The sequence below is a fragment of the Ahaetulla prasina genome, chromosome 1 (genome assembly GCF_028640845.1).
Source record: "Ahaetulla prasina isolate Xishuangbanna chromosome 1, ASM2864084v1, whole genome shotgun sequence".
NCBI classification, from domain to species: Eukaryota; Metazoa; Chordata; class Lepidosauria; order Squamata; family Colubridae; genus Ahaetulla; species Ahaetulla prasina.
Genome location: NC_080539.1, coordinates 329541251 through 329745241, shown reverse-complemented (window position 1 = coordinate 329745241; position 203991 = coordinate 329541251). Strand labels below are relative to the sequence as shown.

General features: G+C 43.9%; 2 protein-coding genes and 1 pseudogene across 3 annotated transcripts; 2 read left to right on the top strand and 1 right to left on the bottom strand.

Annotated features, from left to right (window-relative positions):
- The first annotated feature begins 72729 nt into the window (after positions 1-72729).
- Positions 72730-146492, top strand: GRIN3B (glutamate ionotropic receptor NMDA type subunit 3B). The gene is made up of 13 exons (XM_058162554.1): positions 72730-72937; positions 73288-74288; positions 122572-123167; positions 124571-124859; positions 126407-127168; positions 132012-132157; positions 136991-137106; positions 141030-141181; positions 141707-141871; positions 143491-143558; positions 145733-146113; positions 146257-146353; positions 146469-146492. Exons 1-13 carry the CDS (start codon positions 72730-72732, stop codon positions 146490-146492), a joined length of 4005 nt encoding a protein of 1334 aa, XP_058018537.1.
- Positions 90952-91052, top strand: LOC131189448 (U6 spliceosomal RNA; annotated as a pseudogene).
- A 4453-nt stretch (positions 146493-150945) lies between the features above and the next one.
- Positions 150946-202776, bottom strand: TMEM259 (transmembrane protein 259). Of its 2 annotated transcripts, none has more exons than XM_058162519.1 (11): positions 201766-202776; positions 197245-197520; positions 180570-180741; positions 175635-175745; positions 172347-172469; positions 168848-168948; positions 162617-162674; positions 158372-158455; positions 157655-157787; positions 155656-155755; positions 150946-153959 (listed from the first exon to the last, which is right to left on the bottom strand). In XM_058162519.1, the coding sequence occupies exons 1-11, from the start codon at positions 201988-201990 to the stop codon at positions 153255-153257; spliced, it is 2088 nt and encodes a 695-aa protein (XP_058018502.1). In that variant the 5' UTR covers positions 201991-202776; the 3' UTR covers positions 150946-153254. The 2 variants fall into 2 exon arrangements, with proteins under 2 accessions (XP_058018502.1, XP_058018503.1); XM_058162520.1 differs by having other exon boundaries at positions 180624-180741.
- Positions 202777-203991: the final 1215 nt, after the last annotated feature.

Sequence of the window (203991 nt, the reverse complement as noted above, 5' to 3'; positions counted from 1 at the left end):
AATGTAGGCCACATGTTCAGGAGCAGCATTGCTCCGTGGAGAAAGAGCAAATCGCTTCTTTCCTTTAACCAGATGGCCTGTTGCTGAATTTTCCCAGCAACATCTGGCTGGAAAGAAGTTGGGTCCTGCCAAGCACGAACTGCAACCATAAATCGTTGCCCGAGAACAATTGGCTTTATTTTTTTATTCTATTTTATTTTGCAAACTGAAGAAAAGGCAGGGATTTCTCTTAATTGCATAGAAAGGGAAATCAGCTTTGATGGCGCTGCTGCGTGGGAGGGAGACAAGAAGCAGAAAGTTGTCCTTAGCAAGCCCTTGGTGGTGGTGGGGAGGGAAAACCCCCTGGTCCTCAGCTTGTTTCTCCCAAGCCCAGATGATGACTTTACCCTTTTCGAGGGCTCAGTTGCTCCAAATTGGCAGCCTGCGCATATTGACGGAGACATCTGGCATAAGGAAGGCAACGTAATTCCATTTGTTTTGAACTGCAGCTATTCGTTCTGCTTAGCAGGGCCAGTTTTCTTGTCCCCTTCATTTCCCTAGCCATGCATAAAAGAAGTCTAGGCCTCCAGAGGAGACAAGAAGCTCTCCTTTTGGACTTTTAAACAGAGCAGGGAATGAAACCCCTCACAGCTCTTGGTCAAGGCAGCAGGATCCCTTTTTCAGTCGTAGCTGCCTGTTTCCTCCCCCTCTTCCCACCCCAGTGCCAAAGGCTGGGAATTTAGTGTCATGGCTCTGTTAGATCCTAGTTCGGAGGAGGAATTGGAACCGGAATCCAAAGGGGAGGACACAGGTCGTCTCCGAACGAGAGTGGAGAGTCCAAGGGCTGAGGACAAGGCAGTCCCAGGGTCATCTGGCAGTGGGCTGGGACAGGGGCGGCTGACCTGATGGAGGTGGGTCATTTGTGACTGCAATAAGTGAGCCATAAACAGACCCTTCTTATCCTCTGCCTTGCCAGCATGACTTGGGTCAGAAGGCTGGGAATGGGACAGCTTGCTGCGGTCAACTCAGCTGCCGGACAGCTCACCCATGGCCAGCTCGCCGCAGGACAACTCACCACGGGATAATACTCTGCGAGACACTTCAACGATTCTATTTAATTATTTTAAATAAAACAAAAATTATTTTCATTTTTGCCGTTCGCCTCTGTCCCTCCTTTTGCGTCCTTTCTTTAATGATTCTGTTCCACCATGTCTTTGATATTCGTGTAACTCTTGTCCCACAGTAAGTTGTCCTGCAACGAGTTGGCCGTGGCGAATTGTCACAGACCCAAGAAAACAGGTATAGGACTTTTCGGCTCGAGCCCTTCGCCTTGCCTGTTTCGCCTTCAGGTTTTTGCCTCTATTAGCCACAAACTTTTCTCTTTGGCTGGCCCTCCCCCAGTCTTTGGCCCCGGCACATCGGCCACAGCCAATCCCTCCCAGTCCCTTTGCCGCAGCCCATTTGTCTCAGTACAGTTCGTGTTGGGCTTTTGGCTGCCCCCAGGACAATTTGCAGCCCCATTTCTTTGATATTCGTGTAACTCTTGTCCCGCAGTGAGTTGTCCTGCAGCGAGTTGGCCACGGCGAGTTGTCACAAACCCCAGAAGACTCACCAGGCGGCTAAGAATCTCATGTCTCGCCTTCCATTTTTGGTGGAATGATAGAACCTGCATTTTCACTTTGGGTTTCTAGGAGAATTCTGCAGCATCGCTTGGTCAGAGCCAAGAATATTGGAAGCCGGCATGTATCTGACAGGGCAATTTGTCTGTCTCGTGTCTTGAGAAACCGATGATGGCCCTGACTCAGAATTCCTGTTTCTTTCCCCCTCCCTCCTCCTCCTTCCCTTGGGATAGTCTACATGCAAAGCATGCTGCCTTTGCAGAGCTCGGTCATTATGGGAATATTAGAATGCTGCCTTAGAGCCCTTCAAACTATTTAGCCAGGTAGCTCGGTGTTATTCACGTGACTTGCAGTAGTAGGTACGAGACGGAGGGAGAAATTTCTTCTCGGTCGTTACAATGCCTTTTACGAAACCCGGAGATTGACTCTCGCCAATCACAGAGCGTGATCTTCCTCCTCCCACCTATTTTGCTTTACTTCATGTGAAAATTAGTGCTGCCTTTTAATTTGATTTTTTTTCCTCGATATTCCTGTTTTCAACTTTGGGGTCCTCTTGTTTCTTTTAGCTCCTTGAATTTTTTTTTAGCACATTAATTGGGGATAGGAAGACATCGGGCAATATTAACATGATGGCTAATATATGAAGACCCCATGTTTAGGGGCAGTATACCAGGGGGAAAGCCAAAAAATTTTCCCTACCAGTTCTGTGGGCGTGGCTTGGGGAAGGAAATTGCAAAATCTCTATTCCCATCCCATTCCAGAGGAAGGATATTGCAAAATCTCTATTCCCTCCCCTCCTGGGGGAAGGATATTGCAAAATCTCCATTCCCACCCCACTCTGGGCCAGCCAGAGGTGGTATTTGTTAGTTCTCCGAACTACTCAAAATTTCTGCTACCGGTTCTCCAGAACCTGTTAGAACCTGCTGGATTTCACCCCTGCAGTATACCTTCTGAATATTGGTTGTTTGAAGATAGCTAGGTCATTTTCTTAATAGACCTTCTAGAAAGATCTATGTTGGAAAAAAATATGAGGGGTTCGATGAAGGACAATCACACTTTTGGGAACTTTTGCATTTGGGAACTGCAGTTACTCTCTCAAGGTTGCCATAGATTTGGAAAGGGGGTTTTCTGGTTTTATAGTTTATTGGGGGAGGGGTGTTCTGGCCACTCCCAAAATACAGTTAACAGCAGAGAAGACAGTGAGATTGATTTCCACCCATTCCAAGTTTGTTTTTTGATAGAAGAGAATATTTGACGTTCAGGGTCAAACTGGGGTCCTCGGTGCTCTCTTGAGCTTGTTTTCTTGCAGAACCTTTCATTACCAAACTAGGTAGTATCATCAGGTGGGTGGGTGGATAAATAGATAGGTGAATAGTTTTCGTCAGTATGGTTTATGCTGGAAAATACTGGATTTGAAGCAGGAGACCCCACATTCTGGTTCCTTCTTTAGAGTCAGAAATGTCAGGAACAAGCAACCAGAACTACTTGTGAATAGTCTCAAGCAGAAGATTCATTGAAATCCTATTTCCCCTAAAATAAGTCATCCCCTGATAATAAGCCCAATTGGGCTTTTGAGTGCATGCGCTAAAATAAGCCTCCCCCCCCAAAAAAAAGCCCTCCCCAAAAATATTTAAACGCAGAGCTGGAAATCAGGTAAGACGGCAAGAGGAGCCCCGTCTTGCTCCACACGCCCCAAAATAAGACCTCCCCGTAAATAAGGCCAAGTGCTTATTTCGGGGTTCAGAAAATATAAGACGGTCTTATTTTCGGAAAAACACTAGTCACTTGTGTTACAAGAATATCTCCAGTTTGACTGGATTCCCTTGGGAAGGGAATAAGGTTTCAAGGATTCTTGGGAAGGTCTGACCTCTGCTGTGGCTTTCTGCAGTGCAAGGACTCTAAGCTCGGCCCGCTCTTAACACCTCCCTCCAATCTAGCTGGAGATTTCACCAGAAGAAGCCAGCGTGGTGACCTTGGGTTCGTCACTCAGCCCAAATCATTGAGGTGATCATCTGCAACAGGCCAGCTTTTTTTATAAAAGGAAAAAAACCTGTTGCATTATGCATGGATACGCTCGATGGTAAGAACAAACAAGTGCAACTAGCATCACACAGCTAAGCAGGAAGAACGCTAAGAAAGCCCATCTCAGGTAAACGAAATCCTGAACTACGGCTAGCCCCCTTTTATAAAAAAAAAACCTCTAAGATGCTGTTGGACTCTGAGAGGACCTTGAAAGCAAAGATAATGCCTGAAGCGTTTACTCTGCTTTGCGCTTTCAAAAATGAGATCTTAACAAGGTTACTGAGGCAGGAAATCCCTGACACCTTGGCTTAACCTACTGAATAGGCTCCCCCATGCAGGAATATAGAAGGAGGGAGCGGAGGTGATATACTTGGTTGTTGTGTCTGCGCCCCCCGAGCCAGGCCTCCTGCCAGAAAGTGACTTGGAAAGTGAGGGGGAAGGGCAGTCAGGACTTATCTCGGGAGCACCAGCTTCCCTGGCTCAGCTCCAGGAGCCAGAGGCAGGCCAGGTGGAAGAGATAACGAGGCCTCTGTCCCCTGACTCCCCCCCCGGCCACGCCTCCAGACCCAGCTGATGGCAATCAGGCCTGGCTGGACCCTAGGTTTCGTAGGCAGGAGAGGAGGGAACAACAGAAGCGGGTGGGGCAGGCCTAGGAAGTGCTGAATCATGGAGCCACACCCCACAGGATATAAAGGCAGCAAGAGCTGCTGTGCCTGTAGCAGGCAAATCAACTGATTAACTAAGAGCTGAAGTTTGTTCCTGGGTGACTCATCGGCGTTGAGGGAGATAACAGAGACACTTGGCAGATGCTTGCTATTTTGCTGCCAGAGCTGATAGTGCCGGCTAATTAAGCCATCACTCGGACAGAGGCGAGGGGGGACAGAACATTGGTACTATAACGAAGAACCAGATTTATCCCAAAATCCTCTCTCTCTGTTGTGGCCCACCGGGCGGCCATCAGAGCTAGCAGCTGACACGGACAGTGAGGAGGTTGGGGAGGAACATGGGCCAGTCCTGGGGGCTGGGGAAAGCTTGGATGAGGGCTCTGCATCGGAGGCAGAGAAGGAGCTAGACAGCAGTGAGGCAGAGGAACAGCTGGAGCCTGTTCCCAGTGTGCGCCTGCGCAGGGCTGCCAGATGACAAGAACAACTAAGAAAGCAGGGTCGACTTGGGAGTAAAGCCACACCTTGGAGGTGATTGGCCCCCTCCCATAGGAAACAAAAGAGGAGCAAACGGGGAATGGGCTTTTGCAAGAAACAATTTGTTCATTCCGTGACTCTCAGAGACTGTGCTAAGTTTTGCCTCCTACTATGTTTGGAACTTAGTTACAAGGCAGCTTTCCAAGCGAGATAATGTCTGTGTTGATAAATATACCTTTGAAAAAACTTGTTTGGACAGGCCTTGCTGACTGTGAATGAAAGGAATTCACAGTTGTGTAAATAAAAGAGGTTTTGCCGGGACCAAGACTCTGCTTCCTGCTTTTTAAGGGAGCCTAGGTCAGAACACTCTTCTTCTGCAAGCAGAAAGTGACGGGACAGTGGTAGGAAGGTAGGTAGAAAAGGAAGACGAGGGAAGAATAGCAGGGATAGTCTGAGGGATGGGAAGCCCACCTTAAGAAGCAAGGAAACCAGATCTCTGTAAGGGCCACGGTGTGGCTCAGGCTGTAAGACAGCCTGTTATTAAAAACACAGCTGCTTGCAATTACTGCAGGCTCGAGTCCCACCAGGCCCAAGGTTGACTCAGCCTTCCATCCTTTATATTTTATAAGGTAGGTAAAATGAGGACCCAGATTGTTGGGGGGGCAATAAGTTGACTTTGTATATAAATATACAAATAGGATGAGACTATTGCCTTACACAATGTAAGCCGCCCTGAGTCTTCGGAGAAGGGCGGAATATAAAAAAAGGAGAAGAAAGGAATGCAAAGGTAATTATTACACTCCAAATTCTAACAAAGGACAAGAGTTAAAAGCAGGGTACTTCTGCTGACAGACTGTTCAGTTTGGCAGTTCAAGTCTCACCAGCTCAGAGTTGCCTCAGCCTTCCATCCTTCCGAGGTTGGTAAAACGAGGGCCCAGATGGCTGGGGGCAAGATGCTGACTCTGTAAACCAGGGATCTCCAACCTTGGCAACTTTAAGCCTGGAGGACTTCAACTCCCAGAATTTCCCAGCCAGCTTTGCTGGCTAGGGAATTCTGGGAGTTGAAGTCCACCAGGTTTAAAGTTGCCAAGGTTGGTGGTGTCCCCTGCTGTAAACTATAATTTTAACAAGCACCATATTTTTCAGCAAAAAGCCAATAATGTTGGTCATATACCAACAATTCAGTCTCACACAGGGAAACATCCATTAGACCTTCTGGATTGCAGTACGGTAGTTTAGTTATAAAGTCTGTGAGAAAAAGCCAGCGGTATAACGGTCCTATCAGGCAACCATCCAATCTCCCTTATTTAATTTTATTTATGTATTTTATTATTATTTTACACCTTTTATTATTTTATAACTAATTTAAGGCTGTGAAAGTCCTTAATATTCCTCACTCTTCCTATTTTCCCACTCTAACAAACCTGTGAGATGGATTGGGCTAAGAGAGAGTGGCCCAAGGTCACCAATATGGCTTTCATACCTAAGGTAGGACTAGAACTCAGAGTCTCCTGGTTTCTACCCTGGTGTCCTAACTACTAGACTAAACTGGCTTCCAAGTTATCTTCCACGAGAAGCCATTTTCCTTGCCTTCTAAATCAGGGGTCTCCAACCTTGGCTGGCTGGCTGAGGAACTCTGGGAGTTGAAGTCCACAAGTCTTAAAGTTGCCAAGGTTGGAGACCCCTGCTGTAAACCTCTTAGAAAGGGCTGTAAAGCAATATGAAGCGGTATATAAGTCTAAGTGCTATTGCTATTGGGCAGAGGGCTGTGGCTGCCTCAGACAGAAAATCTGGTGGGGTTTAAGCGGTTATTGTGAAGGAAGGTCGAGATAATCTTGCAAATCAAGCAAGAATTAAGGGGCATTTGCAGAAACGGAAGCAAGGAAAAGAAACTTAAGCCTACTTCGATTTGTTTAGGACAGTGTTTCTCAACCCTGGCCACTTTAGGAGGGGTGGACTTCAACTCCCAGAATTCCCCAGCCAGCAAAGCCCACCTTTCTTAAACTTAACAAGGTTGAGAAGCTCTTGAGTTAGGATAAAGTGAGACAGAAACTTGGCTAGGCAGTCTCTGAGCAATCCTACCACCCACAAGGAATTGTGTTTTCCCGACACACCCCGGACAGTACCTCAGCCAGTTTTAAGGCAAAGCAGCAGAGCTGTCCAGATTACAGCCCCCAGAGGAAAACCCGTTTGATTTAAAGTGTCGTTTAATAACCCAAAATGTCTGAGCCGCAAGCCCCGCTTGAAAGCCAAGATCTTTAGATAATGCTTTTAGCTTAATAACTGTCGCTTCTCCTTTGTTGTGTGTTCCGTCTAGGAGCTGGTGTGGGAGGCTTTTTAACTTCTATATCAAACAGAAGTCCAGATACCCTGGATTCCAAATGGCCAAAGAAGCAAACTTTTAAAAGTGATGGTCTAGCATAGGGATCTCCAACCTTGGCAACTTTAAGACCTGTGGACTTCAACTCCCAAAATTCCTCAGCCAGCTTTGCTGTCCACAGGTCTTAAAGTTGCCAAGGTTGGAAACCCCTGGACTCTAGCACAGTATTTTTCAACCTTGGCAACTTTAAGATGGTGGGCATGAACTCCCTGAATTCCCCCGGGAGTCAGGTTAGCAGGGGAATTCTGGGAATTGAAGTCCACACCTCTTAAAGCTGCCAAGAAAAACATTCCTCTAGCAAAAAAAAAAAGCCTTATTCATCTCCAGATCTGTGCAAATAGCAGAGTCATAGTCTGGTTTGGTTGGAAGGAACTCTAGAGATCATCTAGTCCAACGCTCTGCCAGTGTAGCCATCCATTACTGTAATATTTCTGGTGGAAAGCTGTCCAGCCTCGATTTAAATCTTTCCAGTGGAAAGATGAAACAGGCAGAGGTGGGTTTCAGCAGGTTCGGACCAGTTCTGGAGAACCGGTAGCGGAAATTCTGAGTAGTTCGGAGAACCGGTAGTAAAAATTCTGACTGGCCCCACCCCCATCTGTTCTCTGCCTCCCAAGTCCCAGCTGATCAGGAGGAAATGGGGATTTTTGCAGTAACCTTTCCCTGGAGTGGGGTGGGAATGCAGATTTTGCAGTATCCTTCCCCTGCCACACCCACCAAGCCATGCCTACCAAGCCACATCACGCCCACCAAGCCAAACCCACAGAACCGGTAGTAAAAAAATTTGAAACCCACCACTGGTCCTCGGCTTCTGACCACAATTGAACCCCAAATTTCCGTTGCTAAACAAGACAGTTGTTAAGTGAGTTTTGCTCCTTTTTATGACTTTTCTTGTCACAGTTGTTAAGTGAATCACTGGGTAGTTGTTAAGTTAGTAAGATGGTTGCTAAGTGAATCTGGCTTCCACAATGAATTTGCTTGTCAGATGATCACAAAAGCGGATCACACGACTCCAGGACACGGCAACCACAATAAAAACATGCTGGCTGCCAATCATCCAAATTTTGATCATGTGACCATGGGGATGCTGTAACAACCACAAGTCGCTTTTTCAGTGCCATTGTAACTTCAAACAGTCCCTAATTAAATGGTTGTAAACCGAGGACTTCCTGTATTAAACAAATCTTTTAAGTTTTAGGAATTTGTTTCCTGATGTCCAATCTATTTCCTTATGCAGTATATTGAAACATCCCTGTTTCTTTTCTTGTCTTCTGGAACAACTCTGAATGATTTTGCCTTGTCTGCTATGGGATAGACACTTGAAGACAGCTGTCATATTTCTCCCCACTCTTTCTCTTCTTCTCGACTAAATATCAGCCTATATATTGGTTTGCACCAATTCCCTGCTGTAATCTCTAAATCTGGGATTCACAATCTCTACCCTAGATCTGAAAACAGCCGGTCCTCAGCAGGGAAGAGAATACTGGCAGACGTATTCCTTGAGATTTAGCAGGCCAAATTTCTATGGGCGGCATGCAATTCCCCTGCAAAAGAATACCCTTCTCATAGAGCAGAGGGATGGAAGACTACTGCATTGTCTTTCCAACCGGCATGTTAGCTTCCTGAGAGGCATGCAAGGTGGCCATTGATTTAGTGGGCTTTTATTAAAAGGGGGATCATAGGAGTTGATAGGACAGGTGTAGCCAGTGGTGGGATTCAAATAATTAAAGAACCGGTTCTCTGCCCTAATGATTTCTTCCAACAACCAATTCACCAAACTGCTCAGAAAGTTAACAGCCAGTTCTCCCGAAGTGGGGCGAATTGGCTGAATCCCACCACTGGGTGCAGCCACTGGAGGGCAGCAGAGAGTTAAAATCTCTCTTCTGTGTATCAGCGAAAAAGAGAGAAGAGAAAAATGCAGATGAAAACAAGATGGCAGCAGACATAAAGCTACAAATCTTTGCTGCCAACTACTGGTCATGTATATGTTTGCAGCCCTAGCAATCTCAAAATAATTACCCAAGTGAATTTTCCTGTATCATTTTGCAAGTGTGTAAGGATTAACCTGATTGTGGCAACCGTGATCTGGTATCGTGTTTCCCCGAAAATAAGATAAAAAGAAAACAAGATCCTGTCTTATATTTTTTTGAACCCTGAAATAAGCAGAAGTAGCCTGCAATACTGCATTCTAACCACTGCGCCACTCTTATGGTCCCAAGTTATGGTTCTAAGTCATGACTGACCCGATTTTACAACCTTTTTTGGCACGGTTGTTCAGCAAGCACTGCAGTCATTAAGCAAACCAATTGTTTACTATGGGTCGCTATTTAACAAAAGCTGGAAGTAAATGCTGCTTTTTGACAAAAACATCAAAAAAACGTGGTTATGTGACTGCACAACCCTGCAAACAGCCATAAAGCTGGGCCAGTAACTGAGCGCCTGAAATGTGATCATGTCACTGTAGGGAGTGGAAGCACGGCCATCAGAAATTCAAAACTGGGTCATAAGTACTTCTGAGGAAGTCTATCTTAACCAAAAGATGCTAGGTGATGGGTCATAAGTTGAGGACTACTTGTATCTAGTCTTAGAAGGCCTAGTTTTGGAAGGTCTAGCCTTAGAAGCTATGAAAAGTGAGGGTATTTTTAACAGGACTACAAAGCTAGGGATGCGGTGGCTCAGAGGCTAAGACGGTGAGCTTGTCGATCGAAAGGTCGGCAGTTCAGCGGTTTGAATCCCTAATGCTGCATCACAGGGTGAGCTCCTGTTACTTGTCCCAGCTTCTGCCAACCTAGCAGTTCCAAAACACGTAAAAAAATGCAAGTAGAAAAAATAGGGACCACCTTGGTGGGAAGGTAACAGCGTTCCGTGCACCTTTGGTGTTGAGTCATGTCGGCCATGTGACCACGGAGACGTCTTCGGACAGCGCTGGCTCTTCGGCTTTGAAACGGAGATGAGCACCGCCCCCTAGAGTCGGCAACGACTAGCACGTATGTGTGAGGGGAATCTTTACCTTTACCTTACAAAGCCTAAATGGCAAGCCAACTTGCCCAAAAAATTGCGTAAGAGCACTGTTGCTCAATCTTGGCAACTCTTAAGATGGGTGGACTTTTAACTCCCAGAATTCCCTGGGCTGGGAAATTCTGGGAGTTGAAGTCCACCTATCTTAGAGTTGCCAAGGTTGAGGAATAGAGGAAGCAGGGAACAAAATCTTGAGTCGAAGGTGCCTTTCCTTCTATTTTCTGCAGCATCATTTACCTCTATAATAACTTCCCTTCAGCTGACAGGACTTGAGAAATGATGTCCTGCCTTCGAACACCGGAGACAGGAAAGGCAGGAATCTCTGAGGGAGACACACTCTCCCAGTCTCTCTTCTTTCCATACAACTCAAGGATACCTGATCAATCTCACTTTAGGATGCCAAGGCAGTAAAGGTGAAGGATACACCATGCAGTGCAGCTCGGAGGGGGTAGAGCCCTGCATTTCGGCTGACGGGAAATCTTTCTGCCTGACGAGCAACACCCGCTAATCTCAGTGTCCCTCCTTCCTTTCCCCTCCCCACCCAAAAACACTCCAGATAAACCTGAGTCATTTTTTAGTGGTTTGCACCGTATTTTCCTGGCTTATTTAAAGATGCCAAAAAAGCTGAAGGGGGGATCCGTCGCTTGAACCCGGCCGAAATCGATTTCCTTAATTAACTGTCAGCCCCTGGGCAGATAAACTATCCATCTTGAGAATTTGCTTAATAGCTTATTTGGCCTCGTTGCTAATTTTTGGTTAAGACAAACTCCCAGGGCTGCTGTACCAACATTATGTCTTTTTTTAAAAAAAATATTTTTGGAAGCGGGTGACTCTTTTTGCTTCCCAAACCTTATGTTGTCATCAGGATGAAAGATACCTCAAAGATCATCCAATCCAGCCCCCTGCCACTCTAGGGAATGTCATGTCGCATAGTATCGCCTACCTAGTCTGTACTTAAATATCTTCTAAGGGAGCTAAAAGGTTTTGTGGAAGGATGAACTTCCCACCTGGAATGAGCAAGCTATTTTTTCCTCCTGGGTTCTAGAGTTTCAGTGCTACCTGGGAAGAGGGTTGAAACCAGAGGTGAAATCCAGCAAGTTCAGACAGGTTCTGGAGAACCGGTACAGAAATTTTGAGCAGTTCAGAGAACCGGCAAATACCACCTCTGGCTGGCCAGTGAGTGCAGTGGGAATGGAAATTTAGCAATATCCTTCCACTAGGAGGGGGGAGGGAATGGGGATTTTGTAGTATCCTTCCCCTGGAGTTGGGTGGGAATGGAGGTTTTGCAGTATCCTTCCCCTGCCATGTCCACCAAGCCGCACCCATCAAGCTACGCCCACCAGACCACGCTCACAGAACCAGTAGTAAAAAAATTTGGATTTCACCACCGGTTGAAACAGTCTCATCGTCTTCTTCATTACAGAGTTTGTTATAGAGAAATGAAAGTAAGCGTGTTTGTGAAGAAAGGAGTTATGCCAAGAATGTTGTCATGCCCCCGTTGGAGCCTGAATCTATGGAGGAGGGTGAGCTGAAGCTAGAACCACAGAGATTGAGGGGGGGGGGCTTCATTGGCTTCCGAGGAATGTCGGGAGGAGAAGGCCAAGGCAGCCCAGGGCCCCTCAGGATTGCGACGGCTTGCTAGCAGAAACAGGATCAGGATGACCGAGAGAGGGCAAGCAGTGGACAGGAGGAGTGACAGAGCTCAGGAGATCAACAAGGACCACCCCCTCCTGATCCCTGAGCACAGAGAGTGGAGAGAAGGCGGGAACAGCACAGGCCGACCCAACAACTCAGAAGAAGAGCGCCATGCCTCTCTTCACAAAGCATACCTGGGGGGATTGAGATTTAAGGAGACACTGTGGGGAGGGGCATTTGTCGGGAACAAACACCAAAGTGGTAGAATTTGATGTGCCGGTACACACATTTGGAGTTTGCAGAACTACTTGCTTCTTCCTGACTTTGTGGACTCGTTGTTTGTTCCTTGCTTCGTGGACTTATTTCCCTGTTCCTTTGTTTTGTTGGACCGGGCGCAAACAGAGGCTGCCATGTGTGTGGGTGGGTGTGCGCTTTGCTCAGGGACAGGGGTGTCAAACTCAAGGCCCATGGGCCAGATCCAGCCCATGGGGTGCTTAGATCTGGCCTGCGGGGCCACCCTGGAATAATCAAAGAGCCGGCCCATGGTGCCTTTGCCAGCCAAAACAGGTTTTAGGCTTATGAACATCTCTGTTCTGACAATATTATGCACATATTCAGATCTGCTCCTATACCCAGGGTCTGCAAACTTGGCTCTTTTAAGACTTGTGGACTTCAACTCCCAGAATCTTTAATAAATAATCTTTAATAAATTAATAAATCTTTAATAAAGCCTTCAAAACTAGTTCCCTTCCAAAACTCTGGTCTCTAGCCACAGTCATCCCTATCTTCAAAAAAGGAGATCCAAGCCTAGTTGAAAATTACAGACCTATCTCTCTATGTTGTGTCTCATGCAAAGTAATGGAATCCATCATAAACCAATACATTACACTCCACCTTGAAACAAACAACCTTCTCTCTAATAAACAATTCAGTTTCAGAAAAAAATTGTCTTGTAACTTACAACTTCTCCACTGCAAAAACATATGGACTACCAACCTTGATCAAGGAAAAGCAATAGATGCAATCTACATAGACTTCTGCAAAGCTTTTGATTCAGTAGTACATAATAAACTACTCCTCAAACTAAAATCCTACGGCATTTTGGGACCTCTTCACAATGGATAAATGCCTTCCTGTCAAACAGACAACAAGTGGTCAAAATTGGTAACGCTATATCAAATCCTGTTCCTGTCAAAAGTGGCGTTCCCCAAGGTAGTGTTCGTGGACCAACACTCTTCATACTATACATAAATGATCTCTGTGACCTCATCTCAAGTTATTGTGTTCTCTTTGCTGACAATGTCAAACTATTTAATACCACTAACAATACTTCTACCCTTCAAGAAGACCTCGACTTAATTTCCGATTGGTCTAAAACTTGGCAACTCCAAATCTCAACCAGCAAATTGCTCAGTCTTACATATTGGAAAAAAGAATCCTATCAACAAGTACAAACTTGATGGTCATTATCTTACTGACGACCCCCACCCTGTCAAAGATCTTGGAGTTCTCATATCAAATGACCTTAATGTCAAAGCCCACTGCAACTACATAGCAAAAAAGGCTCTAAGAGTTGTAAACCTAATTTTACGCAGCTTCTTTTCCAAAAACTCTACACTACTAACTAGAGCATACAAAACATTTGCCAGACCTATTCTTGAATACAGCTCATCCGTCTGGAACCCATACCACATCTCTGACATAAATACAATAGAATGCGTCCAGAAATATTTTACAAGAAGCGTTCTTCGCTCCTCCGAAAACAACAAAATACCTTATACCACCAGGCTTGAAATCCTGGGATTAGAAAACTTACAACTCCGTCAACTTCGACATGACCTGTGTTTAATACACAAAATCATCCATTGCAATATCCTTCCTGTAAAAGACTACTTCAGCTTCAATCGCAATATTACAAGAGCAAAAAATAGATTCAAGCTTTATGTCAACCGCTTCAAACTTGATTGCAGAAAATATGACTTCTGTAACAGAGTTGTTAATGCTTGGAACTCATTACCTGACTCCATAGTCTCTACTCAAAATCCCAAAATCTTCAACCAAAACCTGTCTACTATTGACCTCACCCCATTCCTAAGAGGACTATAAGGGGCGTGCATAAGAGCACAAAAGTGCCTACCGTTCCTGTCCTATTGTTCCCTTCATTATATCAAATTAATATAGCTGATGCATATTTTTTACTTATATATATATATATTCTTCAAGATATGTTGTTCTATTTATGACAATGTTTGTGTATACTGTTGTGACAAAATGAAATAAAAAAAAAAAGAATTCCTGGGAGTTGAAGTCCACAAGTCTTAAAAGAGCCAAGTTTGCAGACCCCTCTCCTATTTGTTGTTGTTAGTTGCGAAGTCGTGTCCGACCCATTGCGACCCCATGGACAACGTTCCTCCAGGCCTTCCTGTCCTCTACCATCCTCTGGAGTCCATTTAAGCTCACACCTACTGCTTCAGTGACTCCATCCAGCCACCTCGTTCTCTGTTGTCCTCTTCTTCTTTTGCCCTCAATCTTTCCCAGCATTAGGTTCTTCTCCAGTGAGTCCTTCTTTCTCATTAGGTGGCCAAAGTATTTCAGTTTCATCTTCAGGATCTGGCCTTCTAAAGAGCAGTCAGGGTTGATCTCCTCTAGGACTGACTGGTTTGATCACCTTGCAGTCCAAGGGACTCGCAGGAGTCTTCTCCAGCACCAGAGTTCAAAGGCCTCGATTCTTTGGCGCTCAACCTTTCTTATGGTCCAACCTTCACAGCCATACATTGCAACTGGGAAAACCAGAGCCTTGACTGTACGCACTTTTGTTGGTAGGGTGATGTCTCTGCTTTTTAGTACGCTGTCTAGATTTGCCATAGCTTTCCTCCCCAGGAGCAAGCGTCTTTTAATTTCTTGGCTGCAGTCCCCATCTGCGGTGATCTTGGAGCAGAAAAGCCCCATAGCAGCTGGGGCAGTGGTGGGTTTCAAAAATTTTTTACTACTGGTTCGGTGGGCATGGCTTGGTGGGCATGGCAGGGGAAGGATACTGTAAAATCTCCATTTCCTCCCCATCAGCTGGGATTTGGGAAGCAGAGAACAGACGGGTGCGAGGCCAGTCAGAATTTTCATTATCGGTTCTCCGAACTACTCAAAATTTCCGCTACTGGTTCTCCAGAACTGGTCAGAACCTGCTGAAACCCACCTCTGAGCTGGGGACTCTACATGTCTTTAATCTCTACATTATGGAATTGAAAACTATTTGTTTCCAGAAAGTAAAACTGCCTTTGTCTGGAATAACTGTTTAGAATGGAAAGGAGGAAAAATGCATCTTGAGCCTGGGTCAAATGCCCATCCTGACCACGGCCACGCCAGCCCTCCAAGGTCAAACACAACCCTGATGCGGCCCTCAATGAAACCGAGTTTGATACCCCTGCTCTGGAACTTGCTGAGAAGGTGGGAGCATTTGAGGGGACATTTGGAGCACTAAAGGGGAGTTTGAACTCTCAGCTTGCTGTGTGACCTTCGTGCCTTGTCCCAGCTCATCACAAATATAGACACTCAACAAAGAGAAATTCCAGCCCTCAGACCAGTAACTCAGAAGTTCAGGTAGTCTTGACTTAGAACAGTTCATTTAGTGACCGAAGTTACAATGGCACTGAAAAAAGTGACTTATGACCGTTTTCTACACTTATGGCCAGTGGTGAAATCTAAATTTCTTTCCTACCAGTTCTGTGGGCGTAGCTTGGTGGGGGTCATGTGACTGGGTGGGTGTGGCTATGTGACTGGGGGATCAAAAGACAGAAACTCACTAGCAATGTCCTGCTGGAGCAGGGTTGGATGGTGCATCTAGTGCCAGGTTTGTAATCCTTCCTTCCTCTCCTTTTTCCTCCCTCCCTCCCTCTTTCTTTCTTTCTTTCTCTCTCTACTTTCTTTCTCTCCCTCTCTCTCTCTCAAATTTTATTTATTTATTTATTTATTTATTTATTTATTTATTTATTATTTAAATTTCTATACCGCCCTTCTCCCGAAAGACTCAGGGCGGTTTACAGCCAAAATAAAACAGTCAATATAAAAGTTAAAACCAATTTAAAAGCAAAAATGGCTGGACCGATTAAAATCAATAAATGTCGTGTCCCACTCCTCCGCTGACGGCCGGGTCAGGGAAATCCGAATCAGGCTTGCCTCTGCAGCTCTGCCCAAAGTCCTAGCAAAGTCCTCAGAGCAGGCAGGAGACCAGAAAGTGACTTCAGCAAGATAAGTTCGACTTTGCCTGACTCAGAGACTGCCAGAAAGCAGAGCCTTTATATAGGCCATGGGGTGTGGCTCCATGACTCAGCACTCATTAAGGCCTGCCCCTCCCTTCCTTCTGTTGCCTCCGCCTATCCAGTCTTCTGAAGTGAGGGTCACTCCAATCAGCAGCTGTTGGAAATAAACTTTCCTCAGGCTCACATGCTGTGGAGGAGGGGGAGGGGTCTAGCTGCTCTGTTTGCCTGGGCATGGAGCCAGGGCTGGGGCCGGGGGATGCTCCCTCCTCTGCAGCCTGCTTGGGCATGGAGCCAGGCTGGGGCCGGGATGCTCCTCCTCTGCAGCCTGCTTGGGCATGGAGCCAGGACTGGGGCCGGGAGGCATACATTCCTCCGTGTTCGGGAGCAGATAAGAAGGCCCCGGCTGCTGTGAGAGCGGACAAGACACAACAATAAAAACCCCATTTAAAACCATTAGGCCAGTCCTGCGCGATGAAATAGAAATGTTTTCAGCTCGCATCGAAAGGTCCGGAGATCAGGGAGTTGGCGAATACCCGGTGGTAGCTCATTCCAGAGGGTTGGTGCCCCCACAGAGAAGGCCCTCCCCCTGGAGGTCGCCAGCCGACATTGTCTGGCCGACGGCACCCTGAGGAGACCCTATGGGAGCGCACTGGTCGGTGGGAGGCCGCCAGTTGCAGCAGGCGGTCCCGTAAATGAACCCCCCCACTCACCCCATTTTTTGCCTAGCAGGCTTTAGCTTTTTTACCTTTTAAAAATGCTTTTAAAAGTAAAAAAAAAAAAACGTGGCTCAGCTGGGCATGGGGTGAGGGGGGCAGGGATTTTTACTACCGGTTCTCCAAACCACCCGCCGCCATCGTTACCAGATTGGGAGATCCGGTCCGAACCAGGAACATTTCACCTCTGCTTACGGCCATTGCCACGTCCTCAAATTCACGTGATCAAAATTCCAACGCTTGGCAACTGACTCATATTTATGACGGTTGCAGTATCCTGGTGTCATGTGATCATCACCTTTTGCGACTGACGAGCAAAGTCAAGGAGGAAGCCAGATCCACTTAACAACCACGTTACTAACTTTACAACTGCAGTAATTCACTTAACAACTGTGGCAAGGAAGGGTGTAAAAGGGGACAAAATTCCCTCAACAAATGCCTCTCGCTTAACAATAGACATGTTGGACTCAAATGTGGTCGTAGCCGAGGACTTAATCCTCCACTTACGACCATTTGTTTAGCAACTTTTTGAAGTTGCAATGGCTCTGAAAAAAAAGTGTCTAACAACCAGTCCTCACACTTATAACCATCACAACATTCCCCACAGTCACATGATCAAAATTTAGATGCTTGGCAACTGGCATGTACTTGCGACAGTTGCAGTATCTCTGGGGTCGTGTGATGGCTATTTACAACCTTACCAGACTGATTCAACAAGCAAAGTCAATGGGGAAGCCTGATTCGCTTAATGACTGCCTGACTGACATAACAACTGCAACAATTCACTTAACGAAGTAGCAAAAAAAGATAAAATCAGGCACGAGTCAATTAAAAACTGCCTTGCTTAGCAATGGAAATTCTGGTCCCAATTGCAGTCGTAAGTCAAGGGCCATGTTAAAAACAAAGTGTAGTAATAATAATAACAGAGTTGGAAGGGACCTTGGAGGTCTTCTAGTCCAACCCCCAGCCCAGGCAGGAAACCCTACACCACTTCAGACAAATGGTTATCCAACATCTTCTTAAAAACTTCCACTGTTGGAGCATTCACAACTTCTGGAGGCAAGTTGTTCCACTGATTAATTGTTCTGTCAGGAAATTTCTCTTTAGTTCTAGGTTGCTTCTCTCCTTGATTAGTTTCCACCCATTGCTTCTTGTTCTATCCTCAGGTGCTTTGGAGAATAGCTTGATTCCCTCGTCTTTGTGGCAGCCCCTGAGATATTGGAACACTACTATCATGTCTCCCCTAATCCTTCTTTTCATTAAACTAGACATACCCAGTTCCTGCAACCATTCTTCATATGTTTTACCCTCCAGTCCCCTAATCATCTTTGTTGCTCTTCTAGTCTGTGTATCTGTTTTGTACCATATATTTAAAAAAATCCTAACACCTGCTCCACTGAGGAAATTTCACCATCAGGCTAGGAAATTTTTCCTAACAGTTACTTGTAATCCTTATTTTTATCACTGGAAGTTGTTGGATTTGGGTCTTATCTTAAGAAGAGAACATAAAATTAAAAATAAAATTAAGATCCTCTTTAATCACACTTCTGCCTTTGGGTTATTTATGTGTGTGAGGTTATAATCTATTGTAACGCTCTAATCTAATCAGACTTCCTGCCAGTTAAAACAGTTTACTGTAATGTAATTAAAACCTCCATTATAAATTTTCATATCAACTATTTCCAAAATAAATTAATAAAAGATGAAGACTTGAAATAAATGGAGTTAGGAAAAAAGTAATGACAGCAGCACAAAACAACAAAAATACATAGACTTTGCCCATCAAATACTATCCAGAAGAGATTATTATTTTTATTAATAACTCAAGGTGGCAAAGACACACTATATTCCTTCTCACAACAATCCTGTGAGGTGAGTTAGACTGAGAAGTTGGAGGGAATGAGTCTTACTGCAAATGACGGCTCTGAAAGTACCTAAGTGTCAAAGCCCTGTAGATTTATCCAGATAACAGAATAGCAGAGTGGAAAGGAAACTTGGAGGTCTTCTAGTCCAAACCCTGCTCAGATAGGAAACCCCTATACCATTTCAGATAAATGGTTGTCCGATCTCTTCTTAAAAGAGTGTTCTAGTGTTGGAGCATTCACAACTTCTGCAGGCAAGTGGTTCCACTGATTAATTGTTCTAACTGTCAGGAAATTTCTCCTTAGTTCTAAGTTGCTTCTCTCCTTGATTAGTTTCCACCCATTGCTTCAGGTGCTTTGGAGAATAGTTTGACTCCCTCTTCTTTGTGGCAGCCCCTCAGATATTGAAACACTGCTATCATGTCTCCCCATGTCCTTCTTTTCATTAAACTAGACATACCCAGTTCCTGCAACCGTTCTTCATATGCTTGAGTCTAAAGCATATGAGTAAGTCCCCTAATCCTCTTTGTTGCTCTTCTCTGCACTCTTTCTAGAGTCTCCACATCTTTTTTACATCGTGGCAACCAAAACTGGCAGTATTCCAAGTGTGGCCTTACCAAGGCATTATAAGGCATTATCAGTTCAAACCAGCCCTTTGCATTGTCCCCAGAAGTTGGTGGAAGTCACATTTGCCCCACTATTCCTTGGAGATGGACTTCACCTGCAGCCCCAGGTCAGTACAATGGTACTACTGTACAATAGTGCTGGCCAACAACATAAGTAGTCCTCGACTTACAAATGTAACGGTCGTACATCGTGATGGTTGTACAATGGATTGATTAACCTGACCGATTATCAGGTGCAGGTAACCAAGGATGACTGGATAATTTGCCGTTTCTTTCTTGTTGCTCATCTCTAGACAGCAATCGTGCCAGCCTAAAGCACAATCTGCCTCACTACCAGGGGTGGGTTGTACTTACCTTTATTACCAGTTCGCAACAGGATTGTGCGCGCTTCTGTGCATGTGCAGAAGCTTCTGTTCATGCGCAGATCGACCCTAATGACATCCGGGTGGGTGGGCGGAGCCTCCCGTCGGTTTTACTACCGGTTCGCAAGAAGCAGACCGAACCGGGGGCAACCCACCACTGATCACTATTAAACATTATCCTGCAAACTTAGGTTAGGAGGGATCCACTCTGGATCTCTTTCTACATACCAAGGATTTCAGACTGATTTTGCTCCTTGGGAAACAGCCTGTAGGAGTTGACCAGGCTGAACCAAAGGAAGGGGTCAAAGCCCTGAGTCCCTTCCTGCCCAAAGAAGATCTAAGTCCATCCCACCTTGAATTCCTTTCTATTCTTAACTCTGGTGCATTTTTCTTAACAGTCACATGGCTAGATTCTTGTAGAGAACTTAAGTTTGCAATAAATCTTTATACTTATTTGAACTGCCTGAATCACCTGATTTCTCGGGCGCTTGATATAGCCCAGGGGTGTCAAACTGGCATTGTCACAGCATCATCATGTGACATATCGCGACTTTTCCCCCCTTCGCTAAGCCGGGCATGGGCGTGGCCAGCACATGACGCATCCGGCCCGTCGGCAGCTAGTTTGGCACCCCTGATATAGCCCCTCTCTCCTGCAATGTCATGACCTTTTTTTTTCAGGTGGTCATTAAGCAAATGCCCCAGTTGTTAAGGGGTCTGCTATGGGCATGGTTTTGCTGAAAACCAGAATTAACTGACAAAAATTTTGTGAAACGCAGCCATATGACTGCAAGTCACTGCAAAACACTGCAGGACCTCTGGTGGCTCAGGCTGGTAAGACAGTCTGTTATTAACAGCAGCTGCTTGCAATTACTGCAGGTTCAAGTCCCACCAGGCCCAAGGTTGACTCAGCCTTCCATCCTTTATAAGGTAGGTAAAATGAGGACCCAGATTGTTGGGGGCAATAAGTTGACTTTGTATATAATATACAAATGGATGAAGACTATTGCTTGACATAGTGTAAGCCGCCCTGAGTCTTCGGAGAAGGGCGGGATATAAATGCAAAAAAAAATAAAATGCAGCCCAGTGGCCAAAGTTCAGTCATGTGGTTGTGGTGGGTGGGTGTGCAACCATCAGAACTTTGAATCTGGGTCATACGCAGGCCCCATTAGGTCTATCATACCTTCAAATGGTCGCTAAGCAACTGCTAGTAAGTCAAAGCCTAGCTGCAGTAATCATGCTGTGAATTAGTCCTTGTTCCAGGTAGAGCTGCAATTGGTGTATTGACCAGATACATCAATTCCTTTTACATATTTATATATCCTCCTCCTCATTTTAGCCATTATCTATCCTATTGCAGGATGAAGGCCGCTTCCGTTTGTATATGTATAAATATATGTATGGATGTACATGTGTATGTATGAAGTATGATTTATGGTGTACAGTACAATAAAAATAATACAGCAGCAATTGTACAAAAAAAACAACCCCTATATATGTTAGGGATTAAAGTGAAAACATAGAGCAGAAAAGGAAAGTAGGAAAAAGAGAGGAAAGAAGAGCTGTATAGTATCACTATAGGATTAATTCAATCCTTAAGCTTATTAAATAGATACCATATGGAAAAATGTTCCATCTTATTTGTGGAATATAAAAACATCCAAGCTTCCTAACAAAAACATATTTTGAAATCATTTTTTTTAACTCAAGGGAAATAAATTTCTTTCCATCTATGTCCAATAATTCCCTTTGCTGAGTGCCAAGTTCTTCATCAAATTTCGTATTCCGTATTTTAGGAGTATAATGCAATATTGCACTTATATCTTTAGGTACTAAATTAAGCCAAAACGGGACAATGGCTAGACAAGACCAAATCGTATGAGTCAGAGTTCTGCCATTTTTTGCAATGCCAATAAAATTATTTAATATCCAACCTTTTAGAAATATTCTTTAAGATTATTTTCTGATGTATTGACTTCATTGTTAAACTATGAGAGATATGTTTACATTTCTTAAAACTTGGACTTGCTGATTTTCCAAAATTGGATATTCTAATCATGCCACTGGAGAAAATATTAAACTACTTAACTCAGTTGTGTATATGCTCCATTCTCTTAGAACAACATAGAACGCAGAACATCTTCAGAGTTGGAAGGGACCTTGGAGGTCTTCTAGACTATCACTTAAATATCAACCAGAATTGTGCTGCAGCTGCCAAAACCCAACACAGTCCTAGGCTGCATAAATAGAGGGATAGAATCAAGATCACATGAAGTGTTAATACCATTTTATAATGCCTTTGTAAGACCACACTTGGAATAGTGCATCCAGTTTTGGTCGCCACGATGTAAAAAAGATGTGGAGGCTCTAGAAAGAGTGCAGAGAAGAGCAACAAAGATGATTAGGGGACTGGAAGCTAAAACATATGAAGAACAGTTGCAGGGACTGGGTATGCCTAGTTTAATGAAAAGAAGGACTAGGGGGCTTCTGGGTGGCGCCACCTTTCTCGTTGGGTGCTAATTTATGGCACTCTGCATTGAATATGGTAAAAGCCGGATTTAACAACTGATCCCGGCTTCATTTCTCTCTCTGGTTGAAAGAGAGAGACAGAGCAAGGGGGAGGAATTGGGTAGATTCCCCTAGGGGCTTTGTTTTTGTAATACAAAGTCCTGAACGGTCGAATCCCCTTATTTACCCCTCCCCCACCTCCAGTATTCTCTGCGCTCCTGAAAAAGCAGGAAAAGAGGAAGGTGTCCACTTCTGCTAGCAATTGATTTCTTTTTGTGGATACGAAAAGCAGGCGGAACGAGTGTGAGGAACAATTATTGGTTTGCAAGTATTTTTGATTTTCTGACTTCCCCTTCAGTTTCGTTTAGAGAAACTGAAAGCAGAGCGATACATCAAGGGAGCTTTGCTGTTGAATCGAAACTGAATGGAGATTTTATCTTATTGTGTTTGACTGTGGACTGTTGGATTATATTTCGCTGTTTAAGTACTTTACAAGGGGATTCTCAGCAGGAATTTTGTTATGGAGGTTCTTTCAGAAGAATGGATTCGTGACTTTATACAGGACTACACAGAAAGTATGTATTTAATTATTCAAAAATACAAATTGATAAAAATGGGACGTTTTGGATGAGAGTTTGGAGCAAATTAACCAGTGCAATTATTCGGAAAATGGAATGGAGGACATACAAATAAAAGTGGATAAATATGAAGATTTGATCGTGAAGAAACAAGGTGATCTAAAGAAGTTTTCTTTAAATAGTTTGGATGAGCTGCCTGAATTTGTGCTACAGGAGATTGTCCCTCAAATGGAAAAGACTCACAAGCTTAATGTTTCCCAAGAGTTCTCTTTTTGGACTGATGGAATATACGGCAGTAATTTTTGGATTTCTGGACATAAGGAATTACTAGGAAATATTGTGATTGACTTTTTAAAAGGAGCAATGAAGGAAAGACAGAGATTAATGTACCAAAAAAAATGGGAAGAGACAAAAGTATTATTTTTGAAACAAGGTTTTTTTAAAATATTAATAGACAAAAATATTAGTGTCCCCGAAAGGCAATTTGTGATTATAAGAGACTAGATATTTGGATATACTGGATTTTGATGAGGAAGGACTAAAGTTGAATAGATATTGTAATTAATTAAATAATATTGTAATTTTCTCTATTGAAATTTTATAAATTTTATAATCTGTTGTATTGAATTTTAAATAGAATATTCTTGAAAGATCTTATGTAAGAAAGACTTGGGGGGGGAAATTATATGGTTATATGGTTATAGAAGCTATAAGGGAGATATTCTCTGAACTGGATTGGATTTTTATGCTTTAGCTGGTTTTAAATATTTTAGGATTAATTTGTTCTACTGATTTATATATTTTATTACTGTTTATTGTTAATTTTTGAAGGATTTGGTTATGTAAGGAGGAAGTCAGAGCTAGAGAGGAGAATTGGTATAATAGTTTTGGGAAAAATTTTTAGCATATGTTTGTTTTATTTTAACTATACCTTGTGTTTGTTCCGGGAAGCCAGGGGGAGGGGAGGGTTTGTGAAGGAGAGGGGTTGGGGAAAAGGGAAAAATTTTTCTTTGTAAAACTTTTGAATAAAAAAAAAAGAAAAAGAAAAAGAAGGACTAGGGAGACATGATAGCAGTGTTCCAATATCTCAGGGGCTGCCACAAAGAAGAGGGAGTCAAGCTATGCTCTAAAGCACCTGAAGGCAGGACAAGAAGATTTAACAACTGATCCCGGCTTCATTTCTCTCTGGTTGAAAGAGAGAGACAGAGCAAGGGAGGAATTGGGTAGATTCCCTAGGGGCTTTGTTTTGTAATACAAAGTCCTGAACGGTCGAATCCTTATTTACCCCTCCCCACCTCCAGTATTCTCTGCGCTCCTGAAAAGCAGGAAAAGAGGAAGGTGTCCACTTCTGCTAGCAATTGATTTCTTTTGTGGATACGAAAAGCAGGCGGAACAGTGTGAGGAACAATTATTGGTTTGCAAGTATTTTTGATTTTCTGACTTCCCCTTCAGTTTCGTTTAGAGAAACTGAAAGCAGAGCGATACATCAAAGGAGCTTTGCTGTTGAATCGAAACTGAATGGAGATTTTATCTTATTGTGTTTGACTGTGGACTGTTGGATTATATTACGCTGTTTAAGTACTTTACAAGGGGATTCTCAGCAGGAATTTTGTTATGGAGGTTCTTTCAGAAGAATGGATTCGTGACTTTATACAGGACTACACAGAAAGTATGTATTTAATTATTCAAAAATACAAATTGATAAAAATGTGGACGTTTTGGATGAGAGTTTGGAGCAAATTAACCAGTGCAATTATTCGGAAAATGGAATGGAGGACATACAAATAAAAGTGGATAAATATGAAGATTTGATCGTGAAGAAACAAGGTGATCTAAAGAAGTTTTCTTTAAATAGTTTGGATGAGCTGCCTGAATTTGTGCTACAGGAGATTGTCCCTCAAATGGAAAAGACTCACAAGCTTAATGTTTCCCAAGAGTTCTCTTTTTGGACTGATGGAATATACGGCAGTAATTTTTGGATTTCTGGACATAAGGAATTACTAGGAAATATTGTGATTGACTTTTTAAAAGGAGCAATGAAGGAAAGACAGAGATTAATGTACCAAAAAAAATGGCAAGAGACAAAAGTATTATTTTTGAAACAAGGTTTTTTAAAAATATTAATAAAAAATATTAGTGTCCCCGAAAGGCAATTTGTGATTATAAGAGACTAGATATTTGGATATACTGGATTTTGATGAGGAAGGACTAAAGTTGAATAGATATTGTAATTAATTAAATAATATTGTAATTTTCTCTATTGAAATTTTATAAATTTTATAATCTGTTGTATTGAATTTTAAATAGAATATTCTTGAAAGATCTTATGTAAGAAAGACTTGGGGGGGAAATTATATGGTTATATGGTTATAGAAGCTATAAGAGATATTCTCTGAACTGGATTGGATTTTTATGCTTTAGCTGGTTTTAAATATTTTAGGATTAATTTGTTCTACTGATTTATATATTTTATTACTGTTTATTGTTAATTTTTTGAAGGATTTGGTTATGTAAGGAGGAAGTCAGAGCTAGAGAGGGAGAATTGGTATAATAGTTTTGGGAAAAAAATTTTTTAGCATATGTTTGTTTTAGTTTTAACTATACCTTGTGTTTGTTCCGGGAAGCCAGGGGGGGAGGGGGAGGGGGTTTGTGAAGGGAGAGGGGTTGGGGGGAAAAGGGGGAAAAATTTTTTTCTTTGTAAAACTTTTTGAATAAAAAAAAAAAAGAAAAAAGAAAAGAAGGACTAGGGGAGACATGATAGCAGTGTTCCAATATCTCAGGGGCTGCCACAAAGAAGAGGGAGTCAAGCTATGCTCTAAAGCACCTGAAGGCAGGACAAGAAGCAACGGGTGGAAACTAATCAAGGAGCGAAGCAACTTAGAACTAAGGAGAAATGTCCTGATAGTTAGAACAATTAATCAGTGGAACAACTTGCCTCCAGAAGTTGTGAATGTTCCAATACTGGAAGTTTTTAAGAAGAGATTGGACAACTATTTGTCTGAACTCATATAGGGGTTCCTGTCTGAGCGAGGGTTGGACTAGAAGCCTTCCAAGGTACCTTCCAACTCTCTATTCTATTCTATTCTATTCTATTCTATTCTATTCTATTCTATTCTATTCTATTCTATTCTATTCTATAATTCTTTTATTCCAATCCCCTGCTCAGGTAGGAAACCCTGTACCATTTCAAACAAATGCTTGTCCACTCTCTTCTTAAAAATTTCAAGTGTTGGAACATGTACAACTTCTGGAGGCAAGTTGTTCCACTGATTAAATGTTCTCATTGTCAGGTAATTTCTCCTTAGTTCTAGGTTGCTTCTCTCCTTGGTTAGTTTCCGCCCGTTGCTTCTTGTCCTGCCTTCAGGTGCTTTGGAAAATACGATTAAGTTGTCCCTTTATAAAGACATTGAACAGTCTTGGTCTTTGTTTGTTTGTTAGTTAATCAAAGTTAACACCCACTCCTAATCAAGCAGAAAACAGAACAGCCCCCTTGTTAAAGCTTTCCAGCTTAATGAGGACTCATCAATGGAACAGATCAAGCATCACCTTAATTAAGAAATGTTTTAGCCTACTGTACTTCTAAATGTTCAAAGTGGCATTTAAAATATCCACTGTGCTCGCCTTCTTCAAATTTATTCAAAGGTGGCATTCAGAATACGGGAAGGACAAAAAAACAAACTTTTAAAAATACTGTAAACTTTTCTTGACGCAGGAAAAAGAACCAGCATGCATCTTTTAAAAAATTAAAATAAAAGCAAGACGCTAGATCTCATCGCAAAAGGAAGTTTGCAATTTTGTGGACAATGCTGCCATTGAAACTATTAAGCATAAATTCAGCATGTTTGGACTTTTCTTCTCTCCAGATCAGTGGCAAAAATGTTGCCTTTTGAAGTTTCTTTGTTTTATGTCATTTGCAGTGGGCATCTTACATCATGTTGTGCCTCGTCCGCTTTCCCCGCAGCCGGGCCCGTCTTATCTGCTTCCGAACGCTGAGGAATGTCCTAGCATGCCTCCCGGCCCCAGCCCTGGCTCCATGCCCAGACAGGCCGAGGAAGAAGAAGTACCTCCAGCCCCCAGCCCTGGCTCCATGCCCAGGCAAATGGAGCAACTAGACCCCTCCCCCTCCCCCACAGCATGTGAGCCTGAGGAAGGTCAATTACCAACAGCTGCAGACTGGAGTGACCCTCGCTTCAGGAGAATTGATAGGCGGCGTCAACAGAAGGAAGGGAGGGGCAGGCCTGGATAAGTGCTGAGTCATGGAGCCACACCCCATGGCCTATATAAAGGATCTGCTTTCTGGCATTCTCTGAGTCAGGCAAAGTCTACCTTATCTTGCTGAAGTCACTTTCTGGTCTCCTGCCTGCCTTGAGAACTTTGCTAGGACTTTGGCAGAGCTGCAGAGGCACGCCTGATTTGGATTTCCCTGACCCGGCCATCAGCGGAGGAGTGGGACACGACACATCAACATACAGGCAGCAAGATGGGGCAGGAGGAATAAAATAGTGGCTGCAGCTAACCAAATGAAGTTCCACCTTTTTTGCACATGTACATGTAGCCATCTTGACTATTTTGACATGGACACATGTGGGTGGAGTGACTTGCCTCCAGACGTTGTGGGTGCTCCAACACTGGACGTTTTAAAGAAGAAATTGGACAACCTTTTGTCTGAAATGGTATAGGTCTCCTGCTTGAACAGGGGGTTGGACTAGAAGATCTCCAAGGTCCCTTCCAACTCTGTTATTCTATTCTGTTCAGATGCTGAAGACCATGAATTCTTCTCCCACCTTAAGCATGAAAGTCAGTTGGGTGACTTTGGGCCAATTACCAAGAGACAGTAAGTTCTAGTCCCGCCTGGGCATGAAAACTGGCTGAGTGTCTTTGAGCCAATCACCGGGAGATGGTGAGTTCTATTCCTGCCTGAAGCATGAAAGCCAGTTGGATGACTTTGGGCCAATCGCCAAGAGACAGTAAGTTCTAGTCCTGCCTTAGGCGTGAAAGCCAACTGGGAGACTTTGGACAAATCATCAAGAGACTAACTTCTACCTGCCGTAGATATGTAAGCCGGCTGGGTAACTGGGCCAGTCCCTCTCTTCTCAGTCCAACCTACCTCACAGGGTTGTTGTGGGGAAAACAGGAAGAGGAGGAATGAGCATTAGGTATCTTCACTGTCTTCTGTCAACCCTGAAGCTAACCTGACCAAAGCCATCTTGGACCTTCAGTGCTAGCACACTGGAACTGAGGGATAGGGAGGAGGGAATTGAGATAGTTGGAACTTTGTAGCCAAAACAAAATACTTTCTCTTGAGAACCAAGGATATTTTCACATCTGGTCCCTGGAAGGAGGAATGATGTTACTGGACGGAACTGTGATTGGACCATGTGACTATTTTGAGAAAGTGAAAAACGGTTGCTTTTAATGAGGTGAAATCCGCGGGAACCCTCAGAGTCGGTTTTCACCAGATATGGTGTCAATATGATATTTCCAATAAAGCTACCCTTTGAGGAATCCAATTGCCTCAAAGTTTTGTTTGCTATGGGTCTATTACTTGAAACCCTGACATCTTCTACATGAATAATAAAGACTGGATAAAAATAAATACCGTGTTTCCCTGAAAATAAGACCCTGTCTTATATTTTTTTAAACCCCAAATAAGTGCTTGGCCTTACTCTTGGGAAAGTCTTATTATTTTGGGCCACATGGAGCAAGATGAGGATCCTCTTGCCGTCTTACCTGATTTCCAGCTCTGCCTCCCTAACCCTAACCAAAGGAAATGGCAGGGAACAACTGCGCATGCATTTAAATATTTTTGGGGAGGGCTTATTTTCGAGGGAAGGTTTATTTTTGGGGGAGGGCTTATTATCCAGGGAGGTCTTATTTTCGGGAAAACACGGTAATAAGAATAATAAATAGCTTTATGAGCTTGGTTGAAAAAATATTAGCCTAGGACCACCCATTCAGTTTCATGGGTCAGAAATTTGGGGTTTGCTCCTCCCTCCAAAGTCGGTAAAGTTTTCCCTCTTCCTAATTTATTCTACCACCCTTGAGATGTTTAGGAACCTTTGAAAGGGCTTCTCCGTTTCATCTCCCTTCGGGCTGCTTCCCTCCACGACTTTTGGATCTCTGCCACACCGATGTCTGAAAAACAATTTGGGATGCTTTCAAGGTAAACAGCCAGAAAGCTGAAATATGCTGTCCTTCACGGACGTTAATTCTTCAAATGGCAATCGGTTTCCACTAGCTTTTATTCGCCCGTGTTTAAATAAAACAGTAGGGCTTTATATAAAGATAAAAGAGGATTTTTATGTAAAAATAAAAGTGGCTTACATCTAATAAAATTGATGAGTTCATGATAGAAAAATAGACCAGGAGCTCTAACAGCAAATGCTGAATGTGTTTATACAATCACACAGTGAGAAGGAAACTCTAAAGGTCATCTAGTCCAGCTATTTGCTGACATAGGACACTTGCTGCCCCGGCCTTTGTGGTCGGTGGACATCCAGACTCTGGTTAAAGATCTTCAAGAAAAAAGAATACACTACTTCCTACTTCAAAAGAATCCATACTATGCACGCAATTGCAACTCTTCACCTCACAAAGAAATTCCTTCTAATAAAGATAAAGGTTCTCCTCATACATATATGCTAGTCGTTCCTGACTCTAGGGGCTCATTTCCATTTCAAAGCCGAAGAGCCAGCGCTGTCCAAAGACGTCTCCGTGGTCATGTGGCCGGCATGACTGAACACCAGAGGTGAACGGAACACTTGTTCTGTCTCCTTCTCCACTTCAGATCCACGAGTTGGCCTTCAGCCAGCAGATTCACGGCTCTTATCAGTCCTGGCAGAGAAATTGTAGCTGCCTGCCAAAGTTCAAACAAATGACTCACGTAGCAAGACTTTCAGCTCTTTTTGAAACGGATCAGCTAAACTTTGCTTCCCGTAGAGTGAGAGCAGTCCCAAAACTCCTTATATATCCTGTGGGGTGGGGGCTCCTGCCTCACCCTTCCTTTTGATGACACCGCCTCTCTAATCTTCTGAAGCACGGGTCAAGCCAAGCTTGATTATTATTATCAGCTGGGTCTGAAGGCATAGCCTGGGGAAGGGAGGAATCAGGGGATGACGGCCTCATTACGTCCTCCGACTGGTTTGGTTCTGGCTCCTGGAGCTGAGCCAAAGGAATCGGTGCTCCCGAGGTAAGCCTTACCGGCCCTTTCCCCTCACTTTCTCTGAGTCACTGTTGGGCATGGGGCCAGGTTCGGGGGCTGGAGTCATAACAACGCTGTTACCCTCCCACCAAAGATGGTCCCTATTTTTCTACTTGCATTTTTTACGTGCTTTCGAACTGCTAGGTTGGCAGAAGCTGGGACAAGTAAGGGGAGCTCACCCTGTTAAGTGGCACTAGGGATTCGAACAGCTGAACTGCCGACCTTTCGATCAACAAGCTCAATATCTTAGCCGCTGAGCCACAGCGTCCCTTCTTTCCTTCTAATATTTAACCCAAATTCTCTTTCATCAGCCACCATCTTTTTGCTCGACAATTCCATATATATTCCAATTCAGGACAAAAATGTATACAAATCCCGATTTCAAAAAAATGTAGCTTTCAAACAAATTAAGGTTTCTAACCCATGTAAGAATATTTTTATGATATGGAATTAGAATATTTTATTGCCTCCTTTTGTTTTACTGTAAGATTAGTTGTCTGTCTTATTACTTCATGGTTCACAGAATTTGAAAGTATTTCATCCAGGAAAGTGAGATAAGGATTCTCCTTAGATAATTTTTTTCAGAAAACCTAAAGGCCATGGCAAGGAAGGAAATTCGTTATGGAGGTCATCCTTGAATTACATTCATTCATTTAGCAACCATTCAAAGTTACAATGGCCCTGAAAAAAATTACTTGCAGTCCTCACACTAATGACCGTCAAAACATCCTCAGGATCACATGATCAAAATTCAGGCAGTTGACAACCTGTATTTATAATATAATATAACAAGGGACCTTGGAGGCCTTCTAGTCCAGCTATTTGCTGACATAGGACACTTGCTGCCCCGGCCTTTGTGGTCGGTGGACATCCAGACTCTGGTTAAAGATCTTCAAGAAAAAAGAATACACTACTTCCTACTTCAAAAGAATCCATACTATGCACGCAATTGCAACTCTTCACCTCACAAAGAAATTCCTTCTAATAAAGGTAAAGGTTCTCCTCGTACATATATGCTAGTCGTTCCTGACTCTAGGGGCTCATCTCCATTTCAAAGCCGAAGAGCCAGCGCTGTCCAAAGACGTCTCCGTGGTCATGTGGCCGGCATGACTGAACACCAGAGGTGAACGGAACACTTGTTCTGTCTCCTTCCCCACTTCAGATCCACGAGTTGGCCTTCAGCCAGCAGATTCACGGCTCTTATCAGTCCTGGCAGAGAAATTGCAGCTGCCTGCCAAAGTTCAAATAAATGACTCACATAGCAAGACTTTCAGCTCTTTTTGAAACGGATCAGCTAAACTTTGCTTCCCGTAGAGTGAGAGCAGTCCCAAAGCTCCTTATATATCCTGTGGGGTGGGGCTTCTGCCCCACCCTTCCTTTTGATGACACCGTCTCTCTAATCTTCTGAAGCGCAGGTCAAGCCAAGCTTGATTATTATTATCAGCTGGGTCTGAAGGCATAGCCTGGGGAAGGGAGGAATCAGGGGATGACGGCCTCATTACGTCCTCCAACTGGTCTGGTTCTGGCTCCTGGAGCCAAGCCAAAGGAATCGGTGCTCCCGAGGTAAGCCTTACCGGCCCTTCCCCCTCACTCTCTCTGAGTCACTGTTGGGCATGGGGCCAGGTTCGGGGGCTGGAGTCACAACAACGCTGTTACCCTCCCACCAAAGGTAGTCCCTATTTTTCTACTTGCATTTTTTACGTGCTTTCGAACTGCTAGGTTGGCAGAAGCTGGGACAAGTAAGGGGAGCTCACCCCGTTAAGTGGCACTAGGGATTCGAACCGCTGAACTGCCGACCTTTCGATCAACAAGCTCAATATCTTAGCCACTGAGCCACAGTGTCCCTTCTTTCCTTCTAATATTTAACCCAAATTCTCTTTCATCAGCCAGCATCTTTTTGCCCGACAATTCCATGTATATTCCAATTTAGGATAGAAATGTATAGAAATCCCGATTTCAAAAAAATGTAGCTTTCAAACAAATTAAGGTTTCTAACCCATGTAAGAATGGGTTACCTACCCTCTGGAACGAACTTCCCCCTGGTTTACGCCAAATATCTGACCTTCGGATCTTCCGCCGCGAATTGAAAACACATCTATTTATTCGCGCGGGGCTGGCTTAAATTTCTCTTGGTTTTTAAACTTCTATTATGAATTTTAATGGGTTTTTAGTTTTTATATGTTTTAAAGTCTTAGGCCAATTGTGTAATAAGTTTTTAATTCTTATTTATAATATAATATAACAAGGGACCTTGGAGGCCTTCTAGTCCAACCCCCTGCCCAGGCAGGAAACCCTACACCATCTCAGTCAGATGGTTATCCAACATTTTCTTAAAAATTTCCAGTGTTGGAGCATTCACAACTTCTGCAGGCAAGTCGTTCCACTTATTAATTGTTCTAACTGTCAGGAAATTTCTCCTTAGTTCTAAGTTGCTTCTTTCCTTGATCAGTTTCCACCCATTGCTTCTTGTTCTACCCTCAGGTGCTTTGGAGAATAGTTTGACTCCCTCTTCTTTGTGGCAGCCCCTGAGATATTGGAACACTGCTATCATGTCTCCCCTAGTCCTTCTTTTCATTAAACTAGACATACCGAGTTCCTGCAACCGTTCTTCATATGTTTTAGCCTCCAGTCCCCTAATCATCTTTGTTGCTCTTCTCTGCACTCTTTCTAGAATCTCAACATCTTTTTTACATCGTGGCGACCAAAACTGGATGCAATATTCCAAGTGTGGCCTTATCAAGGCATTATAAAGTGGCACTAACACTTCACGTGATCTTGATTCTATCCCTTTACAAGGGTTGCAGCATCTTAAGGTCATGTGAGCCCCATATGTGACTTTCTCAGCTTTTCCAACAAAATTAGGCACGATTCACTTAACAGCCATTGTGCTTAGCATTAGAAGTGTTTTTCCCAGTTGCGGTTGTAAGTTGAGAACTACCTGTATATCACAGGACATCACCATCACTTCTTCTATCTGTAGCAGCTGATGATAAAGGATGCTAAATAGCATTTATCCTTCCTCCTGCAGTTTATTTTCCTCCCTTTTCTCCATCTAATGCAAAGATTTAAGATTGGCATGCATGAAAGCATGTGGAAGGAAAGATGTGAAATAAAGATAATAAGTAAAGGAATGAAAAAATGTGGCAAAACATATGAAACACAAGCACAAGAAAAAAATAACACATTAGCAGAAGGTAAAGGAATGCTGTGGATGTAATTTACTTGGACTTCAGTAAAGCATTTGATAAAGAAGACCATAAGATAGAAAAATGTGGGTTAGACAGCATCACCACCAGATGGATTCGTAACTGGCTGACCAACCTCACTCAATATGTAGCCCTCAATGGAACTACATCTACATGGAGGGAAATATACAGTGGGGTACCCCAAGGCTCTGTTTTAAGCCCAGTATTCTCCAATATCTTCACCAATGATTTGGACGAGGGGATAGATGGGGAACACATCAAATTTACAGATGATGCCCTGTTAGCAGGAATAGCCAACAACCCAGAAGATGGACTTAAGATACAGAAGGATCTTGGCAGATCCCTTGAACATTGGTGCTATCTAATAAAATGAAATTCAATGGTGAAAAAAGTAAGGGTCTACATTTACGCAAGAAAAACAAAATGCACAGGTATAGTATAGGTGGTACCTGGCTCAATAGTAATTACTATGAGAGGGATCTTGGAGTCCTAGTGGACAATCACTTAAATATGAGCCAGCAGTGGGCTGCAGCTGTCAAAAAAGCCAACATAGTTCTAGGCTGCATTTCTCCTTATTTCTAGGTTGCTTCTCTCCTTGATTAGTTTCCATCCATTGCTTCTTGTCCTGCAAAATTCAGCATTAACACAATTGGGAGGGTCTTTCTCTAGCTTTCTAGCCTTTAAGATTTTGAAGAAAATTATATGTGTTCGCTTTTTGAGAAATTCTGGCATTAACTGGAAGAATTTCTGAAATCATATTCAGACTTAATTTGCCAGCATGTGATTAGCAACATTTGACTTCACTGTGTTTTTCTCCTCAATCTTATGCTGTCAAAGAGGCAAGCAATGAAAAATGTTGTTTAAATTCTTTTTTGTAGGTTGATGAAGGAGTTGGCTTTGATAATCTCCAGGAGCTCTCCAGGTATTAGCCATTAACTGAAAGTAATTTGAAAGCATTTGTAAAATATTTAAAAGTGCTACAGAAAAATCAGAATTCTCCATATGCTACCTCGATGATGCTTCCAGGAAGTTCCATAAATCAGAGCAGCAAAGCAACAGGCCCCTTCCCACAGGTGCTCACATTCAGAAGTAGATAATGTAACTCTATTCTTGGTGTTCCGAGCCTGTTTCGTGGTAGTGATTCAAAGCTTTGAACTGGAAGCTGAGAGATTGCAAGTTTTAATCCTGCCTTAGGCACAATAGCCAGCTCTGGGTGACCTTGAGCCAGTCCCTCTCTCTCTCAGCCCTCGAAAGAAGACAGCAAGGGCAAGTCGCTTCTGGAAACGTGACTAGAAAACATTACAGAATTATCCGTGTACTAACCAGGAGTCAAGACTCGTTTGAAAACACACATGCTGAGTTTCATTTGCAAGATTAAACACAATTTAATTTAGCAACTGGTCAATCACCTGCTTCTGAACCCCACAGAGTGGAGCAGATGGGAAGTCTCAGCAATGCTCTATAACGTGGGGAATGGGGACCCCTGGAGGCCCCCCAAGACTCTTTCGGGGTATTGACAAACTCAAATTTTTAAAAATCCAGGTAGTCCTCAATTTACGACTGGATGCTTAGTGACCGTTCAGAGTTAGAATGGATCTACCTGGGGGTACTTATGAAATTCCCAGTTCTGAAGTTCCAATGGCTGCCCCACCCACCTAAGTAGTCACATGACTGCATGCTGGGCGCTCAGCAGCTGGCCCACATTTACAGATGTTTGCAACGTTCCCGCGGTCGTACAACCACGTTTTATGATGGTTTTACCTCAAACTGGCATTTACTTCCAGTTTTCAGCAAAACCAGACCACAGTAAATCATCTGTTTGCTTAACGACTGCCACAAAAAAAAGGTTGTAAAATTGGATCGGTCATTTCATAACTGTCACAATCTATGTCTATGATGGGCAGGCTCCATTACAGTCATAAGTTGAGGACTCTCTATATTTTAACACGTCTCCATTTAATTTCTAATACGATAAACATTGAGAGAGATATAACCCATACAAACCAAAGCTCCTCAGTCATTTTTAAGGAGATAAAAACATCATTAAAAAAGGACAGCAAAGAATGTTCTTTCTGCGCCAACTCAGTAAGCTCAAACTGCCCAAGGAGCTGCTGATTCAGTTCTACAGAGGAATTATTGAGTCTGTCATTTGCACCTCTATAACTGTCTGGTTCGGTTCTGCAACCCAACAAGAAAAACACAGACTTCAGAGGATAATTAGAACTGCAGAAAAAATAATTGCTACCAACCTGCCTTCCATTGAGGACCTGTATACTGCACGAATCAAGAAGAGGGCCGTGAAAATATTTACAGACTCCTCGCATCCAGGACATAAACTGTTTCAACTCCTACCCTCAAAACGACGCTATAGAGCACTGCACACCAGAACAACTAGACACAAGAACAGTTTTTTCCCGAAGGCCATCACTCTGCTAAACAAATAATTCCATCAACACTGTCAAACTATTTACTGAATCTGCACTACTATTAATCTTCTCATAGTTCCCATCACCAATCTCTTTCCATTTATGACTGTATGACTATAACTTGTTGCTGGCAATCCTTATGATTTATATTGATATATTGACCATCAATTGTGTTGTAAATGTTGTACCTTGATGAACGTATCTTTTCTTTTATGTACACTGAGAGCATATGCACCAAGACAAATTCCTTGTGTGTCCAATCACACTTGGCCAATAAAAATTCTATTCTATTCTAAATGTTTGAGAACTGCTGCTTTACAGCAACCAGTGTACCAAGGTAGAACTTGATGCTTCCATTTAGTTATCCTATCCTATTTAATAAGTGCAGCTAAGCTCATTCTCTCCTCCATCAATTTAGTGGGAGTTTTGTTTTGTTCCCCCTCCCTTCCCCACTGCTAGTCATCAAAGCTAATTTGGAAAGGCTTTCATCATTTAGTGGCTTGCTCTCTCACCCACCCCCCACTCCCCACCCCACCCGTTTTAAAAGAAAAGCAAATTTTTCCATGCTGAAGAGGAAGAATTCATTAGCTCATTGTAGCTCTCATTACATTTGCCTGTGGGATGATCAATAGTTTTCAGCAGTTGGTACTTGGCAATTTTTATTAATTTCCCCCTTCCCTCCCCAAGCAGCTATTATTGTAATTGATTTTCCTTTTGCAAGAGCAGCTGGTGGTTTATTTTATTTCTTTTCTTTCCGCAATGATAGCAGGGCAGACGGGGAAGAGTTAGCAAGGGAAGGGAATATCCTATATATTTATGTCCCCTACTCAAAATTCCTGCATTGAAAAATTATGCGTGGTCATCATCAGCTCCGAATTGGCATCCCTAGCCTATGAAACTCACTGTAGGTAAGTGATTTTCATGGCTAAACAGTGGCTATACAGTGATTTTCTCTATAAAAAGGCAAAGGCAAACTTATTGGCCCTAATTTATATTAGTTGAGGGACTGCCTCCACCGGATTATAGTCCTTGATTTACGACCACAATTAAGCCCAAAATTTCTGTTGCTCAGTGAGACAGTTGTTCAATGGGTTTCGCCCCATTTTATGACCTTTCTTGCCACAGTTGTTAAGTGAACCACTGCAGTGGTCAAGTTAGTAACATGGTTACTAGTCAATCTAGCTTCACCATTGACTTTATTTTTTATTTATTATTTTTATTTATTTATTTGTCACAACAATATATATAAGCATAAGCATGAAATAACTATACGATATATAAGCATATATATAAGCATAAGTATGTAATAACTATATTAATTGGATATAATGAAAGGGAACATTAGGATAGGAACGGTAGGCACGCTTGTACTCTTATGCACGCCCCTTTTGCAGTGGTGGGATTCAGCCAGTTCGCACCACTTCGGGAGAACCGGTTGTTAACTTTCTGAGCAGTTTGGTGAACTGGTTGTTGGAAGAAATCATTAGGCAGAGAACCGGTTGTTAAATTATTTGAATCCCACCACTGCCCTTTTGACTTTGCTTGCCAGAAGGTCACAAAATGTGATCACATGATTCCAGAATGTCTATGGAGATTCTCAGTCATCCAGGTCATGGTTGTCTGAAAGGTGTTTTCTTTCAAGAGGCAGCTGGACTTTCTAGTTTGTCTTTGAAGACGTTTCGCTTCTTATCCAAGAAGCTTCTTCAGCTCTGAAGAAAAACCAGAAAGTCCAAAGCACCTTTAGGACACGATTCCAGGAGACTGCAACCATCATAAATATGAACCAGGTGCCAAGCGTCCACATCAGGGGTGAAATGCTCCTGGTTCGGACCGGATCGGTTGATCCAGTAGCGATGGCAGCGGGTGGTTCGGAGAACCGGTAGCAAAAATCCCTGCCCCCCCCCACGCCCAGCTGAGCCACGCGATCATCAGAGGTTTTTGGGGGTTTTTTACTTTTAAAAGCATTTTTTCTGGCTGAAAAAATGCTTTTAAAAGTAAAAAAAAGCCTCTGATGATCGCACGGTTCAGCTGGGCTTATTAGAGGCTTTTAAAAGCATTTTTTCTACAACTTCTTCATCCGAAGAGGTTGTAGAAAAAATGCTTTTAAAAGGCTCTGGAGATCCCAGCTGAGTTGCCTGATCGTCAGAGGCTTTTTTCCTTTTCAAGGCAAAAAAAAATGCTTTTAAAAGGAAAAAAAAGCCTCTGACAATCAGGCAACTCAGCTGGGATCGTCAGAGCCTTCTAAAAACATTTTTTTACAACAGCCGCAGAGGTTGTAGAAAAAATGCTTTTAAAAGTAAAAAACAAAATTAGTCACGCCTAGCCTGTCACATTGCCCACCACCACCACCAAACCACGCCCACAGAACCGGTATTAACAGATTTTACATTTCACCGCTGGTGCAAATGTTGATCATGTGACCATGGGGATACTGCAATGGACATAAGTATGAAAAATGGTCATAAGTCACTTTTTTCAGTGCCGTTGTAACTTTGAAGGGTCACTAAACAAATGGTTGTAAATCCAGAACTACCTGTACATTAGGTATCCCATTAGGTATGGGTATCCCATTAGGATACCCATTAGGTATCCCATTAGGTCTGGCAGAAGAGACATGCTAGAGGTCCCATCTGTGAAATAATTACTTCTGGCATGTAATGGTATGTGGGAAAAACCTTGTGTGATTAGAGTCAGCATAGCCAGCAGCTGCATAATGGATGGGGCAAGTTTCCTGGACTGTAAAGCAGAGAATAGAATAGAATAGAATAGAATAGAATAGAATAGAATAGAATAGAATAGAATAGAATAGAATAGAATAGAATAGAATAATAGCTTTATTGTCACTTTGAATGTATATTAATCATCATACATTAAAATGAAATTTCACTGTATACAGCTCTCAAAGGGTTACCACCTCCAATATGTACTACATAAACATGACAAAATAAATAAATACCAAATTATGCATACACCCACATATATTATATGACACAGAGTAACAACATAGTCTAGTTTGTATGTATACATGTACATAGCGAGAAAAACGGATCTTGCTAGTTTAACCAAACGGATGGCATAGGGAACAAAGCTGTTACCGACTCTGGTAGTCCTTCCAGAAATACTTCGAAACCTCCTCCTAGAGGGGAGCAACAGAAACAGACCGTAACGTGTGGAGTCTCTAACAATGATTTGAGCTCTAAGCACATAGCGCTTATAAGCAGTATCCTGAATAACAGGAAGCGAGCTTCCTATAATCTTCTCAGCTGTCCTTACCACTTTCTGTATGGACTTTCTATCTGAAGGAAGAATATTTTTATTGTTGTTCAGTTGCTAAGTCTTGTCCTACTCTTTGCAACCCCATGGATCAAAGCACACCAGGCCTCCCTATCCTCCACCATCTCTTGGAGTTTGCCCAAATTCATGTTCATTGCATCGAGGACACTATCTAACCATCTCCTCCTCTGCCGTCTCATTCTCCTTTAGCCTTCCATCTTTCCCAGCATCAGGGTCTTTTCCAATGAATCCTCTCTTCTCCTTGGGTGGCCAGAGCATCTGAGCTTCAACTTCAGCTTCTGTCCTTCCAAAGGACAGCCGGGGTTGATTTCTTTTAGGATTGACTGATTTGATCTCCTTGCAGTCCAAGGGACTCTCAAGAAATTTTTCCAGCACCACAATTCGAAAGCATCAGTTCTTTGGTGCTCAGCTTTCCTTATGGTCCAACTCTCACAGCCATGCATTACTATTGGGAAAATCATAGCTTTGACTATACAGATCTTTGTCGGCAAGATGATGTCGCTGTTTTTTAATACGCTGTCTAGGTTTGCCATAGCTTTCCTTTCAAGGAGCAAGCATCTTTTTAATTTGGAGGAAAATATACTTTCTTGTAATGGGACGCGGTGGCTCAGGGGCTAAGACGCTGATCTTGTCGATTGAAAAGTCAGCAATTCAGCGGCTCGAATCCCTAGTGCTGCCGTGTAATGGGGTGAGCTCCTGTTACTTGTCGCAGCTTCTGCCAACCTAGCAGTTCGAAAGCATGTAAAAAATGCAAGTAGAAAAAATAGGGACCACCTTTGGTAACAGCGTTCCGTGCACCTTTGGCGTTGAGTCATGCCGGTCACATGACCACGGAGATGTCTTCGGACAGCGCTGGCTCTTTGGCTTTGAAACGGAGATTAGCACCACCCCTTATAGTTGGGAACGACTAGCACGTATGTGCGAGCGGAACCTTTACCTTTCCTTATACTTTATTGTAAACATTAACAGAAACTTGAAAGTCTGAAAGTACAATTCTCCTTCCCAGAGTCTCCTTCTGTGACTTGGTTGGCTATATAAATGTGATAAATAAACAATTATTTATCCTTAGGCAGCATTTTGCCTTGTGTTCCCAAGATGCTAAAGGCAAATGAGGCAGGAAGAGATGTTGGTAGATTTCCAGATCGCATCTACCTTGCCTCTGGAAATCGAGTGTTGGGCTCCATTAAACTTACTTTAATCCCAACAGGCCCAGAGGTGGGTTTCAGCAGGTTCTGACCAGTTCTGGAGAACCGGTAGCAGAAATTCTGAGTAGTTCGGAGAACCAGTAGTAAAAATTCTGACTGGCCCCGTTCCCATCTATTCTCTGCATCCCAAGTCCCAGTTGATGGGGAGGAAATGGGGATTTTACAGTATCCTTCCCCTGCCACGCCCACCAAGCCATGCCACGCCCACCAAGCCACGGCCACAGAACTAGTAGTAAAAAATTTTGAAACCCACCACTGAACAGGCCATTACTTAGTCTCTAAGATTAGGAAACAGCAGGGGTGAAATGTAAAAATTCTTACTACCGGTTCCGTGGGCGTGGTTTGGTGAGGGGGGGTGTTAATGTGACTGGGTAGGCGTGGCCACCTTTTTTTTTCTTTTAAAAACATTTTTTCTACAACCTCTTCCACCAAAGAGGTTGTAAAAAAAAATAAAAGGGTTCTGACGATCCCAGCTGAGCCACGCGATCATCAGAGGCTTTTTTTTTTACTTTTAAAAGCATTTTTTTCAGCCAAAGAAAAAATGCTTTTAAAAGTAAAAAAAAAAAAACCTCTGATGATCGCATGGCTCAGTTGGGTATGGGCAGGGAGGGGCAGGGATTTTTGCTACCGGTTCTCCGAACCACCCGCCGCCATCACTACCGGATCGGGCAATCCGGTCCGAACCGGGAGCATTTCACCCCTGGGAAACAGTAATGTTGGCTTGGCTCAGCCATTACTTTGAGCTACTGCACACTAAAATAGGGTTACGTCACCACGGATCAACAAGAGGACTCAGTCTGTTCTCTCTCAGCCCAAATAGTGATGTCATGGTGAAGATGCTGGACTAAGAGCAGGGACGGGAATTTCCTAGGGGATTCTGGGCCAGACCCTCTCCCTCAGCCCTAGAGACAGTTTGGTCTAGAGTAGAAAATACATAGAACAGAATAATAGGAATGAAAGGGACCTTGGAGATCCTCTCGTCCAACCTCCAGGAGAGCCTATACCATGGCTGGCTGGGGAATTCTGGAAGTTGAAGTCCACCAGTCTTAAAGTTGCTAAGTTTGGTGACTCCTGGCCTATGCCATTCCAGACAAATGGCAGTCCAGTCTCTTTTTGAAAACCTTCAGTGATGGAGCTCCCACACTTCTGGAGGCAAGTCGTTCCCCTGATTAATTGATCTCACTGTCAGGAAATTTCTTTTTAGTTCTAGGTTAGATCATTCTTTAATTATAGGATAGGATAGGATAGGATAGGATAGGATAGGATAGGATAGGATAGGACAGGACAGGACAGGACAGAATAGAATAGAATTCTTTATTGGCCAAGTGATTGGACATATAAGGAATTTGTCTTTGGTGTATATACTCTCAGTGTACATAAGGAGAATAAAATACATTCATCAAGAATAAAAAGATACAACACTTAGTGATAGTCGAGATTACTAATAAGCTATCAAATCGTACTAGGAAACAAAACAATATAAATTGGAAAATACAAGCGACATGGTTATATTAATTAAGTGGGAAGAGATAGATACTAGTAAGGAAGAGAAGAATAATAGTAATACAGTCTTAGTAAATTTTTTGACAGTGTTGAGGGAATTAGTTGTTTAGCAGAGTGATGGCGTTCGGGAAGAAACTGTTCTTGTGTCTTGTTGTTCTGGTGTGCAGTCCTCTGTAGCATCGTTTTGAGGGTAGGAGTTGAAACAGTTTATGTCCAGGATGTGAGGGATCTGTAAATATTTTCACGGCCCTCTTTTTGACTCGTGCAGTATACAGGTCCTCAATGGAAGGCAGATTGGTAGCCATTGTTTTTTCTGAAGTTCTAATTATCCTCTGAAGTCTTATGTTCTATCCAGAACTTTCTGTCCTACTCTCAGGTGCTTTGGAGAATAAATTGATTCCTCTTGTCTATATCAGCCACTCAAGTACTGGAAGATTGCTATTGTATCACCCCAGTCCTTCTCTTCGTTAGACTAGACATCTTCAATTCCTGCAACCATTCACCATATGTTTTGTTTTGTTTTTATTTATTTATTTATTTATTTTGTCAAGCATATATAAGATAACAAGTAAAAGTATAAATATAATTTGAATACATGAAAAGAGTAAGTAAAAAGGAATATTAGGACAGGGACGGTAGGCATGCGGGTTCACTTATGCACGCCCCTTACAGACCTCTTAGAAACGGGGTGAGGTCAACAGTAGATAGTTTAAGGTTAAAGTTTTGGGGGTTTGGGGAAGAAACTACAGAGTCAGGTAGTGCATTCCAGGCATTGACCACTCTGTTACTGAAGTCATATTTTCTGCCATCAAGTTTGGAGCGGTTTACTTTGAGTTTGTATCTATTATTACCTCATGTATTTTTGTGGTTGAAGCTGAAGTAGTCATTGACAGGTAGGACATTGTGGCAGATAATTTTATGTACTATGCTTAGGTCAGATTAAAGTCGGCGTAGTTCTAAATTGTCTAAGCCCAAAATTTGGAGTCTAGTGGTATAAGATATTTTATTGCAGGTAGAGGAGTGGAGGAGTCTTCTCGTAAAATATCTCTGGACTCTCTTGATTGTATTTATGCCCGATATGCAGTGCAGGTTCCAGACAGATGAGCTGTATTCAAGAATTGGTCTAGCAAATGTTTTGTGTACTCTAGTTAGTAGTACAATATTACCAGAGAAGAAGCTATGCAAGATTAGGTTAACAACTGTTAATACCATTTTTGCAATGTTGTTTTAGCCTCCATTCCCTTAATCATCTTTGTTGCTCTTGTCTATATTCTTTCTAGAGTCTCCACATCTTTTTTTTGCATTCTGATGACCAGAACTGAACACAGTATTCCAAGTATGACTCACTTGTGCAGTATAAAGCGGAACTATCACTCCTAGACTGAGGGAGAAGACACAGGTTCTTGTCTGCCTCAGCCACAGAAGCTCATTGGCTGACTTTGGACCAGTCCCTCTCCTCTGCACAAACAGCCATAGTTGGAAAGGGTTGAGGAATAGAGAGACCCTGGTTCTAATTCTATTAAAACTGAAAATATGTTGATATGAACTAGCTGTATATGAAGCTTCCCACAAACATTGGGATAGGATAGGATTGAAACAGGGGATGAGTAGTAAGGATGGATTAGCACTTGGCAGGAAAGATCTGTTTTGTATTTAGCTTGCTTTATTACTTGTTTTGAGCCACCTAGAATCATTATGTGAGATAGGCAGCCAAGTAAGTTCTATCAATCAATCAATCTCCACTGGCCACAACTTAGTCTCCCCTAACCAGTGTCCCCTTTTACACTTAAGCAAGAAAAATCAAATACACAGATATAGAAGAGGTGGTACCAGTTGTGACCTAGGCCCAAGTAATTATTACCAGACACAATCAGCCCTAAACAAACATATTTTATTAGAACAGCTGAGAATCACTTCATTCTCAGCTTAGTCCAAATTAATTGCAACACAAAGTCCTTCAGAAAAAGTCCTTCGGCCTTATCACAAACCTTTGTCTTCTTTGGCAACCTGCCAAAGGATTTTCTTGGCAAGAACCCCAGGAAGTTCAGAAACAGAAGACACCAATAAGAAACAATTGTAGCAACGTTGCTTTCCTACAAAGAACCCAAGAGCCATTGCTGCTCTTTTAAGCCTTATGTGAGGGGCCAATCATCTCCTGGCCTTACTCCCGAGTCATCCTTTTTGCTTTAGCTGCTCTTGCCTTCTGGCAGCTCTTCACATGCGTGCACTAGGAACAGGCTCCTCCTGTTCCTCTGCCTCTCTGCTGTCCGCCTCTGGAGGCTTCAGAGTCCACACATCGCTCCCAGATGGCCCTGGCCCCATCTCTGCCTCCTATGCAGAACCCCCGTCTGGGCCTTCCCCTGACTCCAGGACTGATCCATTGTCCTCCCCAGCCTCCTCACTGTCTGACTCCGCTGCCAGCTTCGCAGGCTGCTGTGGACCACAACAGTACCTGGTTCAACAGCAGTAACTGTGGGAGGAATCTAAGAGTCCTAGTACACAACCACATATGTATGAGCTGGCAGGGTGTTGCAGCTGCCAAAAAGGCGAATGCAGTCCTAGGCTGCATTAACAGGAATAGTTTCAAGATCACATGAAGTGTTAATACCATTATATATTGCTTTGCTAACACCATATTTGAAATATTGTGTCCAGTTTTGTTCACCACAATACCAAAAAGATGTTGAGACTCTAGAAAGTGTACCGTACAGAGAAGAGCAACAAAAATAGGGAACAAAATATGCACATGGTTGCAGGAATCAGGTATGTTCAGTTTAATAAAATGAAGGACTAGATGTGACTTGATAGCAGTCTTCCAATATTTGAGGGGCTGCCACAGAGTGGAGAGGGGTCTTCTTCCTATATACATATATGCTTATACCTCCTTATATTTACCCATATATGTGTTTATATATTATATAATCTTTTTGTATGATACCTACATATATTGTTATGACAAAATAAATAAATAAATAAATAAATAAACCTATTCTCCAAAGCATCTAAAGGCAGGATAAGAAGCAATGAATGGAAACTTATCCAGTCTAGAACTAAGGAGAACTTTCCTGACAGTGAGAACAATTAATCAGTGGAATGGCTTGCCTTCAGGAGCTGTGGTTGCTCCATCACTGGAGATTTTTAAGAAGAGATTGGACAGCCATTTGTCCAGAATGGGGTCTCCTGTTTTAGTAGGAGGTTGGATTACAAGACCTCCAAGGTTCCTGCCCACTGAAAATTGGACTTGGGGGAGAGTTTTAAATGTATTTCAAGGAGTTTTGGATTGAAACTTAGCAGCCAGATATGTAATTGTTGATTTCTCCTGGCAAATGAGCAGGCTGAAAAACCGGCACCGAAAGCATTGAAGGGAACCACGGTTGGCCACCACCCAAAATAGCTAAGGGTTAAAAGAGATAAGCGACACATGCAGCGTCCTTTTATGTTGCAAACCTCAAGGGGAATCGAGCATCAGTGAAGAACATAACTTAGCACATACCCAGAGATGCCCTTTTAACTCCCACAATTGCCAAGGCCGTGCAATTAAAATAGAGGATGGGTTTGAATTGCAATGAGCTTTTAAATTAAGCTCTTTTTCCCCTGCAAATCATTATGCACAAAACAGGTCTGCGATGTTATTTTGGGATTGAGTTCTTTGACTACAGTCAAGGGGATAAATCCTCTTCCCCCCACCCCCCCACCTCCACAGTCCTTTTATGGGAGCCAGGACTTAAATAGATAACAGTTTGTGAAAGGTTTATCGATCCCCCAGGCAGGAGACAACAAAAAAAAGAAACTTCTTTTATTCTCGAAAATTAACTTATACATAAAGCTGTTCGTCTGACTCACGCGCAAGGCTCCCCTTTGGCAATTACTTAAAAGGGACTGGAGAGACCAAAGAGAAGCTACACTGGTTGGATTTCTGCTTGCTGGAATTAAAAGCATTGCTTCCCTGTCAGAGGAGAATTTGCCCTTCTATGGAAAAGCAAGAAAGATACGCAAAGAGAGGAAGAAACCCCCCCCCCACAATCTTTGGGGCAGGTAGGTATATTTTGAATTTGGAGCAGATTGTCACTTTCAGCAAATGATGGATGAGGGCCTCTGGTGGCTCAGCAGACTAAGTCTGTCTGTCATTAACACAGCTGCTTGCAATTACTGCAAGTTCAAGTCCCACCAGGCCCAAGGTTGACTCAGCCTTCCATCCTTTATAAGGTAGGTAAAATGAGGACCCAGATTGTTGGGGGCAATAAGTTGACTTTTTATATAATATACAAATGGATGAAGACTATTGCTTAACACTGTGTAAGCCGCCCTGAGTCTTCGGAGAAGGGCGGGATATAAATTCAAATTAAAAAAAAAAAGACGCATCACAGAGATCCCTGCAAAAGGTAAAGGTTCCCCTTGCACATATGTGCTAGTTGTTGCTGACTCTAGGGGGCGCTGCTCATCTCCGTTTCAAAGCCGAAGAGCCAGCGCTGTCCGAAGACGTCTCCGTGGTCATGTGGCCGGCATAACTCAATGCCAAAGGCGCCAGGAACGCTGTTACCTTCCCACCAAAGGTGGTCCCTATTTTTCTACTTGCATTTTTTACGTGCTTTCGAACTGCTAGATTGGCAGAAGCTGGGACAAGGAACGGGAGCTCACCATGTTATGCGGCACTAGGGATTCAAACCACTGAACTGCCGACCTTTCGATCGGTAAGCTCAGCGTCTTACCCACTAAGCCACTGCGTCCCAGAGACCCCTGTATCAGAAGGTAAACCAGTGAGTGTGTTCCTATTACCCACTTTCAATTTGCTTTGATGCCCCTCACTCCCTCAGGGTCTGTTTCTGCTTTCTTTCTGAGCAAGAGAACTCGCTTCCAATGCAATAAAAATCTGAAATTACTACAGGTAATCCTCAACTTACAACAGTTCGTTTAGTGACCGTTCAAAGTGACAATGGCACTAAAAAATGTGACTTACGGCCATTTTTCACACCTTTGCAGCCTCCCCATGATCACGTGATCAGAATTCAGATGCCTGGCAACTGGTTCATATTTATGACCGTTGCTGTGTTCCAAGGTCATGGGATCCCCTTTTGCAACAAGCAAAGTTAATGGGGGAAAGTCAGATTCACTTTTTTTTTTTGCATTTTTTTTAAAATTTGCATTTATATCCCGCCCTTCTCCGAAGACTCAGGGCGGCTTACATTGTGTAAGGCAATAGTCTCATCCTATTTGTATATTTATATACAAAGTCAACTTATTGCCCCCAACAATCTGGGTCCTCATTTTACCTACCTTATAAAGGATGGAAGGCTGAGTCAACCTTGGGCCTGGTGGGACTTGAATCTGCAGTAATTGCAAGCAGCTGCTGTTAATAACAGACTGTCTTACCAGTCTGAGCCACCAGAGGCCCAGAATAACAGAGTTAGAAGGGACCTTGAAGGTCTTCTAGTCCAACCCCCTGCACAGGCAGGAAGCCCTATACTATTTGAGACAAATGACCGCATGATTCACTTCACAACTGCAATGATTCGGTTAACAGCTGCGGCCAAATAGGTTGTAAAATGAGGCGCAACTCACTTAACAATTGCCTTACTTAGCAACAAAAATTTTGGGCTCAATTGAGGATTACCTACCGGTATATCACTTTTTAGCACCTTACAATTGTTAATTGATAAAGGCACATGTTATCTGTCTTATGTGGAACCTGCAAAATCATTCTGTGATCTCCTTCCTTCCCCTCCCCCCACCGCCCCAACTTCATCCCTATTTAAATTTTGCCTCAAATTAACTACAGGCACAGTAGTCCGCAACTTACAACCAGTAGTGGGTTTCACTTACCTTTGCTACTGGTTCGGAACTGTGAGCGCGCATGTGTTGCTTGCTTGCTTCTTTGCTTCTGCGCATGCGCACAGCATCCGTGATGACGTCCAGGCAGGTGGGCGGAGCCTCCTGCCACCGCTACCGATTCACCCGAACTGGGGCGAACCGATAGAAACCCACCACTGCTTACAAACATGTGTTCAACAACAGTTTCAAATGACAACAATGCTGAACAAAGGAACTAAGATCTGTATTTAAACATACAGCTGCTATACCCATGGTCATTGGATCACAATTTGGGCACTTGGCAATCCACTCCCGACCTTCGGACCTTTCGCCGCGAGTTGAAGACTTACCTATTTATTCGCACAGGACTGGCATAGAAATTTTTAACAGTTTTTAATATTTTGTTGTAAATTATTTGGGGTTTTATGGTTTTAAATAGTTTTAATTTGGCCTGATATGTAATAAGATTTTTAATAATTGTTTTTATTATGTATATTATTATTGTTTTTATTTTGGCTGTGAACCGCCCTGAGTCCTTCGGGAGAAGGGCGGTATAAAAATCTAAATAAACTAAACTAAACTAAACTAAACACTCCCTTTCCAATGTCTCAGGGGCTGCCACAAAGAATAGGGAGTCAAGCTATTCTCCAAAGAGCCTGAAGACAGGACAAGAAGCAATGGATGGAAATTAATCAAGGAGAGAAGCAACCTAGAACGAAGGAGGAATTTCCTGACAGTTAGAACAGTTAATCAGTAGCCTACAGACATTGTGGGGTGTTCCATCACTGGAGGTTTTTAAGAAGAGACTGGACAACTATTTGTCTGAAATAGGATAGGGTTTGTAACTTTGTGGGCAATGCTGCCACTAAGATTAACAAACATAAATTGAACATCTTTGGAATTTTTTCCCCTCCAAATCAACTGCAAAAAAAGTTGCCTCTTGCAGTTTCTTTGTTTTATATCATTTGCAGTGGGCACAATACATCAAGTCAGGGGCAGCAAAATGGGGCAGGGGGAGTAAAATGGCGGCTGCAGCCAACCAAGTGAAAATCCATCGCTTTTGCACAAGTACAGTACATGTAGCCATGTACATGTAGCCATGTACATGTACTCTTGACTTTTTTGACATGGACACGTGTGGGTGGAGTGACTTTCCTCCAGAAATTATGGGTGCTCCAACGTTGGATGTTTTTAAGAAGTGAAGCTCAAGCTGCACTGGCTTCCGGTGGTCTTCCAGGTGCAATTCAAGGTGTTGGTTACCACCTTTAAAGCGCTCCATGGCTCAGGACCGGGTTATTTACGGGACCGCCTGCTACCACCTATAGCCTCCCATCAACCTGTGCGCTCCCATAGGGAGGGCCTCCTCAGAGTGCCATCAGTCAAACAATGTCAACTGGCGACCCCCATGGGGAGGGCCTTCTCTGTGGGGGCACCTGCCCTCTGGAATGAGCTTCCTCCAGGATTATGACAACTTCCTGACCTCCGGATCTTTCGTCGCGAGTTGAAGATGTATCTATTCTACCGCGCAGGGCTGGCTTGAAATCATCAGTAATTTTAATTCAGGTTTATCATAGTTTTATTTTTTGTTTTTAAGTTTTAAATTCGGCCAAATTGAATTAGTTTTTTAATATATTTTTAATTTTATATTATATGTATAATTGTGTTTTATCTGGCTGGAAACCGCCCTGAGTCCTTTGGGAGAAGGGCGGTATAGAAATCAAATTAAGAAAGAAAGAAAGAAAGAAAGAAAGAAAGAAAGAAAGAAAGAAAGAAAGAAAGAAAGAAATTGGACAACCATTTGTCTGAAATGATAAAGGGTCTCCTATTTGAACAGGGGGTTGGACTAGAAGATCTCCAAGGTCCCTTCCAACTCTGTTATTTCTGTTTCTTTGCTGCATTGATATTATGAAGATAAAATTAAATCATCCAAGTACATAAGCTACTTAGACTGGCTGAAGAAAAGTGGGATATAAATGTAACAAAAGAAAGACATTATTACAATTCCAGAACCCCACTGATTGTGGAGATAGATACATCCCATAATTAAATTGCAAATCCTAATTTATTCCTTGTCTCTTTTTTGCACCCTGAAATGTCAAATCGGGGTTTGACAGGTCATAAATTGGAAAGCCAAATCTTTTGGCTTGAACCGGTCGGATCAATTCAAACCACGGAACGGCAAATTTGCTTCCGTGAGTGATAAATTGTTAAAGTTTATCTTTCTTGCAATCTGGATCGTGTCAATCTAACCCCCAGGAACCATAAATTCCTTCACCTATGATTTCCTTTTTTGATTTAGATTTGTTTATACAGTTTTTAATGCTTTTTAACAATTAATGGCTTTATATAATGTATAAATAGAGTGTTTTATATTTTTACTGTTTACCGGGCTACTGTACGCCATCCAAGGTCACTTTCTGCGAGAAAGACAGCCATATAAATTTGATTAATTAATAAATAACAGAATAAAAATATTACCCAGGCACTGTCATAGCGCGCAGGATTAATCTCCCACCTAACTTGGATTCCTCTCATTAAATATTTTATTGCCACAGGAAACATCTTTCTCACACAGCATTAGCTAATGTAATGCAATGTACTTCATTATTACTAAGAAGCCTTCACCAGATCTTTCAATACACGCTTATGGATTTTTTGAGACAGATGAATGGCTAATGAGTCATACAGAAAAGAATACAGGTAGTCCTCGAATTATGACCAGAGTTGGCCCTAAGATTTCTGTTACTAAGCGTGACATTTGTTAAGTGAGTTTTGCCCCACTCTACGACCTTTCTTGCCACAATAGTTAAGCAGATCCTTGCGGCTGTTAAGTTAGCAACCCGGTTGTTAAGTGAATCTGGATTCCCCATTGACTTTGCTTGTCAGAAGATCGTCAAAGGTGATCACATGATCTTGCGATACGGGGACGGTCATAAGTATGAACCAGTTGCTAAGTGTCTGAATTTTGATCACATGATCATGGGGGTGGGTGGGTGCTACAAAGGTTGTACCTGTGAAAAATGGTCATAAGTCACTTTTTGAACGGTCATTAAACTTTGAACCAGTGCTGAGTTTCTACCGGTTCTCCCTGGTTCGGGCAAACCGGTAGTGGAGGCAGTAGGAGGCTCCGTCCATCTGCCCGGACGTCATCACGGATGCTCTGTCCATGCGCAGAAGCGCTGCACATGAGCGAAGCAAGTGCACACGCCCACTCACAGTTCCAAACTGGTAACAAAGGTGATGTCGTGTCCCACTCCTCCGCTGACGGCCGGGTCAGGGAAATCCGAATCAGGCTTGCCTCTGCAGCTCTGCCCAAAGTCCTAGCAAAGTCCTCAGAGAAGGCAGGAGACCAGTAAGTGACTTCAGCAAGATAAGTTCGACTTTTGCCTGACTCAGAGACTGCCAGAAAGCAGATCCTTTATATAGGCCATGGGGTGTGGCTCCATGACTCAGCACTCATTAAGGCCTGCCCCTCCCTTCCCTCTGTTGCCTCCGCCTCTCCAATCTTCTGATGCGAGGGTCACTCCAATCAGCCGTTGGGAATAAACCCTCCTCAGGCTCACATGCTGTGGAGGAGGGGGAGGGGTCTAGCTGCTCCGTTTGCCTGGGCATGGAGTCAGGGCTGGGGCAGGGAGATTCTCCTTCTTCTGCAGTTTGTGTGGGCATGGAGCCAGGACTTGGGCCGGGAGGCATACATTCCTCAGTGTTCGGGAGCAGGTAAGAAGGCCCCGGCTGCTCTGAGGGCGGGCAAGACACAACAGGTAAGTGGAACCAACTACTGCTTTGAACGGTCACTAAATGAACCGTTGTAAGTCGAGGACTACCAAGTCTCATTGATTAGACATGCTGAAATTGTTTTTTGTGATACTCGCTGTAGTTGACTCTATAGGGCTATGTCACGTGTATATATACACACACACACACACATATCGTACTACTTGATTTTGGGTTAAGCAGCATTAAGCAAAGTGAGGACAAAAAAGAAGTAAGGATTAGGAAGCTAAAGAAATTAGACTTTGAGATGAGAAAAAGAAATAGAATGAAACCTTAATTTAATAGACAACCCACAGAACAGACATTGCCAGTGGATCCAATTTCATTCCAGACATTTCCATAAAGTAGCAAACAAGAAGCCATCCAGTTAAATGTTATGGTAATTTTGCATTAATTTCCCATCCTTTGTATAATAGCGTCATTACATAAAACATACATACAAAGTTACATCAGTCCCAGGGATTTGAGTTATTCGCCTGTGCCACCAATGGACACCGATGCAAATGATGCCATTTGCATCCCTTGCGTAACGGCCTCATTATGCAAAGGAAATACATAACTGCAAATGACAAAATTTGCAATTTAACAGGCCTTGGCAAGCGGCTTGCGCCCCTCCCCCCCAAGGGGGGGGTCTCTTCAACTGAGGTTTCAAGGTAATCCAACTGACTGTCCCTTCCTGTCAATCCAAGTTTGCTTCCACCCACTTCTTCCCACGCCGCCTGCCTGCGCTTCTACTTCTCTCTTTTCCCAGCATCTCATTAACTCCATCCATCCCTGGCTGTCTCCCTTTTTCAGTCCTCCTGTCAACTCCCTCATTTTTCCTTCATATGTTTGTTTTGCAATTACACGACTAAACTGCACAATGCTCTTTGTTTACCCTGGTCACTCGTTTTGCATTTGAGGCATGTCCATTCAGCACCCCTTCATTCTCGCCTTCGTTCTTCCTTTTATCACCCGGCGCCTCTTAACATAATATAACAACAGAGTTGGAAGGGACCTTGGAGGCCTTCTAGTCCAACCCCCTGCCCAGGCAGGAAACCCTACACCATCTCAGTCAGATGGTTATCCAACATTTTCTTAAAAATTTCCAGTGTTGGAGCATTCACAACTTCTGCAGGCAAGTCGTTCCACTTATTAATTGTTCCAACTGTCAGGAAATTTCTCCTTAGTTCTAAGTTGCTTCTTTCTTTGATCAGTTTCCACCCATTGCTTCTTGTTCTACCCTCAGGTGCTTTGGAGAACAGCCCGACTCCCTCTTCTTTGTGGCAACCCCTGAGATATTGGAACACAGCTATCATGTCTCCCCTAGTCCTTCTTTTTATTAAACTAGACATACCCAGTTCCTGCAACCGTTCTTCATATGTTTTAGCCTCCAGTCCCCTAATCATCTTTGTTGCTCTTCTCTGCACTCTTTCTAGAGTCTCAACATCTGTTTTACATCGCGGCGACCAAAACTGAATGCAGTAATCCAAGTGTGGCCTTACCAAGGCATTATAAAGTGGCACTAACACTTCACGTGATCTTGATTCTATCCCTCTGTTTATGCAGCCTAGAACTGTGTTGGCTTTTTTAACAGCAGCTGCACACTGCTGGCTCATATTTAAATGGTTATCCACTAGGACTCCAAGATCCCTCTCACAGGTACTACTATTGAGCAAGGTACCACATATACGGTACTGGTGCATTTTGTTTTTTTGGCCTAAATGTAGAACCTTACTTTTAACCTTACTCTTAACTACCCATTCTCCACACTGCATTCAATTTCCATATAAAACAGAATGCCAGTTCCTCCACGCAGCCGTTTTGACTTCTGGCAACAGCCACAGGTAGTCTTCGACCATGGTTGAGTCCCAAATTTATGTTGTTAAGTGAGACATTTGTGAAGTGAGTTTTGCCTCATTTTACGACCTTTCTTCCCACAGCTGTTAAGTAAATCACTGCAGTCGATAAGTTAGTAACCCGGTTGTTAAGTGAATCTGACTTCGCTATTCAGTAGTGAGATTCAAATCCTGGCGCTACCGGTTTGCTATCGGTAGTGCAGAGCATTTTTTATGACATCTAGAAGGGTTGGCGGACCCTCCTGACGCCGTTACCAGTTCGCCCGAACCGGGATGAACCGGTAGAAACCCACAACTGTCGCTATTGAGTTTGCTCGTCAGAAAGCTGCAAAAAGTGATTACACGAACCTGGCTGGGACATTGCAACTGTCATAAATACATGCCAGTTATCAAGTGTTTGACTTTTGATCATGTGACCATGGGGATGCTGCAACGGTTGTAAGTGTGAAAAAAGGCCACCGTTATAGCACTGTTGTAACTGTGAACGGTCACTAAATGAATGGCTGTATATTGCGAACTACCTGTCTTAACTCTATCTTTTTTGTAAGGTGACATTAAGTAGAATCTTGCAAGACTGAAATTATGTCTCCATTCCTTTCCAAAGGTGCCCTTTTCAAGAGGCAACTGGACTTTCTGGTTTTTCTTTGAAGACGTTTCGCTTCTCATCCAAGAAGCTTCTCCAGCTCCATTCCTTTCCTTTTTACTTTCAGAAAACTGAGAAGGGTCCCTATTGAAAACACCCACACCCTCCCTCAATCTGCAGGCTGAGATACATGCCAGTTGTCTGGACTTTGGCTTTCTTTCCTGTCTTCCCAGGTCACTAACACACAACATTACATCTCGAAAGGCCACGGTTTGGTTCACAGGGTCTCCCAGATGTGCTCAGCATTCCGAGGTTGCTGTTGTGGTCCGCCAGCAGCCTCCAGAGCTGGCAATGGAGCGATGAGGCTGAAGAAGAACATGGGCCAGTCCTGGAGGCTGGGGAAAGCCCAGATGAGGGCTCTGCGTCAGAGGCAGAGGTGGGGCCAGGGCCATCAGGGAGCGATGTGCGGACTCCGGAGCCGCCAGAGACTGACAGTAGTGAGGCAGAGTTTCCTAATGCACGCATGAGAAGAGCTGCCAGAAGGCAAGAGCAGCTAAAGCAAAGAGAATGACTCGGGAGTAGGGCCAAGAGATGATTGGCCCCTCTCATAAGGCTTAAAAGACCAGCAATGGCCAGTAAGTGCTATCACTTACAGGTATCCTTGACTTAAAATCAAGGGTAAAATACTCCCGGTTCTGACCGGATCTCGCAATCCAGTAGTGATCATGGTTGGTGGTTCAGCAATCCGGTAGTGATCGCCGAACCACCGGTGACACCCGCCGCCCGGGTTTCATTACTTCTTGGTTTTAGCCAGGAAGGTTTCTTACCTTCTGCATATGCGCAGAAGGCCTGTGCACGCAAGTGACTCACGTGCGTGCGTGATTGAAGTGAATGCGTAAGGCGTGTGGACTTCCGAGCCGGTAAGGAAGGTAAGTAGATTTCACCCCTACTTAAAACCATTCATTTAGTGGCTGTTCAAAGTTACGATGGTGTAGAAAAAGGTGACTCACCACCATTTTCCACGCAGCATCCCTGTGATCACAACAATCCAAATTCAGACGCTGGTATGTATTTATGACAGTTGTAGTGTCCCGGGATCACCTTTTGTGACCTTCTGACAAGCAAAGTCAAAGGGGAAGCCAGATCCACTTAACAACCGTGTTACTAATTTAACAACTGCAGTGATTCACTTACTAACTGTGGCAAGAAAGGTCATAACATGGGACAAAGCTCACTGAACAACTCCTCTGGCTTAGCAACGGAAATTTGGGGGCTCAGTTGTGGACTCTTTCTTACAACTGAGATACTTTCTGCTCTAGTTGGTTGCAGCTAAGCCATTTGGACGGTCATTGTTATGATTACTGCATTAGCCGAAACTTAACTTTTATTGGGTTGTAATATATGACTCACCATTATAGGTTCCCTTAGGAGGAAAAAAAAACTGTATACAAATATACACTGACTGCCATCAGTGGCTATTTTCTCTTCTTCCGCTATCTCTGTCTTATTACCCCTGCAGGGTGATTAAATGCCACTTTATTCGCAAGGTCAATTTGACTCCGCGAAGTAATTATTCCTAGAAATTGATTTGGAAGTGTAGTCATTATGCAATTGCTTGCTCCTAACTTTACTGCATGGGACCAGACAAAGTTGCCAAGAGTGTCAGAGACTTATCTGTAAGCTTTGTGTGTGCACATTTGGAGAAAAATCACTCCCTCTCCCTGTGCCTATCATTTTAAGTAACAATCAAATTCTTCTCAGAGCGGATTCTAAATAAGCCAAATGGCCCTGAAATAGATTGATATAGCTATCATGAGATACTGCAATTTTTAAGAAAGAATTGCTTGGAGTGGTGCTGAGAGAGGAGTTAGAAGAGGGGGGTGGAAAACCCTGAAACTCAAAATGCTGAGCTTGGCAGCTGGAAACTTGGCAGCCTGGCAGTCTTGAGACCCGAGCACCAGGGTGAGCTTCCAACAGCCTGTGTTTGAGACTCGTGCAATAGGGTGAGCTCCCGTTCCTTGCTGTAGCTCCTGCCCACCTAACAGTTCCAAAGCATGCAAATGCAAGTAGATTTAATTTTAAATTTTAACCACTTCAGTGGGAAAATAACAGTGTCCCGTGCGCCTTTGGCATGTAGCCATGCTGGCTACATCACCACAGAAAATGTCTTCGGACAATGCTGGCTCCTTTGGCCAAGAAACAGAGGTGAGCACCATGCCCTAGAATCGGACATGACTGACAGAGAAACCTTTACCTTTACCATAATGTTTGACCATTCTTTTTGCTTGCCTATAAAATTTAATTGGAAGTTCAGCAGCACTAGTGCTTAACCTGTGCTCTCTTCTCTGGCTGAAATAGTTCTCGCAAGTGTCCAAGGGTACTCACAGCTGTCAAGATGACAACCACAACTGCTAGATCAAAGCTCTCCCTTTTTTAACAACCCTGTAATTCTTGAATTCGGGGTACAGTCCAGGTGACTGGATGGAGCTGAGCATTTACTGGCCGGATGACCTTCCTGTCACCTACGTAGAGTTCACAGTGCTAGATCAATGCTCTGGCCCTTTTATTTTTATTTATTTATTTATTTTATTTTTATTTGCATTTATATCCCTTCTTCTCCAAAGACTCAGGGCGGCTTACATTGTGTTAAGCAATAGTCTTCATCCATTTGTATAATTATATACAAAGTCAACTTATTGCCCCCAACAATCTGGGTCCTCATTTTACCTACCTTATAAAGGATGGAAGGCTGAGTTAACCTTGGGCCTGGTGGGACTTGAACCTGCAGTAATTGCAAGCAGCTGCTGTTAATAACAGACTGTCTTACCAGTCTGAGCCACCAGAGGTTTAGGGTAGGGTAGAATTTTAAAGGCATAGCCACAACTCTCATCTTGAATTTTTTTTAAATTTTTTGACCTTCACCAAATAATGCTTCTGCTTGTCTCACCTTTTCTTACTTTCTTAGCACCAGCTGCAAGTGGTAAGAAGGAGATTTGGCTACATGGAAGACTAAGGACATTCATTTATTCATGCTTTATATTTATAGTTTGCCTTTCCTCCAACATTTAACATAACATAACATAATAACAGAGTTGGAAGGGACCTTGGAGGTCTTCTAGTCCAACCCCCTGCCCAGGCAGGAAACCGTACACTATTTCAGACAAATGGTTGTCCAACATTTTCTTAAAAATTTCCAGTGTTGGAGCATTCATAACTTCTGCAGGCAAGTTGTTCCACTTATTGATTGTTCTAACTGTCAGGAAATTTCTCCTTAGTTCTAAGTTGCTTCTCTCCATTATTAGTTTCCACCCATTGCTTCTTGTTCTACCCTCAGGTGCTTTGGAGAATAGTTTGACTCCCTCTTCTTTGTGGCAACCCCTGAGATATTGGAACCCTGCTATCATGTCTCCCCTAGGAGAAAGCATGCAAAGCACTTCCTTTTCCAATTTTCCCATCAGCCCTGCGATTCAGTTAGGTTACAAGAAAAATTAGTTGGTTCCCATATCTATACAATATACCTCTGTGATTTGTTTTGAGGAATTAAAAGATTGGGAGAAATAGAGGAATGGAATTTGAAGCCAAGGAAAAACACAGATGTGCAGAGGGGTGTGAAAAATCAGAAAGCCACCATAACAGCTCTGGATACCAGCTCTCAAAGAGAAGAACTGACAAAGGACAAAATAGTCAAAATCAGACAAGAGCCAAAAGACACCAGCCAAAGAAATGAACCTTATGGCAAATTATCCATCAATAAGGTATTTATTTATTTAATTCATTTACGTGGCCGTCCATAACGCATGTATGACTCTGCGCAGGTAATGGTTAACAACAGGATAAAAATGTAGTTTAAAACAGGGGTCCTCAACCCTTTGGATTTCAGGGATCACTAAATTCATAATTTTAAATCTCGTGGACTGCTAATATGATCTGCTTAATGACCGGCTGGGTGGGTGTGGCTAGGTGGGCATGTGACTGGGTGGGCGTGACCAACTTGATGTCACTCACATCGAGGGGTGCCTCACCGGCCTCTACTCACCCCTCCCCTCCTACCCACTCCTCCCCTGCCTGCCCGGGTTCCTTAGAGCCCCAATAGGAAGCCGTTGTTGGAGCTAAGCAGCCACCATGAGAAAGAGTTGGCAAAACAGCTGGCTCAATTCAAATTGGATCTGACCGAGAAGCACCTCATTGAGGATTAGGAGCATAGGCTTTCCAAGCAGAGGGAAGACCTTCAGGAGTGCAAGGCCAGGTACCGGCGTCTGGAGGCTCAGTGGGCTGAGATGGTCAGCCAGTTCCAGGCCATGAGGCAGTCCCACTGGAATAAGGTCCTCCAGCTCTTCGCCACCAGCAGCACTTCCCTCCAGCCTTCGCCCAAAGACCCACACCAGAAGGCTGAAGCAGACCCCAACCCACACAAAAAGACCCTGAAGGGGGAGACTCTCTGCAGCAACACAAGCGTTCATTGCATGTACCCGGTCCAGGGTCCATAGTTTGAGGACCCCTGATTTAGTGCAATATAAAAAATGCAAAAAAATTTTCTGGGGACCACCAAAATTTTCTCGCGGACCACCAGCGGTCCCCAGACCACCAATTGGTGACCGCTGGTTTAAAACAACCAACTTTAAGAGCAATAGAAATAACATAAAATAACGTAGCAATTGAAAACATTCAGTTAATGCATCCAAGGTCAAGAAATGGGCTCACCTAGACTATCAGAACCCTAGATGGCAAAACCAGATTTTCAGTGCCTTGTGAAAGGCCAGTAGAATTGGGGCAGATCTAATCTCTGGTGGGTCCCAGCAGATGATGCTCTCTTGTTGATGGAACCTGGAGCATGCCTCTCCTGTTGGATCTTATAGGATCTCCCCAGCATTATTGAATCCCATAGGTAACCCTGCTCTAAGCCACTAAGGACTTTAAGCGGAACATCCACATTCAGCCATAGTTTTGTTCCATGCAGTATCACCCTTGTGAATTCTCAAGTTTCCTCTTTCCACCATGTATTCAAGATAGATTGTGATTAATATTTAGATTAGATTAGATTAGATTAACAGAGTTGAAAGGGATCTTGTAGGTCATCTAGTCCAACCCTCCCACCCAAGCAGGAGACCCTACACCATTTCTGACAAATGGCAGTCCAGTCTCTTCTTGAAAGCCTCCAGCAATGAAGCTCCCATAACTTCCGAAGGCAACTTCTGTTCCATGGGTTGATTGTTCTCACTGTCAGAAAGTTTCCCCTTATTTCTCGGTTGAATTTCTCCTTGGTCAGTTTCCATCCATTATTCCTTGCCTGGCCTTCAGGTGCCTTGGAAAATAGCTTGACCCCTTCCTCTCTGTGGCAGCCACTCAAATATTGGAAGACTGCTATCATGTCTCCCCTGGTCCTTCTCTTCACTAGACTAGCCATGCCCAGTTCCTGTAACCGTTCTTCATATGTTTTAGTCTCCAGTCCCCTAATCATCCTGGTTGCCCTCCTCTGCACTTTTTCTAGAGTCTCAGCATCTTTTTTATAGTATATATTAGGATGTTGGTATATACATATGTATGTGTGTTATGTATGTGTACACTGTTGACAGCAGGCAACAGAATTTCATTTTTAATGTGTGCCAGAATACCCACAGAAAAAAATGACAATAAATCATCTTATTTATAACTTATAACTAATTTATAAGTTACCTTATCTTTAAAAGTAATCCCCATGTATTGCACCCAGAAGCATACTGGTAGCCAGTGTAGCTCATGGTGCAGAAATCTTCCAAGTGTCTCCTCACCTTAACTATCAATGCAACCATATTTTGCAAGAGCTGAAGCTTCTAACTACTCTTCAAGGGCAGCCTTATATAGAGCAAATTGCAGTAATGAGTGGAGAAATCTGAACCGGTTTACTACCAGATATTTTTCGCGAAGCGAACCGGTGGTAACACCGGTTAGAACCGACCACTGCGCCACAGTCCAGTCCTTCACTGTTTCCAGGCAAGATCTAAGCCCCCCACGGGCCAGATCTAGCCCACGAGCCTTGAGTTTGACACCCCTGCAATAAGGTCTGCAGGCTGGATCTCTCCTCCCCTATCCACTCCAATTATTTATGTACCAAAAAGATAAAGATTTTTTTCTTTAAAAAACAGCCCAGTAAAGAATATTTAAAGTGGTTTCATTTGGGGGGGGGAAGGGAAAAAAGAGGTCTATAATTCAGAATTGTAAATTCCTGGGAGAAATCTCCCTAATATACTCAGTTGTCGGTGGGCAAAAATACACATACAATTATTTGTATTATCTAATTTCCAAAACGCAATCCAAGGCAATCTTAGCTTTATTATTTTTAGCAATAATGAAGGCTCGAAGGCTTTCTGGAACAAACATCATCATCTCTTAACTCTTCCTTCCTCTTTACCGCTTCTACTGCTTGCTCCTTCCCCTCTCCCCCCCTCACCCCCCCCAAAAATGGAAAGGAAAAGAATCTCAGTGCTTAGATTTTGAATTCTGGTCACACATACAGTGAAGCATGACTAGAGGGGGAAAAAAAACAGTGGAGAGTGATAATAACAGAACGCCTCGTTCTGGTTACTAAAAAGGCAGCAGGAACTGGTCTAGATTTCACATTGGTCTGCTTCTTGTATACTTGTCTTCCTGCCTGCCTTCCTCCCTTCCTTCCCTCCCTCCCTTTTTCCTTTCCTCTTTTTCCTTTCCTCTCTCCCTTTCTTTTTCCTTTCTATCCTGCCACCCTTCTTGTCCTCCCTTTTCTTTTCCTTTCTTTTCTTTTCTGCCACCTTCTCTTCCTCCCTTTTCTTTTCTTTTCCTTTCTTTTCTTTTCCTGATACCCTTCTCTTCCTCCCTTTTTCCTTTCCTCTTTTTCCTTTCCTCTCTCCCTTTCTTTTTCCTTTCTATCCTGCCACCCTTCTTGTCCTCCCTTTTTCTTTTCTTTTCCTTTCTTTTTCTTTTCTGCCACCTTCTCTTCCTCCCTTTCTCTTTTCTTTTCCTTTCTTTTTCTTTCCTGATACCCTTCTCTTCCTCCCTCCTTTTCTTTTCTTTTCCTTTCCTTTTCTTTTCCTGCCACCCTTCTCTTCCTCCCTTTTCTTTTCTTTTCTTTTCCTTTATTTTTCTTTTCCTGCCGCCCTTCTCATCCTCCCTTTTTTTCTTTTCTTTTCCTTTATTTTTCTTTCCTGCCGCCCTTCTTCTTCCTCCCTTTCTCTTTTCTTTTCCTTTCTTTTTCTTTCCTGCCACCCTTCTCTTCCTCCCTTTCTCTTTTCTTTTCTTTTCCCTTCCTTTCCTCTCCTCCCTTTTCCTTCTTTCCTTCTTTCCTTCCTCGAACAGATGCAGTTTTTAAGTCACATGGATTAAAGCTGTGCAAACATCCAGGACCTGGCAATGGAACCAGGATGGAGAATCAAAACACACACACACACACTCTAGGCAGGACATGATTGAGATGTATGGCATTTGCATTAGCAGCGGCTATCCCCAGGCACACCTGCTCTAGACCCCAATGGGCTGAGGCGGAGAGACAGGTAGAACAGAGAAATATAAATGAAGGCAGCCGTTAACCTCTAGACTGTTTAAGGGCATGCATCCTGCCGTTTATTTCAAAGATTAACTAATGTGCAACAGTGCGTCTGCTTCCCATGCAAATTCCTAGATTTAGTTACTGGCACCGGCAGTGAAAAAAGGCAGACCATGGAGGAGGTGAGTTAGGAACTCTTTCTATTTGCCTCTTGGAGGTGGGGGGGTACTGGTGCCCCTCTTGATGTGGCAATACTTCAATGGTTTAGTGGTTAAAGCACCAGACTAGAAACCAGAAGACAGTGAGTTCTAGTCCCAGCTGAGTGACTTTGGGCCAGTCACTCTCTCTCAGCCCAATTCACCTCACAGAGGTGGTGTTGTGAGGCAAATAGGAAGGGGAAGATGTATTTGGTATTGCCACCGCTTGGGAGTTAATTATAAAACTAATTGGATAGGATTTGAAAACTAATCTAATGAATTAGTTTAATGAAAAGAAGGACTAGGGGAGACAGGATAGCAGTCTTCCGATATCTCAGGGGTTGCCACAAAGAAGATGGAGACAAACTATTCTCCAAAGCACCTGAGGGTAGAACAAGAAGCAATGGGTGGAAACTAATGAAGGAGAGAAGCAACTTAGAACTAAGGAGAAATTTCCTGACAGTTAGAACAATCAGTAAGTGGAACAACTTGCCTGTAGAAGTTGTGAATGCTCCAACACTGGAAATTTTTAAGAAAATGTTGGATAGCCATTTGTCTGAAATGATGTAGGGCTTCCTGCCTGGGCAGGGGGTTGGACTAGAAGACCTCCAAGGTCCCTTCCAACTTTGTTATTATGTTACGTTAAATAAATAGCAATAGCAATAGCACTTAGACTTATATACCGCTTCATAGTGCTTTCCAGCCCTCTCTAAGAAGTTTACAGAGTCAGCCTCTTGCCCCCAACAATCTGGGTCCTCATTTTATTGACCTTGGAAGGATGGAAGGCTGAGTCAACCTTGAGCCTGGTGAGATTCGATCTGCCAAACAGCTGGCAACTGGTGATCAGCAGAAGTAGCTTGCAGTACTGACCTCTAACCACTGCACCACTGCAGCTCATATAATCCTCACATATAGCCAGGCTATCAGGAAAACCGATGATTCTCTGGTTTTTTTGGTACCTACACAGAGTCGAGGCCTTTCTGTGGCTTTTGGAACTCCCTCCTTGCACACCTGGGCAAAATCTGTCCCGAGGATGGTAAAGTTCCAAATTAATGGGATAAGTCGGAAGGGTTCCACTCAAAAGCCCAAAGAGAGAAACAGAAAACGGTGGTTTAATACATACGCTTGGCCTCATAAAAACCAAGTCAAGTAGAACAAAGGTTCCCAATCTTGGCAACTTTAAGACATATGGACTTCAACTCCCAAAATTCCCCATATCCATAAAGTAGACTCTCCATCTTTGAAAACATGGTCCATTTCAGAGGTGGGTTGCAGCAGGTTCTGACCAGTTCTGGAGAACCGGTAGGGAAAATTTTGACTAGTTTGGAGAACCGGTAGTAAAAATTCTGACCAGACCCGCCCCCGTCTATTCTCTGCCTCCCAAGTCCCAGCTGATTGGGAGGAAATGGGGATTTTGCAGTATCCTTCTCCTGGAGTGGGGTGTGAGAATGGAGATTTTACAGTATCTTTCCCCTGCCACGCCTACCAAGCCACACCAAACCCACCAAGCCACGCCCACAGAACCGGTAGTACAAACATTTGAAACAGGCTACTCAGCAGCCATTTCAGAAGGGAATGGAAAGGGAGTGAGGAGTAGAGAGAGTGAAGGAAGAAAGTAGGTAGGAAAGAGAGAGGTAGAAGAGGGGGAAAGGAGAGGAAGAAGAAAGGGGAAAGAGAGAGGGTTAGAAAGGGTGGAAGAAGAGAAGAGTGGGGAAGGAGGAGAGGAAGGATGAAGAAAGTAGAAGAAGGTAGAGAAGGGAGGAGGAAAGGTCGTGTTAAGGAAGGAAGTGGTAGCTGGGTAGGCCCGAATAAGTAACAAATGAAAGTTAATGATTAATGTTGAATAAGAGACTGTACATTGAATAGGTTGTTGGAAAATGGAAATAAAACTTTTTTTATAAAAAAAAAAACATTTGAAACCCACCACTGGTCCATTGCTGCTAGAGAAAATGAGTTTGCAATAGATTTCAAAAGCAGTATCCTTTCTGTTTCAAGTGACTCATTCTGGAGAACCGTAAAGTAGTAGTAGTAGTAGTAGTAGTAGTAGTAGTAGTAGTAGTAGTAGTAATAATAATAATAATAATAATAATAATAATAATAATAATAATAATAATAATAATAATAATAATAATATCAGAGTTGGAAGGGACCTTGGAGGTCTTCTAGTCCAACCCCCTGCCCAGGCAGGAAACCCTACACCATTTCAGACAAATGGCTATCCAACATTTTCTTAAAAATTTCCAGTGTTGGAGCAAGTCTTGAACTTTACTTGATCATCCGATGAAGGTAAAGCATACCTTGATATCAAGACATTTTAGTCCCCCGTAACTCCAAGATACTCAAGGAACACTGGTTGACATTCAGTTCCCAAGAAGCACATTATAAAAATGTTGGTGTTCTATCGGCAGCCCTCCACCCACCCACTCCCACCAATAAAGGAAGATGGAGTCACCTGCCTGGACAACCTCATAGAGTAAAGAACAGTCAGTGAATATAAAATCCACCTGTCCAAAAATGTAATTTGGGCAGTGCAGTTGTCAAAAAAATGCAATTCGGGCAGTTCAGCTGTCAAAAACCGCAATTTGGGCATTTCAAGACTTTCCACACCACATATCTCATTACATCACACATCTTCTTAATGGCTTCCTTTTCAAAGCGCTATTTAGAGCAGTGCTTCTCAACCTTGGCAAAATGTAAGATGCTTGGACTGATGAATTCTGGGAGTTAACGTCCAACACATCTTAAAATTGCCTAAGTTGAGAAACCTTGGTTTAGAGCAGGGGTGTCAAAACTCGATTTCATTGAGGGCCGCATCAGGGTTTGACCTTGTGGGGATCAGGGTGCGCATGGCCAGGGTGGGCGTGGTCAGCTCTACCTCACTCGTGTTGGGGGGGTGCCTGTGGCAGCCCGAGCGCTCTGCCAGAGAAAACGGGCTCCTGCAATGGCCTCCTGTAACCCTCTGCCAGCGAAAATGGAGCTGGGGGGGGGGCGTGGGTAGCCCTCCCAAGCTCCATTTTCACTGGCAGAGTCACTGCAGGCAAGTCTTCTGCTGTTTCCAGAGCGGCCCCCTGGGTCAGCTCTAAGCACCGCGCGGCCTGGATCCAGCCCCCAGGGCTTGAGTTTGACACCCCTGGTTTAGAGCCTTCTAGTCAACCCCAAACCTAGACAGCATATTAAAAAAACAGAGACCTCACCTTGTCAACAAACGTCTGTGTAGTCAAAACTATGATTTTCCCAGTAGTGATATAGGGCTGTGAGAGTTGGACCTTAAGGAAGGCTGGGCACCAAAGAATTTAGGTTTTCGAATTGTGGTGCTGGAGAAGACTCCTGCGAGTCCCTTGGACTGCAAGGAGATCAAATCAGTTAATCCTAAAGGAAATGGATCCTGACCGTCCTTTGGAAGGACAGATCCTGAAGCTGAAGGTCAAATACTTCAAACCCCTCAAATACTTTTGAGAGTGAAGGAGGAGGGGTCCATAGCAGTGGTGGGTTTCAATTTTTTTTACAACCGGTTCTGTGGGTGTGGCTTGGTGGGCGTGGCAGGGGAAGGTTGCTGCAAAATCCCCATTTCCTCCCAATCAGCTGGGACTTGGAAGGCAGAGAATAGATGGGGGCGGGGCCAGTCAGAATTTTTACTACCGGTTCTCCAAACTACTCAAAATTTCCGCTACCGGTTCTCCAGAACTGGTCAGGACCTGCTGAAACCCACCTCTGGTCCATAGGGCTTCAAAGAGTCAAACAACCGAACAACTACTACAAAAATAAGTCGATCGCAATCTCTGAATCTATCCACTGTTATTTCACTCTGCCCATTTCTTCCATTTCTCTGAGCAGAATCTTCTTTCTATTCCCTATTCCAGGATCAAAGTTTCCAGGCCCTGGGTTTTCAGGAATCATTTCCCCTTTTCATTTTCTGTTGTGAAAGTTTTATGATCTTTAAAACAGGTTTAAATACTTTTTTTTTAATTGAATGAGCAGGTTGGCATAGGGACTGATAACCCCAATATATCTCATTCATATTGGCATTTCCTAAATTAGTAGCTCTTTTATTTTAATTATGGATTTATACATGCTTGGGACCAGTTTAGGGATTGATATTTACAGAGAAAAATCTATGTGGTCACTAAGACACCAACTTGATGGCAGATAATCACTCTATGTAAAGTGGAGCAAACTGCAAGGCATTGCTTTAAATATGTAGAATAGTGGCTGCATCTAGTTTGTCTTAATTATTAACCTGTTTATTAGTTTGGCTGTTAAGGTGGAAACTAATTTTGTTGGACGGACTTTGGTTTTTGTTTATTTTTCTTATTTGAATCATGCCTTGTTAAATATAATACTAGCAGGAGTAATAATAACAGTAGTGGTCCTATTGTTTTTTTGAAGCATCCAAAATATCTTGGACAGCACCTCAGGCCATAAGAAAAGTACTTTCAAAAATGCAAACTGCTTCTATTCTCACTGCAGTAATTGAACCCGGGGCATGAATTAAACAGATGTTTCTCTTGCTCCAGCTCTGAAGATTGAATGACAGCATTGGGAGTTTCTGCTAAGGGTTGCTGTGAAGATAAACCACAGGCAATGAACGGTATTCCCTTGAGTCTGTTGGAAAATGGGTGGAATAAAAATCGGGTGTTTTTAAAAAAAGCAATTCAAGATGAGTTATGCATACAAATCCACATTTATCCACTGGAAATAGGTTGTTTAAAAAAAGTGTGTTTGCAGAAGAAGCAGTGTGTTCTGACATCCGATATAGAAAACCAAAGTTTTGAGAAGAAATTTGAAGGAATTTAAATTTGGAAGAGATTTCTCCTTAAATGTTTCCCTCGTGCAATTCATCTTCTTCCTGGATTGTTCATTACTAATAATGCTACACTGAGCAGGGCTACTTAAGGTCTCCGTTTCTCACACTCAACAATGCAGATCACATTCTAGGGATTCTACCTACATTGGATGACTAAAGGTATCTTTGTAGAGTCCTTGGTGCTCTCTGAGCTTGGTTGTTTTCTTGCAGATATTTCATTAGTTGACTTGGAAACGTCTTCACTGCACTGAAGATGTTACAGGTAGTCCTTGACTTATAACGATTTGTCGAGTGGCCATTTAAAATGGTAATTGAAATTACAAGGGCATTGGGGAAAAACGTGATTTATGACCATTACTCGCATTTACAATTATCGCAGTGTCCCCATGGACACATGATCAAAATTCAGGATCTTGGCAACTGGCATGAATTTAGAATAGAATAGAATAGAATAGAATAGAATAGAATAGAATAGAATAGAATTCTTTATTGGCCAAATGTGATTGAACACACAAGGAATTTGTCTTGGTGCATATGTTCTCAGTGTACATAAAAGAAAAGATACATTTGTCAAGAATCATAAGGTACAACACTTAATGATAGTCATAGGGAAACAGTCAATATAAATCTTAAATATCCCAGCAGGGGTGAAATCCAGCAGGTTCTGACAGGTTCTGGAGAACCAGAAGCGGAAATTTTGAGTAGTTCAGAGAACTGGCAAATACCACCTTTGGCTGGTGGGGTGGGAATGGAGATTTTGTAATATCCTTTCCCCAGGAGTGGGGAAGGAATGGGGATTTTGCAGTATCCTTCCCCTGGAGTGGGGTGGGAATAGAGATTTTGCAGTATCCTTCTCCTGCCACGCCCACCAAGCAATATCCACAGAACCGGTAGTAAAAAAATTTGAATTTCAACATTGGATACCAGCAACAAGGTCACAGTCATACAGTCATAAGTGGGAGGAGATGGGTGATAGGAACAATGAGAAGATAAATAGTAATGCAGACTTAGAAACTAGTTTGACAGTGTTGAGGGAATTATTTGTTTAGCAGAGTGATGGCATTTGGGAAAAAACTGTTCTGGTGTCTAGTTGTTCTGGTGTGCAGTGCTCTATAGCGTTGTTTTGATGGTAGGAGTTGAAACAGTTTATGTCCTGGATGTGAGGGGTCTTTAAATATTTTCACAGCCCTCTTTTTGACTCATGCAGTATACAGGTCTTCAATGGAAGGCAGGTTGGTAGCAATTGCTTTTTCTGCAGTTGGGTTGCAGAACGAAACCAGACAGTTATAGAGGTGCAGATGGCAGACTCAATAATTCCTCTGTAGAACTGGATCAGCAGCTCTCTGGGCAGTTTGAGCTTTCTGAGTTGGCACAGAAAGAATGTTCTTTGTTGTGCTTTTCTGATGATGTTTTTGATGTTGGGTATCCATTTTAGGTCGTGAGATATGGTAAAACCTAGAAATTTGAAGGTCTCTACTGTTGATACTGTATTGTCTAGTATTGTAAGAGGTGGTAGTATAGGAGGGTTTCTCCTAAAGTCCACCACCATTTCTACGGTTTTGAGTGTGTCCAGATTGTTCTGGTTGGATCACGTGGCTAGTTGTTTAACCTCCCATCTGTATGCGGATTCATCATTTTCTCAAATGAGACCGATCACTATTGTGTCATCTGCGAACTTCAGTAGCTTAACAGATGGATCGTTTGAGATGCAGTCATTGGTATATACTGGAGTGGAGAAAGCACACAGCTTTGGGGGTTTTACGAGAATTGCAGCATCACCATTTATGATCTTCCCAACGGACTTCCAACAAACAAAGTCAACTGGGAAAGCTGGATTCACTTAACAGCTGTATTGATTCATTTAATGATTTGCTCAACAACCATGGCAAATAAGATCATAAAATTGGGTATGCAATTTGCTTAAGAACTGCCTTGCTTAGCAACAGAAATTCTGGTCCCAACTGTGGTCACAAGTCAAGGACAACCTATACCTGGTTGGAGTGCATACTAGCTATGGTGATGCAGTGATCAGAATGCAGTATTGCCATTTAAGTCACTGTCCACTGCCAACAGTTCGAGTCTCACTGGCTCAAGGCTGACTCAGCCTTCCATCCTTCCAAGGTCAGTAAAATGAGGATCCAGATTGTTGGGGACAATATCCCAACTCTGTAAATGAATTAGAGAGGGCTGTAAAGCACCAGGAACCAGTATATAAGTCTGAGTGCTATCGATATTGCTATAATGAAAAGCCTGCAAGAAAATAATCAAGTTCAGAGGGCATCAAGGACTCCCAGTTCAACTCTGAGCTACAAATTCTATCTTCTGAAGACACTCTTATCAAAAATAGCTTCATGATTCTAAAAAAAAAAAAAATCAACATTTCCACAACCTCTGGATAAAGGTTGTTGAGTACAACAGGAAGGAGGGTTTTTTTCACTCAAATTTGGCAGTATTTTGGCTATGGGAAGTCTGAGTCTCTTTTTCTCTCTTTTTCTGCTATTCAATTATTTTTTTATTGGCTGACAACGGGCCAATAAAATAGAAATATGTTTGGAAATGTAAAATATGTCCACTGGAAATATTACGGAATGTATTCTAATTGAGTCATTTTACCAATCCATAGGAAAAACAATAACTTCTCTGATAATTTCAAATACTAAAATATACAATACCTTCTTTTGTTGGATGTGGGACAATAGTTCTCAATACAATAACCATTTCTTCAAAACATTAGCGTCAACATTCACATGACAGCCTTAACCAGTTCAGAAAATGGCTTATTTCAGCCATCAGGTTAAACTTCTGTGATGAACACATCTATTTTAAACCTTACTTTACATTTTTTTTAATAGCCAAGCCTGAGATCCAGTCCTATCCGCAAAAAAAGATAAAAAACTTTGTTGTTGTTAGTTGAGAAGACGTGTCTGACCCATCATGACCCCATGGACAACGTTCCTCCAGGCCTTCCTGTCCTCTACCATCCTCTGGGGTCCATTTAAGCTCACACCGACTAGTTCAGTGACTCCATCCAGCCACCTTGTTCTCTGTCGTCCCCTTCTTCTTTTGCCCTCAATCTTTCCCAGCATTAGGCTCTTCTCCAGTGAGTCCTTCCTTCTCATTAGGTGGCCAAAGTATTTCAGTTTCATCTTCAGGATCTGGCCTTCTAAAGAGCAGTCGGGGTTGATCTCCTCTAGGACTGACTTGTTTGTTCACCTTGCAGTCCAAGGGACTCGCAGGAGTCTTCTCCAGAGTACCAGAGTTCAAAGCCTCAATTCTTTGGCGCTCAGTCTTTTTTATGGCTAATAAAACTACTGACCTATTTTTTAATTATTAAATAGCTTATTGATTATTTAAAAAAAAACAACTGTGCAGGCATTGTACTGAGTTAAAAATGCTAGACAAGGTACAGGGAGAAGGGAGCTCTAATTTTTCTTCAGTTACAAATGCCAGCTAGTACGAAAACCAGTGGTTTTGGGCCATCTACAGGCAGTCCTCGACTTACGATCACAACTGAGCCCAAAATGTATGCTGTTAAGTGAGTTTCGCCCCATTTTACGATCTTTCCAGCTACAGTTGCTAAGCGAATCATTGCTGGTGTTAAGTTAGTAACACGATCTTTAAGTGAATCTGGCTTCCCCATTGACTTTGCTTGTCAGAAGGTCGCAAAAGGGGATCACGTGATCCCCAGGACCCTGCAAACCATCATAAATATGAACCAGTGGCCAAGCGTCTGAATTTTGACCATGTGACCATGGGGTTGCTGCAATGGTCGTAAGTTTGAAAAAGGGTCATAAGTGGCGCAGTGGCTAGAATGCAGTACTGCAGGCTACTTCTGCTGACTGCTGCCTGCCTGCAATTTGGCAGTTCAAGTCTCACCAGCTCAAGGTTGATTCAGCCTCCCATCCTTTCCGAGGTGGGTAAAATGAGGACCCAGGTTGTTGGGGACAATAGGCTGACTCTGTAAACCACTTAGAGAGGGCTGTAAAAGCACTGTAAAGCAGTATATAAGTCTAAGTGCTATTGCTATAAGTCACTTTTTTCATTGCTGTTGTAATTTTGAAGATCCTGTCTTATATTTTTTCAACCCTGAAATAAGCACTTGGCCTTATTGCCCTGCGCTCAAAAGCCTGATTGGGCTTATTATAAGGGGATGTCTTATTTTGGGGGAAATAGGGTAAATGAACTGTTGTAAGTTGAGAACCACTGGACTCCTTAATGAGGCATGGAAGTAAAAAACAAAAACAAAAAAAACACAATCCCAAAAGAAGATATTGGCAAATCACTTCTGCAAATGTTGCCAAGGAAACGGCATAGTCCTGTTATTACGGACCTCTGATTGATAAAAACAGAATGCTGTTACATAATAATATTATTTATAGGTTACAGGATTTAGTCCTCATTAGTAATTCCCAGCTTTGAACACTCTGAATAATGTGAAGCACGCAAATAGTATTTAGTAAAACCACACAGTCCGTATCTGTCATGCTCTCTTCAGGCTGGGAATCTACATGGAAATATGCAAGTAGTCCTTGACTTATGACCAAAAATGGCACTGAAGTGACCCTGGGACACTGCAAATGTCATAAATACATGCTGGTTGCCAAGCGCAGGAATTTTGATCATGTGCGCATGGAGATGCTTTGACAGTCGTAAGTGCACGGGCTGGTTGTAAGTCACTTTCTTCTGTGCTTTTGTAACTTTGAATCAGAGGTGGGTTTCAGCAGGTTCTGACCAGTTCTGGAGAACCAGTAGCGGAAATTTTGAGTAGTTCAGAGAACCAGTAGTAAAAATTCTGACTGGCCCCGTCCCCATCTATTCTCTGCCTCCCCATTCCCAGCTGATCGGGAGGAAATGGGGATTTTGCAGTAACCTTCCCCTGGAGTGTGATGGGAATGGAGATTTTACAGTATCCTTTCCCTACCAGTATCCTTCCTCAAGCCACGCCCACCAAGCCATGCCACGCCCACCAACCACACCCACAGAACCGGTAGTAAAAAAATTTGAAACCCACCACTGCTATGAATGTCCGCTAAACAAGTGGTTGTAAGTCAAGAACTGCCTATATAGGATATTCTTCTTATACAGGTAGTCCTGATGTTACAACCAGAACTGAGCCCAAAATTTATGTTGTTAAGTGAGAAATTTGTTAATTTTGCCCCATTTTAGGACTATTCTCGCCACATTTGTTAAGCAAATCACTGCAGTTCTTAAATTAGTAACATGGACGTTAAGTGAATCTGGCTTCCCCATTGACTTTGCTTATCAGAAGGTCACAAAAGGGGATCAAGTGAGCTTTGGACACAGCAACGGTCATAAATGTGAGTCACTTGTCAAGCATGTAAATCCTGACAAGTGACAAACGTAAATCACGTGACCCTGGGGATGCTGCAACGGTCATAAGTGTGAAAAATGGCCATAAGTGACTTTTTTCAGTGCCGTTATAACTTTGAACGGTCACTAAACAAACTGTTGTAAATTGAGGACTGTCTGTAGTGTCATCCCTGACATTGATTGGCTCAGCCGCTGTGACATCATGGAACAATCCCTGTAAGATGGAAGAATATTTATAGTCTAATCTTCTGAAACGGAAGGGATAAATATCAATTTGGCTGGAATTAAAATCTCATATTGAACCTTTTAATTTGAAAAGCTGGTGGAAAAATGCCTAGAATGAGTTTTCAAAGATTTCATTTTACACAGCAGTGAAAAAAAGACAGAGGCTTGAAAAAAAAATGGCTGCAGAAACTCCAGGAACGGAGACATTTAAAAAAATAAAAATAAAAAAAAATAGATTGCGTTTCATTTCACTCCGCTTTGGGATTCTCCTAGCGTTTTAATATTTTCTCCTGGTGCTGAAAATCTCTTGTTGGTTCCTGAAGGGCTTTTATGACAGCAAAGGGTGCCCACCTTGAAAATACAATTACTGAACCACCTTAAAGTGAATTGATTTCCAAATAAAATGGCTTGGTTGATGGGGGAGATGGAAATTTCAACACTGATAGCTTATTAAAAGAAGAACGTGGTGTGAAAATAGATTTTTGTATGCAAGGGGGATGTATATATTTCCTCTGCATGACTGTTCCAGTTATTTACAAGTCTCAATTCCACCCCTCACCCTTTCTGGTAAAACACCTCTTACCTGCTGTTCAGAGGTATACTGCATCTAAATAAGGAGGGTCTTTTTTTTTTTTTTGACCATGACTAATGCTCCCTCTAGAGTAGACCCCAATATTCATTATCCTCCTCGTTGGTGTAATTGAATCTTGCACTGAATGACAAACTATCGATCCATATAAGAAGAATGCTTTAAACATTATTTTATTAGTTAACACCAAATGATGTTAACTTTTGGGCAAAACAGTTTCTTGGGAAGTTAGAAACAATCCTGAAGACGGGGAATAAGGTAAACTCCCTTCTCAAGTTAATTAAGTTTGGCTTGGATAAAACACGTATTTAGCTCATTATTTTGTTTCCAGCAATGCGGAGCTGGGAAGAATCAACCTTCGTCTTTATTTGTCCTTGGCGGTTATCGCTTAGAGATAGACTGCCTCTGAACAAGGAAGTTCTTTTTTTGTTGCTACAGGCGCCTGACCAATCGATACTTTTCGCACGTATCGAAGCCCGTTTGAAACATCCCTCTTTCGCCCGCTTTCTTTCTACTCCGCCTGTGTTTTGAGGCGCTTTTCCTTTTCTTATCGTTCACATCAATGGACAGCGGCCCGTCCTCTCGGTCCCTCCCAGGCATCCTGGATCCCTGCACTCTGCATACCCTCAGAGACGCTGTGCACCGGCTCCGTGCGCAGGAAGAAACCGATCTCTCCTCTAAATCTCCATCCACCCCTCGGTCTGTTCGGAGCTCCGTCTCCTACCCGGCAGACGATCCCAGCCACTCCCCTACTATAACCAGAGGGCAAGGCAAGAAACAGTGGATGGAAACTAAATCAACGTGAGAAGCAACCTGGAATTAAGGAGAAACTTCCTAGCAGCGAGGACAATTAACCAGTGGAACGGCTTTGTTTGCCTGCAGAAGTTATGGATGTTCCATCACTGGAGGTTCTTAAGAAAAGACTGGCCAGCCACTTGTCTGAGATGCTAGTTGGTTGGACTAGAAGACCTCCAAGGTCCCTTCCAGCTCTATTCTGATTGATTGATTGACTGACTGACTGACTACCTCCTCCGCCACATCCCGATCGCCCTCCTCGCCTCACCTCGGTCCATCTTCGTTCCCTGGCCATCTTTCTCCTCCGCCCTCTGTGCGTGCTCAGGGGCCACGTGCTTGGAGCTGCTGAACCCGTCGCCTTTTTTCGCTTTCTCCTCGCCCGCTCGCTTTCGGACGCGTCCCTCGAATCCCCAATCGCCCGTCTCTCATCACTCGGGCGACCCGTTTGAAGTAGCCCTCTGGCTCTGGCCCCGCAAGGCAGCGATGCCACCTCGCCCAGAGGCTGCCAGCCGGCTCTTTTGGCGGGTCCCCGACGCGTCCAGCGCCCCTAGTGGCCCAACGGCGCCAAGGCAAGCCTATCCCGCCTTCGCCCGGGAAAGCGAGCGCCAGCCAGAGCGCAGAGCGCGCCCGGCCACTGGATCGGCTGCAGCTCCGGCAGCGCCCGGCTCCATCCTCCGCCCCCGACGCTCCCATGGGCGGGCCCTGCCCGGCCCCTTCCCTCCCCTCCTAGGCGCCCCCAGCCCTCCTGCCCACCCAGGGGCCGGGGTGGGGGGGCGGAGGGGCCGGGCGCCCCAAACTTTGCCCGCCCACGCCGCGCAGGCTTCCTCTATGGAGTTGCGCCGGGCGCTCCTCTGCTGCTGGTGCCTGGCGCTCCCTTGCAGCCTTTTGCTGCTGCTCCCCGCGCCGGGCCGGGGCCACCCGCAGCCCTGCCACATCCTGGCGCGGATCGGGCACACGGTGAAGCTGGGCGCCTTGCTGCCCCGCGGAGGAGGCGCGCAGAGCCGGGTGCGCAACGCCCTGGCTCGGGCCAGCCGCGCCGCCGCCGCCGTCCTGCCTTACAACCTCAGCCTGGAGGTGTTGCCCGGGGCTCCCCTCTACCGGGACCCGGCCTCGCTGGCCCGCTGGCTTTGCCAGGCGCTGGTGGTGCGAGGAGTCGCCGCCGTGCTCGCCTTTCCCGCGTCCCGCCGGGAGCTGCTCCAGGTGGATTTCGCCGCCGCCTTCCTGGACATCCCCTTCATCAGCATCAGGCAGGAACCCGAAGAAGAGGAGCAGGAGGGCGACCCGGCCGACGATGTCGACGAGCCCCCGATGCCCTTCAGGACCTGGGTAAGCCTCCTTTCGCCCCTCCTTCTCGTAGAGCCTCCACAGCCAGGGGCAGCCTATCTTCCAGGTGAAAAGAAGCAGGGCAAGCCGGGGTCCCGTTTGAAAGGATGCTGGGAGCCTCCATATGCCGGTGCAGTCTATCTTAGGGGGGGAGGTAGGTTCCTAGGGAGAGAAGATTGGGCGGTTGCTGGTTGCTGTGGCTCTTTGGTTGACTCGTGTGGTGCCCTGCTATTGTAAATGGAGTGTTGTGATGACTACTATTGATTTCCACCTCCGCCGGAGGGTTTGTTCTTCAGGTTATTGGAATGCTAGCAAAATACCAGCAAGAGAATTCTGTTGCCAGGGCTGTATATCTTTAAACCAATTCACTCCCGTGAATTTCCATAGATGCCAACTGTCGACTTTCATCTGTTGGATGTGGGAAACACTTGCCGTAGATCATCATCCTATATTTAGGTCAAACAAAGGTACCAGCTCATGCACTGTAGTTCGAGTCCCCCAGCAGATAAGCTATCCTGAGATATGGAAGCTCCCAACAATTTACCCATTAGCGCCCTCAGTATCCAGAGTCAGAAAGAGACGCCCGGAGCAAAGGAACAGGTTGCCTTCCAGATGTTTTGGACTTCAACTCTCAGCATCTTTTGCCAGTGCACATCTGATGGGGAGCATCAGGTTTGGGAAGATTGCAATAGCCATTTCTTGCTATGAGTCTCGTTTTGGCAAAGAATAAATTATACGTGTCCTCATGTGGCTTTCCCGTCTTCTACTAGGTGTGGTTAATGAAATGGAGCCTGAGAGTACAGTGGCATTGTCTCTGCCATTCCTGGGGACAAAACAAGATCGGTTGTCGCTTTCATTCCTTGCTTGTGACATTCTTGGAGTCATCCTCACTACTCAGTGTAGGGAAGTAGATGGTAGAATTTATTCATTAGATGGGGGGTGGTTCTGTTTCAAATGAAGAAAAGCTCTTCTTCAGCCGTCATGCACAGCGGAGCTTCCTTATTCAGAGGCAATCTATCCCTAAATGCCAGAAATGCTAGAAACTGAGGAGCCACCATGTTCAAAAGGTGGTCTATCTAATGGATCAACGAAACTAAGGCACAGGTTAAGAAAGAATATTGCAGGGCATCAACTCTATTAGCTCTGGAATGGGTGAGAACTGGAATCAGTGAGAAATCATTAAGACTGAAGATTTCTCATTTCTGGAAGAACATCTCGCGGTACGTAGAAACATAGGAAAGATTTGAATTTTGAGTCGCGTAGCTCAATATTGCCTGTGTTGGCTCTGTGAGATATCTGATGTACAGAATGGGTTTCCCAGCCTTCCTTGGAAACGCTGGGATCTAAACCAGGAGATTTTTTCCCCCCAACGGGAAGCTGATGCTCTGGTCTCAAAGCACAGAGTGCTTGTTATAGCCTTAATTCTTCTCCTACTCACTTAACATTTCAGGAGGGGACAAGAAGGCAGATATTGAGTTAGCTCCCAATACCTGTTCCAGCACATAAATCTCCCCTGGTATAAAATGAGACTCTCTTTGAATCATAGGCTGCCTTACTCTCTGTTCTTGAATCACACCCACAGCTGTTGCAATAGGAATAGAATAGAATAGAATAGAATAGAATTTTATTGGCCAAGTGTGATTGGACACACAAGGAATTTGTCTTGGTGCATATGCTCTCAGTGTACATAAAAGAAAAGATACGTTCATCAAGGTACAACATTTACAACACAATAGGAGAAACAACTTTCCAGCCCAATGATGGGGTCTCCCCCCACCCCACCCACCCACACAAAACAACAGGTTCTAAACCTTCTGTTTAGAAGCTGTGGTGTCTCTTGTTGTTTTCATATTAGTTGCAGGCAGTTTAGATTTTGCAGAACGAAGGGACTTTTCCAAAAAGTGGAAGTTTTGGTTCTCTGCCACTAAAATGGGTTCCAGTGGATCGTTGATCCTCTGAGCAATTGCTATTCCATGCAGGGATCTAGGGATCCTTATTTTATTTTATTTGCTGTGCCTTCTGCCTTTCTTCCTCAACATACGGCTGCTCCAAGTCAGGTGTCCCAGAAAATTGGATCCTCACTAGGTGCTGCCTATATTTAGATTTAGCGTTTTTTTTTAAAAAGAAAGAATATACATTAATAAGATCTTTGTAAAGGAACGCTGTTTTTTTTCCTATGTCTCATAATTATTCTATTTAATAGTTGAGAATATAAATGGTTTAGGATTTAATGGTGGAGGACTTGATGGTCGATGAGCTTGGCTATTTGCTTGCTGATGTTTCATTATCCATCTAGGCAACATCCTCAGTGTGAATGAGTGTATACATATATAATGGACTCTTTCCTCTTTATATACAGTAGTTTGCCCTGCTACTATTGGTGGCCCTGTGGTTTTCTTATCGTGGTTTCTTAGTTGGGTATTATTTTCCTGTTCAATTGTTTGTCTGGTGTCAATCCTTGTTTATCTGGTGTTGGAGAGGACGCGTCAGTGGTCTTTTTGTTTCCTTCTGAGTTGTTTTATTGCTTCTTGAATGGTATGTAAATGTGATTTATCTCTGTGTGTCTGTTGATGGATATTTAACATAGTATGGACTGACAACAGCTTCTGAGATGTTTTAGGGACAGAAATAGGTTTCTTCTGCAGATGTGCGGATGCAGGTATATGGATGCAAGTGTGTGCCTTCCTTATAGCCCTCTCCCACTTGTGAACCCTCCCCTGCCTCCAAGTAAATCAGACCATTCCTCTTGTATCTTCACAACAACCTTGCAAGGTAGATGAATCACTGGCTCATGTCCAATCAATGAAATTGATTTCAGAGCTGGGATTTTTAGCCTGTTGTTTCTCTGCTCGACCTCTCAAGAGAGTTACGATGTAGGTTAGGCGTGTCCAACCTTAGCAATTTAAAATTTTGGGACTTCTCCTGCTGGCTGGGGAATTCTGGGAGCTTGAAGTCCACAGGTCTTAAAAGTTGCCAAGGTTGGACACCCGTAGTCGAGGTGTCATTCTGCAGTGGCATACAGGAATTCCTCTTTGTGGCCCAGGAGGCTGACTCAAGCAATTCGCCACTGGAGCGTTCCCCAAGGCTAGAAATAAAATTGCTCAGGGATCAAGGTTCTATGGAGAGAAAAAAAAAAACCCCAAACCTGGGTTGGTAGTGGAGCCCTCTTTTGAGCCATGCCCACTTTCATTGGCACACGGCCACTTTGCTTTAGCCCAGCCGGTGTTTGTGTAACACTCCCCGTCCTCTGCCGTTCTGCAGTAGTCTGCAGATGATAGTTAAGAAATGGGTTGGGTTTATAAAGCCAAGGAGGGCAGGGAGCTGCCTGGGAACAGAGGGGAGGCAGGTACCCAAAGCTGGGGTCATTGGCACCCATGCCTGGCACAAATAAAGCTACGAGGTTATCTTGGAACAATGAGATCAAGCGTGCATAGTCCTACCCATTCCACTGTGTGCCATCTAGCTAAAACAATATTTGGGGAACAAACAGAGTTTCCGGAATCTCCCTATTCCTCCCACTTCTGGAAATGATTTATGGAATAAACGGGCTTACAAGGTCACATCAAGATTCCAAAGGGGGATTTCCCCCCCTCCCTGTTTTTTTTCTCTCTCCTCTTTTTCAAATCACATCCTATCGATCAGGTCGAAAGCATCTTTTGCTCCTTGTCTCCCGGCAAGTAATTTCCCCGGCAGGCCATCTGTATTTCATATACAGGCTGGGCGAAAACCAATTTCCTGCTGGCACATCGGTGAAAGAAAGAAAGAAAGGAAAGAGGGGGAAAAAAAGCACAGTCAGAAACGAAAAGCTTGCGTGGAGTTTGCTTTTAAAACCTGAAGGCATTTCACTTGTTCCCAGCATGCTGGTCTTTACAGCTGGACATCTCCGAGGATCAGAAGTTGCAGCTATCATAGTAGCCAGAAAGCCCTGGAGATTTTGCTCATCCCTGTGAAACGATTGGTGTCTCGGAGAGCAGGAGAAAGCCTCTGGAAAGCGAACCGATCTAGCAAATTGTCAGTTGCCGAGAACTGGGTAGTTTCAGCTCGGTTTAAATTGATGCTGTAGGCTCGGAGCACTTTACACCTTAATTCCAGTTGAGAGACTGGAATTGCAAGCGGAGAATGGGTGGGAGAGGTATGAAATATAAATAGAGCATGAAAAGAGATTGGAAGAGCTGTAATCAACTGTAGAAAGCGGCTGGGTCAACTTTCCCAGTCTGGTGAGCTCTAGATAGGTTAGGACTGCAACTCCTTGTATTCTTTACCTGGCACAGACGCTAGGAGTTCTAGCGTTTTAGTTCCACTGCTACACCTAGGGTGCTGAGATGTGAAAAGCTCAGGTTGGACCATCAAGGGATGCTGGGATAGTTGTTATTTAATCTGCATTTTTAGAATTCTATAGATTGGGATACTGACTCGATAAAGGTAGTCAGAATCAGAACGGAGCTGGAAGGGACCTTGAAGGTCTTCTAGTCCAGCCCCCTGCTCAAGCAGGAGATCCTATACTATATAGCCGTCGACTTACGACTGCAATTGATCCCCAAATTTATGTTGCTAAGTGAGGTATTTCTTAAGTGAGAAACCAGAGATGTCGAGCAATGTCCATTGTTTTTGTTTTTAAAACTTGAATTAAATAATTGAATAAAAAAACTTTTTTTTTAAAAAAAAGTGAGACATTTTTTAAGTGAGTTTTGTCCCGTTTTACGACATTTCTTGCCACAGTTGTTAAGTGAATCACTGCAGTTGACAAGTCAGTAACCTGGTTGTTAAGTGAATCTGGCTTCCCCATTGACTTGTTCTTGCCAGAAGGTCGCAAAAGGGGATCCCATGACCCTGGGAAGCTGCAATGGACATAAGTATGAACCAATTGCCAAGCATCTGAATTCTGATCACACGATCATGGGGATGCTACAAAGGTTGTGACTGTGAAAAACGGTCGTAAGTCACTTTTTTCAGTGCCGTTGTAACTTGGATTGGTCACTAAATGAGCTGTTGTAAGTCGAGGACTATCTGTACTATTACCACCATGCTAGAAGCTCCTTGTAGTACTGGGGACAGGAATCACGCAATGCAAGGGTTCTGTGGTAATCCATTATGAGTTTCACCCACTCAGTGCATCTTAGAATAGAATAGAATAGAATAGAATAGAATAGAATAGAATAGAATAGAATTTTTATTGGCCAAGTGTGATTGGACACACAAGGAATTTGTCTTCTTTGAGGCAAATCAATCCGCCTGTGTCAATATCAGGGATCCAGGTCACATAGGACAGCCTAGTTTCTCAACCCTGGCAACTTGAAGTGGTGTGGACTTCAGCTCCCAGAATTCCCCAACCATCATGCTCCCATTTGGGGAATTCTGGGGTATTGAAGTCAACACCTCTTAAAGTGGCCAGCATTGACCTAGTGATTTCTCGATCGTTATTATTAGCCCTAATAAAGCCCACTGTCTTTACACAGTGGGAGATTCTTTGCCCCCGGTTTACCAATTATCAATCCGAATAGAGCTGGAGGGGTCCTTGGAGGTCTTCTAGTCCAGCCCCCTGCTCAAGCAGGAGACCCAATACTATTTCAGACAAGTGACTGTCCAGTCTCTTCTTAAAAACCTCACCCACAATGTTTGAAGTCAAGTTGTTCCATTGGTTAATTGTTCTCACTGTTAGGAGGTTTCTCCTCAATTCCAGGTTATTTCTCTCTTTGATTACCTTTCATTCATTGTTTCTTGTTGGCCAATCAGACATCCAGCCCTTGTTTATCAATGGAGACCGAGTGGAGCAAGTGGCCAGTTTTAAGTTTCTGGGTGTTATCATAAAAGAGGATCTGACCTGGGACACTCATGTTGCAACACTGGCCAAAAGGGCCCAGCAGAGATTATACTGCCTGAGACTTCTCAGGAAACAACAACTGAATGAAAAACTGATGGTGGCCTTTTACCGCTGCACCATAGAGAGTATTTTAACTTACTGCATATCTGTGTATGGTTTGCCAATTGCACAGTGGCAGATAGAACAGCACTCCAGAGGGTCAATGTCATTGCCCAGAGGATCATTGGTTGCCCTCTCCCCTCTTTGGAAGAGCTTTATAGCTCCCCCAGAAGCTGTTTTGAACTTTCTTAAGTTCAAAACATTCTTAAAGATCCATCTTATCCTGGGCACCCCTTTTTCAACTATTACCATCTGGCAGACGGTACAGGATAATATAAAAACAAGGACAAATAGGCTGAAAAACAGCTTCAATCCCAGGCCAATAACCATACTGAATTGTACGGTATAGTGCAATATTGGGTTTTCAATTTCAGTTATATAGAATGTAAAGGATGTATTTATTTTTTATAGTTATAATGTACACTGAAGACGCCATTTAATTTCATTGTACCATGTGCAATGACAATAAAGTGAACTAAACTAAGCTAAACAACAGTGTAATAATCTCCCTATTGTGAAAGGACCCCATTTCATTGGAAAATCAAAGATGGGAAGGTTTCTGATTTGTAGATTTGACAGGCAGGGCAAAGATTGCATCAAGTTGCTTCGTGCTGAATTTTTCAGAAGCCTCCGTTGTAATTATATTGTCCTAGGTTCAGCTTGAAAACTTGAATTAAATCAATTAACAGGGAATCTTTGACACGTGATAGAGAGATGGAACGCATTCACACACTGAACTCAACCCACATTTTCTGGGTTGCATAATTATCAACCGAACGATAGGCTGGGTTATGCAGGGTTGTTGAGCTGTGTGCATTTCAAATTGATCCGGGTTTAATACTGTACCTACTTGCATGCATCGTGCCAATGCCAGCCTCTCTGAGTCTTGAGCTGACTTGGTGAAGCGTGTTGTACAAACACACAGCTACTGCTGGTTAAAGCGGGCAAACAGTGTACTGGATTGTAAAAATGAATGATCATACTCTAAATTAGCTTGCGATGTTCCTGTCTGGCATGATGAAGAAAAATTGAGCCCCTCCTATTGTGTGGGCATCCTTCATCTCCTTCATCCTTCATCCTTCATCTCTTACAAATCAACAAGAAACAGATGGTTGATATTGATTTCATATGGGAAAAAGCCCAGCAAGGTTTCTAAATACCATTGATTTACATTTCAGATAGTCCTCAACTTGCAACCAGTTTAATGATTGTTCAAAGTTACAACGGCACTCAAAAAAGTGACTTATGGCCATTTTTCACATATGACCGTTGCAGCATCTCTACGGTCACGTGATCAAAATTCGGTTGCTTGGCAGCTGGTATGTATTTATGACAGTTGCACTGTCCTGGAGGTCATGTGATCACCTTTTGTAACCTTCCCAGCTGGCTTCTGACAGGCAAAGTCAATGTGGGGAGCCAGATTTGCTTAACAACCATGTGATTCGCTTAACAACTGCAGCGATCACTTAACATCTATGGCATAGGTGTCAAACTTGCTGCGTCATGTTGATGTCAGGTTTTTTGCCTTTGCGGAGCTGGGATGGGCGTGGCCTGTGCATGATGCATCGGATCCACGGGCCGCCAATTTGACGCCCCTGATCTACATCAAAAAAAAAAAAAAAAGCTCACAAAATGGGGCTCAAATCATTTAACAATTGTCTTACTTAACAATGCAAATTCTGGGCTCAATTGTGGTCATAAGTTGAGGAAATCTGACTCAAAGAAATAGCCAAGAACTTCCCCTTGTTTTAAGCCACGTTTAAGGGGTCAAAGGTTTTGCAAAGGGATGTTTGCATAGCCGATTTAGCTGAGATTATCTGAGTGAGATTAGATCTTTAGAAGTGTTTAGCGGTTTCCTTCCCTGTCCACTTTTTGGAGCTGTCATCTGTCATAAATAAAGCAGTAGACATAGGTGTTAGGGTTTTTTTCTTCTTCTGTTAAGCAGAAACAAAATTACAATCTACAACTTTTGAGGGTTTTTTTGACAGAGTTCCCTTGTGTCATGAAAAATATCTCCGTTGCGGAGGAGATAACTTCTGGATACAAGCTAAAGCGGTGTTATAGATTTCTTCCCTAGCAGCAAATGAAAAATGAGTCAAAAACCTTTTTAGGTTGGAAGGAGACCCAATTAAGGAAAAGGGTGGGGCGGAAGTCTGCATTAAATTTAGGTCAGATGCAGGGGTTCTTCAGGAGTGAGGTCAAAAAAGTCAAAATGTCAGCCAAAACCACGACCTTTTTAAGTAGGCATTGTGACAGGCACCTACAGTTTGTAGAAGCTCCCCCCCCCCCAAATTCAAATAAACTCTCCTTCTTTTAGCTTCTACACAGGCATCATATTGTTGTTCCACCTTCCCTTTGATGGCATTTTATCAGGAATAGTGAGGTCTCAATTCTTCATTTTCCCTCCCTTGTTCTTTGAGAACTCTTTACCAATGTTGTCAGTTTGATTTTGAGCGAGTTCAGGCTGCAAATGTCCTCGTTTGTCAACATAAATCAACTCCACTTCGGTTCAAACAGCCATTTGCAAAATGTTCTTGTGATTCCATCCTTATTGCGTCGATATTCCATTCTTCCTCTTGAGACTTCAAGACTTCCTCTTGAGACTTCAAGCAATCCTGGCAAATATCTGCAGCTCGGACGAGGGTGAAGGTTCATCCTCTGAGCTTTTGGGTTAATCTCCAAACATTTGGTTACCAGGCTAGGTAACATCTTCAGTGGAGTTTAGGGAATGTCAGTGTTGTGCCTCGCCCGCCCTCCTCTCCGCAGCCGGGCCCCTCCCATTTCCTGCTATCTGAGTCAGAGTCTGATAATGAAGAAGAACGGCACCATGCCCGGACAGAATGAGCAAACAAACCTCCCTCCTACAGCGTGTGAGCACGAAGCCAGCCACGTGCTAGAATTGCCAGCAGCAGACCAGGAGGATGGAAAGACACAGTGGACGAATCCCTGCTTCTGGAGAATGGAGAGGCGACGTCAGCAAAAGGAAGGGAGGGGCAGGCCTGGATAAGTGCTGAGTCATGGAGCCACACCCCATGGCCTATATAAAGGATCTGCTTTTTGGCATTCCTTGAGTCAAGCAAAGTCTCATCTGGTTGCTGAAGTCACACCTTGGATTCCTGCCTGCCCTGAGAACTCTGACAGGAATTTGGCAAAGCTGCAGAGGCTTCGTGGCCACGCTTGATACGGACTTCCCAGACCCGGCTGTCGGAGGAGGAGTGGGACACGACAGTCAGTGTTCTTCTTTTTTAATAAGGGCTTCAGGCAGTGGTGATATTCCGCCAGTTCGGACTGATTCAGGCGAACTGGTAGCGGTGACCATGGAGTGCGGCCGCCCCGGCATAATATCCTATTTAGCCACATTTTTGAGGCCGGGCGCATGTGCGGAAGGCACGCATGTGCATGTGAAGCAACTGTTCACATGCGTGGAGAACTGGTGGTAAGAATATGCGAAACCCACCTCTGGCTTCAGGTGTGGGTGTGTCAAGTGAGGGCCTTGTGGTAGGTCAGGTAGTGGTGTTTCAAGTGAGGGTCTTGTAATGGGTCTTGTGATGGGGAACTTACATCAGATGAGGGTCATTGGGAGGTGAAGTGCTGTCAGTCAAACACCATACTCCCAAATAGCAATATCATTTAGACCAGGGGTCTCCAACCTTAGGGCAGAGGTTTAAGGAATCAAACTGGCCCAGGGAGGACTATACCAGGGGTCTCCAACCTTGGCAACATTAAGACTTGTGGACTTCAACTCCCAGTTCCTCAGCCAGCAAACCTGGCTGAGGAACTCTGGGAGTTGAAGTCCACAAGTCTTAAAGTTGCCAAGGTTGGAGAGCCCTGATTTAGACTTATATACCACTTCACAGTGCTTTACAGCCTTCTCTAAGTGGTTTTACAGCATCAGCATATTGACCCCAACAATCTGGGTCCTCATTTTGTCGACCAAATCCTTAATCTCCACCCACATCGATATCAAACAGCACCAGTTCAATTGGAGCAACACAAAAACCCACCACGTTCGTGAGTTCATCGAAGCCTGGCAAACAATTCCATCAACAGACTCATTGACCTACAACCAGCCTACGAACCAGGGGTGGGTTCTACTTATCTTTACTACCAGTTTGCAAAGGGGCTGCGCATGCGCTGAAGCTTCCTGATGACATCCAGGTCAGTGGGCGGAGCCTCCTGCCGGTTTTACTACCGGTTCTTGCGAACCGGTCCGAATCATGGGCAACCCACCATTGCTACGAACCCCCCACGATCCAAAACAACTACACAGCCAAACCAGAGAGAGCAGCGACCCTCAACCCATCCACGCAAGCCCCCCACCCAAACTTACTTAAAACAATGTCCCAGAGTGGGACATCTCTTATTTTATTCCCATAACAACAAATGTTATGAGGTACATAAGGACTTCATACCCAAGGATGGACTTGAAAGTTGACTCTCTAACTTAACCATTATAACGCATTGCCTTTCAAAACATTGGGTTTTAAAATATGAGCTGTGGTGGTGCAGTGGTTGGAGTGCAGTACTGCAGGCTACTTCTGCTGCCTGCTGGCTTGCCTGCAATTTGGCAGTTCGAATCTCACCAGGCTCAAGGTTGACTCATCCTCTCGTCCTTCCAAGGTGGGTAAAATGAGGACCCAGATTGCTGGAGGACAATATGCTGACTCTGTAAACCACTTAGAATGGGCTGTAAAGCACTGTGAAGCAGTATATAAGTCTAAGTCAGCGGTTCTCAACCTTTGGGTCGGGACCCCATTGGGAGTCGAATGACGATTTGCCAGGGGTCGCCTAAGACCATCGGAAATATGGGAAGTATACTTGCGAGTCGAAGAATCGCGCTCCAATGGTTGACTCCACAAGCCAGCTGCAGGCTCTTCAAATCGCTAGCCGAATTCGGCTTCAGGCGCGATGAATTAAAAAAGAGAGAAATCTTTGCTCTGATGTCTCCCTCTCAAGCCAGCTGCAATCACTCCCAATCGCTAGCCTAATCTGGCTTCAGGCGCGATAAACTTAATAGGGGAGGAGTCTCCGCTTTAATGCCTCCGTCCTCAAGGCAATCGCAAACAGTTCAGATCGCTAGCCAATACGGCTTCAGGCGCGATAAATTCAAAACGAAAATAATTTATGGTTGGGGTCGCCACATCGTGGGGAATTGTATTAAAGGGGTCGCAGCACTATAAAGGTTGAGAACCACTGGTCTAAGTGCTATTGCTATTGGGGTGAAGGGAGGTGAATGGAATGACAGAAATACATGTTTTTAGTTGGTCAAGATCTGTGCTTTTCTTTTCTTTTTTTAAGAAAATGCATTGTTTTCTAAATTTAGCAGAAAGGTAACAGCGGATGAGTAAACCCCTAAGTTTAGTAGGTTATTTTCTAACACAAAATTTCACCTTCCATTATTTATCTCTTCCCTTTTCCACTGCATCTTTGCAAAGTTCCCAACAGCATCATTACACATGGTGAAATTGAAATTGCACATTTCTAAGTGGGTAAAAGACTGATTGTGGAGCTCAGCCACGGGTCTCCTCGTTTGATCTGCTTTCAGAAAGACTTATAATAATTTCATGATTTTCAGGCAAGGATCTGGGCACCCAGGGGATTTCCTAGGGTTTTTTTTTGCGTGGTGTTTCAATTAAACATTGCTCTCTTGTGTGCTTATAGGCAGAAGGGATACAGGTAGTCCTCGACTTGCAACAGTTCACTTAGTGACCACTCAAAGTTACAATGGCATTGAAAAAGTGATTTAGGAATGTTTTTCATATTTACAACCCAGTGGTGAAATCCAATTTTTTTTACTACCGGTTCTGTGGGCGTGGCTTGGTGGGCGTGGCAGGGGAAGGATACTGCAAAATCTCCATTCCCACCCCACTCCAGGGGAAGGATACTGCAAAATCTCCATTCCCACCCCACTCTAGGGGAAGGATACTGCAAAATCCCCATTCCCTCCCCACTCCTGGGAGAAGGATACTGCAAAATCCCCATTCCCTCCCCACTTCTGGGGGAAGGATATTGCAAAATCTCCATTCCCACCCCACTCTGGGGCCAGCCAGAGATGGTATTTGCTGGTTCTCCGAACCGCTCAAAATTTCCGCTACCAGTTCTCCAGAACTTGTTAGAACCTGCTGGATTTCACCCCTGTTACAACCGTTACAGCATCCCCATGGTCATGTGATCAAAATTCAGAGGCTTGGCGACTGACTCATATTTATGACGGTTGCAGTGTCCCGCAGTTATGTCATCACTTTTTGTGACCATCTGACAAGCGAAGGCAACGGGGAAGCCATATTCACTGAACAACCATGTTACTTAATGTAACACCTGCAGTGATTCACTTAACAACCGTGACAAGAAAGGTTGTGAAATAGGGCAAAGCTCATTTAACATCGGTTTTACTTCCTTTTTTGGCTGCATTGTGGTCATAAGTTGAGGGCTATTGTGTTGTAGTGGAAACAGGTTAGGAATGGAACTGGCCATTAATCCCCTTCTGAGATTCTGCATCAAATTAGAGGGCAGAAAAATGTGACAGGAGGTTTTTCTAAATTTCTCCACGAGGAGAAGTTCTTCAACAGCTTCTTAAGGGTGAAGAAGTTCTGTTGCTGTTTTTTTGAGAAATCTCACTGAAAAAAGTTTCCTTAAGGTGGAATGGAAGGAGGAGAAATCAAGAATCTACAACTCTAAAGTTCTCCAGAGGAATCATTGAGTCTGTCATCTCTACCTCTATAACTGTCTGGTTTGGCTCTGCAACCCAACAAGACAGACACAGACTTCAGAGGATCATTAGAACTGCAGAAAAAACAATGGCTACCAACCTGCCTTCCATTGAGGACCTGTATACTGCACGAGTCAAAAAGAGGGCTGTGAAAATATTTACAGATATTTACTGAGCCGTGGCTCAGGGGCAAGGCGCTGAGCTTATCGATTGAAAGGTCGGTAGTTCAGCAGTTCGAATCCCTAGGGCTGCTATGTAATGGGATGAGCTCCCGTTACTTGTCCCAGTTTCTGCCAACATAGCAGTTTCGAAAGCACATAAAAAATGCAAGTAGAAAAAATAGGGACCACCTTTGGTGGGAAGGTAACAGCGTTCCATGCGCCTTTGGCATTGAGTCATGCCGGCCACATGACCACGGAGACGTCTTCGGACAGCACTGGCTCTTCAGCTTTGAAATGGAGATGAGCACCGCCCCCTAGAGTCGCTAGAGACTAGTGTGTATGTGTGAGGGGAACCTTTACCTTTACCTTTTATACTGCTCGAGTCAAAAAGAGGGCTGTGAAAATATTTACAGATCCCTCCCATCCTGGACATAAACTGTTTCAACTCCTACCCTCAAAACAACGCTATAGAGCATTGCACACTGGAACAACTAGACACAAGAACAGTTTTTTTCCCAAACGCCATCACTCTGCTAAACAAATAATTCCCTCAACACTGTCAAACTATTCACTAAGTCTGCACTACTATTAATCTTCTCATTGTTCCCATCACCCATCTCTTCCCACTTATGACTGTAACTTTGTTGCTTGTAACCTTAAAATTTATATTGACTGTTTCTCTATGACTATCATTAAGTGTTGTACTCCGTGGTGGGATTCAGCCAGTTCGCACCACTTCGGGAGAACTGGTTGTTAATTTTCTGATCCGTTTGGCAAACTGGTTGTTGGAAGAAATCATTAGGGCAGAGAACCGGTTGTTAAATTATTGGACTCCCACCACTGGTTGTACCTTATGATTCTTGACTAATGTATCTTTTCTTTTATGTACACTGAGAGCATATGCACCAAGACAAATTCCTTGTGTGTCCAATCACACTTGGCCAATAAAGAATTCTGTTCTGTTCTGTTCTGTTCTGTTCTGTTCTGTTCTGTTCTATTCTCTGCAGGTGAAGAATTTTACGATATAAGACAGACCATACTTATTCTTACTCATTCACTCACGCATATTATGCACACAAACACAAATCCCTTGACTGCCTTATCATACAAGGAATGAAAGAACACCATATTCCATGCGTGAAATCTTTGAAAGCAAATTGGATGGCAAATGCTCTTTCATCTGACTTAATAAGAACTGATAGGAGAAGCGTGCAGAGTTGCTTGGCTTTTATCTATCTGTATACTACTAAAACTCTTATGGTGACCTTTAACTGGATGAAATGGTGTACTCCAAGGCAACAGTTTTTGAACCAAGGTACCTAAAATGGGCTGACTTACAGAAGACATCCAAAATTTGGAACGTATAATTCCTGAGGGAATGAAATTTGGGGATGTTGTGGCTGTTTCAGTGCAAATGGCTGCTGCTGCGGTCATGTGATCTTCATTTTCAACATTCTGTGACAATTTCCCAGCCAATCTAGCAATCCTTCACTCCCTTCCCTACCTATCAGCAGCCACTTACCTGCCTGCTGGAAAGGCAGAGGGAGTAGCTGTGTAGCTCATGAAAATATATGCCTTTAATAAAATGTGTTAAGTCTGAAAACATGCTTCACCAAAATGTTACTTACAAATATGCTACTTCTGTACTACTACTACAAAGGTGCTATTACAAACGTGTTTTTTTGGTAAACATGATTCTTGTTAGGACTAGACAATCTGTGCCCCAATAGGTTGTCATTTCAGAGATATTTTCCTATTTAAACAGAGAAACAGAATGACCAAGGGCGGGCAAAAATAGTCATGGAGGCAGGAGTGACTTCCAACTTCCTGCTGCTTCTCCATTAAATTTCCTAGTGGGAATCTGGTAGGGAGCATCAGATATCCTTCCTTCCTTCCTTCCTTCCTTCCTTCCTTCCTTCCTCCCTCCCTTCCCTTCCTTTCCTTCCTCCCTTCCTTTCGTCCATCCCTTCCTTCCTTCTTCTCTCTCTTCATCCCTCCCTCCATTTCTTCCCTTTCTTTCTTTCCTTCTTTCTTTCCTCCCTTCTTCCCTCTCACCCTCCTTTCCTTCTACCTTCCCTCTCTTTCCTTCCTTCCTTCCCTTCCTCCCTTCTTCCTTTCTTCCTTTCTTCCCTTCCTCCCTTCCTTTCTTCCTTCTTTCCTCTTCTTCCTTCCTCCCTTCTTCCCTTCCTCTCTTCTTCCCTTCTTCCCTTCCTTCCTTCCTTCTCTAGAGCTTCGTCCAATTATACTGCTGAATTTCCCCAAACCATTGCATATCATTCCACCCCACACATTCCATGATCACCTACTCAAAGCAAGCCAACTTAGGAGGCACCACTGTCAGTTCAGAGATTCATTCAGAGTTGTAGTAGTCAGCCTCGTGGCTGGGAACGCCCTTGGGCCTTTGACACAAGCCTTTAATCAGCTAATTATTTCTGCTGTGAATATCAGCCATTCTCCTTGACCCACTCATTGGTTCCAGCAAAAATGCTTCCAAGCGTACCATCTGCTTTCTGTCTTATCCTTGTTTGCAAAGTGCTTTGTGGGCATAACTGCTTAGTGTGGCTTTGAGTTGTGGTAAATGGCTTAGTCATTCCCATTTTACAAACAAGAAAGCTGAGGACCCGAGAGAGGAAACAAAGGAGTTTGGGATGCAATTTGATGGCACAATACAATCTTTTTTTGTATCCAGGTGATGGCAGGTGATGGAGGAGCCTTCTGGCCATAGAAGGAAGGATCCGTTTGCTAAAAAGCAAGAGGGGAGGGCTAACTGTGTTTTGGACTTTGATGCTCATTGAGATGTCCTTTTAAAAAAAAAACACCAACATGCAAATCCGTAAAGAATGGGTCTAGCACTGGCTCTGATTTCAAACTCAACTTGCAAAGCACCAAAAAAAAAAAAAAAAAAGAGTACAGGAAAAATGCCAAATCGTGACAAACGGAAAAGAAGAATTGTCATGTTGTGCAGAACTACAAGAGATCTTGCATGAATAAAAAATAAGAGAGCACCTTTTGTGTTGAAAACACAAGCCCGATAAAGACTGAGCACATGGAATTGTTTAGGGGGGAAAAATGACGGTTAAGTAGAGTTGAATTGTAGAGGAAGGTGTGATTGGTGGAGATCCAAACCAGAACCTCCCAATCTAATGGCAGTCTACCACCATGTTCAATTTCTGTTAGTGTTTGCCTTTTTTTTTAGTGTTCTTGGTGGGAAAAAGGCTCTTTCTTACAGAACATTGCTGGAGACAAAAGATTGGGCCAGGTGGATCAAATCCAGCCAAGCAATTCATTTGTTTATGGCCTTTATTGTCCTCTTCTTACCTCTCTCTGTAGGCGGATACAAACTCCAAGTAATAGTATTGGGGTGATATATATATATATATATATATATATATATATATATATATATATATATATATATTTGTTTTCTGAGGTTTTTGCGGGTGTTTGTATGTAGATCTTTGGTTATTCGGGTTTTCTCCCGCGTAAAATTGGAAGTGTCTTGGCGACGTTTCGACGAAGTCTCATTCGTCATCTTCAGGCTTCAGCTTCGTGCTTCTGGGAGCAATGTGTGATTGCAGCTGTTTCTTCCTTTTTAACTGCTATATATATATATAAATGCTGGCTGGGTAGCTTGCAATTCTTCTGCCTCACATCAAAAGCAGAATAATAGAATTTGGAAGGGACCTTGGAGGCCTTCTAGTACGTACGTACACACTCACACACGTCAAGCAGGAAACCCTGTACTATTTCAGACAAATAGTTTTCCAATCTCTCTATAAAAGCTATACATGAATAAATGTTGAACACGGAGAGAAAGTTTTCATTAGCTTGTATTTCTGCATCCCATTCTTGGTCAAGCAGATCAAACTTGGCCAAGTTTCGGCAGCACATATACTAAAATTGAAAGGATACAGAGAAGATTAGCATGGCCCCTACGCAAGGATTACACGCAAGTTCGTGAAGCGTCCATATTTGTAAGGGGCCTGCGTAAGAGCACCAGCGTGTCTACCGTCCCTGTCCTAATGTTCCCTTTATTTGTATTCAGTCTATGTATTCAATTCATGCTTATATATATTAGCTAGTACGTACTTGACAAATAAATAAAATAAAATAAAGTAGATACAACCAGTAGTGGGTTTCAAACCCCATCGCTACCAGTTCGCTCATTGGCACGCTCACGCAACACTTCTGCACATGCGCAGAAGCTTCTGTGGATGCGCAGAGACGTCTGGGCGGGTGGGCGGAGCCTTCCATGGCCGCCTCCACTACCAGTTCGCCCAATTCAGAGCGAACCGATAGCAATTCACCACTGAATACGACACGATGGAGCCAACCAGCAGGTGGTTTCCAGCAAGTTCTTCTTTTTCATATTTGGAAGACAAATATGGGGTCTTACAGGTAGTCCTTAACTTACGACCACTACCAAGCCCAATGCTAAGCGAGGCAGTTGTTAAGTAAGTTTTGCCCCATTTTACGACCTTTCTTGCCACCATTTTCTTTTACTGCGACCACTTCTGGAAAACCTCACCCATTGCTGACTACTGTGGTTTATCAACAATTCAGTGGTGAGAAAAGTCAGGCAAGAAAAACCAAGTGGCTTTCCTTCTCCAGAGAAGCTGAGTCTTAGCTTAGTTTCTGAGTTAGGATCCTTTCAGCCTGGTCGTTTGTGCCTCAAGTGAAACGCTGGATTGATTTGTTCAATCATCCATCAGTTTGTGTTCCTGTCTGTGCACATTATTCTTAGGAGCTTTCTCCAACGTCAAAGTTCAAAAGCGTCAATACTCTCCCTGTCAGGCTTCTTCAAAGTCCAACTTTCCCTTTCATAGAACGTTAGGAGGAATATCATGGTATGCACGATTGTGGTCATTGTGCATACGGACACGTCGCGATATCTGGTTACTGTTTCCAGGATCTTCATGGCTGCTCTACCAATTGCTTGCCTGCTAAAGACCGCTATTTCTTGACTGCTTCTTCCTTTGCTGTTGGTGACTTATTCCTAAAAGGCAGAAGCTATCCGCCAGTTTAATTTCCTTGTTTTGTCAGAATTAACAGAATGACAAAATTGGAAGGGACCTTGGAGGTCTTGTAGTCCAACCCGGGTTCAAGCCCAAGACCCTATATTTTAGACAAAGGGTTGTCCAGTCTCTTCTTAGAAACCTCCAGTGTTGGAGCACCCACGACTTCTGGAGGCAAGTTGTTCCACTGATCAATTGTTCTAACTGTCAGGAAATTTCTTCTTAGCTCTAGGTTGCTTCTCTCCTTGATTAATTAATTAATTTTTTATTTATTTATTTATTTTGTCACAACAATATATATAAGTATCATACAAAAAGGTTATATAGTGTATAAACATATATATGAGTAAATATTAGGAGGAATAAGCATATATATATATATATATATATATATATATAGGTCTTTGGTTGTTCGGGTTTTCTCCCGTGTAAAATTGGAAGTGTCTTGGCGACGTTTCGACGAAGTCTCATTCGTCATCTTCAGGCTTCAGCTTCGTGCTTCTGGGAGCAATGTGTGATCGCAGCTGTTTCTTCCTTTTAACTGCTAGTGGGGGTTTGAACTGATTGGGTGGGAGCTTGGCTGTGCTCTGATTGGATGGGGGTTTTTCTGTGCTCTGATTGGCTGGGGGTGTGTCCTGTGTTGGTGGGGGCTTGGTTGTGCTCAGTCTAGTCTGTGCTGCAGGGGGATTTGAGCTGGTGACCTGCATAGCTGTTGTTTGGTTTTGTGGTCGTGCTACATCTTCATAGTGGGTGTCAGTCTGCTGCATGAATGGATTGGAGGGGTTTGAAATGGCTAATGTTGCAGCTGCGGTCTGGCTTCTGGTCCTTGGTCGTGCTTTATGATCAGTGTGGGTTTGGGTCTGCTTTCTGGGTGGATGTGCGGTGGTGACATCCTGTGTGGACCTCGTGAGTGTGGGTCTGGTGTCATTCCTCGTGTTAGGGACTCGTTTGTCAATAAGGGCGGGTTTCCAAATGGCTGGTAGGCGGGAGGTGTCATCTCGTTTGTTCATGCTGTGTGGGTGTTTTTCTATCTCAATGGCTTCTCTGATTATTCTGTTGTTAAAGTGTTCAGTTTTGGCGATAGTTCTGGTCTTTTTAAAGTCAATATCATGTCCTGTGACGTAGCCAAGACACTCATCTCCAGAACAAAATGCTTAGCTGATGAACAACACCTAAAACCCGAACTAGACACTCTCACTAACGTACTAACATCCAATGGATTCCAAAGAAATAAGATTACCAAGCTAATCCAAAAAGAACCCCCCACTAAAATCCAAGACAGAGAACAAGAAAACGGCACAGCCCTCCTCCCATATATAAAAGGCACCACAGACAGAATCAGCAAGATCCTCCACAAACACAACATCAAGACAGCATTCTGCACAAACAGAAAAATATCCACCATCCTAAGAAACCCCAAAGACAAAATTGAGTTAGAAAATCAAGGAGTATATGAAATCCCATGCACCGCCTGCCCCACCACATACATTGGACAAACCAACAGAAGAATAAGTGCACACATTGAAGAACACAAGAACTCATTCAAAAAAGAGGAACCAACTTCTTCCCTGGTCCAACACTTTAAAGTCACAGGACATGATATTGACTTTAAAAAGACCAGAACTATCGCCAAAACTGAACACTTTAACAACAGAATAATCAGAGAAGCCATTGAGATAGAAAAACACCCACACAGCATGAACAAACGAGATGACACCTCCGCCTACCAGCCATTTGAAACCCGCCTTATTGACAAACGAGTCCCTAACACGAGGAATGACACCAGACCCACACTCACGAGGTCCACACAGGATGTCACCACCGCATCCACCCAGAAAGCAGACCCAAACCCACACTGATCATAAAGCACGACCAAGGACCAGAAGCCAGACCGCAGCTGCAACATTAGCCATTTCAAACCCCTCCAATCCATTCATGCAGCAGACTGACACCCACTATGAAGATGTAGCACGACCACAAAACCAAACAACAGCTATGCAGGTCACCAGCTCAAATCCCCCTGCAGCACAGACTAGACTGAGCACAACCAAGCCCCCACCAACACAGGACACACCCCCAGCCAATCAGAGCACAGAAAAACCCCCATCCAATCAGAGCACAGCCAAGCTCCCACCCAATCAGTTCAAACCCCCACTAGCAGTTAAAAGGAAGAAACAGCTGCGATCACACATTGCTCCCAGAAGCACGAAGCTGAAGCCTTGGTTAAAGCTTTTGGGATTATGGGAAGAGACCACAGAGTCAGGTAAAGTATTCCAAGCATTGATGATTCTGTTACAGAAGTCATATTTTCTGCAATCTAGATTAAAGCAGTTAACATTAAGTTTAAATCTATTGGTTGCTCTTGTATTATTGCAATTAAAGCTGAAGTAGGCTTTAACAGGAAGGACATTATAATAGATGATTCTATGAGTTAAACTTAGGTCTTGTCGAAGGCGACGGAGTTCCAAGTTTTCTAAGCCTAGGATTTTGAGTCTGGTGGGATAAGGTATTTTGTTGTTTTCAGAGGAATGAAGAACTCTTCTTGTAAAATATTTCTGGACACGTTCAATTGTACTGATGTCAGAAATGTGGTGAGGGTTCCAGACAGGCGAGCTGTATTCTAGAATTGGTCTAGCAAATGTTTTATATGCTCTGGTTAGTAGTGTAGTGTTTTTGGAGAAGAAGCTACGCAAGATTAGGTTTACAACTCTTAGAGCCTTTTTTGCTATGTAGTTGCAGTGGGCTTTGGCACTTAGATCATTTGATATGAAAACTCCAAGGTTTTCTTCCATCCAATGCTTCCTGTCCTGCCTTCAGGTGCTTTGGAGAATAACTTGACTCCTTCTTTGTGGCAGCCCCTGAGATATTGGAACACTGCTATCATGTCACCCCTAGTCCTTCTTTTCATTAAACCTCCTAATCTTTTTTCAATTAAAATTCTTCAATATCTCCCCAATTAGTTGTGTTGTTGAGAACAGGTCTCAAGAACCCGAGGACAGATCTATTCAGTATAAAGCAGAATTCAATGTGTTTATACTAGGCCAGGACAATTAGATTGATGTGATCCTAAATTTCTAATTATGATATGATCATAGTCTCCTGGATTCTTAGCCTTGCAAAACCACCCACCTTTCTTTTCCAATTAGCTTTTGTTCAGCATCTTGGCAGCAACTTTTCTCCCAAATAGTGAGAAGAACTAGAATGGAAGTTCAATTACTTTGTGTTAAGACACTGGCTTAGACATCAAAAGGCTGTGAGTTCTAGTCTTGCCTTAGGCATGAAAGCCGGCAGGGTGGCTTTGGGCCAATCATCAGGAGACTGAGAGTTCTAGTCCCGCCTTAGGCATGAAAGCCGGCAGGGTGGCCTTGGTCCAATCATCAGGAGACTGAGAGTTCTAGTCCTGCCTTAGGCATGAAAGCTGGCTGGCTGGTTTTGGGTCAGTCTCTCTGTCTCAGCCCAGTCCACCTCACAGGGTTGTTGTGGGGAAAATAGTAGGAGTATTAGAAATATAAGGTGTCTGCTGCTTTGGGTTATTTATAAAAATAAAGGTGGGATGAAAATGAAATAAATAAATAAACTTCATTTCATTTCATTCACATGCATGTTTAATGAAATCTAGTTGCTGCAATAACTTCCACATTATATATTTATTATATCTCCTCTTTCTCTCACATGAAGACATTGCACTTTGGCAATACCTTTGAGAGGGTTTTTTTTTTAGCAGTCATATCTAAGGCTGGTTTGTTTTCACTGGATCTGTATGTACAGTATGTTTTGCATCTATCTGTTTTGTAAATGTATTTTCTTTTGCTTGGTGAAGAAGGAAGATATTGAATTTTAAAGGCAAGAGAGTTGTTTCGAACCAGGGTAAGGAGTTTGACAGTAAGAGTTGCTTGTTTGTGGAATAACCTATTTTAACATAACATAACATAACATAACATAACATAACATAACATAACATAACATAACATAACATAACAACAGAGTTGGAAGGGACCTTGGAGGTCTTCTAGTCCAACCCCCTGCCGAGGCAGGAAACCCTACACCTCATTTTAGAACATGAGGATGTTACACAAAGAGGTTGGCCACCTATTTGAAATGATATATGAAGATATTTTTTTCTGTTACGACATGGGACGGATCACTGTTGAGTCTTTTTGAGGTCCACAGGTAGTCCTGGACTTACAACCATTCATTTAGTGACCTTTCAAATTTAAAACGGCACTGAAAAAAGTGACTTATGACTGTTTTTTCACACTTAATGACCCTTGCAACATAACTCTAACCCTAACCTCATGGTCATGTGATCAAAATTCAGATGCTTGACAACTGACTCATATTTATGACCGTTGCAGTTTCCCAGGGTAATGTGATCACCTTTTATGACATTATGACAAGCAGCATCAAAAAAATTCATTTTACAACTGTGCTATTAACTTAACAGCTGCAGTTGTTAAGATTCCCTTAACGACTGTGGCAAGAAAAGTCGTAAAATGGGGCAAAACTCACTTAACTGTCCCACTTAGCAACTGAAATTTGGGTCTCAATTGTGGTCGTAAGTCGAGGACTAGCTGTACTTTCTCAGTCATCCTAAACTTGCTTAAACTGCAAGAAATGCTGCCCAAATGTTCCAGATTTCTTCTGGGATATTTCAATCCCACATCATTCACATCACATCACCCCATCTGTCCCCCTGTTGTGACCATTTCAAAACTCTGTTACGGAGAATGCACCGACCCATCTTCCAGATCAGTTGTGCCTTCCTACGTCCCTCACACACTGTGCCTTGTGAAAGAATCTTCCCAGGATGCTAACATCTTAATGGAGCAAGTTTCATTTTGGTGGGTATTTCTCCCTCTGTATATTTTGCCTATTGTCAGGGGATGTTCTGGTAAATGGAACAGTGCACAAAATAAACCTTGATACAAGATTTGTAGATGATTCTGTCAACCTTCCTTTTACTCCTTCCAAGATGCAAAGTAGGAGAGAAGAAATGATCAGAAGGATCACAGAATAGATCCGTGATGGCGAACCTATGGCACGCGTGCCACAGGTGGCACACATAGCCATATTGGTGGGCACGCGAGCTCAGCTCCACCAGCTGATTTTCGGGCCTTCTGGGCCCATCAGAAGTAGGGAAACAGGCTGTTTCCTGCCTCCAGAGGGCCTCGGGGGGGGGGTAGTGGGGAAGGCCCGTTTTTCTCTCTCACCAGGATCCAGAGCCTCTCTAGTAGGACCGGAAGTTGGCAAATGGGCCGTTTTCAGCCTCCGGAGGGGCTCCAGGAGGTGGGGAAGGGCGTTTTCGCCCTCCCCAGACTCCTAGAAAGGCTCTGGAGCCTGGTGAGAGAGAAAAACGGGCCTATCGAGCCATCGTGTGCCAGGACCGGGGGAGCGGGGTGGTGGTCATGCGGGGGCGGGGCATATAGAATTATGGGTGTGGGCACGCATGTGCACAACTCCTCCCCGCGCTCCTGGCATGCGATCGCAAAAAGTTTAGCAATCACTGGAATAGATGGTTTCACAGAGTCCAGTTCCAAATTAATTTACTCAAACACCCTCATTAAGTTGAAGAAAACAGGGACTTAGTGATAGAGCCTCTTTAGAGAACATAGGCATAATTGGATTGATTATTATTTGTTTATTATCATTTAGTGTATAATGAGAACATGACAGGAGAGAAATAATCAAATAATCAGAGAGGCAAATCATGCTTGGACATCTGGCTGGGCAGAAAAGGATTGGGAGGCTGGAGGGGCAGGGCAAGTGGGCCTTGGAGGCACAGGCCAGGTGCTTTTCCAGTTGATAAACAAGGAAGCTCCGTCCCCATTAAAGGTGCAAAGAAAAAAAGGAGTAGCCACTATGAGGCGGGCAGGAAAACTACCCTCTGCTCTGTATAAAAGTCTCAATGAAAGTGATGCCAGGGCCCTATGGCAGGGGGTGGGGAATGATGGCCCTTCTGAATTCCTGGCTCAGGAATTCTGAGAGTTGAGGTTCACAACTCACAGACGGGCCGTCGTTCCCTACCTCTGCCCTATAGCCTTTTATCTAGAGAAGGGGTCCCCAACCTTGGCAACTTTAAGCCTGACGGACTTCAACTCCCAGAATCCCCCAGCCAGCTTTGCTCTGATTATTCTGTTGTTAAAGTGTTCAGTTTTGGCGATAGTTCTGGTTCCCATCTGGTCCGCCAGGCTTAAAGTTGCCATGGTTGGAGACCCCTGTTCTAGGGAGCCAGAGAACACACATCATGGGCAATATGTGGAATACAGTAGTTTGCACCACAAACACAACAAGGAGAATATTTCCACCCACGCTTAATACAGAAAGAGAGGCACTTCTTCCACTATCACATCTAATTCTGTTCAGTTTTGACCAGACAGAAGGAGGCAGGTCATGCCAGACTAATCTTATCGCATTCTTTGACAAAATGACAAAATTAGTAGACCAGAGGAATGCTGTCGATATAATTTACTTGGACTTCAGTAAAGCATTTGATAAAGTAGACCATAACCTACTACTAGATAAAGTAGAAAAATGTGGGTTAGACAGCACCGCCACCAGATGGATTCGTAATTGGCTGACCAACCGCACTCAACGTGTAGTCCTCAACGGAACTACATCCACATGGAGGGAAGTATGCAGTGGAGTACCCCAAGGCTCTGTTTTAGGCCCAGTACTCTTCAACATCTTCATCAATGACTTGGACGAGGGGATAGATGGGGAACTCATCAAATTTGCAGATGACACCAAGCTGGCAGGAATAGCCAACACTCGAGAAGATAGGCTCAAGATACAGAAAGATCTTGACAGACTTGAACATTGGGCACTATCTAACAAAATGAAATTCAACAGTGAAAAAAGTAAGGTTCTACATTTAGGCCAAAAAAACAAAATGCACCAGTACCGTATATGTGGTACCTTGCTCAATAGTAGTACCTGTGAGAGGGATCTTGGAGTCCTAGTGGATAACCATTTAAATATGAGCCAGCAGTGTGCAGCAGCTGTTAAAAAAGCCAACACAGTTCTGGGCTGCATAAACAGAGGGATAGAATCAAGATCACGTGAAGTGTTAGTACCACTTTATAATGCCTTGGTACACTTGGAATATTGCATCCAGTTTTGGTCGCCACAATGTAAAAAAGATGTTGAGACTCTAGAAAGAGTGCAGAGAAGAGCAACAAAGATGATTAGGGGACTGGAGGATAAAACATATGAAGAACAGTTGCAGGAACTGGGTATGTCTAGTTTAACAAAAAGAAGGACTAGGGGAGACATGATAGCTGTGTTCCAATATCTCAGGGGTTGCCACAAAGAAGAGGGAGTCGGGCTGTTCTCCAAAGCACCTGAGGGTAGAACAAGAAGCAATGGGTGGAAACTGATCAAAGAAAGAAGCAACTTAGAACTAAGGAGAAATTTCTTGACAGTTAGAACAATTAATAAGTGGAACGACTTGCCTTCAGAGGTTGTGAATGCTCCAACACTGGAAATTTTTAAGAAAATGTTGGATAACCATCTGACTGAGATGGTGTAGGGTTTCCTGCCTGGGCAGGGGGTTGGACTAGAAGGCCTCCAAGGTCCCTTCCAACTCTGATGTTATGTTATGTTATGTTATGTTAAAACCGGGTGGTTTGGCAAAGGGATCACTAATGGTCAGACCAGTGGTGAAATCCAAATTTTTTTACTACCGGTTTTATGGGCGTGGCTTGGTGGGCGTGGTGTGTCTTGGTGGGCATGGCAGGGGAGGGATACTGCAAAATCTCCATTTCCACCCCACTCCAGGGGAAGGATACTGCAAAATCCCTATTTCCACCCCACTCCAGGGGAAGGATACTGCAAAATCCCCATTTCCACCCTACTCTAGGGGAAGGATACTGCAAAACCCCCATTTCCACCCTACTCCAGGGGAAGGATACTGCAAAATCCCCATTCCCTCCAGCCAGCCGGAGGTGGTCTTTGCTGGTTCTCTGAACTACTCAAAATTTCCGCTACCGCTTCTCCAGAACCTGTCAGAACCTACCTGATTTCACCCCGGGTCAGGCCACAAGAAGGTACCTCTCTCCAGGCATTCTCAGAGTGAAATTGGGTGGATGTTAAGTGAACAGCTGTTTTCCAAGCCGGTCTAAGGGATTCTGATCTGGTGATGGGCTGCACATTGTCTTGGTGAATAGGGAGGGTCTTGTTGTTCAGCATCCTTGACTATAACCAAATGACAGCTTGTTGTCTTCTAATATGATATTGCTAAGCGTTGGATTGGTTATTTCAACTTCAATCAATCAGAATAGAGCGGAAGGGACCTTGGAGGCCTTCTAGTCCAACCTCTGCTCAAGGAGGAGACCCGGCTTACACCATTTTAGGTGGCTCTCCAGTCTTTTCTTAAAAACCTCCAATGATAAGCCACTTACAACTTCTGGAGGCAAGCTGTTCCACTGGTCAATTGTCCTCACTGTTAGGAAGTTTCTCCTTAATTCCAGGTTGCATCTCTCCTTGCTTAGTTTCCATCCATTGTTTCTTGTCTTGCCTTCTGGTGCTTTGGAAAATAAGTTGACCCCTTCTTCTTTGTGGTAGCCCCTCAAATAGCAATAGCAATAGCACTTAGAGTTATATACCGATTCACAGTGCTTTTACAGCTCTCTCTAAGCCAGTGGTTCTCAACCTTTATAGTGCTGCGACCCCTTTAATACAATTCCCCACGATGTGGCGACCCCTTTAATACAATTCCCCACGATGTGGCGACCCCAACCATAAAATTATTTTGAATTTATCGCACCTGAAGCCATATTGGCTAGCAATCTGAACTGCTTGCGATTGCCTTGAGGACGGAGGCATTAAAGCAGAGACTCCTCCCCTATTAAGTTTATCGTGCCTGAAGCCAGATTAGGCTAGCGATTGGGAGTGATTGCAGCTGGCTTGAGAGGGAGACATCAGAGGAAAGATTTCTCTCTTTTTTAATTCATCGCGCCTGAAGCCAAATTCGGCTAGCGATTTGAAGAGCCTGCAGCTGGCTTGTGGAGTCAACCATTGGAGCGCGATTCTTCGACTCGCAAGTATACTTCCCATATTTCCGATGGTCTTAGGCAACCCCTGGCAAATTGTCGTTCGACCCCCAACGGGGTCCCGACCCATAGGTTGAGAACCGCTGCTCTAAGCAGTTTCCTGAGAGCATAATTGCCCCCAACAATCTGGGTCCTCATTTTACCGACCTCGGAAGTATGGAAGGCCAAGTCAACCTTGAGCCTGGTGAGATTCAAACTGCCAAATTGCAGGCAGCCAACAGAAGTAGCCTGCAGTACTACATTCTAACCACTGCGCCAACACAGCTCTTACACTGGAAGACTGCTATCATGTCACTTCTTTTTTCTAGACTGACCATACCCAATTCCTGCAACCATTCTTCATATGTTTTTTGTCTCAAGGCCTTTAATCCAGGGGTGAAATGCTCCCGGATCGGACCGCGCAATCCGGTAGCGATGGCAGCTGCTGGTTCGGAGGACCAGTAGCAAAAATCCCTGGCCCCGCCCCCCTGCTTCTGCTGAGCCGCACCATCAGCAGAGGGTTTTTTTTTTTACTTTTAAAAGAAGGTTTTGCTTCAGCATGCCTTTAAAAGTAAAAAAAAGCCTTTGAGGATCCCGCCCCTCAGCTGAGATCGGCACAGCCTTTAAACTTTAAAAAAAAAATTTAAAGGCTACTCTGGGGATCTCACCTGAGTTCCTCATCAGCAGAAGCTTAAAAAACATGTTTTCTGTAGAAAACATGTAGAAAAACTCCTTTTAAAAGAGTCTAAGACACTTACCTGATTACTGATCGACCTCATGGCTTTTTTCCAAGCCGGAAAGCCCCACTTTCATTTTCAGCACCAGACAGAACTAATCTAAGTTAGCTAATCTATTTCATCATTGAATGATTAATGCTGGCTGGCTGAGGAACTCTGGGAATTGAAGTCCACAAACCTTAATAATAAAATAAAATATTTGTGCAGCTTTCTGAGATTTGGTGTGTTTCTGTAATGTTTCACTCTAACTACACAAACACACAAAATCTCAGAAAGCTGTATGTAGCATTGTGTGTGTGTGTGTGTGTGTGTGTGTGAGTTGTGTTGTGTGTGTGTGTAAAGTGTGAAAGTTGTTTTTGAGCTTTTTGTAGCTGTGTGAAGTGTGAAGTGCAGCTGCTTTTACACTGTGTGTGAGTCAGTTGTGTTGTGTTGTGTGTGTGTAAAGTGTGAAAGTTGGTTTTTGGTACCTCTTATTGTTTTTTTATACTTTGTTTATTATTTTTATTATTTATTGTTATTGGCCATGTCCACCCAGCCATCTGACCACCAAGCCACGCCCACCAATTAAGCCACGCCCACAGAACCGGTAGGGAAAATGTTTAGATTTCACCCCTGCTTTAATCATCTTAGTTGCTCTTCTTTGCACTTTTTCCAAAGTCTCAACATCTTTTTTGTAATGTGGCGACCAAAACTGGATGCAGTATTCCAGGTGTGGCCTTATACGAATGCTTTATAAAGAGGTACTAATACTTCACGTGATTTTGATTCTGTGCTTCTGTTTATACAACTAAGGATTGGTTAGCTTTTTTGGCTAATTGATTGGATTGATTATCGAAATGCATTAATTCTTCTTCCATTTGTTCTTTTATTTCTTAACACACCAATGTTTCTCAACCATATCAGCTTTAATATGTGTGGATTCGAACTCCCAGAATTCCCCAGTCAGCACACTGGCTGGTGAATTCTGGGAGTTAAAGTCCATAGGTAAAGGGAAAGGTTCCCCTCGCACGTATGTGCTAGTCATTCCCGACTCTAGGGGGCGGTGCTCATCTCTATTTCAAAGCCGAAGAGCCAGCATTTTCCAAAGATGTCTCCATGGTCATGTGGCCGGCATGACTAAACGCCAAAGGCGCACGGAACGCTGTTACCTTCCCATCAAAGGTGGTCCCTACTTTTCTACTTGCATTTTTTATGTGCTTTCGAACTGCTAGGTTGGCAGAAGCTGGGACAAGTAACGGGAGCTCAGCCCGTTACGCAGCATTAGGGATTCGAACCGCTGAACTGCTTGACCTTTCGATCGACAAGCTCAGCGTCCTAGCCACTGAGCCACCGCGTCCCTACAACAAGTCCATACAAGACCTTAAAATGGCTGAGATTGCACAAAACTTTAACTCTCCTCTTCTCTCCCTCTCGTAGATGCTTCGGGAATATCCATCTTAGTTTTCTGCTAAACCTCTTCCCTGGGCAAAATAAACCCTGAATTTATTCATAGCTTATTTGATTACTTTTTTTTTTTTTGCTGTTCTCCTCTATGGAAATTTCAGAGTCTAATTTTAATGTGGGGGATCCCTTAGGAGCAAGCTACACTTCATTGATCTGCTGATGGATCTGTTGATGTTTCCGTCTATGTTATGTATATTCCGACTTCTGCTCAGGAGCTCTTGCTGAGAGTGAGAGTTTAGTCAAATAAGGAGATTGATACCGCTGTGTTAGGAGGCTTCTTCAATCCAGGCAGGAGGTTAAAAAAAAAATAATCAAGGTTGGAGCTGAATATGCAATGCAGAAGAGCCCTTATCTCCTTGAGAAGCATACGGAATGACCTTGATTTATAACAGGGCTTCCCAAAACTTGGGTAAATTACAGGTAATTCTCAACATACTGTTGGAAGAAATACCCCTCTGGGTTCAGTTCCAAGTGGGGAAAAAGATACTGGATTCATGGAGGTTGCTTGGAAAGAAGGTTTATAATAACAACAACAACAACAACAATAACAACAGAGTTGGAAGGGACCTTGGAGGTCTTCTAGTCCAACCCCCTGCCCAGGCAGGAAACCCTACACCATTTCAGACAGATGGTTATCCAACATTTTCTTTAAAATTTCCAGTGTTGGAGCATTCACAACTTCTGCAGGAGGCAAGTTGTTCCACTTATTGATTTTCTAACTGTCAGGAAATTTCTCCTTAGTTCTAAGTTGCATCTCTCCTTGATCAGTTTCCACCCATTGCTTCTTGTTCTACCCCCAGGTGCTTTGGAGAACAGCCCGACTCCCTCTTCTTTGTGGCAGCCCCTGAGATATTGGAACACTGCTATCATGTCTCCCCTAGTCCTTCTTTTCATTAAACTAGACATACCCAGTTCCTGCAATCGTTCTTCATATGTTTTAGCCTCCAGTCCCCTAATCATCTTTGTTGCTCTTCTCTGCACTCTTTCTAGAGTCTCAACATCTTTTTTACATCGTGGCGACCAAAACTGAATGCAGTATTCCAAGTGTGGCCTTACCAAGGCATTATAAAGTGGTATTAACACTTCACGTGATCTTGATTCTATCCCTCTGTTTATGCAGCCCAGAACTGTGTTGGCTTTTTTGGCAGCTGCTACACACTGCTGGCTCATATCTAAATGGTTGTCCACTGTTATTGATGAACAGGATCACATGGCTTGAGTTCTTGAGCAGAAAAGGCACATGGAGTGGAGAGAGGGATTTATTTATACACTCTCTTGGGCCCTGCCTTAAGAGTTTCCTATTCCTGTACAAGAAATGTATCTCATTGGCTGTCAGACTCCCAGGGGGCGGTGGTCTTGGCTAACTCTGTAGGCTGTCTGTGTCCCAGGCTTGGTTGAACCTTGCTGGGTGATTTAAGCTTCCTAGTTGCCATGTGGTGAGATGGGTAGAGGCAGTGGTGGGATTCAGCCACTTCACACCACTTCGGGAAAACCGGTTATTAACTTTCTCAGCAGTTTGATGAACTGGTTGTTGGAAGAAATCATTAGGGCAGAGAACCGGTTGTTAAATTATTTGAATCCCACCACTGGGTAGAGGGCTAATCCTATCATGTCCTAAGGGCCATGTCTTAATCCCATCACCCTGGAGCTGAAGAAGGGAGGGGCTGGGAGCTGCAGGAAGCTGTTTTGTCTTTAAAAACATGATTCTTTTCTCATCCAGGGAAATATAATATTCTGCCTTTTTAATATTTCCTAGAATATTTTATTCTTCCAGGAGAGGGCTGGGTGCTAACTTCCTACATTCGTTTAGTGACCGTTCAAAGTTACAACATCGCTGAAAAAAAGGTGACTTCTGTTTTTCACACTTATGATCCTTGCCGCATCCCCGTTGGTCACGTGATCAAAATTCAGATCCTTGGCAACTTGTTCATATTTATGACAGTTTCAGTCTCCAAGGGTCACGTGATCATCTTTTGCGACCTTCTGAGAAGCAAAATCAATGGGGATGCTGAATAGAACTGCAGTGATTCACTTAACAATTCTGGGAAGAAAGGTTGCAAAACTCACTTAACAATGTCTTGTTTAACAACAGAAATGCTGGATTGAATTGTGTGGTTGTAAGACAGTAACTACTTCTATCCAAAACTGAGTAAAAGTGGGTTTTCCTTGGGTCGTGGACCCATCACCAGGGAAATAACAGGGAAATTTAAATTAATTTAAAGATCACCATGTGTATTAAAATACATTTAAAATATCTCTTGAAGTATTCCTACGAAGAAGGAAATTGGTGAAATTAGCAATGGTAATTTGCTGTAATGATATAAAATTCATTCAATGGTAATTGGTTTTATAATACAGCTAGCCCTCAAATTACAATAATTTGTTTAATGACGGTTCAGGGTATGACAGTTCTGAGGGAAAAGACTTATGACTGATCCTTAAAGTTCAATAAGACTTTCTGATCAGTGGGTAATGAAGCCAGCCACGTGGGCTGGGGAATTCTGGGAGTTGAAGTTTTCCCATCTTCAGGTTGCCAAGGTTGAGAAACATTATTTTAAGGGAAGGGCAGACAATCAACGTGGGTTTGGGTGGGTGGGTGGCAGTAGCCTGTGCTACTAGGTGAAACAAAGATCCAAATAGATAGCAGGTACCACAGGTGTCTCTCATATCTGCAAGATGTGGGGGGGGTTGTTGGGTTTTTGGACACCTGCACCTGGAAATTGCCATATTGGAGGAGTTTTCCTTTGTTTTTACAAATGTGTTAACCCAGGGGTCTGCAAACTTGGCTCTTTTAAGACTTGTGGACTTCAACTCCCAGAGTTCCTCAGCCTGCAAAGCTGGCTGAGGAACTCTGGGAGTTGAAGTCCACAAGTCTTAAAAGAACCAAGTTTGCAGACCCCTGGGTTAACCTAAGTTAGCATTTGCACAAGAGTTTGTCCTGCATTTCATGTCTATTGTCTACTAATATTAGCAATTCAAAGAGGGCTTTATAGGTTGGTTTGCTTGCACCCTTGTCAGGAGTATTAATGCACTTCTGGGTTGAAAGTATTAGCTGGTGACATCACCGGTGCCCGGGGGACGTCCAGTTGATGGCTTCTTTCATATCCTTAGCAGGAGCTGGAGCAAAAGATGGGAGCTCACCCCATCTCAAGGCAGCACTTGGATCTCTTTTTTTTTTTATTCAAAAAGTTTTACAAAATTTTTTCCCCCTTTCCCCCCCTCCTCTCCCCTCCCTTCACAACCCCCCCCCCCGACTTCCCGGAACGGGCACAAGGTATAGTTAAAAATAAAACAAACATATGCTAAAAAATTTTCATCCCAACTTAATTATACCCCTACAATCATCAATTCCTAACTTCCCCCAAAAACAATCAAGAATAATGCATCATAATCATTCAAAAACAGTCTGATAACTCTTAGTCTGATATCTACGTTGAATATAGTCAATCCATTTTTTCCATTCCTTTAAGTATCTTTCTTGCATATTGTCTTTCAAAAAGGCTGATATCTTCGCCATCTCAGCCAAATTGGCAACCTTCAATATCCATTCTTCTATTGTAGGTACTTCTTTTTTCTTCCAGTATTGTCCTATTAGTAATCTTGCTGCTGTTATTAGGTTTAAAATCAATTTAGTCTCAATTACTGTACAATCCGTAATAATTCCCAACAAGAAAAATTGCGGCAGGAACTTTATCTTCTTTTACAAAACATTTTGTAAAATCCACCAAATTTTTATCCAAAAGGCCTTTATGTCCTTACAAGTCCACCAAATGTGAAAATATGTAGCGTCATCACAATTACATCTCCAACATTTTGCTTGCATATCTGGATACATACACGATAATTTTTTAGGATCTAGATGCCATCTATAAAACATTTTATAAAATTTTCCTCAGATTCTGTGCTCATGTGAATTTAACATTTCTAACCCAAATTTTCTCCCATGTTTCCAACATTATTGGTTCCTGAATATTCTGTGCCCATTTTATCATACAATCCTTTACCAAGTCCCTTTCAGAATCTATTTCAAGTAACACATTATACAATCTCTTTATATGCTCCTGAGACTGATTTCTAATTTGCTTTACCAAATTTCCCTCGTTCTGCTCTATACCAATTTTCTGATCTCCTTCCATCTAGCACGTAGTTGCTCATATTGAAACCAAGTATAATTTTTCCCTTCCTCTCTTAATACTTGCAGAGATTTTAACTGCAAATTACCTCTTTCAGTATACAAAAGATCTTTATATGTAATCATTTCCTGATTCTGTTCTATGTTTATATTTTCTATTGTATGTCTAGGACTTGCCCATATAGGAACCTTATAATTTAGTTTATAATAGTATTTTTTCCAAACACGCAGAAGGGCATTTCTTAGCACATGATTTTTAAAGGCCTTATCCACTTTTTTGTCATAAATTAAATATGCATGCCATCCATATAGCAAATCATAACCTTCTATATTCAAAATTCTGTCCTCTGTTAAATTAAACCAATCACTTATTGCAGAGAGAGCAGCTGCTTCATAATATAATTTAAAATTAGGCATTTTAAACCTCCCTTTCCGAGAATCTTGAATTATTTTCATTTTAACCCTAGCTTTTTTACCTTCCCATATAAATTTGTTAATTCCCTTCTGCCATTCCTCAAGATTCTTATCTTTCTTAATTATTGGTATCATCTGAAAGAGGGATAAAAATCTAGGTAAAACATTCATTTTAATAGCAGCAATTCTCCCAGCAAAGATAATTGCAATTTTTTCCAAACAATCAACTCCTTCTGAACTTTTTGCCATAAAACCTCATAGTTATTCTTATACAATTTCACATTTGACGATGTAATATAAACCCCTAAGTACTTAACCTTCTTTACAATTTCAAATCCTGTTATTTCCTCTAGTTTTTCTTTCTGTTGTCTGGCCATATTTTTTATTATCACTTTTGTCTTTTTCTGATTTACCTTAAACCCTGAAACATTCCCATATTGATCAATTATTTCCAACAAAGATTTACTAGAATTTATAGGGTTTGTTAAAGTAATCACCAAATCATCTGCAAAAGCTCTTAACTTATATTCATATTGTCTAACTCTAATTCCCTCTATCTCCTTTACTTCTCGTATTTTATCCAATAATGGTTCTAGAGTTAAAATAAACAATAATGGTGATAAAGGACATCCCTGTCTTGTTCCTTTCGCAATCTTAAAAGGTTCTGTTAAGCTACCATTGATTATAATCTGTGCTGTTTGCTCTCCATAAATTGCCCTAATTATTCTTAAAAAACCATCTCCAAATTGCATCTTTTCTATTAATTTAAATAAAAAATCCCAATGCAATCGATCAAAAGCTTTCTCTGCATCGAGAAAAATAAATGCTGCTGGAATAAATTTTTTCTTTTCTAAGTACTCCAGTAAATTAACAATCTGCCTAACATTATTCCTCATCTGTCTCCCTTTTATAAATCCAGATTGATCATTATGAATTCTTCACTGCAGAATCAACATTAATCTATTAGCTATTATTTTAACAAAAATCTTATAATCATTATTTAAAAGTGAGATTGGCCTATAGTTCCCAGGTTTAGAACAATCCTGTTCCTCTTTTGGTATCAATGAAATAAAAGAGGTTCTCCATGAGGGGGGAATTCCCCCTCCTAGTTGTATCTGATTAAATAATTCCTTAAGTGGACCTAACATCTCATCCTGTAAATTCCTATAATAACTAACTGTGAGCCCATCCGTACCAGGAGATTTCCCCATTTTTAATTGTTTAATTACCAAAATAATTTCTTCAGAGGTTATAGGCCGATTCAGTTCATCCGTTTGTTCTAAAGTTAAATTTTTAACCTTATATTCCTTCAAATAATTATCAATATCCCTATTCAATATATTATCTTTAAGATATAAATTTGTATAATATTCTAAAAAAGCTTTTTTAATTTTATCCTGTTGATATCTCTCTTTGCCTTTGTATTCTATTTTTTCTATAGTACGTTGTTTTTGTCTTTTCCTTAAGGTGTATGCTAACCACCTACCAGGTCTATTTGCGTTACAAAAAGTATTATGTTTGGCATATTGTATATTTGTTGCCACCTGATCAGCCATTATCATATTAAATTGATTCTGTAGTAACTTTATTGCATCTTTAAGTTTTTGATCATGTGGATTATGTATTAATAATTGTTGTTTCTTATAAATTTCCTCTTCTAGATACCTACGCTGTCTTTGTTGCTTATTTCTCTGTCTATTATTAAGATATATTAATACACCTCTCATAAAAGCTTTACTGGCGTCCCAAACCATTTCTATCGATGTTTCATTATTCAAATTATAATCAAAAAATTCTTTCATCTGCTTTTTACATTGATTTACATTATCCTGATATCTAAACAAATTTTCATTTAATCTCCAAGTTCTTCTATCCTCTTTTCCATATTGCAATTCCATCCAAACAGGACTATGATCAGACAAACATCTTGGAAATATCTTAGTTTTCTTCACCCTAAAAAGCAAATCATTAGAAATTAAAATAAAATCAATACGTGAGAAGGATTGATGCCTATCAGAGAAAAAAGTATAGTCTCTTTCCTCCAAATTCCGCAGTCTCCATACATCTCTTAACTCGAAATCTTCTATCATATCAAAAAAGGATTTAGGCAGCTTTGCATGTGCAGGTATCAAAACTTGAAACTTGAAATAGAAATAATAGAAAAAAGAATTCAAGAGACTCAAATGGGTGTGGAAGCTGAGGTGATTCCAGTGATGTTACCATCTGAGGAACAACCACAAGAACAAAGACTGACGAGGGGAGCCCTTAAGCGTAAAGAAAAGGAGCAACAAACTCAAAGTAAAGTTCAGGATTCTGCTACAGAAGCGGTGGGAGGAGCACGGCCAAAGATACGGGAGGACGATCTTCAGTTGATTGCTCAAAAGCTTCAGCAGCCCAGTAATGGCAAATAAAATCTTGACTTGGAATGTCAATGGTTTGAATTCAGCTCAGAAGAGAAGAAAAATATTTCATTATTTGAAACAATTTAAAAATGATGTTATTTGCTTACAAGAAACGCATATTAAACTATCAGATCAAAAGTACTTAATAAACTCAAAGTTAGGTAAACATTTTGTTGCTTCAGCTTTGGAGAAAAAACATGGCATAGTGGTTTATTTGAGAAAAGATATACCAGCCAAGTTAATAGAGGCAGATATTCACGGAAGATATATTGCTATTGAACTTACAATAGAAACAAAAAGGACTCTCTTGTTTGGTATATATGCACCCAATCAGCAACAAGAAAAATTTTATAGAATGTTATATGATAAGTTGATTCTATGGGATTATAAATCGTGCATTATATTGGGAGATTGGAATGGAGTAATAGATACACGAAAGGACAAGAGAATTTCTTCCAAGAAGATACCAGCACTTGGATCTCGAACACGGGCTTGCTAACCTCCATCCCAGCGTCCTAACCACGCAAGCCACCATCAGTTGGTGATGTTAGCGGAAATGAAGGACTGTTGTAGAGAATCATGGTTGTGTAAGACCACACCTCCTCTAACAAGGTTTGCCTGGGGAAGCTTCCAAATTTTCTGCAACCTGCAAAGGCCGCACCTCATCTATGCTTTGGTGGACTCATTTAATTCCACAAGAGTGTGTCCTGCTTGCCTGTGCTGAGCCAGAAGTGGCTCTGTACTGATAGTCCTCAACTTATGACCACAGTGAGAGCCAGAATTTCTGCTGCTAAGCAGGGCAGTTGTTAAATTGAGGACACAGATTTTGGGGGGCAATATGCTGACTCTGTAAACCGCTTAGAGAGGGGCTGGAAAGCACTGTGAAATGGTATATAAGTCTAGGTGCCGTTGCTATTGCTAAATGAGTCACGCCTGATTTTACAACCTTTGTGGTTGTACACTTTGCCATTGTGGTTAAATGAATCACTGCAGTTGTTAAGTGAATCATGTGGTTGTTAAGCAAATCTGGTCTCCCCCATTGATTTTGCTTGTTCGAAAGCTAGCTAGGAAAGTCCCAAATACCGATGGCATGACATTGAGAATATGCAACCATTATAAATACGATAGCTGCTGGTTGCCAAGCACCTGAATTTTGATCACTTGACTATGGGATGCTGCAATGGTCATAAGTGCAAGTACCGTCATAAGTCACTTTTTTCAACGGCTATTGTGATTTCAAACGATCACTGAGCAAGTGGTTGTAATTGAGGACTGCCTGCATGTTAAAGGGATGTTGGAGAATCTCAAATAAATCATAAAGCAGTTGGAGGCAGCACTGCGAGTACATTGACAACAATATTGTCATGCTGAATATGTCTGCTTGAGAAATTGCCACGAACACATTGACAAGAGCCTGTAGAGCAGAGTTGGGGAACTATGGCCCCCCGAAGACTTGTGGACTTCAACTCCCAGAATTCCTGAGTCAGCCAGCTCAGGACTTCTGGGAGTTGAAGTCCACAATTCCTCAAGGGGCCATAGTTCCCCGCTCCTGCTGTAGAGATTCAGAGGTTAGCTGAAGCCGGGAGAAGATTCACGCCATCGAGGGCTGGCAGGAATCATTGAGTACTCTGAACACATAAAAGTTGTTCCTCAGGCTGCCGAAGGAGTTAATGACTTGGCAAGTTCGTGTTTGAAATATTGGATTGACCTACAAGGAAGAGTACAACATAATTACCTGCATAGCAGAAGATGCTCGTTGCAACGCTGCATGATTTGGCACACACCACCCCTTACTTTCCAAAATGGGTTATCCTTCCTGGATTCGGTGTGGCTCAATCATTGAGCTGCTCCAACGGAGGAAACCTGTTTAGTGAAACGACTTGTCCACGAAAATGGTGTCTCTCTTGTTTCCTTCCAATTCCAAAATATGCCACTTGATCATCCGTAAGGGTAGTTTACAAAGGTTTTTCCCGGTATCCTTTTCATTTCCTTACTCAAAATATCACCTTGGTTTGTGTCACGATCAATAGAATGGTAATGGGGACCATCTCTCTTGTTTCCTTCCAATTCCAAAATATGCCACTTGATCATCCGTAAGGGTTGTTTACAAAGGTTTTCCCCGGTATCCTTTTCATTTCCTTACTCAAAATATCACCTTGGTTTGTGTCACGATCAATAGAATGGTAATGGGGACCATGACGAAGGATGTTTTTTTTAATGTCTTCAAAATGAAATGTTTGCATTGGTAAAAATATAAGAATAGCCTTCCTGGATGCAGCCGAGCTCTCTCTCGGTCCAGCATTTCATTTGGAGGCCAATCTAATGCTCCTTAATAAATGGAGTCCACATCTCTTTTCTGTTATTGCTTCCTTGAAACGGATATTTGAAGTCATGTCACCCCGCTGCAATTTAGAGATAGATTGATTCTTCAAGATGGACAGCCTGTCCTCTATAAATTTATTGAGCCTTTTGTTTACAGGTGTCATCATATCTTGTGGAAATGAGTTCCATGGGTTAATTATGCCCAGTCCTTTGCTTGGTCTGTTTTATCTTTCTTTCCAATTGGATTCATTGTGTGGGAAACCATCACCACTCTTAGAAGAATGAAATATTTTGAGGAATATTTTTTAAAAAGGCAGATTATTATATTTCCCAAAGGGAGAAATGGAGAAATGTGTTTTTTTAGAGGCAGAAAGCTTTCCTTAATAGACCCAGCAGATACTGAGGATGCAGCTTTTAGAAATGCGGATTTGGTAATCTGTTCAAGACAGGATATTTTGAAACAAAGGCAAAATGGTAGGATTAGAAGCAGCCATCACTCAAGATTCAACACAGGACGAAGCCTTTAAGCCACAATAGGAATTATTGCATCACCCTCAGAGCAGTCCAAACTTCAACCAAACTTAGCTCAGACAAACATGTAGGATTTGTACTTTGCCTATAGAGCCAGCTATGACCCCTACATGACCCCATGGGAGTGCCAATGGAATATGTGTTCTTACACAGGGACAGGAAGCTCAAGTGGCCAAGAAGGTATAAAAAAAACCCCACTCTCAACTCCATGTGGTCAGCTGCACCAAAACCATGTACTTCGTAGTTCTGTTCATCATTAAACCTTCTTTCCAATCAGCCTCCATGTTTCCAGTGCCTTTCTCCCAGCTTGGAACTGAACCAGATGGATATTTCTTCCAACAATTGGATGGACTTGTATTATTCATGCTTGGAGACAGGCATAAACCTTTTGTCCTGACCTGGGTTCTCTTTTTTTTACATCTCCAGTATGGGCTGCCAAAACCCAAATGACCCTTAGAGGGCAGCAGAGAGCGAGAGAGAGAGAGTTTTCTCTGCATCTCTTTGCCACAAGTAAAAAGTACTCAATATTTGCAGTCTGGATATGGTTACCTTATCCATATCAAGGATGACTTTATTCATCTCAGGCCTGTCTCCCCACGGTTGCCTCTTTTCCAAGCTAAAGAACCCCATACATTCTTCCCGTGTCTCACAGAAAAACTGGAACGCTCCACACCTCAGAGCAGGGGTCTCCAACCTTGGTAATTTTAAGCCTGGAGGACTTCAACTTCCAGCAAAGCTGGCTGGGGGATTCTGGAAGTTGAAGTCCTCCAGGCTTAAAGTTGCCAAGGTTGGAGACCCCTGCCTCAGAGGTCATCTAGGCCAACCCAGATGCAAATACTTTAAGCCTGGAGGACTTCAACTTCCAGAATCCCCCAGCCAGCTTTGCTGGAAGTTGAAGTCCTCCAGGCTTAAAATTACCAAGGTTGGAGACCCCTGCCTCAGAGGTCATCTAGGCCAACCCAGATGCAAATATACAAACAATTTGTATGAGGGTGATTCAATGTCGGCAGTTTGATTTTCACTCCCTTTCTTAGAGATTCCTGGCGTAGGTTTTTTTCTGAGCAGAGTTGCTTCTTTATTGTTGCATGCCTGTTTACAATAATCTCGACAGACTGACTGCATTCTATAATAATAATAATAATAATAATAATAATAATAATAACAACAACAGAATTGGAAGGGACCTTGGAGGCCTTCTAGTCCAACCCCCTGCCCAGGCAGGAAAGCCTAAACCATCTCAGACAGATGGTTATCCAACATCTTCTTAAAAATTTCCAGTGTTTGGGCATTTATAATTTCTGCAGGTAAGTTGTTCCACTTATTAATTGTTCTAACTAACTATTCTCTTGGGAAAAAGCCAGATAAAAGTTGCAGGTCAGGTCTGCCACCCTACCCGCTGTGCAAAGACTCTTTTACCTTTCTCGTCTCTTCACTCCTTCCTGAACTCTAGCTGGAGATTCTTCCACACAGGCCAACATTGTCACTGCTACCTGTTTGCTTCTGACTTGGTGGCTCCTCCAAAAAAAAAAAGGATGTAAATAAAGTCCCTATGGCAGGGGTGTCCAAACTTGGCAACTTTAAGACTTGTGGACTTCAGCTCCCAGAATTCCTCAAGTCTTAAAGTTGCCGAGTTTGGATACTCCTGCCCTATGGGATCTGTCCTGCTGTTTTTTTTAAAAAAGTCCCTGCTGAATCTGGTTAACCAAAGCCCCATTTAACAGCATTCTGGAAGACTGATGCATTCCACATATTTGTGGACGCCGGTACCCATTCACCCCATACAGTATGGCCAGGGGGTGGGCTTCAAAAATTTTAACAAGGGGTTCTCTGCCTGGTTGCTGGATGGGTGTGGCCACGGTGGGCGTGGCCTAGTCGGTTTCCTGCACCACGGCGGGAGGGCGGGTGTTTTTGCCCTCCCCAGGCTCTGGAGGCTTTCCTTGAGTCTCCAGGAAGGCGAAAATAGCCTCCCCAGGCTCCGGAACTTCCAGTAGGCCTGTTTTTTGCTCTCCCCGAGCGTCCGCGCGTGCCATGCACTTACCTGCATCCAAAACGGGCTGGGTGGGGATTCCTGGGAGGGGAGGGGTGGGGTGGGTGGGGCCAGCCAGGAGTGGGATTTGGGGATTCTCCAAACTGCACAGAATCTTAGCTAGAGGTTCTCCCGAACCCCTGCGAACCCCCAGCATGAGTATGGCCTCTTATTGGAATAACTAGCAGGTGTAATCGCAGCTGTAATGTCGGAAGCCAGCGTTTGTCAGCTTGAAGGTTTATGACCCTGAGAACTACAACTGTTATAACGGCAAACGGGTTTCCAAGAGCCCAAATCGTGATCGTGTGGATGGCCGCAACTTCAAAGACCAGCCCTAAATCTCCTCCTTCAGAGCCACCATAATTTCAAACGTTCACTGAACAAATGGTTACTAACTGAGGACTACCGCAGGGGTGGGTTCTAAACTTTTTTACTACCAGATCTGTGGGCGTGGCTTATTTGGTGGGCATGGCTTGGTGTTCATGTGACTGGGTGGGCATGGCTTGGTGGTCATGTGACTGGGTGGGTGTGGCCAACTTGATGTCACTCACGTCAAAGGTTAGGGTTAGGGTGCCTGGCCTCTCCTCGCCTCAAAGTTTTCAATGAGATACAATTTCCCTATTTATTTACTACTACTGAACATCCAAAATATACTATTTAATCCTATATATATATGCCATATATGTACATACATATTACATAGTATAGTGTGTATAGGCACACAAAAAGATACAATATCTACTATATATATGTTGTTGTGACCCAGACTTGAGCAGGTAGCAACAAACGCAGTCCTGAATGAAAATAAACTTTATTCAAGCAGCTCGGAATTAACCCATTCCCAGCATCGTGAAACTCAAAAGAAAGCAAAGGCTTCTCACACAAAACAGTCTGTCATTATTTCCAATCTGGTCCAATTTAGATAATTGCCAAAGTCCTTTGCAGATCAGCGTCTCGAGCAGAGAATGGAGAACTGCCAAGGTCTTCTCAGAGAAACATCCAGAGCAGAGAATGGGACGAGCGCAGCTCCAACGTTGTTTTCCGGCAAACTGAGACACCGATGCCGGTCTCCTTATAAACCTTATGGGAGGGGCCAATTATCTCTTGGCCCTACCCCCGAGGTGACCTCTCTGCTTGAGCTGCTCCTGCCTCTTGGCAGCTCTTCTCATTCGGGCATTAGGGACAGGCTCTCCCAGTTCCTCCTCCTCCTCGCTACTCTCGGCCTCTGGAGGCTCTGGAGTCCACATCCCATTTCTCGATGGCCCTGGTCTCGCCTCCGCCTCATCACTGTCCGATTCTGCCATCAGCACCGTAGGCTGCTGACGGACCACAACAATATACTGTATACACACACACACACACACGGGTACCATAAGTTAAATTACAATCATGTAGTAAATGATGGGTGTCCATAAACAATCCAAGGCTTCATGAGCTGGTGAGTTTGGGGGGGGCTCTTTTAGAGGGTGATATGGAAATGGGGCTGCATCATTCCTTCCTCCGGATCAAATCAGCATGAGACCTGATGTCTACACGCATAGGAGATCCCCAGAGAATTTCGGGGTTGTAGACCAGGCTAAGAAATCACTACGCCAGCCTAGAAATAGACAGCGCAAACTGCTTCTATCTTTTGCCCGAAACTGGACTCACGGGAGCCTTTAGCTTTATTTGAAATTCCACTTTTATTTTTATTCTGATGGGAGACCTCTTTGGCGGGGCTGAATTTAAGCTTAGCTGCGGATGTCTTCTGCCCCCTGGTGGCAGCTACAACATTTACAGGCTTGCCCCACTTCTGGCTTAAGCCTTCTCCTGCAGCTGGTTGTGGGGTTAAGGATGGTACAGGGGGGCCAGCAGTGACCAACCCTCTTGGGACACTGCTAAGCAGAAAGGGAGGAGGGCTTGTGCTGCACTCATCCTTTGCAAAGGCATGCTTTTATCCACACCTGACTCTCAAAAGCTCTTCATAAGGGTCAGGGAGGCTCCCCAGGATAGCAGCTGTCCACAGGTCCTGCAGAATAGGATAGAATAGAATAGAATAGAATAGAATAGAATAGAATAGAATAGAATAGAATAGAATAGACCTTGGGAGTCTTCTAGTCCAACCCCCTGCCCAGGCAGGAAACTCTACACCATTTCAGACAAATGGTTGTCCAATCTCTTCTTTAAAACTTCCAGTGTTGGAGAATTCACAACTTCTAGAGGTAAGTTGTTCCACTGGTTAATTGTTCTCACTGTCAAGAAATTTCTCCTTAGTTCTAGGTTGCTTCTCTCCTTGATTAGTTTCCACTCATTGCTTCTTGTCCTGCCCTCAGGTGCTTTGGAGAATAGCTTGACTCCCTCTTCTTTGGGGCAGCCCCTGAGATATTGGAATACTGCTATCATGTCACCCCTAGTTCTTCTTTTCATTAAACTAGGCATACCCAGTTCCAGCAACCGTTCTTTATATATGTTTTAGTCCCCTAATCATCTTTGTTGCTCTTCTCTGCCCTCTTTCTAGAGTCTCAACATCTTTTTTATGTGCAGAGTGGTGCTTCAAAGTAGCTAAGCCGAGCCCTAAGCAGACAAGGTTTGCAGTTCAGAAAATTTGGATTATCAGAAGCCTTTTAGTTTTGTTTATAAAGAGATTGTCCATCTGTTTCTCCATTCTTGTTTTCTTCCTTCCCTTCCCTTCCCTTCCCTTCCACTTCTGAAGCCACCAATTAACACACACAGACAACTCTGCAGTTTCAAAAGTTGAAACAACCAATATAATCATTTTAAAATGATTACACTGGAAAAGCAGTAGGAACCTGTGGTGGAATGTATTTTTTATTATTATTATTATTACTACTACTACTACTATTGGCATCCTTCAGTCTCAAAAGACTATGGTATCGTGCTCTGGAAACAGCATCTAGTGTGGCTAAAAAGGTCAATTTGAGAGTGGCAATCCCTTCCACACTGAGGGCAGATACATTCTGTCCCCTGCCCAGCCCTCAAATTGGAATGTATGGTACAACCACAATTGAGCCCAACATTTCTGTTGCTCAATCCGTTTGTTAAAGAAGCTTTGCCCCATTTTATAACCTTTCTTGCCACAGTTGTTATAATAATAATATCAGAGTTGGAAGGGACCTTGGAGGTCTTCTAGTTCAACCCCCTGCCCAGACAGGAAACCCTACACCATTTCAGACAAATGGCTATCCAACATTTTCTTAAAAATGTTTAAGAAGCATTTACAACTTCTGCAGGCAAGTTGTTCACTGATTAATTGTTAAGTGAATTGATGCAGTTGTTAAGTTAGTATTTATTTATTTTTATTTATTTATTTATTTTGTCACAACAATATATGTAACTATCATACAGAAAGGTTATATAGTATATATAGGTATAAATATATATATATATATATATATATTTGTTTTCTGAGGTTTTCACGGGTGTTTGTATATAGGTCTTTGGTTGTTCGGGTTTTCTCCCGTGTAAAATTGGAAGTGTCTTGGCGACGAAGTCTCATTCGTCATCTTCAGGCTTCAGCTTCGCTCCCAGAAGCACGAAGCTGAAGCCTGAAGATGACGAATGAGACTTCGTCGAAACGTCGCCAAGACACTTCCAATTTTACACGGGAGAAAACCCGAACAACCAAAGACATATATATATATATATATATATGGTCCTCTTAGGAATGGGGTGAGGTCAATAGTAGAAAGTTTTTGGTTAAAGCTTTTAGGATTATGAGAAGAGACCACAGAGTCAGGTAAAGTATTCCAAGCACTGATGATTCTGTTACAGAAGTCATATTTTCTGCAATCTAGATTAAAGCGGTTGACATTAAGTTTAAATCTATTGGTTGCTCTTGTATTATTGCAATTAAAGCTGAAGTAGTCTTTGACAGGAAGGACATTACAATAGATGATTCTATGAGTTAAACTTAGGTCTTGTCGAAGGCGACGGAGTTCCAAGTTTTCCAAGCCCAGGATTTCAAGTCTAGTGGGATAAGGTATTTTGTTGTTTACAGAGGAATGGAGAACTCTTCTTGTAAAATATTTCTGGACACGTTCAATTGTATTGATGTCAGAGATATGGTGAGGGTTCCAAACAGGTGAGCTGTATTCTAGAATTGGTCTAGCAAATGTTTTATATGCTCTGGTTAGTAGTGTAGTGTTTTTGGAAAAGAAACTACGCAAGATTAGGTTTACAACTCTAGATTAGGTTTACAACTCTTAACATAGTAACATAATTGTAAAGTAAATCTGCCTTCCCCATTGACTTTGCTTGTCAGAAGGATGCAAAAGAGGTTCATGTGACTCCCCTGGACCCTGCAACCGTTATAAATATGAACCAATTGCCAAGCGTCCACATTTGGATTATGTAACTGGATCATGCTGCGGTGGTCGTAAGGGTGAAAAACAGTCATAAGTCCCTTTTTGCAATGCCACTGTAAGTTCGAACAGTCACTAAACGACTGGTTGTAATTTGAGGGCTATCTGTAATCCTGGATTCCCAGGAGGGAGGGGCTGCTTTCCAGAAGACCAAGAGACAGCAAAGTTTAGATAGCTTGGATGGGAGAAAGATGGCTCCTCCTTAGAAATTCTCAGAATGTATCTTTAATGCACTACTATTAATCGTTTCATAGCTCCCATCACCAATCTCTTTCCACTTATGACTGTATGACTATAACTTGTTGCTGGCAATCCTTATGATTTATATTGATATATTGATCATCAATTGTGTTGTAAATGTTGTACCTTGATGAACGTATCTTTTCTTTTATGTAACACTGAGAGCATGTGCACCAAGACAAATTCCTTGTGTGTCCAATCACACTTGGCCAATAAAATTCTATTCTATTCTATTCTATTCTAATGCCTGCAAGCAGTAGCTTTAGTTTGGCAAGATTTCTGTCTATGAGCGAAGAACAAGAAAGGAAACTGCTTAGAAGTAACTGTACATGCCTTTCCTGATTTCGCCAGCTTGGCAGAACCACAACCAATAAAACTACAGGCCACGTCAATCCCATAAATGAATTGAATTCACACAATATCTCAGCCCAGTATCTGTGGAAAGAGCTTCATTTTAAGGGTCTCTTGAAGGACAGCAGGCTGAGCCAGATTCATCCTGATGGACAGCTGTCCAGCCTCTAGAGGAGAATATTTGTAGCTCAGGATCAGTGGTGAAATCTGAACCAGGTTACTACTGCTTCAGGGCTGGGAAGTGGCTCAACAGGCTAATGCAGTCTGTTATTAACACACAGCTGCCTGCAATTACAATTACTGCAGGCTCGAGTCCCACCAGGCCCAAGGTTGACTCAGCCTTCCATCCTTTATAAGGTAGGTAAAATGAGGACCCAGATTGTTGGGGGGGCAATACAAGTTGACTTTGTATATAATATACAAATGGATGAGACTATTGCCCTGCACAATGTAAGCCGCCCTGAGTCTTTGGAGAAGGGCGGGATATAAATTCAAATTAAAAAAAAAAAGTGCACACCACGCACCAAAAGCGGGGTGTGCACCTGCGCACAGTGCACGCCAAAAGGAGGCATGGAGTAAGTAGAACAGCGCGGGGTGTGTGTGTGTGATCAGCTGTGGCATGTGATCTCTTTTTTTACTTTTAAAAGCATTATTTTACATTATTTTACAGCCGAATAGGTTGTAAAAAAAATGCTTTTAAAAGTAAAAAAAAGGCTCTGACAATTGCACAGCTTAGCTGTGATCATCAGAGCCTTTTTTTAAAAAACTTTTAAAAGCACTTTTTAAAAGAAGCGCCAAGTGGGCAACCGGGTGATTGGGTGGACATGAGCGGGGCGGGGGGGGCAGAGATTTTTGCTACCGGTTCTCTGAACCACCCGCCGACATCGCTACCGGATCGGCCAATCCGGTAGGGCCGGGATAGCTCAGGCTGTTAAGAAGCCTGTTATTAGAACACAGTAGCCTGCAATTACTGCAGGTTCAAGCCCGGCCCAAGGTTGACTCAGCCTTCCATCCTTTATAAGGTAGGTAAAATGAGGACCCAGATTGTTGGGGGGGGCAATAAGTTGACTTTGTAAAAAATATACAAATAGGATGAGACTATTGCCTTATACACTGTAAGCCGCCCTGAGTCTTCGGAGAAGGGCGGGATATAAATGTAAACAAAAACAAAAAAATCCGGTCTGAACCAGGAGCATTTCACCCCTGCTCAGGATTGGCATGAGGGGTCCTTGGTGCTCTGAGCTTGGTTATTTTCTTGCAGACGTTTCATTACCCAAACTAGGTAACATCATCAGTGCTAACCATGTCCACCCACTGCTTGAAGACAGAGAAGACCCGAAGTTCCAGAGTCCAAGAGATGTTAAGATGTTTTTTTCCAGGCTGATGGCATCTCCCTTCCTATAACTTCAGTCTGGGGTTGCAAACTTCATCTCTCTTGTATCATAATTGAAAAAAATCTCTACAGGTAGTCCTCAAAGTATGAGCCCAACATTTCTGTCGTTAAGTAAGACCTTTGTTAAGTTGTTGTGACCCAGACTCGAGCAGGTAGCAACAAACGCAGTCCTGAATGAAAATAAACTTTATTGAAGCAGCTGGGAATTAACTCATTCCCAGCATCGTGAAACTCAAAAGAAAGCAAAGGCTTCTCACACAAAACAGTCTGTCATTATCTCCAAGCTGGTCCAATTTAATAATTGCCAAAGTCCTTTGCAGATAAGCGTCTCGAGCAGAGAATGGAGAGCTGCCAAGATCTCCTCGGAGAAACATCCAGAGCAGAGAATGGGATGAGCGCAGCTCCAACGTTGTTTTCCGGCAAACTGAGACACCGATGCCGGTCTCCTTTTAAACCTTATGGGAGGGGCCAATTATCTCTTGGCCCTGCCCCCGAGGTGACCTCTCTGCTTGAGCTGCTCCTGCCTCTTGGCAGCTCTTCTCATTCGGGCATTAGGGACAGGCTCTCCCAGTTCCTCCTCCTCTTCGCTACTCTCGGCCTCTGGAGGCTCTGGAGTCCACACCCCATTTCTCGATGGCCCTGGCCTCGCCTCCACCTCATCACTGTCCGATTCTGCCACCAGCGCCGTAGGTTGCTGACAGACCACAACGTGAGTTTTGGCCCAGTTTACAACCTTTCTTGCCACAGCTGTTAAGTGAATCACTGCAGCTGGGTAAATTAGTAACCCGGTTGTTAAGTGAATCTGGATTTCCCACCCACCCGCATTGACTTTGCTTGTCAGACGGTCACGAAAGGGGATCACATGACTCTGGGACACAGCAACGGCCATAAGTGCGAAGCAGTTGCCAAGCATCTGAATTTTGATCCCATGATCCTGGAGATACTACAGAGGTTGGGACTGTGAAAAATGGTCCTAAGTCATTTTCTTTTCATTGCCGTTGTAACTTTGAACCGTCACTAAATGAACTGTTGTAAGTCGAGGACTACCTGTGTTCGTTTGCTTTTACTTTCTTTCTCCCCTTCCTGACTCCTTCTGGCAGAACCCCTTCCATCTCCACATGGACCAGTGTGGTGACTTCGAGACTCTCCTGGACCTGCTGGTCACCATCTTCCATGCCAACCGTTGGCAAGACGTCACCCTGGTTTTGTGCCAAGCCTGGGATGCCTCCGCCTTCATTGACCTCTGGACCAGCCACGCCCACCTGGAGAAGACGGTTGTGATCGACTTGAGCTTCCTGGATGAGAGAGAAGCTGCTCGTCACCTTCGGCGACACTTGGAGGAATATCGCGAATTGCCCGGCCCGGCTTTGCTTTTCGGCTGCAATGGTCCCTTCTCCCAGCTCATCTTCCGGATGGCGAAGGAGTTGGGGGTCACTCAGCAGTTCCACTGGATTTTGGGGCAACCCCAGAACGTGGATGAGCTCCAGACGGAGGGGCTGCCGTTAGGTCTTCTGGCCTTTGGGGAGGTGGACAGGCCCTCCCTGGAACACTTCATCCAGGACGCCATAGAGCTGGTGTCCCGTGCCATTTCCCGGGCTGTTTATATTCGGCCTGACCTCACCCTCATCCAGAACATGGTGAATTGCAATGACAAACACGTTGTGGATACTGAATCCTCTGGACTCTACCTTTCCCAGTGAGTAAGCTTCCCTTGATTTCTGGATCCCTAAGAGTAACCAACTGATCCCTTTTCCCAACATGCCTGCATGTTTCTGTACAGGTAGTCCGCGACAGGGGTGGGCTTCAAAAATTTTAGCAAGGGGTTCTCTGCCCAGTGGCTGGGTGTGCTGGCCAGGGTGGGCATGATTTAGTCGGCCTCCTGCACCACAGTTTTCTTCGAGCCTCCAGGAGGGCAAAAAACGGCCTCCCCAGGCTCCGGAGGCCCTCTGGAGCAGAAGTCTCCAACCTTGGTCCCTTTAAGACTTGTGGACTTCAACTCCCAGAGTTCCTCAGCCAGCTTTGCTGGCTGAGGGACTCTGGGAGTTGAAGTCCACAAGTCTTAAAGGGACCAAGGTTGGAGACCCCTGCTCTGGAGCTTCTGGTGGGCCTGTTTTTCGCCCTCCTCGAGTCTCCATGCGTGCCCTGCACTTACCTGCATCCAAAATGGGCCACGTGGGGACTCCTGGGAGGGGCGAGGTGGACGGGGTGGAGTGGGATTTTGGGTTCTCCAAACTGCACAGAATCTTAGCTAGAAGTTCTCCTGAACCCCTGCGAACCTCCAGCAGCCCACCCCTGGTCCTCGACTTAGAACCACAATTAAGCCCCACATTGCTAAGCAAGGCAGTGGTTACATGAGTTTTGCCCCATGTTACGACCTTTTTTTAACCAAAGTCATTTAAGCAAATTGGTTGTTAAGTGAATCATGCGGACATTAAGCAAATCTGGCTTTGCAATAGATGGGCGAATATCTGTAGCTCGGGTGTAGGATGAGGATGATGAAGGTTCGTTCTCCAAGCTTCTGGAGGTAAGCCGTTCCACTGATAAATTGTTCTGTCAGGAAATTTCTCCTTAGTTCTAGGTTGCTTCTCTCCTTGATCAGTTTCCACCCATTGCTTCTTGTCCTGCCCTCAGATGCTTTGGAGAATAGCTTGACTCCCTCTTCTTTGGGGCAGCCCCTGAGATATTGCACTGCTATCATGATAACACTGCTATCATGTCACCCCTAGTCCTTCTTTTCATCAAACTACCAGACATACTCAGTTTCAGCAACCGTTCTTTATATGTTTTAGCCTCCAGTCCCCTAATCATCTTTGTTGCTCTTCTCTGCACTCTTTCTAGAGTCCCATAGAGTCCCAGCATCAAGGAGAGAACAATTCTAGAAACAAGGAGAAATTTCCTGACAATTAGAACAATTAATCAGTGGAATTAGAAGTTCAGAAGTTGTGGGTGCTCCCACACCGGAGGTTTTTAAGAAAATATTAGACAACCACTTGTCTGAAATGGTATTTCCTGCTTGAGCAGGGGGCTGGACTAGAAGACCTCCAAGGTCCCTGTTAACACTGTTATTCTGATTCCCGCTTTTTTCTCTCCCTATTGCAGGTTTTTAGCCAACACATCTTTCCATGGCCAGACAGGCGAGGTCTTCGTGCACAACACGTCTCACATCCACACTGACCGTCACTACAAAATCTGGAGCCTGCTGAGGGATTCGATGGGCCAGCCCACGTGGGTCACGGTGGGCAGCTGGAAAGGGGGTGAAATGGAAGCGGAGGAGGGCAGCTGGCCGCAGCACCTGCAGCGCAAGAACCAGGCCGAGGGCGGGGGCTTCTCGCGCATGAAGCTGCGGGTGGTGACCTTGGTGGAACACCCCTTTGTCTTCATCCGGGAGGTGCGTAAGTACATTGGGACATGTGGGGGCACCAGCTGACCAGAGCTGATCGCCTCACAGACCTTCCTCTTTTACAAAAATATAAAATTGTGCAACACCACGAGAGCTGTGGTGGCGCAGTGGTTAGAATGCAGTACTGCAGGCTACTTCTGTGACTGCCAGCTGTTTGCAGTTCAAGTCTCACCGGCTCAAGGTTGACTCAGCCTTCCATCCTTCCGAGGTCGGTAAAACGAGGACCCAGATTTTGGGGGACAATAAACCGCTTAGGGAGAGCTGTAAAGCACTAAGAAGCGGTATATAAGTCTAAGTGCTATGGCTATTGCTAACATATAACAGCCTTCGGTTAACTTGGCATTCTCCAGATATGCAGATTATAGGTAGTCCTCGATTTACAGCCATTGGTGTAATCATTTAGTGACAACAGCACTATGACTGATGATCAACTTACAACCGTTGCAGCATCCCCATGGTCACACGACCAAAATTCAGGTGCTTGGCAATTGGTTCATATTTATGACAGTTGCAATGCCCCAGGATCACATGATCACCTTTCGTGACCTTCTGACCAGCAAAGTCAATGCTCGCTTAACAACCGTGTTGCTAACTTAACAGCAGCAGTGATTCACTTAACAACCGTGGCAAGGAAGGTCATAAAATGAGGCAGAACTCATTTAACAACTGTCTTGCTTAGCCACAGAAATTCTGGGCTCAGTTGCGAACATCCATCATCTATATGCAGAATTTCATATTGGCTGGGAACAATGGAGGATGTAGTCCTGCACATCCAAAGTGAGCCAGATGGGGAACACAAATTTGTAGTCTCCTGCTGCAGTCTGCTTCAAATTGTGATGTGCCCCCCAAAGCAGGATGAAATAGGCATCACTATATTACAATGCACACTGCAGCCTCTCAGACGTGCATCCCAACATTGCACAGAAGTGCACGTCGGTAGTCCTCGCTTACCGACCACGCGTTCAGCAATGGTTCTGGGTTAATTCGCCTAATCTATTTGCAGGGAGCTGGGATTAAAAATGATTTGGAGGGTGCCAGGTTGGAGAAGGCTCGGGTGAAATGCTACCGGTTCAGACCGGTTTGGGTGAACCGGTAGGAAAAAAATGCTACCTGTTCGGGTGAACTGGTAGTAAAAAATATGCTACCAGTTCAGGCGAATTGGTATTTCCAACAATGCTGTGCAGTGTGATTTATATTCGCTTTCTAGTGAATCCTGCTTTCTAGTGAATCTAAATTGCGCAGCACAGCTGTTCCCCCCCCCCTCGCTGTTCTACTTACTTTTTCAGACTCAGAAAAGGCTTCTTAATTCTTCTTTTTCAGTGCTGCACGGTAGCGCCTACAGTGCAAATGCGTGCAAAGCACACATTTGGCATGCACTGCACATGTACGCACGAAGCGAACCGGTAGCGAAGCAAACCGGTAGCAGATTTCAGAGCATTTCATCCCTGAGAAGGCTGATCTCCAGGTTTCTCCTAGCCAGCCCCTTTGATTTCCTTCTTGATATTCAAAAGGTTATTAACTGGTGCTCTTTCCAGGTAGACGAAGAGGGCAACTGTCCAGCGGGGCAACTCTGCCTGGATCCTCACACCAACGACTCCTCCGTCCTCAATGCCCTCTTTGAGGAGCTGAATTCAGAGAACGGCTCCGTTCCCATGGAGTACCGAAAATGCTGCTACGGCTACTGCATCGACCTCTTGGAAAAGCTGGCCGAAGACTTGCCCTTTGACTTCGACCTCTACATCGTGGGTGACGGAAAGTACGGGGCTTGGAAGAATGGCCGCTGGACGGGTCTGGTAGGAGACCTCTTGAGTGGCACGGCCCACATGGCCGTGACGTCCTTCAGCATCAATTCCGCACGGAGTCAAGTGATCGACTTCACCAGCCCTTTTTTCTCTACCAGTTTGGGCATCCTGGTGAGAATCCGGGACACGGCATCGCCCATCGGGGCCTTCATGTGGCCATTACACTGGACCATGTGGGTGGGCATCTTCGTGGCTCTCCACATGACGGCCCTCTTCCTCACCTTGTACGAGTGGAAGAGTCCCTACGGCATGACGCCCCATGGCCGCAACCGTATGAAGATCTTCTCCTACTCCTCAGCCCTGAACCTCTGCTATGCCATCCTTTTTGGCCGCACCGTCTCCAGCAAGACACCCAAGTGCTGGACAGGCCGTTTCCTCATGAACCTCTGGGCCATCTTCTGCCTCTTGGTCCTTTCCAGCTACACAGCCAACTTGGCCGCAGTGATGGTGGGCGAAAAAACTTTTGAGGAACTCTCTGGGATTCATGATCCCAAGGTTGAACAAATTTCTTTCTATGCTCCTCTTCTATGCTCTCCTTGCCCTTCTTTCACAGTGTCCTGCCTAGTCTCCCTGACTTACTCAACTTCTTCTCCATCTTCTTCCTTTCCTCTAAATTTCTTCTCTGCCTCTGCTTTGCCTGTGTCCCATAGTTGAGCTTGGCTTCCCCTCCATCACCTTCCAGCCTTGGGGACCATTCAAAAAAAGAACAGTTGTGTTGCATCTAACCGAAGTGTGCCAACCCTGAAGCTGATCTGGCTGAAGCCACCCTGGAGCTGAGGGATAGGGAGGGGAGAGGAGAGATAGCTGGGTAGTCGAAACAAAATATTTTCCCCTGGGAACCAAGGATGTTTTCACACCTGGTTTGAGGAAGGAGGAGTGATATCACATGACCAGAGGATGCTGCCTTGATTGGGCCATGTGACTGATTGATTGGGTTTGAGGGGAAAACTTTCACTTTTAATTACCATATTTTTTGGAGTATTAGACTCCCAGATCTACCTTTTTTGATGCGGAAGACAAGAAAAATAATAATAATAATAATAATATTTTAATTTGTATACCGCCCTTCTCCCGAAGGACTCAGGGCGGTGAACAGGCAGATAAAATATACATACATACAATAATTAAAAACATCCCTTAAAAAACTAATTTAAATGCCCAAAATATTAAAAAACGTACTTCCCCATAAAATCACAGAATTTTAAAAACCCATCCAATAAAAATAAGAATCAGGCTAGTCCAGCCATACGGAATAAATAAGTTTTAAGTTCGCGGCGAAAGGTCCTAAGGTCAGGTAATTGTCGAAGTCCGAGGGGAAGTTCGTTCCACAGGGTCGGAGCCCCCACAGAGAAGGCCCTCCCCCTGGGGGCCGCCAGTCGACACTGTTTGGCTGACGGCACCCTGAGGAGTCCCTCTCTGTGGGAACGTACCGGACGATGGGAGATAGAAGCCGGCAGTAGACGGTCCCGTAGATAGCCCGGTCCTAAGCCATGGAGCGCTTTAAAGGTGGTAACCAATACCTTGAAGCAAAAAGAAATCTGCCTCTGCCTTCCAGCAATTTTGCCTCATTGCAGCAAACAGCAAATAGCCTTCTTTACTTTCATTTTTGTTTTCGGCATAGCTTGATTAGCACAAGAAAAAAAAATCTGCTCCCATCAATTTACCTCCTTGCAGCAAGCTGCAGAGGCCCACGCAGCAATAGGCAATGGCAATCCCTGCAGCCTGAAACAACTGTGTGTCGGGAGGTTGATCCAACAAAATCAACTTATTCTAATTAGGCTGTGCTGAAGCTGAAATGGGCTGTTTCTTCTTGCTGCTTGCTGCAAGGAGGTAAATTGCTGGGAGGCAGAGGCCAAAGGGTGGGGGCCAGTGGGTGGGTGGGGCTATATTTAGTGTATAAGACACACCCAAATTTTCACCCCCTTTTAGGGGGGGAAGGTGCATCTTATAATCCAAAAAATACAGTAGGTGAAACCCAAGGGGCCCTTCAGAGTTGGTTTTCACCAGATATGTGCCTATATCTGCACTCTAATCACTGCGCTGAGGTGGCGCAGTGGTTAGAGTGTAGTACTGGAGGCTACTTCTGTTGTACTTCATCTGATTGCTAGCTGCAGTTCAGCAGTTCAAATCTCACCGGCTCAAGGTTGACTCAGCTTTCCATCCTTCCAAGGTGGGTGTTCTGTCCCCACCAACCACAACCGAGCAGACACGCGAGCTGACTATATCTGCCAGCAATTTACTCCGATGACAGATATCAGTTCTGGCAATGAACCTGCGGTGGCCTGCCAAGTTCTCTTATCTCCTCAGACCAGCGTAACTGCAGTTCAGAAATAAACAGAAGCCAAAGTCTTAGTCTCAAAATATTGCAGCCAAAGTTTCCAAGAGTCAGTTTTTGTCTGTCACAAGAAGCTATAGAGCAGCTCCTCCTGCTTTTATACCCTGTGAGGTGTGGCTCCGTGACTCAGCACTCTCTAGGCCTGTCCCACCCCTTCTTTTGTTGTTCCCGCCTCTCCTTTCTGCGATGCCTGGGATTTAACCAGGACTGATTGTCAGCAGCTGCGTCTTGAGGCATTTCTTGGGAGGAGGAAGGTGTGGGAGAAAGAGGCCTCGTCATCTCCACCTGGCCTGCCTGCCTCTGGGACCTGGAGCGGAGCCAGAGAGGAAGGTCCTGCAGAGGGAAGCCCTGTCGGCTCTTCCCCCTCACACTCTCTGAGTCACTCTCTGCCAGGAGACCAGGCTCGGGGGCTGAAGCCACAACAATGGGTAAAATGAGGACCCAAATTGTTGGGGGCAATATGCTGATTCTGTAAACCACTTAGAGAGGGCTGTAAAAGCACTGTGAAGCAGTATATAAATCTAAGTGCTATTACTATTGCTAATACTGCTATTCTTCAAGGAATCTACCTGCCTTGGAGTTTTTGCTTGCAATGGATCTATTACTTGGAACCCTGACACAAAGTTTGTGACTCCAGTTTCCTCCCCTTGATGTTCCTCGATGATCAAACCCTTTGATGAGTCTGCAAACCCATCTCCCTTCTTATTTACCAGAGCAGCAGATGCTGTTGTGGCTCCGTTCCCCGGGCCTGGCCTCCTGGAGCCGGATGACTCGGAAAGTGAGGAGGAGGAGCTGACAAGGTCTCCTTTCCCCCCCCCCCCCCGGACCCTCCTCCTCCCTGGCACCGTCCCAGGTTCCAGCTGCAGGCCAGGAGGAGGAGGAGGAGCTGACAAAGGCCTCTTTCCCCCGACCCTCCCTGGCAACGTCCCAAGAGCCAGCTGCTGAGGACCAATCTTGGCTCGATCCGAGACAGCGACGTCGAAATAGGTGTGAGCAGCAGAGAAAGAGGTGGGGCAGGCCCAGGGAGTGCTGAGTCACGGAGCCACACCCCACAGGGGATAAAAGCGGGTGGGGTTGCTCTGTAGGCTCTTGTGTCGGACAAAGTTACAAGCTACTAGGGTGAACTGCTTCGTGCTCTTGGATTGAAGGCTGGGATTTCTTTGTGAGTAAATTTTGGATTATTCTGCGGGCTCCTGGTTGCTTTGGTAACAGATTGTCAGCACTCTGCTACTTGATAAGAGACTTGGCAGACACGTGAAGAAACAGTGCCAGAACTGTTCTCTGCCAAAGGACACTCAGCCGATTGTACATAAATTGCTGGCAGACAGCCTCGGCTGGCGTGTGTTCATTGGAGAGATGGGGGGGAACAGAACAGATGCTCAGTGGTAGGCTACAGGTAGTCCTCGACTTATAACAGTTCATTTAGTGACCATTCGAAGTTACAGGACTGAAAAAAGTGATTTATGACCGTTTTCATGCTTAACGACCATTGCAGCATCCCCACGGCCATAAAATTTAGATGCGTGGTCATATGATCACTTTTTGTGGCTTTCTGACAAGGAAAATGGGAAAGCCCGATTCACTTAACAATTGTGTACTGATTTCACAACCGTAGTGATTCGTGTAACAACTGTAGCAAGAAAAGTTATAAAATGGGGCAAAAACTCACTTCACTGTCTCATGTAGCAACAGAAAAACTGGGCTCAATTGTGGTCGTAAGTCAAGGACTACCTGCGTATATAGAAACGGAAGCCTGACTCATACCTCCACTCGTCTTCCTCTTCCTCCTCCTCCATGAATTTATCTAGTCTTTTTTTTAAACATTTTTTTTTTGACATTTCTGGCTATCACCTCAAGATGGTGAAATCTTGCATGACTATTTGCTGGGGGAAGCAATTTCAAACAGATTAACCTAGTAACCCAATGAGATTAGAAAACGGAAACTTCTTTTTCTCCCTTTTACTCACAGCGCGAATAGTATTTTTAAAAACCTCTTAAAATATTACATTTTAATTGCTTTCCAAAGCATCGGTGGGAGGGGGGGAGCAGTAGAAGAAGTAACGGATGGAAATTTATTAGAGATCCAGTCTAGAACTAAGGAGAACTTTCCTGACAGTGAGAACAATTAACAGCTTGACTCCAGAAATTGTGGGTGCTCCAGGTTTTTAAGAAGAGATTGGACAACCATTTGTCTAGAATGGTCTAGAGCAGGGGTGTCAAACTCAAGGATGGTTTCGGCCTGTGGGGGTATTTAGATCTGGCCTGCGGGGCCATCCTGGAAACAGCAAAGGACTGGCCCATGGTGCTTCTGCCAGTGTAAGCAGGCTCCCAAGCTCTGTTTTTGGCTGCCCCGTCCTCCTGCAACCCTCTGCCAATGAAAACGGGGCTCGCATGCGGCCCTCCCGAGCTCCGTTTTCATTGGCAGAGGGGTTGCAGGAGGCCAGGGCAGCCAAAAACGGAGCTTGGGAGCCTGCTTATGCTGGCAGAACGCTCGGGCCACCAGAGGTGCCCCCGAAAGGAGTGACGTCAAGCTGGCCATGCCCCCCAGCCTCCTCCCCCCCCCCCCGAGGTCAAACACAACCCTGATGCGGCCCTCAATGAAATCGAGTTTGATACCCCTGGTACAGAGTTTCCTGCTTGAGCAGGGGGTTGGACTAGAAGACCTCCAATGTCCCTTCCAACTCTTTTATTCTGTATTGCCCTTAAACCCTGCAGGCCTTTTTTCCCCCCTGTTCTCAAATCCTCTGTGATGCTTATCATCCTTCTGTTGCTGATGTGAAAACGTCCCGTGAAATCACCCCCTTTCTCTCTTTTCTGCTTTATCCGTCCTCCGTCTCTTTCCCGTCTTTTACCCTCCTCCCACACTGATTCATGTTGCAAACATTGAAAAAAGAATGTTCACATTAAAAGAAAATAATCCCCTCCCCCCCCACACCCGCAATTTTAAAAAAAGTCCCAAATCTAGGAGCAAATGGTCCTGATCCCAATTTTGCTCTTTCGCAGCTCCACCATCCATCCCAGGGTTTTCGTTTTGGCACCGTATGGGAAAGCAGCGCCGAGGAATATATCAAGAAGAGTTTCCCAGACCTGCACGAATACATGAGGCGGCACAGCGTCCCCACTACCCCTGCGGGGGTCAAAATGCTCAAGTAAGGGAGGCGGGGCCTGCGAAAGGACAATTCGGGGTGGGAGAAGTGCAGTGGTGGTATTCAGCCGGTTCTATCCGGTTCGGGCGAACCAGTAATGGTGGCTTCGGGAGGCTCCGCCCACCTGTCTGGACATAATCCAGTCCCATATATCCATGTTTTTGATGCTCTGAGCATGCGCGGAAGGCCCTGCACACGCACGGAGGTGGCGTGTACAAGCAAAGAGAGCGTGCGTGTGCGCGCCCTCACATTTGCAAACCGCTGGCGAAGGTAAGTGAATACCACCCCTGGAGAAGTGATGTTGCTGTTGTGGTGGGTTGGCATCTCTTCCAGTTGTAACGCCTGCCTTTTGGGGGCCGCCTGTCTAATTTCAAAAGGTCTCTGCAGGAGACCACTTGAAACATCTGGAGATGTTTCTCCTTAAGGACATGGTCACTTGCTTGGTTTTGTTTTTTCCCCCCAAGTTTTTTTAAATTTTATTTTACATGTACACATCATTGCGTGCGCAGTGGGGCACCTGGATATCATAGATTTTGGTGCAAATAAGAATAAAAACATTAATCATATTAGTTACATTCATCAAATTTATATAATTCTAATGTTAATACACATATTTGTATTAAGTTATCATCTTTTATTTAATTATTCAATGTTTCTATATATCTTTCTAATGCCAATCCCCATATTGTTTACACATACATGATAATTCCATTATTCAATTTCTAATCTTCCCTCTGATCATTGCTTTTATCTCATTATATAAAAATGTGTATATTAATAAGCCCCCTTCTCTCTTATTTCTATCTCCATTCTAATTTTAATCATATCACCATTATATTTTAAACAAGACATTTCCTTTTTACCCCTCATCACTTATCCAAATTAATGCTTTGATTCTTATTTGCTTTCATTTTAATAAAAACCGATAATAACATTCATTACATTCCATCAAACTAATATAGTTCTAATGGTAATTCACATAGTTATGTTACATTTTACTTTTCCATTATTTAATTGTTCGATATTTCAGTATATTATTCCAATTCCAATCACAGTCAATTGGTTGAGAGGAGGCTAAGATCATCTCTCTCTCCAGTCATCTGCGTTGTGCTAACAGATAGAACCTCAAGAGGTTGGACTGGGACTGAGTTCTAGTCTCCCTTCAGCCATGAAACACCCTTGGAAGACTTAGGGCCAATCCCTCTTTCTCATCCCAGCAGCCATTTTGGTCCAGTGGTGAAGATCCTGGGCCAAGAACAGGGAGATCCAGGTTCTAGTCTCATCACAGACTTTGGGCTAGTCCCTCTCTCTCAGCCCAAAGCCAGGTGGTCCAGTGGAGAAGATGCTGGAGAACCCACCTTCAAGTCCTTCCTCAGCTAAAGGAGCTTCTTGAAGGACTTAGGCCTACCCTTTTCTTTCAGCCCAGCCCACCTCAGCTCACCAGGTTGTTCTTGCATGGGGAAATGAGAGAAGGAAGAACCCTGTATGCCCCCTTGAATAATAAAAGGTGGGCTATAAATCACATCCCTCAAAGAAAAGAGGCAAGTCTAAACATTCTGTCTCTATTCTACTTTCCATCTTGACATCCCACTGCTGAACGTTGGGAATGATGGGTTACCATCTTTCTCGCCCCCACCTGTTGTGACCTAGGCCCAAGTAGTTATTACCAGACACAATCAGTCCTAAACAAACATATTTTATTAAAACAGCTGAGAATTACTTCATTCTCAGCTTAGTCCAAATTAATTCCGAAACAAATCCTTCAGAAAAGTCCTACGGCCTTATCACAAACATTTGTCTTCTTTGGCACCCTGCCAAAGGCTTTTCTTGGCAAAGCCCCATGAAGTTCAGAAACAAGAAACGCTGACTAGAAGCAAATGTAGCAATGTTGCTTTCCTACAAAGAGCCCAAGAGTCTTGCTGCTCTTTTAAGCCTTATGGGAGGGGCCAATCATCTCCTGGCCTTACTCCCAAGTTGTCCTTTTTGCTTTAGCTGTTCTTGCCTTCTGGCAGCTCTTCACATGTGTGCACTAGGAACAGGCTCCTCTACTGTCCGCCTCTGGAGGCTCTGGAGTTTGTGTATCACTCCCAGATGGCTCTGGCCCCATCTCTGCCACCGACGCAGAGCTCTCGTCCGGGCCTTCCCCTGACTCCAGGACTGGCCCATTGTCCTCCCCAGCCTCCTCACTGTCCAACTCTGCTGCCAGTTCCGCAGGCTGCTGGCGGACCACAATACCATCCCTAACTGTCCCGCCTCTTACCAACTTGAATGGGTCAGGAAGATAGATTTTGTGCAAGTTACATGTGTGACAGATTACAAGGATCTTACCAATTAACCATTATAATGTATTAATACATTTTGTCTGCTGAGGTAATGTCACTGGTATTTGTTCTTGGGTATTTGTAAGTCTTAAGGAAGCAATATAGGTAGTCCTTGACTTATAACCATTTGTTTAGTGACCGTTTGAAGTTAAAACAGCACTGAAAAAAGTTACATGACTAGTTCTTGCACTTACGACTGTCGCAGCATCCGTGTGATCACATGGTCAAAATTCAGCCGCTTGGCAACTGGCATGTATAATATGACAGTGGAACTGTCCTGGGATCAAGTAATCGCCATTTCTGACCTTCCCAGCTGGCTTCCAATAAGCAAAATCAATATTGGGAAAATCGAAGGAATTACAATGAGGTGCTCTCTTAATGAGCCAATGATCCTCACTTAACGACGGCAATGAGAACGCTAAGCAATGCAGTCATTTAATGTCATGCTTTACAACCACATATATTAGCAATCAAAATTTTGGTTCCAACTGCCTTCATAAGTCAAGGAGGGAGGGAGGGAGGTAGAGTGAGACAGGGAGGGAGAGAAGGAAGGAGGGAGAGGAGGGAGGGAGAGAGAAGGAGGAAGGGAGAGAAAGAAAGAGGAAGGGAGAGAGAGAGAAAGGGAGGGAGAGAGAGAAAGGGAGAGAAAGGGGGAGAGAGGAGGAAGAGATAGAGAGAAAGGAAAGGAGAGAGAGAAAGGGAGGAAGAGAGAGAGGGAGGGAGAGAAAGGGAGGGAGAGAGAGAAAGAGGAAGGGTGAGAGAGAAGGAGGGAAGGAGGGAGAGAAAGAGGGAGGGAGAGAGGAGGAGGAAGGAGAGAGAGAGAGAGAGAGGAGAGAGAAGGAGGGAGAGAGAAAAGGAGGGAGAGAGATAGAGAAAGGAAAAGAGAGAGAGAGAAAGGGAGGGAGGGAGAGAAAGAGAGAGAGAAGGAGGAAGGGAGAGAGAATAATAATAATAATAATATTTTAATTTGTATACCGCCCTTCTCCCAAAGGACTCAGGGCGGTGCACAGCCAGAATAAAATACAAAAGAACAGTACATATAATATTAAGAACAACCCTTAAAAACTTATTCAATTGGCCAATAATTTAAAATACAATAACACCCTATAAAATTTACAAAAGTTTAAAACCCATAAAATAAATTAAAAATTTTAAAATCAAGCCAGGAGAGAGAAAAAAGGAGGAGAGATAGAAAGGAGAGAGAAGGAGGGAGGGAGAGAGGAAGGAGGAGAGAGAGGAGAGAGCAAAGGAAGGGAGAAAAGAGGGAGGAGAGAGGAGGAAGGAGAGAGAGAGAGGGAGAGGAGAGAGAAAGGAGGGAGAGAGAAAAGGAGGGAGAGAGATAGAGAAAGGAAAAGAGAGAGAGAGAAAGGGAGGGAGGGAGAGAAAGAGAGAGAGAAGGAGGAAGGGAGAGAGAGAGAGAATAATAATAATAATAATAATATTTTAATTTGTATACCGCCCTTCTCCCAAAGGACTCAGGGCGGTGCACAGCCAGAATAAAATACAAAAAGAACAGTACATATAATATTAAGAACAACCCCTTAAAAAACTTATTCAATTGGCCAATAATTTAAAATACAATAACACCCTATAAAATTTACAAAAGTTTAAAAACCCATAAAAATAAATTAAAAATTTTAAAATCAAGCCAGGAGAGAGAAAAAAAGGGAGGGAGAGATAGAAAGGGAGAGAGAAGGAGGGAGGGAGAGAGGAAGGGAGGGGAAGAGAGAGGGAGAGAGCAAAAGGAAGGGAGAAAAAGAGGGAGGGAGAGAGAGAAAGAGGAAGGGAGAGAGAAGGAGGAAGGAGGGAGAGAAAGAGGGAGGGAGAGAGGAGGAGGAAGGAGAGAGAGAGAGGAGAGGAGAGAGAAAGGAGGAGAGAGAAAAGGAGGGAGAGAGATAGAGAAAGGAAAAGAGAGAGAGAGAAAGGAGGGAGGAGAGAAGGAGGAGAGAGAAGGAGGAAGGAGAGAGAGAGAGAATAATAATAATAATAATATTTTAATTTGTATACCGCCCTTCTCCCAAAGGACTCAGGGCGGTGCACAGCCAGAATAAAATACAAAAAGAACAGTACATATAATATTAAGAACAACCCCTTAAAAAACTTATTCAATTGGCCAATAATTTAAAATACAATAACACCCTATAAAATTTACAAAAGTTTAAAAACCCATAAAAATAAATTAAAAATTTTAAAATCAAGCCAGGAGAGAGAAAAAAAGGGAGGGAGAGATAGAAAGGGAGAGAGAAGGAGGGAGGGAGAGAGGAAGGGAGGGGAAGAGAGAGGGAGAGAGCAAAAGGAAGGGAGAAAAAGAGGGAGGGAGAGAGAGAAAGAGGAAGGGAGAGAGAGAGAGAAGGAGGGAGGGAGAGGGAGAGATATATGCTGTGAAAGTTGTAAATGCAAAATTGCTTTTTCATCACTGTCATAACTTGCTGTCCAAGGGAGTCGCTCAATGAGGACTACCTGCAGACTTAATTAATGCTGCCCAATTTGACAGCAACTTGCTTCTCCTCACCAGGACCAACCCGCCAAAGCTGAACGCCTTCATCATGGACAAATCCTTGCTGGAATACGAGGTCTCCATTGATTCCGACTGCAAACTCTTAACCGTTGGGAAGCCTTTCGCTATTGAAGGTATGAAGGCAAAAACATCTGGATTGAGGAAAGCCTACGGAGGCAGAGCAAGGAAGGGGTTCGGTAGCCAAATGGGGATTTAGCCCAGATTGGCTCATTCTGTTGAGAAGAAGGTCCCCTCAGTCTTTAAGCGTGGAAAATTAAAGCTAGGAAAAAGCAGAAATATTTATTTTATTTATTTATTTTATTTATTTATTTTGTCACAACAGTATATATAAGCATAAGCATGAAAATAACTATACAATATATAAGCATATATATAAGTATAAGTATGTAATAACTATATTATATATTATATTAATTAACTATATTAATTGGATATAATGAAAGGAAACAATTGGACAGGACCGGTAGGCACGCTTGTGCTTTTATGCACGCCCCTTACGGACCTCTTAGGAAGGAGGTGAGGTCAATAGTAGATAGTTTTTGATTGAAGCTTTGGGGATTTAACCAAAATATAATATAAAATAAATTATATAATTATATAATAAAATATAATATAAAAATATAAATATATTAAATATATTAATATAAAAATAGTAGACAGTTTTTGGTTAAAGCTTTGGGGATTTCCTTCTCTCGTGGACAATGTGGCTTTTACTTAATTTTTATGGCGCTTTCCCAGGAGGTTCCAAAAGATAATTATGCAGGGGTTCATGAAATACTTCACTTTGTATGCAGAAATCTGAATGTAAAAATAAGAATAGAATAGAATAGAACAGAACAGAACAGAACAGAACAGAACAGAACAGAACAGAACAGAATAGAATAGAATAGAATAGAATAGAATAGAATAGAATAGAATAGAATAGATTTTTTTTATCAGCCAAGTGTGATTGGGCACACAAGGAATTTGTCTTGGTGCGTATGCTCTTGGTGTACATAAAAGAAAAGATACCTTCATCAAGGTACAACACTTACAACACTTAACAATAGTCATAGGGTACAAATTTAACACTTAATGATTACAACTCTTAATGATAGTCATAGGGTACAATTAAGCAATCAGGAAACAATCTATATCAGTATAAATCGTAAGGATGCCAGCAACAATGTTACAGTCATAAGTGGAAGGAGATGGGTGATGGGAACGATGAGAAGATTAATAGTAGTGCAGACTTAGTGAATAGTTTGACAGTGTTGAGGGAATTATTTGTTTAGCAGAGTGATGGTGTTTGGGGAAAAAACTGTTCTTGTGTCTGGTTGTTCTGGTGTGCGATGCTCTATAGCGTCATTTTGAGGGTAGGAGTGGAAACAGTTTAGGAGCATTTGCAGTGAGTGTGTGTGTGTGTGTGTGTGTGTATGAGAGAGAGGGAGAGAGAGAGAGAGAGAGAGAGAACTGTGCTGGTTCCACCACAGTTGATAGCACGTGATAGCAAAAGGAAGCAAATTGTTCTTCCAGTGGGTGGTTAAAGGGAAGGCTTTCTCTGCACATGTTCTGTACCGCAGTCCCAAGAGGGCCTTTCAAAAGGTAACTTTCCGATCATTAAATTGCTGCAGCAGCTCCTGAAGGACAAGCCACAATACTGCTGCCTTTACTCTGGGAAAGCCACTCCGTGTGTATATGAGCTCCCCAGAATCCACAAAGAGGGAACACGGACTAACGGTCAGCTGGATCTACTCGGTCTCTTACAACATTGCAAATTGTTAACACCTAACCACTTTAGAACAAGAAAGGCCAATTGCCTTTTGAACAGCATCTTTCGGACAACTATAATTTGAATGACTGAGAATCTCTAGAATACGGTAGGGTAGGGTAGGGTCGGATAGAGTAGAGTAGAGTAGAGTAGAGTAGAGTAGAATAGAACAGAGTAGAATAGAATAGAATAGAATAGAATAGAATAGAATAGAATAGAATAGAATAGAATAGAATAGAATAGAATAGAATGAGATTTTTGTCATGAGACTAAATTCTGAATTTATTTATTTATTAATTAATTAAATTTTTATACCGCCCTTCTCCCGAAGGACTCAGGGCGGTGTACAGCCAAAAGATAAAAAACACAGAAATGTACAATTAAAACGACAATTTAAAACCGAGCATATTTAGAAAAAATGGCCACATTTAAAAGTTTAAAATTTAAAATTATAAACCATATAATAATAAAACCCCAGTTAAAATTTTAAAATATTAAAAATATTAAAAATATTAAAAATATTAATATTATGCCAGTCCCGCTTGAATAAATAAATGCATTTTCAGCTCACGGCGAAAGGTCCGAAGATCAGGCACTTGACGTAGTCCAGGAGGAAGTTCGTTCCAAAGCGTAGGAGCTCCCACAGAGAAGGCCCTTCCCCTGGGGGCCGCCAACCGACATTGTTTGGCGGACAGCACCCTGAGAAGACCCTCTCTGTGAGAGCGTACGGGTCGGTGAGAGGCTTGCGGTAACAGCAGGCGGTCCCGTAAGTACCCGGGCCCTAAGCCATGGAGCGCTTTGAAGGTGGTGACCAAAATCTTAAAGCGCACCCGAAAGACCACAGGAAGCCAGTGCAAGCCGCGCAGGATTGGTGTTACATGGGAGCAACGAGTTGCTCCCACTATTACCCGCGCAGCTGCATTCTGGACTAGCTGCAGCCTCCGGGTGCACTTCAAGGGCAGCCCCATGTAGAGAGCATTGCAGTAATCCAACCTTAGATGTAACCAGAGCGTGAGTGACCGTGCATAAGGCATCCCGGTCAAGGAAGGGGCGCAACTGGCGGACCAAGCGTACTTGGTAAAAAGCCCTCCTGGAGACGGCCACCAAATGATCGTCAAACGACAGCCGCCCATCCAGGAGGACGCCCAAGTTGCGCACCCTTTCCATTGGGGCCAAGAATAGAGGTTAAGATAATTTAAATAAGAATGTTGGTTTATAGAGATACTTAGAAGTAAAATCTGTATATAGAAGTTAAATAGGATGTAGGAAAAGCTGTTATGAGTAATGTAATTTTGATGCGTAATTTTAATGTAATTTTATATTTTCCTTTTATTTTTGTGCATTGCGCTTTTTTTGTATTGTGTATTTTAACTTTTGGAAATTCAATAAATATTATTTTTTTAAAAAGAATAGAATAAGAATAGAACAGAACCTAACAAAATAGAACAGACTAGAATAGAATAGAACTCATTATTGGCCAAATGTGATTGGACAAAGAAGGAATTTGTCTCCGGTGCATTAGCTCTCAGTGTACATACAAGCAACAAGTGATAAATCACGATCATAATCATCAACAAAATACATTCATCATAAATCATAAGATACAACACTTAGTAATCGTCATAGGATACTAAATAAGCAATCAACATAAATCATACTAGGATACTAAATAAAACCATTAATATAAATTGTAAGATAACAAGCAACAAAGTTATAGTCATAAGAGATTAGGTAATAGGAAAGATGAGATGAATGATAGTAATACAGTGCTACTAGGTAATTTGACAATGTTGTGGGAATTAGTTTAGCAGAGTGATGGCATGGGGGGAAAACTGTCCTTGAGTCTAGCTGTTTTGACGTGCAATGCCCTATAGCATCATCTTGAGGGTGGAAATTGAAACAATTTATGTCCAGGATGTGAGGGGTCTGTAGCTATTTTCACAGCCCTCTTTCTGATCCGTGCAATATACAGCTCCTCAATAGAAGGCAGACTAGTAGCAATTATTTTTTCTGCAGTCCTAACTATCAGTTGAAGTCTGCGTCTGTCTTGCTTGGTTGCAGTGCCAAACCAGACAGTTATAGAGGCACAACTGACAGATTCAACAATTCCTCTGTATCAGCAGCTCTTTGGGCAGTCTGAGCTTTCTGAGATGGCTCAGGAAGACCATTCTTTGTTGTGCTTTTTTGACGACAACTTTTGATGTTAGGTGTCCATTTTGAGATATTGTAGAATGTAAAAGATTTCTCCTCTTTTACACCCCTCCTGATTCTCTTGGACTCTGCCAGGTTATGGCATCGGCCTTCCGCAGAACTCACCTCTGACCTCCAACATCTCCGAGTTCATCAGCCGCTACAAGTCGGCCGGCCTCATGGACCTCCTGCATGACAAATGGTACAAGATGGTGCCCTGCGGGAAAAGGGTCTTTGCCGTTACTGAGGTATGGAGGCTCTGTGGGAAAGAGCTTCCCCTCTTGCCTGCTCCACCCCCTCTTGACCTACCAATGCCCCTGGATGCGCTGATAACGCATCAGCAAAAGGCCGTCGTGCTAAGCGACTTTGGAGGGGGCATCTTTCCAAAATGCCGGAATTACGTACGCGAGTATTCTGAGAGGTGTGCCATGCCCCCTCTGTCCTTGCCCAGACACATATATAGTGAGCGTGAGGAGTTGTGTTTCCAAATTTGAACTTTCCTAGTTAGTAGTGGGTTTCACGTACCTTCGCTACCGGTTGGGAACTGTGAGGGTGTGCATGTGTGCATGAGCAAAGCAAGAGTGCGGACGTCCATAATAATGTCCTGTGAGCAAAGCAAGTGTGCGGACGTCCATGATGACTGTCCTGGTGGGTGGATGAGCCTCCCACCGCTGCCACTACCGGTTCGCCCGAGCCGGGGCAAACCAACAGAAACCCACCACTGATTCCTAGTGGGTTTAATCCTGTGTTTCTTCTTTCCCCATCACGTCCAGACTTTGCAGATGGGGATCTACCATTTCTCGGGCCTCTTTGTCCTCCTTTGCATTGGGCTCTGCGGCTCTCTGCTCACCTCTTTCGGAGAGCACATCTTCTACCGACTCATCTTGCCTCGCATTCGGCGCAAGAAGAAGTTCAATTATTGGCTCCATACCAGCCAGGTGAGGCATCATCTTGGATAATCTCGGGGTGGAGGCAGTGGTGGGATTCAGCCAGTTCTCACCACTTTGGGAGAACCTGTTGTTAACTTTCTGAGCAGATTGTGAACTGGTTGTTGGAAGAAATCATTACGGCAGAGAACTGGTTGTTAAATTATTTGAATCTCACCACTGGGTGGAGGGGTCTCATTTTGTTTCGAAAGATAGTAGTGACTACCAGAAAGCCTTGACTGTCAGCCATTCACTGAGCAACCATTCGAAATTACAGTGGCACTGAAAATTGTGACTTATAAGCAATCCTCACACTTATTTTTGATTGATGGTTTGACATCCCACCTTTATTACTTCTACAAATAGCTTAAGGTGGCAAACATAGCCCCCAAGTATTCAGATCTAGCTTAATATCAGGCCTGCCCATAGGTGGGATTCGCATACCTTCTCTATCGGTTTGCAAATGTGACCACATGCGCACGCTTGCTTCACTTGCACACACCACTTCTGCGCACGCACATGGCCTTCTGCACGTGTGCAGTAGTCGTGCATTACATCCGGGCGGGTTGGCGGAGCATCCTGCAGTCGCCACTAGCGGTTCGCGCGATCCGGACAAAACCGGCTGAATCCCACCACTGGGCCTGCTCCAGTTTAGATCCAATGGCGGATTAAGGCTCACTGGTGCCCTAAGCACTGACAAATCTTGGTGCCCCCCTCCTTTGTACATAATGTACAAACTTCATTGTTTTGTTTTGTTTTTCCTCAACTTTGTGGTGCCCCCTTTGGGCCTGGTGCCCTAAGCATATGCTTAGCCTGCTTAATGGTTAATACACCACTGCTTAGATCCCTAGGAAAAAAACGAACCTCAACTCCATTTGGGTGAAGTGATAGGTTCTTTTACTAAGGTTAAGTGGTTGCAGCGAAAGAAAGGCTAGATCTGAATATTCCCATGCAAAGGTTACACTTTTCCCCTTTCCATGCCCCTCCCTTTATGACCAGTTCATCAGTGTACAACAGTACACTATCTAGATGTTTTGAGAACGGCTTGGATGTTGGTGCCAGGTGATGCAATTCCACATTCTGTTCCCTGGCCAGGTGTCCTTGAAGGCTAATTTGATTGGGTCCTGGCACCTCTGGTTTTTGTCAGGGTTGTCTTCCCCACTCCATTTGGGTTGCCTTCTCCCCCCCCTCCCCCCGCTTGTCTTCCTATACCCATGCTCATCTTTGCTAGTCTAACTTCCTTTGGCCCTCTCCATCCCCCTGCATTTTATGGCAGGGTGCCAGCAAAGCACACAAAAGCTCAGAATGGGAGATCTGATATCGTCCTCCTCCTGTTTTTCCAAAAACAACCCTGTGAGGTGAGATCGGCTGAGAGATAACAGTTGCAGCACTCCTGCAGTCATGCGATCAAAATTTGGGTACATGGCAACCGGCATGTATTTATGGCAAAGTTTGAGAGAAATAATTGCAGCGGGACAAAGCAACGAATAATAATAACATGTGAGCAATTGGGACACTCCTCCCAATTATTCTTAGGGATGTTATTTTTTCTCAATTACTTTTCTTCATCTTACAAACCTCTGAAGCTTTTATTTCTTTGTGGGTTTTTGTTTTTTACATGCATAACCCAGAAAATACACAGGGCTCTAAACATGGGACTGGAGGAACAGAGGCTCAAGAAGCTGAATTTGGAGAAAAGGTAAATTCTGTTCACATCTTCCTTTCTTTTGCCAACCCGTTCCACATTACAGGTAGTCCTCCTGTGATGGTTCTAAAGAGAGTCATCACATTGAGTGTGTGTGTGTGTGTGTGTGTGTGTGTGTGTGTGTGTGTGTGTGTGTGTGTGTATAAATGACAATGTCAGCGTTCCAGAAAACCCCTCCTGCAGAAAAGACTCCGAAGCCAACATCTTTCAAAGTTCTTTTACTAGCATAGGTAAACTGGCACAGTTGGATGAAAACCGAAACTGCGGATTCTGGTTCCTCCCTCAATAATACAACTCCCAAAATCTCCACTCTCATGACCCCTCTGCTGGTCATATGCTCCAATCCTCAACCGTCCCATGTCGAAGCATCACTCCAACCACTCCTTCTCCAGATGCGAACCCAGCCTGACCTTGACTGGCAGGAAGAATGTTGTTTCGTCTAATCATCCCTTGTACTACCACCCTCCTCCCCTCCTTTCCCACAGAGGAGAAAGTGGCAGTGTGTGCCTTCGGCCTAGTATGGCTTCCAAAGCTGACAGACAATTTATATAGGTTAAATGACCCTATTGTTTGCCCTTCAAATACTTTGGCCACCTAATGAGAAGGAAGGACTCACTGGAGAAGAGCCTAATGCTGGGAAAGATTGAGGGCAAAAGAAGAAGGGGACGACAGAGAACGAGGTGTCTGGATGGAGTCACTGAAGCAGTCGATGTGAGCTTAAATGGACTCCAGAGGATGGTAGAGGACAGGAAGGCCTGGAGGAATGTTGTCCATGGGGTCGCGATGGGTCAGACACCACTTTGCAACTAACAACAACATTGCCCTGCAGTTTTATTTGCAGAAAACTAGAAATAAAAAAACCTGGTTTTCGGCACACACACAAATGTCCTAAATTGAAGTCACGTGACCGCAGGATGCTGTCCTAGGGAGTAAATGTGGGTTTGTTGCCAAGAGCAGTAAGCTGAGGACTACACAGGGGTGAAATGCTCTCGGTTCGGACCAGATCGTCCTATCCGGTAGTGATGGCGGCAGGTGGTTCGGAGAACCGGTAGCAAAAATCCCTGCCCCCCCACTCCATGCCCAGCTGTGGCGCGTGATCATCAGAGGTTGTTTTTTTTTTACTTTTAAAAGCATTTTTTCTTCGGCCGAAAAAATAGTGAGTGAGTGAAGCGATCTTCCACACTTCGCCTGCCTCTCTCCAACAATCACCTGTGCTTTAGAAGCTGGTTTTTATCCCCAGCCAGGCATGGTTTTTTCTCCTATTTTTCTCCTCAAAAACTAAGGTGTGTCTTATACTCTAGTGCCGTGATGGCAAACCTATGGCACGTGTGCCACCATATCGGTGGGCACGTGAACTCAGCTCCAGCGCGCATACACGCACCAGCTAGCTGATTTTCGGACCTTCTGGGCCCACCAGAAGTAGGGAAACAGCCTGTTTCCTGCCTCTGGAAGGCCTCTGGGGTGGGTGGGGAAGGGCCGTTTTATGCTCTCCCCAGCCTCCAGAGCCTTTCTAGGAGTTTGGGGAGGGCAAACACGGCCTCACACACCCCCCCACGAGGCCCTCCGGAGGCCTTGTTGTTGTTGTTAGTTGCGAAGTTGTTTCTGACCCATCGCGACCCCATGGACAATGTTCCTCCAGGCCTTCCTATCCTCTACCATCCTCTGGAGTCCATTTAAGCTCATGCTGACTGCTTCAGTGACTCCATCCAGCCACCTCGTTCTCTGTCGTCCCCTTCTTCTTTTGCCCTCCATCTTTCCCATCATTAGGCTCTTCTCCAGGGAGTCCTTCCTTTTCATTAGGTGACCAAAGTATTTGAGTTTCCTCTTCAGGATCTGGCCTTCTAAAAAGCAGTCAGGGTTGATCTCCTCTAGGACTGACCGGTTGGATCACCTTGCAGTCCAAGGGACTCGCAGGAGTCTTCTCCAGCACCAGAGTTCAAAGGCCTCAATTCTTTGGTGCTCAGCCTTCCTTATGGTCCAAGAGATCCGGAGGCCTAAAACATTTCCCCTCCCCCCCGCTTCTGGCACACAATGGCAAAAAAGTTAGCCATCATTGCTCTAGTGCATCTTATGCTCCGACAAATACGGTATTTTATTTTATTTTTTAAAAAAGGGACAGCCAGACTTTCTCCATCTTTACTCCTTCTCTCTCTCCTCCTCCTCCAAAGATGCAACCTTCAAAAGCCTCCAGAGGAACCTGAGCCGCCCTCCAACCAGGAGGGCTGGAACAACCTCCGTTGCACCGCGATAAAGAAGGAAGACAAACGGGTGCACTTCAACATCGATAACGCCCCGGAGGAGACCTCCGAAGACGAGAGAGCAGGACCCATTTGGCACTGCATGAATGGCCAGGACCCCCAGCAGGACAGCAAGGAAGCCAAGCAGCAGGAACTGAAGGAGCTAGAGAGCAAAATCGAAGACATGCGAGAGCAACTGAGGGCCGCCCTGGTGCGGAAGAGTGAGCTCATGGTGGCCCTTGGACCGCCCCCTAAAGCCCCTCGGCTGCCCCCTGCGCTGAAGGCACTGATCAGGGAGAGCAATGAGGACAGGTGATGGAATGGGGAGGGGCGTCCACCTGGGACTCTCTTTGGACTCTTGTTCCTGGTGAAGAATGCCAGTGGAAAGAGCAAAAGAATGAAGAGTAGATACCAGTTGGGAGATGTTTTGTTCTAGCTTTCCCTGCCTTCCCCAGATCAGTTTTCATCCATGAGGCCGAGTGGGTTGCTGGTCACCCTTATTTGCATGTGGAAAGTCCCACTTCATCCATGTCCATTGAAAAAGCCGCCAGGGTGAGAAAGATGGCGGCAGGGCGGGTGACGAGCAGGCAGGACTAGATAGGTTCGGAATCCGAATGAATTAATCCACGGATGTTCTAAGTTACCTTCATGGGTCCATATTCAACAGGCTGATCCTGACTTTCTGTCCTGAGAGGTCCTGGTGTGCCGATTTTGGCACAGATCTCTCGGAGACTTGGAAGGAGCACACTTCCCTTGAGCTTTCCCTAGTCTTTTGAACCTTAGCAGACGAGACACAATTTCTAGGAAGCTTCAAGGAACAGGAACTGCTGAATTAAGAGAAGGCCGGGAGAGAAGGCTAAACGTGGGGTGGAGCACATATTCTGGAGGGCAGATTGTCTGGGGTTTAAATCATTGTAAAGCAACTTTAATTGCAGCTTCTCTGCTGGGACCCTGGATGCTCATTACCCACCACAGCCGGCTAGTCTCCAGGTTGCGTAGCCCAAATTGCGGGACTTCTGAGTTCAGTTAGCCACATATCAGGTGCAGCCATAGCTGAGTGGAGTTGGGGGAGGGGCAGGCATTCACTTCCTGGTGCCCTCAACAAAGTTTGCTGGGTTGACCTTGGAGAAGCCTTTGGAAGACAAGGTGTTGAACCAAAGGATGCGACATTCCAGCTGATAGGATGCTTTTCTGAGGTTAGCTGGAGGTGTCATCGTTCAGTGGTTCAGCCCAAAGCGGATGAAGGAGCACATGCAACAAGCAGAAGAGTGACTCTTGGAAAGAGGTCTGTTTATATGGAGGGAGCAGAGTTCCCCAGCAGCTGGGAAATCCTGGGAGGCAACCCATGGGACAGGGCAACCAAAGATTGCAATAGGTAGGGTAATGGCATCACCAAAGTAGACAGAGGTAGGATTCCTGGAGGAGAGGAGAGGAGAGGAGAGGAGTGGGGAGGAGGGGGGAGAAAGGAGGAGGGGAAAGGAAGGGAAGAGAAGAGGAAGAGGGGAAGGGAGGAGGAGAGGAGAGGAGGGAGGAGGGGAAGAGAGGGGAGAGGAGGAAGGAGCAGAGTCCCAGCAGGAGGAGAGGAGGGGAAGAAGGAGAGTAGGAGGGAGAGAAGTGGGGGCAGAGGGGAGGAGAGGGAAAGAGGGGAAGGGAGAGGAGGGAGCAGAGTCCCAATAGGAGGAGAGGAGGGGAAGGAGGAGAGGAGAGGAGTGGGGAGGAGGAGGAGAGGAAGAGGGAAGGAGGAGGAGAGGAGGGAGCAGAGTCCCAATAGGAGGAGAGGAGGGGAAGGAGGAGAGGAGGAGAGAGAGAAGAGGGGGCAAAGGGGAGGAGGGGGAGGGAGGAGGGGAGGAGACGAGAGGAGGGAAGCAATGGGGAGGGGGCTGATATTGGATAAGCCTAAAAGAAAATTGATAGGCACTTGGAGTATATTTATTATTCCTTCCATCACCCTAATTTTATTTTTCAATAATTTTCCACCAAAATTTGTCTGTGTCACTTTGAGAGGCTGGGCACAAGGAATTGCTTCGGGACTTCAGAGGGACCTGCCCACCTCTAATTTGCCCAGGTCTTAGCCAGAGCAGGATTTGAGGCTTAAAAAGGCTTCTGCCAATGGGACTCAGGATGAGGCAGATAGGGTCCATGCTGGTCTCCCCTCCCCTGAGCCAATTCTGGAGGATGATAAGGACAGACTAGCTTTCCTGGAACCGGATGGAAGCTTAACGCAGAGAAAGCCAACCTAGAACTAAGGAGAAATTTCCTGACAGTGGGAACACTTAATCAGTGGAACAGCTTGCCACCAGAAGCTACGGGTGCTTCATCCCTGGAGGAGGTTTTTAAGAAGTGACTGGACAGCCATTTGTCTGGAGTGGTATAGGGTCTCCTGGGGTCCTTATGGGAAGAACAAATCTCAGAACCCTCAATCAAAGCTTGAGATTATGGGAGCTGTCACCTCCAACTCATGGAGTTGGAGCAAAGAGCTAAAATGGCAGCCCCTCCAAAAATGTTATATTGGATTGACTCCTGCATCCTTTGACCACAAATAGAGAAAGATAGCTGACTTTTGTCTTTAAATATCCCTGGCAGCAGAAAATACAGGCAGTCCTTCATTTAATGGCCATTCAAAGTTACAACAGCACTGAAAAAAAAGTGACTTGTGACCATTTTCCACCCCTATGACCGTTGTAGCATCCCCATGGTCACGGGATCAAAATCGTGTCACGTGATCATCGTGTCACGTGATCAAAATTCAGATGCTTGGCAACCGATTCATATTTATGACGGCTGCAGTGTCCTGGGGTCATGTGATCACCTTTTGCGACTTTGTGATAAACAAGTCAACGGGGGAAGCCAGATTTTAACAACCGCGTTACTAACAACTGCAGTGATTCACAACTGTAGCGAAAAGATTCGTACAATGGGGCAACGCTCACTTAACAACTGTCTTGCTTAGCCACAGAAATTGTGGGCTCAGTTATGGACGTTAAGTCGAGGACTACCTGCATTGAGCTAGAGATCCATCCATCCATCTCATCCTTTCCTAAAACTGTCCTATTTAAATCAGCTCTTTAGATCAGGGGTCTCCAACCTTGGTCCCTTTAAGACTTGTGGACTTCAACTCCCAGAGTTCCTCAGCCAGCTTTGCTGGCTGAGGAACTCTGGGAGTTGAAGTCCACAAGTCTTAAAGGGACCAAGGTTAGAGACCCCTGCTTTAGATGGGAGTCGTATTTCAATTCTGGGCAAGAGAAACAAACCTGCCATAAGACTAAACCAGCTTGACATCCACAGCCATCATTAGAAGGCAGATTCGTATTACAGCTGCGTAGATCTCAAGTTAAAAGGCAAAATCTGAATTCAGAGCACACACATGGGTCCTTATGTAGGCCTTTATCAGGGTCACCTTATGCTAAATGTCTTTTCTCTCACAATTACCCAGCAGCAGCAGTGAGCAATCACATCAGTCGAGGGCAAAGTGCAAATGCTTTAATTCTTCCCAGCAGGTGTGATGTGTGTGTGCTACAAACACAGCATTTGCAATTTGAATTCAGCTCTGCACAGCCCTACTTCATATACATAACACCAAGGTTATACTGTTAGGGCACGAGAGAACAATCACCTTTTAAAGTATTTTTCTTTCTTTCTTTCATAAAAGCATGAACAGGTTGGAAACCAAAGAAATACATCCACTGTGCCTGAGTTTTCCTATGGCCTCTTAAGAGGTGACATTTCCCCACAAACTATCTAGTGCAGGGGTCTCCAACCTTGGCAACTTTAAGACTTGAAGAATTCTGGGAGTTGAAGTCCACAAGTCTTAAAGTTGCCAAGGTTGGAGACCCCTGATCTAGTGTAAGGCAGTTTATAAACCTTACAAATAAATTGAAAACCAAATAAATACATGTAAATGCCAAATACCAATCCCGAAGCCCAACTTTTCAAAAGGAATTTGCTGAAAATTAAAGCTGGGATGGTTCTTGGATATGAAGCCAAAGTTTATATACTCCTTTACAGGTTTATATCATCAGCCACATTGGGTTTCCCTTTGGTATTTGTTTTTGGGCAGGGCAAATTCAGGTGAGTTGGTGAATATTGCAATAGGTCTTTTACAGCTATGTGCAGAACAGCCTTCTGGAATTTGATGCCCTTCAAGGTGTACTGGACCTGTCTCCATCTCCGCCAGCCCATAATGTTTGGGAAATGATGGGAAGTGTAATCTCACAGATCTAGAGGGGGAAGGAATTGGGAGAATGCTGAATTGAGCTACTATTTATTTTTATATATTAAAAAAACCCTGTCCTCGCCATTTTATTTACTTGAAAACAAAATTAGATGGGTAATAGACTAAGAAACAAAAGAGGAACTAAAACATTTTCACTTTTAGAAAGGTAAAATGATTTTTTTACGTTCTTACATTCTGGAAACTCAAACTTTGCTTTGGATTTTCTCGTCCCCAAACGATCCTGTACTCACAGCCCAATAATCGGGTGGGGGGAATGGAAAAATAAACTCAGCTGGATTCACCAGTTCAGGGAATATTTTGTGAACTGATGAATAAGTCTTTTTGGAAAGAGGTGTTCATATTAAGAGCAGCGACATGGCTTCTCAAGCAGGAGTTTGCAATATATTGCCAGCTGAAGGTCCCATTTAGCCTTTTTAGTGGCGAGGCTGTGCCAGGCCTTCGAGATAAGATAGTGCCAACCCGAGACATGGGTGGGTGAAGCCAGCACAAACATTAAATCTGCTCTAAGTCGAATTAAAATGAGAGAAATGTCCCGCTTCTCTCGCGTTAAAATGGCAATCTGCCGCTAAACCCAGGAAGTCCTGCTTTTCTGAGCCTTATTCTCAACCTCTGAAAGAGGGACTGAATTCCAAGATGGGGGGAGCGATCGTTGGAGGCCAAGAGTAGCAATGCGGAGCAGGAGGCAGCAGGAGCCATTCATTCCGGGATGGGCAAATCCACTAGCCAGAACAAGTGAAATATCAAGAATTGTAAAGGAAACGTAGCTCTCTAGAAGAGATCTTCCTACCGGGAGCAGCTGAAGGTCTCCTGGTTGCTATGCGTTTTGCTATGGTGCTGGCCCTTGTAACCCCCACTCCCCGTGCCCCCCCCCAAAAGGGTATAACTGACGAAGAAAGGAGAAGGAACAAACAACGATTAAATACAGTATTTATACAGTATATATATACTATATATATATATATATATATATGTATGTACACACATACAAACATTTTGTACATTAAACAGAATGAACTATTCGTGTGATTTAGTTTTGATTCTCTTTCTTCTATCTAATTTTCTCCCCCCCCCCAAAAAAAAAAAAAAAAAAAACACCTCAAAAGCAGAAAGGCCCAAAGTCTGACCGGCTGCGAGCAACTTTGGTGACCGATCTGGGTAGAGAATCGGCACACGGCCAAGAACTCGACTAATCTATTGCACAAGAATGGGCCGTCCTCCTTTGGGGAAGGGGAAGCGCTGGCCTGCCGTTTTTATTTTTAATTTTCAAACCAAGCCCTGGGTAGCCCACTTGCGCCCTGGGCTGATCTGCCATCAGCTTCTCTCCTTGGTGGCATGCAGCATTGCATTGGGTTACCCATCTCAGAGATTTGATTCTTGCTCAGAAAGTCGTAGAAACTCAGGGTTTTGCTCAGCTTCCTATTGCTCAAACCCAGCCCCCCTCCTCCCCCCCCCAATCAGTCCTCCCTCTTGACAGATTTCGGGGGAATCTAGGGAAGGCACTCGGGAACCCCATTCCAAAGCCATATGTGGAAACTGGCTGCCGAATGGCTGCTCCCAGTTGAGAAGTGTAATTCTGGAAGGAAGAAGTGTGACTCACTCTCTCTCTCTCTCACACACACACACACACACACACACACACACACACACACACACACACACAGGTCGCAGTCGTGCTGGGGAAGCGATTTCCTCATTGCGTTCAGTATTTGCTAGTCAAAGGCATCGCGCTGAAAAGGTGCGGCGGCTGAAATCCGGTCCACCGGACAATGCAATCATCCTCATTAAAGTGCATAAGCAGCAGCTAATGGGAACTCTTCGGATGAATTGACAGAAAGAAAAATTCATTTTTCAGCCATTCCTCAGTCTGGCTCTAAGGCTATGTTTCTCAACCTTGGCAATTTCTGGGAGTTGAAGTCCACCTGTCTTAAAAGTTGCCAAGATTGAGAAACAGTGCTCTAATGCACCCTGCCCCGTCCATTATTATTATTTTTTTTTGCCTCCTCTCCTTGAACTCAAAAGAGTTCATAACTTTGCCCGGCCTTTGAAAGCGTTAACCTGCACCACGTCAGAACTGTCGTAAAGCGAAGCAAATTCTGAGCTTCTAATGTCCACCCAGCTCACCTCGCACGAGTGCCAATGGGCCACAATCTCAAGAGTTCCTGCTCATTTGTTTTTATCCATCGCTGGACTCCTCCCACATGGAAGCTAATGGGCGAAAACAACTTAAGGTTAAGGTAACACTGCCAAGGACAACCGAGCTGAAGTTTTCCGATCTTTTCATTGGGTCAGGCCCCACCTTCCCAAAGGGGCGAATCACTTGTACTCAGTTATCGAAGAAAAAAAATCTGGGTTCAAGGATTGGGGGGGTGGGGGAATGGGGCAAGACACGTTTTCCCCCTAAACCTGTTGTATTATTCAAATAATCCCCTACAACCAACCCTCTTTAGGAAAAAAAAATATGACAGAAATTAACATACATAAGCAGATGTAGTCCAAATGATTAAAAAAAAGATGAGGATTATTTTTTGTTTTAGGACTCAAGTATTAGACCCTTCAAATTAACAATTCCCGTCGATCGTTCTGGAGCCAGTTCACACCAACTTTCCATGCTGTGCCTTCTGCTTAAGGATCAATTTCTCTTTATAATCACCCACACCGGTGATTCTGGTCTTTATAATCCTCCACCCAATTCCAAGGTGCATTCAAAAACAACTTTTGTCATGATACCCCGTTTTTTTGTTTTTGTTTTTTTTCCTGGTGTTTTCTAAGCTCCCTTTCGGACAAAACTGAATGCAAACACAAAGATCTAAAGGCAAATTAAGATCTCCCGCAGATCCCCAGAGGGAGTCCCATGATTCCATGCAGTCTGGGAAATGGAGGGTGGGGGCACAGATGAGAAATTGGGGCTTAACGCCGTTCACCGAGAAAGATGCAGAAACCGCTTCTTTCAAAAAGATTCGATTCCGACGACCCAGAGGACCGACATCTACAATCGCTTCCCCTTCTTTTATTCAGCTTTTTTTCCCCTTTCTTTCTTTCCTGGTACTTGGAAGGCGGGAGGAAAAAAAAGATGGCTCGCTCTTCATCTTACATCCTAGCTCTGCCTCTTTCTTCTGCAAAAAGAGGAATCTGGTACGGAAAACAAATTTATGCAATCGGAAAGCCATCCTGTCTCCTAACGGAGTTAAGGAGTTCGGGAGAAGCAGCGGCTTCGTGGGATCAGGAGACCATATTTTCTGGGGAAAGCGGCGTGGGATCCTTCTCGGCAAGCTCTTCAGAGGCCTGACTAAGGAGGCCCCTTAAAGCCAAACCTTGCGAGGAGTCTCTCTTCAGAGGCTCAGCTCGGCCTGCTGAACTCTCTGACGGCTGGGGAGTCTCTTCCAGCTCTGCATGGGCCGTGATGGGAGGAGGTATATTGGTCACAGAAGTCCCAACGGTGGACGCGCCCTCAATAGTGACGGAGCCCACTTCTGTATGGTCACTACTAAACAAACTTTGGATCACCGTGTTCGAAGCAGGCTCCATGTCCTGCAAACCCTCGCCACTAGTCACAATTGCTGGAGTGGCCCTGGAGTCCAAAAAGGTATCGGCCAGGTTGGAAATAAAGGCGGCTTCCGTGATGACCGCTGCTGTCTCGACCACCCAATTCAAGTCATTCCCGAGGGAGATGCCAGCGCTGGAGGCCGAGGGAAGGTGGTCTTCCCCAGAAGCCAGGGAGCCATCTCCTGCCCCGGCTGGGCTGGCGTCCAGGTGAGGCTGCCGATCAGCTGAACTGGTCGCCGCCATGGTCGTGTTGTTATTGAGGTTGTCCTGGAGAGCGGTCTGGGTTCCCACCTGCTGGTTCTGGAGCAACATCTCCTGGATCCGGATCTGTTGGAGGATGGCTGGCAACTCGTAATGGTGGAAAAAGTAGATCATGGAATGCTGCCAGGGAGGGGAAGGGAAGAGGAGAGGAGAGGGAGAGAAGAAAAGCGTCAATGATTGGGCTGAGCAAGAAAGTTCTCCCCTCCCCTCTCCCCCCTCCCCCACACAAAATGTATAAATCAATTGCTCCTCCACCAGTATGTTTGGGGGGAGGGGTTAAGGTGCTGGGCTAGAAACCGGGAGAGAAGGAATTCTAGGCCTTCCTTAGCAAGGAAGCCAGCTAAGTGCATTCTTAGGAGCCCTGGTGGCGCAGTGGTTAGAATGCAATATTGCAGGCAAACTCTGCCCCATAGCCAGGAGTTCGATCCTGACTGGCCCAAGACTAGATTCAGCCTTCCGTCCTTCCGAGATGGATAAAATGAGGACCCAGTTTGTTGAGGGCAAGAGGCTGACTCTGTAAACCGCTTAGAGAGGGCTGTAAAAGGACTGCGAAGCGGTATACAAGTCTAAGCGCTATTGCTAGTGCTAAGTGACTTTGGCTCCGTCCCTCTCTTTCAGCTCAGCACATCTCAAAAGGGCTGTTTCTTGTGGGGAAATAACATGCAGGAGTGTTACATCTGCCACCCTGTGCTGCTGAAAATGAGGATGGAATCACAGTGGTTATGCATTGTCTCCCATCCAAGTAACTTAGATGCTGTTAGGAAAGGCCAAATTCCCTCCCCTGCATGAAACATACCATCCTTTGGCAAAATGCACCATTCCCATTTCTGCTCCAACTCTATGAAAGGCAGCTGGTGAAGAGCGAGCGGGATCCGTGTCAGCAAAGCAAGACCAAATGCCTGCAATCCTAACCATCTTTCCTGAATGCCTGCCTGGCCAGCTGTTCTCTTGGCTCTGCAGTGATTCTCAAAATGAAAGCAGCACAGCCAGTGCAAGCCACTAATTTTCTGGATAAGATGGGGGCGAATCATTGCCAGAAAATTCTCTACCAACTACCCCTGCCTTGCCTTTTTGTGTTCCACAATGCCGATTTTATCTTTTACAAGAGTCTAGGTATTCACAAAGACCAAATGATACCTGGATAACTTCTGAGCTTTCAAGTGTGTGTTATTTACAGACTCGAAAGCAAAAGGACTAGAAACTTGGCAAACCATGTCTGAAAAAGTATTTTCTCGGGGAGGCTTAAATTGTAAAACGGATTCTATCTTCTGAAGTGCATCACGATTTGGGGGTTCACACAATGCTGTAGGACAGCGGTTCTCAACCTGAGGGTCGGGACCCCATTAGGGGTCGAATGACGATTTGCCAGAGGTCGCCTAAGACCATCAGAAATATGGGAAGTATACTTGTGAATCAAAGAATCACGTTCCAATGGTTGACTCCACAAGCCAGCTGCAGGCTCTTCAAATCGCTAGCCAAATTCAGCTTCACGTGCGATGAATTTAAAAAGAGAGAAATCTTTGCTCTGATGTCTTCCTCTCAAGCCAGCTGCAATCACTCCCAATCGCTAACCTAATCTGGCTTCAGGCGCAATAAACTTAATAGGGGAGGAGTCTCCGCTTTAATGCCTCCGTCCTCAAGGCAATCGCAAGCAGTTCAGATCACTAGCCAATACGGCTTCAGGCGCGATAAATTCAAAACGAAAATAATTTTACGGTTGGGGTCATTACATCGTGGGGAATTGTATTAAAGGGGTTGCAGCACTATAAAGGTTGAGAACCACTGGTGTAGGACCTTTTCGGAGCCAGAGGCATACCTGTATGAAAAGCCACGAAGTTACCAAGGCTAAACTGCTATATTGCCCATTGAAACGATAATGGTAGGCATAAAAGGCAAAGTGGTACAAGTAGAAAAACCTGGAGAGAGACAAGAAATATAAATATGCAGGCACACGCAGTTATATACGTTTACACTATCCCCGGTTTGCTTCCATCCATCCTTCCTTCCTTTCTGAACGCAAATGGTTGTATTTCCACCCACCACCCTCTTCGCTTCAAAGAAGAAGTGTGAACTGTGAACTGTAAGAGAGAAACAGCCTGGTCCTATAAACAGTGAGGGATGAGAACCAGGGAAGGGAAAGGACAATGATGCCACTGAGGGATCAAGGTGGTTGGGAGAAGATGCTGGAGCGGCAGGGGTTTAAGGAGTCAAAGTGGCCCAGGGAGGACTATACTCAGCAAACCTGGCTGAGGAACTCTGGGAGTTGAAGTCCACAAGTCTTAAAGTTGCCAAGGTTGGAGAGCCCTGGACTATACCAATAAGATTGCCAAGGGGTCTCCAATCCTAAAAATAAAATTAAAAAATGAGCCCAATGTGTGACACTAAAGACAGACAATCCGTCAGGCAAAATGGAGTCAAATGAATATCTAAGTCTGTGATGGAGAATCTGTGGTATGCTGAGCCATCTCTCCAGACACACGAGCCGTCGGCCATTTTTCTTCCGAGTTCCGGCGCACCAGCCAGCTGGTCTTCACACACGCAGGAGCGCTGGAAACCGGAAGAGCAATCGTGCACCAGTCTTCCAGTTCCCGGCGTGTGCATGCGCACTGGCCACCTGGTCTTCCAGTTTTTGCCACGCATGCACGCATGAAGACCAGCTGCGCATGCACAAGCCAGAATGTGCACACCGGGCGGCTGCTCTTCCAGTTTTCGGCACTCCCGCACGTGTGCTCCCATTTCGGTTCTCAGTGCCAAAAAGGTTCGCCAACACTGATCTAAGTGTTGCCCTAAATTGGGAATGGCCATTCTGTGACTCCTTAAGTTGCTTTTCTGAAAAACCCTAAAAGACAGTTTGGTCTAGTGGTTACGGGACCAGGCTAAAAACCAGAAGACTGTAAGTTCTAGTCCCACTTTAGGCATGAAAGCCGGCTGGGTGATTTTGGGCCAATCCCCAGGAGACCATGAGTTCTAGTCCTGCCTTAGGCATAAAGCCGGCTGAGTGATTTTGGATTAATCTCTTTCTCTCAACCTAGCTCACCTCACAGGGTTGTTAATTATGGGGAAAATAGGAGAAGGAAGGAGTATTACGTGTATTTGTTGCCTCGAGCTATTTAAAAAGTAAGAAGCCGGTTATTAAACACAGCTGCCTGCAATTACTGCAGGCTCGAGTCCCACCAGGCCCAAGGTTGACTCAGCCTTCCATCCTTTATAAGGTAGGTAAAATGAGGACCCAGATTGTTGGGGGGGCAATTTTATTTTATTTTATTTATTTTATTTGATTTTTATACCGCCCTTCTCCCGAAGGACTCAGGGCGGTGTACAGGCAAGATAAAACCAGCAATACAAATATACAAGTTAAAATATCATTTAAAAAACTTATTTAAAATTAGCCTGAAATTAAATTACCATAAACTAAAAAACCCGTTTAAAAATTAATAAAATTTCCCATTAAAAATCCAATTTAGGCCAGCCCCGCGCGAATAAAGATAAGTTGACTTTGTAAATATACAAATAGAATGAGACTATTGCCTTACACACTGTAAGCCACCCTGAGTCTTTGGAGAAGGGCGGGATATAAATGTAAAAAAAAACAAAAAAAAAAAACAAAAAAAAATAATAATAAAGGCAGGATAAAAAAATATTTTAGAAAAAAGCCCTTAGGTACAATCGATTATCTATCCTCCCCACTCTGACTCCTCCAAAAAGGTTTAAAAGCCTCCCCCCACCCATTGCTGCCCTGCTTCCCAAAGTTTGCCATGTCTGGTCCAGGGAGTCCACCGGCCTGTCTCTGTCTGAGCCGAGTCCCAGGTTCATACCTCAACCAGTGCCTCTTGCTTGTGTTGGTGTGGCAGCAAATTGCATCGTACTGGTCTGCCAACCACACAATGAGGATGATATAGAAGGCCGTGGTGGTGTCATTGAAGAACTCGGACATGATGGCCTCCATGCCTGTTTCGGGAGGGAAGAAAAGGAAGAGAACATCAGCATGCTGCCTGAGAGGTTATCCCCCTCCATATTTCTCAAAGGTGTGACAAATGTGATGCTGTCTTGCACCATGAAACCTTCGCAACACAGAGACTGGCTTTAAATCCATAACTGCAGAGAACTGGGAGCTCTGTGTTTCATCTTTAGAAACAAATGTCTCCAGTCCTTCAGAAGCTATTTCTTCCATGTGATGGGTTAAGGCGGTTGACGTAAGGCAGACAGGTAGTTGAAGGATACTGCAGTAGGTTGGAAAAGGAGGAGTCTACAGCAGTTTTCTTAACCTTGGCGATTTGAAGTTGCGTGGACTTCAACTCCCAGAATTCCCCACCCAGCACTGAAGTCCACGCAATTTCAAATCGCCAAGGCTGAGAAACACTGCACTATATAGCGATTTGTCAAATAAATATTAAGCAGATAAATAAGCAGAACCAAGGAAAGTGTGACTGGAAACAGTGGTGGGTTCTTCCCAATCCACAGAGGCTACGTGCCCCCTTTCCCCACCAGCGCTGATTCTTTCTGGAGGTTAAAAGCCGAGGTGGTCTCCTTACCTACTAAAGCCAAGATGACGGTCAGCAAAGGAGCTGCGGGAAAGGCGATTGTCATGTTCATTTCCAGCATCTGCAACAGGTCCACTGGAAAAAGGGAAAGGAAACCAAATTCAAAAGGCAGCAGTCAGGCAGGAGGTAAATTCATTTGTCTTGGCCTATGGCCATGGTGATGAACCATCAACGGGTGCCAGAGGTGGCACGCAAAGCACTCTCTGTGGGCACGCGCGCCATTGCCAGTTGCTCTTCTGGTTTCCGGCATGCACACGTGTGCCGGCCAGCTGATCTTCGCGTGTGCCAGAGCCCCGGAAACCCGAAGACCAGGTGGCCAGCATGCAGGTGGTCTTTGGGTTTCCGGGGCTCCGGCGCACACAAAGACCAGCTGGCCGGTGCACATGCGCATGCCAGAAAGCAGAAGATTAGGTGGCCAGCGCGCACATGCGCCCCGGCCAGCTGGTCTCCAAGTTTCTGGGGCTGTGGTGCGCGGGCGCAAATGCACACACACGGTCCAGTTTGGGCACTCGGTGACAAAAAGGTTCACCATCACTGGCCTATGGAACACAGCCTACAGCCAAAAAACAAATGGGATCTCAGGTAAAAGAATTTAGAGAAACACTGCTGGGCAGGGTAAGGAGGTATTGGGGTACAGAAGTCCCTTCCAGACAGTGGTGAAATGCAATTTTTTTTATTACTGGTTCTGTGGGCGTGGCTTGGTGGGCGTGGTGTAGCTTGGTGGGTGTAGCTTGGTGGGCGTGGCAGGGGAAGGATATTGCAAAATGCCCATTCCCTCCCCACTCTGGGGCCAGCCAGAGGTGGTATTTGCCGGTTCTCCGAACTGCTCAAAATTTCCGCTACCGGTTCTCCAGAACCTGTCAGAACCTGCTGGATTTCACCCCTGCTTCCAGACCTGCTGAGCTATTGCTCCCCTATTCCCAAGTAAAAGGCAATTTCACGTAATGAGAACAACTGAGCACTCAGTGGTTAAGGCAGAGGCTATGCAGGTCAAAACCAATGTATGTTCCAGAATACAGATAGTGCTTGATTTAGGACCACTACTGAGGCCAACGTTTTTGTTGCTAAGTGATACGTTTGTTCAGTGAATTTAGCCCCATTTTATAACCTTTCTTGCCACAAGTGAGATCAAGTGAACACGGCTGTTAAGTGAATCTGGCTTCCCCATTTGACTTTGCTTGTCAGAAGGTCGCAAAAGGGGATCACGTGACTCTGTGACATTGTAACCGTCATCAATCTGAGTCACTTGCCAAGCATCTGAATTTTGATCCTGTGACCGTGGGGATGCTGCAATGGTCATAAGTGCGAAAACCGGTCAGAAGTAATTTTTTTTTTCCCAGTGTCCCAAAGGTGCTTTTTCAGGAGGCAACTGGACTTTTCTTCTTTTTTCTTTGAAAATGTTTCGCTTCTCATCCAAGAAGCTTCTTCAGCTCCGATTGGATGCTGGGGATGGTGGAAGCAGCTTCTTGGATGAGAAGTGAAACGTTGACTCAGCCTTCCATCCTTTATAAGGTAGGTAAAATGACGACCCAGATTGTTGGGGGGGCAATAAGTTGACTTTGTAAAAAAAAATATATACAAATAGAATGAGACTATTGCCTTATACACTGTAAGCTGCCCTGAGTCTTCGGAGAAGGGTGGGATATAAATGTAAACAAAAACAAAACAAAACAGGAAAAGTCCAGTTCCCTCCTGAAAAAGCACCTTTGGGACAACCATGACCTGGATGACCGAGAATCTCTGTAGACCATTTTTTCCAGTGCTATTGCAACTTTAAATGGTCACTAAATGAACGTTTGTATGTCGAGGATTCTCTGTACACACTATAATAGGGGTCTTCAACCTTGGCCACTTTAAGACTTGTGGACTTCAATTCCCAGAAGTTGAAGTCCACAAGCCTTAAAGTGGCCAAGGTTGAAGACCCTTGCACTATAAGGTCTTGGAAAGCAACCTCTGATTTCAGGTACCTGACTAAGAAGCCATTGTTCAGCACTCGCAAAGGGGGGGAAAAAACCCCTCAATTTCAGCATCTCCTACTTCAGGATTTCTTAACCTTGGCAACTTCAAGAAGCGTGGACTTCAATTCCCAGCATACCTCAGACATCCAGAATTCCCCAGCTAGTCAGATGAGTTGGCTGGGGATTGCTGGGAGTTGAAGTCCGCACATTTTCAAGTGGCCAAGGTTGAGAAACAAGTGTTGTGCCTCGTCCTTCCTCCTCCCCTCAGCCAGGCCCCTCCCGTCTGTCCCGGGTCTGCTATCAGTCTCTGAGTCTGATAATGAAGATGAACGGCTTGTCGTGCCTCCAGCCCCCGGCCCTGGCCCCATGCCGGGACAAGATGTCAGGAATGAACAAACAAACCTCAATCATTCGGTGTGTGTTCCTTTGGCTCAGCCATCAGAGGACATCTGCCACAGATTGGAATTACTCGGGCCTACTCCTTCTGACCCCTCCCTTTCTCAAACAGCAGAAAACAAATCAAAGTGGGAGGATCCTCGCTTCCGGAGATCTGAGAGGCAACGTCAGCAGAAGGAAGGGAGGGGCGGGCCTGGATAAGTGCTGAGTCATGGAGCCACACCCCACAGCCTATATAAAGGACTTGCTTTTGGCATTCCTTGAGTCAAGCAAAGTCTCATCTAGTTTGCTGAAGTCACACCTTGGATTCCTGCCTGCCTTGAGAAATCTGAAAGGAATTTGGCAAAGCTGCAGAGGCTTCGTGGCCACACTTGATACGGACTTCCTAGACCCGGTCGTCGGAGGGGAAGGGGGACACGACAATTATGTCCTACTTTACAAATGGTCCTTGACTTAAAACCATTCGTTTAGTAATGGGGAAGGCACTGAAAAAAAAGTGACTTACTATCGCCATTGCAATCATTGCAGTACCCCCAGCAATTACACGATCAAAATTCAGGAGCTTGGCAACCGGCTTCTATTTTAGAATGGTTGCAGCATCCCAGGCAGGGGTGGGTTCTACTTACCTTTTCTACTGGTCCGCAATGGGAGCGTGAGCGCTTATGCGTATGCGCAGACCATTTATTATGACGTCTGTGCGGGTGGGCGGAGCCTCCCGCCACCTTTACTACCGGTTCGCAAGAACTGGACAGAACCGGGAGCAACCCACCACTCATCCCAGGGTCATGTGCACCGCCAATTGTGACCTTCCCAGCTGGCTCACAACAAGCAAAGTCAATGGGAGAAGATGCAGTCACTTCACAACTGCAGTGATTCGCTTAACAACAAAAAACGGTCATAAAATCAGGCACGACGCGTGTAACAATTCCACATAACAATTCCACTTGGCGGTGGAAATGCTGACCTCAATTATGGTCGTAGGTTGAGGACTATCTGTATATAGGACTGCTTATAAACATCAACTGCAGTCTTCCTAAAGCTGCTAAGGGCTGAGTCTCTTGGTCTAATGCAACCTTACCCCCCTGCTAGAAAATTAAATTTCCATCACTAAAGAGGGTTTCAGCCAATAGAAACAGCCAGCCGCTATCTAATACTGTGATGCCAAAATGATGATTCACTCAAGGATGAACAAATAACAAAATATTTCTTGGCTGTGCTGTTTGAGATTGCACATTAAAATAGATCACAGCAAGCAGTATACCAGGGAATAGTTATTTAACGTGGATTAGGATGCAAATGGACCATAGCAGTGTTTAAACCAAGAATGCGCAGGTTTTCAAGGTTGATAGCTATTCTCAATCTTTGCCTGGCATGCTGAATAGCAGATGGAATGGTTTTCATTTACACTGAATTAAAATTAAATGTATCCACCGTACCCAACACTATTTACTCCTGTACTCAGAATAAATCACATTAATGGCGTGGAATAAATTGAAATAAGTTCCTCCTTATATTAAAAACTACAGTCCAAACACTGAACCATAATTTGTGGCTTCTCAGTGCTCTCCTCATAGCAGTAGCACTTAGACTTATATACCACTTCATGGTGCTTTGCAGCCCTCTCTAAGCGGTTTACGGAGTCAGTACATTGGCCCCAATGATCTGGGTCCTCATTTTACCAATCTTGGAAGGATGGAAGGCTGAGAAAACCTTGAGCCCAGTTAGGATTGAATTCCTGGCGGTGAGTAGAGCCAGCCTGCAATTCTGCATTCTAACCACTGTGCCCACCACAGCTCACAATTCACCATCATACTCAGTCCAAGCCTACCTGGACAGCAGGCACTGCAGAAACTCACAGCAAGGATTTTTTTTAAAAACTTACCAATGAAAACGAAGATTTGGTGATGCGAGTAACGCAACAGCATGGAAACAGATAGGGTCTGAAAAGAGACAGGCGGGTAAACATTAAAGCATGAAAGCCCCAAAGCCAACCATGAAAAGCGGGAAAGCGTTCTCATAATTCTGGGGGGAAAAAATCACCATCTGGAATGAAAATTAATTTGTCCAGAATTAAAGTGAAAAGCACAATTCACTTAACCGCTCCAAAGTTTTGTCCTTAGCGTGTTGAGAGAAATGGGTTATTATCCTCAGAAAAGCTGTCCTTTGCCAGTCTTGCAAATCGTTTGTCCGAGACTCAAATTGGTGTCATTTTTGTCACAGGTTCTTTTATGTATAGCCAGGTTAGGTAAAAGTAAAGGTAAAGGTTCCCCTCGCACATACGTGCTAGTCGTTGCCGACTCTAAGGGGCAGTGTTCATCTCCGTTTCAAAGCCGAAGAGCCAGCGCTGTCCAAAGACGTCTCCGTGGTCATGTGGCCGGCATGACTCAACACCAAAGGCACACGGAACGCTGTTACCTTCCCATCAAAGGTGGTCCCTATTTTTTCTACTTGCATTTTTACATGCTTTCGAAACTGCTAGGTTGACAGGAGCTGAGACAAGTAACGAGAGCTCACCCCATTACATGGCAGCACTAGGGATTCGAACCGCTGAGCTGCCGACCTTTCGATTGACAAGCTCAATGTCCTAGCCCCTGAGCCACCGCGTCCCTGTATAGCCAGGTTAGAGGGCTCCAAAATTCCAGAAAAAAATCAGAGCAACCCCTCAAGGGCTTGTACTCAACAGTTTACTATACCACTCTTCCCCCATTCTACTACAACTGCTGTTCTTCCACTACAACGGGGTGTCAAACTCAAAGCCCGGAGGTAGATCCAGCCTGCGGGGTGCTTAGATTTGGCCCGAGGGGCCATTCTAGAAACAGCAAAGGACCAGCCCGCAGTGCCTCTGCCAGCGAAAATGGAGCTTGGAAGGCCCACGTGTGGCCCTCCCAGGCTCCATTTTGGCTGCGACAGCCTCCTGCCGCCCTGTGCCAGTGAAAATGGAGCTCTGGGGGGGCGGGGGCAGGAATTCTGTTTTCACTGGCAGAGGGCGGCAGGAGGCCGTCGCAGCTGAAAATGGAGCTCTGGAGCCCGTTTTCGCTGGCAGAGTGCTTGGGCCACCACACAAGCCCCCAATATGAGTGATGTCAAAGTGACCACACACACCCCGGCCATGGTCAGCCCCCCTCTCCCGGCCCCAAGGTCAAACACAACCCTGATGCAGCCCTCAATGAAATCAAATTCGACACCCCTGCACTACTACATCTCTTTGTGAGTCCTATTTCTGGAGAACAGTAACAGTAAATTTGCCTTAGGCTGCTTCAATTTCTCAAACTAACATAAACCATCTTACTCCCACTCCTCCAATACCATCACATCCAACTGTCTCTCTGCTCAGCTTTTATAGACACAGGTTGTTGGACTGGCTAGGGAGAGCTCTTAAAGGGACAGGGTGCTAGCCATTTTGCAGGCAACCAGTCCTCTCACATATCTGAACTAGGATTTTAATTCATGCATTGATTTAATTATTTCGGATAATATATTCATTTTTACAGTACTACTGTGATAAGTCCTAGCCAGGAAAATCTTCCGTTCTTGCACCTTTCAAAGTCTTGTTTTATTTCTTTCCATATTATTTAACAAACACTTTGGAAACTACCTTCATCATATCACATCCGATAAAGGCCTAAACATTTCACTGGGAGGTATTTTTGTTACAACCACTCTCTTCTTTCACATAATGTTGTTCTTTAGAAGTTAAACTGCCTCTGTTTCCTTCTTGTTAATTTTGCATCCAGAAAGGCAGCCAAAACTTTTCATTACTTTTATCATCTGCCACGTGCAGTGTTGTGGTTGTGCAACTGTAAATGCTAGATAGCTGCGTAACATTTTATCTTGTATTCCTCTCCTTGCTGGTTCAGCTGCTGCTAAGAGCCAGAGGCTACAAAACACTTAGAAGCACAGTGAATAAAACTGCAGCTGGGAGAAATAAAACAGAGGTGGGGAACGATGGCCCCTTTATGACTTGTGGACTTCAACTCCCAGAATTCCTGAGACAGCATGAAGTCCACAAGCCATAAAGGGCCATCTTCCCCTATCCTGAACTAAAGGATAGTGGGCACAGTTTCATGCAGAGGATCATTTTCTGATTACAGTAACTGATTTATAGACCAGGGGTCTCCAACCTTGGCAACTTTAAGACTTATGGACTTCAACTCCCACAAGGACACGGTGTGGCTCAGGCTGTAAGAAGCCTGTTATTAAAACACAGCTGCCTGCAATTACTGCAGGTTCTAGTCCCACCAGGTCCAAGGTTGACTCAGCCTTCCATCCTTTATAAGGTAGGTAAAATGAGGACCCAGATTGTTGGGGGCAATAAGTTGACTTTGTAAATATACAAATAGAATGAGACTATTGCCTTACACACTGTAAGCCGCCCTGAGTCTTCGGAGAAGGGCGGGATATAAATGTAAACAACAAAACAAAACAAAACAAATTCCTCAGCCAGCTTTGCTTTGCTTTGCTGGCTGAGGAATTGTGGGAGTTGAAGTCCATAAGTCTCAAAGTTGCCAAGGTTGGAGACCCCTGATATAGACAATCCTGGTTAAGAATGTCCATCTTAAGGTCAACCCTGACATAGGTAGTCCTCGACTTACGACAATTGAGCCCAAAATGTTTGTTCTTCAGCGAAACATTTGTTAAGTGAATTTTACCCTATTTTCGACTGTGTGTGCCACAGTGGTTAAGTGAATCACTGCAGCTGTTAAGTTAGTGAACAGGGTTGTTAAGTGAATCTGGCTCCCCCATTGACTTTGCTTGTCAGAAGGTCACAAAAGGGGATCACGTGATCCCGGGACACTGCAACCGTCATAAATATGAACCAGCTGCCATCCCTGGGGATGCGGCAATGGTCGTTAAGTGTGAAAAATGGTCCTAAGTCACTTTTTTCAGTGCCGTTGTAACTTTGAACGGTCAGTAAATGAGCTGTTACAAGTCGAGGACTACCTGTATACAAACAGGCTGCCTTTTACCAAATACTATGTGTTACTAAATACTACTTTGAACCATTGAAAACTATTGAAAACAAGAACCACCGGTGAAGCTGTAGACGCAGCCTGTTTTCATCAGTTCCTTGAAAGTATTGTGAGGCTTCAGCAGTCTGTCAGCTTGAGGAAAGACAATGCTGTCAACTATTTTTAGTACTAGGCAGTCTGTTTGTAGGAGTTCTGACTTATATACAAACTCAAGGGGGTTGGATTAGAGCAGGGGTCTCCAACCTTGGTCCCTTTAAGACTTGTGGACTTCAACTCCCAGAGTTCCTCAGCCAGCTTTGCTGGCTGAGGGACTCTGGGAGTTGAAGTCCACAAGTCTTAAAGGGACCAAGGTTGGAGACCCGTGGACTAGAGGACCTCCAATGTCCCTCCCCCCAATGTTATTCTTATTCTGTTATTCAAGTCAAAGATGGAATTAGGAACGTGTGTCTTCCTGTGGTCTTCCGGGTGCACTTCAAGGTGCTGGTTACCACCTTTAAAGCGCTCCATGGCTTAGGACCGGGTTACTTATGGGACCGCCTACTGCCACCGTTTGCCTCCCACCAACCCGTGCGCTCTCACAGGGAGGGACTCCTCAGGGTGCCGTCAGCCAAGCAATGCCAGCTGGCGGACCCCAGGGGAAGGGCCTTCTGTGTGGGGGCTCCCACCTTCTGGAACGAACTTCCCCCAGGACTTCGACAACTTCCTGACCTTCGGACTTTCTGCCGCGAGCTGAAGACGTATCTATTCTTCCGCGCAGGACTGGCATAGAATTTTTAGAATTTTTTATTGGGTTTTTAAATTTTAATGGGTTTTATGGTTTTTAAATGTATTTTTAAATCGGGGCCAAATTGAATAAGTTTTTAAATTATTGATTTTATTTGTATTGCATTTATTTACTGTTGTTTTTACTTGGCTGTGAACCGCCCTGAGTCCTTCGGGAGAAGGGCGGTATAAAAATTAACACACACACACACACACACACAATAATAATAATAATAATTATTATTATTATTATTATTATTATTATTATTATTATTATTATTATTATTATTATTATTATTATTATTATTATTATTATTATTATTATTATTATAGGGATTATAGGCTTGGGATTATTATAGGCTTGGGACCTGGGTACTTACGGGACCGCCTTCTGTTACCTCATGCCTCCCACCGACCCGTACGCTCGCACAGAGAGGGCCTTCTCAGGGTGCCGTCCGCCAGACAATGTCGGCTGGCGGCCCCCAGGGAAAGATCCTTCTCTGTGGGGGCCCCCACTCTTTGGAATGAACTTCCCCCTGGTTTACGTCAAATACCTGACCTTCGGACTTTTCGCCGTGAACTGAAAACATATCTGTTTGTTCGTGCGGGGCTTTCTTAAATTGTTTAGTTTTAAATTTTAAATTTCTCTCTGGTTTTAATTGGGGTTTTTTAGATTTTTTAACTGTTTTAATTCCGGCCACACTGTATAGTAAGTTTTTTTATTTTATTTTAACTGTACATTGTTTCTTTTTACTTCGGCTGTACACCGCCCTGAGTCCTTCGGGAGAAGGGCGGTTTATAAATCTAATAAAATAATAATAAATAATAAATAATAAATAAATAAATAAATAAATAAATAAATAAATAAATATTATTATTATTATTATTATTATTATTATTATTATTATTATTATTATTATTATTATTATTATTATTATTATTATTATTATTATTATTATTATTATAACGGAGCTTGTTCTTAAGCCTGGACAGGTAGTCCTCAACTTACAACCACAATGGGGACCAAAATTTCCATTGCTAAGAAAAGGAAGTTGGTAAGGGCGATGCACTCAATTTTACGACCTTTTTTTTTCTTTGTCCCCTTTCTTAAGCAAATCGCTACAGCTGTTAAATGAATAAGATTAAGCCAATCTGGCCTCCCGCACTGACTTTGCTGGTTGAGGCTGAGAAGGTCACAAATGGGGATCATAGGAGCCCAGGGCATTGTAAATACATGCTGGTTGCCTGGCACCCAAATTTTGATCACGGGACCCTGGGATGCAGCAACGGTCATAAGCGCACGGACCAAGTTGTAAGTCACGTTTTTCAGCGCCACTCTTAACTTTGAATGGTCGCTTAATCAAATAGTTGTAAGTCGAGGACTTCGTGTGCATCATTATACGAGTAATCCTTGACTTACGATCAGAGCTGAAACTCCCAATTTCAGTTGAGATATTAGTTAAGTGAATTTTGTCTCATTTTACGACCTTCCTTGCCACTGTTGTTCAGTGAATCACTGCACACGCTAAATTAGTAACAGAATCTGGATTCTCCCTTGATTTTGCTGATGAGAAGGTCTCAAAAACGTTGACCTCATGACCTCAGGATGTCGCAACCATCATAAATATGAATCACCAGTTGCCGAGCACCTGGATTTTGATTATATGACCAGGGGTGTGCTGTAATGGTTGTTAAGTGTGAAAAACGGTCATAAGGCACCTTTTTTTCAGTAATGTTGTAACTTTGAACGGTCAGTAAATGAACTGCCGTAAGTCGAGGACTACCTGTATTGAACTGAGAACCATTTTGCATGCCTTGAGCTATGCTGTGGCTGGAATGTAGCTCAGTGGAATGTAGCTCAGTGGTGAAATTCAATTTTTTTTTACTACTGGTTCTGTGGGCATGGCTTGGTGTGGCTTGGTGGGCGTGGCAGGGGAAGGATACTGCAAAATCTCCATTCCCACCCCACTCCTGGGGGAAGGATACTCCAAAATATCCATTCCCACCCCACTCCTGGGGGAAGGATATTGCAAAATCCCCATTTCCACCCCACTCCTGAGGGAAGGATACTCCAAAATATCCATCCCCACCCCACTCCTGGGGGAAGGATATTACAAAATCTCCATTTCCTCCCCACTCCTGGGGGAACAATACTGAAAAATCACCATTCCCACCCCACTCTGGGGCCAGCCAAAGATGGTATTCGCCGGTTCTCCGAACTACTCAAAATTTCCGCTACCAGAACCTGTCAGAACCTGCTGGATTTTCACCCCTGATGTAGCCCGTAAAAAACAAACCAGGTTTCTGATTGAACATTCTGGGAAACAAAAAAAACGCCAATTCAGGCTGAGGAAAAAATAAAAAGAAGAGAAAACACTCACAAAGATCACCATGATGACGAAGGCTGCAACGTAGGAAGTCCTGGCCATCCACATGCTGATGAAACGGTAGTGCTCCCCAGATACCACGTTGCGAAGGAAACCTGTCACACCAGTAAGAAAAAGGTGTGTGGGTGGGGGAAACATAACAACATGAGGAATGGAGGAATTCATTCATTCAACAGCGTTTTTACAAATATTTGATACACTGGGTCGCTTAAGAAAATCTCAACAGCCTGGGATACTTCCATGCGATCAGCCCACTCCCAGCCAAAGTAATTGCGAACCAAAGAGCGATGAAGCCTCACTTGAATGCAAAGCATTTGCTATGCTGTTTTAGAGGAATTTATATTTGTGTGTATAACACAGGGGTCTCCAATCTTGGCAACTTTAAGACTTGTGGACTTCAACTCCCAGAATTCCTCAGCCAGCTTTGCTCTGGGTGTTTCTCCGAGAAGACCTTGGCAGCTCTCCATTCTCTGCTCCAGATGCTTATCTGCAAAGGACCTTGGCAATTATCTAAATTGGACCAGGTTGGAGATAATGACAGACTGTTGATGTCGAGTCCCACGAGGCACAACAGTTTTGTATGAGAAGCCTTTGCTTTCTTTTGAGTTTCACAAACGCTGGGAATGGGTCAATTCCCAGCTGCTTGAATAAAGTTTATTTTCATTCAGGACTGCGTTTGTTGCTACCTGCTCAGGTTTGGGTCACAACAAGCTCAGGGAACATCACAAACCCCACAGTTCAATCCTAGGCTACACATATTCTCTTCTGTTGAAAAATACAGAACGTATTTTTTAGAGTATAAAACGCACTTTTTTGTCTCCCAAAAGGGGGCGAAAATGTCTGCGCATCTTATAGACCGAATATTGCCAAAGCCCCACCCACCCGCCAGCCATTTTTTTGGCCTCCACATACCGTTTTTGGGCCTCTTTTTTTTTTTTGCATTTTTCAGGCATTTTTGGGCCATTTTTTATGCTTTTTTCAGCCCATTTTTGGGGCTTTTGGGGGCCCGTTTTTCCATTTGTTTTTTTTCCAGAAAAACAAGATGAAAAAAGCCTCAAAAAGCCTCAAAAACAGGCCAAAAAAGCCTCAAAAACGGGCTGAAAAAAGCCACAAAATGGGCCACAAAAATGGGCTGAAAAAAGTCTTGAAAACGGGCCGGAAAAAGCCCCCAAAACAGGCCAGAAAAAGCCTTGAAAATGGGCTGGAAAAAGACTGGAGGTAGGCCAAAACCTTTTGTTGTTGTTACTGTTTTCCTCTTCTAAATTTAGGTGCGTCTTATAGTCCAAAAAATACGGTATTCAGATGTATAAAAATAATAAAATACTGGCATAAGAGCCAGGTTGGTCTTGTGGTTAAAGAGTTGTGCCCTGTAGAAGTCAGGGGTATCAGTTCTAATCCTGTCTTAGGTCTGGAAGCCAACTGAAGAAAACACAATGGCTTTCTCCTGTAGTCACCAGGAGTCAAGTTTGACTGAAAGACACACACATTCAAAATAGGCAGTAGTTCTTCAACACGATAAACAAAAAGAGGGGAAAAAAATACAGGCTGTCCTCGAATTACAACGGTTCATTTAGGGACTGCTCAAAGTTACAATGGCATTGACAAAAGTGACCTGGGACCATTCTTCAGACTTATGACCGTTGCAGCATCTCCATGGTCACATGATTCGGCCGCTTGGCAACTGGTTCATCTTTATGACCGTTGCTGCGTCCCCAAGGTCATGTGATCCCCTTTCGCGACCTTCGGACAAGCAAAGTCAATGGGGAAAGTCAGATTCACTTCACAACTGTGAAAGACTTCAGAATGCAATGATTCACTTAACAACTGTGTCAAGAAAAGTTGTGAAATAGGGCAAAATTCACTTAACAAATGTTTCACTCAGCAACAGAAGGTTTGGGCTCAATTGTGGTCGTAAATTGAGGAGTACCTGTACTTTAATCCCATCAGTCAGTCACCAATCACTCTCTTAAAAGGACACTCAACGTTTTATTGACAGCCTAAAGAAAGTGCCAGGCAAAACTCTTGGGCCATATTCCATAAACTTACGTCTAATTTTGCTAAATTTGCATCCACATTTACCAGCCACAAAGAGAAGTAATGAAGCTTGTTCTATCCTTGAGATTTTTCAAACGTGCTTATTTTGGCTCCTGACATTTTTCGTTTTCTTTTCAGCCCTAGTGATTAGGAATTTTAAATATGGGGTGTGAAGATGTTATTCTGTTACTGAAGCCCCACAGCCTCCGTTTCATTGGGGGGGGCAGGTTGGGGGGGGGAGTCTGGCGGTCCTTGAAAAATCACCACAGAGCAATATTAAAGGGGCAATCTTTCAAGACTTTTAAACAAGCATCTAAAGTTTCCAATATTTTTTTCTAGAAACAGTGGCTGACACAACACAGCAATTATATAATTTTCCAAACGACCAGTCTCCAACCAATTTGAAACCCTGCCCTTCTATCTGGAAGGGTCTGGACAGCTTCAAAACAGTCCCCTCCCCAAGAGAGTGTAATCTAACTAAGATTATTTAACAAGCACAACTCCCTACCCAAGGCCCAAGCAGAAGAACTGCATTCCAGAAAGCATAGCTAAGGCTTTCATGTCTGCAAATGATGAGTAAATTATAAATAGGAAGAAGATAACTACACTCGTACCCCTTAAGCAAGTGCTGGCCAGCTACCTATTACCACAGCTTTAATTTAGATTCCTGTACAGAGCAGGGAGTTAGCTGGACTCAGCGGGTCCTTCCAATTCTGTGACGCTGTCATAAAGAAAAAAAAATTGGGCTCAGCCACGATTGTGCAAATGAAAGCAGTGGCGTATTGTTCCACAAATACACAGCCACCCCAGGGATAAACGGGGAGTCCTTATGATCACAATAGTGACCAGAATTTCCGTTGCTAAGCAAGGCAACATTAAGTTAAGGGAGTCGCACCCAGTTTGGCAATCTTTTTTTTTTTTTTGCCATGGTTGTTAAACAAATCGCTGCGGTTGTTTACGGGAATCACAGGATCGTTAAGCGAATTCGGTTTCCCTTATTGAGTTTGCTTGCTGGAAACGGCGATCACATCATCCATCATAAATACATGCCCAATTGCCAAGCACCTGAATTTTGATCACGTGACCATGGGGATCTTACGATGGTCATAAAGTGTAAGAACCTGTTGCAGGCCACTTTTTTCAGTGCTGTTGTCATTAAACAAGCGGTTGTAAGTCGAGGACTACCTGCAACTGGAATCAAGGCCATCTCTCACTTCAAACCGCCAAATGTCAAATTATTTGCCCGCTTCTGTTTTCTGGGTTAACTTATTTCTTCAATTTCTAGACCTGCCCATCTCTACTGAGAGATTCAGGACGGCTTGTAACAGGGGAAAACAATAAATATAATGTAAAACACAGCGACACATGCGGCAGCCAAGCGACCACAACAATCCGAACAATGTAGCATGTCACAGAGGTTTGTACTAATGCTGCAATCCACGTGCCCCTTTTTCCAAACCTTTATTCTCTTCATTTTCAGCCAAGGCTTTCACACTGGACATGAGAATGTCGTCGTATCCTAGGAATTCATCCAATAAGAGACGGCTGAACCTGTCTCCAAAGCACTGGTCCCGGGTGGGATCTGTAAGAAGGGAGAAGGCAGACAAAGCTTAAATTACAGCAGAAAAGACCCACAGGCAGAATTTCACACACACACACACACACACACACACACACACACACACACACCCCAAATGCAAAAAGTCCAAAACGGTGTTTCTCAACCGCAGCCAACTTTTTACAACGTATAGACTACAATTCCCAAAATTGGGAGGAAAGGCTAGAAGAAGCCTCCATCTTCCAGGAAGGGAGAGAGGGAGGGAGGGGTCAATTTGCAGACTTAACTATCTTGTGTTACTTAACATTTTCAAGAAACTGCCACTAAGAATATAGGTTTAAACTACTGTAATCTTTATTGTTTTATTAAATAAGTAATAGCGAAGGAAAACGTGAATGAGTCTTGGGGTCTTAGAGAAAACGGTTTGGATTCAAAGAATCAAGTCTGAACAAGGTAACAGTGGCCAGACTTATCCAAAATGGAAACTGAATTGTCAGGAAAAATAGTTTGGAAAGGAACTGGTTAAGACTTTGAGCACATCTGAAATGAATCAACTCTGATGATTGACTCTTCCCTGGGTCCTAGAAAGACTGATATCCATACAAACTGGAAATGATTTTATCTTCTCTTCTTTCCTTGCGAAAACTCTATGACTAAAAGCCTGCAGCAAACTCTGCCTTTGCTATTTAACCACAAGGATTAACTAATCAACTAACTAACTAACTAATCCTAACCCTTGCCTCAAATGTTTTTGGGACTGGTTGGCCCACTGAGAACTTTAAAATTTATGGATCCCAGGTGGATAATTGCGGACACATTTCAAAAGAAAATAAAGCCTACTAGAGATATTCCAAAAATGATGTTGAGGCTGGTGCTTTGCATAGTAGCATGTCGGTTTTCTGTTTTTTTAAGGAAAAAAAACATTTTGATGAACTATTGGCTAGGATAAGGAGACTGGTGGGTACCGCAGGTGTTACGTGGGGTGGGCATTCCTGGCTACCACGTTGGGGAACTCCATGGCTAAAGAAGAAAATGCTGGCCTCTTCCATTCTGCAGCCTGGTGGGCCTCATGCCCCACAAAATCAGGATTCCATTTTCTATTTTTAATTTGGGCTTCCTATTAGGACATCAAATATCCATGAGCTATTTTAGCTGCACGGAGACAGTTGTGTGGAAATTCACAATTTCTGTGTAAGTTTGGGAGCCATGGAACGCAACGAACAATCATTTGCAAATGCTGTGTTCCCAGATAGCCAAGGGCATTAACTAAATTAAATAAGCCAGATATTTAAACTAAAATAACATTCATTTTAAAAGACAGACGGAATTCTTGAGATTAGGGGAACCAATGTCTTCCACTGTCACTCCGGCAAAGTCCCCGCTACCCCTTCTGCTTTAAAACATGAATTTCCCGTTGCTGAGACGTTTCATTTTCATTTATTTTCACTTGCACTGAATGTTTGCTGGCAGCACATATAAATATCTACAGCAATAGCCAAACAAAACCCGAAACAAAGTATTATACTTTTGGCAGTCTGATGATTAGCTTGATAACTCTTCTCTCCTGGTTTCTAAGCTTACGAGTTCTTAACAGAATTGGAAGGGACCTTGGAGGTCTTCTACTCCAACCCCCTACTCAGGCAGGAAACCCTACCAATCAGTGGTGGGATTCAATAAAATTTTTACTACCGGTTCAGTGGGCATGGCTTAATGGGTGTGGCAGGGGAAGGATACTGTAAAATATCTATTCCTTCCCCACTCCAGGGAAAGGATACTGCAAAATCCCCATTTCCTCCCGATCAGCTGGGATTCGGGAGGCAGAGAATAGATGGGGGCGGGGCCAGTCAGAGGTGGCATTTGCCGGTTCTCCGAACTATTCAAAATTTCCACTACCGGTTCTCAAGAACTGGTCAGAACCTGCTGAATACCACCTCTGCTACCAATGTTTCTCAATCTTGGCAACTTGAAGATGGGTGGACTCAAGCTCAATCCCTCCAAGCTCAATCCCTCCAAGCTCAACAGACTCAAGCTCAATCCCTCCAAGACGGAGTGGCTGTGGATGCCGGCACCCCGGTACAGCCAGCTGCAGCCGCGGCTAGCTGTCGGGGGCGAGTTATTGGCCCCAATGGAAAGGGTGCGCAACTTGGGCGTCCTCCTGGATGGGCGGCTGTTGTTTGACGATCATTTGGCGGCTGTCTCCAGGAGGGCTTTTTACCAAGTACGCTTGGTCCGCCAGTTGCGCCCCTTCCTTGACCGGGATGCCTTATGCACGGTCACTCACGCTCTTGTCACTTCCCGGTTGGATTATTGCAATGCTCTCTACATGGGGCTGCCCTTGAAGTGCACCCGGAGGCTGCAGCTAGTCCAGAATGCAGCTGCGCGGGTAATAGTGGGAGCAACTCGTTGCTCCCATGTAACACCAATCCTGCGCGGCTTGCACTGGCTTCCTGTAGTCTTTCGGGTGCGCTTTAAGATCTTGGTCACCACCTTCAAAGCGCTCCATGGCTTAGGACCCGGGTACTTACGGGACCGCCTGCTGTTACCTTATGCCTCCCACCGACCCGTACGCTCACACAGAGAGGGTCTTCTCAGGGTGCCGTCCGCCAAACAATGTCGGCTGGCGGCCCCCAGGGGCAGGGCCTTCTCGGTGGGAGCTCCTACGCTCTGGAACGAACTTCCCCCTGGATTACGTCAAGTGCCTGATCTTCGGACCTTTCGCCGTGAGCTGAAAACACACTTATTTATTCAAGCGGGACTGGCCTAATATTTTTAAATTTTAACTGGGGTTTTATCATCATTTTAGGGTTTGGAATTTTAAATTTTTAATTTTTAATACTGGCCATTTTTTTCTAATTTGCTCGGTTTTAAATTGTTGTTTTAATTGTATATTTTTTATATTTTTTATCCTTTGGCTGTGCACCGCCCTGAGTCCCTCGGGAGAAGGGCGGTATAAAAATTTAATAAAACTAAACTAAACTAAACTAAACTTCCAGAATTCCCCAGCCAGCAAAGAATTCTGGGAGTTGAAGTCCACCCATCTTCAAGCTGCCATGGTTGAGAAACACTGCCCCATACCACTTCAGACAAATGGTTGTCCAATCTCTTCTTAAAACTTTCCTGTGTTGGAGCACCCACAACTTCTGGAGGCTTAGCAATGGTTGAGAATGGAATGGTAAAATAGAAATTTACCCAGAGTCACCACCATGACGGGAATGCTCAGACGTTGACGGGTGCTTTGGGATAATCGGAGGAATCCGTACTCAAAGGAATATTCCACAATGTATTCTTCCTGCGGCCACACTACAAATAAAGCCAAAAAAAAAAGAAGTGTTTTAGAAAGCCAGGATAGAAGAAATAAAGACACAGTTCAGAAATGTTTATTCAAATGATAACGAAAATCAGAGCAGGCATTGTGATGTCAAGATGGCACATTCTAACTGCACGGACAGGCAAATATTTTTAAAGATGCATTCTTTGTGTTTTATTTGTTGATTTCTGTGCTTCTTCGGTGTGCACATTTGAAAAAGTAAGCCCCCTTCAATGGCTTGTTCTGAGCAGGTCAGTGGGGTATAAATATAGTAAATAAGTAATCACTTGGGGTTTTGAAGAACCCTGGTTTACTATAAACTATTCACATAAGCTAATTTTGCAGCGTTAGGCTCCTTCTGCAGACTCGGGGTACTATTGGCCAAATCCTCACCCCATAGATATATAACTGGACAAGATCTCTGAATATCTTACTCCAGCATGACAAATAATCAAATTTATTGAGAGCTGTAGTTTTTGGGGAATCCAATGGTGGGAAAGTCAAAGCCAAACTAACCAATATTCTGACTTCTTGTAACTCCTTACTAAGGAGGAATGCAAACTGCGATTTGCACGAATTTCAGGTAAGTTTCAGAAGCAATGAGCCCCAACTTTTCAGACCAGGTAAGAATGCAAACTTCTGATTTCAGGTGTCTGAACAAAAAGAGGTCTTAACAAAAAGAGTGAAACACGAGTATAAGAATATAAGAATAGCCCTGCTGGATCAAGAGACAAACTCTTCCACTATGTCACCCAGCAGCATTTGAGACTCTCCCAAGCCTATATTGGAAACTAATACCCCCTTTCAGCAACCTGTATATAGGTAATCCTTGACTTACAACCACAACAGAGCCCAGAGTTTATGTTGCTGAGACATTTATTAAGTGAATTTTGCCCCATTCTATGCCCTTTATTGCCACGTTGCAGTTGTTAACTGGAACTGGCTTCCTCATTGACTTTATTTGTCAAGAGGATCACAAAAGAAGATCACATGACCTTAGGACACTGCAAGTCAAAAATATGAGTCAGTTGCCAAGCGTCCGAATTTTAATCACATGACCATTGGGGATGCGGCGGTGTTCATACGTGTGAAACCTGGTCTTAAGTCACTTTCTTCCGTGCTGTTGCAATGTCGGTCACTAAATGAACTGTTGTAAGTTGAGAACTACCTGCACAAAGTATGATGCCTCTGATTCCAGCAGTAGCAAACAAATATATTCATAAGCAGTGGTGGGCTGAAACTGGTTTAACAACCGGTTCTGTGGGCACGCACTTTGCATGCGTGTGTGCACTCTGCACATGCCTGCACTTTGCATGCACACGCCTAAAGCGCTTGTGCACAGCGCCCTAAATACAGCAATTTGAAGTTCAGCTGCTTACCTTCTAAGGCAGCCCCGGTAAGTAGAACAGCAGAGGCACAGAAATCAGCTGTACCGCACGAATCAGCTGAGCCAGAATGAAGGAAACATAGGACAGGATAGGGTGGGGGCGAGTGGGCGGGGCCATCTGATCATTGGAACTATCGGTTCGTCCGAACTGGCAGCAGCCCACCACTGTGTGTAACCTTTGGTAGATTGGCCCTCTCTGAACCTCACCATTCTCTCGTCACAGCCATCCAAATTATCTGTCATTGTTACACTAAGCAGCAAAGCAGACAGTTAAATTATCTGGGTGAAAAAGTGTTTCTTTATCAGGGCAACCTGATCTACCCAAATATGGGACGCAGCATACTGTTTCTGCTTTCACCTTTCAGCCCCAATCCAGGAGCCTTCGCAGGCAGTCGCTTTCGCGGCAAACTGTTTTTTGTGTTAAATTTATATTTACTGACAAAGAAATAAAGGAAGACTAGTATAGATCTATTTCAAGGTATTTATTTATTTATTTTCTTGGTGAAAGTCTTTCTTTTAATCCATCTTGAACCTCTATGCATTTACCTTCGATGGATGGCCCTGAGTTCTAGCACTATGAGGGGGAAAGGAAAATGTATCCTTCTCCATTCTATCTAGGCCAGGGGTCTCCAACCTTGGTCCCTTTAAGACTTGTGGAGTTCAACTCCAGTTGCGGAGTTGAAGTCCACAAGTCTTAAAGGGACCAAGGTTGGAGATCCCTGATCTAGGCCAGGGTTTTTCAAATTGGGATCTGCAGCATTGTGGAATATTGTACTTGATGGAAATCTTGAAAGACAAAGTTCAGCGAAGGCCAATTTTCTATCAGTGGAGTTTTACATCTTGATGTTTTGTTTTGTTTTGTCTCCAGATTTTTTTTTATAATAACAGGTTCTGCAGCCCGTACAGCTTTGAAAAACCCTGAGTCACGCCTTGCCTGATTCTATGTATCTCCACCAGCTTTTCCCTCGCTCTCCTTTGTGCCAAGTAAAAAAACAGGTTTTCTAAGAAGCTTGTTCAGAGCATGTCAGATCTTTTATAAATCCTGATGCCATCGTCCTGCCACCCATAATTTAATTGTACATCGCCTAGAGTCTCTCTTTGAGGGAGATGGGCGGTTCAGAAATGTGAAAAATAGAATCCAGTTTTTAACTTAATCCAGCAGCATTTGGGTAGAGCTCCTTTTCTGAGTCTAAAACTAACCAGACCAAAGATACATCTAGTCCAGTACAGGTAGTCCTTGTCTTATAACCATAATGGAGCCTTTTTTTTTTGCAGCGGTCATTAAGCAAACCTATTGTTCACTATGGGAAATTTTGACTGAAAACCAGATGTAATGCCAGTTTTCGGGGGGGGGAGATCATAAATTATAATCATACAACAGTGGGATGCTGCTGCCAATGTCCAAAAATGTGGGCCAGCTGCCAAACGCCCAAAATGTAGTCATGTGATCATGGAGGCATCAGAACTTATGAACCGGCTCATAGGTACCTTTTGGGGGGAGATCCATCAGAACTTCAAATGGCCGCTAAGTGACTACTCGTACGTCAAGAACTACCTGTATGCTGAAAACCCACAGCAGTTGGCATAGGGCTAGACTATTACTAACTACAAGTAGTCCTCAACTTATGACAATTGAGCCCAGAATTTATGTTGCTAAGTGAGACATTTCTTAAGTGAGTTTTGACCCATTTTACGACTTTTCTTGCCACATTTGTTAAGTGAATCACTGCCGTTGTTCAATTAGTAACACAATTGTTAAGTGAAGCTGGCTTCCCCGTTGACTTTGCTTGACAGACGGTCGCAAAAGGAGATCATATGACACAACCGTCGTAAGTGTAAAAGAGTTGTCAAGCATCCAAATTTTTGATCACGTGACCATAGGGATGCTGCAACGGTCGTAAATGGGGAATATGGTCATAAGTTACTTTTTTTCAGTGACTCTGAACAGTCACTAAAAGAGCTGCTGTAAATCAAGGACCTGTACAATATTCAGTGTGAGGCATAGCATTTTATTTCATCCATCAAATTGTTATTTAAGGTGCAAAATAAGAACGTTTCAGCATAACAGACGGAGAAGAAATATCCCTGTGAGAAAAGTTGGTATCCTGCCTCTCCAGGATACTAATAAACGGATCCCAGACACAAATGACCCCCAAATGTTGCTTTCTTAACCAAAGTGATGCCATTTTCTCTATGTCAATACCGGTCCGCTTTCAATACATGCCCCTCCAACAACAAATGCAACAGAAAAGGTTCCGCATCATGTACCGTATTTTTCAGAGTATAAGACACACCAGAGTATAAGACGCACCTTAGTTTTTGGGGAGGAAAATAGGGGGGGGGGGAATTCTGTCAACCAGGTATTTATCTGGCTAGCGTCCTTAATCTGGTTTTGAGCGCACGCACACATGCATACATTCATGCCGGGTTGGAGATAAAAAACAGCTTCTAAAGCACAGCTGATCGTTGGAGGGAGCAGCAATGAGAAAAGCAGGCTAAGCGCGGAAGATCGCTTCACTCACTAGCACTTCCTTAGGGCTGAAAAAAAGCTTCAAAAAAGCTACATGTTGTGTCTCGTCCGATCTCACCACAGCCGGGGCCTTCTTATCTGCTTCCGAACACTGAGGAATGTCCTAGTATGCCTCCCGGCCCCAGCCCTGGCTCCATGCCCAGACAGGCTGAAGAGGAGGAAGTATCTCCAGCCCCCAGCTCTGGCTCCATGCCCAGGCAAACGGAGCAACTAGACCCCTCCCCCTCCTCCACAGCATGTGAGCCTGAGGGAGGTCAATTGCCAACAGCTGCAGACTGGAGTGACCCTCGCTTCAGAAGACTTGATAGACGGAGGCAACGGAAGGAAGGGAGGGGCAGGCCTGGATAAGTGCTGAGTCATGGAGCCACACCCCATGGCCTATATAAAGGACCTGCTTTCTGGCATTCTCTGAGTCAGGCAAAGTCTAAACATATCTTGCTGAAGTCACTTTCTGGTCTCCTGCCTGCCCTGAGGACTTTGCTAGGACTTTGGCAGAGCTGCAGAGGCACGCCTGATTCGGATTTCCCTGACCCGGCCGTCAGCGGAGGAGTGGGACACGACACTACATTCGGAGTATAAGACGCACCCAAATTTTCAGCCTCCTTTAGGGGAAAGTGCATCTTATACTCCGAAAAATACGGTAGATCCAACAGGCAGCCTACAAGCTGAGGGGCTTTCTCTGGCAAGTCCACTACTTCCCCAAGGAAATTAGCCCACAAACCAGTTTAGAAGTCAAGTTAAAATCTAGAGGGGGAGAGCATAAACTGAATGGTAGATTGATGGAAAAACTCATGCCAAAAGAAAAAAAAGCAATCGATGCAAGGGGGAAGATGAAAAAGGGGGAAAAAATGTGATGTACAGGTGGAACAAGATGGGAAGTTAAGAACAACATATCTTTACCTGCTTTGGCTAGCATCTCAAATTCGGACACAGTCTCGCTGAGAGGCTGCATACCTTTAGAGGCTGGCTCGCTGCCAAAGGAGAATTCTTGGCTTTCGTTGGGAGACAAAACATGGGCATTACTCAGCCGAGTTGCCTTGTGGAAGATTTTGGGTTCAATATCCAGATCAAACTATCAAAGGAGGAAGAAAAAACACACAGAGGAATTAATGTTTGATACTCAACATACAAGCTAGAACGTGTCCGTGTTGGCTGCCTTGTGACTCACTATATTATTCCTTAAGGGAAAAATTTGTTTGTTACCCATTGCGCCTCCTGGAACCAATTAATGATGAGTATCGAGGTATCATAATAAAATGCAAAACAGAAACACCACATAAACTGTTCTTCATTCAGAAAAGGGAAAGGCATTGCAGAGGACATAAATCTACCATTTTGATCATAAACATTCACACTGCACTATTTTTTTTATTTTTTTTTTATTTTATTTTATTTGCATTTATATCCCGCCCTTCTCCGAAGACTCAGGGCGGCTTACACTATGTTAAGCAATAGTCTTCATCCATTTGTATATTATATACAACTTATTGCCCCCATCAATCTGGGTCCTCATTTTACCTACCTTATAAAGGATGGAAGGCTGAGTCAACCTTGGGCCTGGTGGGGCTTGAACCTGCAGTAATTGCAAGCAGCTGCTGTTAATAACAGACTGTCTTACCAGTCTGAGCCACAGAGGCCCGTTTTATTTTATTGCTGGTTGTCATTTAGTGGCACTGCACTGGTTTTTAATCTCTTCTCTCGAGTCTTATCGGAAGTAATATATTGGAGAAAAGGAAATGAATTTAAAAAGTAAATTGAGTTCAATCAAGAAATTCCTCCTAAAAGATGTTTTCCATTCAGATGCAGGTTTTTGCCCAACAAGGCAAGCCCTTAATTAGGTTCAAACCAGGGGCGAAATGTAAAATTTGTTACAACTGGTTCCGTGGGCATGGCTTGGTGGGGTGGTGGTGGTAATGTGACTGGGTGGGGGTGACCAACCTTTTTTTTTTTTTTTTACTTTTAAAAGCATTTTTTCTACAACCTCTTTGGCCAAAGTGACTGTAGAAAAAATGCTTTTAAAAGGCTCCTCTGATGATCCCAGCTGAGCCACGTGATCATCAGAGGCTTTTTTTTTTACTTTTAAAAGCATTTTTTCAGCCAATGAAAAAATGCCTTTAAAAGTAAAAAAAAAAAACCTTCTGATGATCACGTGGTTCAGCTGGGCATGGAGGGTGGGGGGCAGGGATTTTTTGTTACCAGTTCTCTGAACCACCTGCCACCATCGATACCGGATCAGGCGACCCAGTCCGAACCGGGAGCATTTCACCCCTGGTTCAAACCAACCCTTGATATACTTTTTCCTCACACAGGATGAAGTCAGATATTAAAGCAGGAGTCTCCAATCTTGGCAACTTTAAGACTTGTGGACTTCAACTCCCAGAATTCTGGGAGTTGAAATTCACAAGTCTTAAAGTTGCTAAGGTTGGAGACGGGTGAAATTCAAATTTTTTTACTACCGCTTCTCTGGGCGTGGCTTGGTGGGTGTGGTGTGGTTTGGTGGGCGTGGCACGGGAAGGATACTTCAAAATCTCCATTCCCTCCCCACTCTGGGGCCAGCCAGAGGTGATATTTGCCGGTTCTCCGAACTAATCAACATTTCCGCAACCGGTTCTCCAGAACCTGCTGGATTTCATCCCTGGTTGGAGATCCCTGTCTTAAAGGAAGATACTAATATATACCAATTGTGGAGATCTTGCAATAAGCCAGAAGAAAGGCAAGAACCACAATGAAAAGCAGACAGGTAACTTTATGTCACAAACTACAAGTAGCAGGCCCAGACATAAGCAACTGTAGTGAACTACAAGAGTGGGAAATGGGGGGGGGGGGGAAGGTTAGTTAAGCACCAACAACATAAATCAGTGTTTCTCAATTTTGGCAACTTGAAGACTTGTGGACTTCAACTCACAGATTTCCCCCTGGCTGGGGAATTCTGGGAGTTGAAGTTCACTCATCTTCAAGCTGCCAAAGCTGAGAAACACTGACAAGAAGAAGAAGAAGAAGAAGAAGAAGAAGAAGAAGAAGAAGAAGAAGAAGAAGAAGAAGAAGAAGAAGAAGAAGAAGAAGAAGAAGAAGAAGAAGAAGAAGAAGAAGAAGAAGAAGAAGAAGAAGAAAAAGAGGAATAATAATAGTAGTAGTAGTAGTAGTAGTAGTAGAAGTAATAATAATAATAATAATAATAATAATAATAATAATAATAATAATAATAATAATAATAATAATAAGTGATCTGTAATACAAAATCCAGCATAGTTATCTCGTTTGCTGTGTATACTGTCATTTGTGTAAATAAAATAATAATAATAATAATAATAATAATAATAATAATAATAATAATAATAATAATCTGTGATACGAAATCCAGCATAGTTATCTTGTTTGCTGTATATACTAACATTTTGTGTACATAAATAATAATAATAATAATAATAATAATAATAATAATAATAATAATAATAATAATCTGTGATACGAAATCCAGCATAGTTATCTTGTTTGCTGTATATACTAACATTTTGTGTAAATAAAATAATAATAATAATAATAATAATAATAATAATAATAATAATAATAATAATAATAATAATAATAATAATAATAATAATAATAATGATCTGTGATACGAAATGCACCATAGTTATCTTGTTTGCTGTGTATACTGTCATTTTGTGTAAATACCAGCAAGCAACATCTGTCTATCTCAAGTCCCTGGGAAAGACTCGGTAGGTAGATAAAAACGCCAGATCCAGTCTAAACAACTAGCTGATTATGTGGCCAACCATAATAAATTAAATTTATATGCCACAGATGACTCAGATTAGCCAGAGGCTGAGTTATGCTTTCCAGTACCAGAACATAGAAAGATTCTGCAGCATTAACGTAGCATAATGGGGAGAAGGGAGTGGGGAGTTGTAATGCATCTATGGATAATCAAAAATAGGAAACGCGGACTCTGACGTTTTCCTCACCCTATAAATCAATGAGAAGGTTCAAGACAAATGAAAAGCAAATTAATTATCCATATAATTATCATATAAATCAGAGGTGTGATTACATCCTGCTGCTCAAATCTCACCCGATGTAATCATCTATGTAATACGTGTGTTGAGGTTTTATTTAAGTTCATTTGTACCCCAAGTGTGTAAATTAAAAAGAATTTGCATAGATTCCTTCCCCTGCATAATTCATCACCCTATTTAAACCCGCTTCTGAGATTTAGTGTCATTCAGCAAATCCTCTGGTTTACAGGTTGAATAGGGATTGCCAAAGCAATTAGAGGTACCTACCAGTATCAATAACCATACAGAGCAGAAACATATACGCCTCTTTTAAGCTAAGCTTCTATCGTTTTCCGTGTGTTGTCCCAAAAGTGCTTTTTCAGAAGGCAACTGGACTTTCTTGTTTTTTTCTTTTGAAGACGTTTCGCTTCTAATCCAAGAAGCTTCTTTAGCTCTGACAGGATAGTGGGGAATAGAAGGATTTATATTCCTTGCAGACAGCTGATAATAATGCAAGGAGTATAAATACTTCTATTCCCCACTATCCTGCCAAAGCTGAAGAAGCTTCTTGGATGAGAAGCAAAACGTCTTCAAAAGGGGAAAAAAAAAACACCAAGAAAGTCCAGTTGCCTCCTGGAAAAGCACCTTTGGGACAACCATGACCTGGATGACTGAGAATCTCTACAGACTTCTTCCTGGGTTCTGCAGCTTTTTTGTATTCTATGGATAGAAGGAGATCGTATTATCAACCATCTCCCATCGGGAAAGGCAGATTTGTGCTTGCAAACCCAAATCAGGGGTGGGTTGCTGGGGGTTCATGGGGGTTCGGGAGAACCTCTAGGTAAGATTCTTTGCAGTTTGGAGAACCCCCAAATCCCGCTCCTGGCTAGACCCACCTACCCCACTCCTCCCCTCCCCGGAGTCCCTACGCAGCCCCTTTTGGATGCAGGTAAGTGCAGGGCGCACACATAGGCTCAGGGAGGGTGAAACACGGGCCTACTGGAAGTTCGGGAAGACCTGTTTCCGGCCTCCAGAGGTCCTCCGGAGCTTGGGGAGGCTGTTTTTGCCCTCCCGGAGGCTTGAGGAAAGCCTCCGGAGTCTGGGGAGGGCAAAAACGCCCCCCACCCACCCCCGGCCGTGGTGCAGGAGGCTGACTAGGCCACACCCACCATGGCCACGCTGACCCAGCAACCAGGCAGAGAACCCCTTGCTAAAATATTTGAAGCCCACCCCTGACCCAAATTAGCTGCAGGACATGGTGACAGTTAAAGACATCACAAAGTTCAACTTCTAGGAGATCATGGTAAACTAGCATGTGTCCGAATGGTCATAGACAATGACTGTGGTAAAGAGCAAGTGGACTGGTTCTACAAACCCCCCCCCCCCACCAAATGAGAGGATGGGAAGTGACCCTCCTGTGGTTCGGATAGCTACTCTTCACAAACAGACCACAGGACGGCGGTTTCCCATAGGTTTGAGTTCCGGGAGAAGAAGACAACCCACAACAGCTCACAACTATGATGGAGCCTTTTAAAACAGGGGTCTCCAACCTTGGCAACTTTAAGCCTGGTGGACTTCAACTCCCAGAATTCCTCAGCCAGCTTTGTTTTGCTGAGCTGGGGAATTCTGGGAATTGGAGTCCCCCAGGCTTAAAATTGCCAAGGTTGGAGACCCCTGTTTTAAAGGACATCAGGTTCACTCATTTTAAAATCACGTTCAGAAATTGACTATTTAACACTTTAGGGCTATTAGAGGTCTTCAGAGCCAATGAGTTTGAAAAGCTATGTGGTTACAAGGGCTTCAATTCTTGAACAAAAGAAAAATCAACCATAAGTTTAAGTAAGAGTTTAAAGAGCTGGAATACATGGCAAAAACTAAATAAGACTTTGATCCAAGAAATGAATTAATGGTTCAGATAAATTTTAAGGGCCATGGTAGCTCAGGCTGGTAAGAAGCCTGTTATTAGAACACAGCTGCCTGCAATTACTGCAGGTTCAAGCCCGGCCCAAGGTTGACTCAGCCTTCCATCCTTTATAAGGTAGGTAAAATGAGGACCCAGATTGTTGGGGGGGCAATAAGTTGACTTTGTAAATATACAAATAGAATGAGACTATTGCCTTATACACTGTAAGCCGCCCTGAGTCTTCGGAGAAGGGCGGGGTATAAATGTAAATAAATAAAAAAAAAGAAACATTAAGACCTTAATCATGAGTTCTGGAAATAATTATATAAATAAACAGCCTTTTAACTTTGGCTTTTTGTATATTTCACTTTTTATGTCTTTTGTCTTTATCTTTTATGATGGTAAGCTGTCTAGAGTTACCCTGAGGTAAGATGGCATCCAATAAATTTTACAAATAGTAAGTAAATGATTACATTTATAGGAACTAAACTGCTTTGTCTATCCTAAGTTATAACGGAGGTTTGAGAGTTTATGATTTCAGACACCAGAGTGAACTGAAGATTTCAGGCTGCGAAGGAAAAGGAAAAACAAAAGTGAAACTTTGCATTTTGCTTTTTGTTAGCATTGGGAGTTTGTGAAATGACACAAAACGTTATGACATTTGAAATACTCGAGGGGATTTTTAAAGAACAGGATCAGAAATAGGCAGCTACATCAGCAATGATCTGCATCTATGGATAGACTAAGATGGCAAAGGAATGATAGATGTGAAAATGTTGCTTAATGTAGAAATAGCAGAACCAGAAATACTGGATAATTTTTAAAAAGTATGTATTATAAGACAGAGAAGACTGTTAAAATACAAATACAAATGACATAGATAAGGACTTTCTACCATATATCCAAAAATCTTGACTAAAACTTTGAAAATCAAATCAGAAATATTAATGATAAACCAAGAGAATGATGTGAATAATGTTGGATTTACCACAGAGGTTTGCTAAAGCCTTTAAGATAACAAAAAGAAAAATTGAAATCAATTCCTATGCTACTCTCTGAATGAATTAAAGCTCAAGATTGTTAAACGTAAAAGGAAGGCATATAAAGTTTTTTTTTGGGGGGGGGGGGTTGAACAAGGTTAAAATAATTCATGTTTTCATAAATCTCTAGTATCCTTTATGGACTTTTTGCTGATACCAGGACAAAAAGTTGATTATTTATGGACCTGTGTGAAGATGAGAGACAGATTATGGGAGATGCTTGTTTGTAACCTTATGGGGAGTGAAGTTATCAACTTTATTAATATTTGTGATTAGAAGTCATTTCTTTAAATATTTCTTTGTTTTTTTACTTTTACTTTTTTACTTTTTTCCCTTGCACTTTTTATTCTTTCTCTCTCTCTCTTTCATGGTCTTTCTGACTTAAATTTGCATTTGCTTTTAGTATTGAAATCAAAATTTTAAAACAAAATATTTTAAAAATAAAAACATCACAAAGTTTGTCTACTGAAAAGCCAAGAGAAGCCAAGTGCAGACAAATCCTAATGGTGTTTATGAGCTTCTGATGCAAACAGTTGAGAAGCCCTGTTTAAAGGGGACATTAAATGCTCAGCTTTGCTGGCTGGAGAATTCTGGGAGTTGAAGTCCACAAGTTTTAAAAGAGCCAAGCTTGCAGACCCCTGGTCTAGGCAATGTTAGGATGTGGCAGTTTCTGAAACCGTCCCTAAATTCAGAGCCAAAATACTGAAAATGTCTTTTTTTAAAAGGACAGATAAATTGCTGGCCCATTTTTGAGGCCACCTTCATTGTGGCCTACTTCTAGAAAGCAGCATCACTGTCAGGCACTCAACTGGATGTCAAAGATTCAAAGGCCCCACAGCATTTCATTCAGAGCTAATCGGCAGCTCATTCCCAATTTCCTATTTATGTCTTCCGACTGCCACTGACTGACTTGCTTTCCCAGTTTTCAAAAAGCCACCACCTTCCTAAGCATCAAACTGATGTAACGCAATTCCCCTGAGTGCAGACTGATGAGAAGAGGACCTCTAAAGTAGATGCATTAGACACTTAGCAGCAATGCAGAAGATGACACCTCAAGTGCAGCTTGTTTACAAGAACGGAGCTCGGAAATGTACGAATTATCACGAGATACGTGGCTAGGATGTGTAGGAATTCCTCCTTTGTCTTGTGACCCAAGGCTGAATCAATTAAGCAATGTCACATCCTAGGGTCTAGGACAGGGGCCTCCAACTTTGGCAACTTTAAGACTTGTGGACTTCAACTCCCAGAATACCTCAGCCAACAAAGCTGGCTGAGGAATTCTGGGAGTTGAAGTCCACAAGTCTTAAAGTTGCCAAGGTTGGAGACCCCTGCTCTAGGAGATTTGCCTTCTCCATTGCAGCACCTGCCCTCGGGAACACCCTCCATATATCTGTCTGTAGTTTAATGGTGTATTTTTTCCAGCGTTTCAGGGGAGGGGACTTATATATAATATATATATATATAAAACAAAAAACAGACATTCTGCGAGCTCCAGAACTAAAACAATTAACATTTTATTCTACTAAACTTTCGTCAGCCATCTGTTGACATCATCAGAGTATTAGTTCCGGAGTTTGCAGAATGTCTGTTTTTTGTTTTACAAATATACCTGGAACTTGTATTTTTAGAATATATCTGTCTATGTATATGTCTATCTATCTCTATCGCTATCGCTATCGCTATATCTATCATCTTTACCTCTATCTCTATCTCTAGCTATCTATCTTTCTATCTTTCTATCTTTCTATCTTTCTTTCTATCTATCTATCTATCTATCTATCTATCTATCTATCTATCTATCTATCTATCTATCTATCTATCTCTGTATGACTGATTTTACTATACTGTATGTAGTTGAGCAGCCCTGTACTGTACAATTCTACAATATATACAGCATGTCACAGAAGTGAGTTCACCCCCTCACATTTTGTAAATATTTAAGCATATCTTTTCATGTGACAACCCTGAAGAAATGACACTTGGCTACAATGTCAAGTAGTGAGTGTACAGCTTGTAGAATACAGTAAATGTGCTGTCCCCTCAAAATAACGCAACACACAGCCATTAATGTCTAAACTGGTGGTGGCAACAAAAGTGAGTACACCCCTAAGTGATAATGTCCAAATGGGGCCCAATGTGTCAATATTTTGGGTGGCCACCATTATTTTCCAGCACTGCCTTAACCCTTTTGGGCATAGAGTACACCAGAGCTTCACAGGTTGCCACTGTCCTCTTCCACTCCTCCATGACGACGTCATGGAGCTGGTGGCTGTTAGAGACCTTGCACACCTCCACCTGCCGTTTCAGGATGCCCCAGATCTCAATAGGGTTTAGGTCTGGAGACATGCTTGGCCAGTCCATCACCTTTACCCCTAAGCTTCTGTTGTGACCCAGACTCGAACAGATAGCAACAAACACAGTTCTTAATGAAAATAAACTTTATTAAGCAGCTGGGAATTGACCCATTCCCAACGTAATGAAACTCAAAAGAAAGCAAAAGCTTCTCACACAAAACAGTCTGTCATTATTTCCAATCTGGTCCAATTTAGATAATTGCCAAAGTCCTTTGCAGATAAGCATCTTGAGCAGAGAATGGAGAGCTGCCAAGGTCTTCTCAGAGAAACATCCAGAGCAGAGAATGGGATGAGCGCAGCTCCAACGTTGTTTTCCGGCAAACTGAGACACCGATGCCGGTCTCCTTATAAATCTTATGGGAGGGGCCAATTATCTCTTGGCCCTACCCCTGAGGTGACCTCTCTGCTTGAGTTGCTCCTGCCTCTTGGCAGCTCTTCTCATTCGGGCATTAGGGACAGGCTCTCCCAGTTCCTCCTCCTCCTCGCTACTCTCAGCCTCTGGAGGCTCTGGAGTCCGCACCTCACTCTCACTACACTCAGGCCCTGGAGGCTCTGGAGTCCACACCCCATTTCTCGATGGCCCTGGCCTCGCCTCCGCCTCATCACTGTCCAATTCCGCCACTAGCACCGTAGGCTGCTGACGGACCACAGCAGCTTCTTTTAGCAAGGGAGTGGTCATTTCGGAGGTGAGTTTGGGGTTGTTATCATGTTGGAATATTGCCCCGTGGCCCAGTCTCCAAAGGGAGGCGATCATGCTCTGCTTCAATATGTCACAGTACATGTTGGCATTCGTGGTTCCCTCAATGAACTGTAGCTCTCCAGTGCCGGCAGCACTCATGCAGACCCAGACCATGACATTCCCACCACCATGCTTGACTGTAGGCAAGACACACTTGTCTTTGTACTCCTCACCTGGTTGCCGCCATACATGCTTGACACCATCTGGACCAAGTAAGTTTATCTTGGTCTCATCGGACTACAGAACATGGTTCCAGGAATCCATGCCCTAAGTCTGCTTGTCTGCAGCAAACCGTTGGCGGGTTTTCTTGTGCATCATCTTTAGAAGAGGCTTCCTTCTGGGACGACAGCCCTGCAGACCAATTTGGTGCAGCATATGATCTAAGCACTGACAGAACGACCTCCCACCCCTTCAACCTCTGCAGCAATGCTGGCAGCTCTCATACATCTATTTCCCAAAGCCAACTTCAGGATAGGGCGCTGACCATGGGCATTCAACTTCTTTGGTTGACCATTGTCGTGTCCCACTCCTCCGCTGACGGCCGGGTCAGGGAAATCCGAATCAGGCTTGCCTCTGCAGCTCTGCCCAAAGTCCTAGCAAAGTCCTCAGAGCAGGCAGGAGACCAGAAAGTGACTTCAGCAAGATAAGTTCGACTTTGCCTGACTCAGAGACTGCCAGAAAGCAGATCCTTTATATAGGCCATGGGGTGTGGCTCCATGACTCAGCACTCATTAAGGCCTGCCCCTCCCTTCCTTCTGTTGCCTCCGCTTATCCAGTCTTCTGATGCGAGGGTCACTCCAATCAGCAGCTGTTGGCAATAAACCTTCCTCAGGCTCACATGCTGTGGAGGAGGGGGAAGAGTCTAGCTGCTCCGTTTGCCTGGGCATGGAGCCAGGGCTGGGGCCAGGAGGTGCTCCCTCCTCTGCAGCTTGTCTGGGCATGGAGCCAGGACTGGGGCCAGGAGGCATACATTCCTCCGTGTTCGGGAGCAGATAAGAAGGCCCCGGCTGCTGTGAGAGCGGGCAAGACACAACAACCATGGCGAGGCCTGTTCTGAGTGGAACCTGTCCTGTTAAACCGCTGTATGGTCCTGTATGTATGCTGCAGCTCAGTTTCAGGGTCTTGGCAATCTTATAGCCTAGACCATCTTTATATAGAACAACAATTCGTTTTTTCAGATTTCCTCAGAGTTCCTTGCCATGGGGTACTATGTTGAACTTCCAGTGACCAGTATGAGAGTGAGAGCAATAACACCAAATTTAACACACCTGCTCCCCTTTCTCACCTGAGACTTTGTAACACTAACACATCACATGACCCCAGGGAGGGAAAACGGCTACTTGGGCCCCATTTGGACATTATCACTTAGGGGTGTACTCACTTTTGTTGCCATCAGTTTAGACATTCATGGTTGTGTGTTGTGTTATTTTGAGGGGACAGCACATTTACACTGTTATACAAGCTGTACACTCACTACTTTACATTGTAGCCAAGTGTCATTTCTTCAGTGTTGTCACATGAAAAGATATACTCCCAGGGGGAGGGCCTTCTCTGTGGGGGCTCCGACCCTGTGGAACGAACTTCCCCCCGGACTTCGACAACTACCAGACCTTAGGACCTTTCGCCGCGAACTTAAAACCTATTTATTTCGTATGGCTGGACTAGCCTGATTTTTTATCTTTAAATTTTGATTGATTTTTGATGGGTTTTTAAAATTTAAATTTTTGTAATTTTATGGGGGTTTATGTTATTTTAATATTTGGGCAAATTTAAATCAGTTTTTTAAGGGTTGTTTTTACTATTGTGTATGTTTGTATTTTATCTGCCTGTTCACCGCCCTGAGTCCTTCGGGAGAAGGGCGGTATACAAATTAAAATATTCTATTCTATTCTACTTAAATATTTACAAAACATAAGGAGATGAACTCACTTCTGTGATATACTGTACATAAATAACAAATTATCCTATATTTCTCCTAAGTAGTAGAATGCTCTGGAGCTACAATGATTCTTTGTTTGCTATACAGAGACTGTTAATTTACCATTTCTAGACTCCTCTAATCATTTAACATATTCAACTGCTTTAAAAGTTTTTTTTTAAATCAATGTACCATTGTTTTATGATATGTTTATTTTACAGTTTGTGATTTTTACAAAGGAGAGGTTGGAGATAACTATCATTAAATAAATAGAGCCCTTCATGATGACTCACAGAATCAGACCCAGGAAAAAAAAACCATTTTCAAATCAACCTTTAAGAACTAAAGAGAGGTCTGCTGAAGGTCTACGATAGCTAAATTTAACCTGTATCCAGAAGTATAAAACTAGGAGGATCAGTTAATACCTGTTTAATGTAGGACCCTGGATCTATTTACCCTGGACAGCCTTTTGAACTTCTGTTTAAATACAGTAGCAAAAAACAGCCCATCATCTCTTAAGGCAGTTCCGTTTCATCATTCTGGGAGGACGTTTCTCTCAAATACTTCTCTGAATCATCTATTCATTAGTTCTAGATCTGCCCTCATTCCTTACATGTGAGAGCTCTACAGATTATCTGAGGGCAAAATGTCACCTTTCAATGTGTCTTTTTATCAGATTAAATATTTCACAATTCACCATCCTGACTGTCCTCTTTTCAATGAGCTACAGTCTGAGTTATTCTTTATATCTAGTTTAGTTTAGTTTAGTTTTATTAGATTTTTATACCGCCCTTCTCCCGAAGGACTCAGAGAGGTTCACAGCCACAATAAAATAATAACAATATACAGGTAAAAAGAAATTTAAAAAACTTATTATATAATTGGCCAATTCTAAAACAATTTACAGTTAAAACCCTTAAAATTTATATCAAAAATTAAAATTCAAACTCTTAAAATATCAAAATATAAAATTCCTAAGCCAGTCCCGTGCGAGTAAACAAATACGTCTTCAGCTCGCGGTGAAAAGTCCGAAGGTCAGGTAGTTGTCGCAAGCTAGGGGGAAGTTCGTTCCAGAGGGTAGGGGCCCCCACAGAGAAGTACCTTCCCCTGGGGGCCGCCAGCCGACACTGCTTGGCGGACGGTACCCTGAGAAGTCCCTCTCTGTGTGAGCGTACTGGTCGGTGGGAGGCGTGTGGTGGCAGGAGGCGGTCCCGTAAATACCCTGGCCCTAAGCCATGGAGCGCTTTAAAGGTAATAACCAAAACCTTAAAGTGCACCCGAAAGACCACAGGCAGCCAGTGCAGCCTGCACAGGAGTGGTGTTACATGGGAGCCGTGTGCGGCTCCCTCTATCACCCGTGCAGTTGCATTCTGAACTAACTGGAGCCTCCGGGTGCACTTCAAGGGGAGCCCCATGTAGAGAGCATTGCAATAATCCAAGCGAGAGGTGACAATGGTGTGAGTGACCGCGCACAGGGCATCCCAGTCAAGGAAGGGGCGCAACTGGCGAACCAGGCGAACCTGGTAAAAAGCTCTCTTGGAGACAATTGTCACATGATCTTCAAATGACAGCCGTCCATCCAGGAGAACACCCAAGTTGCGCACCCTTTCCATTGGGGCCAATGATTCGCCCCCAACAGTCAGCTGCACCTGCAGCTGACTGTACCGGGGTGCCAGCATCCACAGCCACTCCGTCTTGGAGGACTTGAGCTTGAGCCTGTTTCTCCCCATCCAGACCCGTACGGCTTCCAGGCACCAGGACAGCACTTCGATAGCTTCGTTGGGGTGGCCTGGGGTGGAAAAGTACAGCTGCGTATAATCAGCGTACAGTTGGTATCTCTCCCCAAAGCTACTGATGATCTCACCCAGCGGCTTCATATAGATGCTGAACAGGAGAGGCGAGAGAATCGACCCCTGCGGTACCCCACAAGTGAGGCGCCTCGCGGTCGATCTCTGCCCCCCTGTCAACATCGTCTGCAACCGGTCAGAGAGATAGGAGGAGAACCACCGATAAACGGTGCCTCCCACTCCCAAACTCCTTAACCGGTGCAGCAAGATACCATGGTCGATGGTATCAAAAGCCGCAGAGAGGTCTAATAGGAAGGGCAGAGGAACAACCCCTGTCCCTGGCCCTCCAGAGATAATCCACCAACACGACCAAAGCCGTCTCCGTACTGTAACCGGGCCGGAAGCCGGACTGGAACGGGTCTAGATAGACAGCTTCATCCAGGTATTGGGGTAGCTGACTTGCCACCACACTCTCTACAACCTTCACAACAAAGCGAAGGTTGGAGACCGGACGGTAATTTCCCAAAACAGCTGGGTCCACGGAAGGCTTCTTGAGGAGGGGTCTCACCACCGCCTCTTTCAAGGCGGCAGGGAAAACCCCTTCCAACAAAGAAGCATTAATGATCCCCTGGAGCCAGCCTTGCGTCACCTCCTGTGTGGCCAGCACCAACCAGGAGGGGCAGGGTCCAGTAAACATGTGATGGTATTCAACCTCCCCAACAACCTGTCCACGTCCTCGGGAGCCACAGGGTCAAACTCTTCCCACACCATCTCCACAAGACGAGTCTCCGCCCTCTCGCCAGGATCATCCCAATTTTGATCCAAACCATCCCGAAGCTGAGCGATTTTGTCGTATAGATAACCACTAAACTCCTCGGCACGTCCCTGCAAGGGGTCATCCCGCACCTCCTGATGAAGGAGAGAGCAGGTCACCCGAAACAGGGCGGCCGGGCGGTTATCTGCCGACGCAATGAGGGAGGAAATGTAAAAACGCCTCGCTTCCCTCAATGCCACTAGGTAGGTCTTAGAATAAGACCTAACTAGTGTCCGGTCAGCCTCGGAATGGCTGGATCTCCAAATACTCTCTAGACGTCTTCTCCGGCGTTTCATCTCCCTCAGCTCCTCGGAAAACCAAGGGGCTGGTTGAGATCTGCGCCAGGTCAGAGGCCGCAAAGGCACGACACAGTCCAAAGCCCCAGCCGCGGCCTGTTCCCAAGCCGCGACTAGTTCTTCGGAAGTGCCGTGGGCAAGACCTTCAGGAAACGGCCCAAGCTCCGTCAGGAACCTCTCGGGGTCCATCAGGTGCCTGGGACGGAACCACTGTATTGGTCCCGTCTCCCTGCGGTGGTGGGTAGCGGTCCGAAAGTCCAAGCGAAGGAGAAAATGATCTGACCATGACAGAGGCTCTGTTACTAAATCTCCTAAATCCAGATCATTTAACCACTGTCCAGAGATATAAATCAAGTCCAGTGTGCCTCCCCCAAAATATATATATATATATATATGTTTTCTGAGGTTTTCGCGGGTGTTTGTATGTAGGTCTTTGGTTATTCGGGTTTTCTCCCGTGTAAAATTGGAAGTGTCTTGGCGACGTTTCGACGAAGTCTCATTCGTCATCTTCAGGCTTCAGCTTCGTGCTTCTGCTCCCAGAAGCACGAAGCTGAAGCCTGAAGATGACGAATGAGACTTCGTCAAACGTCGCCAAGACACTTCCAATTTTACGGGAGAAAATATATATATATATATATATATATATATGTCTTTGGTTGTTCGGGTTTTCTCCCGCGTAAAATTGGAAGTGTCTTGGCGACGTTTCGACAAAGTCTCATTCGCACGACCAAGGACCAGAAGCCAGACCGCAGCTGCAACATTAGCCATTTCAAACCCCTCCAATCCATTCATGCAGCAGACTGACACCCACTATGAAGATGTAGCACGACCACAAAGCCAAACAACAGCTATGCAGCTCACCAGCTCAAATCCCCCTGCAGCACAGACTAGACTGAGCACAACCAAGCCCCCACCAACACAGGACACCCCCCCAGCCAATCAGCGCACAGAAAAACCCCCATCCAAGCAGAGCACAGCCAAGCTCCCACCCAATCAGTTCAAACCCCCACTAGCAGTTAAAAGGAAGAAACAGCTGCGATCACACATTGCTCCCAGAAGCACGAAGCTGAAGCCTGAAGATGACGAATGAGACTTCGTCGAAACGTCGCCAAGACACTTCCAATTTTACACGGGAGAAAATATATATATTTGTTTTCTGAGGTTTTCACGGGTGTTTGTATATAGGTCTTTGGTTGTTCGGGTTTTCTCCCGTGTAAAATTGGAAGTGTCTTGGCGACGTTTCGACGAAGTCTCATTCGTCATCTTCAGGCTCCAGCTTGCTCCCAGAAGCACGAAGCTGAAGCCTGAAGATGACGAATGAGACTTCGTCAAACGTCGCCAAGACACTTCCAATTTTACACGGAGAAAATATATATATATATATATATATATATATATATATATATATATATATATATATATATATATATATATATATATATATATATGTAGATCTGAAGCCTGAAGATGACGAATGAGACTTCGTCGAAACGTCGCCAAGACACTTCCAATTTTACACGGGAGAAAACCCGAATACCCAAAGATCTACATACAAACACCCGCGAAAACCTCAGAAAACATATATATATATATATGTATATATATATATATATATATATATATATATATATATATATATATATATATATATATATATATATGTAGATCTGAAGCCTGAAGATGACGAATGAGACTTCGTCGAAACGTCGCCAAGACACTTCCAATTTTACACGGGAGAAAACCCGAATACCCAAAGATCTACATACAAACACCCGCGAAAACCTCAGAAAACATATATATATCAACTTGGTGCATAGATGACTTACTCTCTGGAAAAAAATACTGTGAGAGTAAGACACCCATAACACCTCTAGGACTATGTGTTCTGTTAAGATACAGCCTGTTGTGCCTTAAAATGGCTTCTACTGTGCAGCACAGTGGAGTTGTCATGGTAACGGCTTCACAGTACTCCACAAGAGGGCTCCCTCTGGTAAGGGGGAAAATCAAACATTAGAAATTAAGTTTGGTCTGGACATTTTCAACAAGGCTTTGATTATTCTTGAGGACAAAGGTATGGCCATGATCAATAAAACATTACTGCAACTCGGCCGGCCTGCCATCTCTTATCTACTTCTTTTATTTATATGGTATTCCAGAAAGTATTCTCATGGCATTTTCCAAACAGTTTTCCTGGGGGTCAATTAACAACAGGAATCTCAAAACTTCTTAGATTAGAAGCGAAACATCCTCTTCCTCAAAAAACAGTCCAGTTGTCTTTTGAAAAAAAACAAAACCACCTTTGAGATAACTATGACCTGGATGACTGAGAATCTTCCATAGACATTTAACCACAGGAATGTTCATGTCTAAATAATAAAGCTTTGAATTGCCAGCAAGCCCATCTTACAAAGCAATATTAAGACAGCTTAAAAGGAAATGAGGAGTAATCCAAATGAACCAGGTGCTGAAATATCTCCCCTCTCACTGAAATTCACAATTGGGGGATTTTTTCAGTGGAGACAAAAGCACATAAAGGACATTTGGAAGCAGGCACATTTAATTACTTAAAGGATGTAAGGAATTTTCTTTCACACACATAGTACCAGCCATATTAGACCAGGCCAAAGGGCAATCATTTGATGGCAACAATGAACATATTCATGGTTTGGGAAGGTGAATAGGAAAAAGCATAATCGTTAACAAAACAACATTCTTTTCCCTCGGGGTACCTTGATGGAGCTGTTCTGAAACATCTCCACAGTCATTTCTTCTTCCTCCTCTTCCTCTTCTTCCTCCTCCCCAACAGCAGGCTCAATCACCATGCCTGGAAACCTCTCACTCTCGCAGAACTGAAGAAAAACGGGGTTACGGCTGGAATTGCGTTGGATCTCAACTCGTAGGATGCCGTCCCGTGGCCATTTATCCCGGACGTGTTCCAGGCAGTTGATGGGGGAACGGGAGAAGGTGATGTGAATGTAGGCCAGAATGAAGAGGACAAAGAGAGCCTGGCAGACAAAGATTAACAAATTACAACTGTGCAGCCTCCCCGGCTCCCAAGCCTCTTGAAGACAATTATGAATATTCCATCAAGCTCCAATACTATAAAGCAGGGGTCTCCAACCTTGGTCCCTTTAAGACTTGTGGACTTCAACTCCCAGAGTCCCTCAGCCAGCAAAGCTGACTGAGGGACCCCTGCTATAAAGGAACCTGATTACACACCGTGTGTCCTATTTTTATTTATTTATACCCCACCGTTATTATTTTTATAAATAGCTCAAGGTGGTGAGCTCGTTCCTCCTCCGGTTTTCCCCACCAAAACACCCTGTGAGGTGAGTTGGGTTAAGAGAGTGTGACTGGCCCAAAAATCACCCAGCCGGCTGTCACGCCTAAATTAGAACTAGAACCCACAGTCTCCTGGCTTCTTAGGCTAGTGTCTCAACCACAGGACCAAAATTATAAATAAATAATGAATCAAAACATCATAAAATAAATGGGGGGTATAAAATAATTAAAACTTGGCTCAGTTTTGGTTTCTGGCTCCATGCATTTTCCATCCATAATTGCCTTTTCCCATGGATAAAGTTCTTTCAAAGGTTTTCCATACTTTTTATTTTTTTTATTTTTTTTAATAATAATAATTCCATCTTCAGTTAAGCAGTGTGTTGTCCGGGTACAAATATCTTTGTAAAATGATAATCAAGATTTACAACAATATTCATTACATTAATATTAATTCTATAATATTAAAATTATAATATTAAATGTAATATTTGCTTCTCTCTCTTAACATATCTTCATTTCACTAATCTTTTTCTTTTGTTTCCCTGTTTCTAACTTCCATTTTTGTTATCAAATCATTGATAAAATAAGTCCCATGTCATATAATATTCAGTTTGTTCTTTCTCCTTAATTGCTAGCGTTAGTCTATTCATTTCTGCACATTCTAATATTTTCCTGATCACATTCTCATCTGTGGGGATCTCTTCACTTTTCCAGTTTTGTGCAAATATGATTCTAGCTGCAGTTAATATATGAATAATTAAATATGCATTCCCCTTACTATATTTTCTGGATAAAATCCCCAAGAAGAATATTTCTGGCTTTAAATCAATATGCTGCTTTATCATCTTTTTCCAGCCACGTATGCATTTTTGTCCAGTATTTTTTTGCTTTTGAGCATGTCCACCATATGTGATAATATGACCCAGGTATCTGGTGGCACTTCCAGCATTTAGCCGACTTATCTTTAAACATGTTTACCTACCTCGCTGGCGCAAAATGCCATCTATAAAACATCTTATACAAATTTTCTTTGTATGCAGTTGACATTGTTAATTTACAGTTCCTATCCCACGGTTTCTGCCATTTATCTAACTCTATTATATAACCAAAGTTTTTTGCCCATACTATCAGTGTCTCCTTCACTTGTTCTTCCAATTTAATGCCTAATAAATAGCTGTACGTTTTATCAATTTTTCTTCTGTTCCTGTTAGTATCTTGTCTAATTCTGTTAGTTCATTATTTAAAAAAAAGGATTTTCCATTCTGAACAAGTTCACAGAAGGAAGACAGCATTCTCTCCTTCTTCTCAGCCAGTCCAGTTCATTTCTGAACAAAATGTAGAGGATTTCTTCCTTTGTAACTACAGGTAGTCCTCAAGTTACGGCCAGAATTGAGCCTGTTAAGCATTGCTTAGCAAGCAAGTTAATTGAGTTTTGCCCCATTTTACAATCTTTCTTGCCATACTTGTTAAGTGAATCAATGCAGTTGTGAAGTTAGTAACATGGCGGTTAAGTGAATCTGATTTTACTTTGTCAGAAGCTCGCAAAAGGGGATTCACATGATCTTGGGACACGGCAACCGTCATAAATACATGCCAATTGCCAAGCATCTGAATTTTGATCGCGGAACCATAAAGATGCTGCAAGTGTGAAAAACGGTCAACCGTCAGCGCCTTTATGAATGGCCACTAAATGAATGGTTGTAAATTGAGGACCACCTGTAGTCCAGAAAATTAAGGCAGCTGCCATGATATGTTTCTGTTCACCATACCCTATGCCAGGGGTCTCCAACCTTGGTCCCTTTAAGACTTGTGGACTTCAGCTCCCAGAGTCCCTCAGCCAGCAGCTGGCTGAGAGACTCTGGGAGTTGAAGTCCACAAGTCTTAAAGGGACCAAGGTTGGGAGATCCCTGCCCTATGCTGCATCATTAAGTAAAGTGTCAATCAAATCAAGTTGAGCTTGATTTGTGGTGACTTACATCCGGCAGTTTCCTTGGCAACAGCTCATAAATCACCCCTTGACACCTTCTGGGATTCTGTTTTACACAAACCAGGTCCATTTGTCATGCCCTGGATCTCCCAGCCATTCTGCACCCAAATTTATCAAGCAGGGCTGGCCCTGGTTTGCTTTCTAGATCAGTCAAGGTCAGCTAGTGCTGCCAGCTGGCTTGACAGAGCCAGATTATGAGAAAGCAACTTTAAGATACCAGAACGAAGCAACAGCGATCGGCTTGCTAATGCCGCATTTCAAAAGCATTTTTTCTTCCTGCTTTACTATGGAAACATGGATTAGTAGCCTTCTGGGAGAGTAATAAACCATTTTTATAGCCTAGTTAACTTTATGGAGCTTTTTAAAACTAACCCACAGAAATTATCCCCTTCTTGGCTCTTCTGGGAGTTCTAAACATATCATGTTAGCTTGTTATAATCCTTACAATGGTCCCGTGTGGTAAACCAATACCGTTGCCTTCAAACTGCAAGCGAATGAGGCTCTCCAATTTTGAGAAGATGGAAAAACATATCCAAAACATTTTATGATCCTCAAGAACAAGGGCTTTAAATTATAGAGCTGTAAATGCTACTGCAAGAAAATACACAGCCCTACTAATTTTAAAGACGCTGAGCTTTAAAAAGCTGGAGTTTTAAAGGGCTGGAAGCTCGGGTTTGAGACCCGAGTTCCGCGCTACAGGATGAGCGCCTGTTACTTGCCCCAGCTCCTGCCCACCAAGCAGTTCGAAAGCATGAAAATGCGAGTAGATAAATAGGTACTTAAGTGGGACGGTAACAACATTCCATGGGCCTTTGGCATATAGCCATGCTGGACCACATAAACTGTGTTTGGACAACCCTGGCTGCCTCAGCCAAGAAACAGAGATGAGCCCCATGCCCTAACGTCGGACATGACTGACAGGGAAATCTTTACTTTTACTAATTTAGTTACAGTAAAATTAAGGCAGAGAACTGAGGAACTAGTAGATCTTCAGAGAAATTCATTAAGCCTAGTGTTTTCCTGTAAGTTTATCAACTACTTAGATAGAAAAGGTGAAGCCAATCTTTACCAAAGTTGATACCGAGTTTGGTGGATCCCTAACTGGTAACACTTCAGAGCAAAAGAAATAAAACTGTACTGAACATATACCACAATGGCATATACGGTTCTATTTATAACTGATAGGTATAACATACATATATATGTAAGCATACATATACAATGGTGAGTACGTGGCTTGATTGCATTAGATGTAAAGAGAGTTTTGAAATAATAGCTGATCAGAGGTTGAACAGGGGCCCACAGTGTGGTGTAACTAGGAAAAAAACTAGCATGAATTTAGGAAGCATTATAATAGAAACATCACAGGAAGTTACACTTTATTCCTCACAAACTTGTCACATGCTCTAGATAAACCATTATCCCTTCAGCCTTAGTTTTCTCTTTCCTATCTGTTAAATGAAAATAATAGTACCCTACTTTTTGAGAGTACTGTGATGATTACAAAAGTAAGACAAAAACATCTGATAGCTATACACGATACACACACACACACATATATAAAACGATACAGTACAAAACATGTAATACATGCAGAGCAAAAGGAAGGGAGATGGCTAGTTAAGAAATATGAAATATAAATAAATAAAACACAATTTTTAAAGCTTGAATAATATCAATAATCCCCATGGTTCTTAAAAAAAGATTACAAGGTAGTCTGGGTAATACCTAGCACAAGAAATCGAAGTTAAGCACTGGGAAGTTTTGTAAATATGAATAGAAGTGCAGGAGGCATGTGGAGGAGGGGGCACAAAGAGAATAATCTATCACAAGCCAATAAAATGTTCATGGGGGGGGGAGTCCCACCCCCACCCCAAATCTGAGAGGCTAAAAACTTTTTTTCCCACAAGCTTTAGCGAGCATTCAAATATTACTAACTCTATTCCAAACCCATATGAGAATATACACATTGAACCATTACCTTAAGGAGTATGAAGAATTCAAAGATGCGACGGAAAGACGGTGGGAAGAGGCGGGCATAGGTGACAGCCATTTTGAAGAAAAGGGCATGGAAGAGGCGATCCCGAACATTGATGAGAGGGTTCTGGTTGAGATTGCGGACCCCTCGGTTATTGCCAGCAGGGCCCCCACCCACCCCATTATTGTTCAATGGATGATGGGTGTTGTTGGGTTGATTCTCTGACATCCTGAGTTGGTGAAGATCCACAGAAGGTTGACAGGGCTGCTTTTAGAGGCTTCTCTCGCAGTCTTCTCTTAGAAGAGTTTGACTCCAGTTTCCCACATACAAATTTAATTTCAAGATACTAACCAAATCTTCCGATAGGAGAAAGCACTTAAGCAATGAATTCACCTCCCAAACTGACACAGGGGAGGGAAAAAACAACAACTGGAAATAGTTATCCTACAACAAAGTAGCCCATCATCTCAATTAGAAGAAAAACAGTCCTTAAAGGGGACTGACATGAAAGATGCACCAATTTGGAAACAACTAAGTAAGGGTCAGTCGCTCAGCAAGAGTTGAACAAAAGAGCAAACTAACCAAATCCCGTATAAGGGCCTCTGATGGTAGGAAGGCGTACCTCGAATAGGACCTAAAATGCTTCAGGGTTAGGGAAGACAAATAGAATGAGAAGGAGCAGCAGCTGCCAGGAGAAAAGAAAAAAAAAACACCTGTTGGCAGATCTGCCTCTCCCTGGGAAAAAAAGGTGTATCTGTCAAAATGGAGGTTTGAAGGTTCAACAAGTCAGGGATGCCAGAACCCTCCAAAAATCCATAAAAAAATGGGATTGTGGCTGGACCATTCAAGAGATGGAAAGGGGATTCAGCAAGATAGGGGAGGAGGTTATCAAATCACAAAGAGAAACTTTGCCAGGATAAGTGAAGAGACAGGGGAGAGCCCTTTCTGAGAGGGTGGGGCGGGAGGCTGTGAAACGTCTATATGACCTCTTATTTAGGGGGGGGGGGGGAGGGAGGATTTGGTGACCCCCCCCACCAATTTCTAGCAGAGGAAATTGGGGCAGGAGGAGGGGAAAAAACCAAGGAAGCGGGGAGATACTCTGAAGACCCAATTTTGGGGTAGGGGCGGCAGAGCAAAGAAGAGCCCCTGCAATCTTCTTGGGGAAAGGGGGGAGCAAGCCTCAAAACGGAGGCGCTTAATTTGGGGAAGGAAAAGGGTCGTCAGAAGAATCCGAAAGCATGAAGCGGGGGGGGGGAGGTAGAAGAAGGGCCCGCCCTTTAAACTTGAAGGGACGGGAGAAAGGGGGGTGAGATCCCGTTATGGAGAGGGAGAAGGGCCCCCCTCCAGCCCCCCCAGGAAGGGAAGAAGAACAGCCTCGAAGGAGGAAGAGGAGGAAGAGGAAGAGGAGGGAGAGCCTTCACCCAGCCCTGGGTCTGCAGGAGGCGAGAGTCAAGCGGGGGGGGGAGCAGCGGCGCCCCACAAAGCCAAAGGGGCGCCGGGGAGAGAACGAGAAGCTCGGCCGCGTCCGCGGGAAGCGGCCCGTGCTCTGGGTCTCCGCCTCTCAGTCCACCTTCACGTCCGCCCTCGCCACCGCCATGATGAAACCAAGCTGGCTTCCCCTTTCCCTCCCGCCCCGCAGCGCCGATGACGTCAGGCGAGAGCAGGCCAGGGCGGAGGACCGCCGAGCGAGGGCGAAAAGCATCCTGGGAAAGGAAAGGGGGAACTAGAGGAGCCCGGCGAGGGGAGCGCGCGATCACGTCGGGCGGGGTGGGAAAAGCGGGCTCCAAAGGGGGTACGGTTAAGAGGACGGTTTTATAAACACTTCCGGTATTTTGTTGACAAATACTTTTTTTTAAAAAAAATCCCAAGAGCCCCGACTCCCTCTTCCCCAGCTTCAAGTTATCTGGATCAGCCAGTAAGAAAAAAAAGTTTTAAAGGCTTCGTGCTTTTTTTATTTTTATTTTTTATTTATTTGTTTTATTTTGTCAATCATATATATAAGGTAACAGGTAAAAGTATGAACCTAATTTGGATACAAAATCTTCCCTTCTTTAACCTATCCACTCCGATGTAACTATTTATCGAGTTTCCACCTTCTCAGTGAGGCTTTTTGACCCGGGAAAACTCAGAACTGTTAATCTTTCGCTGCAATATTATTGCGTCGTGGAAATCTTCATTTACGCAAATACTACTGTGAGCGATTCACTCTTCACTGGCCTATAGAACAGA

Coding starts and splice junctions, on each gene's coding strand:
- GRIN3B (XM_058162554.1), top strand. CDS start 72,730: ATGGACAGCGGCCCGTCCTCTCGGTCCCTCCCAGGCATCCTGGATCCC. Junction 141,872..143,490: donor ATTGGCTCCATACCAGCCAG/GTGAGGCATCAT, acceptor TGCATAACCCAG/AAAATACACAGGGCTCTAAA. Junction 146,114..146,256: donor AGGGAGAGCAATGAGGACAG/GTGATGGAATGG, acceptor TGCCTTCCCCAG/ATCAGTTTTCATCCATGAGG.
- TMEM259 (XM_058162519.1), bottom strand. CDS start 201,990: ATGTCAGAGAATCAACCCAACAACACCCATCATCCATTGAACAATAAT. Junction 157,788..158,371: donor CGTCATCTTGGCTTTAGTAG/GTAAGGAGACCA, acceptor CTCCCGAAACAG/GCATGGAGGCCATCATGTCC. Junction 153,960..155,655: donor CTTCGTGGCTTTTCATACAG/GTATGCCTCTGG, acceptor CCTCCCTGGCAG/CATTCCATGATCTACTTTTT.